A 279,696-nucleotide genomic window follows, 5' to 3' on the forward strand; every position below is an offset into this window, starting at 1 on the left:
GACAGCAGCAAGTAGGTGCATTAGTGGCATAATAAATCTTTTATTCAGGCTTTATATCAATTTATTGACTTCAGAAGACTCCTTTAATGTCCCTATGCCTGTTAATGTGTCCAGCTGAAACTGTTTAATAAGCAGCCATTGGGAACTGTATACCACACCATATTTTCTTACCTTTTAGATAATACATTATATGCAATAAAACAAAAGCATTTGCTGAAATTAGGATAGACTGTGCTTTTCCAATGTTTCTTATCATTGTGGACTATCATAAAAAGAAGTAAATTGGTCTGATATGCTTTGATTTTTACAAAACCCAGCAGGTACTTAAGCTTTTTCATGTATTTCTACAGTACAAATTTATTATTTACTTTCTATTATCAATTTTTTTTGTTTTGAGTATGATTTCACTCATATTGGTTTAGGTGTACTCATATAATCGGGTATATTTGATAATATCTCACACATGATTTCCACTTCCTCTACTTGGGAAGTTTTCAGTATCTAAAAGTATCAGATAGATGGATAGATAGATAGATAGATAGATAGATAGATAGATAGATAATCATTTGAAATCTAATTGAACACATTCAGGAATACTATGCAATTATTTTTCCATTTAAACTTGATTCAATAATTATTGCAAGAAATTTCTATAGTCAAATCTAACTTTTAGGCAGGAAATTAAATACATTAATTTTCTCCCCTTAATCATATTCAGTTACTACTTTTCTTTCCTTGCCTATTTAAAAATAAAATGTACTGTTTGGTCATGCAATTATGTCTAATAAAATAAAACTTTTTCTGGTAGAATGTAAGAAATCCAATTGCTTATTATTTCTGTAGATACTGTTCAACTTTTTTTAATATATGGAGAGATTCTCACCTATCCAAACAGAAAAAAATATAAAAATATGATTTCAGTAATGTTGCAATATCCAAATTTAAAGGGAAATAATTTATTCAAAACAGAAACATTCCACAAATATTATTCAAGGTAATTAGGTACATCAATAAACATAAATGGGAAGACATGTGAAAATGGGTACAGGTAGTATTAACTGAATTTGAATATTAAATATTCTAAAGATATCAATTTATTTGAAATTAATTTCTATGCTAAATGAAACTCCAATTAAATTAAAATTTCCTTGATTTTGATTTTAAATAGTATATACTCTAAAGTTCACTTGAGGCAGTACAGGAAAAAAGAAAAGCAAAAAGCTGGTGTGGGGAAGAAACATGGAAACTGGAAAGGATAAGGAAAGAGAGAGAGGACAAGATAAATGGAAGGGAGGGGAGAGAAGGGGAGGGGAGAGAAGGGGAGGGGAGGGGAGAAAAAGAGCAGACAAGAGAAGTGGGAAAGGGAGAAACTTCCTGTGTATAGAAGAAATCATCCTGAAGGGGGATCCCCTCAAGCATCCAAAGAGGAAATTGGCATTACCTGCAGGTGAACAACAGTAAGTGTGGGCAGAGCCGCCTCGACTACTTCCCTCAAGACCTAATGCTAAGAAAATCCTGTTTTAAAAGTACTAAGGTACCTGTGGGCCCCATGAAATTAACTCCCCAAAATGAAGGCAAAAATACAGACTTTCCAAACAGAACCAAACAGGACACGCCCTCGCCTCTCCAGAGTAACTGCCAAAGGATGTACTTACTTCAGGAGGGAGGAAGTTCAATTTACCAAGACACAATGTGCAAAGATGAGCCAAGAAAAAAAAAAAATGTTTTGTCAGAATCTCTACATGGTGACTGCAAAGGACAATAAAAGATTAGTCATGAATAATTGTGTGGGAGTAGGGCAGGGGTAGAGATGTGTGGACACTCCCCATCATGTTTTTTGAGACAGGATGTCTTGCTGAGCCTGAAACTGGTAATTCAGCCGGACTGGCTGCCCAGCAAGGTTTGGGGATCCTCCTTGTCCTTCCTTCCCTAGCACTGGAGTTAAAATCACACACAGTGCTTTTTCACATGGGTGCCAGAGGAACCCAACCCACAGCAAGCTGTTCACTGGCTGGGCCATCTCCCCGGCCCCTGAAAGAATATTTTTAAAATATAAAGGTGAAATACTAGATATCACCCACTTGTAAGACAGGAGGACACTGGAATCCAGCATTCCATGGTCTTTTCATTGCTTGGAAAGACAGAGCTACTGTGTGTTCAGTTCTGTAAGTAAGTAGACGAGGCGACCTGGAATGGCCCATTGCGCATACCACAGTGACTCTATCCGTGAGTTCTGGTTGAGCCTAAGCTTTTAATTAATTTCTGGGGTGGTCCAGAAAAGTGTGAGGCTGTTTTCAGGTGAGCTGTGTCTCTGCTTGAATTTACACGTGAAGCTGTCAGTCTGTCCCATTTCCACTCAACTGGTCTTCGCAGGCTCTGCTGTACTTAGACCATAGTCAGTCCCCATCAGGTCTCTGTGGATATCTCTCTGGCATTTTCTGTCATCATATTGCTATGGTGAAGTATGGAGCTAACTCCTTCCTCTCCACTTTATAAATTACTTTTTTTTTTTGGCCTGGATGGTTAAATAATTCTTTTATCTATGAGACTCGGAACTTTTGAAAAACATTTCACATAATTTTTTTTTGCTATATTATGCTGTCAGGGGTGGGGGTTTCCTTCACCTCGAGGACATTCTCTTATATTAGATCTTTGAATACATTTGTATGTCCTTTGTTTCCTCCTTTTAGAACCATCAATTATTTTAATAATGGATCCTTTTCCATTCTGTTAATTATTCTAATGTTTATAATCTCTTTGTATCCTTTATTTATATCATTTCCTCCAAATTTTTACTGGCCCAAATTATTACTGTTGGAACTCAAACTGGTTCCTGTTTTAGAAAACAACAAATAAATATATGGTGTGCTATATAACATTACCAGTAGAATCTGGGCAGTATTCAAAGGTGGGTTTTTGTTTTTGTTTTTGTTTTTCAATGAAAACTGTAAATCTTAGTAATCAAGCTCAATTGAATAAACAAAAATTATAAATAAGCTTCTCTCTGTTCAGCCTTTGTTTGTGACCGTGGGCCTCCATGTCCCTTCTGCTCTCGATCTGGTTTGTCCCCTTTGTTTCTTTCATAACTTGGTCTTTTTTCTCTCTCTTATTCAGGTACCTGTCGTCAAGTTTTGCACAGCATGAATGGTGACATAGTACTTTGGTCACAGTTTCTACCCAGTTGTTACAGTTACTTAATTGATTCTTCCATATTGTAAATAAACTGTGCGTTATTTTTCTGCACCCATCATATCTGAAACTATGTCAAGTATCTCTCTTTTTCTTCCCCCTTTCCTCCCACCTCCCTTCCTCCTCCCTCCCTCCTCTGTATTTTTACTCAGACTTAAACTGGACCAGATTACCTAGTCCTATTCTACACCCTGAAGTCTACAGTGAGTTTTCCTGCCTCTGTCCAAGCACCTCCATTAGGAGAGGTGAGGGATGTTGATAGTGAGTGTACCTCCATCAGGAGAGGTGAGGGGTGTTGGTAGTGAGTGCACCTCCATTAGGAGAGGTGAGGGGTGTTGGTAGTGAGTGCACCTCCATCAGGAGAGGTGAGGGGTGTTGGTAGTGAGTGCACCTCCACCAGGAGAGGTGAGGGGTGTTGATAGTGAGTGCACCTCCATCAGGGGAGGTGAGGGGTGTTGGTAGTACACCTCCATCAGGAGAGGCTCTCAGGAGCTCTCTTTCAACAGAGAAAGTCAGCTGTCTTGCTTCTTTTCTCCCAAATCTACACATGCACAGCAGAAAGGGAAAAGGGAAAGAATTTCAACAAACTTTCTCACTCAGGAGTTTCTGACTCACCAATAAGGCACCGAAGAAATACATGAGTAGAAGCCAAGCCACATTTCTGCTCTCACTCTGCTTCTGAGGCCTTGGCCTCTTTCTTTCATATGGTTTTTTTTTTTGGGGGGGGGGCTCTCAAGTGCACACACCTGGGCATGTGGAGGCCAGAAGCTGACTTTGGGTGTCTTCCTTCATGGCTTTCCACCTGATGAGACAGGGTCTCTCAGTGATACTGGAGATCACCAATTCTATGAGAATGGCTGGCCCACACTGGAGCTCCAGGAACCCTCCTAGCTCCATCTGCCCAGTGCTGGACTACCCAGCATGCACCATTGCACCTGATTTCTACATCAGGTTTGGAGATGCAAACTCAGGTCCTCATGCTTATATCTCAATACCTTTGCCAATGGAGCCATCTCCTCGACCCTTGGCTTTCTTATATTGGTAGTTTTTCTTAACACTGTGATCAAAATACCTGACAGAATCAACACATGGGTTAAAGATTTACTTTGGCACATGGATCCTGAGATTCTCCATCCATCACAGTGGGGAAGACTTGGTGGTAGAACCAGCTTCTCCATGGCAGTGGGAGCTTCCAGCAGCAAGCCTTCCCATGGAGCAGAGTAGCAAGCAGAGAGCATGGTGACACCAGAAGCTGATACAACCTTCAACCTCCCCTCTCCCACACCCCATGAGCTACTTCCACTAGCCAGGCCCTACCTTTTAAATGCTCCCATCACCCTCAAAATAGCACCACAGGCTGAGAAACAAGTGTTCCCAATGTGACATTTCAGATTCAAACCATAATGCTTCTCTCCAGCACAAGTTTTTGAGCTGTATTGGATTACACTTGTCCTTTATCTTCTTTATTGGTCAATGTGTGCGACACTCTGAGGGTGAATGCCCACAGCATTTTCTTTATGATGCACTAACTGGATTATTATCTCCACAACTGTGGCTATTTTCAAGGCCCACAATGGCCTCCATCCAAGAAGTAAAATGCAACTCTATTTTTAATCAGCTACTGAAATCATTGGCCAATTTTCTTTCAGAAACAGTTCTATTGACTTCTGTGACACAAGCATCTCTTTGCTTCCATCTCTGATACCTCTGCCCAATTTCAAAGTGTTACTGTGTCTTCAAACTTGGTCCTCCTCTCTTCTGTCTGTTCTCTTGACTTGAAGACCTCAAACACCATCTGTCTGCTAATGAGACCCAAGACTAAAACTCCAATGTAGACATCCCCCTTGAAACTCCATGACATCCCAGCTATCTGCTTCAGCAACTGAGAATAAGTATCTTATGTTCATACTTGAAGAAGCAAACTCTTCTTTTCAACTTATAGTTCTACTCTTCCTCCAGTTTGTATTATTTCAGTGACTTCCCCCATCATCTGCTAAGAAGCATAAAGTAAATACATTAAGAACTTCTAAGTCCTCTTTGTCTCCCCTAGATCCCGCAACAGTGACTATGAACTTTGTCCAAAGTCATTATCTTAACATGTTATTTATTTCTGATAACCATTTCAGAAAAGCATGGGTTGTGCATTCGTGGCTTGCAATAAGTACAATCAAAACTTCTAAGTTAATACTATTAATCTGTCTCATCCAACCACAAGCAAAGTGTTCTAACAAACAATATCCATGCACTGCCTTGGCACAAATAAAGCCCTGGTTTCTAGGGTGGCCAACCTTCTCCACCTCCAAAAAATGGGTGGATCCTGATTGAGTATGTTTTTTCCCATATGAGTCACCTTATTCCTAGATAATCTAAAATATTTTCTTATACATCTTACACATCTTATATACCTATTAACATATTGCTATTTTTAATATTTATTTATTTTATATATATGGTTTTCTATCTCCATATACACCTGCAGGCCAGAAGAGGGCATCAGATCCCATTATAGATGGCTGTGAAACACCATGTGGTTGCTGGGAATTGAACTCAGGACGGTGCCAATGCTCTTAACTACTGAACCATCTTCCCAGCCCCCTAACACATTACTATTTTACCTCCTCTCCTTCCCTTTCTTTCCTGTCAACTCTTTACATTGTTTTCCTAATGACTTTTATGAGAAAATGCACAGCCCTCCAAGTTTCTTCCTTCCCATTTTCTCCCCAAATGGACAGAAGAAAAGCTGCTCGAAGAGGTTTCTGTTGTTGTTGTTTGGGTTTGGTTTAGTTTTTTTTTTTTTCTATAAGCTTCAAGCACTTTCAAATTACTATAAAAACTCCCCATTGTTCTTCAAGGCAGCAGCTTATGAATGATACAGGATCAGTTTAGCTATTAAATTGTACCAACCCCCAACTATGGAAACATTGGCATGGCATATTTTATAATGATTTTCTGCCATCCTCTTCAAATCACCAATCAAATTTCCTCAGGAGTCCAATTTACTTCTTAAAAAATGCCTAGAAGTGTAAGAACAGTTCTAACTGTATAAGACACCAATACATGTACTAGAATAAATAAAACTTTTACAACAAAAAGGATAAAACTATTCCTTCATGCTATCTGTCCATACTACTTTGAATGGAGGTATTACTCAGTTACCGTCCCAAATTCCACCTACACCCTATCAATAATTTCTGCACTACACTTAAAAGATGTGTGCAGAGGCTAGAGAGTGAGTTTTTAGGGTTGGGTTTGTGTAAAGAAAAAAGTAAATAGAGAAAAGGAATCTTCAGTCTATTTATGAGGTCTTGGAGTATTCCCAGGAGAGCAGTATAACAGACCAATTAGAGACAACGCAACCAAAGATTTGAGAATTGAATGCTGGTTAACATTCCTGCTTGAGTTTTAGATCAGCACATGGTTGACAAACAGTGGAGTCTATCAAAATGATAATTTTGCACTAATTTTGTACATAACATTGTAATGCCCTTGGAAATTAAGTTGACATTTGATCCACAAAGCCTCCAAGTGGGCCAGGCTGTATATTCTTAACCTAAACCTGCTAACTGCCATCTATAACAGAAGGCCTAAATAAGAGTGTCATAACACTGTTTTCAAACTGTATGTGGAACAATCCAGCAGTTCTGCCATATAGAAATGTAAGGGAAGCTCAACTCAGGTAGGAAAACCAACACATGTCAACACCAACATGACACAAACATGAGGAAAAGCGTTACAAAACAGCTCATATTAAAACATTCCAACCAGCAGTTAAAATCACTGGAAAACAAATGAAAAAATAGTCTCAGCAAAGAAGGTACAAAAAGAACCAAATGCAAGTGTTAGAATCTATACCAACTGCAAGACTCACTAGATAGGTGGATCGTAAGAAGAGTGTCCCTCCAAAAGATGTCCTCATCCTGATCCCTGGAACCCATGACATGTGATGTCACACTGCAAAAAATGAATTAAGATTCTAGGTAAAGTTATGACAGCTTTGAGATTGTTCCCTGGGGATGAAAGATTAGCCTTGATTAACTGGACTAGCCAAATGTTATCACTGGACCATTACAAATGACAAGAGAGGCAGAAGGTTCAGAATCCAAGAAGAAGTAACAGGAAAAGTGGGGGTTGGCTACAGAGACAAAGGGCGCTAAAGAATGTGGAGAACTTCTAGAAGTCATAAGGGAAAGGATACATTCTTTCCTCTAAAAGATGCAGAAATGAACACAGCCTGTGATTTTAGTCCAGAGATATTCATGGTTCACCTAAAACAAATGTAAGATTTTAAAAAATGTATTATTACAAGCTACAAAATAATTATTTTTGTTATAATAACAATGGATGACATATAGATCAAAAGTAAGATATCATAAATTCATCACTTCTCTTCCAAACAAACTATACATTTCAATCGGAGTCCTAGAAAGGTTTTTCATGAAATTTGACAGACTTTTTATACATATGTAGAACAGAGAGAGATTAGCAGACAAAACTCAAGAAAGGAGTCCTCAAGCTTTTCTGTGGAAGGCCACACCATGAATATTCTGAGCTGTGTTGGCCACATATGGTCTTTGTCACATCTATTCCTTTGATTTTGTTTATTTTTTAATTTTAAGAATGTAAATCATCCTTAGCTTCAGGGCTATGTATAACTAGCAGATGGATTGAGCCCACGGGCCATACTTTGCCTATCCCAGAATTAGAACATGGATACACTTCACAATCCTGAAAAGGGGGAAAAGCATTGTTGAGGAATGTATATCTAAAGGAACCATTCCATTAGATTATATAGCAAGTAAAACAACATCATTTATAAACTTGTGCAATACATAACCAAAAGCATATTGTAAATATCAGGAATGATATATAAACTAAATCACAAACCCTAATTTCATAATATTAATGATTTCTGGTGAGGCAAGTGTATAGGAACAAATGAAATAAAAAAAGGAGAGTTTCAATAGTGTAGGTAATATTTATTTCCTAAATTAGCTTTACAATTCGTGTTACACCAGCTATAAATTTGTGTAAACATGATATATTTCATAGTTTTTCAATAGTCTTGACATTGAAATACATGACATGTTAGATCCCAAAGCAAGTCTAACAAATTTAAGAAAATTGAGATGATGTTAAACATATTCTCTGACCACAGTGAAAGTAGAAGTTAGCAAAAAAAAAAATAATAATTCTGGGAGATTTAGAAAGTGTGGAAAGGAAACAATAGGCTTCGGGATGTTGAAAGGGTCAAAAAAGAAATCAAAAAGAACATTTAAATGTTCTGAGACCAGAAGAAAAGAAAACAGGAGAAGTAGAGGCATGGCATAGTCAAGTTATGAGCTCCAGCAACAGGAACACATCATAGTCAAGTTATGAGCTCCAGCAACAGGAACACAACATAGTCAAGTTATGAGCTCCAACAAAAGCAGCTAAGAGAAAACTTTATTGCAAAAAAGTGAACAGCTACATCACAAGAGAAGACCAGTCTCAAGTAAGCAACTGCAGGGGTTGTATGCCAATGAAGAACAAAGTTAGCTGAAAGTGAGAAGGAAGGAAATAAAAACTATTAGAACAGATGGGGCAAAGATGGGAGAAAAGAGAGAAGAGAGAGGGGAAGAGGGAGAAAGGCAGAAGCTAGAAAAACACCAGTCAAGATCAAGGACCCTAAAAGCTGTTTCTGGGGGAAAAAATAAACAAAATCACCAAACCTTTAACCAGAATGACAAAGAAATAAAAGGCTCAAACAAACAAAATCAGAGGGCTGGAGAGACAGCTTGGCAGCTAAGAACCCTTGCTACTCTTGCAGAGAACCCAGGTTCATTTCCAACTCCTGCACCGCAGCTCACAACTGCCTGTAACTCCAGCTCCAGGGGGAAGTGATGCTGTCTTCTGGCCTCGGTGGGCACCAGGCATGCATGTGGTACATATACATACATACGAGCACTCACACATACACACACACACACACACACACACACACACACACACACACACACACAGAATAAACAAATCTTTAAACAATTAGGACTGGAAAAATGGTCATTGCAACTGCACTATAGAGATACCAAGGATCATAAGAAATTGCTATGGACACCTACAGAAGAAATCAGATAGACTAAAGAAACTGACAAATTCCTGGAAACATGCAAACTGCCAAATCAGGAGGAAGTGGGAAATCTGAGTAGAGCAATAATGAATAACAAAAATAATCTCTTGCAAAAGTAAAACTCAGGACCGGATGGCCTCACTGCAAAATTCTACCAAACATCTGAAAACCTAAATCAATATTTCTCAAACTCTTCTCCAAACAATAAAGATGACTGGACACTCGCAATCTCATTTTACAAGACCAGCATTACCTTGATTCAAAAACTAGGCAAGGTATTACAAAAATACTGTAGATCATGAATAGATTGTGAAATATATATATATATATATATATATATATATATATGGCTATAAAATGCATGTATATATATATATGCATTTAAATGGAGTTACCATATAATTGGTGAGATATTATCCCAGCTAGACATCATATGCTACCAAGTAAAACCCCAGTAACAAGAATGGATTACGTTATTTTTGAGTTCTTGGCCTAAGCAGTCCTATAGACACCTCCCCACATACAAAAAAAAAATTATAGGTTATTGCCAATACTGCTGGTTACCCTCCACAACCCTATCTCATCTCATGATAAAAATAACCATCAAAGTTGACAAAAGATTTACATGTAAGACCTGAAACTGAAAGATGTCCAGAAGAAAATACGGAGGAACATTGGAGGTTGAGTCTAGGACATTGGCCTGATAAATTATTTCAGGCAGGACTTCGTCAGCATAGACAACAAAAACAGACAAATAGGATCACACTGCATTCAAAATAAGAGCCGAGAGGCAGTCCACAGAATGGGAGAAAAATATTTGAAAATCCTGCATCCAATAAGCCACTGACATCAAAATACAGAAGAAATTGAAACCACACAATAGAAAGAAAACAATAACTTGTTTTTAAAATGGGCAAAGAATCCTAACCAACATTTCTCACAAGAAAAAAAAACAACAATAGGGTTGACTAATAGAGATACTGACTGGGCTGGGAGGCAAGGCCCCAAGGGTGGGTGCAAAAGGTGTTAGAGCTGCAAACCAAGAATAGCAACCAAAGAGCTGAGGTCAGCCTGTGAACCAAACGTTAGGATTTCCGGAGGAGACGGGCACCTCCCCTCCCGTAAGGCAGACAGGCAGGTGGGCAGCACACTGTGCTGGAGTTGGCAAGGGTCTTCATCAGGAAGACCAGCACAGGAGCCAGGGCTCCTCCACAAGGCTGGAAGGCTCTCTGACTCCTGCCATACGGGTAAGGGAAGAAAACCCCAAAAGAGCTCAGCTCATTAGGAGCAGAGCACACAGGAGCCCCGGGACACGGCTGGACTCTCGGGTCTGAGAGACCAGCATCTTCCATCCATGGGATGAAATGATGGAGTTGTCTAAACACTGTCCATCTCTCATGGGAATCCTCCCATGAGCTGGGGTGGAACTAAGCCTTCCAGTGAGTAGGAAGGCAGACTGGGTCCCTCTCCATGATCTCTGGAAGGTCACTGAATGTGAGGGAGGAGGGCCAGTTGGCAGCACTGTGGGTCTCCTCCCGCCTCTCCCACCTGTCTCCCCACCCCCCACCCCCACCCCAGCATCAATTATTTACTTCACATTTGCAGCACATTCTCCAGATTCCAAGCTGGCACAAAGAAAGAACCGCAAAATAGAGCTCTGTTACGGTGCTTGTAAAATGGTGCGTCTTTGTTTTTAAATTGCTTAAGTTTTTGAAATGCCTCCCCATCCTCGTGATTAATGCTATGCATACAGTGCAAAGCAGAGTGAGTAGAGAATTACAGCCGGTGCCAGTTCACCCAGAGGCATTCATCTTCTTTTTCCCCCTTGGTGCCTGCACTGAGCCTGAGGGTAAGCTGACACTTTATTTTTTTTTTTTTTAATAAATTAAGCTTCATTTTCTTTTTTGCCTGTGTGTTAAGAACCCTGAAAGGAATGAGCAATGTCTGCAGCCTCTGATACCAGCTGCCATGGCAGGGAGGAAGGAGGTGACAATTTCCCACAGATTCAGAATGATTGTTTTAATGGGGCTGTGGCGAAGGTAACAAGCACAAAGATATTGTGCTGCCAGGAAAAGCAGCCTCTCTCTTCCCCCAGCCTTGCGCGACATGATGTAACATTTAGCTTCTGGCTTAACGTGGCATCTCTGCTCGGCTTTGATTTATTCCTGCTTTTGTAAATCACAGAGGTATGTTACAGGGCATGCGTTTAGAGCCATTGTTATAGTTCATTGAGAAGCGAGGCTGTTATCCTCACCAGAGGACAATCTCCTGTGTATCAGGGTGAGTGACCCAGAATAAAAGAAAGGAATTTTTTTTTAAATGAGAGCAGGAATATAGATGTTATGCCAGGATGAAATTGTATTTACCTTGATTGAAAACTCTTTTATTATGAACATAATTTAGATCAGAATGGAAAAGAGAACTATTGGGCTCCCTGCCTGGCTGGGAGTGTTGCTGAGCACACAGTCACTACAATAATGTAAGTGCATATGTAATGACTGTGTTATTGTGTTTATATTCGAAGGCATTATGTTCCATCAAAGGAAATGAAAAATATCTTCATGGGTTTGCTCAGTCAGCTTCTTTAGCAGAAAATGCTTGGAGGTGTGGAATAGTAACAGTGTGACCAAAATACAGAGTATAAAAGAACTCCGCTGGCTTTTCTGATGTGGGAACAGTGGAATGCTGACCAGACCCTAGCCCTAAGAGCAGTCGATATCTGGGCCTCTGTTGAGATGCAGGTGTGAGTGCTCCCTGAGCAAAACTTATGACCTCACCACCGTGCGAAGTAAAAATGTTATAGAAAACAGGAGCACCAGCTCCAAGGAGCTTGCCACACAAAGTAGGCAGGCAAAACAAACACAGACAGATGGTTGGGAGCACACAGGGTACTGAGGAGAGGGGTATGAGCAGTTGCTGTGCAAGCATTAGGACCTGAGTTCAAATCCCCAACACCCACGTAAAAAGCTGGGCGTGGCTGCCCAGGTTGTTGACTTCGGCATCATGGGAGGCAGAGAGACAGGCAGATCCTGGGAGCTCACTGGCCAGCCAGACGAGCCAAAATGGCGTGCTTCGAGTTTAGCCAGACTGCCTCATAAAATAAGGTGAGGATAGGACAATAGAGGAAGACACGGGGCCTCTTCCTCTGTGTGCAGACAGGCATTTTTGCACATACACACTTCTGTCATGCATGCCAAACCCAGAGGTAATCCCAAAATGTTCTGAGACTCTCACAAGCAAGACTGCACATTTTTGTTTACAGCTAAAACACACTGGCTTCTGCACAGCTTCTGTGACTGATGTAGGGTTTTGCCTTCTCGGCTGTAATCCTATCTGGAGCCCTCAGCAGTCACCACGGCATCTTAAGTTCCTAGCAACCCTTTCAAACATAACTTTAGAATCCACCAAATTTGTGCATATGGCCTCTGTGTGGACGCTTAAAGGCAGCTGTTCAAGAAGTCTACATTCAAGGTCTTGAACATGTGCCCTCCTTTTCCTAAGCATCACTATTGTAATCATTTGCTTAAGCCTATGCTAAAACTCTCTTAATTAATCCTAACTCTGCATTTAAAAAGAGGCCAATGTCATGAGTATTTTCAAAAAAATACAACTTTTGTAAAAGAATATTTTTCTTTATTAAAAGATATTCAAGAAACTTTGTAATCAAATAAAATACTTTATTTGATTCTGGTTTAAGAAAATGAACTATAAAAGATGTTTCTTGGGGGGAAATTGGAACATTTGAATGTAGTTAGATCTTAGCTGATATTGAGAATTGTTAATTTTGTACAGAACAACAACGATGGTATGATTATGCAGGGAGTGTCCTTGTTTCTCACAGGGACGTGTGGATTGAAATATGCAAGAGTAGAATATCAAGGCTTACATATAGAACATGATTTATAGTTCTTCTACCAAAAAGAAAAGGAGAAAGAGATACAACAGGATATGAATAGCAGCAGATATGGGTTAGGAGACTTTCCAGTCAGAATAAGATTTTAGAGAATGAGATATGCATATGAATTGTTTCATGAAATTCCTGGCACACAGTAAATTATTACTAATATTGGCTTTTGTCATTATTGTTTTTTATTATTTCTAAACCATCATCACTGACTGCTTCTCTTGCCTATTGGCATTGTCATGCAGGCTACTACCAACCACAGTGCAGAGAGACGTGGATATGGAATGTCCTTTCTGGTTCCTGTCTAGGCTGGGAAGTCTGTGTCTCTGTGGCTGATGCTCTTGATGAGGCAAGGTTTTTTGTTTCGTTTTGTTTTATTCTGTTTTTTCATTGTTGTTTGTTTTTTGTTGTTGTTGTTGTTTGGTTTTTTATTTTTTTATTTTCTTTGTCTGAACACAGACTCTTCTACAGCATCTAGACCAGAGAGCACAGTTGCTCAGGTACTGACCAGTGAGGTATAGGGAAGGTCCATTGTCTTCCTGGGAAGGAGACCTGTTTGGGTGACTCAGGAGCAAATATCAGGACTGGCAGCTCAGACTCTATCTCTGCTTTCTATGAACTATGACGTAAGAGTTCTCTATCTCTGTGGCAAGAGCCTGTAATGTACCTACAATTGATAAGTCGATTTATCCCATTCTGAAATTCAAAGTAAAAATCCATGTTGTCACCTCTAAATCATGTACTAAAGCATCATAATAAAAATAACATTTTCATCTACTCTAGGCTACTTTATCATTTGGTTTAGAATTGAGGGAGAGAAGATACAATGTATCCATTTCCTCAAAAACCCCAAAATCCTTTGCCTCTGTGGTGAGCCTTTTCACAGGTCCTTCAGATGACAAACCTGTGTTCTGTCCTATAATCATGAGAATCAGCTCCTGGACAGGCCTGAATTCTAAAGGGGAAATAGATTTGAGATTTCTGTTCTATGTGGTTTTTCAAAAGTTCAATAAATTGGGTATCACTAAATGTCTATAGAATTGGATTTTACGTGAGTCTTGCTGTTAAGAAATATTCAAGTTGGAGAACATTCCAAGTAAAGCTGACAAGAAAGACAAAATTGCCACCAGGTCTCCTAGGTATTCTCACTTTTTAAACTTTAAAAAAGAGTACAAAAAATTAAATTAAAAACCACCTCTTTGTGCAGTTAGCAGGTCCTGTTAGTGAGTTCTTTTTGCTTTGTTTTGGGGAAATGCTAAAGTAAAGTTTGTAAGTTGCAATGTGGTATATATAAATACTGGAAAAAAATCCAGCCAGCAGCTGTGGTGAACTCTTCCTTGCTTAAGAATTTCAACTCTCACTATATGTATCTTCTAGACAGAGACACTACTAAACACATAAGGCAAAAGGGTGGTTTCTGTGGGTATTTATGAGAACAGAAAATACCTACACATAAGACAATTAGTTCACATGTTGTTAATGTGGTGGCATACTTAATAACAAAATTTACTGTTTTAACCATTTTTCTAATGCTTTATACCATAATACAAAACATATGCATTATACAAAAACGTACAAAATATATACAACATAATATTGGCTATCCTAAGAAGTCCAATGACATGAAAATAGAAGCACACTATTGCACAGCTATCTACACCTCCACTTCCTGAAGACTTCATCCTGCACAACTAAAGCCCTGAACCCACTAAACATCAGTCTCTGTTCCTCCCTCCTCTGCTGGTCCTCTGTTACCATCATTCTATGCTTTGCTTTATGAATCTGAATGCTCCAAGCGCTTCCTAGAAAAGGGACCGTGCAGTATGATTCTTTGGAGGACTAAAGACAATCATATTAAGTGGCTTCTTTGGTATCTTCTACCCATCAGTTGCAGCTGCCTTGCCAAGAGTTTATTTCCCTGATAATTCCCCCGGGAACAGCACCAAAACCGCCAAAGCCGGGCTTTACATTCAGAAGACCACATCTTTCCTCTTGATTTTTATCAATCTAACAGTTACCACATTAAATAAGATATCTCTGGCATGGTCTTGTCTCATTGAAATGAAAACCACATGTCAGAACATTTCCAATATTTCACAGAACAGGTACTGTGTGTACACCCCCCCCCCCCACTCCATAGCTGCCTATATGTGGTATTGGCTTAATATAAGCAGACACTAAAAAAGAGGGGCCAAAATCTAGACCCAAAATGTCAAAAAAAAAATAGCTGCCAGGAGTCTAGAGGCAACGGCCCCGAAAAAGGAATGGCAAGAGCCAACTTCACAGACCAGTCAACAGCGAAGCCTTTGGAAAGTGTCACCTGAGTACAGCAATTCAGAGCATGTGACAGAGACGGGCCTCTACTTAGGGGCTCAAGAGACGGCTCATTGACTCAAGTAGTTACTACTCCTTTAGAGGAGATGAGTCTGATTCTTGTACCCATACGGTAGCTCTCAACTGCCTGCTACCTCCAGTTGCAGGAGATCTGATGGCATCTTCTGGCCTCCGTGGATATCAGGCACACATGTGGTGCATGTAAACTCATGCAGCCACACTTACCTATTAAAAACAGTAATAAGTTAATTGATTAATTAATTAATTAATCTTGTTTTAAAATGTGCTACCTCAGGAAGCATATAAAATATTCTATATATTCCACACTTATTTATTCAATATTAAAACAAAACGTTTACACCTCCTGCAGCCTTGAGGCAGGAAGAGGGGCTTGAACTTGCCTCTACTGGATGTGCTTCCCCATAGGAGGCCTTGCCTTCTTGTGGGGGAAGTGGGGGGTGGGACGGGAGGGGGAAGCTGGGGGGACAAAAGGGAAGAGGGGGATCTTTGATTGGTGTGTAAAATGAATGGAAATTTTTTCTTAATAAAACAAATAAGTAAATAATCATTAAAAAGAAAAAAACTTTTAAATCATATGTCTCAGTTCAATGATCTTACTCTACTGATAAAGATATCAATCCAAAATCTGGATGGAATCTCAAGTCAAATGTTATTCTTGTAAATAACCACTTCACTTTATTTTAGAAAAGGAGAGAGAGACAGAGACAGACAGAGAAACAGAGACACCAGCAGAAAGAGATAGAGACAGAGAAAAGGCATGTGACTATAAGAATGAAGGACAAGGAAAATGAGTGTGTATGCTCAGGGCAACCCAAAGGAAAGAAGTCTTCGTCAGTAACACTCACAGCTCTTATATGACATTCCATTGAGATCAGAAGTCAGCCCATCTTGAACTCTAGACCTGAGATAACCATGGTGGATTTCATACAACGGCCATGAGAAATCATGTTCAGGAATCAGTGACAGATTGCTCAAACTATCGCTAATACATACAATACTTGGTCATTGATTTTTTTTTTGACCTGGCACTTTTTAATTCTCATTTTGAAAAGTTTGTCTTTTCAATTCCTCTGAGTCTTCATATGCATAATCAAGGTAGAAAATTTCTAAGTTTCTCAGGGCGCTGACAGATATAATAGTTTTCATTATCACTTAAAGAATTAAATGGCCGTAAAGATAGCTCAGTTCATTAAATTCTTGCTACACAGCATGGGGACCTGAGCTCCCTGGCACCCTCACAAAAAGCTGGATGTGGTGGTACATACTTACAAGCCCAGTGCTGAAGTAAACAGAGATAGGAAGATCCCTGGATCTCTGTGGTCAGGTAGCCTACCCTAATCAGTGAGCCCCAGGCCAAGGAAACCTGCCTTTAAAAGCAAAGTAGATGACATCAATGTAATGACACCCCAGATTGCCCTCTGGCCTCCACATACACCTGTTCACACACACACACACACACACACACACACACACACACACACACACACACACACAAAAGAGTTAAAACTTGAGTCTTAACCACTGTAAACTCCATTCTGTTACCATAAACATTGCAGACTGGGAGGCTTATAATGAACAGAAATTTATTGTCTCCTGGTTCTAGAAGCTTGGAATTCCAACATCAGGGGACTAATACCTCTCAAGAGCTTTCTTGTTATGCCATCCCATGGCAGAAGACAAGAAAGCAAAAGGGTGATAAACTCCTTTTTACACTGTCACCAATCTCATCCAAGAGGGTAGGGCTTTCATGACCTAATCCATTTCTAAAGGTTCACCTCTGAGTATTATTATAATGCTAGTTAAATTTCAAAAGAATTTTGAAGAGAGTAATATTCTAACTGCAGAAGACCTGACTTTACATGAAAGGTCATGGTGTCCAAAATGGCATCTTTATGTGCCAAATATCAGACCATTTAGACATATCATTGCTTCAAATACATAGTCCACTACAGACTATCAAAATGTTAGCAACAGAGCCTTGAAGCGCAGCTCCAAAAAAACTCATACCTCTTGTAATTTACTTCAAGCTATTTTTATCTGAGGGAAAAAAAACTAAATAGTGAGATCAGGAAGTAGTCTCCATCTGGAATCCAACCCCAGAGGTGTTTGCAGAACCATCTTGCCCCAACCAAATTTCTGCAAGGTGAGTTATGATAGCGCACAGAGAAAAACTGGGTTCCTTAGATTAGATAAACTGTCCCATCATGGTGAGCATATTCTATCTATGTGCTGAAATAGCTATCATAACACCTATGGTAAACTTCATCCAACAGATAGCTAATTCCATGGAAGATAAACCATTAACAACTATAGAGACTCATTTTAAATTAAGCTTTAAATTTAACTGATAAGGCAAGTGGCATCTATCTAAACTCCAAAATAATTTCTTTGGAGGATTTTAAAGATAAGAGGATTTCCAGTATCTGAATATGTAGACAAGATGATATGAGGAAGAGAATTGTAGGTTCACCAAGAGCCAGGATATGTTTGAGGATAAACAGAATTCTGTAGGAAAAGTAGGCTGCCATCTGAGGTAAAAGAGCAGCAAGCTGTTGCAGATAGCTTTTGCATTTCAGAAAGTGTAACATTAAGAAAGGGGGAGAAAACATGGAGGAACACAATATCCAGCCTATTCAAGATTTAAATAAGGCAATCAGGAAAGAGACTGAGGTCCTATGTGAAAACAGTAAAATAATAAAGTGAGCATGCCTTAATCTAAGAACTAATGGATTCAAGGAATGGTGAAAAAAACTGATCCATTATGCAAAACTGCTTCCAATAAACATTGAAGACTTACCAGACCAAATGGCCATATGGGAACACTTGGCAACAATTGAGGGCTATGATATAATTAGCATGAATGGAACCAGCTAGTCTCTTGCTGCCAGACAAAAAATCTATATAGGAAGGACATGTTGCAGTCATACAAGAGGGGATGTGGCTTTGTGCTGTAGAGTTTCATAAGCAAAAGCTTGTGGGAAGAGGAAATAGAGATTCACTTGTAGGTGGAAATGTCATTCTTGAATTATCTAGGTCAGGGATTGACAAACTATATCCGCTCCTCTACCTGTTTTTGTATAATCTTTAAACTAAGAATAATAGGCACACTTTTTAATGGTGAAAAAGTATAATATTTCATAATGCCTTAGTTACTTCTCACATGGCTATGACTGAGTAATTGACCAAAAAAAGTAATCTGAAGAAAGGAGAGTTTTAGCCAACAGTTTGAGCCAATGAGGAAGGTAAGTCAACAGGAGTGTAAGGAAGCTGGTCATGTTGCATCCACAATCAAGACACAGAGAAGACCAGAAGTGGAGTTGGGTCATCATGCTCTCAAGTGTTCACAGTGAACAGTACCCCACCTCCAGCAAGGCTCCACTTCCTAAAGGTTCCACAAATTCTCAGAACAGCACAACCAGCCAGGAACTGAGTCTAAAAACTCACAAGCCTCTGGGGGACATTCCACACTCAGACCATAATAGATGATACTTGAAAATCACAGGAAACTCAAACTTTAGCAAGTATTAACACGCCATGCTTTACATGGGTAAACATGGCTCACATGTTGTCTGAGTGCTTCCATGTCTCAACAGAGTTGAGCTGTAGCAGAAACCTAACAGTCTGCACAACTTAAAATTTTATGATCTGGTCTTTTATAGAAGATATGTGCCAGAGCTGGAGGGATGGTTCATTGGTTAAGAGCATTTAGCTGCTCTTGCAAGAGGACCAAGAGAACCCAGGATTGGTTCTCAGCACCCACATGATGATTCATAACCATCAAAAACTCCAGTTCCAGGAGATCTTACACCCTCTTCTGTCCTCTTCAGGCTGCAGGCATGCACGTGGTGTACACACATACATGACACAAAATAAGCATACACTTAAAGTAAGTTACCTAATTTTTTAAAAAGATACAAAGAAAGAAAAGATATGCCCGTCTCTAGATAATAAAACAGAACCTAATCTAGGGTATTAAAATTGCCTTACACTGTTTCTTAGGGTGGTTTTGATTAACTGCTTCCAATGATAAGACATTTTAGAACTTAGGGCTCTCATAAATCCAAACAATGAGCTGGGTAGGATGTGAAGAATCATCCTGTAAACAGTGATTCAGACCGAACATGAAAAAAATAAATAAAAAGAATGATATGAAGCTTTACTTTAGAAAAGGAAGCAACAGGGAAAATGACATCAGTTTAAAAAAACTGAAATAAAAGCTCTAAGAAAATGCAAAATCTGTGATAAAATATATGCTCAAAGTCCAGGGGGAAAGTGCAAGCCATGAAGAAAAAGACAAGGACTATCTTCAGCAAATACGAGAAAACTCCATATATGTAGTGGGTAGCCATTCCAACTTTGATCTGGAAGTTCCAACCGCCATTGAGGCTTCAGTAACTATCACGCCTACAAGTCAGGGCCAAGAGAGGACCCTGAAGACCCGAGATCCGGATATGCCAGTTCTCTTGGTTCCTGGACCCTGGACACTGGAAGTAGACCGAGCAGAGTTCTCCGGGGAACACTGCCGGACTGCACTACACCTTTCCCAGATCCTGTAACCTATCCCTTCATTTGTGAGTTACCCCACAAAATAAACCTCCCTTTTAACTATGTGGAGTGGCCTTAATAATTTCACCAATATCTGGTGCCCAACATGGGGCATGAACCCACAACCCTGAGATTAAGGGTCTCATGCTGTGTGTATATTTCTACTCTTGTTTAAGGTATTATGTTTGTACAGCTCATTTAAAACTGTAACAGATAATTAAGAAATAGATTAATAATTAGTCATCTATGACAGTCATACTTGTAGTCATGTTAGTTAAGTTTTCTAGGTATACATAGATATACTTCAGATAGATAGGTAATCTTCAAACACTTCAAAGACCTACAGAATATGGCATTTAAAATGTTTTAAAAATTTAAACTTTCTGGACAGTGAGACATGTCTGCTCCTGGCAGCACCAGATTTACTTCAGAGAGGAGGATGAGCATTGAAGACACTCTATATAGAGTTTATCTTCATCTTGGCAAAAATAGCCATTTGGGCAAGAAACTGTTCTTGCCTGGACTGCTTGAAAAAATGTATCAACTGGACATGCAGGACCCATAGGAAGGTGACCACTGAACTTTGCTTGGCAAAATGGTCCTTCAGGTTCCTGCTTCGCAGAAGAAACTGCCAGACATTCTACAGGACACAGAGAGAAATGACTAAGAGACTCTAGGCCTGTGGCCTGAAGACAGATGCCCCAACTTTACAGAAAAACTTTGGATGACTGTCCAGGCTGCCAGCTGTCTCTGTCTACTCTTTCAAGACTCCCGAAAGTTGCTTGCATCCTTCTCCTATTTCTCAGGTTACAGTATATCCTTCTGAGGTCTTTGATGTAGTTGAAGACTAGATAGCTATAATTTCCTTAGTTATGATAAAAGATAAGTTAGATATGAAACCTTAGACTCACAAATATAGGATAGATAGAATATCTTCTTCAATTTTGCCAAATACAAATAGACTAGATATTATAAACAGACTAGATAGTGTAACTGTAATTCTTGCTTGATAATTGTTTTGTTAAATGTAATTTTACTATGTAAAAGTTAAAACCTTCCTTTTAAAAAAAAGGAGGGGGGGAGAAGTGCTGTGGATATTGCTCTGTATAGATAAAATGCTGATTGGCCAGTAGCCAGACAGGAAGTATAGGCAGGACAAGCAGAGAATAGAATTCTGGGAAGTGGAAGGCTGAGTCAGAGAGACGCTGCCAGTCACCACAATGAGAAGCAAGATGTAAGGTACCTGTAAGCCACGAGCCATGTGGCAACTTATAGATTAATAGAAATGGGTTAATTTAAGATATAAGAACAGTTAGCAAGAAGCCTGCCATGGCCATACAGTTTGTAAGCAATATAAGCAATTTTATAAGTGGGCTATGGGACTGCTGGGGCTTGGCAGGAGCTGGAGAGAAACACTCCAGCTACACATATAATTTATCAGTGAAGTTTAGGAAGAAATGATATTTAAGGATGTCTAAATGAAGAAATAATAAGGGGGAAATGCTGTACATAGCAGAACAGATGCAAATGAAAACATTTATAAGTTAAAAAAGAATTGGCATATGTTTCTGAAGACCCAAGCTCAGTAATAAAATCTTCAGCAGAAATATGGGAAACAGAAAGATAGTGATGGAGACAATGAGATCAATCAACCAATAGCCACAATGCAAAAGGTTCGTTCAGGTCTAAAAAGGAGAGAACAGAATGAGTCCATTTGCAGAGGGGAGGCTTCATGATGCTCTTCCTCTTAAATTAACTTCTGAAGCAGATCAGTCACAGGTACAAAAGCGAATCTCCAGAAATAAACCAGATGCTCTGAGCTGAGTCGAGAATGTGTTCCATCACATATGTCTTTCCAAAAATAGAATAATCACTAGAAATAAATAAGCTCCACCCTAGGGTTTAGAAGAAACTCAGGAGTGCAGTCTTGGATCCATTAAAACTTCTATGAACAGACCAGTTTAACAGAGAACTGGTAAGTTGTTCACAGAACAGAAATCCATGAGTAGGAACCAAGAATATGATGCCCTTCGCAATTACGGAGAAGATAATATGCATTGAGACAGGAAGTTTCAGAAAGGGAGAATAAATAGATTCCTAATGCTTTTTAAAGGTTTTGCTAATATATTGGTTGCTACCTAATATTTCTAAAGAATCAAAGGAGAAAGTCAGAATTCAAAGTCATCTTCTATTTAAATACCTACTAACCGGTGCTGGAGATGGTTCAGTGGTTAGGAGTACTTTATGTTCTTGTAGAGAATCCAGGTTCAGTTCCCAGACCCCACAAAGTGGATTACAACCTTCAGTAATTTTAGCTCCAGAGGATCTACAGCCGTCTTCTGGCCTCCATGGTCATCAGGCATACATATTGCGTACAAACATAATTACAGGCAAAACACTCATTCACGTAAAATAAAAAATATTTTTTAATTCTTAAACAAATACATAAATACCCATGAAGACTTTGATTAGATTCCATTAAAAACTACGAACTGTATGTATTTGTTACCAAAGCAACAAATGTTCACTTTGGAAAATAGAGAAGCAAAAAGAACAAAATCAAAGTCATCCAGAATCCATCTAACCAGAGAGGTTAACCTTGTCCAACACATTGCTTGGGACCAACATGGAATTCAACTTATTATCTTATTTTAGAAGTGAACTGGCTCTGAAAGAGAAGAGAAGGGCAAGGAGGAGCAAAACTTTTTAAATTGTTCCAACTCACACATGGATGCTAAGACATAACAAGAGACTGTTTATAATAACATCCCCAGGTTTGCACATGACACTAAGTTCTTTTTAATAATGAAATATTGTGCCATTTACACAGAGGAAACTGTGAAAATTTCACAAGGCGGCATATGGGAGCAGGAAACTGGCAGATGAAATTCCTTATAGGCAACTGTAAGAGAGTGCACGTTAGAGGGAGTCGTGTGTAATACCAATTACGCTGGAAGATGATGGATGCCCAGGCTTCGAGCATATCTAGAACACACGGCAAACTGTCATTACAGGCTATACACCGAAGACAGCACACTGATTTCACTGAAAGACCACAAACTGGTGCAGAAAGCAAGAGATCTCCAGCTAGAATATGTACACATATAAAGCTACACATGTAAAGCCCTATCTTGACAACACCAAGAAGCCATCAAAGTCACCAAAGAAAAGGAAAACATATACCTACAAAAATCAGTGCTAATAACTGGCATACTCCAATATATAAAATCTAACTGAAATGTAAACATGAGAAAGTGTATAGAATGACGAGATCTTGAGTAACCCTTCAACTAGGGTCCATGGACTTAAGGTTTATGAACTCCTTAAGATGGTATGCATATTTCTCATATACATTTGTTTATATATCTATGTATGTAAATACAGAAGTACATTATAACTATAGTACAATGTAGATATTTATACGTGTATGTGTTATATTGAGTGAATGTATAATTCTCATCATACTACTAACTAGGTCCATAACCTAGAAATCAAGACCTAGTGGTCCAGATGGTAAAAATATAAGTTGTCACTAACCCTGGGGACAGACCTTGAGGTGTAAATGAAAAGGCTTTATAACAAATGCACCCACCAAAACAAGCACGTAGAATGTCTTTCCCTGAGGAATGCTACAGGGCAAATAATTGGAGATATTTGCATAAAGTGTTTGAGGTGGCTCTCTGAGTTCCTGGTACTGGGTCTCCATGAGGGGAAAAAAAAGAGATTTGTCTTATTCTCAACTGTAACCCTACTGCTGCATAGTATAGACTTACACACAGTAGCTATTCAATTAATGCTTGTTGAGTAGAGTAACATGTTGACAAATAGTCATGCCAGAGAGAGAGAAGAGACTCCAAGCAGGAAAACACACACTAGAGTAGAAGGGGCAGGCATGGCTGTTCTTCTACATTCTACTTAATCCATCCGCCAAGTATTGATTGACAGCCTCCCGTGTACCAGGCTTATGCTAAGGGAGAATTTTTAAACACTCAGTGTTGCTATCACTGTCAGAGACAGTGACTGCATGAACTAGGGATGTATCCCCAGTTACACTGCATTTCTGGTATCCACATAAGCCAGGGTAGGTCTCTTCTTTCCTCCTTCCCGCATCATAATCTTATGCCCTTCCTTGGCATCTATCACTGTGAGGACTCCCAGATGTGGTGGCACTGCACTCTGTCATCGAAGAACTGTGCTAATTTGGCCTTGCAAAAACATGGGGGAAAACCCAGAAATTAAATATCAAAGTCATAAAAAAAAGGTATAAGAGTTTATGGACATAAATTGTATACAACTGTTAAATGGTACACTGTCAAGCAGATTAATTAGTTAACATTTCAAAAGAGCAAGGAAGATGAAAATTGCCAAATAAGGGCTTCATATAGTGAACCGACACCTCATTTGTTACAACTTCATGACATAAGAAATCCACCAATTGCTGAGACAATGATGGTGTCCAAGATGGAATGCACAGTTTGCCCTGGGACAGTGATCCCAGTGTGGTAACCTTCTAAGGCTTTTTGAGTCAAAGCATGCTTTCCTAAGTGTCTGTGAACTTATGAGTATGGACCTGTTCTATCCCAAAGCCCTCTGCGTTTGTTGGCCAGTTCTGCTGATGCTACCAGCCTGAAAGATAACTAAAGATCCCCACTGTGAGAGGCTGCTTAGGGCCAAGTCATGTCTTTATAAAAAAAAAAAAAAAAAAAAAAAAAAAAAAAAAAAAAAAAACTTGTTGGATTCTTCCAGCCCTAATAGGATGCTGTTAAAATGGGATTTGGTTAGCATTCCTCAGATACATGGTATTCTACCCTTGAACAATACTGAATATTGAACCACCTGCACACTCTTGAATCACAGCACAGCCCAAGTCAGGAATCAGCCAAAGCCACCTCTAACCTGGCAGGGCACAAATGATCCACTGGATGTATGAGTCAATGGAGGAGGAATGCCAAGTCAGAAACCACCTTGCTGTGGTTACCCAGCGGCACGTGAAATCACAGCCTTTTGGCACAATTCATCTCCCGAAACAACTGAGTTCTGTTTATTTGGTATAGTTACGCTTGTGTAGCTGTACGGCATTGTTTTATTTTTACTAACATTTGTTTCTATTTATGCAAGTTTTAGAACCTCTCTGTCTTCCAAAAGAAACGGAGATAGTTTGCAGATTAAAACAGTATGAAGGGCTAAGATACACAGGAATAAAATAGGAGAAACAATGCATTCCCGTGGGGAGACTCATTAGGTACATTGTCCTTCACTCAAAAAAAAAAAAAAAAAAAAAAAAAAAAAAAAAAAAAAAGTCCTGGAGTTAAAGTAACAGAAATCCTGGGTTCTAGCCCTAGCTAGCTGTGTGGTCTTGCTCTGTCTTTATTCCATTGGCAACAAAAGTTCTCTAAAACCTTTTCAACATGATTTTTGAAGCCTTTGGAAAATGTTCTGGCATCTGTGTGTCAGACAATGCAGGGTGGGGCATGTAGCAAATCCATAGAAGAGGTTAAGGTAGAGGAGGAAAAATCGAGGAATTTACCATAAAAAATGAAAGAAAGAGGGGAGTCTAAGGAATTAGTGGCTTGTATGAGCAAGGTAAGTCAATGGTGACTGACCCTTCATGACTAGAAATGTGTCATCACTGCAGAGAGAAGTTAGAGGACAGAGCTAAGCTGGCTTGTGAGTAACAGGCTAGCCTGCCCTGCGGAGTTTGTGATGATGAGGAAACCTTCAGGGAAAGTATGGTGTAGTCATGTCTGGTATAACTGGACCTGAGACAAGAAAATAAACCAGGAGATAAATGCACTGAGGTCATGGGTGTTTCTGTAAAGGAACAGCTGAGGACACACAGGAAGAGACTGAGAGCTTAGTCCTGAACTAACCAGAAACAGCCAGCAAAAAAAAAAAAAAAAAAAAAAAAGTCACCCCTGCGGCCCAGTCAGTACAAGCATTTGTTCTTGCAATTAAATGACCTGATTTTTTCCTCTTCCTCCTTGCCTCTAACTTCCTTCATGTTTTCCCAGAGAGAAAGTCTGTTGGTACAGGGTGCCCACACAAAGACTGGAAACACTGTTTCTGATGGGGTACTGTTGAGCAAATGAGCACCTGTGTGTTTTTCAAAGCTACATCCTGCTTCTATGAAATGGTTCCACCTAGCTGCATGTCCTCTTCTTAAAATGCACACAACCTGGTATCTATGATCAGATAGGCTGGACTCAATATGTTTTAAGCAAGCAAGTTTTATTTACATCTTCCCAAGCCCATTTCCGCCCATGCCAAGCCCCTTCACCTCTTAGGGCCATCATTGTTATGTGCTCAATGTCATTCTTATCAAGCACATTGGTCATGAGTTTGTGAAGTTGTTTTCCTAAAGGTCACAAATTTAACTATATGAACTTTTGTGATCCTTTTCCAAAATGGGGAACTCTGAGGCAGGCATATAGTTCTGGAGGTTTCCATTATATAATGATTACTTCTTGCCACATAATAAATTCCAGACCAATGGACTAAACCAGCTAAATACACATAAATTTGTATTTCCATTTTTCCTTCCCCTCTTATTCTTAGCAACAAACTCTAATCAGTTGGTTAAACAGAGACAGATGTTGCATATGAGAAAATAATTAGAACATAGATATGCTATAAATATATAATACATAGCAATAACTACTAGTAAGTTCTACATATTTTATAGATAATAATATACAGTTAATACATCAACACATACTTTGTATATGATGCATGTACTGTGATAGAAGAGTTTCCACTGGTGTATATCTTAACAACCACAAAATATGATGTCACTCAAAGTTGAAACATCTTTTCAAAAACAGTTATTGATAGTATTATCAATGTAATTTATGCCAGGCCAACATCTCTGATGATATTGATAACATAAATGTGGCAGTAATTTTGCAGGGCAAAAGAGGTATAAAATGTAAAATAAAGGGTCAACTGAGGATACAAATTCTACAAGGTGTTGGCCTCGCAGAGGCTCAACTCTGGCAACTCAGTGGTTTAGATGAAGCTGACCCTTCTGATGTATCCTATCCTCGGCTCTCAGTTATTTGTAAACTGAAATCCATCCTAAGATGGATTGAAATGAGATGCCCTCCACATGAGCTAGAATACAGAAATGCTCCCCACCCCACTCCCAGCACCATATACTCAAGAGGAAAACAACTGTGTATCAAGCATGGGACAGAAGAAGCAGAATGAAACTTCATTGGCAAGAAAGAAAAGATGGAAGGGGAGGAAAAACAGAGTGATATAGCCTATGTGTTGAAGGGAAAAGAACAGATTTGAAGAGGTCTCCAACAAGGGAAATGCTGACATGTCTTCCACTTTCTCTTAAGAGGATATAAAACTCATGCCTTTACCAAGGGAGGTGCCAACATTAAGGAGGACTTTATATTCCCCTCTGCTGAGCATTGTTTGCACAACCCCCACTCTAACATGCCATCCTACGTAGTCATCCTTCTGTATTCTTAGGAGATTGGCTGCTAGATATCCTGCAAAGTGAGGAACACCAGACAGGACTAGATCCAAACAGACATAAAACAGGTACATTCTGTAGGCATACCAGGTAAACCGAAAATGAATAGTCAAAGAAACTGAAAACTAGGGAGTTTCTTAGTAGTTCCCATAATCCCTCTATCTACTCTAGTAGAGACCACACGCATGTGATGTCATTCTCTGTTGAGTGACCCTGTTGTCTTCCTACCCCATCATATGTTCCTTAGGACTACCCATTTCTCATTCATCTGACCCACTGTGGATACACAGAAAATGGTTAGAGAAAAGAGAATAATAAATGAATGCTATATTTTCTAATGGGAAATACTTGAGTATCAAGGAAACTTCCTGAGCTCCCATCCCAACCATTCGGTGAATTTGGATCTGGAACATGTTCTCATGACCAGTCCCTTCCTTCTGAACATAAAATTGCTTCTCCCCTATATCGGTATCATGTCTGGAACATTTTGCACTGCATAATCACTTTCATTCGACAGTATTTCTTCTTCCTCTTTCCCTTGAGACAACCAGTATTGACGTGATTTATATCATTGCCAAGAATTGGTATCTTACATTTTTTATCTGTTCAATTTCTCACTCATATACATTCCCCTCTTTAAGATGGAAACTAGGTCACCGCTTCCCTTAGGTTGTTATATTTCATCTTCTGGCTTCCAAGTTCAAAGCAGGTCTTGAGCCTTCTAGAACCATTTAAGTCGATATTATTCTATTCCAATCCTTATATATTTGAAATCTATGCTGTTTCAGGATAGAACCTAGAGAAGAAATTCCTATTGTTTGCAGTACTCTATATCCAAACATGTGATTACAGAAAGTTATTTTTCAAATAAGAAAAAGAAAAATAAGAATGGAAAATAGAAAAGAATTCCCTATTTAAACAGGAACAAGAGCAATGCATTTCTTTTATAAAATCTCAACAGTAAACATTTCCATGCTCAATATAGAAACATGAGTGGATCCCACAGTGTCCTAGAAGGATTTTTAGAATTAATGATCTTGGCTCATGAGCCAGAGAACCAAGAATCTGTTTCTTAGCATCTCTAACTGGGTATGTCAAGCTGGAATTAAGCAAGCAAGCTAGTCTGAGTGATGCCTCCCAAACCAAACAATGCAGAAACAGATGAACATCATCACTCACAGAGCTGTTCACTGTATTCCCAGAGAAGGAAGAATAAAGAAGAGAAAAGAGGCACCCTAGAGGAAGGACCCCTGCCTGCTGAGAGGCCAGCCATAGCCAATACTGAGAATATCACCAGTTGGACTTGGGAGGCAGAGGCCTGTGGCCTCCACAAGCAGGTCTATCCAGGCATTGGTTGGCTGTAGGACTGGGAGGTCTTTGGAAATCCCAGTGCTCAACCTACGTTGGTTGTTCTGTTCGCCCATTGGACAGCATCATGTTTCCTCATTCAGCTTGCAAGAAGAAAAGATAAAGTCTAAGAACTTGGGAAAGTTGAAAAGGTTACTAAAGCGGTCAGCCACTTTGAGTGTTTTTGAGACACCTCTGGAGTCTCTCAGATGGAAGGGCGTTACTACAACAAGGGGTGAGGGGGTGGGGCGGCCGTGGCCTTTCAGCCTTGCTGCTCATTCCAGGCTGGCAGATGAAGAGCTGAAAGCCAGCAAGGCCTCACTGTTGCTTAGGGAGGCAGGGCGAGAAGGTATATTCCTTTCCGGCGATGCTTTCAACACTGCGAGTCTTTCTTCTACTTAAAGCACCAAGAATAAAAGAACTCAGGAAAGGAAGAAAGAATTCCCTAAAGAGGGAAAAGGCGGAGTGTTGGAAAATGTGAAAGAGGACAGGAGAGAGAGCGAATCCATCAGAGAGGGGAAGGATCCTGAGACTAAGAGAGAAGACCTGAGAGGAGAGAGAGGAGATGCTGGGCAACTTGAAAAGAAGTGGCACAATCTGTAAGAACAGTGGCTTCCCTGAGCACAGAGGAAAAGAGCAAAAGAAAAAAAGCACAAAATAAAACAGCTGCCAGAAAGGGAAGCATGAAATGCCATGGAACCAGGAAAGAGATTTTCAAAACTTGTAGGTGGGGGATCCTCCAGGCATTTATATTTAGTTCACTGAGGAAGAATGCAAACCCAAGAGGCAACACAAGCCAAGGAGGGATAAGTCACTCAAAACTGAGTGTCCCCAAAGAGAAGAGTGAGGGAAGAAGGAGGAAAAGAGACAAGGGGCTTTGGGCAGCAGACACATTCTTAGATCCCAAAATTTCAACACATACACAGAGGCATGCACACACACCACACACACACACACTCACACACAGGCACACACACACACATACACTCTCTCTCACACACACACACAGAGGCACACACATGCACATACATGGATAGTAGCCTTGTTTTAAACATTATCCCTCAATTTAAAAAATAGAGAAAAGAAGGAAAAGCACTTATTACTTTTATTGAAATCTGAGCCTGGGAATACAGGTTGGGAGAAGAAAGAGCATCTTAACCAGAGAACCAAATAAATAAATGAATGAATGAATGAATGAATGAATGAATGAATGAATGAATAAATAAATACATACATACATACGTACATACATACATACATACATACCTGGGAATACAGGTAGGGAGTAGAGAGAGCATCTTAACCAAAGAGTCTGAGCCTGGGGATACAGGTAGGGAGAAGAGAGAGCATCTTAACCAGAGAACCAAATAAATAAATAAATGAATGAATAAATAAATGCTTGAGAATACAGGTAAGGAGAAAAGAGAGCATCTTAACCAGAGAACCAGATAGATAGATAGATAGATAGATAGATAGATAGATAGATAGATAGATAGATAGATAGATAGACAGACAGGTAGATGATAGATAAATAAATAAAACCTTGAAAAAACAGAGCTATTAACCTGAAACCAAAGCTCCAGGGCACATAAGCCAGACATTCATGCTACCATCCAACACCATCAAGACCTTCTAAAAATACTTGTGGAATGAGTCAATCAACAAACACATAATTGAACACATGCATAAATCTATATGTAGAGTTTCAACATTCACTTGTACATTTGGGGGGGGGTCCCAATGCCATAGGAGCATTCCCTGTTCCCAACATCTGCACCAACCCTATACAGACTCTCCCTTTCCTCCCTTTGCTGTGCCAGATGGCAGAATCTCTGAGGTCCTTGGTGTCCTCTCCAGGGTCTCACCCCAGCCCTGCCCCCATTAGCAGGGGAAAGGGAAATGGGGAAAGGTTTTAACCTCTCAAATCATTAAAAAAAAATTTTCCTGCCATGTGGCATGTAGAGTGAGGCCACTTAATTACCTTCAATTAAAATCAACACAGAGAAGTTTAATGATTGGCCGTCCTAATGCTTCTGAAACAGAAGAACAGTTGAGGTCTCCTGTGAGGATGACTAAATGCTTAGGTCTCCTGACTCCCAATTAAGGGAGATTCGGTGACTATTGTGATGGAAACCACTTACAGTCCTTCATTCGCAATGTCCCTGGAGAAGTGAGATGCTAGCTGGGTTTGAAATTTTGGGGGAAAAACCTTGAAGATATTAGACTAGGGATGGAAAATCTCTCTCTCTCTCTCTCTCTCTCTCTCTCTCTCTCTCTCTCTCTCTCTCACACACACACACACACACACACACACACACACACACACACATAATTATACTACTCTTTAAATATTCAACTTCTAGAATTCTGATGGTTACCTAAATTCCTGAAGGACTCCAATACTTCTTCATACTTGGATTATTTTTTCGTAATAGAATCCACTTCCAATCTATCAAAATCTATCACTAAATTCAATGCATTTTTTCTTCAATGAGTAATTGTTTCAAGGTAAATACTGAGACAGACGTAAGGGGACACTAGGCAATGATGTGAAAAGATTAAATGTCCGTCAACCTCAGGCTTGAAAGGACACAGCTACAAAAGAGACTCTCAGAGTAGAGTGTGAATTATAGAAAGTGATCCTAAGACCTGGAGAATTTTTCATCAGCTCCCTGAGAGCCAAAGAAGCAAGACTAAGAAGTATGGCCAGGCTTCAGAAGAGCATATCAGAGCCAGATAGATCTGTTTTCATGTGAGCCCAGAGATTTTCAAGTTGCATATTAAGTATGGCACATTTGAATAAATGCATCTAAAATCATGGCAGAGTAAACCGAGCTCCCTTTTAAATTGTCAAGAAGCTCATTAGATAAGTAGCATAGGCTTGTCCTTTAAATATAATTTTTTTAAACTGGAAAATATATTTTATTTGGGATTTGAAGAGCTGCTTGAATTAATGGAACCCTTCTTTTTTTTTTAAATAACTGCAATTTCTCTCATGTCTGTTTCCTTCAGATCTGAAATAATCCAGGCATTTAAAGAGCTCATGAGGTATTAGCACTACTTTTAACTTAAAAACTCAAAATATTAGCATGTTTCCATAGTGAATGTGGTTAATTTACTTACCATGGTTGGTTGTTTTCTAAGCTTGTGTTCCTAGGAATGGATTTTATTATTCTCTCCAATTGAGCAAAGCTTAAACTCAGATTCAGATATAAATCAGGGTCACAGAATCGCAAATTGAGATGGTTCGCCTAAAAGGAAAATAATGGAATTTTCTCAGAATTAAAAGGAATCTTGGCAATGGTCAGAGGCACTTAATAAATACATGCCAGATTGGAAATCTTAGCAATAATTTAAAAATCTATCTTGAAAATTAGTGTCGGTTACATCTGAATGCATCCTAATCACTGTTTTCAGCAACTGCCATTTAAATAGGAATATTTTCATCTGTAATATGAGAAAAGGGGGAACTGAGCAGTAAGTGAGCATGGAGCAGAAAAACTTTTTTACCGCTGAGTTTCTATCTTTTTTTTTTTTTTTTTTTATTAAAGGCCATGCTCTCAAAATCGTTTCTTGGGCCGGGCAGCAGTGGTGCATGCCTTTAATCCCAGCACTCGGGAGGCAGAACCAGGCAGATCTCTGTGAGTTCAAGGCCAGCCTGGTCTATAGAGTGAGATCCAGGACAGGTACCAAAACTACAAGGAGAAATCCTGTTTCAGGAAAAAACAAAAACAAAAAAAACTCTTGGCTCTCTCTCTCTCTCTCTCTCTCTCTCTCTCTCTCTCTCTCTCTCTCTCTCTTTCCTTCCCTCCCTCCCTCCCTTCCTTTACAGATGTATTCACAAGTATACAGGTATGTGTTTACATGTATGAAGGTATATGTTGATATGTACACATGCATGTGTTCACATGCATTGGTATGTGTTTACACATGCAGGTGTATGTACATGTGTATGTATGTATGTGTGGAAGCCAGAGAACAACATCCAGTATCCTTCCTCCTTTTTTTTTTTTTTTTCTTTTTTAAGGCCAGATTTCTTATTGGTCTGGAGTGGGCTAGGTTGCCTGACCAGAGGACCCCCAGGGTCCTTCTCTTTCTACATCCTTAGTGCTGGGATCACAAGTGTGCGCCACACCACACCCAGTTTTTTTAACAGGTTCTCAGGGGTTGAAGTCAGTTCCTCCCACTTGCAAGTCGAGCGCTTTACTCCTGAGCCATCTCCTCAGCTTGAGCTGCGTGACCATAATGACGCGTAGGAGAAAACACCCGAAGATGACCGTGAAAAATGACACCTCAAATGGAATGCAGGTAGGCACAAACGGATCCAAACCCTGATCCAGTATCTGCGGAAAATGGAAAATGTCCCATGCAACCAAATGGATACTGTTTAACCAGCTTTCTAAGAGTCTCGTGAGGCATCTGGGATGGCACCTAAGAAGTATTTGACAAAGGAACCCTGGGGAGCTAAAAAGTCCTTGATGGGGAGCTTGTTCTCCACAGATATGGCTGTCCTAACTCACTCCAGGAGCCTGTAAAGGCCGAAGAAGCGAATGGTCCTTATTCTGTAAATGGAACATGTTGCTCATTCATTCAGCAAATGTAGCACATATTTATGGAACCGGCTATGAGCTTGTGAGCTTGTTATGCTGAACAAATGCCTTCCTGAGCATCCTACTATTTTTAAATGAAAGATTAACTAAAAACTCCTAATGTTTACTTATTCACCGATTCCAGAATCCTGGGCAGCCAAACTATTTTTACTTTACTATTATTTCTTATTTACTCCCTTTTTTTTTTCCCTAAGAGGCTGTGCCTGATACTTGTTTGGGCTGGGGATAGAGCACACCGACCGATGTGGAAGAAGGACTCAAGCTCATCCAAAGTACCTTCTCTGAGAAAAAGATTGAAAGCTGTATTCAAGTCATGCGCATACATAGACACCTGTTCTATCTGCATAGCCTGTGCTTCCAGGGAGTTTTAATCAATCACTTTCTGTGCATAGAATTACCCAGCCAGAAAACCATTATTTATTTCACCAGGGAAAAAAAAAATCTATTTTTCATTGCTGCCAGATTAGATACATCCCATCCTTCTACTGACTTCCCTCCATCTGCAAAGTTTATACCAAAATATATAGATCAATGTCACAGTCTAATAATAACAATTTTGATTCATTTCAGACCCCCCCCCCCGCAAAAGGTAGGTTCTCTCGCTGGTTTGATCAATGAGCATAAGAATCCCACCCTTTTACACATCTCTTCATTTATACTTCCTGAGAGGTTTTCACTGGGCATAAGCTAGAGAATTAGTGAACGATGGTGGAAAATATTGACTAGTAATTGTAAAAACGATATGAAATCGTAAGTCATGATGAATGGCAGACGAAAAGCAGAATAACACCAGGCAGCGGCCTGATAGAAGTGTGGGGATGGGGCGTGATACATCAAGGGAAGAGCACTGGTTAAGATGTGACTAAACAAGCATTAACTGAGTAGAAAGGGAGAAGGAGAGGTTGAGAAATGAGCCTAGAAAAGAGGAGAGAGTCGCAGGCAAGGAGAGCATGTGCAAAGGCCCTGTGGTAGGAAAGAGACTGCTCTCTGAATAATGAAAGAAGGCTTTGAAAAGGCACGGGTTGACATGAGGCACGGGTTGACATGAGGCAGTGGCGGGTCTAGGCTCCGAGATCACATCACAGTTTGTAGGTGTCATAAGAAGAGTGATCTTCACGAGCAAATACAACCTTAAAAGGGGTTCAAGCAATATTACCAGATTTTCACTTTTCAACACTCATCTAGATGGTGGGGTTAGGTATTCATCAGCACAGCCATTCAGTGTACCTGAGACTGATGGTGGCTGTGCCTACTACAGGATCTAGTGAGTTAGAGAGTCCTAAAGAGGACACATTCCAAAGAAATCTAGACGATGCCCACAACCCTTAGCTATGTTAAGTGAAGGCAAGAGCCAATAAGTAGATCAGCATTCCAAACATTCCGTATTTATTTAGTTTTCTTACTGGTTATGCTGACTGTATTTCAGAAAAATTCTCCATGCAAACCATAGTCTTTATAGAAAGAGTGTAAAGTGTTTTTACAGGAAGAGGCATATGACCCCTTACATCTTACAGCCTTCAGGCTATAGATGTCTTTAGTTCAATCGCTTGCTTCCTTACGCATGTACTTAGAAGACTCCTAATTTCTCAAATATTTCCTTTCTTTATTAGCATGCAAACGCTAGTAGCAGCCTTCATTTTAGAACTAAGCTAAAGAGCACCATTTCTCTAAGTGTGTTCATGTAAAAATATTTTATAGCCGGGCGGTGGTGGCGCACGCCTTTAATCCCAGCACTCGGGAGGCAGAGCCAGGCGGATCTCTGTGAGTTCGAGGCCAGCCTGGGCTACCAAGCGAGTCCCAGGAAAGGCGCAAAGCTACACAGAGAAACCCTGTCTCAAAAAACCAAAAAAAAAAAAAAAAAAAAAAAATTTTATAAAGAGGAGTTTAAAATAATTAATGTGTCTTACTGGAGCCTTTAATATGCTGACATGCATTGTGAATTTCCAAGGACAGACTACATGGCTCACCCCAACTCCTATGTCCATGGAATATTCTTCTAGAACTCAGTAAAATCCATTAGGATAATGGGACCATGCACGCATTTGCTCAGGCTCCTGAACTGGGTTTTCCATTGAACAGGTTTTTATAATTTGGTCTAGATTCAGCATTGCAAATCCTAACACTCAGTCTCAACTGAGTTGTGTGAGTGACTGGTGGAGCCGATACAGCTATGGAGGCCGCCATTAGACACACACTTGCTCACAACTCCCAGCCCACTTGATGACGTGTGAAATATACAATACTTTTTAAAACAGTAGAAATCTCTATTTCTATTGCAAGTGAAATTCACAACTATCAATTTTTTCTTTTAGTACCCACACCAAACAGAACACAGAGGCTACCAGTTTTCAATTTCAGAGGCCTTCTAACACTGTTATAAAACACCACATTAAAACAAATTTACCCTGAAGAGCCAGAGAAAATCTCCACACTGGTGCCAACCACAAATCCTCCGACGAAATCCCTAACAGCCTTCCTCCTTTAAAGAGGATTCATAGCCGGGCGGTGATGGCGCACGCCTTTAATCCCAGCACTCGGGAGGCAGAGCCAGGCGGATCTCTGTGAGTTCGAGGCCAGCCTGGGCTACCAAGTGAGTCCCAGGAAAGGCGCAAAGCTACACAGAGAAACCCTGTCTCGAAAAACCAAAAAAAAAAAAAAAAAAAAAAAAAAAAAAAAAAAAAAAAAAAAGGATTCACACCTTTAATTTTCCATTATGGAAATTTCCATTTCAACTTCTTCATTTTCTATCGGATAAAAATTAACTTCTTCACGCCGTGGAGTCATCATCAGAGACACTAAAAGAAATAGCTTGCCAAATAATATTGTCCATCCTTAAAAAAAAAGAAAAAGAAAGCCTATTTTCTCTATGGCTCAGGAAGGTCGGATGTTCAGAAATTTCTTCATTTCTGCAATAGAAAAGCAATCCCATCTGAGAACACACGTTATTACACCAGAGGTGAATGCCGAGACAGATCAGCACAACTGGACATTTTAATTACAGATGGGAGGCTTTGTCAATTTTGTTAAAAAGAACTCTCACTGATCAAACAACCGCAAATTCTCAAATTATGTAGGTTGTCACTCCTCATCCAGCTGGTTGCTCAGTCTCAATTTGCCCCTCCTACTAAAAACATATTTTCCATTGCAAAACCAATAGACACAGGACATGTATATTTGGTGTGTTTATATTTCTGAAGTCTGTTAGGACTGTGCACCCACATAATCCACACAGGGCTGGGTCCCCAGTGCTTCATTCCTTATTGACTGCGTTGCTTTCATGAGCACTTTATCGTTTATCCTTTGCCTAAAAATCTATTAGTGCATCGTTTTCCTCTGTCACCATTTAGAAATCCAGCAAGAACAGTAAGGGGAAATTACAGTAGTAGCCTGGTTCTATTTTTCTTTTAAATCAATTGTATTTTTTAATGAAGTGTTACCTTGAAAAAAATGAGAATTTTTTTTTTTACTGTTAATGGAACCGTGTTTATAATAACACCTCTCTAACCTGAAGATAACTTGTTTCATGACCTCAACGGTCTAAAACATATCCAAGAAAATAGAATTGAACTAATCAGTCTCTGAGAGGCAAAACATAATAACAACAAAAATAGTGCCATGACCTCACATAGCCAGGGCAGGCTGTCTTTAAATCCTTTTAAAGAATTTTCATAAACCTAATTTTATTTGCTCTTCCTAGGGGCAGTAGAAGGATTGGCATTATTATCCCCATTTTTCAGATAAGGAATGTGGGGTGACCATATCACCTGAAACAGAGCAATGGTTGGGCCATTGTTAATTATGGCAGAATATAAGCATAAATGGAGGAGGGGAACAGGCCAACCAGGGCAAGAAGGTCCCCTGCCAACCCATACTTAGGTGAGCTCCTTGGGCTTTGTCTCAGATTGTTCTTATGCTTGTAATCAGTGATGTGCCTCTTCCACGTGACATGATGCTACCTGCAGCGGACAAGGGATGGGGGCAAAGTCGGCATCCAGCCTTGAAAAGCAAAGCTGATCCAGCAAAGATGAATTAGGTCAGTGGACCAGATCACAACAGCCGTGGTACTTGGTGAACTGATAGCTAATGTCCTGTTGAAACATCACGTCAGTACCAAGTATTTCCACAGACAATTGGATCAGAAGGACTCCTACCTATTCAATGGATTAATCCCTTGATGCATCATGATATAATGACGTGAGTGAGAGGTGGGGAAAGGCGGCAGATGGGACCTAAATGGAGGAAGCCAATGGGGACATGTCCTTAAGCACTATACTTTGCCATGGCTCCTTCCTGGATTTCTTTTGTCTGCTTCCTGGCCATCAGAAAGTGAACTGCCTTGCACATCCTCCATGCTACGATGGACTGCAATTGTGAGGTAAAACAGATATGTCTTCCCCTTCCAAACAAACAAAGAAGTCAGTCCTGAGGACAAATGTACTGTCCTGACTCTGAATTTGGTGACGGAAGACCATGGTCTCATAACGTTTGATAATAGAAGGCCACACGGCCTCATCCCCCAGGATTTGCAGAAAACAAGTTCTCAAAGAGGTTGGTTGGATGGGTAAGAAATAAGTACAGGGAAAGCAGTTGCAAAGGCGAAGCTGGGAAAGCAAAGAGGAGCAGTGGCCATCGGGTTTGCAGCCAACTGCTAGAAGTCTGACCTGGGCATGTGAAACAGGTTCTCGAGGGAGGGTGAGAGCCCTGGGTGTTTGTATTGTGTGTGGGGGGGGGGGGGGGCACTTGAGCTCACAGTATCAGATTCAGGGCAATAATAACAAAACCAGAAAGAAAGCTCTGCTAGACTTGGGAGCCAAAGAAAGATCGTCAGGGGCTGCAGCTGAGCAGGGTGAGGAGGGGACGAACCTGCATCTCATGAACAGATGTTGTCACCTGGGTGTGGTTATACCTGTGTAAAAGGAAAAGATGAGGCTGGACTCAGGCACTCTGGCAGCATGAGAACTGTTAACCAGAACATCTAAGAGAGGAAAACATGTGGGGGCCCACAGAGCCTCCCCAGTAAGGCTTTACTCAAGGTCAGAGCATCTGAGCTTGCTTTACCCAGCAGGGCTGCATGATGGGATGATTTGGGCAAGGCCGTGGTTACCAGATGTTTTGAAGGGTCTACAGTTGGTGGTACATTGTGCTTTGATCTTTAAGGGGGAGGTCTTTTGCCTCTCCCTTGATAGTGTATAAAAAGTCCATTAGAATAAAAGATGAGACGACTGGGTATTGACCCAGGGCCCTCCCAAAGCTATCCTGTGTCTCTGTCTTTTTCTACACCCATTTTCCTACCTAATATTTCCTCATTCCTCTCTCTTCCCCCAAGAACTCTTTGATAGGTCAGAGCTGGACTCCCACAAAACACCCCAAAATGAGTAAACACGGAAATGTTTAAGCTAAGCAGGATGGTGGGACCCTTGCTTAGATGGTCTCTGATGAGTTTCTTGGCTTCAAACCTTGTTTTAAATGATGAGCCTGAACCTTTTCTTCAAAGGTGAAACGATGCTGTTTAAAAAGAGATAGCCCATACATAATAGATCTAAGGAGCATGATCTGTCTAAAACAGCTAGCATGCAAAGACTTGGTTTTCCCAAAGGCATCCTTGTGAACCATGTGCAGCAGCAGTACAGGTTTGCATGTCCAGCTACTTGGGAGACTGAAGCAGGAGGACCACTTTAACCCAGGGATGAGGCCCACCTGGGCAACAAGGCAAGGCTCCATCCCAAGAAGATGAAAGAGAAGCCTTGTACGCTGTTCAGAAGCCCCTGTGACCTAGAATGAAGCATTCAAGGGCCATCTGAGAGCCCTAATTTCAGGGAGGGAAGGAAGGGAGGGAGGAGGGAAGAGGAGGGGAGGAAGAAGGAAGAGGAGGAGGGAGACAGGGGCAAGAAAATGAGGACTGTGCTTCCGAGTCCAAGCCCCACCCAGGCAGCGGGATGGAAAGGTCACAGAAGTGTTCACCAGCTGAGCTTGTTCTCAGGGCCCCATCCTGACGTCATCATCCTTCTGTATCAACTGCAGCATTCACCTTCCCTGTCCCAGGCCTCATCTGCCCCACTTCCCACTGCTACCTATTGTTCACATTTTCATACTTTTTATTTTTTTCAGACAAGGTCTCATGTGCCTCAAACTGTCTATGTAGCTGAGGCTGACCTTGAACTCCTGTTCCTCCAACTCCACCTCCCAAGTCCTGGGTTGACGGGTGTTTGACACCACACTCAGCCACGCTTCCACATCCCTTCAGCCTCCTGCTATCATTTTGACTAAATACCTGCCTCTGTGTCTCAGAATATCTCCCGTTCTTTTTTTTCTTTTTTTCAGATTCTTTATCCTTCTACATCATTTTCAATCACATGGCAGAGGTTTATTTTTATCTTTGCTTGAAATATACTTACCCCTGAGCATTAAATGATTCTCATTTCCTTCCCTTGAATATCCAGGTAAAGAATGCCCACTGGGCAACCGGTTCTTTATATTTTAGCAATCAGCCTTGGGGCTGCTTTCCCAGCCTGTTGCCATTAGCGGGACTAAAGTGGAGCTTCGAAACAAACCATAATGTGTACTTTTCTCAGCATCAAACCTGAGGACAATCAATCAACTTCAGCTGACAACAAGACACCGTACATCCCGCAATTACAGCTGCACCTGCTGTAGGTAGTTCAGCGCTGTCGAAGGAAGGAGATGGGGTTTACCGAGAAAGTTCTTCTGCAGTTTAATTGAACGTCTCTCTTTAAACGACTTTATCCACGCTGACGATTTATATTCAGCAATTCAGCGAGAAGGGAACCAGGATGTGACTCCAGGCACTTTAATCTTAAAACACCTCAATTATGGTACAAACTTAATAATTTAAAATAAAAGCCAGTGTTCCATGACCACTGGGTATATGATAATCTATATATGTGCTCAGTTCTCTCCACGGGGGTGCAGAGGGGACCAAGTCTACCAGGACCGTCATGTCATGGTTCCCTTTATTATTTTGAAGATTTTTCTTATTTTTGTCAGAATGTTATGAATTTAAAGGACAAGTGAGCTGTTTATCACTTATTAGGGCAGTTTTCCAGCAGGGGGTAGTGAAGTGCCTAATTTAATAGGATTTATCTATCTGTAGCACATTCTAGTTGGACTGACAAGGAAAGACTATGTTCATAAGATTTTGATGCTCTAACCACATTCAAAATAACCAACAAACTACGTATATACATTTTATATATCATATGATCTACATGTTATATAAAAAAGTATTCTTTCATACATATGCATAATAAAATGATAAATCATAAGGTGAATGTAACCTGCCACCTGGTTTGTTAATAAAGTTTTATTGAAACACCACCAAGGTCATTCATTTGCATGCTGCCTAGGACTGTTTCACAGTAGAGAGATTCAATAGCTGCAGTGGTGACTTATATCCCAAAAGCCTGGAATATTTAATCTGTCAGAGTATTTATTACTTTTCAGAACAAATTTGCCAATACTCTTGGTTACTCTTGACTGTTTATTATTTATTCTGATACATCTGTTATCTTAGGCACAAATACACACATATGTAGGGAAATGTATATGGAATGGGAAAGTTGTCTCTATAACTGGACATCTCATATCCCCACAGCTTAGACTTCCCTTTCTGCCTCTCCTGGCAGTTTTCTCTCTAATCTTCTTGCTTCCAAGCTTCCTTCTTGCTTCCTTTTGTGTCTATCAATTTCCTTCTTTCTCTGATCTTGTGTTTTTAAACCAAAAGTTGCTTCTCTCAAAGCTATACCGGTTAGAGTATAAAATTCTTTTTGAAAGCCCTTATCAATACCAGCTCATACAATCAGTCATTAATCTCCCATGCCCTACTGAGAAGGCAGAGTCCCATTTTGAGCATACAGACACTTTCATTACGACATGAACCCCTAGGTAATCACTAATATTAATTTAACATTAATAATATACAAAGTAAGTATTACATTGACATAAATTAGAGATTACTACATAATGATCTGCTAATTATATTAGAACATTTGTTTATTTGTTGCTATGGAAATTTCATAATTAACTGCTATTAAAATTTTTGGCTTGTTCCATATCTATTATTTCTAGATTTGATTTTTTAATTATTGTGATTAAAAATTCAAATAGTATCTCATATTATGCTTAATAATTTAATTTATATTATTTATTCACAATGATTTTATGTTTGTATAATTGTAATTAAGGAGAAATATATAATATACTAACCTCAAATTTTCTCTACTTGCAGAGTGGAAACCCCTTCTAATTCCCTCATAAAGGTGTCCCATGGGCCAGCAGCAATTCTGATTCCACCACCAAACCTGTGATGAAAAGAATGCTACCAGCACCTTCTTACAGGTAATGAATAAGAAACTTAAAAATGTTAAATCGTTTGCTCAAAATGGGAGAGCTAGAAAGTCTTGCAGGTAAGATTCAAACACTAACAATCTTTGCTAGAGTTCAGCTAGGTGGCTCAGCTCCATGACAGTTAATACTGTCAAGCCAACTAGCAGGCTCTATGATCACTAACTAGATATCCTCTGGAGCTGACCTGGGGGTGGGAGTGGGGGTCTAGGTTCTGTTAACTGAAGTGAAAAGATCCACCCTAAATGTGGGTGACACCACTCTGTGACCTGCTGCACTCTGTGGCCTGACATCTGGAGTATATAAAAAGGAGAAAGAGAGTACCTGGATGAATCTCTCTCTACTACCTGACCGCAGATATAATGGACCAGCTGCCTGAGCCCCTGCCCCCACACATTCCTGCGATGATGATGGACTGTACCCTCAAACTGAGCACCAAACTAAACCCTTCCCTTCTCAGGTTGCATTGGTTGGGTACTTTGTCACAACAACAAGAAAAAATAACAAATATACTTCCTCAGAAGAACTGTCCTCACATCCTTGTGTGAGTGACATTGTTGCTGTTGATGTTGACATTGTTACTGACTGGTAGGACAACAGAAGTCAAATGCATTTCTCCCAGAAGGCTGCACAGTAGCAATGGGAAACAATTGTGATTGACAAACTGAGTGTTCAAATCCGATCTGAATTTCCAAAGATATGTGCAGGTCTTGGTATAAGTATGTTTGGAATCCCCTATTACAATTTGTGTTGAAATTTAATTCCCATTGTGAGGTTTTTAAAGGACCTGGGGCTAGAGAGGTCACTGATTAATCTTCCTGAGGACCCAAGTCCTTTGATCCCCAGCACTTCCATGGTGGCTCACTATCATCTGTAACCCTAATTCCAGGGGATCCAATGGCTTCCATGGGAACTGCATGCACATGGTGCAGACATACACATAAAATATAATTCTTAAAAGTAAAATAAAAAAGGTGAGACCTTTAAGAAGACGTCATGAGGCTCCATCCTCGTCGAATGGATGAATCCATTCGTGAATTAAGGGGTCAATTGGCTGTCTGGAAAATGGGTCTTTTATAAAGGCCAAGTTCACTCTGTCTCCTGTATGCGATCCTCTCACTGTGTGATGACCTGGGTAACCAGAGTCCTCACTTGCTAGGAAACCCTCAGCAGATGCACTCCCTTGACCTGCAGAATTGAATATGGAACTAACCTTTAAAATTTCCCATCCTATAGTTATTCCCTCATAGCAACAGGAAGTGCCCAGGACACACGGGCAGATGAGAGACACCTTTGAAGAAGCAGAAACTCCAATTCTGCTTCCATCACTTCCTCCAGAACCCTTTCTCTTAGTTATGATGCTCGCTTAACGCACTGGCACATGCACTTGACACAGTAACCTCAATCCACGTGCACAAGCCAGGAACAGGGGCTCACCGTAACACTTGCCTTTCCCTTCCTCTCCACCAAGAACTGTCACTGACTTTGCAAAAGGCAGCTCCAGTCCCTGTACCCTCAGCCACTTTAGCTGCTGCCCCCACTCCTGGGTCTGCTTTGACACAAGACCTTTAAATGTTGGGGGTAAATCAGACATGCTGTCTGATTCTTCACCTGGATAATAAAGCTAAGAGCACTGACTTTACCCAAAGACAGCATGTTCCTACACTTACTCATCAAAGCCTCCACAATCCCCTCCCTGACTCTGCCCTTGCCCCTGTCACTCTCCCCACTGACTAACCTGTGGTCAGGACAGGTCACTACACTAGCTTCTCCTTTATTATATCCTGTATGCTGTCTTCAGAGACTGCATCACAAGGATAGCTATGCAATACATATCAATACATAGTGGTGGATGACTTGTCTTCTTCTTCAGTGGTCTGAAAGCTGTGTTTAGGGAGTGTCCACAGCTCCTCTGCCCAGCATTTGCATCTCTTAACTTAGCACAAAACACAGGTTGCTAAACTCCTGTTAAATGGTGGAAAGAATTATGTAGCTCTGAATAAATTACTTAAACTTTCCCAGTTTCTCTTTGTTCAACTATAAAAAGATGATAATAGCAGTACAGGACTCCAAGGTCTTTGTAGTATCCATTATTTAAAGCACTAAGTAGAGCAGGCACTCAATACATGGTAGTTATCCAAGCTGTTATTTCCTACAACATACTATAGGCTATAAGAATGGAGGGGGGAGGAGGAGAAGAAGGAGGAGGAGGGCGAGGAGGGGGAGGAGGAGGAGGAAGAGGATGAAGAAGAAGAAGAAGAAGAAGAAGAAGAAGAAGAAGAAGAAGAGAGAAGAGAGAAGAGAAAAAAGAAAAGGAAGAGGAAGGCATCCACATAGACTTGTTAGAATGCTGTAGAATAAAACCATATTAAATTATCCCCCTGGACACTTGGCCTAAGGCAAAAGCAGAAGTAGCTAACATCCAGGGCACCTTCTGTCTTCTAACCCCCAAGGGCTCTGAGGAGCCCCATGCTCTGCGCCACAAGTGGGGCATCTCAGAGAGGATTAATTAAACCTTAACTCCTAGGTGTCTATCTTCTAGACCTACCTGGGAGAATCCATGTCTTCCTCCTTCCATGCCCTTTAAGATAGTGTGTATGTCAAGTGACAGCTCAGGCTGGAGAGGATGTACAGCAAGGGGAACACTCCTCCATTGTTGGTAGGAGTGCAAACTTGTACAGCCACTTTGGAAGTCAGTGTGGCAGTTTCTCAGAAAACTGGGAATCAACATACCACAAGACCCAGCTATACCACTTTTAGGCATATACCCAAAGGATGCTCAATCATACCACAAGGACACTTGCTTTATTAGTAGTTCCAGAAACTGCAAACAACCTAGATGCCCCTCAACTAAGGAATGGATAAAGAAAACATGGTACATTTACACAATGAAGTATTTTTTAACACTCGGGTGTTAAAAAATAAGGACAACAGGAAATTTGAAGGCAAATGGATGGAACTAGATAAAATCATCCTGAGTAAGGTAACCCAGGCCAAGAAAGACAGATGTAGTATGTACTCACTCATAAGTAGATATTAGCTGTAAAATAAAGGATAGCCATGCTGCAATCCACAGTCCACAGAAGCTAGGTAATGGCAAGAGTTCATAGGGGGATGTCTGGATCTTCCTGGGAACGGGAAATAGAAGAGATTTCATGAGTGGGCTGAGGGTGGGTCAAGATTGAAACATGAGTGATCAGGTTGGGGGAGAAAAGAGGAGGAGAGTGTTGAAGGAGACTACTGGAAAGGGGTGGGGGCATTTCAGAGTCAGGGATCTACAAGGAAGTCCCTAGCTTAGACTCCTAGCAATAGCAGATATATAGGCCAATCTAGCCAGATTGGTCCCTGGCCCAACTGTCATCAGAGGGGCATTTTCCAGCAACTGATAGAAAAAGAGGCAGACTTACAGGCAAACAGTGGGCAGGAGCTCAGGGAATCCTGTAGAAGAGGAGGAGAAGGAATTGTGGGAGCCAGAGAGGTCAGGACACCACAAGATGGCTCACAGAATCAACTAGCCTGGGCTCATGGGGGCTCACAGAGACTGAACTGACAACCAGGGAGCCTGCATGGGACTGACCTGGGCACTCTACATGTGTGTTACAGTTGTGTAGCTTGATCTTCTTACAGGACTCCTAATAGTGGGAGCAGGGGCTGTCTCTGACTGTTTTGCTGGATTTTGGGACCCTACTCCTCATACTGGATCACCTTGCCCAGCCTTAATGCATGGGGAGGTGCTTAATCTTGCTGCAACTTGATATGCCATGCTGTGTTGATACTCATGGAAGACCTGCCCTTTCCTGGACAGAGACTCAGGGAGAATGGATTAGGGGTGGGAACAGAAGTGGGTAGGGGAAGGACTGGGAGGAGAGGAAGGAGGGGAAACTGTGGTGGAATGTAAAATTAATTAATTAATTAATTAATTTTAAAAATAAATAAAAATTTAAAAAAGACAGTGTGTGTTTCTATGAAAGTAAAACTCTTAGACAAAGATTATCTATAGAATCAGTTGTTTGCCGTTTCTATGTGTTTACCTCATTTAACTGATATATGTGCCCAGTTAAGTTCAACTGCATCAATGCATGAATAAATAAATGAATGTGTGAATGAATGAATGAATGAATGAATGAATGAAGAGGATATGAGAGCACACACAAAATGTTGGACTGAGTAGGATCAGCAAGAACAAGTGGACTGTAAATAGAGGCTGTTCATAAATCTAGAACATTCTCATGTTCAGAAAGTTTCAAAATAGATTAAAGGAAGGATACCCTCACAGGAGGCAGCGCTAGACTGTGACTCCAACCACCTTGGATTTTACCTGCAGCCTCTATTTTGTGGCTGCTTTGATATGAAATCTCTAAACGTAGGGGGGAAATCTCTTAACTGCTGTCCGGGTCTTCATCTGTAAAATAGAGCTAACGGCACTGACCTTCCTCACAGAGCTATTGTGTGGGATAATTAATTAATAATTGCAGATTCCGTTGACAGTATAAAGTGTGACATAAATGCTAAGCATTATTTCCATACAGTCCCTGCTGACTGTCCTCAACACATTCAGGTCTCAGTGCCTTTGATCTGCTGCAATCCCCTGAAATGGAGCAAACACTGCTTTTGTGTCATTAAGTAAATGAATAATGAATGTGATTCATTGGTAAAGGTTACTTAACTGTATCACTTTTTTTTTTAATGGGGATAAAACTATGTAAGCTCATAGCTACTGTGTCAAAGGGAGAGGAATGAGACAGCTAAAGCCACCAGTACAATAAGACCCAAGCCATGACCCTCAGAAAGGCCCTACATGTGCCTACTAGGAGAAAGACAAAGAATGATGTGGTCAAAGGCAGGAACATCTCTGTGAGTTCAAAGTTAGCATGGTCTACATAGTGAGTTCCAGGACAGCCTGGCTACATAGTGAGACCCTATCTTTAAAAACTAAAAAAGGACTGATGAGGAAAGAATCAGACAGGGAGCTGAACAGATTCAATGGCAGAAAGAATCAGGGGCTAGCCCACATATGCTCTTGCAGCCAGATCTCAGTTCATTATACAAGAGGTAATTTTCGATGTTCAGAAGTGGAACCGTTTTCATTATTTTCCACCTCTGGGTTTTTTCCTTTATGCTCACTCGTCCTTGGATGGGCAAGATAGTGGTTTTCTTTTCATATAATCTTTGCGAAAGACAGAGAAGGATGATGCTGAAGCTGCACAGCTTACACTCTCCTCAAAGTCTCCTCCTTAGCTGTCTCCACAAAAATGGCCCTTATCCCAGTACCAGGGAGGACGTGAATCCCAGCTCTCATCCCAAGATTCCAAACAAAAGTTAGATGTCCCAGTGGAAACCACTTCATAGAAAATGAAAAAGCCCAAAAACCACTGATGGGTTCATTTGATTGACCATCCTCTTAAATGGTGTCTTTTGATTTAGAAGATAGATAGATAGATAGATAGATAGATAGATAGATAGATAGATAGATGATGGATAGATAGATGATTGATAAATAGATGATAGATGGATAGATAGATGATAGATAGATAGGTAGATAGATGATAGATAGATGATAGATAGATAGATAGATAGATAATTAGATAGATAGATAATTAGATAGATAGATAATAGATAGATAAGCTGAGACCTGGATAAAGGCCAAGTAGCTTGAGCCATCCAGTTCTCAACAAGGTGCCAACACCCATGAGAAAAAGTCTCTTAGCAAAAGGGGGCTGAGAAAACTGGAGACCCACACATAAAGAACAAAAACTTAATCTCCACCTCTGACCCTGTAGAAAAATCAACCCCAAATACATAAAGACGTTAACATAAGACCTGAAGCCTTAAAATTACCATAGGAAGACATACAGGGAACATTCCCAGATTCACAGGTAGGTAGCGAAATTCTTCGTCGGATTACAGTAGCTCAAGGAAGAGCACAAAGAAAGGACTAATGGAATTGCATTAGTAATGAGCTTCTGCCTAGCAAAGGAAACTATGAGCATGAGAAAACTGCCTATAGATGGAGAAAAAAAAAAATTCTGCCAGATGTTCATGAATGTTCTAGAAGACATGAAGAACTCAAAAAATTTAAACACCAAAACAGTAATCTGCTCAAAGAAAATGGGTAAATGAACCTAATGTACAGGTCTCAAAAAAAGGTAAGTGTTCAAAAGAGGTGTTAAAACGTTCAGTCTCTTCAGCCACCAGGGAACGACAAATCAAAACCACATCAGGACTCCATTTCACTCTAGCCAGAATGGCTGTCATCACAAAGCCAACAGCAGATGCTAGCATGGTACTTGGAAAAAGGAATCCCTGCAGCAGCTATGAAATCAACATGAAGGAGCTCCCTCAACAACTTCAAAATACAGCATCCCTAGGCTCCAGCCATATCACCTCTGTGTGAATCAAAGTCAACTTAGTATAGCAATATCTACACACACATGTTTACCACAGCACTATTCATAACTGTAAAATTACAGAATCAGCATAGGTACCATCAACAGACAAGGGAATTAGGAAACAGAGTTGAGAGCCAGAGGGAAGGCTTAGTGGGCAGAAGTACTTATCACCAAGCCTAATGACCTGAGTCCACTGATGCCCTTGGACTCACAAAATGGAATGAGGGGACCACTCTCTCTGACCTCCACATAAATACAGTGATGTGTGTACGCTTTCATAAATAAATAAATAAATAAATAAATAAAATTTTAGTTTAAAAAAATGTTTACTACACTATATAGAACAATGAATCTGTGTTGTTTGCAAGAAAAGGGATGGAACCACATATCATAGTGTTAAATGACATAACCTGGTCCTACAAAGACAGTATGGCACGCTTCCTCTCATCTGTGCAAATCTAGGTGTGTGTAATGAGATGGAAGTAACTTTCACTAGAGACGTGAAAGGAGAAGAGAGGGAGGGGTGGGAAGATAAGTCATAGAAGGATGCACATAATAAATGCATATTAAATGCATGTATGGGTGTGTCATAGTAAAACTCTTACTTTGCTCAATTAATATATGCTAAAAACAGAAGGAGAAAAAAAATTATCTATTTGGGGTTAGATTTTAGAAGTGTAGACTATATTTGATAATTCTACTGTTTACATCTTTAGATGCCAGCGCTAATCTTTAAATCTATTATTTCAGAAACCTATATAAATTTACAATGTACTCTTCTCCCTGTATTCTTTTATGTAATACCCCAAACACACCTATCGTATACCCCTCTGCGTTTCACCGCCTTGACAACAGGGATTTTATTTCTGTCAGCTGGCCTTGCTCTTTCCTGTCATTCCTCCATAATTGTGGTTTTCTGCCGACCTGCTTTTATTTCAGCACCCTTTTGAAAAATTTCCTTTACTACGCTTAGTTAATTCAAAGTTTGGAACTGTTGGGAAATGGTACAAAACCTTCCATGGCGTGGAACAAGATCGCCACCCAGTGGCTAAGATGGGCTTCCTCTCTGCACCCTTTCAGATTTTTTTCCTTCGGATTTTTGTTTCTCTACACTAAAGAGCAGAGATGTCGTCCTAAAAGAAGGTCTAGCCCTACCCCTTCACTCTGCGGAAGAGTAAACAACAGAAAGGTTGCCTTTGTGGTCAAGCCCGGGATGCCACAGTAAGACCAAGATTCATGACACTCTATACCTACGTTTTTGACAAGAGCTCCCACAAGCTGGAGGTGACCTTCAAGATTCCCTGTCCTAAGGAGGTTGAAACTGAGGCACAGGAAGGAGAAATGGCTTCTTGGTGTCCATGAGGCTGATTACTTGGAGTTACAACTCACCTTTTTCGTTAATTTTCCTACTAGATTGATTCCACTGGAAATGTTGTAGCCCCACCCCGCTTCTAACATGATTTCATGTTTCAAGAGGTGGGGGACCACAGAAGATGAGCATAATTGTAGATACTTTAGATGCCTTTAATTGAGAATTCCCTTTGTCTCCGTGTTGTCTTGGAATTCCTTCTCCTCTCACTTCAAAGCCGTCTTAAGAAAGAAGACAGATCAATAATACTAAAGCATCCCCATCACTCTAAGTGACTTGGAGCTCCTAAATTCTTAGATAAACTGGGTTCAAATAGTGTAGCAGAAGTAGGGTAGCCTTGCCTACCCCCATGTTCCCAGGATCCTCCAAGTTCACTGGCAACTGTGGTTCCACGCAAACAGTTGGCCCACCCACCCACCCACCAGCACTATTTTATAGGCCCCGGGGGCCTGAGGAGTCTTCTCAGTTTCTGGTTGGGCATTCTGAGGTGAGTCGTACTGCTCTGTGTCGGTGGGTGTCCTTGTTTCCTAAGGCTCTAGCATTAAGTTCCTCTTTCGCCACATGGAAGCAGCCCCTGTCCCTGTGTGTGTCCTGGCACATGGACTGCCTCCCACTGAAGCACAGACACAAGGAAGTCATAAACGAGCCATTGCTTCCACACTCTCAGGTCTGACTTTTGGGGATAGGTATGAGTGTATTGTAAAGAAGCTGTTTTGCCTTGGTGACCTAATAATGGTGTCCTCAGAGGTTAAATCCAGCACTCCACACAAATCGCAAGATTGAGCACAAAGTTTAAGAGGTTGAAATGTCAAGGTGTTTTTCCTTTAATGAGCACTTCAAGAGTCTGGGGCAAATCCTAAGAAGGTACTCACAGGCTTCTATGTCTGTATAAACCTCGTAAAGGTAAGACATTTTAATCACCATCAGTTAAGACCACCATCTCGTTCTAGGTTACATTCTGTTGATGTGAACCCTTTAGGAATCTGGCTGAGGGGAAAATTCACTTAAGAAGACACATTTTTACCAACAGTATAGACTCCTGATTTGAGTGGTTATAGAATGCCATTCCTGAGCATTTAAAAAACTGGAAGAAATTTTGGATAAAAAGTAATGGGGTAAGAAATAAAAGTATTAGAGTAAATAATAAAATCAATAGAAATTACTTCTATGTCAGGAAGTACATTGCAACAGAAACATTAAACACTTAGACTACAGGAACCAAACAATTATTATATGAAAAAATTGGCTCCAAAAATGTAGGGGGAAAATTATCCAAGCCTGAAAGCAGTTTATTATGAAAATATTCTGTTGCTTTTGGAGATGTTATATTGTTTATGATTTTGCTATTGCATATTTGTTATTTTGTGTGATTCCTATGCTTATTCAAGTAAAAATTGGGTTTGACACTTAACCTAGTATTTGTAATTTTGGAATCTCTTTCTTAAAGAATGCTTTCTAAGTTGTTCAAGCCTCCAGGCCACTTCTGTCCAGAGCTTCCTTGGGCAAGGAAGGTGATCTGTTAGGGTTTTTTTCCTACAACAGGAAAAGAAGCTTAATATGCCAAAAAAGAATATTGCCATGAGACACCACACACACACACACACACACACACACACACACACACACACAAACAGGCATTGCATACAAAGGAGCAAAGAAATAGTATTTGGTTTTTCTGAGGTGATATGAGTCACTATATTTTATCGTAAACTATGTTAACAGTGTATATATTTTTAAAAAATTACCCATCTTCAACATTGGTGATTGATCTGCACTATAGCAACTTTGCAAACTTTAAAAAAAAAAGTATGCCATATGAGTTACAAAGATAGCCATCGTGCATGAAGAGAAACTGCCAGGAGTCATGGGTCAATATGGCATGGCCTATATTTTTAGGTTTACAGATTAATGATAAAATAAGACAGTGTTTTACAAATTGTAGGTCACAACCTACTACTAGGCAATAAAAGTAAACATAATAAATAGCAACAATAATTTTTAAATTAAAGAAGTGATTAAAATAGAATCGTTTAGAAAATAGAGGTCATGAGAACATGGAGCGTTTATGAAATTTTTATGTGCGCGTGGGTGGTGGCTGTAATGGGTCGCATCGTCAAAAGCATTTCTTACTGTCTGAAGTACACATAGGAGGAATACATAGTGGCTTCGGATTAAAGCAGGAGAGAGTGAGAGTGACAAGAACATTTATGAAAGCTCAGGTGGACAATTTATAAGAGTTATTGGTAAATTTATTGGAACTTGGGGGGGGGGGCATTTTGCCTATAGAAATAGTAGGTTAAGCCATGATTTAATTGTTGGATGGAACCACAAAAGCCTTTTAAACTCAAATAGAATGTAAATTGTAATGTGATAAGATAGGGTATGATATGGTATGATTAATACGATATGACTGTCATGATAAAGCATAATACAATATAAATGAGCTATCCTAGTGCCCCTAGTTCCAAACCGGCACTCTTACTTTTCACCCTCACTATTTCAGATTCATGATCCCTACCCAGACTGTTTGAAAGATAATCTAAAGATGACAAGGCTTCAGTCACAACCTATGGATGCATTTCACGTACATTTAGTATTTCATAATGATGGTTTGAGGTTTCATATTTTGTATTGCCACTTGATTTGATAGAACATGATTGTAAGCTTAAGCTATTCTGACAGATAAGAGCCACTAACCCTTTCTCATGATCTTCCCTCAAAAAAGAACAAGAAAGGTACTAAATGGACTAAAATGAACACAGCTTTATAACTGGGTAGTGGTTAGATCAAATGACATGTTTGTTTTAAGGTTCAACATTTGTAATTCTATCCAAGGATAACTCTCTGGTGTTAAAATTGTCAATGCCTCTAAATAATGAAGGCAAAGAAGAAAGAGCTATATGCAACAGACAAGCGTAATAAAAATCTGCAGAAGAGAAAGTCATCTTTCATGAGAGCCACAGAATACTAAGTGAGTATGTAATTCTCTGGGCTTCTTTTGTCATCTGTTGCAATAACAATAAGGGAACTCTGATGCTTATTTGATTTCAATACCAGCAGAGTATTGATTTCAACACTATACAATCGGTGATGAGTATATATCGCTTGCTGTATATCTACTAGATAAGTGTATTTAGAAAGGAAGAGGAAAGGAGAAAAAAAGAACAACACTAATGAAATGCTTTCAATGTGTGGACCACTGTATTTGGTCCGTTACATGCATTATCTTGGAAGTATAATGAAACATGATGCATGCTTTGTAATGCTGCAAGGTATCTATTACTCTGCTCACATCCCAGTTAAAGAAACAAGATTAGTTTTCCAAGGCTGCTGCATCAAATTATGACAAACCTGGTGACTATAAACAGCATGAATATATTATCTTATGGTTCTATAGTTGAGCAGTCTGAAGTAGGTCTCACTGGGAAAAAAAAAAAGAAAGAAAGAAATCAAGATGCCAACAGGAAGCATTCCTTCCTGGAGACTCAAGGGGGGGCGGAAATCTTGAGATTTTCCAGCTACTAGAAGCTTCCCGTATCTTGAAGGCATGGTGTCTTAGTTAGGGTCACTGTTGCTGCGATGAAACACCAGGACCAAAAGCAAGTTGGGGAGGAAGGGTTTATTTGATTTATGCTTCCACATCACCGTTCATCATTGAAGGAAGTTGGGAGAGGAACTCAATCAGGGCTGGAACCTGGAGGCAGAAGCTGATGCAGAGGCCATGGAGGGGTGCTGCTTACTGGCTTGCTCCTTATGGCTTGCTCAGTCTACTTTCTTATAGCACCCAGGACCACCACAGGGGTGGCCCTACCCACCATGTATGGACCCTCTCCCATCAATCACTGAGTAAGAAAATGCCTTACAAGCTTGCCTACAGCCTGAGCTTATGGGAACATTTTTCTTAATTGGCATTCTCCCCTCTCCGATGACTCTAGATGACATAAAACTATACAATACCCATAGTTATCTTGGCCTTAGTCCTTCTCCCTCATCTTCAAAGCCAGAAACCATCAAGTAGAATCATTTTCATGAGAACATCTCTCTTCTCTTTTCTAATTCCCTCTTCCACTTTGATGACTCTTATGATTTGTTGGGTTTACTTCAATAATCCAAGATGATGTATCTTAAACTCAGATCACTGGATACACTCCTGGGACTGTACCCAAAAAGAGCCCTAAGTCCTACCACAGAAACTCTTGCATGTCCATGTTTATTACTGCACTCTTCACAATACTTAAAAAATGGAATCATCATCTGTGCCCATCAACAGAGAAGTGAATAAAGCAAATGAGTTAAACATACACATGGTAATTCTGTTCAGCCATAACAAAGTTGTGATGGAGTCATGAGACATCTGCAGGAAAATGGCACTCACAATTATTATAGGAAGCAAAATAAGCCAGACTCAGAAAAAGACTGCATGGTTTTTCTCGTGTGCAGATCCTAGGTGTGTGTGTGTGTGTGTGTGCGTGTGTGTGTGTGTGTGTGTGTGTGTGTGTGTGTGTGTGTGTGTGTTAGGTCACAAAAGTACCAAGAGGACCATAGTGGGGGAAAGGAGATCTTACAGGAGGAGGAAACTAAAAAGAGGACACTAGGATGCATGTGACAGGAAAGGAAAAGGCAGGCAATCGGAGGAAGGAGGGACCATTGGGGAGGGAAGCAGGGGATGGAAGAGGAGGATCAACAGGAATGCAGTAGGGACGAAAAGACTGTAAGGAACCACATCTACTTGTATGCTAACTTGAAAAAAAAAAGAAGAAGAAGAAGAAGAAGAAGAAGAAGAAGAAGAAGAAGAAGAAGAAGAAGAAGAAGAAGAAGAAAATGTCAGCTGACAACCTGAGCTCAATGAATGAGCCGAACTCCACATGGCCTTGCATGTCACCCAACATACTCTCGTTTCAGGTTAAGATGCGATTGTGTGAGAGGAGGAGACATTACTCTGCACAATACAAAAGCTTGAGGGGCCTTGCCTAAGGTGACGTAGGGAAAAGGTAAGATTCTCACCCCCAGCTCCCTCATTCTAGTCATCGTTCTTCACTGAGCAGTTGCTCTAAAACTTGTGAATGATCAGTTCACAGCTGTAGAAAAACACATGATCCTGTTTTCAGGGAGCTCCCATTTCAGCAGAGAAACAGACATACACAGAGGAAAATAAAAGGAAGAAAGCACTGGCTCAGCTAGTAGAGGAGAGTTGTGCTGAAGGATGGAAGCAGGGGCTGAAATCGAGTCACAGAAAGGACTGTCACTAGGCAGAAAGAGCACCACTTGACATTCAGCCTGGAGGTGCCAAAGCGGTCAAAATCGTTTAAACGCTGAACCAGAACACAGTCACGTCTTCCAGGCGTAGATGCTCCCAACCTCCCTGTCTGCTCCTCACTGGCATCCACATTGAATCTCTAGTGGGACTCCCTGGACATCCTCCTAGACTAGCGTCCACGGACTTAAAGCTTGGTCGGTAGAGGCATTCCATGATCTTCCTCCAGCTCTGTGAGCTCAGAATCCTTTCTGATTGTTGGGTAATGTCATTTCTAGGTGGATCAGTCAGCAGAGACATACATGCAAAAGGAACAGAAGAAGTTGTGAGGTTCTATCAAAGGGGAACCTTTGGGAAAATGTGTGGAAGTGATACTTAGAGTCATGCTTTAAAAAAAAAAACTCACATGCAAAGAAAGCAATATAAAAGCAAAGGCTTAGGGGAAATTCATCAGAGGTCAATTAAATGTCTCTCTTGTTAGAGTCTGTTCCAAAAAGTTCTGTATGAAGAGATCACCTCGAAGTTGAAGACGTGTGCGAGAGAGAGAGGTGGGAGGAGAGGGAGGAAGAGAAAGAGAGAGAGACAGAGAGACAGAGACAGAGACAGAGACAGAGAGAACACCAGCCAGCTGAAGAGTGGGAGGTGATGATTCCAGGCAGAGAACACTGCCTGATGCAAGAAGAGAGAGGAGGAGGAGAGCTCGGTGTGTCTGAAAATGTGAAAGAAAAGCATCAGGCCACAGCTTACGGGTAAGATGGATCTAATGAGATGAGGTGGGCTCTTTGGACCTGAGCAACGTACTAGATTCTTACTTTAAATGCAATGGGAGGCCCCATGTAGGTGGATGACTCAATTGGAGGATGGCTTGCTGTGTGGGGAAGTTTACGTGGAGACAAAGTTTCATGGAGAGAAGTAAGCGTTCCGAGAGAAGAGAATCTTGGGTTAAGAAATCCTATGATCGAGACAGCAAGCATAGTCAGCATATAAACTGGGAAAGATGTGGGGTTGTTACAGCCATTTGGGGAACAGACGGCTCCCAACAGTCCTTGTGAGTCAGCACAGAGTGAAGTTGAAATGGATAGCCCCTGAAGGCTGATCACCCAAGTTCAACGTCCTCTCCTAACAGTTATGTGAACTTGGACACACAGTTTCTCTGTGCTTCAGTTTCCTCGTCTGTAAACAAGGACATTCTGTGCAGGTTGAAAAATTAGTGTTAAAAGGCAAGGCTTTGATTGGACCACTTAAAAATGGCTATGATTCATCCAAACACCCCTTCGGGGGATGTCTAAGCAGGCTGCTTGGGCTCACTAAGAGAGTTATCAGGGAGACACTAGTTTGCTGCCCCTCCTTGGATTGCAGGGTCAGGACTGATAAGAGACTTCTCTCAGTTGGCCTTGTCCTGCTTCTCTTAGTCCTGCAGGCTGAGCTCGTGACAAGCAGAGGCAGCTGAGCACCGGTTAGAAGGGCAGGTGAGTGAGTGTCAGCAGGCCAGGCTGGGAAAGCAGTAGGTCGCCAGCATTACGACAGCTATAGAAGAAACAGATGATGGTTGCTCAGGAGTAGCTAGGGCAAGTAGAAAAAAGAGAGACGACAAGAGGGCCTGGAGAGCTGAGGTTGAAGGACAGAGGGCTGTAAGGAGCCAGAGAAGGCAAACTGTAGGAGTTGGTCGTCAGAAAAGTTCCAGAGAGTTCTCGAGTCTCTAGGGCTAGCACTGAGACTCTGGGCTGTAATACTGCCTGGTATTAAGAGCTAAGGGCTCCTAACTTCATAGAGCTAAGGGATCCCAACTTCATAGGCTGTTGCTGATGATTGAGAGAATTGCAATACCTAAGCCTGCCTGGAAGCTGCAATATCAATGACAAGAAAGGAATGAGGGAGCCTAGGTCCACAGGAGGAGCATCACTCTCAGGGCACCAAGAGGCACGATACCCAAGACCTGAAGGACCTACAACACTAGAAGGTACCACTTCCTGCTGCTCCTGTCTACCTACCACTGACACAAGGTGGGGGGGGGGGCAGCTGCCAGTTTGAACGCTTCTCCTTGTCTGCCCAGGGTTGCTATTAACACACAGAGCAAAAGGAGACCCCCTCCTCCTGCCAGCTGATGGGTACTCCAATCAGCATACATCTTCTGTCTTCTACGCTGTTTACCCAAGCAACTGAAATTCAATAGGGGAAGGATGGCGTGAATTGGATGGTGGAGGATAGTGAAGAGGGTGATAATTGGGGGAGATTTAGGGGAAAGAACGTGTAGCAGGACAGAGTCATGTGGACAGTCCACCAGCAGTCTGAAAGTACTGACCCCAAGTGGACCAAAATGGAAATCAGACAGCTCTGTGCCTCCGGCTCAGTGGAGCAAGTCATAGGCTGGTAAGAGGGCTCAGTGGGTCAAGGCACCTGCCAACAAGCCTGACAAACTTACTTCATTCCCACAGACTCCTACATGTTGTCCATGATGTCCACATGTGTACCATGGCATGTACACACACACTCACAGAAGGGCATGCATACATGCATGCACATATACACATACATGCATGCACACACATATGCTTACACATATGTGCATACACACATACACATGCACACATTAAATGTAATTTTAAAGAATTAAGTCAAGCAAACATCCCCATTCTTTTCCCACCTGTACATACCCCTCATTAGTTGGGGGGGAAAAAAAAAGAAAGTTAGTTGTTTCTCATCAGGTACTGAGTTAATCCAATGTCTAATATACACATTTTGGTCTGAATATAGAAGCAGAAGGAGCAAGAACAAGGGACCCGAGACAGAGAGAAAGGAATAGATGTGGCCTTACTCCCTAGCCTGCTCACAGACCCCTATCAGAGAGGGAACAGGAGCTAAACAAGGATGCCCAGGGGTGCACATGTGTTAATTGAACCCAGACTCCCAGTCATGCAGCAATTGGCCTCCACATCACATTTCTAATACACAGTACATCTTTATTGAAAAGGTATCATATTCATAATTTTATTTATTCTAAGATGTTTGTCAATGAAATGTTGAGGCTCAAAGGATAACAAATACTGATCCCTATGCCTTTATCCATTGCTGGCTTATTGCTCATCCACATAAGATTTGCTTTGTTGTGAGAAGGAAAAAAAACTATCTCCAGGGCAGTGGTGGTGAATGCCTTTAATCCCAGCACTTGGGAGGCAGAGACAGGTGGATCTCTGTGGGTTCTAGGCCAGCCTGGTCTACAGAATGAGTTCCAGAACAACCAGGGCTGTTACCCAGAGAAACCCTGTCTCTAAATAAATAAATAAATAAATAAATAAATAAATAAATAAATAAATAAATAAATATTCATGTTCTCTAAGTCATTCTAGTTATCCTTAGTTGAAAGGGATGCCTGCCTTCATCGTTTTGTTAGGATACTTGACAGTAATTCACAGATCTTTGAAGGTAATAAACAAGCTTCCAAGTAATGCCTGGAATAGTGATAAATACCGTACTTTTTAAAAGCAGTGTAGTGTGACACTATTCCCTCAGGCATAAAGCCTGTGCTACTCACATAGGTTACCTTGCCTTCTATCCCCAGCCTGCTGAGAATTAGCACATTTCTTCTTCCCTGAAGGTAAGACACAAGCTTCCTTTGTGAACAATGGGCATCAAACTGCCATTAAAAAAAAAAAAACAAAAAAAACTTAAAGGTGTGGTAAATCCAGCCCTTAATGTTTATCATATTTTAGGATTATAAAATACTGTCAGGAAAGGGCACTTCACATACCAAAATAGACATTTTACAAAGTTCAATTTGGCAATTCCAAACCACATTTAATTCTCTCTGAAAATTCCCACATGACAGGAAGATATTGGTCTTTGTGGCTCGCACGTCTCTCCCAGGGAACTACAAAATGACAGTCTTTTAGAATTAGCATTTTTCCCATAGACAGACACTAAATTACCAATATCAATAAAGTCACATGCATTTTCATTAAAATAAATAACTAATAAGTTTCCTATATTGCTATTCTGGGATTCACGCAAATCCGAAGTCCCCATTATCGGTTAGCATGAATCACTTGTAGTACTTCATCTTCACAGATAGGTGGGGCTAGCAATTTCTGCTTTAATTATAATATTTTAGCATATTAAAATCTGTATCTAGATGAAGCAGATACTTCAAAGCTTCAAAACTGATGAGACTGCATAGCTCTCTTTTAAGGGATAATGTACTCCTAAAACACCCCCTGCTGATTTCACAGGCTTTTGCAGGGAGCTATGCATAATTTTCTGAAATTCAAAGGCTTAAGATCAGATATTTATGATGCTAAAAACTAGATCTCAAGAATTATTAAAAACTTGGAAGACTTTCCTAAGATGGATTTTTTTATTTCACCCAATAACTATTTAATACAAGGTTAATTTAAAAAAAAAAAAAAACACAGTAAAATCAAAAGATTTGAATTCTAGACTCAGCTCCAGCACTTACTAGCAAGGGGGCCATGACTGGATGTCTTTGTGAAGCTTCAACAAAGGATTTAAATGAGAACTGAAGGAAGTGGCCTGGGACATGGCTCTGTAAATGGGCCACAACCTCACAAATGAAGACCATTGACTATGTCATGATGAAATCCCTAGTTAGATCTGGGGACACATTCTCGGGCATCTAAAGTGCTGTGTATGACCATGAGAATTTTTTCAGGTTGATATCACTACTTTAAAAAGTTGATGTGATTACATCCTAGGTCATCTGACATCTTTCTTAGACTGGCATACGGTATGTGTGTCTCTGACAGTCTTGGTGCCAAAGGATTCACCTTCGTTGTTTCCCAAGCTAATGAGAACAGAAACCAACCCAATATGTGCCTCCCACGTTCTCCCGAGTGATAAAGAAAGCAGGTTTGTTTTAATCCAGAAAACTTCTGAGAACATTCTGTTATATATGGTATACTACAGTACAAATAAGTTGAACTGGAAAGAAAATCCAGACAACATATAGAGTAGTGATTTTTTACATTATTCTTCATTATAAAATAATAAAACCATGTGCAGCTATTTTGTAGGTTTGCATATGTTTATTTTGTGCTTTAAGTAGTCATAGGGAAAAATGTGGATTTGTCTATATCTGGATTCATATCTATGTGTTTAAATGACATAAAATGAACACGTTAATTAACTTAAAATCATTTCAGTTGACACAGTACTGGAGGGGTGTGGCTACTAAACTTGGAAGAGGCAGAACTCAGGTTGTCCTCTCTAGATACATTGCTATGTGGCTGTGGGCAGGTCAAATGACTGTACTTACCAGTATTTCTTCATAGTTGGACAGGGATAATAATCTCCTTACCACAGGAACACAGAAGTGAAAAAAGCATAGACTGAATGAATGGCTTCTAGGTATAGTGTTTATGGAGAATAAGATCTCTGAATCAAATATTCAGGTTTTTCATGACACTCTGGGAAACTCCCATGACTTCCTTGTTTTCTAAAGTAAGGAGGTATTTATTATCAATCATCCCACTGTCCCTGCTGGTCTAGCAATGACAGAATGGATGCATGGACTTTCCACTTCCACATCAGGCCCATTGTGGTTTAGTTTCCCATTAGCTTTTTTTCTTTTTCTTTAAGTAACTCCAAGAAACATAAACCATGTGTGACTCAGTTATAACTAATGCAGTGACTTGCAAATGAAGGCAGAGCTAAGAAAATAAAATTCTCCCACTTGTGAAAAAGATTTTAACAATTTCTTCCATTTCCATTCTTTCCTCTGATGTCATAGGAGGACAGAACTCTAATTTTTCTTCTCTCTCTACTTGGATGTAAGCATCCAATGGCCTTCTTCCAGTGGCTTCCTCATCTGATGAGCAAGCCTTCCATTTCCACTTCAAAGCGTGGGGAAGCTGCTGAACCGCCCTGAGTCTCGCCTTTAACACTATGTCATAATAAAATCTATCCATTTGCTGTATTGTGACAGTTAGTGGGCGAATAATTCTAAAGCATTCAGTTGTGAAGCCTGGCATTTTTGTTTAGTTGAGCTTTTTCAGTATAATCCCTTTATGGTTCACTTTCCAAATACTGCTTTGAGAGAAGGAGAAAGATGGCAATGCTTGCCGCACGAAAGGGCCTTAAAAACTCTTCAAAGGATAAACACAGAGTGGTCCTGATGCTGACTATGCTGGCATTGCTTAAAAACGGCAGCCACCACACACTTAAACTACAGCTGGAATCCGTGATCTTCTAGCTTTGTGGGTTACATGGCCTCACGAAGCTTTCTTGACCTTGCCTTAAACCGAAGTTAGTCATGTGTCCTATTTCACAAGACTACAACTGAGAGATTTTAAAAGGGAATATGAAAAAATGCTAACAAATAATATCAAAACACTTCTCAACATTGAAAGTGCTTAAGTCAAGAGACAAAATTATAGCATCTTTAAGGATACAGAATAGCTTTCATTCACAGTTCTAAATCTAGGCAGCCCTTGGAATACTTTAAAAGAGCCCTAACTAGAAAGTGGTCAGACATTGTTTACGACAAGAAAATGGAAATGATCTAGAGACAATCTGGTTGATTATGGCTAGGTGTTTTGCTTTAGTTGAATCAACTGGTCTTCTGCTATTATTGATTAAAGCTGGGGTGCTATTATGTGACTGACATTCAGCTGTTTGTTCAAAAGTCTAATTCCTGAATTCGGTTTTCAGCTGGCTTACCTATTCAAAGAGCCTATAGTTCTCTAAGTTCTGAGGCCTGCTATGGCTGGATGTAAGTTAACATATATGGGAAAAGTCACAAACAAGCCCACAACTTTGTAAAATTAATATACACTATTTTTTTTTAAAGGTGAGGTTTCTCCTAGGCTGGGTACATTTTGATGGGCCAGAAGAGTCGGAATTCTAGTGGCTGGCCCTCTCCACAAACCCGGATGAGATCAGGCAACCCCAGGTGAAACTCCCTCAGCTGCCAAATCATTGCTATGGTCACGGGCCGCCGCTGACAGCAAGCTGCCCTTACACAGGGTGACCGCTTTCATGTGGCGCTCACAATTCTGAGCTACTTAACAGAAGAAAACACTGAGGCTGAGAGAAGTGAGAGACGCGAGGAAATAAAAATACCTAGCCTAGGTGGGGAAATTGCCAACAGTTGAACAACAAATGACGTTGCCCGCTGGTAATCAAGTCTGGCCTTTGGAACGCCTATGGAGCCTCCCAGAGGCGGGGCTACAAAGCCCCGCCCATCACGACACGCCCATCCTCAGGCTCCGCCCCCTCTCCGCACCCAGCCTGCACCGCTCTCTGACTGACGCAGTCGTGCGCTCCCAGTACTTACAGACTTCCTGCTATTTCGTCATTTCCGATAAGTTTCTACAACCAATAAGATAGCCTCCGAGGCGGGCCGTCGTCTCCCAGGCCCCGCCTTCCCTTGCGCGGTGGAAACTTCAAGCCGCGGCGCGAGGCCCGGCTGCGCGCGTGGGCCTAATGGCCTCCTCGGGGAAGCTCGGCACTTTCCGCCTTCCCCCGTTGCCCACCATTCGGGAGATCATTAAGTTGTTCGGACTGCGAGCGGTGAAGCAGCTCTCCCAGAATTTCCTCTTGGACTTGAGGCTGACAGGTGGCTGAGTCGTCTGTTCGCCGGGGTCTCCCCGGGGGGCGCGGGCGGGTGATGGAGCCGGGCTGGGCGGGCGGCTGTCAGTCAAGCGCTTCCCTGGGCACTCGGACGGAGCAGGCTGCTCCTAGATCCCCTGGAGTTCGCGAGCCGAGGCGATGCTCTGGTGGACGGCTCTGCCGGCCGGAGTTGCTTCCTGCGGGCTTTAGAAGGAGTGGGATTTAAATTAGTGCCGTTTTCCTCTTGACCCTATGCCCAATCTGTCCCTCATTAGCTTGGCGCGGTAACTTGGCGCCTATAATCTCAGCGCTAGCGGAGCAGAGGCTGGAGGGTTCCCGCCAGTTAGAGACAGAGACCCTATTTCAGAACGAATCCCAAATAGTAAATAGGATAAATGTTCACTTCTTGAGTCTAAGAATCCCTCTAGGGAATGGATATTCGCTCTGTAAATGCATACTATGCAAACAGCTACCCTGTGCCAACTCTGGGACTATGATACTCCAACAGCGTTGAGTTTGCAGTTTAGAAAGTTGATAATCCTCATGCCTCTTTAAAGGTCACTTTTATGCGGTAAAATTGATCCAGCGTGAAGGTCACCAGTCTGACACCCAAATTTTGCTGAGTTTACAGGTGTTTGTTGATTTACTTACTACCCACGTGTTAGGGATGCTTTCCACAAGGTGAGATTGTGAGAATAAGGTCCATCTGTAGCAAATAAGGGCGCTAGTTGACTGTTGGCGTACTTAAAATTTTAGCCCCGCTCCTACGTTAAAAGGGACACCCCCCAAAAAAATCAATTTTGATTACATGATGCATGGACAAAGCACAAATTAGTAATTTATTTTTTGAACTTGGAACCTTTATTCTGCCTGTAGCAATATTAATGTGAGTAAAACAGTTAACTCTACTTAAGTTTTCTCGTCTTTTATTTAGAAAGGCCTACAAGAACCTTAAGATCACCTACTTTTAGATTCTTTGGTTCCAGCAGTAGCTAATACTGTCCTCTCCCAGCCATGAGCAGAAAGCACCATTCTCTGCTGAAATTGTTTTTTTAAAAATGGTCACCTGTGTCTAAGGCTAGCCTCAAACACGTGATGCAGCAGGTGACGTTGAACTTCTGATCCTCTGCCTATAGCTCCCAGGTGCTGGAATTAGAAGCCAGTGCCACCATGCTCGGTTAATGATTACTCAGGAGTGCCAGGCAGATGCTCTATCAAATGAATGACATCCCCAGCCATTTAATTTTTCAACTTCATTCTCTCATGTGCGTCCCCGGGTGGAAGTTCCAGATTCTTAGGTCCTTTATCCACTCCTTTTTGTGGGAACTAAAGTGAAAGGAAATAAGTTAAGGCACTTGTCCTCATGGGCTCAGGTGGAGCAAGACTCAAACTCAGACTTAGGGGTTTGGCACCGCATCTTTGGTGTCTGGTTTTATTAAAGTGTTCTTGAGAAGCTTAAGAATGAAACCACATGTTGCTGCTTTCCATGTATAAGACTGAGAATATTAAGTTCATAATTCTGCTTAACAAATCATTCTCATTCCCTCTGAGAGACCAATTGACAACATGTAACAAAACAAGGATTTGGTTTTAGATTTAGTTCCTCCTTTGGTGGAACTCCTCTGTGCCATTTGCTTTTCTTCATGACATTTGATGTGTACTTCATATAAATCATAATAGAATGGTAAGAGAATGTACATAATGTCACCCAAAACAGATAGCTGGTTAGGGGATGTTGATTGCCTCTCATCTATTACAAGACAATACTATTTGGGAATGGGTAAGTAACATTCTGCCTTTCCATTTACCTAAATTGATAATCAGTAATCATCGACTGGGACAACTGTACAGTGTCCATATACAATGCCAAGAAGTGCTGGTGTGTTTTTAATAGTAAAATTTCCACTGTCCAGGGAGGTCCAGTTGTGTAATTTAATATCTTGCCGTCAGTAAGACCAATCCATTGTGTTTCTCCAGAGTGATGGTTAGTTGCAGTGGACCATTAGTCTATCTGTTTTATGATTTCTTAGGTTCTGCTGACTTAAACTAACTGAAGAATTAGTCTTTCCTTCTTAACATGTGTATTACCAGGGCTAAAAATTTCAAATAGTGAATCCAAACCCCTTTTTCTGGAAATGATCAAGAATTCAAATTTCCACGTCTATAGTGGGAATTTGTTGTGCTTGTCATTCTGACCTCCAAATAACTAGAGGTGCAAATAGGGACTCCGGCATTCTCCTTTTGGATTTTTACCTGTGACGATGGAAAAATGAATGGGAAAGTAATGAATGGGGAAGATATTTGATGTTCAAGGGCTATAATGAAGTGCTGCACACTCATCTAGCCAAAGTCTCGGGAACTGGTTAGTTAAGTGGAGAAACAGAAAATGCAATATTAGTTAAATTAAGGAAATTATCAGAACAATCCTGTTTAAGGAACTGGTGCAGTGCAGTGATGTAGGATATTAATGACTGTTATGTGTTTAAAGTAAGAGCTAAATAATCACTAGTAACTGCTGAGGATTCTTACAAAATTTACTGTGATAATGAAGGTAACTAACACTTTTTTTTTGTTTTTTAATAGACAAAATTGTAAGGAAAGCTGGCAGTCTAGCAGATGTTTATGTTTACGAAGTGGGTCCGGGGCCTGGTGGAATCACAAGGTCCATTCTCAATGCCAATATTGCTGAACTTGTGGTGGTTGAAAAGGACACTCGATTTATTCCAGGATTACAGGTGAGATACTTCAGGTGTCTTTTTTAACAAGCAAAACCTGAAAGAAATCTTAGGCCATGATTCTAAAGTCCCTGTGTTGACCAAGGACTGTGCAGGCCGTTCTAAAACTGCAGCTCTCCAGGTCCTGTCCAGACATTAGGATTCTGTCATCTAGAGAAGTCTAGAAAACTGTTGCACACAGGAATACCCAAATGGTCTGTTGGGTACAGTTTGAATAAAAGCACTTTAGACATGGATGCAAAATAAACTAATCATTTCTACGGTTTTGTTTTATTTCTGAGCTGTGCATATTAGGGCCCAGTTCTGTAGAAAGGCATAAAACTAAATAATTATGAATAATGACCAATTGGCATGACTTAGGAGAACTTTTTAGGTTCCAAAAAAGCATTTCCACACATAAAAGATAAAGAAGATACATGCTAGAACTCATCGAGAGGAATTAGTTGTTGAGTTTAAGCATTTTTACAAAAGAATTTTTATGTATAAAGAAGTTGCCCTACTTAGAACCGTAGATGAGGTTTGGCTGAAATTTTTAGACACGGTACTGTTACAGGGAAAAACTTGAAGGGCTGGGGGTGTTTCACATGACTTGTGAGAACCTAGGGTGAGTGTCTTCACTCTGCCCATCACAGGCTGGCCGTGGAGAATAAGGCTGTTTTGGTTATTGTAGGAAAAAAAATAAGTGGAAATTCAAGGAGGCAGGTTTGAGGGTTTGAAATAAAGGGGAAGTTGAGTTTTTGAAGCATTGGCAAACAGTGGGACAGATTATGTCAGGGATCCTGTAAAGAAATTCCTCATAAGAGGCATTTGATGACTGAAAGGCCTTTGTTTGATTTTTGTATAGTTCTAAAACTTTAAAATAGCCCTGAGTTTTAGACCCATATGAGTAGCAATTTATTTTATGCCTATAACAGAACGGTAAAATTATCCACTATTCTTCTACTTTTAAAAAAAAAATGGTGGGGGCTGGAGAGATGGCTCAAGAGGTTAAGAGCACTAACAGCTCTTCCAGAGGTCCTGAGTTCAATTCCCAACACTGTATATGTATATATAATGAATAAATTGTTTTAAAAAATGGTTTAAAAATAGTATACACAAATACTTGTGTATGTTAGAATAGTTTGAGAAAATTTGTTTTTAAAATCTAGGATTGTGTTGTAGGGAGAGTTTCTCTGTGTCTAAGCATTTGCTCCCAAATAACCAAAAAGAGGCTTAATTATAAATGATCAGCCGATAGCTCAGGCTTATTACTAACTAGCTCTTACAATTTAACCCATTTCTGCCACATGGTGTTATCTCTCTTTCGTCTTGCATCTCCTGTTTCCTCTCAGTGTCTGGCTGGTGACTCCTCTGACTCCACCCTCCTTCTTCCCAGCATTCTCTCTGACCCCAAAATCCTGCCTAGCCTTCGCCAATCAGCTTTTTTATTAACAACGAGAGCAATACACATTTACAGTGTACAGAAGGATTATTCCACAGCATTTTATGGGCACTTCTTTAGAAAACTAGTGATTTTATTTTTCTCATCTGGCTTCGTCTGGTTTTCATGCATTAAATAATTGTATAATATTGAGTTGTATCTAGTTTTGCTGGTCAGAATTCACTTCAGATTGCTAACTTAATTTTGGGAGTGATACATGGTCTATGTTCCTGGACCATAAGTGAAATTGAGTAGTGTGGGGTTTTCTTTTGTTTTGTTTACTTTAAGAACCACATCCCCGCTGGCAGTGGAAGTAGGAATATTGTTTTTGGTAGGATTATCTGGTGACCTAAAGAAACTAATAACTGCTGTGGTGTTCTCTTTGTGTTTATTCTTTCAGCCCTTAGTGGACACAGAGAGCATTCACTTGACTTTTGTACTTTCAAAGAGGCTTTTTAACCATCCTATTTCCCCATCATATTTCCCATTAATCAGAGGGTGAATAAAATTTTTGTTAATCCCCACGTTAATTTATGTATTCTCCTCTGTGCATTCACAGTGTCTGAAGACCGACTATTAAAAGGGTGACCACCACCCTTTTCTCCCCACCCCGCCCCTGGAGTGTCTGCCTCCTCACTCTGTACCTTGTTTGGTTAGATTTATCATGGTTGGCAACATTGTATCTTTAATGCTCTTGTTTATTTGTCCTCAGTCTGGTCCCTTTAGAATGTAAGTGGCACAGGATAAAGATCGGAGTCCTTATTCCTCTGTATCCCTAGTGTATACGACACTAGTAGTGTCTCGTGTGGGAGATGAAATCATCTGTGACTGTTGTGTATATATCAGAGCAGCTGACTAAATGTGTCATTGGATAGTAAAAGTAAATAGGAACATTGATTATTGGGAAGTATTATGCTTTTTTTTTAAGTATCAAAGCTAATTCAAGATAAATCACAGGAAATGTACATTTGATTTCTTACCAATTTCACAAGCAGCAAAATGAATTCTTAGTGTCTTCTTTGCGGGAAAGGAACTTGCCTTAAAAAGAAATGATGGGTACTAAATTATCAAATAGGCTTCTTTTTCCTGTAAAGAATGTTTCAATATGTAAAGCTATGCACTGTTAGATATCCTAAATTAATCATAAAATTGAGTAAAAGCAGAAATAGAGTGATCTATTTTAAGGATTCCATTTTAGTGATTTCTAAGCTAATAGAATTACTTTTTAAAGAAAGTGTAATAATTTATAAAATATCTTCTGGCTAAAAGTATGTCATTTGTAGCCTGATTCAGTTGTTAAGCATAACCATGAGGCAGCTATAGGGGAGGGGAGCATGTCACATCCCTTCTATGTATTTGAAAGGTAAGTAAATCTTTTCGATGTGTGAAAGTGACATGGGTGATTTTTATGGCAAGGGACATTGATGGTCCCATCTGGCTGCCAGGATGAACTTACACTCTAGCTGTGTGCCCTTAGGTGCATTTTGCCTCAATTTACTCAGAATTGTTACTAGTGTTTTGTGAGTGCCTGACACTTGGTAATCATTCAGTGAATCTTTTTGTTTTGCTGTTTGTTTTTCAAGACAGGATTTCTCTGTGTAGCCCTGGCTGTCCTGGAACTCTGTAGATCAAGCTGGCCTTGAACTCAAACATCTGCCTGCCTCTGCCTCCTGAGTGCTGGGATCAAAGATGTACACCACCACTGTCCAACTTCAGTGAATCTTTATTAACATTGAGTTCTTGTTTCCACGTCTTGGGCATCTCTGGTGATTAAGAATTGATCCAGGCTACTGCTGATCAGCAGACTGCTTTCTGGTAATGTTTCACCGCTCAGGTTGTCCATTTCTTCCTCATTACGTTGTAGTCATTTATTTTTCTTACATTTCTGTGACTAAGGATTCTCTATGAAGGGGAGTAAGGAGACTTTATGTCTCAGGGAGCTTGAAGCTTCAATAGAAATTTTTTCTCCCATTTGTGAGCTGGAGATAAGGTCATAAAAGCCTCTCTTTGGACAAGGAGTCCAGATTCTTAAATTTTTGTTTGTTTCATACATGTGTAATAATACATGGTTACAATGTATCATTATATGATTAGTATGTATCATCATAATGACAGCTAATATTTCTGAAGCATTGGCCAGTAAATACTTTGTCTTATAGGTTTATTGCAGTTTTATTGAGATTTCATAAACCACACTTAGTGGAAATACTCAAATTACTGGCATGCTGTGGTACTGTGCTCACACTAAAGACGGTAAACATGGTGGTGAGGAGAACTTGTTCCTTGTTATGGATTACTTATTCCACCCTTTGCCTGTCCCTGGACAGCTCATCAGGAGGAAGATTTTTCTCCTCTTTATTAAAGTTATATTTGGCTGTAATAATTTCATATGTACTTTTTAGTTAATGCTGTGTATGTCTGTATCTTTTTCTCAGAGTAGTTATTTTCACACATGCTGAGGTGTTAGTAACTTTCTGTGTTTATTGCCGTATAAGTAGTCCACTGTGTGAGTATACCAATTTTGTGGATTGTGGATTCACCATTCCCCTCTTGATGGACTTTCTTTTGTTGTTGTTGTTGTTGTTTTGTTTTTTTGTTTTTTTTTTTCGAGACAGGGTTTCTCTGTGTAGCTTTGGAGCCTGTCCTGGAACACACTCTGTAGCCCAGGCTGGCCTCAAACTCACAGAGATCTGCCTGCGTCTGCCTCCCGAGTGCTGGGATGATGGACTTTCTTAACAAGCCATTGGAATATTAGCATGCAGCTGTTTTGTGAGTGCGTGCCTTCATCTTTCTCCAGTAAAGAGCTAGGCTGTAATATCTGGGTCTGATGCTCTGCCTGGGTCATTTTCCGTTACACGACTACCAAACTATTTAGGTGCCTAGCCCATTTTCCACTCTGACTGGATGGATCCGAGTTGTAGTGGCTATACGGGCTTGCACACACTGGAATAGTGACCTTTTGGTGTTTTGTCTTTGTTTGGACCCTTGTGGTTTATATGTAGTGGTGTCATTCGGGTTTGCTAATGCCTGATGATTGCATGTGTATCGTGTGCTTCCTACACCTGTAACTTACTTGAGGAATTATTTAGATATTTTTGCTGTTTTTAGTGGTGGTCCATTTGTCTTGTTAAATTTTGAGAGCTCTTTATATGGTTCAGACACATGCTTTGCTGAGATTTTCTCAGCTGTGGTGGCTTTTTTCATTTTCTTAACAGTATCTTTTGAAAAGAAATTTGACTTTTACAAAGTAGAAAATTTTCAGCTTTTTCTTTTAAATATGATTTTGTGTCATTTTTAGAATATTTTTGAAAACCAATTACTAAGAACTAACAAAAAAATATGAGCCAGACAGTGGTGGCCTTTAATCCCAGCACTCAGGAGGCAGAGGAGGCAGGTGGATCTTGGAGTTCAAGGCCAGCCTATTCTACAGAGTGAGTTCCAGAACAGCCAGGGCTATAAACAAAAAGAAAAAGAATTTTTCCTGTGTTTTAGCTCTTAGCTTTGGATCTCTGTTCATTTTGACTCAGTTTCTGTCCGTCTGTATCTGTCTGCCTTTCTCCCTGACTGCCTCTTTGCACTCTATGTTGGGTTCATCTTCTGGCTTGTAGAATTGTCCCCGTGATGCTAATACTGGAATCCAGTTCTATTCCACTGGCTGCATGCTCTGTCTTTTGCTTGAGATTAAGTTGAAACTAAAAATTAATTTGGGTGGGAATTCTGATCTATGAACATAGTATATAAATTTATTAATATTTTCTCTTGACACTTTCATACTTCTTAGTGTGCAGATTTTTGCACACGCCAGATTTACCTTTAAGAATTGCATGCATTTCTGGTTTTTTGTTTTTGTTTTTTCAAGACAGGGTTTCTCCATGTAGTTTTGGTGCGTGTCCTGGATCTCGCTCTGGCCTAGGAACTCATAGAGATCCGCCTGGCTCTGCCTCCCAAGTGCTGGGATTAAAGGCATGCGCCACTGCCGCCCGGCTGAATTGCGTGCATTTGGATGCTCTTGTACATGATTCTAGTTTTTTGGTTTTTTCTTTCTTCCCAGTGGCCTGTTGCCATTGATGTCGTGGATGCTGACTTTGTACCCTGAAACTTTACTAAACTCAGTTATTGGTGGCTCCTTTGCAGATTCCCTCTTATTTTATGCATATATTACCCTGTCATGAAATAAAAACAGTTCTACCTCCTGTGTTCTGATCAGTCCCTTTGCATCTGTGTCGTCGTTTTGTCTGCCATTGACTAGGAACCCCAGTGCGGTGTTGAACAAGTAGTCAGAGTGCACGCCCTTCCCTTCCCTCTGACTGGGGAGAACAGTCAGCCTTTACTACTGTGACCTTGGCCTTTCTCTGGGTCTCCTTCTCCAGCTGAGGAAGGTCTCTGCTCCTAGTTTGCTAAGGGATGCTGTTTTCTTTTTTGCAATCAATGAATACTGGATTTGTTTTTAAAAAATGCTTTCCCTAGGTTTATTGAAATGTTTTTCTTTTTGAATATGTTAATACAGTGAGTTGTATTGATTTTGTTTTTTTGTTTTGTTTTGTTTTGTTAGCCCAACCATCTGTGGTAGTAACGTCCCCTCTCCTTTTTATGACACAGGTCATTTATGCATACCTATTTTTTTCTGGTTGATTCCGTTATAGATTTGTTGACTTTATTGATCTCTAAAATACAGCTTTAATTTCATTGACTTTTCTGTTTTCAGTGTTGACATCTGCTCTGAAATTTCTCGTTTTTGTTTACCTTGGGCTTCATTTGTTCTGCTTTCTCTGTACCTAATGTGAGGTGGCAGCTGAGTCATTGACTTGAAGCTTTTTCTGTTGTCTTACACATTAATGTTATAAATTTCTGCTTTGTTAGGAAACCACAAATTTTGAAGTGTCATGTTTCTTCTTTAATTCCATTAAAAGTAATTTTATTCTGTTTTGTTTGTTTCACCCATTAACTATAATAGCTAATATTTATGAGGAGTTGACCACTGAGCACTTTGTTTTACAGCTGCTTTTGAGATACTAAAATTAAAGAAAAATTTCAAAGAGAAATTCAAAATTTCCATCTAACCTCTTTTTTTCTTTTGATTTGTGGGCTACTTAGAAAGCTGTCATTTAATTTGCATTTTTCCATATATCTTTTTTCATTTCATTATGTCCAGAAAACATACTTGTATAGCATATCATATCATAGCAAATTTATTCAAATTGATTTTATGGTATAAACACAGCCTTGGTAAATGGTTCATATGTAAAATACACATGAATGCTGAAAATTCTTTTTGTTTGTGTTTTTACTTAGAGTTTAAGAAGGAGAATATGTCTGGTGTCTCATACTCTGTCTTAGTGTAGGAAGCTCAAGGATTCTTCTCAACCAATGGGTTATGTGCCTGCTTAATGGAATTTTAGAGCCACAAAGGAAATCATTGACTATTTTTGTATTGGGCCTTTTGTGATAGGTATGGCAGAAAGTTCATGGGATTGAAAAGTCAAACCTAAGACGTGTTAGCCTTTGACCCCTAGCTTCCTGTTGAAACTGTTGTAGCTTCCCCTTTCCCTTCTGTACCACAGGAGTCATACTTAGCTTTTACGTGCTCACACATGAAGGTTGAACACTGCATAAAGAAATTTACTTCATCACACGTATCGGAGTCCATGATGGGGCTGGGCAAACAAGCTCCTGCTAAAGGTTCTCTGCCCTGTTTAGGAAGCAAGCACCCACTTTGAAGCCATACTGTCCTTTAAAAAGGAAGGATTGTAGCATCCACTTAAGTCCTTTTATAATAGTATCCTTCATCTATTTTGGACATTCTTCATAACAATACATTTTTCAACTTTCTGTTTATCATATACCATATTGCGATTCTTCTCATGTTTGCTTTAGAGGTTTTGCCTAGCTCTTCTGCTGGTATTTATTTCAGCAGTATTTGGGCTCTATTATATGACAAATAAGAAGGTAATTAATGCTTAGCTCATACAGTATTGGCTGCTGTGAGCCCCTTACTGTGAGAAGGTGGCATGAAACACCGAACAGCTATTTGATATAGTTCTTTTTGTTCTCAAGGAAATTTGAATTTTTGCCCAAGTTTCAAGAATTGCATGAGTTCTTTTCTCATCAAATTAAGTTGCCAAAAAGCCACCTAGGTCAAGCACAGTTATACCCCGTGCAGAATGCTTTCACACAAGCCTTGGCTTGGAGGAAAGGATGCTTCTGCACGTGTTATCTGACCTTTATTAAAGGCATGGCCATGTCATTGTTCCATGTGCCTTTTACAAAACCTAACACAGGAAGAAACATTTTCTCTCTTGGGTACTTGGGATAATTACTTCTAACACAGTAAGAATTTTATATGCCATTGTGCAAGCCGGGAGCTAACAGTTCTTCTGATAATGTTAGCAGAAGTCATTTTTACATGTATGCTTCTCCTTTTTATGACTTGGTTTTCTACTTTTTTAAGACTTAGTGAACGTCTTTTACTCAAAGCCATTTCACATTCCGTTTTGGAAGACTGTATTTAGAACTAACATTAAAATCATAGAACAGCTGGAGAGTGGCCGTACAAATACTCACCTTAGCATGGCGGGCTGTGCTCTGAACCCATCAGTCGTGTTGTTACATCTCCAGATGTTGAAGTGTAATGCTTGGGCCATTCTGGAAGGGTAAGAGTGATTTTTCCCACCCCACAGTAGCATGATCTGATGAAAACATTTTTCCATTCTCTTTGGTTGGGTAGGGAATCTGTATGTGTTGTTGCTGAGGGTCATTTTAGGTGTTTAAAAGGGTGTGTTCCATAATAACGCCAGTTCACTTGGTTTGGCACCCCCACCACCACCACCAGCACCTCATACTCAGCTCATTCCTTCCGCCATGAGGAGTTTGATTTTAATACAACTGAGTCCCCACAGTTGTCAAGGAGGAGCCAGGCCTTCTACAAGATGGATTTGAATTGCCTTGACTGAGTGTTAAACCTGAATGGGAGTCCAAAAGAAAGAGAGTAGAAATGCAACTTTGTACAGGAAAGGAAAGGAGATGCTGGTTTTGTCAGCTCTTAGTGTGCAGTTGTGTATGTGAGAGTATGGGAAAAATAACGTTTCAAACACAGTTATCAGAGCATGGTAATTAATACCAAAGAAGCAGGTTTACATTGTTTTGCTTTAGTTCTAATTACTAATTACTTAATTACTTTCCATATATTGACATTGTGTAACAGAAGCTTTTAGTTCTGCCTCTTTGTTTTTTGATATGCTAATTTGTTTTAATTATGTAAAGCATAATTGCAGAAAAACTTAGCCTTCTCTATTATTGTTAAGTGTTATCATTAAATTCACTGTTCATACAGTTATCAAATATCCCATAAGAACTCTCTCAGTTTTTAAGTATCTTGAAATTACTGTTTTCTAAGATATATTATCTGAAACTGATCGAGTTAAATTTTATCAAACCATAGTAGCTTAAAATAATCCCTAAGTATATGAATGTCAGAGGTATGCAAATATTTTTGATAAATAACCGTGACTAACCATATCAGATTAACTGATCCTAAATTTAAAATGTCTACCTTCTTACTAAAACAGGCTATGTACTTGAAACTGTTATTTGTATAATCTTGCCTCATTTATGACTGTGGTAAATCCTTGCAAATTCCTCTACCCCACAAATTTTGAGAACCAGCTTCTGCAGTAGTCCGCAGCTTCGTGGATGCTCTGTGGTCGTCCACTCATCTGCTTATTCAGTGCCTGTTCCGCACCTGCTGTGCGGTGCTGTCCCACTGGACACTATGAAGTAGGCAGGAAACAGATCTTCCCTCAGCAGCACAGTTGTCAGAGAAAGGAACCCACGCGTGTGCGGCTGCCGTGGCACGTTACAAGTGCTGTCAGGAACCTGGGCGTCTCCCAGAGGGAGCAGAGGGGGAAGCCGCGAGTTATAGCCTGGCTCCGGTCTCCTCTCCGACACAGGATACCACAGAGGGGAAATTGGTCAACAAGCCGTGGGCGTTGCTGCAGTCTCCCCTCCGGCTTCCACGAGGCCTTTTTCAGCCTTCCTGTTAGTTGCTTGAAATGGACCAAAGGAAAGTGTTGAGGTGGGGGTGGGGGTGTTGGCTTTAATGATGAGGGAAGAAGAGCAAAGAGGCCGGGTTCTCCAGGAACCTGTTGGCACCCCTACATAGCCCTGTGCTGTTCCTCAAATCTCAGCAACTGAGTGGCTGAGATGGTGCCCCGTGTGGGAGAGGGTCACCACCCCTTTCCATGCTGTCTGCCTCAGCAGTGGCACTTCTCACCGAATACCAGTCAGTCCTGCATTTTAAGTGTGGTAAGCTCAGGGACTGCATGGTTTCTTTGTTTGATTTTAATACATTTATTTTACATACTGGCTGCAGTTTCCCCTCTTTCCTCTCTTCCCAGTCCCTCCCCCACCCTACCCCCCAATCCATTCCTCTATTTCTGTTCAGGAAAGGGGAGGTCTCCCATGAGTATCAACAAAACATGACACATCAAGTTGCAGGAAGACTAAGCATCTGCCCATGTATTAAAGCTGGGCAAGGTGAACCCGTATGAGGGTAGGATCCCAAAGGCCTGTAAGAGAGTCGGAGACAGAACAGAGGTTGTCTCTGACGGCATGGTTTTTATTTGATAGTCTAGGATATCAAGAAGTAAGTTCTGTATTGGACGCAGGGGGACTTGACACCCAGTTTGGCTCAGCCTTGGGGCTCATTTAAGCTAAGGGCCAGCTTTTAGTATATGATGCTAAGGACTGAAATTTAGGAGAAAAAGCGTAAGAGTGCTAAGGAATAAGGTTCTGTTGTTTAGTTTGGTTTGGTGAGCTGGGGTGGAGCCCACAGATTTGCATATTCTGACAAGTATTCTGTCACTGAGATAAGTCCCAAGTCCTCACTGTTCTTTTGTGCTAAGAAAAGACTGAAGGAGAAAGGAAACAGATTATTGGGAATAGAAATGGGCTGAGAGGTAACTGTTGTGAAAATATGGAGGATTGTTCTCAGGTTACAGTGACTGTGATTCAGGTCAAGGAGTGTCTCAGAATGCCAGGCAAAGGACATCCTACTTAGTTTGAATTTACTCAAAGATTACATGAAAAGTTTTATGTGCAGAATCTTTTGTGTACATTGAATATATACAGGCTTAGTTGAATTAGCTCATTTTCATACACTTTAAATCCTCAGGAGTTCACTATAAGGTTTCTTAGTATGTGTACGTTTACTCTTCCCAAGCAGAAACACAAGTCATTCTGACTGTCAAATTAGACTGATAGGCTGTTTTAAATCCTAAAATGTCACTCTAGTCTCTGCTGCTTTACCCAACCCTTGTTGTATTTTGTAGAAACACAATGGTTTCATCAGTGATCACGTCTAGTGTTTGCTTTTCCCACTTATGATAAGATTTTGAGTTTTGCTGCCCCGAAGTCTGTGAGCTCATTTTATCGACCTCTTGTAAACTAGATGCTTTCTGATGCAGCACCTGGAAAGCTGAGAATTGTTCATGGAGATGTGCTGACATACAAGATAGAAAAGGCCTTTCCAGACAATGTTCGAAGACAGTGGGAAGATGGTAAGTGCCTTGGTCTGGGGTTGTTTGCTCCTTGTTTTGGTGGCAGTGGCAGGTGGATGTGTGTCTGTCTGTTTCTGTTTTGGTCATTCATATCACAGATATTTGTTCAGTTATCACCTATCTATTATAATAAAGTATTTGCTTTTATATTTTTCTGTTAAAATTACCTGAACAGAATTAAATAATTCTGTAATTTTTTCTGCTTTCCTACTTTCTTACAAAATATGGTTAGTTTTTGTGATTTTTTTTTTTTCTTAAGACAGCGCCTCATGCTGTAGCCCAGGGTGATCTTGAACTTGAGAACCCTCCTGCCTTAGCCTCACAACTGCTGGCATTACAGGGGTGTGCACTACCATACCTGGTTGAGTTTTCCCTGATTCTAATTTCCTTGTTTCAGATCTTCAAGTTGTAGTTTCTGTGCAAATATACTTTATATTTTTATGACTCTATACCAAGTATTATTAACTATTTTTCAAACATTGTAAACCAGGCCACCCACAGACCTTTATCTCTCTTTCCTTTGCCTTCACAGTAATGACTCTGACCAGCCAAGGCACTCTTCCTTCAAGGACAGATGTTTACTGGGTACCAGCAGTGTTCAGCTCTTGGGAGATGCAGATGATACAGGGCATATAGATCGCTAACAGGAACTCTCAGAATAAGTGGAAGAAGGGGTTTAGCAGACCTAGCCGCTCCTGTGTGTCTGGCCTCCCCAGGGTCAGGCTCCTCTGGAGTAGCTTGTGTTTATAGTCACTGACCTCGTAGCACAGAGCCTGCAGTTAGTTCTCTGTCACTGACCCAGCTGTGCTAGGTAGGATCAGTCACCCGCCTGGCCCATCCATTTGGTGTCATGTATCACCTTCACGACTTCTGTGCACCGGCTTCCCTTCTTATCGGGCTCCACCATTCTACTCGGTGTTTGGAAGCTTAAAACTGTTCTTTGCCAGTGATTTGAGGGTTTGGGGTTTTGTTTGTAGCTTTTTGTTTTGTTTTTATTTTCTAACCCACTTCCTGTTTGTTTAATTCTGAGACTCTTTTGTGGCATCTTCTCATGCTAAAGGTTTGCCTGGATTTCTCTATTTCTTTGGTTTTATTTCCACCTAAGTATTTCAAGCATTCAAATTTTAAACGCAGCTTGTATCCCCGTCCTGGGTGTCTGATGATCTGTCAAACCCCATGGACACTTTAAACTCATTGTGTCTAAAGAAAATTAGACAAAATACCTCATTTCATGACCTTCCTTAGAACTTTTTTCTCAATAAATACAAAGCTAATTGTGAAAAAAAAGCATTTTAAGAGAGCTGAAAAATACTGAATCATATCTTTCATATACCTTCATTTGATCCTCATAATTAAATGTAAATTAAACTATTAAGATCATATTCAGAATATACTCATGTACTCATTCCAAATTGTCTTCTCCCCGCAACCAGATCCTCCAAATGTACATATTATTGGAAATCTGCCTTTTAGTGTTTCAACCCCACTGATCATCAAGTGGCTTGAAAACATTTCTCTTCAAGATGGACCTTTCGTGTATGGCAGAACTAAGATGACGTTAACATTTCAAAAGGAAGTGGCTGAGGTAAGTCTTACTTTGTCTGGGTATTTCATTGTATGATCAAATTTCCAGACCAAATACTACTAAGTATTTACCATTGGCCGTGTTTTCTAAGTTAATACTTTTCCATTACACAGAGAAAAACCCATCCAAAAGTTAAGACATGTAGTGAAGACAGCAGACAAGACTGCTAGATGCGCTCAGTGGAGACCATGAATTATACTTGTTAGCCAACGAAGACCGTGTGTTCAGCACAAGGCCTACACTGCCATACACAAAACCCAGGAACATCCAGATGTCGAGAGTGGCCTGTGCTATCTGAAAATTGATCCTCTGCAATCCTTGGGGTGACAGTTAAAAGATAATATGATAAATTTGGCATTGAAGAGAATCTCATTAACCAATACATAGATTGTCACTTAATCCCCTCACCCCACCCTACTTCCCAACACACACACACACACACACACACACACACACACACACACACACACACACACCCCTACCCCTACCCCTACCCCTACCCCTACCCCTCCACCTACCTCAGTTGATGCCTGCTGAACCTGCCTTCCTATGGCCTGGTTATTCTGAGTTTACAAAGTGAACCTCCAGGGTGGACAAGGGCAAGGCAAGATAGGACAGCAAGGCGAGCCTGAGATGAGGATCTGCACTTACAGCCTCACCTCACTCGATTGCATCTCCTTTCTGCCCCCCATTACCAAGGTAATAATTCAGAACTGAGTTTTGGACTGTTCCCTTCCCTAGTCTTGATAAACAGATTTGTAACCATGTGTCTCATATACTCTAGGTTTGTCCACTCTTAAGCTTTTCTTAAAAGGAGTCATTCAATATGTGTGTGTTTATTATAAGCAACTTGGGATTCACACATGGGCTCATAATTATCACTTACATAGCTCTGTGTCTTGCCCACTCTTTCACTCTCGTAATCTGTCCCAGGATTCATTTCAGTGCTTTACTATTATGAACAAAACTGTCATGAAAGTTCTTAGGCACAAGGGCAAGTTTTGGACAAGATATGTGTCCAGAAGCTTCATTTTTGTTAGGCAATGCTTAACTGTTTTCTGAAGTCATCAGGCCTATATATTTCTACCAACAGTGTGTGCATGAGTTCATTTTGCTCCATATTTTTGCCCGCTCTGGACGTTAATAGACTTACACATTTTTTTAATTAATCTAGGAATGATGGTATGTTGTGCTATTTTTTGTCTTTGCTGAGTTTTAATGAAATGGGGCACCATTGCATCTTTGGGTCACTTGGATGTTTTACATTGAACTGCTTACCCTTGCTAATCTTTCTGTGGGTTATCTTCTGTTTGCTGGTGTGCAGTTATTACATATTCTCTGTACTAGTACAGTGGACTGCAGATTTCCTTACTCTATGCTTATATTGTCATGGTCTTTTTTACAGTGTCTTGAGAATTAGACATGTCTTTTTCCTTAACTTTTTTACCAATATATATTAATTATACAAAATAATCGGCTGTATTATGACACTTTCACAGACATGTATAATGTACTTTGATTCTGTTCACACACAGACATGCCCCATTACCCACTCATGGTCTTCCCACTGATCTCCTTTCTTGAAGATCAGACATTTTTTTTTTTTTTTTTTTTGGTTTTTCAAGACAGGGTTTCTCTGTGTAGCTTTGCGCCTTTCCTGGAATTCACTTGGTAGCCCAGGCTGGCCTCAAACTCACAGAGATCCGCCTGCCTCTGCCTCCCGAGTGCTGGGATTAAAGGCGCGCGCCACCACCACCCGGCAAGATCAGACATTCTTAATTTTTAATTTGTGGTTGTTTCTTACTGAAGAAATCATTTATGTCTTGATCATGAAGGTATCTTTTTTTACTTTTCTGTCCATAATCCACTTGAGATTGATTTTTGTATATAGTAAAAGTTCTGTTTTACTACTGTTAGCATATAAATCTCAACCCCATTTATTACCAACTGCCCTTCACTAGTCTCTTATCAGTAGTACTCTGCAGAAAGCGTTGCTCTGATTAGAGACATCAGGAAAATTATGAGATGTCCTAGGAGCAGCAGGCTCTGTGGGACACAGGGAAGTCCTCAGGAAGAAAGAACCCTCAGGTCAGGTCAGATCAGTTAAGACAGATTAATTTGACCAAATACCTGTCGTGTTTGCATGTATTGAAGGAGTAGTTACACCAGTTTGAGGAAGTTGAAGAGTGAATTACTGCTAACAACACAGAGTATCAAATCCAGACGGGACTGAAGCAGGAAAGGCACTATTAGGAAGCAGAGTTGTGATTGTAGCACACTGGTGGATTCCTTTCCCTCTACTGCTGTGATTATTTGGTATTTTGTTCTCATACAACACAATAGCGATTGAAAGCATTGAGGTCTCTCAGTCCTTTGAGGAAAGAGCGGAGGAGCAGAGCCTTCAGAGGTAGAGTCATGTTTTCAGTGACTCAGCTGGCAGCTGGGGTTGTTAATGATAGTGTTGTTTTGACTTCACCATAGGCAATTATTTTTCTTCAACAAAGGTTTATTTTAGTTAAATTTTTACATGAATATTGAATTGGGAGCAAGTCTATACTTTATGGGTGCATTAGAAGTGTGGGTAACACTGGTCCTTTTGACTGCACATTTTTGCAGGTGAAAGTTTCATGGGAAGACTGGGCAGCAGTATTGTCTTACATATCCTATTTGCTTTGAAACACAATCCTGCACGTAATATTCTATATTTTAGCCACAGAACAGAATCAAATAAGTGCCCTCCTCTTACTCTTTTCTCTAGGATTATAGGATGTAAGGATTCAGCCTGGGCACATTAAAGGGCATGTAAGTGGTGGTACAGCTCAGAAAATGGAGTCAGACTGTGTAGCAGTAGTTAATGGCTTAACAAATCTCATCTAAACTCTATAGTTGAACTGGCTTGGAGGGCTTTATTGTCTTCCACAGGTTGTACAGCACTTGAACTTGTACACCAGTCATCTGTTTTCTGGTAAAGTCGTGAGATTCAAGTTCTCCATTTTGCTGGCCTAAGGGTTTTTAAGTGGGTCCGACATCAACCTGTCGTCTTCTATTTCCAGAAGACATTGGCTGGTCATAGTTACATCCTAGTAGGGAAGATGTCACCACTCTATTAATGACATAATGTTCATTGTCCCTGATCCAAGACTGTAACTTCTCAAGTAGAGTTTTCTACTTAAAATTATTGTAGATGAATAACAGCAATAGACAGAAGTAAAGGAAAGAAACAGAAGTAAAGGAAATATTATTCTTAGGAATTCTCCATGCCTTGTTTTCTCACTAGTGACTTTTAAAACTCAAGGCTTAGTGGTTTCCTTTTACTGAAAAATTAACTCATTTGGTGTCCAGGCCTTTTATTGTTAAAAATTATCTACTGATGGACTTTTGTGTTCATAGCTTTACCTATGCTACGTCTAAACAAAAATGGCAATACATATTTAAATGGTTATTAAGCCATTAACTTCTCAGGGTACCTTTGAGTGTAAAGTCTTCGCAGGCTCCCTAGACTATGACTTTAGTTTTTGCTCAATAGATTAGCAGTTCTGTGTGCTGCTTTATTCTAAATTAAAATCTAAGGCTCGTATTTTCATCTCCATAATCTGGTATATTTGCTATGGAGACCAAATAGATCTAGAGTCTGGATTAGAACACCCCCTCTCTGGCTGTACAAAGTGCTTCATGCTCAGAGTGAAATATATTTAACTGTGCTTGAAGTCTAATTAGAATAATTCCACCCTTTTCAGGTTTACTTTTTAAAGTGATTTTTAAATTCTTTGAATTCATCATTAGAAACACATCTTCTAAATGTAAAGTAACGTATTAGCTGTGCCTTAGGAAGGAAATCCATGATAGCCAATTCTTTGGGTTAATTTTTAAATTTCATGGTTATATTCTTTTTTTTATTAAGTTAGATTTTTGTTTTAAAGATTTATTATGTATACAGTGTTCTGTCTCTACACCAGAAGAGAGCACCAGATCTCATTATAGATGGTTGTGAGCCACCATGTGGTTGCTGGGAATTGAACTCAGGACCTCTGGAAGAGCAACCAGTTCTCTTAACCTCTGAGCTATCTCTCCAGCCCTCATGGTTATATTCTTACTGGATTTTAGTTTTAAAGATCCGCTTTTATCACTGGGCACAGTGGATCGTGCTGTAATCCAGGCACTTAGGGGACCAAGGTCGTAGGATTTATTTAAGAATATATACATCTCTTGCTTTTATATTACTCTGAGGAGCAATGTTATTTTACATGTATAAATGTTTTGCCTGAATATATGTACATGTACCACATTCATGCCTAGTGCCCAGGCCCCCACTGAATCTCTTGATACTGGAGTTACAGGTGGTTGTCAGCTGGATGCTGGAATCAAACCGGGGTCCTCTATAAGAGCAGCAAGTGCTTTTAACCACTGAACCATCTTTCCAGCACCCCAAAGTCTGTTTTATGTTTTAGTCTTACTTTAGGTAAAGTTCTAAACAGCCAAATTCTGTACTTTTTTCATGCCCAGGACAGGTTGGAAGCAGCAATGGAAAGAGCTGTTAGATTAGTTGATGTCAGTGAAATAGGGAGACAATCCAAGAGCACCTGCTCCGGAAGCACCGACGATGGCCTAGCGTGGACGTCCTGCGTGTCCTGGCGTCGGGTGCTTCCACTAGTGTTTGTGACCTTGATCCTAAACCACTCACTAGAGTTTTGGGACGTCCCCAAAGCTCAAGAACACAGAAACACGGCACATTTTAGAAAGATGAGTGATCTTTGAGTCTACTACTCTCAGTCTTACCCAATTTTATCATGTTTTCCACGATCTTTACCAAAATATCAAATGCTATATTTATATGTTTGAGGCCCTCTTTCCTTCATTTTGAACTCTGTTAAACGTGGTAGTTGCTATTCTCACATATTACCTATCTGTATTGAAGGTGTATATGTAGTCACACACAGAAATCCTAAGATTATCATACTTGTTTTTGCCACTTTAAAAAAATTTATACTCTATCGGGGAATGTAGCCTATGCCAGTAATCCCTGTTACTCATTTTAACAGTTATTTCATATTCAGTGGCAAAATTATTAGCTATTTACCTATTGGTGAAATTATAATTTCCCATTTCTTGAATAATGTGTATAATGCCACAGTGGACTGTATCTTCTTTTGTGTGAGTAATATGCTGTAAAACTTAAGCTTTTATTGATAACTTATTGTCCAGCATACTTATATACTATTTTGGTTTTTTTTTTTTTAAAGTTTTTCAAAACAGGGTTTCTCTGTAGTTTTGGTGCCTGTTTTGGATCTCGTTCTATAGACCAGGCTGGCCCTGGCTCTGCCTCCCGAGTGCTGGGATTAAAGGTGTGCACCACCACCACCCAGCCTTATATACCAGTTTCTGCCTTTTCCACGCTCACTGCCATGCACAGAATCCCTGTAGCTTCTAATTCTTTCCATCCTTGACTAGTTTTTTATAGTATTCCTTTTGAGTGTAAAATTATGGATTATTGTGGTTTTAATTTGCACATCTCTGCTTTTTTATAAGTATAACTTAGGTAATGGTTATAATTCATTTCTTTGATCTGCCATGATTTGCCTTGTCATATCTTCTGGTTGTTGTTTATCTTCTGTTTGTTAATGCCTAGTGTGTAGGCATCTCTCGTATTGTGAACACTAATGCTTTGGCCCTCTAAGTATATTCTTAATCTGGGATGTGTCTTGATAGTGTTTGATAGAAAATTTTAACAGAAAATTATCCATCTTTCATAGCTTCTGTTTTTGCAATTTTTAGGACATTCTTCTCCACTTTAGGGTCATAGATATTACTTGAAAAAGACTTAACTTTTGTTTTTTCATTTATCATTAATTGAATTAAATTTTCTTTTCTCCTGTAAATGCTTAATTCCACCTATACCATTTAATGAATGGTCTGTCCTTATCTTTTGTTAGGAGAATTACATCTCTCATGTATCAGATACCCACACATGCTTAGGTCTGTGTCTAAGTCTTTTGTCCTAATGGTCTGTTTGTGTTTGTAGCAGTACTGCCTTAATTTTGATATCAGGTAGGGTAAGTCTCCCATGAGCATTGTTGATATTATTCAGGAGTGTCTTAACCATTCTTGATACTATATAATTTTTATCTGAAGTTTAATTTTATATATGTTATATATGAAATTGAAGTTCTTTTTAAAAATCTGGTTGGGATTTTCATGCAAATTGCATTTTATTTATCAATTTGTTACATGCTTAGTTCAATTCAAAAATGAGTGTGTGGTTAAAAGGAAAAGTTCTAATTTTTGCATAAATTATTTGTCAAGAACCATCTGTATTTCAAAGGTTCTTGAATCTTCAAGGGTTTATTAAACTGAAGGAAGTACTTCTAAAACCACCTTTATAGTTCCTCTTTATTTCTAATTTCTTTATAAAATGTTTGTTTTACATCTGACTTTCTGTTGTAGAATATAACAGTAGCTTGAAAATCTCCAACAGTCACTAGTAGAGAAATTTGTTTATGTGATTTTTTTTCAGTGCTTATACATGATATAACTGACATTTCTACAGCATATCTCAGCTAATGATGTTTGTTCCCTAACTCTACATGGTTTATGTCAAATAGCATGGAAGAGAGAGTGTGTGTGTGTGTGTATGTGTGAGATAATACATATATAATTTGTCTTTAAAAATGAGAGTCGAATGATGGGATTAACTGTTTGCTAAACCTTACTTTTGGCCTTCTGCAGAGACTTGTAGCCACTACAGGAAGCCAGCAGCGCAGTCGCCTTTCCATTATGGCCCAGTACCTCTGCAATGTTGAGCACCTCTTTACAATTCCTGGAAAAGCCTTTGTTCCCAAACCAGAGGTGAGTGTTTACGTATATGAGTGTGAATTGTTGTATGTTCCACTGAAGATACCTCATAGGACATGATCTCTCAGACCTCAAACTTACCTGCAACTGTTCTATTACCACATGACTGTTGCAGAGCATGAAGGTCTACTAAGTAAGTGAATTGAAGTATTTTTGTCTTTTTTGTTTACACAAGTGCAGATTATTTATTCACATAAACATCTTTCCACTTCCTCAGTCATTAATGCAGTCTTCTTCCTTTAGCAGTTGTATTATAAGCAATCAGTTTAGCATAAATTAGCAAGGAGATTACTAGAAAACTACAGTGTTTCTTTGCACCTATGAAAAGTTCAAATTTTTGTTAGAATATTTTAATTACATGTCATAATTTATAAGCATTCTAAAAATATTCTTTATACTTTAAAAGTTATTTTACTTCTGTTAACCAAAGATGCTCATTTATAAGAGAACAACAGTGTTTTTGTTAACTTGAATAAAATTGGAGGGAAAAGTACAACTTAAAAGTGACTAAGCTGAGCGTAGTAGAACATGTCTCTAAGCACACAGGAAGCAGTGTGACTTATCTAATACCCTGTCTCAAAGGGAAAAAAAAGTAACTGAGTCAAAGAGTGCTAACTGTGAGATTCATTAGGATGGGGTAAATCTAAGCAATTGGAGAAATGAACTTATCTGTTTTCTGGGTGCAGAAGAAAGAGCAGGCCTTGGGTAATTTAAAGCAAGCGGAGCTCTTATCAGTTGGCTGTACTTCAAAAGTGCCATATTTTAGTTTGTGCTTACATTGGCTTTTGTGTGCTGCAGTAGCGTCTACCAGTTCATTCATTCTACCTAAGTTTAGTTTGCATATATTATAATACCATAACACACATAAAAATTAGAGTGGAAGCTGGGGCTTGGGGTGGCAACATCTGCGTGCGTTCTGGTGCTGTGTTCTCCACATCCTGTGGCTTTAAAACAGATGCAGACTACTCAGGCATTGCCCACCAGAGGGCAAAATAGGCAATATTCTTGATCAACACCAAGAGAAGGTACTTTTTATACTTCATAACTACAAAAAACTATTCTAAAATATATCTTTAAAAATAAATAAATGCTGTCACCCATCACCTTATTAATATAGTCAGGCCTCTTTCAATTATATACTTTTAAATAAAACATGAATGCAATAATAGGAAAATAAAGAAATTCAAGACAGATATAATTGTAGACAGTAGTTTGTTGGCATTTTAAAGTACCTCACAATTTTTTTGATATTTTGTACTCTTTGTAAAGGAAGCTAAGCATAAGAGTGTTTTGTTTTGTTTTCTTCATTCTGATAAAGTTTTAGCAGGTCCCGGAAGCCTCACTGCATGTTCATTGCACAGCTCTTTACACGTAATTCTTCAGGTTGTAAGCTAACCTCTTCTCTGGCTGCCAGGTAGAGGTATGTTCTGGCTTGGGAGGGTAGATCCATGGTTTCGGGTTCTTTTTTATATAAGAAATGCAGAAAATAACACCAGAGATAAGTAGTAGCATCGCCGAAATGAACCCGATGTAGACGGCTCCTCCAGGTTCATATTTGTTGCTTTTTGGAACGGTCCGATCTAGAAAGTTTTCTACGATCTCCTTGGTGTACCACACTGTTGGGATTAAGCCAGAGATCCCTGCAGTCATGAAGCAGATTCCTCCAGCAAAAGCAATTTGACTCTTGGTGTGTGTGTCCCCTCCTAAGTGAGTGCATTTCATTCCTACTACCGAAGTACAAATCCCCAGAGCAGACAGAACGCAGGCCAGGACCATGGTGGCCCTGGCGGTCTGCACATGGATGGGTAGAGACAGGATGGAGTATTTCAGAGAGCAGCTGAACATCCCAGTGCTGTACCATGTACAGTCCATCCACAGCCCGTGCACCTGTACAATCGCAGTTACAATGCTGGAGCCTAGAGCTGCGGTAACCTTCCAGGTGGGCAGCAGAGTGGCGGTGAGGACCCCCGAGACCCCAGACAGGGCCAGGACGAAAGCAAGGAGCTGGAGACCTGCCGAGGCCATGCTCTTACTCTTCACTTCTGTTCTCCTAGGAGATCCCAATGGTTAATTGTGGTGCGTGGTCAGGTCAGTAGCTGGTCTGTGCAGTTGAGAACCAGGTAACAAAAGCTAGGGAAAAAGCAGAAGCAGAATTGGGGGAGGAAAAGAATAAGTAATCGAAGGCTCCCCACAGGAGCCAGAACACCTGAATAGCACCCTTGTCTCTATGATGCATGTATACACACACACACACACACACACGTACACACAGGCATACACACAGTGAATGAGGATGCTGCCATCTCAGAAAGGTTCCTAAGTAGGCCTGCGGAATAGCATTCTACTGAGTTTAGCATCATAACCAGTGCTGGCTGGATTCATGGCATATGTAGAGCTATCCACATAAGACCCTAAGTATGCTCAAAATGTCTGTGAAATGGGCATATACCTTGTTAGATCATTGAGAAACTTCAAAATGTAGCTGTGATGTCTGATCTAGAACCTTATTAACATTGTAGATCACTTTAAATAACTTTAATTTTAATGAAAATAACCAAAAAACATTAAATAGCTTAAATTTGTCTCCAAATAATTTATAGATATAGGAAAACTTAAGAACTGAAAAATGGTTTGAATTAAATCTTCATTCAGCACACACCATGTGTGACCCAGGATATTGTTGAAGGAATTTAGAGTCCTGCGCAGTTCTTACCTACGTTAGCATTTGTTTAGCTTATGTCCCTGGTACTATCCTTTCTACTTGCAACCAGAATCCTTCCCAGTTATAATCCAGAAGTGTTCAACTGCAAAATTGACTCCCCTAAATGTGGTGATATTGTGTCCCCCAGTATATTGTGTACCCTAATAAACTTATCTGGAGTCAGAGAACAGAACAGCCACTATATTAAACAAAGGTTTAGGCAGTGGTAGCACATGCCTTTAATCCTAGCATTCCGGAGGCAGAGATCCAGAGTTCAAAGCCACTGGAAACAGCCAGGCATGGTGACACACACCTTTAATCCCAGGAAGTGATGGCAGGAAGCAGAAAGATAAGGCATGAGGACCAGGAACTAGAGCCTTTTTAAGCTTTTAGCAGCACAGTTCAGCTGAGATCCATTCCAATGAGGACTCAAGAGGCTTCTAGTCTGAGGAAACAAGATCAGCTGAGAACTTGGCAAGGTGAAGTTGGCTGTGGCTTGTTCTGTTTCTCTGATCTTGCAGTGTTCACCTCAATACCTGGCTCCAGGTTTGTTTTTATTGATAAGACCTTTTAAAAAAGATTCGTGTTACATAAATGATTCAGAAGCAGTGACAGAAAATCTTGAAATTCCACTCCAGAAATAGCCACATTGTTGGCTGTAGGTAAACTGGTACCCCACCCCTTGTTATACTTTGTGGCTGGCTTTAAAACACAAAACAGCTTCTTCATACCATGTTTGTATTCCTGTTCTACCATTGTGTGCTCCATCTGATAGGACTCCTTTGAGAGCAGCATGATGCTCTCGGGAATGCTGCAATATTGGCTTTTTTTTTTTTTTTTTTTTTTTTTACTTTTTGTCTTTCTGAAGTAATTTTTAATGATATACTACGGTGACTATTATGACTTTTACATGCACATCACAAATGGCACTGTGAGCCTCTTCAAACCAAATAGCCTAGAGGTGGTCCTGCTTTCATGTTCTTTCTCTGGACTTGAGTATTCTTCCAGAAAGTGAGACATTTGGCTTTTTTCTTATCCTTCCTTGGGCTGACCTAACTTTCTTAGAATCCTAGAGCTGAAGGAAACCTCAGCTGTGACCCTGAGTAACATCATTTTGTCAAGTCAGTGTACTGAGGTGGAAGCATCCATGCCACGGTCTTCTGCAGGGCTGCCTCGTCTCTGTCCTTCCTGTCACCCTGTGTTTACCACTGCAGTGCTCCCCAGGAAAACAAAGGCCTGCGGAGGGTGTGGCTGGGACAGTGGTCTGGCTTCCCTTCTCACCAAGATGCTGATGTTGGCTCCTCTTAAACACCTGAAGTGGTGCTAATCTGGGCCTGTGGAAGCACAGACCTGCCGTGGATGCAAGCCTGTCCTAGGACATCAGAGACCCCTCTGCCCAGATTGAGTTCTCTGTTTGTCAGTCCCGTGATTTTAGAGGAGGAGCCTCTGGGATTTTACATTCGTATGACTCAGTGTGTGTACAAACCTCAGTGGTCTTAGGACGACGAGTCTGCTGCTGGCAATTTGCTTCTTCTGTTTTCCACATTTCCTCGCTATAAGCAAAACAGAAAGATAAAAGCTTAAGAGGGCAGAGGTTTGGGGGACAAGCACATGTGTATGCAGTTTTATAATAGCTGCTGAGTTCAAGCACATGTGTGTATACAGTTTTACAATAGCTGCCGAGTTCAAGCACATGTGTGTATACAGTTTTATAATAGCTGCTGAGTTCAAGCACGTGTGTATACAGTTTTACAATAGCTGCCGAGTTCAAGCACATGTGTGTATACAGTTTTATAACAGCTGCTGAGTTCAAGCACGTGTGTATACAGTTTTACAATAGCTGCCGAGTTCAAGCACATGTGTGTATACAGTTTCACAATAGCTGCCGAGTTCAGGTGTCAGTCTATGAGACTGTCTCATAGACCATTTCCAGCCCAGGAGTTTTCCAGCAGTTGAGATCACTGCTAACACTGCCTAAGATCATCCTGATGTTTGCTTTCGCTTTTGCTTTGCTGGGATAATTTTTATATGTTGATCAGTCTATCCAGCTTTTCCATTATAGCCCTTTTCTTTCCATCAATGTTTTCTACACTTCCGTGTCTTGCAGACCTGCAGTCAGTTGTTGTCATAATTAACAAGTCCTGGCAGCAATAAATTGCAGACAGTCTAAACAAGCAAGTAAATACTAAGACGTTGTATCTAGTTAGCGCAACACTTGCTTTCTGCAGAAGATGATTTCATGTCCTGCAGAAGATGATTTCATGTTAAAGAAGAACATGTTCTCTAAATGAAGGTCACTGTCCCGCTCCAGGTATACAAATGCACTGGCATTCTCTCTTGCCCTTAGGATCTTCCTCTCCAGCCACAGGCATAAGTTTATATAGCATATTCCCTCAGTTTCAGGCTGGTGGAGAATCAAGGCACACTTAGTTCAGCAATTGTAGTAATGACAACAGTGACGAGGAAATGCTCTCAAAGCGAGAGACTTGAATCTTTAGGGAGAGCACTCACATTTCCAGAACAAATCACATGGAGAGCAGAACCTGGAAGTGTCCGATTTATGAACTGCTTGCCAAAAGGAAGTCTGTCGATTTTTTTTTCAAAATTTAAAGCTAGTTTTCCAGAAAAGATTCATTCGTACCAAAAATATTTAACATATGTAACTTCTAAATCAAATGAAGCAATACTCTGAGTTTTGTACTTAGCTGCCAAAACAGTCTACAAGCTCTCCATACCTTTTCCTGGGAGCCCTTACAGTCTTAACTGCACGGAGTTGACTCCAGACGTCTTCTGTGTCTGATGGGAGAAGCCACATGTAGGAGGCTGGTTCTGAGATCTGAACATTGCCCACGAAGTGCCCACAAGTTAGAGTGAAAATAGCAAATAAAGGGCTACTCAGAGATGAGAGGTGAGAACCGCTGACGGTGCTAGAAGATAAATACCAGGTTCTCGCTCTCAGAGAGGAGAGGCGGGGAGGGGAGGGAGTTGTTGCAACAGGATTTGTTGAAACCTGAAAGCAGAAGATGCTTTTGTGCTGCTGTGTACAGAGCAGGGATTCTTTGGGTGCTCACAAAAGGCCGCCTTTTCTTTTCCTATTATGTTTTAGTCATAGTTGTAATTTAGTTTTGAATTTTTAGCAGTGTTGGAAGATACAATTTTATGTCCTCAGTTAGAGAATCTTGTCTGAAATATTGTTAACTGGAGTGTGCTTTGCAAATGATAGTTGAGACTGTCACTTTAATTTTTATTTTGTTGCTTGTTGCCTTGTGTGAAACGAAGACTCCAAAAATTGTTAACTTTTAAAAACCACTCAGAAGAGATTTTTCTTTAAAATTTTTAGTTAATATTTGAGTAGAATGTGGTCTGTAAACCCTCAGATAGGTGTGTTCTGTCTCACATTCTCTCTTCCCTGAGAGTCTTAGGCCCATGTGAGCTAGACTGCAGAGAATGTGAAGAAATTGTACAAAATGATAAGTGAAGCATGGCAGGTAACAGCTAGGGCCATGAGCATTTGTACAGGTGCATTTCCCTCGGCCCTTTTAGGTTTTTTTTTTCCTTAATAATTTTAATTTTACAAGTTATAAATTACATGGCCATTGGGCAGAAAGAAAGAAACCTTTTGATTAGATTTTTAAATTTCAAACTTTTTTGAAAATAGTTTTTTTTCTTCATATAGTATATTCCAGTTATGGCTTCCCCTCCCCTGACTCCTCCAGACTATTCCTACTTCTCCACCCACCCTAATCCACACCCTTTCTTTTTCTCTCACTAGAATACAAACCGGCATCTGCAAAAAATAGACGTGAAAATAAAAATAAAACAAACCAGCATAGGACAAAACGGAAAGAAAAAAAAAAGCCAAAGAAAAAGCACAAGAAACACGCAGATGCTAAGACATGATAGATGTTAGCAGTTTCTTTAAAAGTAGTTAATAGAAAAACATATTTCGAATGTTTGGGTTTTCCTAGTGTTCTGTTGAATCTGCTTAATCTTCTCCCACTTTGGCATTTAGCAAGTTACTGTTTTTCTCCCTTAGAAGTCTAATGTCTGGATTCTCTTCAGCTGTGATGCCCTTTAGTAAAGACTTGGTCTTGCAGACGTGTGCAGATGATCTCTGTGGATGCTGGCTGGGGTAGAGTTGACTGTAGGCACCAGTGGGAACAGCACTGTTACTACTGTTGATTCCCAAGCAGCCTGGCCGCCACCCTCGCCACCCTCGCTCGGGGCCTGCTTTGTTTGACCCCTTACCAGGGCCTGTTAACATGCAGATGAGAGGTAGATGGAAAGACCTTCTCTTGGTCCTGACAGCCTGCTGAATGAAGCTTAAGGAGGGGCATATTTAGAACTGTAATGCATCGCATTATCAACTTCCGATGTGGATATTAAAGGGAAGTCTTTGAAGTCCACAGAGACCGTTCAAGATCAGTATTACCCCCCTTAGCTAAGGCCTTCTTCCTGAACTCCCCAGTTGTGTTTCCATCTGCTGACTTGACGGGACCGGATTCAAAGATCTGCAAAACTGTCCCCTTTGCCGTCCCCACATGTACTCTGTGTATGTAAAAGCTGACATGACACTTCCTCCCGCTTGGCAAGGCTCAAATCCTAAATGTCATCTTCGTTTCTGTCCACAACATGCATTCATTCAGCAAACTGTTTTGTTTTCTGACTTTACAGGAGCTCAGAACCTCTTCTGCTTTTCCGAGGCTCGGCAGTGTGGCAATGTAGCCCTGCCACGGGGAAGGCTTTCTGTCCACCTGACCACACCAGGGCTCCTGAGCTGGGCGTGGTCCTGGGTCCTAGTGAGGTCTAATAAGTATTTGTTGAATGAAAAATTCATCATTGCTTTTCAGTATATAAAGTATTAGTGAAGCTATAAATTGCCTTTGAATGATCAAAAATTTAATCATTTTTAAACAGGACTAGACTTTCTCAAGTAATTTTGGAATTCTTTGGTTTGGGATCTTTAATATCATTACTCTTTATGAACTGAACTGCTGAGACTATGCACTGGTTAAGGCACTGTAACATCTAATTTCCAGACAGCCTGTTAGGTAAAAGGAGTCTATATTTTGCTGATAAGAAAACCCAGTTAGAGTGAAGTAGCTTAACTGTGGTTATAAAGGACTAAGTTGTAGGACTAGAAACAAGGCCCAGTACAATACAGCTTTTGAAGCAACGTGCACTCCAACACTACTGCAGAAAGTGTGTGTCTGTGTGTGTCTGTCTGTCTGTCTCTATAGGCACTTCACACTTCACATCTAAACCTCCACTTATAACTCATTCTAAGTCTGTTTGGGGCAGAGTAGTTATAACTCATTCTAAGTCTGTTTGGGGCAGAGTAGTCCCATCTATTTTCATTTATCGAAGAAAAACTTTTGTGAGATTCTTTTACTGCATTGTGTTGATTATTGATTCTAACCCAGCTAATACCCCTGGCCCCTTTTTCTTTCTGGAATCGGTCACCTAAGTCATCTATAAACAGCAGCATATCAAGCACTCTGATTTTTCTTTTATCTTCTCATCACATGCTCCTAATAACCAGGAATAATAGCCTCAGAGAACAACAGAGTTCCCAGCTCTAGCAGAGGAAACCTGAGGATCCCTGAAGATGAGGGGTATCCATAAGGACCTCGAAGGCCACTAGCAATGCCCTGAAAGTTATCAGAAAGTTTGTTTCTGGTGGAGTTTGTGGGTGACACGGTGCCCTGGCTATCACTTGGATTTAAATACGTCAGCTCTGGGAGGCTGCTGTACTAGAAGAAACAAGATCCAGCTAAGTAAATGGCAGCAGGTGAACTATGCAGGAAATAGAGTCAAGGAAAGGCATGTTCATGAGGTCAGGAAATCTGATTGACTATGAATATGTACAATGTAGTCAAGGTCATCTTCAGTCTATTAAAAAATATACCATCTTAGCATCCACTCTATATTAACATTAGTAAGGAGACAGGTTTATTATGTAAGGGGAGGCAGTTAGCTAATCTCACTGAGAGGTCTCTGTAGGGAGCAGTTTCAGGTTGAAGTGCTGTGGGAGGAGGACGCTGTGGCTGATTATGTTTCTGTACACACTGGTTTTAGCTAAAGGTCAGTTGTTGATGGCATTCTTACTTGGACCTGAAAAAGGCTTTGCCACTCCTGTGAGTGTGACCCAGAGGAAGGCTTTGTCATCTTTGTGAGCCTGAGGCACTGGGGTCCTTGACATGGCTGTGCTCATGTCAATTACACACGTTCACTCAGGACTTCATTGGTTCCCCACAGGGGGCTTTTTTTTTCCTTTATTTGACTAAAATTATATCATTTACCCCTTTTCTTTCCTCCCTCTAATTCCTCCTGTACACCCTCCATTCTTGTTCCCTCTCAAAATCATGTCTCTTCCCTTGTTACTGTTACATATCCGTGTGTGTGCACGCATGGGAGTGCACTTGTATGCCCACATGCACGTGAGTACACCTAAATATAAAAATACAAGCTGCGCAGTCCATGTAAGCATTGATTATGTGTATATAATTTCAGGGCTAACCACTTGGTATTGGATAACCAGTTTTCCCCTGCTCTTGACATTCTGTAGTTCTTGATCTGTTGGTGGGATGCCATAACATTTTCCCTACCATGGTAACATGCCTATTGGAAGTACACTTCTTCAGGCCTTGTTTCAGCAAGCATGTTATTGTGTCTCCTGGCATTCCTAGGAGACACAGTCTCACAGCAGATCTTCTGGTCCTCTGGCTCTTACGTTATTTCTGCCCCTCTCCTGAGATGTTCCCTGAGCCTTAGGTGCAGGAGTTGTGTTGCAGATGTGTATGTCATTTGGAGCTGGGAACCCCAAGATTCCTGGTTCTTTACGTATTGACCAGCTACGGTTTGCTGCAGTGGTCTTTGTTGCGAAGGGAATTTCTCTGATGAAGGGTGAGATCTACACTTAGTGTGGGTATAAGGATCTCTAGAATGTAGGTAGGAACCATGCTGGTTTAGTAGAGCAGTGGTAGTAGGTCCTCTGACAGCCATGATGTCACTGGCCCCAGTAGCTGGCTAGGTTTCTAGTGCCAGTCATGATCTCCCTCCCGTTGAACAGGTCTTACATACAAGCAGAGAGCTGCGGGTTACCAACGTGTCAGTGCCACTACTGCATCCTTGGGGTTATCGCGCCACGCTGAACATCAGTGTATAGTTCAAGTGAAATTACCCCACTTGATTTGATCATGCTCCCCCTAAGAGCCATAGACCATCTAAGAAAAAAACCTCAGCATCAGGCATGATAACCCCTTTCAAGATGTTATTTAGCCGGGCAGTGGTGGTGCATGCCTTTAATCCCCGCACTCGGGAGGCAGAGCCAGGCAGATCTCTGTGAGTTCGAAGCCAGCCTGGTCTACAGAGTGAGATCCAGGACAGGCTCCAGAACTATACGGAGAAACCCTGTCTCGAAAAAGAAAAAAAGAAAAAAAAAAGATGTTATTTAGGGGCATCTTAGGGACACCTAAAACAATAAAAGCTATTGCCGTTGGTTGCTTCTCAGAAGTTGAAGGTTAATTGCTAAAGACACCATGCTCTTCAGAAATAAGACCTGGAGGACCCAAGCTGCATCTGACTTGAAAGCCTCCGCCCTGTGAAAACTAGCTTTCATAGTACTAGAAGGTACTATGGAAACTTCCAAGTGCGGGTAGCAATCAGTCCCACCCAGCTACAATACCAATGGACCACAATGAAGCTGGAGTATTTTAAGTGTATCAAGTATCTTTTTTCTTTCCTCTATTTCTTTTTTTCTTATTTTGTTTTATTCTAACTCAATAGATTTGAAATTCAATAGAAAAAAAAGAATGGTTGTTGTATTAAATAAGTGTTCAATTATAAGTAAAAAGCACTTTATATCTGTTACCATAGTCACCAACCGCACTTCCTATGTGGTTTTAGAGAAAAATGGCCTCCATCACTCAGTAATTTCCAGAAATGCTTTTGCAGGAATGAGCAGAGACGGTGAACAGGAGTGATCCTCCCAAAGCAGGACAGTTGCTGGCTGAGCTCTCAGTGAGTTTAGAGTTCTGCCATGTAGTATTGTGTTTGTGAATGGGAATTTTCCTTCAGCTGTAATACAACGGCTACTTGACTGGAGACCAGAATAATACTCAAACTCTCGAAGTCTGCTAGCTTACATAGGATGCTGTTACAGTTCTGTAGCATTTTCAGTCCATTTAAATAGAGCAAGCACAACTGTGTTGTAAAGGGATGAGGTTAAGCAGGAAGGAGGAAGCCAATTTATGAAATCCACAAATACTGCTATACGTGGCAGCTACATGCCAGGAGACCAGAGCATCCTTTCCCAAATGTGTGCCTTTGATCTTAGCAGCATTTGTACCTCATTCGGTGTTCTGACACTGTTTCATAGTTCCAGGTTGGATGGAGGCTACATTTTATCTCATGCTGTTTTGTTGTTGAGTTTTGACTTGTTTGTTGCTGAAAGGTGATTTGACACTGAGACCACAATAGAACTTCTTAGAGTGGACTGTGTGTTTGGGAGAATCAGGTGAGAAACCTCAGAGATGGCTGCAGAAGGTGGTAGAGGGAGGCGAGGCGGGATGCAATGGGTACAAATGTAGGGTACAGGGCCTCACAGAATGACAATCGGTGAAGTACAGAAGGTGCTCTAGGACCTTCCCAGCCCTGGAGAATCAACATGAGTGACGACGACGGGCACGTCAGGGTTTGTGGGAGGTCGGATGGTTCTTTGATAGTCACTGTGGTAAATCTAGGAGCTTCTCCTTTCCCAGCTTAAGAACCTTGTTCCTACCTTCCAGGAGTACCCTAAAAGTGAGCCATCCTTCCTTCTCTGCCCGTAGCAGTACCTACGTTCTAGAAGCCCCAGTCTGTCTCCACAGCTCCCTCTTTACGAGTCTCTCTAAAGCATCTCGGTGTGTTTTGTGCAGGCCGAAGACAGTCATACAGGAAGTGTATGTTAACAAGAGGAATTGATAAAGCAACTTAAAGAACACAGTTGAGAAGTTATTTAGTTGAAAAGGTTATTAAGGAGGGTGAGGGAGAGAATGTTAAGAACATTTAATACTGTACTTAGTGTTTATAACTGTTCACCATAATCATCTTCAAAGAGGTCTGGAGTTCGGTGGATTTTTTATTTAACTTTTTTTCATTTATTTTACATACTGACCACAGTTTTCCCTCCCTCCTCCTCCCCCCCCCCTCCCCATCCACTCCTCCTCACTCCTCCATCTCCATGGGCTTGAACAAAGCATGGCACATCACGTTGAGGCAGGATTGAACTCCTCCACCTGCAAGACTGGGCGAGATAATCCATCATGGGGAACAGGTTCCCAAAAGTCAGCTAGGCGCCAGAGGCAGTCCTGGTCTCACTGCTAGGAGCCTTACAAACAGACCAAGTTCTACAACTGTCACACAAATGCAGAGGGCCTAGGTTGGTCCCGTGCAGGCTCCCTAACTGTTGGTCCAGAGTCCGTGAGCTTCCAGGAGCTCAGGTCAACTGTCTGTGTGTTCCTATCATGACCTTGACATTCCCCCTTCACCCCAACCCATCCCCCCACTTATAAAGTCCCTCCTCCCTCTCTTCAGCCAGACTCCAGGAGCTCAGCCCAGTGCTTGGCTGTGGATCTCTGCATCTGCTTCCATCAGTTACTGGATGAAGGTTCTATGATGACAATTAGGGTAGTCACCAATCTGATTACAGTAGATGACCAGTTCAGGCACCCTCTCCACTACTGCTAGGAGTCTTAGCAGAGGTCATCCTTGAGGATTCCTGGGCGTTTCCCTGGCACCAGGTTTCTCCCTAAGCCCAAAATGCCCCTCCATCAAGGTGTCTCTTGCATTACTCTCCTCCTCCGTCCTGCCTCCAACCCGCTCCCTCAAGTTCCTACCCCCCACCCCCAGTTTACCCAGCAGATCTCTTCTACTTCCCCTTCCCGGGTGTAGAAAGGCCCTCCCGTGGACAGTTTCACTTTTGTTGAGAACAGTCTTGTGTGTCCACCCACACCACCCTGTGGTCAAAGAGCTACTGTCAGTTACGTCTAGTTGGTATAGCTGCAGGGGTCATGCTTGTGTATGGAGAGCAGAGGAGGGGGTGTGGGTCACTGGGTGGCAAGGCCTGACAGACTGTGGGAGACACCACTGCCGTTCCCAGGGAGCCCCTTCACCTGAGGCTGAGCATATCTCCACATGCTTTGCTCTCCAGGTCTTACATCTTAGCCCCTTATTTTTCTTTCCACATAAAAACAAACCAGTGTGTGCCCCCCCCACACACACACACAAACATATGTTGTTGGCCATTTATGGAGCCACAAGAAATTTGGAAAACAGTTCAACCTGAGAGAATGATAGCCGGAAAGGGACTGGAGAATAAGACCTTCTTTTGACACGCAGCAGCACTGCCCAGGCTGCCCGAATTGTTGTGCTTTCTTTGCCTCTGGAGCAAGGTAGCAGGGGCCGAGGCCAGGGCTTTATTCAGTGAGAGGGTTCCCCTTCTGTGGCGTCTGCCGGGCCTCTGGGGGGTGCTCACCAGGATTGCTCTGATCCACTGCCCCCCGCCTTTACTTTGCATTTTTCCTGTGTTACAGTAATGATTCATTCAGGAGTCCATTTTTGGAAAAAGACTGGAAATAACTTTTACCACATAGGCCTGAAAAGTTCGTCTTCTGGTTATTCAGTGGTCTCAACAGCTGGTAGTGGTGTAAACACTGTCCAACAGTGACATTTTAAAAATTCGGTCTTCCCTATCAGTCCTGCCTCTGCCTCCTGGTGCATGTAAAGTTGCTACTGAAAGTTCTTTGCTGCATGGACTCCGCATATGAATTCAGTTCAGCTGAGTAATCAGCATCTGTACTCAAAATAGTTGGTGTCCTAATCATCCCTTTCTGGAGAGTTCAGCACTAAGTGGTCCTTGGGGGATCCCAGCCCTACAGTCAAAGCTGCTACTGCAGCTTATTGTATGTTTCCAAAAGCTAAAATGCCCACTGTCAACTACTGCCTGCCTACTGGCCTTGACGGTCATGCAGATGGGCTTACACAGGCTGTTGTCATTCCACAGTTTAAAATGAAGTGACCATCCGGCACAGGTCTAGTGGACACCAGTATGCATCATAGTTGCAGCCCCATGGGATTTTTGCAGCCGTCCAAAACTTTGCTGCTTATGTGTCCAGAGAAAATACAAGCACACTAAGTAGTTCCTGGGAATGGCTAGAGAGCCCATGCTCCTATGATTTCCAAAGATAAGTTGTTTAAGGCCTGGGACATAGCTCGGAGCTAGAGTGCTTGCCAAGTATGCAGGAAGCACTAGGTTTGATCCTCAGGACTAAGGGAAAAAATTTCAGTCACGTTTTTGCCATATGGTAATATGTTTGTTCTCAATGAAGGTTGACGTAGGAGTGGTCCACTTTACACCCTTGATACAGCCCAAGATCAAGCAGCCATTCAAGCTGGTAGAGAAAGTTGTTCAGAACGTGTTCCAGTTCCGAAGGAAGTACTGTCACCGAGGGCTTGGGTAAGAATCCTTTTTACGTATGACTCTTAAAAGGCATGTATGACTCTTGGTTTAGATCCTGTGGTGAGCACCATGTAGCCACCACTGAGGAAAAGTCCTGAGTTCACCTTAGATGCCACATACAGGTTTGGTTTGGTCCTAAATACAACCTAAAAACCCCCAAGTGCACAGCTTCTGCTGACTTGCTGCTAGGAGGGCCCTGGCTGCTCAGGCAGGACTCAGTCTGTACTGAGTTGCTGTCTCTCCCTTCAGACACACTAGAGAACAGACGTACCTTCTCAGCAGCCATGTCGTCGTCGTCACAGTGTCTTCTGCCTCCACTCAGCGGGAGCTCTTCTGTTCTGTCAGGCTCACTGTTCCACACAAACACGTGGGCCTTCCAGAAAAGTAAGACTGAGCCATGGCCCTGCAGCGACTACACCAAATACTTCTTATCTAGCAGGTTTCAAGATGTTTAGTTAGGCACAATTATAGTTAGAAGATCGCTGCTTAAAAGGGTTCAGCTTGTAGTGCACAGTGTTTATTTTCTAAGACTTACACAGACCCATTTAGGTTCTCTGTAGGGATGGAGGAAGTGTGGGTTAGTGCACGAAATGATTTCAGGTGTGTCCTGAAACTAGTGCAACTGGTGAAGCCCTCTTTCAGGATGTTTTATTATGAGTGTTGACTCTCAGCCTGCCATTTTTAAGTGTAACTCCTACATCTATACATAGTAGCTCTAACTCGAGGTGGTGAGAATCACAAGAAGTACATCTTACTTTCAAAAATCCTGGAGTTAATTGGCCGAGCCTAGTCCTACTGTTTCCAAAGCAACACCCCCCAACTAAATAATGGCCCTATTCATTTCAGTCCACCTTCCTCTATACAGACATGGACCAAACACCAAAATTGACTTTGAAGGATGATTGTTTATGTTTTAGTCACACCATACTACAACGTAGTCCCAGGTGTTAAAAAAAAAATTGCCAGACCCTCTTTATCCTAGAACTGAACTTATGATCTAAGTCACCTTACCTTAAAGGTTGGGGAGTGTGTGTCATCATCAGCCTAGAAGGAGAATTCAGCCTCTGCCAAACCCTTTGGATGAGCTCCATGGTCAAAGTCCAGGCACACTTCTGCAAGTTTGAGGCATCTAAGTTCACTCTTTAATTAAATGAAATTTAAAATGCACACTTTGAGTTTTAAAGGTAGTAACAGACAACTTAGCACTTCGCAAAACCAGTCACTCCTGGAGTAAGGGGCTTTGAAGACTTTAAATCCATCCAGGGTGTAGAGAGTCAAAACCAATATAATAAAACTTTTCCATTTGTTTTAGCTTGGAGAGAGAGTTTTCCCTTTGTGGATACACCTTGCAAATCTTAGCTTGGACTTGCCTCCAGTGAGTCTAGAGTCCTTGGGTACCCAAGAGGCTCCAACAGCCTCAGACATCTATCAGTGTGTCCTTTTGACGTTTATACAAAGATGTTCCTTAAGTTTCGTAAGTAAAGCCCACTCCCCCACGCACTTTCCTTTCAGAATGTTATTCCCTGAAGCTCAGCGCCTCGAAAGCACTGGAAGACTGTTAGAGTTGGCAGACGTCGACCCGACTCTCCGGCCTACCCACCTCTCGCTCATGCATTTTAAGAGCCTGTGTGATGTATACAGAAGAATGTGTGATGAAGACCCACAGCTCTTTACTTATAACTTCAGAGACGAGCTCACGCGAAAGAGAAGAAAGGGCCAAGAGAAAGAAGATGGCACAGGAAGCTGTGAGTCCTGACTGCTGCCCTGAGGGCTCCACACCCACAGTGTGGGTCCTCTACATTCGTGCTTATTTCTCCATCACTCTGTAAAGACAAACGCCAGTGACCTACATGCCATTCTTACTTAAGAAAATAAATATCAAGTAGATACAGTCCAAGCTTTCCTTTAATATATATAATATACACACTGCATAGATACGACATGTTTAGTATAAACAGCATTTATTACAACCTTCAAAAATGAAATATCTGTACATTGTGCCCCTAAAACCACATAAAAATAACTTAAATGTGCTTTAAATAAAGCAAAAAACTAACAGCTCAAAGAAAATGCCCAGAGGATTGAAGAAGGGACCCTTTTAAAAGCTATTAATCACAACTTTCCCAATCTTACTTTTCCCACATAACTTAAAATAATTAGAATTCAGTTTTATTACAAGACTAAATCATTTGATTCCTGCTTAAAAGGGATATAAGCTAAGTAATTTACAGATTCTAACCAACTTAATCTCTAGTTTTCTGATCCACAATAAATTAAAATAACTTAAATCTTTACAACAAGTTTTGTGGGAAGATACATACTGCATAAAACCCAAACACAGATGGTTTCCCCGCAGTTTCTGTTTTCCCAGCAGTTTCAAACCTAACGAGCACTGTGACCCACCACCCAGGCCCTATGATTTGCCATGGCTCTGTGCTTCGTGAAAACACTCCTCGTGAACGACGGAAGTTAAACTCTGGACACTGAATTCCCGCTCCAGAACCAAATTTAGATCGAGGCTGGCAGTTTCAGGGTGACTGTCAAGGGACTGGTGACGAGTCTGCGCCTTGAGCAGAGTTCCTCTGCCCCTCTTGGTGCTGTTTGCTTTTCGTTTAATGGGGCAAAAGTGGCCCCTGACCAGCCGGGGCTGCTCGCCTGGCCCTGTGGTAGACTGCTGCATGTCGGGTTCCTCAGAGATTCTCAGTCTCTGAAACTGAAGTTCAATGTCCTTAGTCGGGCTGCCCTGTTTCAGAGGCTGGTGGAAGTCCTCGTCCTCATCACTCAGAATGTCGCTTTCTTTGATGAGACCATCTGGAAACTCCGCCAGGCTCTCAGGAGGGTCTTTCTCCAGCATGGCGCTCTTACAGTCTTGCCTGTTCTCAGCGACTGGGCAGCCGCTGCTCTGGGTGCCACTGCTCAGGCTGCACTCATCCGAGTCCAGTGAGTTGCCCTTGCTGGGCTCACTGGGCCACTCGCTGCTGGAGGATGTCCTGAGGCCCTTCAAAGACCTGGATGAAGCTACAGAGAGAAAAGCACATTTCTCCTTATGAAACAGATTTGACAGTGTAGGGTTAGGGCCTTGGGGGTTCTGATACTCATGTGAAGATTTTATGTGAATTCAGTCATCTGTCTGGGCATTTAGGTGGCCAACCCATGTAGTTATGTCAAACAATGAATTGACTCATTTCTGTAGGGCTTTTGTTGTTGGGTCTCTGGTAGCCCAGGCTGGCTTCAAACTCGTTATGGAGCTGAGGACAGCCCTAAACTTGTGCTCCTCCTCCCCTTCCTCTGAGTGCTGAGATTATGCATGCTGGAGATGAAGAGTTTGCTAATGCCAGGCAAGCACTGTGCCCACTGAGTGACACCCCCAGGCATACCTGAAACTCTCAAGATTCCCAGAACTTCGCCCATATAGATAGAATAATGAAGTACCAACTATCATAAGGGCTAGAATTGCTACTTTGCTAATAAGTCAAATAGTTAATCACTAATACAAATTTATGTTATATTCTTTTACTACAGTTACCTTATAATCTGAAAATATACCATATCTCTACGCTTAGCTTCCCTATTTCCCTAGATGCTCCAAAATGTTCTCATCTCTCTTGAGCATTGCTGAAATTTATAACCAACTTTAAGAGAATTAACATTGTGCACATTTAATCGTGTGTGTGTGAGAGAGAGAGAGAGAGAGATTGCTTCTGTTCAAAGAGAATTCTTAGTTTGAATGTTCCTATAATCCATTAGCGCCATATTAGTTTTGATGGCTATAGACGATTTTGACAACAGAACAGAAAAATAAAGCTCTAGAGAGATCAAATAGGGGAGTGAGAGGGAGAAAATGTGTGCCCTGTAAGATTACAAACAAGAACAAAGATCTCAGGAATGTAGCTTGGTGGTAGAGTGCCAACCTAGTGTTGAGAAAAAGGTCCTGGATTCCATCCTTAGCACCACCAGAAAGCAATTTACATTGTAGAAGAAGAAAGAAAACACTAAATTTGTAAAGTAGGCAGAAAGATGACCAACAGATCCTGGCTGATGACCTGCTGGCAATGATAGCAGGAGAATGCGTTCACTCAGCCTTGTGATCCGAATTAAGTTTTGACCTGGAGGCCTGGCGAAGCCAAGCCCCCCAACTCCTGTTCTTCTCAGAGGAAGAAACAAGATGGCCACTGACAGAAGGGATGTGGGGTTGGAGGTAGGTGTATTTAAGGAAAGGATGTCTGGGGCACGGGCCATGGTTCTCATAGCTGTATTACAACCTCATGTTTTCTTCTTTAAAACAGCTAATGGAATTCTCACCTAATTTGGCCGAAACAGGAACTCGGTTCTTAAGAGGTACCAGGCGATCTTTACACGTCTTCTCCAGCGGTAATTCACACTTTATGTGGCGCCTGAAGTTCTCTCTCAGAATGGAGCGGATCACCTTGACAATGTTAGTTTTGCTCTCGCTGTCACTGGGGAAGGAGAAAAAAGAACATGCAGTAGGCACTGTCCATGCTGCTTCATTGTGGGCCTTCCTGGGGAACACAGTCTTAGCCAGCTCTCCCCTGCACTTCAGAAGCTAGCAAGCTACCCCACCACTGTGTGCCTGGCTTTTCTGACTTAAAGGAGGTGAGAATCGATTATACTATAGCTGATCAATATATTCTACTGGACCCACAGTTGCTCCTTTTAGGCAGAAGTTGTGCCCTAATACCACACTTCAGGAGGGCACTAATGATATCTCTCTCTCTCTCTCTCTCTCTCTCTCTCTCTCTCTCTCTCTCTCTCTCTCTCTCAGTTGCTCCTTTTAGGCAGAAGTTGTGCCCTAATACCACACTTCAGGAGGGCACTAACGATATCTCTCTCTCTCCCTCTCTCTCTCTCTCTCTCTCTCTCTCTCTCTCTCTCTCTCTCTCTCTCTCTCTCTCACACACACACACACACACACCACACACACACACACTTTAAAGATTCACTTGTGTGTGTGTGTGTCTATATGTGTATCCCACATGTGGTAAGTGTGGTGCTGGGGGGCGCTGATGAGATCAGAAGAAGTCAGATCCCATGGAGTGAGAATTGCAGGTGGTTATAAGCTACCTAACGGGTGCTGTGGGAGAGCAGCAAATAATCCTAACTGCTGAGCCATCTCTCCAGCTCCTAAACCCCCCTTTAAAGAGGGCACAGTGAAGTCTTAGAGCCGTTTGTCAAGGGAGGTACCTGCAGCACAACTGGAAGATGGTTTCTGGCCGTCCTTCAATTTCAGACTTCGTATGAATCAGCTCCCATAGGGCGTTGTTTTCAGTCCCTGGGTAAAGGGAACGGAAACCAGAGTCCACAACTTTGCCAAAATGCTATGGTTGAGAATACCTGAGATATCCACAATGTAAACACCCCTCAGTTCTGTCTCTTTTCTTCCACAGCTCATTCTTAGATATTAACAAAGAGCTACAGAAAATCGAGATGAAATTCTCCATCCCTCTTCGGTGGTTGGTAGTTTTAGGCTTTGTTTTGCTTTTGCTGTGTGTGGGGCAAGATCTCACTCGGTAGCCCACGCTGGCCTTAAATCTGTGGCAAGCCTCTTGCCCCAGCTACCCAGTTCCAGTTCCTTCCCCGCCTTGAGATGTTAGCCCTATAATTGGAACAGACAGGAGGATTTGCTCAGGAACTTGGGGTGACAGAGCCCCCTCCCTCCCATTAGAAACATAAGCCCTCTGACAAAAGCCACCACCTAAGCCTGTTTGTTGGCCCTTTGTTCCCCAAGGCTCCTGCTACCAGTGATTGAAGAATTAGTTATTCTAGAAGGTCTTTGGAAGATTGTCAAGGTAAAGTGGTTTTTTCTTTATTTGCAGTACTCTTAATATTAAGGAATTTTCTACTATGTTTAAGTTCATATTTCTTGGATCTTTGTCTAATTTTAGGGTATGAAAGCATACAGCAAAAAAAGGGAAATGTTGACATTTGTTGACTGCAGGGGTGAAGAAACAATGCAGAGGCATTTGGCAGATAAAGGCCATCCAATGCCACTTGTTTTCTTCCATAAGATTGTAAAGAAATGTCTAAACAACCTTGTTCTCTCTTTTTTTTTTTCTAGAAAGTAAAATACATGTAAAAATTATCCTCAAGTACTGTGGCTTGGGAATGTCCCCAAAGGCCCATGCACTTTAAGACTCGGTTAACCTGTGGTACCGCTGAGGGGAGGGGTGGGACCTAGGGAGAAGGTGTGCCCTCACCCCTGCCTGTGACTCTGCTCCCTGACCACTAAGTGAACAGACGTCTGCCATCACAGGCTCCGTGCTGCCACAGTACTACCGACTGACACCCATCCACATTTCCTGTGTTTTCATGCCATGTGAATGAAACACACATACAAATGTTTCTTGTTGCATTCCCCCAAGTGTTTACCTGCTGTGTTCCCCAGTCTAACTTGAAGTGCAGATATGGGGATCAACCATCGAAACTTAAAGGGGTCCAAGTCAGCAGAGTTGTGAGCAGGCCGGGAATTTGAGGGCTGTAATATGAGAGAGCACCAGGAAGGGGTTAAAGTCGCATGTACAGTGAACAGAGGGATCTTGATCCGTATGCAGGACTCTTGTGGGTATCTAAGATGTATATAAACCAAGTGAACCCAGTTCTCAAAGACCTCCCAGGATTGGGACTGGGCCACAGTGAGTTCCGGGGACACAAAGATGGCAGCCACGCCTTCCTGCAGTCTCCAGTTCTTGCTGGTGGCTTATGGTGTCTGTGGCTAGGCTTGGATAGAGTGATTTGGAGTTTTTCTTCTGGTCTTGGCTTTTTGTCTGTTTTTTGAATCAAGGTAGAAATTATTTTAAAGCCAAAGCTTTACAGACCTCTGTCTATATGGAACCACATGTACTGTTTTTAGGGAATAAAAGCTTTCGTTTTGGCCTCTACTTAGGTATTTGTCAATCTTTCAGAACACATGGGCAGCTATTCCACTTCTCTGTGTGTGTGCGTGCAGAGACTTCCATAGCCTGCCTTAGAAATGTGTGCGCTCTCATGTTTGCTGTGTTTTATTCACTGTAGCGAAGAACTGGAAGCAACCTGGTTGTCCATCAAAAGACAAATGGATAATGAAAATTGGTCTGTGTGTGTGGATACAACTCAGATCTCAAGAAAAGTGATGCTAATTTACAATGAATGTGGGTGGAATCAGAATGTGAATCACTCGATCTCAGAAAAAAAACCTGCATGTTCTTGTTCATATATACAAATTCTAGCCAGTAGTGAGTGTGTGTGTGTGTACAGTACATTGGGATATAATATGAGGAAAAGAGAACAGGAAAGGCTAAATATGAGGGGATGAGGAAGGAGTAAATGCAGGTAATAGATCCAAGTTATAAAAAGGATATAAAGCTAACTGTTTTCTTGGTTCTAATTTTGTCATGAATATTTTGGTTTGGGTAGCAGATACATAAAGTACAGTCAGAACTGAATGTGTCGAGTTTATGAAGCTCCATAGTGTCCATTCCTAATGCCTATTCTTTTTTTTTTTTTTTTTTTTGGTTTTTCGAGACAGGGTTTCTCTGTGTAGCTTTGCGCCTTTCCTGGAACTCGCTTTGTAGACCAGGCTGGCCTCGAACTCACAGAGATCCGCCAGCCTCTGTCTCCCAAGTGCTGGGATTAAAGGCGTGAGCCACCACCGCCCGGCTCCTAATGCCTATTCTTAACTCTATGAACTAGAATAGATATAGAGGTGTGGGAATTTGGGGGCATGATGTTTTTATTATAAAAACCTGAAAATACTTTATGAAATTTTAGGAAATCAGATAGGTGGGTTAATACTGTTGGATGGTGAGGCCATGATTCTTAGAGAGCTTTTCAGTACAAGGTAGGAGAAAGCCATGAAAAGACAGCTTTAATTAAAAGTCCTTTTTCTTACCGGTTTCTTTTTCAATTTGCAGTTTTCTTTATAAACCAATATGACAGCTCTCTTAAAAACTGAAAGTAAAAGAAAGAAAGGTCTTGATGTTTTCTGCAAACTCTTCTAAGGCTAACCCAGAGCTAAGCGCTTCAACCCAGGACTGGAATCCCGCTGCATTAACACATGCTCCTCTGCCTTGTTTCATGCGAACCATGCAGAAGTGCCTGCTTAGCAAAGCAGGTCCTGCGTCTGTTTCGATTAACAGCTGAGGCCATGGCATCCAGGTCTCAGTGAGAACACACTGTAACTTGCTCTCCCAGTTCTGGGTGAGAAGCGGTTTTGAAATTAGCCCTGGTTTTGAAGCAGCCTCCTGAGGTGCCCTAGCAGGCTGTGTTGGGTCCCAGCCACTGCAGCCTTGTCCCAACTCCCCAAAGGCAGGAGTAAGCAAGAGTGGTAATGTTAGTCAAACTTTTTGTTACGGCTAACGCTTCTGAACCGGAGTACCAACCAAATACTGTGAGTTCAATGTCCTTCCTGACTTTTCCTAAAGAGAGGAACGGATTCAGCCAGGAAACCGTGGAATGCATCAGAAGTTCCCCCATGGACAGCTCTGTCACCTACATTGTGAACACAGGAAACAAAGATGTGAAAAATCTCAGGGGTGAGCTGTTTCATGTTAGACACAGAATTGCATCCATGTGGTCATTGCTAAAATGTCCACAGGAACCGTTTTGTCTGTATGTTCCCCATCAGTGTGGCATGAAGTGGCTAAAGTCCTATAAATATGAGCCAAGCATCAGGCTGCACCCTCTTAGTAATAGGTCTGGGCCCTTCTGCCTGCTGGGCTAGTGCCTTATCACTGAGCTACCTCCCTGGCCCTCTTTATTTTTTGTTTTGAAACTAGGTCTCTCCAAGTGGCCTAGGCTGACCTTGAATTTACCCTGTAACCCAGCCTAGGCCTGTTAAATTATAGGAGGTACTGGTGTTTAGCTGTAAAGTATTTACTTAGTTTTGTTGTTTGGTTTTTCGAGGCAAGAGTTTCTCTGTGTAGCCCAGGCTGGCCTCGAGCTCACAGAGATCCACCTGCCTCTGCCTCCCGAGTGCTGGGATTAAAGGCGTGCGCCACCACCGCCCTGTTTAGATCTAGTGTACACTTACATAGGTGACAGTTCTGCCACAGTGGCCATGGTCACCTAAGGCAGTAGGTCTCAATCTGTGGGTCATGACCCATTTACAGGGGCCACATATCAGATATTTATATTACAATTTATAAAAGTACCAATCACCACAACATGGGGTACTGTATTAGGAAAGTTGAGAACCATTGAATTTTAAGGCTTTGTATTAGTGTTTACTTCAGGTCACCAAACTACATCAGGCTGCTAAAAATAAAACAGTAACATTGAAATTGACCTATGTAAATAAAAAAAGCTGTGCCCCTTTTCAGTCCCTGTCACTTTCTACTTATACTGCCATTTCTTACTTGTGCTCTCCAAGCCTAGTGTTCTAAGTTTAGCAATCAGACAAAAATGAAAAATACACAGAATGTCAGCAATCACTGGGACCGTTGGGGTAAGCAGGTAATCACTTGTATCTGATGCTGAGGCAGAAAGGTAACCGGAAGGGAACAAGCCCTATAGTTTATCCCATGCTGGGCCCCTTCTCATTCTTCCAGCCCAGGCTTCCCCGTGTTCTAGTTTCTGGAACTATGACTTCACCCTCATAGGAAAGAAAGGAGGTGGAGAGATGCCAGCTCAGTGACACTTCTATAGCCTCTGTATAATGCTGACGTGACACAGTTACATTTCCAAACCATTTCTATATAAACGATATAATTATTTTATATATTATCAAAAAAAGGAAAGTCTAACCAAGTAGCTGCTCTGGACGGTCCCTAAGCTCATGAACCCCAGCATGAAATCCCCACAGACCTCCTTCTCCGTGCCGCTCTGCTCTGCCACGAGCTGGTCAAACACTGTCCCGTAATCCTCATAGATCTTCTGCATCTCGTTGATGTGGCTGGCTACTTTCTCCATGGCCTTTAGTGCTTCTGAAAGATAGGAAGGTGTGCCTGCTCATTCTAAATCCCACCAAATGCCATCCTGGGAGTCCGGCTCTCAACTAATAGCATGATGGAGGTACAGCTCACAACAGCCTATTGAATCTAGGTGTCACAGTCAAGGGCGGTCAGCTCATCATCCACCTCAAATTCTCCCTGAAATGAGGAGACTCTGAAAAGTGCCATTAATAAAGCTAACCTTAGTCCAGCCACATACCCTGACAGTGCTTTGTGTGCCCCAAAGAACACGGACTGCAACCAAAACGTATGTACTACAGTAACAGAAAAATGGGGAGGGGAACCAGAAGTCAACCCAACACTGTCCAGCCTCGGGGGAGCTGCTCTTGAAGTCAGTATCTCTAGAACTAGCTGGCACATTAGGAGTACAGCAGCATGAGAGGACAGGTGGAGCTCAGTGCTAACACGTGCCTCACTGGCTCCCTAGTTCAAGAAAAAAAAACACCTACCGATGTCGATTACAAGTTCAGGTGTTTGCGGTTATACATGCCATTTGTTTGTAACTTGGGCAAGAGTATAGGAGGGACAAATGATTTTGGCAAAATCTCGGTACCTTCTATACTTTGTTCTCATATTCAGCAGAGCTAAGAGATCTCCACAAGGTGGCACCCCATCCAACAAGCATGAGCCACGGGCATGGAAAAGTACAGGAGAGGCCCAATCGGGGGTTCTTTCAACACCGTTCACCAGCCAAGTGACTTCAACTTACTAGGCCTCAATTACACTATTTTAAATTTTTAAGTCAAATTACCCCTCTTGATAAACTTAGGAAGAACAATCTCTGTGAGATCACCTTTAAGCCAGGTGTAGCGATGCACACCTTTAGTCCCAGCACTCAGGAGGCGTATGTGAGTTTCAGGCTGGCCAGAGCTACACAATGAGATCCTGTCTCTAATTATAAAATCCCCAAAGCATGGTGAGCAGCAGGGCAGTCACAGCGCTGAAGAGTCACAGGAAGAGCTGTAGGCACCGGGCAAGCACTCTTAGTCAGCTGTTGAGTACAAGCAGCCTCCTTCCAGCCTTACCTGTCAGGTGATAGTGTTCCTCACTCTCATGGTCCGTCAGGGACACAAGCTCCTTGAGGAGCAGGGGGTACTTGAGCACTCTCTGAACAGGCTTGATGAGGTAAGACTCCAGTGTAGAGGAATGCTGCTTGGTGGGATTTCGGGCATCCAGAAAAGCCTTGAAGGCCTTATCGGTTTTAGCTGTAAGCAATTGACAAAAGATCCTTAGGAGAGCACAGTGGGATGAATTAAACTATTATGTCATCGTCCTGTGTAATTTTACATTATTTCCTCAGTCCTTAGGCCGTTCAGTAATAAAAACCCAAATGCATTCACAGGTCGAGTACCCAGTTATTAGCAGGTGTCTCTGTGACCCTCTCACAAAGCCTGCAAGTGAAGGAAGCTTGCTAGGGTGGTAGAGGATGCAGTCCTCACTCTAGAGAGGACTGTGGAGTCACAATGCAGCTGTGCACACCCATCACAGACAGTTCTGGGTCGCGTGGCGTGGCCTAGAGATGAGCTTACAACGATTCATTGCAAAGATCCATCCGGAAAAGCATTTCCTCTCTTGCCCCAGCACTGGCTGATCTTATTCTCTACACTCTTCAAAAGTGTCACTCTACCTCTGAAGCCCTGCTGCCTTCACCCCACAGCTCCAAGCAGACTAGACTTGATGCCAGAGTTGCATTGTGTTCCTCCAAGTGTGGAACCCTTAGCAAGAACTGCCTCCATGCAGTGTCCATGTTATATAGGACACACACAGAAATACAGGTGCATATGATAAGGCAGTGAACAGGCCAGCCCTCACACTGGGTTCCACTGGTTGAAAATGACAGACCAGCCATTTGGGGTCCAACCAGTTTGAAGAAGTGCCCTTATTTAGGTTATATCTCAAGGGAAAAAATCTATAGCACTTAGGAGAGGTCACTGATCACCAGACTCTGCAGGTGGTGAGATTACCTCTCATCTCTTGCTGTAACCTCGGACTCTCCATGACGGGAGGAGGCAGCCTCTGGAGGCAAAGTTTTTCCCAGTTCCACCAGGGAAACAACCTTAGTTATGCATTTAGTTAGATCATCCATTAAAAGGGTGTTTGTGAAAGGACATGCAAATGTGCTCAGTCCTTTGTTGAAAGTGACCAGAGAAGATGGATTTTGGCTAGCTCACTGTCATTTGAAGCACTCCAAGATGCATTTTTTAAACGTGGAATTTGTGGGATACTCTGAAGTTCTACATTTAAATCAAATGGGTTTAAACATCATTAGCACAAATGTGAAACCCAAGATTGTAGGAGAAACCTCTCCACTCCCTCCTTGATAGTAGGAGAGTGGGCAGCCTCCGGGAGGCAGTTTTTCTGAGTTCCACCAGGAAAACAGCCATAGTTAGGCACTTCCTTGGAGATGGATGGTGGAGTTTTACTTTGTAATAGCTCCACATGCCTAAAAACATTGACAGAAGAGTAGAGAAAACCAGCACACATCCTCTCCAGTCATCCAACGCTTGTGGCCATAACATTTTTACAGACAGGGACAGCAAAGTGACACATGGTAAGAAGCTCAGAGCCCACCTGCCCACTGCTCCCCAAACAGCAAATAATCTGAAAAGTTTCCCTTTAACTGTTACCGTTTTCAAGGTCAAGAGAGGACGACAGCCCATTCAAGTCACACTTAACCCTCTACTTGCTAGATACAGCTCTAACCCTTAACAGTTAAAAACAAAAAAAAAGAACTATAAAGGCGATGAACAACTCACCTCGCTCTAGAACCTTCTGGACTTTAATGTGGTTGGCACAGAATCCACTGTACAGTTTAAAGTGGTCGGCGTAATAGAGGAAGGAGCCTCCAAGGGAAAAGAGCAACTTCTATAAGGGATGAGAGAAAGGTGAAATCAAACACATCTTCCATGTGCTCTGGCTTCAGCAGGTCATTTGCTGCCGACAAGTGTCGGCAATACTCTGTTCAGTCTGTAGGTGGAGACCAGTCTAGGCATTGCCCTAGCAGACCTTTAGATGGATGGGAAAGGTCCTGGCAGAGGAGTTTCCTGGCAACAGATTCACTGTATCTGATGGATGGGACTACAGTGGTCTAAGGGGGTGCGGGGACTCTCAGAGTCACCTGCTCCATTACTTGGGATGAACTGTGCCTACTGTATGCTCCTAAAACCCCTTTCTGCTGCCTTCTACCCTCTCACCCCTGGAAGATCTTCCCATTAGCCATGGTCCTTACTCCTTCACAAGGGACAAACTTCCCTGATGGGCATCTGAAACCCACGTTTTCCAGCCCAGTTTCCCAGGACCACATAACAGGACTCCAGTGCAGGGAAGCTGCTCTTGCTTCAGAAGAAGTTGCTGCAATACCTTTCTTGAAAGTGAGTGAAAAACAGATGTGGTCAGCAATCTGGTGGTCCAGACTGCTGACCTCCGAGAGCAGTCACTCCAGGAGAAAATCACAAAGCCGCCTTCCCCCACCCACAGAGAAAGCGGGGCAGTGGAACACACAAACTTCATTGACTTAGGGGATAACTTTACACCCTACCCACTTGTATTTGCTTTAAACCCAAATCCAAAATACTTACTCGAAACTGGGAGGGGGTTTCCAGGACATTGAAGTCCGAGGAGGCAGAGATTCCGTCCTCCAGAGTCTCCAGGAACACTTTCTGAAATTCCAGCATCTCTGGCAAGCTCCCAAATAGTGACTCCATCTATATGAAGGGTGAGGTGTGAAAAGGTGTAACCAGGACAAGCTAGACTCCCTCACCTCCACCACGGAAGTGTGCCTGAGAAGCAGGTATAAGTAGGTCCTTTACAGAGCACATTCACAGGGGTGTAGTCTATACCTAGAGACACAGATCCAGCTCCCGGCTATCCCACAATTCCAAGATAACTTATTAAGTGGATTGGAATTCACATCAGGGGAAATGGAAATCATTAGAAAGGAGCTAATTCTTGTGATTTAATATTAACAATTCATATATTGGAAAGCAACGTTTGGCTGTATCTCCTGCCAAACAAACAGACAAAAAACTCAAGACCTCCCTTCTGCCTTTATCAATGCACTACCACTTTCTAGGACAGAGGCCACATCAGTGGCTTTAAAAGAGGTCACATACAGGACTTTGTGAAGATCCTTCAGCTTCAGTGTTCCTTGGGACTCTGTAGCTATACTCTAGAACAGTTGTGTCCAGCCTGCAATCCATGGGCTAAATGAAGCCACAGGCAGCTATGGATACAGCTCAGCCCAAATTCACTAACTTCATTGAAACATGATTTCTTTGCATCAGGCATGGTGGCATTCAACCTTAATCTTAGCACTAGAGAGGTAGAGGCTGGCAGATCTCTGTAAATTCAAAGCCATCCTCATGTACATAGTGAGTTCCAGGCCAGCCAGGATACACAGTGAGACCTTTTCTCCAAAAAAATTTTTTTGCAAGTTTTTTGTTGTTGTTGTTTTGTTTTGTTTGTTTAACTGTGGTTCCTGGGTATGAACTTTGTAGGTAAGAGCACCATCTTGTAATGTTAAAAAAAGAACGCACCTGGTCTAGGACCTCTGCTAAAAGGCTGAAAAAGAGGACTGGTGTGTGAGTGAGGAAGAAAAGTATTCGCTATTTACCTCATCCTGGGTAAGGAAAGTCTCATTCTGGAGTGGCTCCAAGTATAGTTCAAAGAGGCAGCTCAGATCCTGAAAGCCAAGAGAAGATTGTCTTTAACATACATCTCCAAAATAACCAGTTGGTTCCAGCAGCCTAGGCAGCATCTCCAAAGACTCCCATTAGGAAAGGTGGTATTTGTCTTGTTGAAATTCTTGACCTCCAAAGCGGTTGTCGTTGCTCACCTAATATAAAGGTTGGTGCCACCATACTGCCACCTCCTGGATTTCACATCTTCACTCTACAGTGTTAGCACCCACTCTGAGTAAGGTTAACTTCTTACTGCCAGAACAGGCTCTGTCTTTCCTGCCACAGAAGCCACCATTTCTCCGAAGGGGAAGAGAGGGCCGGCTAGGTACTGCTGCAGTTGTGGCTAGACACCAGTGAGCTGGCTTTCTCTTCGGTGCCAGGGAGCATGGTGACAGCCTCTGGGTGGAGTTGTGAGACAGGACCCAGGCAAGCTCTTCCTCCACTTCAGGCTGAAACCAGCGGAATTTCCAACTCGTGTGTTCAAGTGCAAGAGCCACCAACAGTGAGCGGCAGGGATGGTCACAATCTAAGCTGCACTTGAGTCTCTCCCGGACTAGTCTCTCAGAGAACACAACAGTGGGAGTACTTATGTGACCCACTCAAGTTTATATTTAAGAACTTGAAGCCAGACACTGTATAATTTAGTGACAGCAAAGACTTCTGTGGGGTTTCATTTATTTTGAAGAATTGGGAGTCATGCATGTAGCTCTAGTGGACTAATGAGTTGGTGGAACTGACTCCCTGGCTTTGCAAGGGAGAAGTCTTAGAAACCAGAGAGCCAAGGGAAGCCCAGAGGGGGCCCCCAGTGCCTTCCTCGTTGTGAGAGCAAACCCCAGAGCAGCGGCGGCACTGCGGGTGCTTCACACTGAAAAACCCCCCTGGCTTCCCCACCTCCTCCTGTACCACAGCAATCTGGGGTGTGAGAAGGGCAGGTAGCAGTGAGTCAGTCACTGGAGCAGATCTGGGGGGCACACACTTTTAGGTGCATGCGGAGATTTGGGGTTAGATTCAAGCAAGGAACTTCTGTGTTACAGGTCAGCAACAAAAAAAAAAAAAAAAAATGAAGGGAGAGTCGGGAGCAGGTGTGACTTGTGAGTTCACACTAAGTACTGGTTATTTGTCAGGCCGTCACTCCTGTCCAGGTCAATGTCACTTGCTCAGAGGACTTACTGCACAGCAAGAGCGGGTCACGCTGAACTGGGGCTGACAAAAGAGCCTCCATGCCTGCCGCCCTATGAAAACGAACGGCAGGGTTCTTGCAGGGAAGGAAGAGTTGGTCCTTCCTAGCCTACCTGGTCACACATCCCTCAGGGGCTAACAAGTAGCATTGAAAAGGGCCCTCCTGGTGGAATGCCATCCAAAAGGAAGATGGGAAACAGTGGTGACAGAGGGGGGTGGGTTCTCTTTTCAACCCTGCCCTGGACCCAGCAGGTTCTGTGATGCTGCTCAACAGGTCCGATGGCTCTTGAGCCTCAGGAGCATTCCCAGCTCCCAGAGCAAAGGTTGTGGATTTGCTGGGTCGCTTAGGAGCCCCTGAGCTCCCTAGCAGTCTCTCTCTCTCTTTCTTCCACTGGATACAGGACAAGACTTAATGGAAAGTAAAATTCAAATCTCTAGTGGTTCTTTCTCTCCCCACAGACAGATATAAGAGGCACTGGAGCTACCTATGAATAAGACTTTTGAGAGTGTCCTGGGGAAATGGCAGTGGCACACTTGAAGGAGAAGCTCAGATCTGTCACTGCTGTTGTTGTTTTCAGAGTCTCATGTAGGCCAGCCTGGCCTCCAACTCGCCATGTGGCTGAAGATACACTGAGCTCCTGATCTCCCATCTTCTACTTTCCGAGTGTTGAGATTATAGTCATGCACCGTCATGTCCGCTTCTACAGTATCAAACCCAGGGCCTGGGGTATGCTAGGCAAGTACTGTACCAACTAAGCTACTGTCCCAGCTCCTCGGGTCTGTTTCATAGAGGAAAGGGTAACAGCCCACATGTGTGTGCCAATGTGTAACTCTTGGACTTCACATACTGAGAATTTCTGGAAAGCCAGTGACAAGCACAGGGCCCAACAAGGAAGTTGGGGAGGACCCTCCAAGGGCCATGAAGCACAACAAGGCAGACCAGGCCTGGATTCCCAGCCACTGTCCTATGCCATACCCTTCCAGAAACTGACAACTGAGACAAGCTTAAAATAGACCCAAAGCATGAGCAAATGCTTAAAGCAGAGAATACTGTCTTTCCAATCTCCTATATCAATAAACGTTTCCCCAAGCACTAAGTAGGGACTAGCTGATGAGATAAATGAATTCAGCAGGTACCCAAGACTGCGGTGGCTCTGCCTTTGTCATGGTATGAGAACACCCCATGTGATGGCTGAAACACCTGTGCGTGGGCCTACATTCTGCCCAGGGACCTCCACAGATCCGGCTGACCACCTGGACTCTGAGGACCTATATTCAGGGCCCCTAGGGTAGAGATTGCTCCCCAGCTCCTCATAACCCAAAGTGATCTCTGCCCTTCTTGCTAAAGCAGTGTAGACTCAGTTCCCACAGATTGCAAATAATGAACTACAACATCTGTTTCCATAGTGAAAGCTACCCTGGCAACAAAATGAGCCAAGAATCCAATTTTGGGGTTTTTTTTTTTTTTAGTTTTCTCAATTCTTTCACCCTCTCAGCCTGTTCTCCCTTCCCTGCAGCAATTCACCTCAAGGAGCACATGTCTACCTCCTGAGTGGCAGGTGTCTCAGGCAAAGGAGGTGATCTGAGGCCTTTGCCAGTGTAACCTCACCATCAATCAAAGAGGTGGGAATATCCAGCACTTCCCGTTACCTTCACGTAAGACTTCTCCGTGTCTACGAGCTCCTGGATGACTTTTCGGAGGCGGTCTGCATCTGAGAGGTGGCGAGCCAGAGGCCTGGAAGGTGGGTCCTGGCTCTCCATTGGTGCTTCCATACTTTTGGTGTGGGCGCTGGTAAAGCCCCTGCAGAGCTCAACGATCTGTTCAGCACTCTGAGAGGAGACAAGAAAGGCAAAGCCACACTCAGGACACCGCTGGCCGGCACTGGGTGTGCACCTCACCCGGAACACCAAGTGTTCCCACCTGCCCCCAGGACACTGTCAACGAGTCTCACAAAGACGCAGGTCTAGGGCACACAGCTTCATTCGCCTCAGACGATTCTCACTATAACCCGAGTCCCATAAAGAAGATGGCATCCTATGTTTCCTGTTGGTACACAACGCTCCCTGCTATCATAAGAGCTGTGGATGCTTTGGCACTAAGACCAAAGAGTCAGGAATGAGGCTAACTCTACTAAAATTGAGGTTGCTCTAAAATTCCAGACATAGAGCTTTCCAAACAGAACATACAGGAGGCAGACTCACAGACTCCATCCTGTCCTCAACAATTGGCCCCACACGCGTTCCAACTCCCGGTGTTCTGGGAGCCTCAGACATGGTGAGGTATCATGGCAATTTTAGGATGGCTTGGCCCCAGTCTGCCTGGAGTTCTGCCCTCGAATCCAACCATTTAGCCTGAGCCAAGTAGCAGTTATAAATGAAAATGCTCAAGCTGGCTAGGCATACACGAGGATGGATGAGAAGGTGAGACACAAATTGGACGCCTCAGAAAAGTGAGCCCTTCTGGTCCTCCATCCCTTTCTGTTCCACCCCCTCTGCCTCCCAACATAGTGTCTTCCCTCGACAGAAAATCAGAATCAAGACAAGACCTCAACAGCAGCCCCCTGCCTGGCCTCGCTGTCCAGTTCAATGAGTACCGACTGTAATCGTGCTCCAGCTCCAAAGAAGTAGAGGGTAGCTCCTGCCCAAGGAAAGAAGACTTGCCAAGGTTAGAAACATCAACGTGCAGACTGGGGCAGTCTGGAAACCAGCAAGAGCATGAGTGGTACAAATGGAAAATCAGACGTGCAGATGGAAAGATCCATCCTGGAATAGAAAATCGTGGAAAACCAGCTAAGAGGTCAATTGTAATGTGGTCCTAAGAGGGGCATGAGCCAAGAAGGAACCCAGAATGAGCTAACGATGCAGCAGGAACATGGACATAGATATCCAGAGCCTAACTCCAGGGGCAGGTCACAGTGAGGCTCTGCCAGACACCCACTGCCTTCATTTTGACAGGAATCCTAGGTTACACATGGTATGAGTTGAAATGTTTACAACTGAACACACAGACTTCAAAAGAGTTTGCTACAAAACAGTTCAAGCAGAAAAAAACAATTTTCCTTGAACATGCATATTTTCTACTTGTTCTTATTTTTAAATTTGAATACAAATATTTCTGGTAATGCCTATCAGAAGACGTATATAAAATTCAGTAAGAAAGCATCTGGCCTGGGGCATAGCCCCATTGAAAGGGTGCTCTCCTAGGTTGGACAGAGTTCCTGGGTTTGATCCCAAGCACCACGAAAGCCAACTTAGACACGGTAGTGCACCTCTGTGATGCCCTCACTCAGGAGGCAGAGACAGGAAGGTCAGAAGCCAAAAGTCACCTTCAACTACAAAGCAAGTTTGAGGCCTGCCTGAGCTACATCAGACACTGCTCCCCCCACCCTCCAATCCGGCCTCCCAAAACTACAGATCTGAAGGCTTCAGAATACAGCTTGGTTTTTCAAATGTCTCATATCATGTTTCCAGCAATCAGATTTTATGATCTATATTGGAAGCTCTTGTCTCACCACATCCTAACACAGGGGAGGGCAACCAGAGACGGCAGCCTTTCTCTTCCAGGACACGAGGAACATGAAGGACACGAAGGACTACCACTAAGACACTCAGACTCCTGCCTTCCCCTCCTTGCCAGTGGACCCCAGCATTACACTCGTTTTTTATCTGGGAGCTTTCAAATACCATGCTATTCTGAACCAGAATCCCTGAAGTCCCATCACAGGTGGGGTTTTTAATTTATTCATTTGTATTTTTTGGCTTCATTTTGTGAGACAGGGTCTTACTACGTAGGCCTGGCTGGCCAGGAACTTGCTGAATAGGCCAGGCTTGCTCTGAACTTGCAGCAGCCCCTCCTAAGTGCTGAGATCACAGGTCCAGCAGTGTGATTGTTTTAAAATGGGGTCACCCTATGTAGCCCCCCCACACAACTTTGCATTTGAGGTCCTCCCACCTTGCCCTCCCAAATGTTAGATGACAAGGATAGACCACCATGCCCAACACCATAGATATTTATTCAAAGCTTCCCCCTAAGTGATGCTGAGGAGGCGTGGCCTTCAGGAGAACTACCGGTCTACCTATCAGGACAGCTATACCTGCCTGGGTTTCCCAGGAGTGGTACTGACTCCAACTTATCACCCTTTCCCCAGGATGGCAACATACAAGAGGCAGAGAATAGGCTTATGTCCAGAAAAGCACATTGCCAAAAGTCATACCCAGACTGTGGTCCTGGTTCTGGGCCTCACCTTCTACTAACTACTGAAAAGCCCATGAGAATAACAAGCTCTAAAACTCACGTACTTGAAATTTTATTCTGGGATTTGCACCACAAACTCAGACAATGCAACTCTGTAATCCTGAAAATGAATAGTCTCCAGAGCTGCAGAATCTATATTAAGCTTGCATATACCACACAAAATAAGATCTGACAAAATGCACCATAAGTTAAATGGCATCTGGTGAGATTACAGTTTTGCCTTGCTGGGATGTCAAAAATCACACCTAACATTGCGGTGTTAAAATAACAAGATTTCAAAAATAAAATATCTTGCCATTTTGGAAAAATCAGAATTCATTTTAAAAACACTTCTCATAGGATTGACTTCCAAAAAGTGGATGTTAGCCGGGTTATTTCAATGGCAAATTTACTTGTCAAGATACGGCAATTCAGTGTGCAAGTACTGCAAAGATGCCTTTGCACACTTAACAGTTCAAGCTCTTGCCTAAAGGTGGCTGCAAGGATACCTGGATCACGAGGAGGCGGGGTCATAGAGTACAAGAGTGATGACATGTTTTTAAGGATGCCTGTGACAGCTTCACCTCTGTACTTCCCAATGGTGATAAGCATCACACAGTCTATGTGAGCATGGTTAAGTTACTTAGGAGTAGTGACATTCCGGAGTCTTCTGCATCCTTATTGATGAACATATAGTAGCAATACCTATCTGTCAGGTCACTGTATTCTTTACCATGTGAGTACAAGAGGAGAGGGAACTTCCATGTGTTGAGTGCCTGCATCACCCCACCCCACCCTTGTGAGGTCCTCCCAAAGAACCCGCCAGCATCTCAGCTTTAGCATGGCCCACTGACTTTGCAGATGGCTGCAGGCTCTCCACAGCACGGGCCACTCATAACATACTCAGCACAGGACGGGAAGAGAGAACCTAGTCTTTCTGCTGCCTCGGCCTACCAAAGGGTCCAGACCCTGCTGCCTGGGTGTTAGAAGGATGTAGTTATCACCACTCAGAGCGGTGAATACAACAAGCATCCATGCACAGACGGCACTTTAGGGTCCATCTCGGGGCAACTGGGAAGTCTGTCAGGCCATGCAGACCTCAGCCCTATGATGGCTGCTTGAAAAGCAAAAGACACGGTTACAAGTTGGAGGTAGGCATGTGTGAAGACTCAGGTGCCCAACAGTGTGGAGTAGATGGCGTGCAGAGCAGAGAGCGGGGGCCTGCTGACCTAAGAGGTTTGCAGGATGGAGCAATCAGGCTCACGGTGGGCCTCACTGTTTGCAAGAGGACAGCAAACATTCTTTCCATGAATGTCTTGAAAGAATACAAAGTTTTGCTTAAAACTGTCTGGAGAAGCCAAGTATGGATACTCTGACCCCACACCCAGAATGTTCTTCCAAGTTTTTGCTTGGCATGGCAGCTCACACCTAAAAATCTAACACTGGGAAGTTTGGGGCAAGAGGATTGCAACACCAAGGCTAGCCTGGGCTGCACAGTGAGATCTTGTCTCTAACGAAGTCAATTTAAAATTGTCGGGTATTTAGGGCCGCCCAGTTTGATCCCTACTGGAAAACAATTCCATCACCTCTACAGGCAAGGCCCGACTCACTGTGGCACTCTGAGATCAGACAGATGCCTCGGCAAAGTTCTTCTGGGTTTTGTTTCAATGTGCGGATAAGACACCTCCTGCCTCCCCATAAAAGAGGCAACGTGTCTATTCTCAAGGAGCCCAGGAAAACATTTGTGGGGACGGCACCAACACTGCCTACAGTGAGCAAGCACTTAACCTCGGTTACTCCTCGGAGGAAAGTAGGGCAGAGTCTTGCTCAAACCAAGTTCTGAGCGACCCTACAGCCCTCCTAACCTGGACCAGGCACTTTCCACCAGAAAAATACCGCAACAGCCTCCCTGTGACTTGGTTTGCAAAAATCCCCAGATCGCCCAACAGCTCTGGTCATTGCAATGTTTGGAGACATCCCTCACCTGGGTTTTGCAGTTTCCTTGAGGGCTTCAGAACCTTAAAGGTAACTGCTAAGGGTTAAAGTGCCTCATATTATGGGATTTCATAGCTACTGCACTTGTCAGAAGCCCCGTGATGCATCATAACCGAGCCTCATCTCAAGGCTGTGTGCAACAGCGCCCCCATCTTTCAGGGAGACATGGTCCTTCTCTGTCTGGCACCCCTTTCCTTCTCCATCATGAGATTCCTGGGGATATTCTCGTTTCTTTGGGGTTCATTATTTCAATAGTCTGATAGTTAGATTGGGAGTCCTGTCTGTCTTCCCACAGGGGGCTCTAGGTATGGCAAGCTATTTTTGTCTGAAGGTCTTAAGCTCAGAAAACATTTTTCAGCCTATGAAACAAGATTCAAAAGTGCTGGATAACAAAATAATGTTTCATATGGAAACACTAGAAGTAAAATGTATGTTACTTTTGAGTTCTCAGCCTACAGGAAAAGCTTGGAGGTGGGTATCAGTAGCAGATGTAACCAAAACACTGACCCACCCAATACTATTGTGATGTTGGGGCAACCGGGCATATTGTAAACAGCCTAGCAGAAATGAAGACATTATAAAGAGAAGGCACACGGGACTCCCAATCTAACTATCAGACTATTGAAATAATGAACCCCAAAGAAACGAGAATTTCCCCAGGAATCTCATGATGGAGAAGGAAAGGGGTGCCAGACAGAGAAGGGCCTTGTCTCCCTGAAAGAGACTTCATAGTTCGAACAACTTGTCAGACCATCTTATAGGATGAGACTGGAGCCCAGATAAGGATGGGTCAGTGGTGGGTGGGCCCCACTTAACCAGAACTGTTTGGATGTGCATGCACATCCTTAGCCCTCTAAAACTCTGCTCTCACTCAGGGCCGGGAAAACAGACTTGGGGGGTTCATGCATCTCTGTCTCTCTTGCCAAATTGGCCACATTGAATAATTGAATAATCCCTTTCTCTGCTTTCCACTATCAATTTGGCTCTTTTAGGTGGTTTATTAAGGACTGCTGGACAGCTCTGACTTGGACCACAGGTTATCCCCCAAACGCTGATAGCAATATTACAATATGTGTTACTTACACGTCTGGCTGCCTTCTTGTCCTCTCTTCTCTCCCTCACACTTACCAGCTCTATCCCAGGCCACTGACCTGAACCCAAGGCAAATCTGCATGAGGCCCACAGAGCTTCTCAATGCTGCAGGATATCAGGCAGAAGAACTGGGTTGATGATGCCTCTGCCTTTAAAATACTAGAATAATGTCAGGCTGGTTGGAGAGGATAAACCTTACGGATGCCCCAGCTCGGGCAGGGTGTGCAGGCAGGGGCTTGTTAGTATGCTCCATGTTCTTATTAAAGAGGAAAAAAAATCCTCTGTTCGCTGTCTCGAAGCCCTGAGGAGGCTGTGTTCCTGAGCAAACTCGGGGCAACCAAGGTGTCAGCTGTCACTTCGAGCAAATTAGTCAAGTCAGGAACGTTCGCCTTTGGGGAAAAAGACGATTAAAAAGTACAAGGACTTTTCCTCAACTCACTCTGTGCTTTCTAACACGTGTCACTAACTTACAGAAAGAGCTAATATTACCAACGTGACTGACAGAAGGAATCTGGAACCACGGGCTGACAGGAGATCACCCCAGAAAGGTTGACGGGCAGAAATAGATCATGGGTCTCAGGCAGGAGGACCACCTCCCAGACTTCCCCACGGCAGCAGGGTCAGATGGCCACATTGCATTCTGTGAGGCCCTCGGAGGCAGCTAGCAGGCCTATAGGCAACTTGGTGGTGCCTTGGTGGGGTGGGGTGGAGATGACCAGTCATACCTGTCAAACCATTTGTCTTAGAGTGTTATCAATGGAAACCCAGGGAGCCTTTACATGTACCTCAGTTGGGAGACTGCATTATAGAGCATACAGGGAGCCCTGAGTTCAGTCCCCAGTCCCCAATAAACCTGGAATACTGGTCCATACCTGTCATCCCAGCACTCTGGCGGGGGGCTGGGGGGGCATGGCAGGAGAAATCAGAAGTTCAAAGTCATTCTTCTGGAAAGTCCAATGCCAGCCTGGGCTACATGAGACCCTGCCTAAAAAGGAAACTAAAAAGGAACTCCAAAAATGAGATTTTTGTGTTTAACAAAGAGATAAAAGGACCCCAAAACTTCCTTGGTTCTTCCCCTCTCTGCTTGACCAGTGTTCTAACCATAACTAGGTTAAATAAGACAGTAAACCATGAAATTAACAGTTAAATAAATCATAGTACAAATGCAGTAAGAGTCACAGCAGACATACCAGACACTGGAAGACACTGACTTCTACTGACCAAAAGAGGACAGGATTTATTAGTCAGAGAAAAGGTATCTGTGGTTTTTAAAGTAATTTTATGCATATTTTCTATGTATTAATATGCATGAGTAGATTTTTATAAAATGAGATAATATGTATGTGCATGTGTATATGTATATAACACGCAGTGGTTAACACTGCATTTCAAGTTATTTTAATTTTAATCTTTGGGCTTATCTGAATTTCCGCATTTTTATAGTAGCTGAATTTTTAATTTTTTTCTAAATAGAATCATTTCCTGTTATTTTACAAAAATGATTCAAGGCAAAAAAGGCTCCACAAGATGTCTGATTTGCAAAAGGAGTGTGAAGAGTGAGGCTGACTCATCCTTCCCTCACAGTGCCCAGAGTGTGGCCGGAAAGATGAACTCAGAGGAAGGCATCTCAGTGCGACTTGTGGACCCCAAGACTGGAATCCTCTGGAAACCAATGACGAAGCTCTTCTGGGCAGAAGAGGCCAGGGACATGAACACTAAAGTTGTGACTAAAGATAAATAAAGCTAATGTCACTGAGCCTAACATGGGATGAGGCGGCATGGACTCCGCAGGAACTGAGGGCCAGTGTGGTGATGGGCCTGGGCCTGAGACAGGTGGACATGGCAGGAAGAAAGGCAGGGGCCTCTCTTTGCCGAGATTGTGGGCACTAAGTATGGGGAACATGAGGTGGTGACCTTTATGCCAAGGAGAGGAGCCCACGGAACAGTGGTTATACACAGAGAAACTCGCTGGACCTGGGTGCTGCGGTCCATTGGATGCCTGCCACCTACAGGACACATGTCCAGGACAGCAAGGTGAAGGCCTGAGTGCATCATGAGCACTGACCCTCCTTGACACTCCCTCTCATTCCTCCAGCTTGTAGCCAGAAACCAAAGCAGCCCGTGCTGGACCTTGTATCTTCAAATACCTCTTTCAAGTGGCACGTGATACACACACACACACACACACTCTCTCTCTCCACACCCTGTAGAGTTAAAACCCTGGCGTGGCAGGCACCAACCACGTGACCTTAACTAGCCTCTCCCAACTCAATTCCCATAGATATGGGATATAAAGATGACATACTAAAGGTGCCACAGGGGATTCAATGAGGGGAAAATGTGTACAAATAGCCCACAAAGGACAAGGAGCTCAATGAAAGTTACTGCCCAGAGAACTGCCGTCTTCTTTTATAATCCGTGCGTGTTGCACGTACTCCAAATGCACGCACACGTGTGCAAATAACATGCATGCAAGGTCAGAGGCCAGCCTTGAGTGTCGGTCCTCATCTTCCACTGGAGTTGGGACACAGTCTCTTGGTTTGGTTTTTGTTTTTTCCTGCTACACACCCCAGGTTAGCTGGCTCACAAGTTCCTAGGAATTCTACTTCCCATCTTGTGGTAGGAGCCCTGGGCTTACAGACATGTGGTATCACACCTGGCTTTCCAGACGTGCTGGGGATTTGAACTCTGATCCCCAGGATTCCACAGCAAATGCTTTTCCAGTGGGCAGAGCCATCTCCGAAGTCCTGCCCGGGGAGTTTAATGTCTCAACTTCATTTACCTTCAAATGTCTGAAAGGACATATTTTCTCTGGTTGCCCCAAAGGACAAGCCAAAACAGTCAAATTTCATCCGTAATTTTTTTTTTTTTAGTGAAGCTCCTCTTCTGGGCACACAGAATGACATGGTGACCCACAGCTTCTCAAACAGGAGTGGCCAGAGCCATGAGGAAAAACAGGAAGGAGACATGCAGAGGGCTGGGTGGGAATGCTGCGGCTCCCATCGGTACCAGAACAGGACAAGGTGAAGCTGGCCCCAGGGAAGGGAGGAAACATGCAGCCACTTAGAAGTCAGGAAAGGCAACCTGGGGCAACCCGTGGACACATTCTGAAAAGGTGGAGGAAGCTGAGTTGGAGTTTAGCGTGCCAAGCAGGACCTCGGTCTCAGGTAACACACCCCAGAGGTCAAGGGGGACGGCGGAGTATCTCCAGGAAAGAGGCACTGCACCTCAGCACCTCAGCTGTTTCCACATGGCTTCCCATACCATGGCCCAAGGCAGTCACCCTGCTCCAGGAACAGGAACAGCCCAGCAGCCCCTGGTAACAGGAGGAGTGCCAGGGCTGCTTGGGTCCTCGCTGCCTGCCTTCTGCTCGGTTTCCTTATTTAACAGCAGTCTAGTCCAGACTTGGGAAGGAAGAAGATAAGGTCTCTCTGCCAAGGACCTTTCAAGGGGTAAAGCAGTCTTTCAACACAACCAAGCCTTCCTTCCCATCAAACACTGCGTTTGAATGTTCCTCCTACAGAAGCTGCATGGGATGGCCAGCCTATCGATGTCTCCTGGCTTGGGACTGTGTCTCTCTACTCCATTTGTTCATGTAAAAAGTTAAACCTACACATCCAAAGAGCATGTGAGTCAAAATTTTCCTTGAATTCTGGGTGCCAAACACAATGCCCATGTATGCAAGAGACTCCCATGATCCCACACTGGAACAAGTAATTATTAAAAGAGGACCACTGGAGAGAGGTCAGCAAGTCATGTCCTGTGGGTCAAATCCAGCCTCCTGGCTGTTGTTACAAAGTTTTATTAGAATTCAGCCAAGCGCATTCAGCTCTGCTCTGTGTTACCTTTAGCTGCTTTCATAATATCAAAGAGCTTGAGTAGCTCTGATGCCCCAGACACCCACCAGCCTTCTACACAGCAAGTTTCAACTCACCTGTAGAGACACACAGATATATATCTAGGTTCTGGAGAGAGGGCTCAGAGGTTAAGAGCACTGACTCTTCTTTCAGAGGACCTGGGTTCAGGTGCCAGGACCCATGGGGCAGCTAACAACCATCTGTAACTCCAGTTCTAAGGATCCAATGCCCACTTCTGGCCCTCATGGGCACAGACACATGCAACAGATACCCATACACAAAATAGAAATAAACCTGAAAAATTTTTTTAATTATTTTTAATTTAGGACTCAAGAATTTATAAAACTTTATCCTGATTTTTTTTTTTTCAGTAACTGGACTCCAAGCTCCTGTAGCTAGAGTTTTCCTGCCTGGCCCACAGTCAGGACAAATCTCTCTCACCTGCCAGTCCCACAGACGCTCAGAGTCTTCTAGGTATACATAGATATATTTCAGATAGATAGGTAGTCTTCAAACACTTCAAAGACCTACAGAATATGGCATTTAAAATGTTTTAAAAATTTAGACTTTCTGGACAGTGAGACATGTCTGCTCCTGACAGCATCAATTTACTTCAGAGAAGAATATGGGCATCAAAGACACTCCATATGGAGTTTATCTTCACCTTGACAAAAATAGCCATTTGGACAAGAAACTGTTCTTGCCTGGACTTCTTGATCAACTTGACATACAGGACCCATAGAAAGGTAACCACTGAACTTTGCTTGACAAAATGGTCCTTCAGGTTCCTGTTTTGCAGAGAAAACTGCAAGACATTCTACAGGACACAGAAAAAAGTGAATGGGAGACTCTAGGCCTGCAGGCTGAAGACTGATGCCCCAACTTTACAAGAGAACTTTGAATGACTGTCCAGGCTGTCAGCTGTCTCTGTCTACCCTACAAGACTCCCGAAAGTTGCTTGCATCCTTCTCCCATTTCTCAGGTAGTATTATATCCTTCTGAGGTCTTTGATGTGGTTAAAGACTAGATACTTACAATTTTCCTTAGTTATGATAAAAGATAAGTTAGATATAAAACCTTAAACTCACAAATATAAGATAGATATCTTCTTTTATATTGTAACTATAATTCTTACTCGATAATTATTTTGTTATATGTAATATTACTATGTTAAAGTTAAAACCTTCCTTTTTGAAAAAGAAAAAAAAGGGGAAGTGCTGTGGCTATCGCTCTATATAAATAAAGCACTGATTGGCTAGTGACCAGGCAGGAAGTATAGGCGGGACAAGGAGAGAGGAGAATTGAGGAAGGAGGAAGGAAAAGAGGGACCGGCTGGAGCCACCGCCAAGACAAGGAAGATGTAAAGTACCGGTAAGCCACGAGCCACGTGGCAAAATAAAGATTAATAGAAATGGGCTGAATATAAGAGTGAGAGCTAGACAATGATAGGCCTGAGCTAATGGCCAAGCAGTTTAAATAATGTAAGAGTCTGTGTGTTTATTTTATAAGTGGGCTCCGGGACTGGCGGGACTTGGCGGTGGGAGCTGGAGAAAAATTCTCCAGCTACAAGCTCCTTTTGCTTTGAGATAAGGTGTCATTAGATAGCCCAGGCTAGCCTCCGACTGTCAATCATCCTGCCTCAGCCACCCAAGTGTTGGAATCATTAATGTGTACCACCATACCCCTCACAATAATTTTACATTTTTAAAGCCCCTTATGCATTGTTTTACTAGAGATGACACATGACATCTTAACTCGTCCAAACTACAAAGCAGATGTGTCCAACCATTTTGACATTAAGATGCAATGTTGTAATCTACAAAGTTCATGCCCAGGAACCATGCATTTGAGGGGCTTTTTTTTTTTTTTTTTTCCTTTTTTGAGACAGGGTTTCTCCGTGTAGTTTTGGTGCCTGTCCTGGAACTTGCTCTGTAGCCCAGGCTGGCCTCGAACTCACAGAGATCCGCCTGGCTCTGCCTCCTGAGCGCTGGGATTAAAGGTGTGCGCCACTGCCGCCGGCAGGGCTTTTGTTTTTTAAATCATAGAAGAAGCTCATTGTTTTCAGCATGTTTATAATTCTGTGTTAGGCCACACTCATAACTAGTCTTGGCTGCATGGGGCCCAGGGGTCACAAGTCAAACACACCAACTACAAAATCCTTTATATAGAATACTTTCAACTATATCTAAAACAAAACACTGACACCGAGTGTTTTTGTGGCTCAACTCCAGGGCTCAGGCAAACAGTGCTGAGTTCTCCTAAGGGTTTTGAGTCTGTCTGCTGAGTGACTTCTAGGTGGCAATACAGTTCCTCTTTTTCACATGTGTCTTGTGTCTTTACCTTTCCACGTATGTGCAAGCGCCTTAGAGACTATCTTACACAACTGAACTTTTCATTCTACACATGTTCACTTAATTAAAGAAGTTACTAAGTCAGTTTTTTTTTCCATTTGAGGGAAAATGCATCCTTGAGATGACTTGTGTTTCAGGTCCACCCTCTAACTCCCAACAAGGGGTGGGACATCCCTTTACCCAAGGCTGTAGCTTTCTTTTCATGGTCTTCCTTCAGAGTTTTCTCTCACAGCCTACTTTTCTTCTGATAATCTCACAAATGAGTTGAAATGTGTTTATAAGAAACTTAGTGTTTTTCCTTAACACTTCTGTTCTTAGGGTTTCCATGGCGCCTCGCCGTACTCTTATACCCGACACTCTATAGCCCAGAGGTAAGGCTCTGCCAGTATCTCACTGAGCAAGCAGCCTTTGAAGGAACAGTCTTTTAAAACAGTCTGAAATTTTACCGGCTGAGGTATTTCCTTTCCCTAGTGATGGTTAGACACAAAAGCATGAAAAGATCATCACTGTCATTTCATTTATTTTATGAAAAATGTGCCACTAACACCAACTGTAACCAGTCCCCCACCCCCAACTCAAGGCAATCCTCATGTCTCAGCCTCCTGAGTGCTGGGATTATAGGTATGAGCCACCAGGCCTGTCTTAGTTAGGGCTTTATTGCTGTGAAGAGACCATGACCATGGCAACTCTTATAAAGGAAAACATTTAATTGGGGCTTGCTTACGGTTTCAGAGGTTTCATCCATTGTCATCATGGTGGGGAGCATGGCAGCATGCAGGCAGACATGGTGCTGGAGAAGGAGACTAGAGTTCTACATCTTGATCCGCAGAAGAGAGAGACCCACTGAGACTGGGTTGAGCTTTTGAAACCTCAAAGCCCAACCCTCAATGGCACACTTCCTCCCATAAGGCCACAACTACTCTAACAAGGTCACATGCCCTAATCCTTTTAAATAATGCAACTCCCTATGAGACTATGGGGGCCATTTTCATTCAAACTATTACAATGCCCATCTTCAAATTCTTCATAGTCTGGAGTTTTGACAAATCCTTTTTAGCTATCAATATTCTAAGCAAATGACATGTAGAAATAGATGACTAAGAATGTCAATATAGTCAGGTGGTGGTGGTGCATGCCTTTAATCCCAGCATTCGGGAGGCAGAGCCAAGAGGATCTCTGTGAGTTCAAGGCCAGCCTGGTCTACAGAGCAAGTTCCAGGACAGCACCAAAACTACACAGAGAAACCCTGTCTCAAAGGGAAAAAAAAAAGAATGTCAATGTTAGAGCCTCACACTGGATTGAACAGGTTCTGACCAACCTGCTCCAACAGCTGTGCCCAGCTACTCAGCCAAACTGCCCATGCTGAATCCAGTCTCCCTGGTTCTGCTTCCCCCAAGAAACTGCTTTGCTGTAGTTTTAACCTCAGTGGGTCCCAGCTTGCCTGACCTAGGAAAATCAATGGTATGGAAGGTCATGCCCTGCACATCCATCCCTCAGTATTGAGAATGCTTTCAGGGGCTCAAAGAACAGCAGCTGGAACACACCTAACTCTGATTCCTGAGTAATATTCCTGGGGCATCTAGGATCAGCTTCTAGATTAATGGTTTCTCAACCTGTGGGCATGACCCCTCTTGTAGTCAAATGACTGCTGTGAGATGTCTTTCTGTATGCTGTGAATATGTGTTGCTCTGATTGGTTGATAAATAAAGCTGCATTGGCCTATGGCAGGGCAGGATGGAGCCAGGCGGAAAAATTCAAGAGAGATAGTAGGAGGAGAAAAGAGAGGAAGGAGACGCCAGCTGCCGCCAGGAGAAGCAAGATGTGAAAATAGCAGTAAGTCATGGCCCTATGGCAACTTACAGATTAATAAAAATGGGTTAAGTTATAAGAGCTAGCTAGCAAGAAGCCTGCCTTAGGCCATGTAATTCATAATTAATATTAAGCCTCTGAATGGTTATTTTATAAGTGGCAACAGGGCCGTGGTGGCCAGGCAGGACCATGGGGCCTGGTCAGGACCAGAGGAACCTTCTGACTACAAATTACTCTTTCACAGGGGTCAAATATCAGATATCCTGCATATCAGGTATTTACATTATGATGCATAAAAGTAGCAAAATGACAGTCATGAAGTAGTAATGCTAATAATTTTATGGTTGGGGGTCACCACAACATGAGGAACTATATTAAAGGGTCACAATTAGGAAGGTTGAGAACCACTGTTCTAGATTGTTACAGGCAGCCTACACTGGCTCTCTCTAGCTGATTTGACCTTCAGGTAGAACATAAACCTTGGGGTTCCAAATCCACACACATTCCTTTTGTCAGTGGGAGTGGGTATATGCTACAGTGGCATAGACTATTCCAAACTTATGTGCCCTTCTTTGCTTAAACTGGAACCACTCAGCAAGAGTCATTTTATTAACTAGCATAACTAGCCACATAGTGGTACCACGTGGTAATTTTATTCTAGAAATACTCATAGCAAGCATCACAGCAGAGCCCTGGGGATACCCTACAGGGCTCAGTCCTCTGCATAGCTCTGGCTGTAGAATGGTGCTATCTTCTCCACCCCCAAGGTAGGGGAGGACGATAAAGCAGGAGCACTATGTGGGGAGTCCCTTTATGAAGATGGTGTCCCTTTGCTGGTGGGTCTTTAGGTTATTCTGGATTCCAATGGATCTTTAGGTTATTTTGGTTTCATGTAAATGTGATTCCCCAGGGAAGGAGGACATGTGGGATACACAACACAACAATGTAACCAGACAGAAGTCAGAGCAATATACAGAACAGCAATTATCGACAGAAATCGTGGATCTGCTGTTGGGAGAGCCTCCACCACGGCCGACATCCAGTTGTGGTGGACACTGGGCTTCTGTGCACTGAGGCCCAGACAGAAGCTGTCTGACAAGCCCTGTAAAAAGCATAATGTTGGGGCTGGGGAGATGGCTCAGAGGTTAAGAGCACTGACTGCTCTTCCAGAGGTCCTGAGTTCAATTCCCAGCAACCACATGGTGGCTCACAACCATCTGTAACGAGATCTGGTGCCCTCTTCTGGCCTGCAGGCACACATGCTGTATACATAATAAATAAATCTTTAAAAAAAAAAAAAGCATAATGTTTTGTTTTCTCCCAAATATATTTCTGTGCCCCCAAATATATTTTAAATGGCTCTTTTCACAAAGGCAGTGTTACTCTCTATATTTTAGTGTCACTATAGATTTCAAGCTATCAATCTTATTACTACTACTCAGATGAAAATACCCGAGTGAGTAGTAGTTAGCAGTCCAGGACCCACAAGCTTTCCTACCAGAGATTTCAAATTATCTGACAACTACTAAAAATTTCATTCTAGATCTACAAAATAGATTCTTTCACTTATTAAAGTGAAAGAAACCAAAAAGTTGTGTATGTCACTTAATAATTTGAAGTTTAAGTTAAATTACCAAACAGTTGCACCCAAATTTCTAGCAACATCTTCTGTTGTTCGTCACACAGACCCCAATTTTACCCATGGTGTTTAAGCACATGCTCACCTCTCTACAATCCTTGCTGGGCAGAATGGTATCATGGGAAATCCTCTTTATAATCTGACAGAAGCCATCTCAATGTTGGCTTTCTCAATGACCAACTGCCTGCAACATATTGGCCTGCTAGTTAATGTCCATTATGTCAATTCCTGTCTGCTACAGGGGGCTGAAATAAGAATTTGATAGAGCTGTGGGGGAAACTGGGCTTCAGTGAGAGGACCTGTTTATACCCATCACAGGGCTGGGAACAGCTCAGCTGGTAAAGTGCTTATGTAACAAGCATGAACTCTCGGGTTCAGTCCTGAGTATAACATAAACCCAGCCTGGGGGTGCACACCTGTAATTCCAGCACTCATCTGCAATGCATTCAGGAGCTGGAGGCAGGAGGATGACTCTCAGTTACACAGTGAGTTCAAGGCCAGCCTGGGATACATAAGACTGTCTCAAAAAAAAAAAAAAAAAAGCATGGCATACACATGGAGATAATATCGGCCATCTCGTTTAAGGCCCCTTGCAATTGATGCCATTAATACACACCAGCTTAGTTTAATTTCACCTCTCCGCCATGAGCCGATATGGGAGTGTAAGCACTCTTTAATAATACTTGGGGAACGGAGGGGACAGAGCCCACTGAAGACAGCAGGAAGGCTCTGACACTCCTGGCTCATCTGTCTTTCTGCTTCGCACACCAGCAAATTAAGAGCCCTCCATCCAATGTACTTTCCAAGTAGTTGCAGCAGGAGAGAAACACCTCTTGTCACAGCTCCAATCCATCCGGTACGTCCACTTTCCAAGAGCATGCTAAAATACACTTTTAAGGACAGCCTGGGGCATGGAACAAGGCAAAATGACAGAAATGCTCATCCATAGACACAGGACACAATAGTTACCATGCTTGACCTGTTCCTAAATGTTCTTCAAAAGAAAGCCAGCCACCCTGGGGCAGGTAGCCAGGAACACAGCTCTGGTTTGACAGTATATGGGGGCCCCTTTTTCGCCTGGCTCTTCCGCAGACCAACTGTGAATTCTTAACGTCTGGGTCATTTGAATGTTGTCATCTATAATCCTGTGCTTCCGTTTAGAAGGAAAGGCCATTGCGGACACTTAGCATGTGGAGGGGGTGAGCAAGACTGACTGGAACTGCATGACTCCCCGCCACAGCACCGGCAAGCGATCTATCTCCCCTCATATGGCTCCTGTTATAACACCGTCAGCAACTGTGCTTGTTTCCACTGTGTGTCCTTTCTCTAGATTCCAGGGTTCCAGCGTGCAGCTCAGTCACTCAAGAAGAGTGGAACGGAGCCAGGGAGACAGGATCCAGGGCCAGGGTTTGACTGAAGCCACCCCCCCACACACACACACACACCTTTCAGAGGCCCTGACTTGCACTAGCAGGTGAAACATCAAACTGTTTGTTACTCCTCTTGGGCTGTTTGTCTCCAGTGAGCACACGCACAGCCTGATGGCACTTGAATTGTCGCTTCAGTAACACTTTCAGTGTCTGCTGTATGGAAGAAGTACAGCAGTCACGCCAGTTCATTTATGCCGCACTCTGGACAATCACGTGAGGAGCAGTACCTGCCACATGCATAGCTGAGACGTCACATCAACCATCCCCCACATCCTGGCGCTGACCACAGAAGCAAAATGGAGACGCAAATTTTAAACTCTTGCTGTCGCTGTTTTCAACAAATATCCCTCTCATTTCAGGCGCCATTTTCTTGGGTTGAGAAGAACATGGTGGTGGGGAGCGGTGGGGGGGCAGAAAAGACAAGGACAGACAGACAGACATGTGTTCAAGAGAAAGCAAGTCACAGTAACAACATGGAGTAACTAAATGCGTGCTGACACCTCAGACTGAGACAATCTTCATTCAAACCTCACCTTGCGTCGTGGCTGAGTAACCAGTGTTTCTGTCTTGGTAAACCATTGCTGAAAGAACCATGCTGGAGTCTTCGGTCCTCAAAAAAGTGGGCAGAGGCCCGGGCTCGCCCCTGACAGTGGGGACTGCCAGGCCAACGTGGTGGCTGGTTTCCTCTCAGTCTGGGAAGGCCATGGCTCGCACCCGTCCAAGCCAGCGGTAAGCAGGGGGCAGGACACCTCTAGCCCGGCAGTGTATCCGTGGTTCTTAAGTAGCTCACTGTAAATTCTCCGGCCAGTACCACCACCAGGCCAGAACCTCTCAGGTAAATGTCAGTGATTACTCACTGCCAGGTGGCTTCTGACAAGACCAGAGAACTTAGGTAGCAGCAGAGAATTAGAGATTGGCAGGGCAGTGACTCAGAGGAGGAGGGTGCTGTGCGGCTGAATAAGCAATGGCAGGGAGAAGGCGGTGGGGGCAAGAACCAAATGGGGTAAAAGGAGAAGCTAAATTTAAAGGTAGAGTGCGCCTTTGTGTGTTTATGTGTGTGTGTGTGTGTGTGTGTGTGTGTGTGCGCGCGCGCGCGCGCGCGTGCACGCACATGAGTGTATGAGTGCATGTGGAAGTGTATGCACTTCCATAGGTAACACGTGTGTGGAGACCAGAGGTCAACAGGGGATGCCTTTCTTAATCTCTCTCCACTTCACTTTTTTTAGATAGGGCCTCCCACTCTGGAGCTCACCAATTTGGCTAAGATGGCTGCCTGGCTGGCTGATGAGCTTCAGGGATCTGCCAACCACTGCCTCCCCAGAACTGGGATTATCGCATGAGCACATCACCATGCTCAACTGTTTACGTGGGTGCTGGGGACTTGAACTCAGGTCCTCATGATGCTCAGCAAGCTCTTTACCCACTGAGCGAGCCGTCTTTCCAGCCCCTGGGGGTACCTTTACGACCCGCAGTGCTCTCTTTTCCTCCAATATTGAGAACATAACCTGTATTCTCTGGTCTTTGTGCTACATCAAGGAAAGCGGGAAACTGGTTTTTGAAAACTCAAATATCCACTCTCTGCTCTCAGCAGTTAGAAGGTGGCACCCAAAGAGGCCACCAAAGGCAAAAGCCACAGTGTGTGCCCATGAGCGGGGCTCCTGGGTGGGCTTTCTCCTCAGCCTCTCCTGCCTCAAGCCCTGAGAGCTCCTGATGGTGACAGCTGAGTGTACTTAAAGCTGAATGCTAGAGGAAGTGACAAAATGACTCAGAACAATTGTGCAGAATTTTTTAAAAAGTATAGGCGGTTGCATCGTGGGACCCAGACATTATTAAAAGGTGATAATGGGTTCTGAGTAACGACAGGCATAAAAGCTGTGTTGAAGCGCGAAGGCACCTCCATTCAGTCTGCACAATGGAGTTCCCATTTGACGATCTGCACGTAAGCAAGAATGCTGGAATAAGGCATCGGGATGACTATCCAGACCTCTTAACAATGGCTAACGCCTGAGCAGGCCTTTGTGGAGTGGCTTTTAATGAACCAACCCCATGAGGCCACATCCTCCCCGCTCTTGGTAAATATTAAAGATTAGATAACATTCAAGGCACCCAAACAGTAGCAAGCCCAAATTAGACCATAACTGTGCTATTATTTCTTTAGAAGAAAAGGAACAAGCAGCAGCCACAGACTGATCCGCTATGGGGGAGTTCAGCATGAGGCTGCACTCACAGCAGCCTGGGGGACCACCACCACTGGAGCACCCCTGTGCTGGGTGGATGACCAACCCCTCCTAACCCACCAGACAGCTGTTTATCTCAGCAACCAGGGCTATACTCGTTTAGTTGAGGATCAGGATCTCAAATCTTATTCTTCACAGCTTAACTTTTTCCCCAGTAATTACAGAAGATAAAAGTTTTTGCAACGCCAAAACATCATCATGTGATGAAGCCAGCGGCATTCAGTAATGTGCCAGTGCCATACAACCATTGATGGAATATATTCTGGTAGAAACCTAATAATTTATTGGCCATGGGGGGTGGTATTGTTATTTAACCCCCGTCTGTGTCTTCTGGCACATGAAAAATCTTAAGTAAAGCATTAATAGGTAGCTCCACCTGGCCTAGCAGACTAGAAGACAAAAACCAGGGTCAAAATGCCACTGGGAGGCAAGAGAGAAGGCACACCAGGTGAAATGCCTGCTGTGAACGCGCAAGGACTTGAACTCAGCTCCTCAGCACCCAATTTTAAAGCCAGGTGTTGTAAGATGCACCTGTAATGTAAGCACTGAAAACTTAGTGCCAGGAGAGTCCCTGGAGCTTGCTGGTCAACCAGTGTAGACGAATAGGTGTGTCCCACGCTCAGTGAGAGACCCTGTCTCAAAAAAGTTGGGAGGTAGACAGTCACAGAGGAAGACATCCAAGGTTGACTTCTGGCCTCCACACACATGTGAACATGCACTTTCACACATACTTGCACATATACATGAACATGTACATACACACAGATATGATTAAACAAACATGGTACTTTTCATATAATCAATACTTGATAATAATTCAGAAATGTCAATAATGTAATGTCAGCACCAAGGCTAATGAGTCAAACATGCCAAGTCAGGGTTATAAACTCAGGGATCATTAGAGCCTGTGCATAATGTCATCACACTGCAGATACCTGCCGCACATACCAGAATTCTATGCAGTTTTAAATATAAGCATATAAGCAATTTTCTAGATGTTTCTAGAGCTTTCATCCCATTCTCAAAGATCTACTCTAAAGACTTTTCCTAAATAAAGTACCTAACCAATCTGACCTTCACTCATCATGACCTTAAAAACCCCACACATCTGAGAGGTTTTAACATCAGTAGACACTGTGACAGACCACAGATAGTCAACGCTGATTCCAATCAGGTCCTTCTGAGGTTTGGTTCTTTTAAGCAGCTCTCCACATTCAGGAAGACGAGAAGCAGCAATGTCAGGCAAAGGACTGCTCTCAATCACGCATTCGGGTAGAAGGATGGGCAGGGAGATGTGTCAGCTCGGGGTCAACACTCAGACCGGAAGGATGGGCAAGGAGACATGTGGCTGACACTCAGACCAATGCAGAAGTCTGGTGACTTCAGTCAAGGACAAAGCATTCATCAGTCTAGGACACGGGGCAAAGCCCACCTACACTCCTACACCCACTGTAGGTCCAGTCCCCCTAAGGCGGCTCTAGAACCTTCAAGTAAAGCTCAGACTGAGAGGGAGGGTTTGACCTGAGAAATCCAAGTTCTGTACTTTCTTCTCTGCCCCAAAGTGAAATTATCCGAGGCCTCCATAACTGTTTACCTCCAGGCAGAGGGGTGTAGAAAGGAAACAAACCCAGATGCAGAGCTGGAGGGCGGGAAGTAAGGAGGATGAAGAGGAATGACGCAGGAATATCACCATTCAGCCCCATCTTGCCTTCCTGCAGAGGTGACCACATGAAAAGCTGGGGACACGAGGCACAGACTGCAGACCCCATTCCATCCCCTAGGTGGACGAACCACTCTGAATTTAACACTTTGCCTGGTGAGGATAAGCGGACCCCCCTTAGAAAATCTCCTCTCAGACAGGAAGAGAGCACAATCACAGCTCCTGCTGTATCAAGGGAGAGGAAGAACGCGTAGCTGCAAACAGATGTGGCCAGGTGACGGGTGCCCTGGCGGAGAAGCATCTCTGCCCAGACAGGGTCAAATCCTTGGGTGGCTTCAGCTCCGGGGCGTCTCCGAGTCACTTCCCTGTGAATCATCACCCCAGCAGCGAGAGGGCATGTAATTATCCCTTCAGAACTTGGGTGCCTGACAGCGAGTTAATTTCAGAGCCAATGCTCCACCTGACAAGCCCTGCCCTCTGGGGTGACTCACCCTGCCACCCTACAGCGCAGCCTCTTTGTGGCTTCATTTTTGTCCTTCCTCTTCCATTTGGGATTCAGAAGCCAACTTTGAGTAACAACTTATTTTTTTTTCTTCCAGAAAAAATTAAAAAAAAAAAAGGAATGTAAAAGAAATTGCAGAGAAGAATAAGAAAACAGAAAGTACAACCGACAGGGGGGCATCTGAGGATACCACCCTGTTCACAAAGGGACCACAGAACCTGAAGATGGAAGGGAAGAAAGGACTGCCATGAATCCTCCCAACCTCACTGAGCCAGGAGACATTATCCCCCTCTCTGTGAGAACCATCAAGAACCAGGAAAGGCATAGGATGCCTGGGCTTTCTAGAGTTCGTATCTGACATTTAAGGTCTACCTTGTCTGTCAGGTCATGTTCTAGAACCTCTGCCTTTCAGGCGTTTCTATTGCTAGACAGTCACATATTCCAATAACATGGCAAACTGCGTGTTTTGTTGCATGCAGACTCACAGCCTCGGGGCCACACACACCCCAAGTCTCGCTCAGTGAGCGGTCATCACGTCTGAGGCTTCCCAGACAGCTGAGTATTTCATCCGATGACACTCAATGTCTGTGCAGCCCAGCCCAACCTGCTCATAGCTCAGCCCCTGATGACAGCCTCTGCTCCCATTTCAAGGTTCTTCCATCCTGGCATACAATGTGGCCAGGGGGAATCCACCATGATGACAGGGCTGAGGCCAGCTGCAAGAAGTATCGGGGAGGGATATATGGAGGATGGCTTCTTCCCACTTCCTCCCTTCAGACAGGATTCCTTCCCCAGGATGAGCGCCCCAAGCTGCTTTCAGAACAGCTGCTATGGTCACATCTGCACCTCTGGGGTCTCGAGGCCACTCTGTAGCTCAAGTACACTGCTTGTTCACTTTTGGACCTTCCCTGACGCCCTGAATAGGAAGAGAGAAAGGGTATTTTCTCTAATTCTGCAGACTTTAAATGATCCCCAGCAGGACAGGACTCAGGGGTGACCTCTACATGGCCATACCCCGTTGGCCACATATCAGCCCTGATAACCAAGGGCTGACCCAGAAGAGCTGAACACTAATAGTCTGCAGCTAGGAACATGGGATGGAGGGTAGACAGCTAACTACCAAGAGCTCAATGCTCTTTCAGGCCACCCAACAAACTTTCTTGCCTCCAACAAACCCAACAAACTTAGCATCAAGTCTCTTTTCCAAGGGAGTACAGCATTAAAATGACAGAATGTCGTACTGGAGAGCCAGGTACAAAATCTCGGCAACCTGCTCCTTCTCCAGCTTATATTCACCCCACCTCTCATCCGAGAGCACAGATCTGCAGGGCTCTGGCCAGCAGTGCCTCTCTGGCCTCCCTGAATGGCTGGACACTCACAGCCTGTCTTTTGAGGAAGACAGCAGACCAATCGAACAGCTTCTCTACCCGGTCACTTCAGCCAACTCACAACACTACACTTGAGAAAATTTCACTACGTCGATTACTTGTTATCTTTATAAAGACAACAGAGGGGACCGGAGAGGTGGCTCAGCAGTTAAGAGCACTGGCTGCTCTTCCAAAGGACTCGAGTTCAATTCCCCCGCACCCATATGGCAGCTCACAACTGTCTGTAACTCCAGTTCCAGGGGACTCAGTGCTCTCATGCAGACATATATGCAGGCAAAAACACCAATGTAAATGAAATAAAAAATAAACAAATCATTAAAAAAAAAAGACAACAGAAAGTCAAGTGGACTCAATGCCTAAGGTCCCTGGTGTCTGATTCTTTTTTATCCCAGAGAACAGCTCGGGAGACTTTGACAACTGACATTAACTCCAAGAAGACCGGTGGGCAGCTAAGGTGTTGAAGTCATACACACATATTAATTTCAGTAACATGTCACTAGGACATTCATATATTTGCATGTGAATTCTCATCTGGCATTGAATCTCCCCAATCCCCATCACCACTCTGATGAAGATGCCGAGACCTGAGTAGAACGTGTACTTGTAGGCCTGTCAGGGGAGGACACTTAATCCCCTCAAAGCTGGGCAACTCGGCCCAGGTGACTGATAAGTCCTGGCACAAGAGGACACAAACTCAGCTTTCTAACATAGTCCATTTTTCTTTTTGGCTCGCTACTGCCTGAAAGAAAGGTCTGCCTGACGTGACATCATCACGGGAGATGGGTCACTGTGGCTGGATGCCATGCCCGAGTCATTTTTCAGGAACAAAGCATTTTGCCTCGAAGAAACCATCTCCCTGCCCATTAAAATACAAATTAGTTCAGATGACTTGCATTTAAAAATAGGTACGTTTAACTTTAAAAAAAGACCATGAATACATCCATCTACTAAGCGCAGCTATGGAGACAGACTACTGTTCATAAATAAATGATGTTTTGTTTAACTTTCTAACAAAATATCTTACAACTCAAAGGTCCTGAGGTAATGCTGGAAACCCGATTGTGTACACCTAAGGAATGCTGGGACACAAACCACGCTCCCCAAAATCTTCTCTTTTAGCTTCAGCGTCTTTGATCTGCAAGCTCTTAAAAGGCAATTCATGTGAAAAACTTAAGAGCTTGCACAAAATGAGTGGGCAGGAGTCAAATATTAAATACAAGTTATGTTCCCCTGGTTACAGGGAGGCTAGCTGACAGTGTGTATTCTTTTCTTCTGCCTTGAACACACAACAGGCCAAAACACATCTTTAAAATGATCAGATCCCAAAGAACACAACACACAGTTGCTACCCTGTACATCTCCATTCCCAATGCTCTCTGTTCTATCAACACAACGCCCACAAACTGCAAAAATAATCGCGGCCACAGCTACACTAGGTGATTACATAAAAACTCCTCTAAAATCTAAAAAATTAACTTAAGAGTAAGGGCTACACCAAAAACTCTGCTCGCCTTGCAGAAAACAGGTTTTCTTCTTTCTTTTCTTTTTTGCAGGTATGTATTTCACAGCAGTAAGCCCAAGCCCAATACAAACACAGGCTATGCTTCAACGAAACTGTTCAAGCATAAAATGATTTGCAGCAATCAAATTCTTTTCTCTCACTTTAAAACATAGTATACAGAGGAGACGTTTTTGCACAGGTCCTTCTGACATCTATTTCAAACTAACAAAGCTGTCTGAGGGATCAACTACAAGACCTCAGAATGAGAAAGGCAAGGTTGACAGTACCATGGAGCCAGAACACCAAAGTTCTCTTCTCGCCTCTAAATATAGAGTGCCTCAAGATTGCTCCCAGGACCCCTTCCAAGCAGACCCAAACCCTGCCATCCACACAACCACCTTTAGACATTGTTAGAGTCCCATCAGCTTCCAGCCTTCAAAGAAAACATGCAAACATGCCCTCGCTCAGATCAAGACCTGCACCCAGGAATCCCAAGCCTGTATTTACTTACACGCTTGCACATAAAAAAGGAGAGGTTCAAAGGCACCTGTTCCTTCTCAGTGTTGGAGAAGGAAGCAATTCATAGTCTGCTGCTGCTGCTGCTGCTGGAGAGCGTGGAAGGCATACATCCCCTCCTGCTCTCATCCCCAGGCAATGAAGTGAGAGGAAAAAAAAAAAAAATCCCAAACTGTTCTTGCCTGTCACATCCACAAGGATGTCCTAGCGCCACCAAGCTCTTTCTCGGCTGCCACTGTATTCCTACCCCAAACTCTGAGCCTGCCTGCTCTGGAGAGGTACCAGGAGGTTACAGCAGATGTAGGGACAACAGATCCCCCAAGTGCCACGTGTCTTTACTGCCAGTCCCCAGTGTTTGAGTGGCTTGGCTGTGGGGGACTGTTTAACACACCTGGAGTACCTCCAAAACAAACCAAAAACTCCTTTAACTCCCTCACCCCCTCCAAAAAAAATGATTTATTCCTTTCAAACTCCCACCCCCCATCATAATAGCATATGCCAACTGCTAACAATGCTAGAGAGAAAAAAATCCCCTACAGGAGAGGCTGACAGGGTCACACAAAGAGCTGTGACAGTAATAGGCACCCTTAAATAGAGACAAGGCAATCAATTATGAACCATTTGCAGAAATTGTGGGCCTGTCAAAAGCCCTGGTTACAGCTGGGTTTCATCAAGCCAGGCTTCGTGCGATTTTCAATGGGAATTATTCCTTATTCTTAAGGCTAGAGTACTTGTTAGTAAAATACCCCTCATGGCCCAGGTTCAACCAGAATCTAATCTGAAAAGAAGTTAATGACCCCTAAGAAGATCCAGGAAGCAGAGGCAGGTCCTCTCCCTGGAGAGCAACCGCCTCCTGCAGGCCTGAGCAGCTGCCGGCTAGAGGGCCATGGGCAGGGGCCCCTGGAAGACGTGCTCCCAGCACAGGAAAGAAATGCATCCCATTGCATCGGCAACTCCCAATTCACTTCTGTGCAAACAGGGAGGAATCCCGGTTACAGACGGACTAGGGAGATGATGGTTCAGTCAGTACAGTGCAGGCTACGGATGCCTGAGGATCTGAGTTCAGAGTCCCAGAAGCCATGTAAATAACCCAGACCAGGTCTTGGGCATCTTTACCTGCCCCAGGGGTACAAGTGGCCAGACAGGCCAATCTCAGAGCTTGCTAGCCACACAGTCCGGCCAAAGTTAGGGGAAAGACTCTGTCTTAAAAGTTGGCAGGTAAGGCTGGGTGGCGGTGGCGCACACCTTTAATCCCAGCACCTGGGAGGCAGAGCCAGGCGAATCTCTGTGAGTTCAAGTCCAGCCTGGTCTACAAAGTGAGATCCAGGACAGGCTCCAAAGCTACACAGAAAAGCCCTGTCTCGAAAAAAAAAAACAAAAAACAAAAAAACAAAACAAAACAAAACAAAAAGTTGGCAGGTGTTAAAGAACTGAACCCACCCCCAATGCTGATCTCTGGCCCACAAATACACACTATAAAGTAACAGTAGTAGTAATAACAACAACAACAATAAAAATACCCTGGTCTGTGTGGTGATTTCAAAGAAAACGGCACCCATAGACCCATAGGGAGTGGCACTATTAAGGAGGCACGGCCTTGTTGGAGGAAGTGTGACAATGTGGAGGCAGGCTTTGAGGTCTCCTATGCTCAAGCTATGTCCAGGGTGGCTCATAATCTCCTTCCGCTGCCTGAAGATCAAGATGGAGAACTCTCAGCTCCTTCTCCAGCACCATGTCTGCCTGCATGCCAACATGCTTTCCGCCATGATGATAATGGACTAAACCTCTGCAACTATAAGCCAGCCCCAATTAAATGTTTTCCTTTATAAGAGTTGTCATGGTCATGGTGTCTCTTCATAGCAATAAAGCCCTAACTAAGACAGTCTGTAATCCCAACTACTCAGCAGCTGAGGCAGGAGGATCATAAGTTCAAGTCATCCTAAACAACTTAATAAGACTGTGTCACAAGATTAAAAAAAAAAAAATCAAAAAGGCCTGGGAATCTAACTTGCATTAAGGAGTCCAATCCCAGAACAAGGGGGCAAACATATATATAATGACACGATATCCAAATTTGACATTTCCCTGCCCTTTTCATCACATCCATCATGATTATTACTTTTGGTGGTCACTAATTCACTCTTTCCAAGAAACAAAGACGATGTGAGCAGAGTGACTGCTGGACATCGCCCTATTCTTCAGCGAACTGGAATCCCCTATTAGATGGAGTCACGCTCATACCTGTAAGTAAGTCACTACTGTTGACTTGGAAGAAATTAGAGACAAGTACTTCATCTGCTCACTCAGCCCGAGTGTTCCTAACCCAAAATGCAGCACTCCAGCAGGCCAAGAGAAGCAGTGGCCCACCCCTGCCCTCTGGGTCAAGGCAGTGGTTAAAACACAAGTGAACTGCCAGCACCACACAAACTCACTTCTGCACTGTGTGGACATGGTGCATAGGAAACACGGATGGACGATGTGTTGACAAATGGGTCCCCCTCTCCAAGACAGAATGTAGTTTGTCAAGATACTCAACCTGAACCTCTTCTGCTATGTTTTCGCTCTGTGTTCTTTGGTATGCATATGCATATGAGTATGAGAGTGTGTGTGTGTGTGTGTGTGTGAGAGAGAGAGAGAGAGAGAGACAGACAGACAGACAGACAGACAGAGAGGCAGAGAGAGAGACAAAGACAAGAGAGCTTTCTCCCCTCACCATTTTTTATGTTGCTTTTAAGACAGAGTTTCACTTATGTCGCTCTGGCTATCCTGGAACTCACTATGTAGACGAGGCTGGCCTCCCCATTTTTCACAATTGAAAATAAAGCTCACATCATCCACATTTCCACTCTAACTCCAGCTTTCATTTTCCAATTCCAATGGATGCACCACTGCTCACTTGTTTTTTGCTTAGCTATGACACACACTGTCAGGGAACAGTTGGAAATTACCTTACTATGATAATTCTTTCTCTCTCTCTCTCTCTCTCTCTCTCTCTCTCTCTCTCTCTCTCTCTCTCTCTCTCTCTCTCTTTGTTTTTTCGAGACAGGGTTTCTCTGTGCAGCTTTGTGCCTTTCCTGGATCTCACTCTGTAGCCCAGGCTGGCCTCGAACTCACAGAGATCCGCCTGGCTCTGCCTCCTGAGTGCTGGGATTAAAGGCGTGTGCCACCACCGCCTGGTCTTTTCCCTTCTCATGTCTCTTTTAGTGAATCTTTTCTTTTTTAAATGGTGGTAAAAAATTAAATTCCTTATTAGGAACTCAAGCAAATTATCACAGAAAGAAAATCATTATTCTCAGTAGTGTTGAGTGATCTTTCTCCAAGCACTGTGCCATGCCCATGCCTCGGGGCACCCTCACCTCCAACACAGACCCAGTTCTATGAGTGCTTTGAAGAACATGGCTTTAGGAAAATAAAGCCAAAGCCAACAAGGCAAATGGAGCGGATGTTCTGTGGCCCTCTGCTCCACGCTCAGAGAAGATAGGTATAATACTGACTTTCCTAAAACAGTCCACTAGAGAGAGAATGGAACTGTAAGGTCTTTGGAGAGAAAAACAAAACTGTGTCCTGGCATGAAACTGGACATCCAGGGCCATGGAAGAATGGCAGAAACTGAAAGAGACCGCAGGGACTAGACAGGGGTGGGTGTGGGGATGGGGGGGGCTGAGCTCACAGCAGCCTGAGACTGACGGGCTGTCACCTGATCCATCCCCTTCAGTGGATGTCACCAAGCCTGAAGGGTATGCCTGCTACATGCTGCTTACCAAGGGACCAGGTCCTCAGTGTTAGTCTAAACTCAAACGACACGTGGTTTTACCAGAACTGGCATTTAGAGACTGACATTACCTACATATCTTCTATTCCTGTTTTATATTCAATTAAAAAAAAACAAAAACAAAAACAAGAACTATACATTGGAATTGTAATCTCAAATTCTAGACTGCACTGAAAGGCTAACTGATCATGAACAGTCGAAAAACGTTAAGGATGGAAAGGAAGACAGAAAATGTCACCCAGCACATGGCTGCTAAGCAGGTAAAAGATGCAGTACTGTGGGCCATGATTGCACCTTCCCTAAAAAAGCCAAACGTGGAAGAGCTGTGATCCAGCAGTTCCACTCTCAGCTACATACCCCAAACCTGAAGCGAAAGATTTGAGCCGACGCGTGGATGCCAATCAGCCATTGCACTATCACTCACAAGGGATGAATGGTAAATAAAATGTGGTGCCTACTTGCAATGGGATATTACTTGGCCTTAAACAGGAATGAAAATCTGACACATGGTATCACACAGATGAACAGAGAAGACATCCTGCTAAGTGAAATAAAACCGGAACAGAACACAGGGTGAGACCTGTGTTTTGTTGCTGTCTATTTTTTATGTTTTTTTTTTTTTTTTAAAGAAAGATTATCATGGATCCCAGGCTGGACTCTAACTGGCTATATAGCCGAGGACAACTTTACACTCCTGGTCCTTCTGTGTTCAACTCCCAAGTGCTAGGATTAAGGCATCCATTATCATGCTGAGTGAGGTTCATAGAATTTTTGCTTTGATAGGCAGGGCATAGAATTGGCAACCTAGAAGGAGGTACAGACAAGATCACAGAGTGGGAGGAGATAGAAAGTGAATGTTTAACAGGAATAGAGTCGAAGAAGTTCTAGAGGCCAAGGGCGGTGATAGTGGAGGACACCCTGACCACATGTCACACCACTGAAGTGCATCTGTGAAAATGGTTAAAAAGGCAAGGGGTGTGTGTGTGTGTGTGTGTGTGTGTGTTACGCTTATGAGTGTTTGCTTGTATGTATGTCTGTGTACCATGAGAGTGCCTGGTACCCACATATGATTGAAAGAGGGTGTTGGATGCCCTGGAACTGAAATTACAAATAGTAACTGTCATGTGGGTGATGGGAATTGAACCCAGGTCCTCTTGAAGAACAGCTGATGCTCTCAACTGCTTGGCCATCCCTCCAGGGCCTTGTTATGTATATTTTACTACAACCAAACATTGGAATAAACAACATTTCAAAAAAATAATAATTTAGCTTTGGGTTGTTTTTTTTTTTAAGTCAGGGATAGGAATGTGTTAGTAACTGAACACAACCTTGATGGCCAAGCTTAGGACTTCCTGAGGTAGGAATGACCCTGTCTCCCTTGCTCTTTGATAGTATGCCAGAAGCCAGGCTGAAAGTAAATGGTCCCTGTAAGTCCTCAATTCAAAGGAATAAAAACGGCGCAGTAGGTAAAACGCTTGTCATGCAAGCCAGAGGGCCTCAATTCAACCCCCAGAAACCACATAAAAGCCAAGGGGGGCAGTGCACTGCTGGAACCCCAACACTGGGGAAGAGAAGGTCCCCGGGGCTCACCGGCCAACCAGCCTATCTGGAATTCAACAGGTTCAGTGAGACTCTGTTCAGAAAACACACACACTGACAGAAAAAGACACTGAACATCAACCTCTGGCCTCCACAAACATAAATAGCATACATGAGCAAGTGTACTCATACACGGGCATACATCACACATGCGCACACACACACTCACACACACACATACACATACACTAACACACACATATGAGCACACATAGGCAAGTGTACACACACATGGGCATACATCATACACACACACACACACACACACACACACACTAACACACACACATGAGCATGCATGGGGAAGTGTACTCATACATGGGCATACATCACACACACATTCACACACACACACATGAGCATGCATGGGCAAGTGTACTGATACATGGACACACATCACAGACATCCACATTCACTCACATTCACATACACACACCCACACACCCACAAATTTTTTCTAATGGGGAAACAAATAGGTTGGTGAAACATTATCGGCAATCCCAGTGCTTGAAAATGGGGACAAGAGAATCACTATGAATTTGATGCCTGCCTGGGTGACACAGTTAGTTCCAGACCAGCTCAGACTAGAGAGTGAGATGATGTCTCAAAAAAATAAATAAAATAACCCACACACATACACCAAAACAGCAACAACAAACCACAAAGCACACGCACATACTCACACCGGGGTTTCAGTTTTTAGAAAGACAAAAAGGGTTTGCATCAGCTGGCGGAACCAAGAGTAGGAAAATCCCATCTTTTACATGCCCAGCCTCAGGCACCCGTGGGAATCAGCCCTTGCCTGCCTGGCTCCCGGCTTTGTGACCTGCTAAGCCAGCCAGCATCTTACCCGAAATGTCTGCTCCGTCTTCTCCCTGCGGGGCACCTGATCCAGAGTACCATCTGTCTGGCTCCTTCTCAGGCCTGTTGGGATGTCAGGGACATTGCTGAAATCTGCAGGGGGGAAAAAATGACAAAAGACACATGGGTGTGGTCATTCCAACCTTTAGAGAAAGAGCAATAGACAAGAGAAGGAGACAGCCTACAACTCGGAGTAGCGGTCCGGTCCTTAAAGACACCAGAGTTCCCGTACGCACACAGCTGGGGCCTGCGGGGGAAGATCTAGGCCCTCACTGACTGTAACAGCAGCACTTTCAGGCGCGTCTGAAGAAAGAGCACAACAGAATAACGGCTCCTCCCTTGTCACCTTTCCTGTTGTGGTGCCAACTACTTCACTAGGCTCTAATCTCAAATAACGCATTTGGACCAGAAATCCAGCAGCAATGACCTTTGTTGGTAGTTCCCTATTTTTGGCTAAGAGGAGCCAAAATTGCCAGGGATATCTTGGAAAAACCAATGACGTGACACCACGGACACCCACAAGTCACAACTTGTTCACTTGCGAGTGTGACTCCCTTTCTGGCATCAACCACAGCTTCATCCTGAGAGCAAACCCTCATCAACCCCCTTTCATTCGTGGTGAGTCTTAAAACCTACACTTATAAACACACACCACCTTCAACGATTCTCGCCACTCGATTTCAAGTTAACCAAAGTCAAGAGAGATGGAAAGACCCGCCTCTACACGGAATCAACACAGGGTTTTCTTCCAAGTCTGGTATTTGATAGACTGCCCCCCCCAACCCTCAGCTAGGAAAAACCAGATGGTTTCTGATCCCAGGCATCTACAAGTAGCGAGCCCGTCTGAGTAGGCTGAGCTCGAAAATAAACGAGGTGACATGGGACTGTTAGACACGACCAGGACAAAAAGCCACTGGAAGATCTGGAGACGCCAAGAGTTGAGTGGTAGAGAGGGATGCGGGTACTCTAACCCCACTGAAGATGGAGGAGAGGGTCTCCAGAACATAGCCCAGTGGTCCACAGAAATCTGCAATTTCACCTTCTCTTTCTCTTTGCCTCTTCCAACATCCATCCCACCTTACATGGACATCACGTCACACTCTAGACAGTCGTTACTATAAAATTAAATAAGCCTAGGTGTAGTGGTGCCCACCACAAAGGTAGGAACGGCCCCTGGGCAAGTTCCATATAGCAATGAAGGCAAGTATTGTCTGGGATGGCCTCTCCCAGATTCCTATCACCACTTGAAGCAACCCCTCACTAGCAGGTCCACTACAGGATAAACGAGACACTCAAAAAAAAAAATGTTCAACCTCAGTTCCTCCACTCTGGTGGCCTTACCCTGATGTGTGCTCACCTTTGTATCAGGGAGAGCAACTTTATCATTAACACAAGGAAAATCTCCCTATTCCCGTGGACACAGCAACACAACAGTGCATCACTCCACCCGTCCACCCATTCATCCATCCAATATGTGCTTTTGGTGCACCAGCTATTTCCCCCGAGACCACGAGAGGTGCTAGAGATGCAAAGATATGTAAGAGAGTCTGGGGTCTGCTAATGGGAAGAGGTGAGTGGCTGGAGCTTAAAAGAACACACAGGGCTGAGTGGGACTCAAGAGGAAAACTCACTCTCCCTGGCCACTAAAGGGTTTCATGAAGAGGAGGCACCTGACAAGGCTGTAAATCGGAGGGACGTTTATTTGTCTTAAATACACAGGCAGTAAGGCAGGGCAGGCAACAAGGGGATTCCATGAGTGGGAAGCAGCGAAGAAAAGCCAAATGGTATGGAGAGTTTGAAGTCCATCAGGGAACACGGTGAGTGTGCTGTATACAGAGAGCAGAGAGCAGGGCCTGAGATACAGGAATGAGAGGAAGGCAAGGCCTGGACAGCAAAGTAAGTCAGAAGGAAATGACTTAGAAGGACCCAGACGTTTGCAAAATAGAGTAACAGCAAATTTTCAAAATGTCAATTAAAAAATGGCTGGAGAATTGACAGAGCGTTTGAAGAGGTAAACCCCACATGGTCCTTCCTTCTACAAAGTGAGACAAGACGCAGAAAGTGAAGGCATCCAAGGAGATGCTGGATTTGGTGTCTCAGGTGGCTCAGTTGATGACCCTAGAAAGGGCAAGGCATGGAAATGTCAAGCTTAGTTTCAGCAACGCTAAGATACAACTACATCTTCCAGCAGGAGGTGGTCAGTGGTTAGGCCAACAAGGTCTTCACAGATGTGGACCTGGATGTCATTGGACATCCTGGTAAAGTCATGATGCATGAAACCTACCACAGGAAATATGAAGATTCTCTCAAAAGGACCAAGGATGGCAGAGGGATGCAGCTCAGTTGGCAGAATACGTACCAAGCACGTACAAGGCCCTGAGTTCAATCCTCAGCACCACATAAAGCAGGCATGAGGTACAAGCCTGTAACCCCAGCATTAAGGAGGTAAAGACGGGAGAATCAGAAGTTCAAGGTCACCCTTGAACAGAGCAAGTTCACGGGACTGTCTCAAAAACAAAAAAGACAAAAGAAAAACTGGACCCTGGAAACACCAATGCAAACAGGAGAAAACGAGACCCTTAAGAAGAGAAGCAGGAAGTCAGAGGAGCAGGAAGAAAAAGAGAGTAACATTGCAGAAGCCTTACAATGTGCAAGCACATCGCCTAGGTAACCAAATCAGATTAGAATTCTGCTGCCTTCACCTTGTAAACAGCAAGCTCCGTTATTTCCAGAGTTACCTCAAGCACAGGAAATATGACACACTGGCCATACATGTTTCTGTTCACAATGGAGATTTCGACAGATGCCTGGCAGGTGCTGCATGCTGGGGACAGAAACAAGACCGAGTCTCCAGTCCCATGAGGAGTTCAGACATACAAGGGCAGGAGCCCGGGAGACCGAGGGGCCAGATGGATGTGAGTGAAAATAGCATGGGAGGTGTGGGAGTGGGTGCCGAGCTAATTCTGAGTCACTCATTGAATATATTTCCAAAACTTTGCAACTTATGGGAAACTCTCCCAGCCACCGTTGGTCTCATGTGCTCATTCACTTCCTGAGACCATGCCTCAGGTAAGGAAGAGAAAGGTGTGGCTTGTACTCAGTGAACAGAACATGGATATACTTCCTGTCAACCCTGTCCACTCCAAGGACCCCCTCCCCAACACTCATCTTGACTGCTGAGAGCTTGTAGGCGCTGCTGGGGCTCCTCTGTGAATGCAGGCCTGGGCAGGCTGGCCCCTGGAAACCAACTCTGTTGCACCATACCCTGGGACCCAGAGAAACGTGCTCTAGTCACCCCCGAGATCCAAGGTAGGAAATCTCAGAGCTGTCCCACCATTCAGATGTCACAAGACACAGTGTATCTAAGCACATAGAATCCCCAGGATGTCAATCATGAGCTAGCATTGTCCTGGAGATCGACAAGACTCTTGGAGAGCCAAGCTGCACAGGGTCCATGGTCGCCAAACTGACTTCAAGAGTCTAAAACTTCAGCAGTGACTTTTGTGACAGCCTCTATCGGTCATCAGTTTGACAGCCACCTAGGACATGTCTCAGGGAGTTTCTCGATTAGGTTAATTGAAGTGGGATGACCCACCCTAACTGCTGGTGTCACCATTCAATAGGCTGGACGGAACACCAAGAGAAAACACACTGAGCACCGGCGTTCCCCTCTCTCTGCTTCCTGACTGCAGAAGCAATCAAGCAGATGCCTCAAGCTCTCACTGGCTGCTGGCTTCCCACCATGATGGACAGCAGCTTCCAAACTTCCCCACGTTCCTTTTGTAAGGAGACTTGTCATAGCAACAAATGAGGTAGTAACCTATGCAATCCACACTGAGCAAGCCCCGCGAGTTGTTTCTAGAGGAGAAATAAGGGGAAAGTACATTCTGGAAGAATAGAAAACCAGCAATAAAAAGAGTGTAGGCTGGTCAAATCTGAATGCTTATGTACACAGCTGCTTAATTAAGTATGCCGGGTACTGAATGCCTACCCACAGCCGCACCCACGTGCTGCCTACATCCTAAGCAAGAGCAGCTGAGTGAGGACATATATCCCATCCACCCCGTCAAAATCCTGGGTTTTACCTGACCAGGCCTTCTCCTCAGGACAGGCACAGTGACATATGTGAGGGGTTCTTCGTTGCTTCTGTAGGATCACACTAAGTGCATGCTCCCACCCACACTGCACCCAGGGCTGTCCAGGATCCATGACGGCAATCATTAAAAGCAGCCCAGTTGGAAACCCGTCCGCAGAGCTACTTTTGCATGTGGCATTAAATTTATGCCCTTGTCTATCTTGTGTACCTTGTAGAAATCAAGTTGGCGGGGGGGGGGGGGGGGGGGGGGGGGGCGTCTTTCAAACTGAAAACCCGACCATTTAATACGGCCAACAAGAGCTTCTATTCGGCCGCCAAGGGAAGAAGGATGCAAAGAGCTACGTGAGCGCCTACTCCCCTACATTTGATATAGAGAATCCTGCATTCAGATGGGTACCAGTTCCTGAGCAGTCAACCAGGCACCATGTCAGGAGCCAGCCAGGCTGACTCCAGACTCAACTGCCTTTCCTCCTTTTATCAGAGGTGTCTTCTAGAGGTGGACAACATGCCATTCAGTCTGTCATGGAAAGTCACTGCCTCTCTACTATGCCATATGCCCACAAGTTCTTGACAGACAAGCAGGGAAAATACAAGTCTTTAGGTATGAGACACCTAGTAATTCAGTGTCTCCCCGAACTGTGCCTCAGCACATGCCCCATTAGTGCCACTGACAGCCTCAAATCCTTCACGATTAAAGGGCAAGACCTGTGTTAAAATAGCATCTTGGGTGCCAGCCTAAAAATAGAAACTCCGGGAAATACTGAAGTTAAGATCGGTCCCATTCACGTACTTGGTGATTTTTAATCCACAGATTACAATTATATCGCTTCCAAATCTGATCTAGCACATTTACTATGCAAGACCGCATCAGTTAATGTGCAAGAAAGTAGGTTTCTCTATTTCTTTCCTGTCCTGTCAGAAGCAATACCTCATGCGAACCCTGATAGGAACAAGGAGGAATTCTCTGAAACAGTGGCCTGGGGGAAGCTGGACCGGGGCTTGTGGGCAGGGGTGTCCCTGTGGCATCCCACCTGAAGCTTGGTCCTGAGGAAGCCCGACTCTCACTTGAGGAGTTAACTGTGTTTGTCTCATCTACCTGACACATCCCATAATCCCAGGTAGCAAAGGAATAGGGAGGGCTTCCATTCTTTCCCGCCCCTGGACACCTCCCAAGTGGCAGCTGACAGACAAAGGACACCCCAGGCTGCTTGTGGCTGGCTACAGGGACAGGAAGGAGTGTTGGCTCTGGCCTTGAAGCTGCCAGGATAGAACCCGCCTAGGACGAGACAACTGTCTCTAGCAAGAGCGAGCTAAGACCCACCCGATCCGAAAGTCTGAGATCGGTCCCTGGGTCCTCAGAAGCAGCAGCTATAAATGAAACTCACTGAAAGGCCTCAGGATGGCATCGAGAACTGTGCTCCAAACCAAAAAAATTAAAATTAAGATTAAAATTAAAAATGTAGAACATTTATTTTCTTGAATTTTTGAGAAATTAATGCTGGAAGTCATTGCAATGTGAATGTGTAACCCAGAATCCGTGTGTCAGAAAGGTCACTTCCACTGACGGTGTCAGGAGATGGGACCCGACAAGGTCCTCAGGACATGACATTAGTGCACTAGAGCATGACACTTGGAGGTGCACACACTCTTCTGTCTTCTGCCACAGATGAAGAGGTCAATGGCCACTGTAGGGTCAAAGGCCAAACCTACTACTGTCCTGTCCTTGAGCTTCCAGAACTCCAAGCCAGTGTTTCTGTTTATAATTGACCCAGACTCTGGGATCACAGCAGTACAAGTGGATAAGAAAGTCGTCACAGCATCAGACAAGCTCTGCTTGTGTGGGGATAAGAGTCACCTGCAGGAGGAAGGGCGGGGCATGAGAATGGAGACTTTCATTCGTCCTGGAGCCCACCACCCAACAACTCCCCCATTTCAAAGTATATTATAGTATACTGACGGCAGCACCGTCAGGCCCAAAGGCCCTGTTTTGATCATGTATTTCTACTATCTCAAAATAAAAAAACGGTATCATTAACTACCTCCACCATTCATAAAAAGTGAAGTAGACTGCCCTAATAATGCCATAAGGAGGAAAAAAAATAAGCCAATCTGTAGCTTTTCAAAATGTAAATGGCAGACCCAAGAACTCTGAAAGCCATTGGTAAGCCACTCACCCCTGACACTGCAGGGACACAGTGACCTGTTCCAGTGTTTTCATCACAGACAACTACCAAGGCGTCATGGGGGACAGCGGGAGGGGCGCCAGAATGCTGTAACTTTTCAAAAAGGCAAAAACCTCTTGGCAAAGTTCTGAACAAAGTGAGCGGATGGCATGGTTCCCTTTGTTCAGCGTGTGCTGCATTCTGTGGAAAGGTCAAGATCCCTGCGGCCTCAAAGAGGTGGTTTGCATTGACTTAGAATCCTAGGCTCAGTTCGTTGGTGTTTTCTTCTCCACATAGGTGATGGTTAACATCATCTACTTGATCTAGACTCAATCTCTGGACATGTTTCTAGGGAGTTTCTCGCGGTGGGAAGTCTTTCTGGAAAAGTGCTCAGTGTCACTGCATGGGTTGACACCCCAGACTACATGAAAAGGAGAAAGGCAGAGAGCGCCAGCCTTCCACTTTGCTGCTTCCCAACTGTGCATGCAACAGGATCAGTAACCACCAGGCTCCAATCACCATGCCTTTATAGCTACAATCACCCACGATGCCTCTAACTAGAAGCCACAGTAAAGCCTTTCTTAAGCTGCTTTCTCAGGTATTTTGACATAGGCACAAGAAAACTAATACCGTGAAATCCCCCAAGCCACCCGCAACATGTGAGATTAATTTGGGTCCCGCAGGAGATCCATCAGCCCCTGATTGACGGACATTCAGACAACGGTTTGTGTGGACTCTGGTCGTAATCTGCATGCTTTTCGGTTTCTCAGAGCTTCCACTGGGCAGTTCAATAGATGAAGAGCTCAGAAAGAATCGAGAAGAGCTGGAGAACTCTTCGCCCATTCAATTCCTTCACTTCAATTATCTTTTGCTTTTTTCTTAACTACAAATGTGATTTTAAGAGAAGATCAATATTCGAGGCAGCAAAGCTGTCAGCTGAACCACAGCATTTTGTACCTACAAAATTGAGATTTCCGCCACCCCTCAGTTCTCCAAGCCACATTGCCCATCACACAGCTCCCTGTTAACCTGGCATATGAAAAGGCAGCATATGAAAAAGGAGCCCATTTGCAAAGAATGTTGTGACGCTCCTCCATGTGAATCGGAAGTCCGTGAGCTTTGTATAGCCACCGTGGTTCTTTTTTGCTAGTTTAGATTTCCCTGAGTTTTATTCATGTTTTCACTTTAAAGTGCAGTGGCCTGTGGCACCTTTTCATGAAGGACATTTACTGTGCTCTGTCATCCAGGCAAATATTACTTGTTGATTGTCAAAGAAACAGAATGGCAATAAGATACTTAAATGAAATAATAAATACACACTTCAGAGGCTGAGAAAAACAGAACTGGCCCCATTCAAGGTTAGGCAAGTCCTAACCTGAATATCCAACCAAAAGATCATCATTTAATGCCACACATTATTATTAATAAAAAATTTAATCTACTTGTCTGGCTGTAAGATTCTCCATGTGTGAATGTCTCTCTCTCTCTCTGTGTGTGTGTGTGTGTGTGTGTGTGTGTGTGTGTGTGTGTATTTTTGTGTGTGTGCAGGTGCCCATGCAGGGGAGGGTACACACATGTGTGGAGGTCAGAGGTTAACTTCAGGTATCACTCCTCAGGACATCATTTAAACAACAACAAACAAAGTTTGTTTTTGAAGAAGGAATCTCTCATGAGCCTGGAATTTTCCAAGCAGGCCAGGATGGTTGACCAGCTAACCCCAGGGGTGGGCCTGTCTCTGCCTCCCCAGAATTACAAGCACACACCACCAGGACTAGGTTTTGGGGGATTTTGGTGGTGGTGGTGGTGGTGCTGGTGGTGGTGGTGGTGGTGGTGGTTTTTTTGGTTTGTTTGTTTTACATGGGTCCTAGAGATCAAACTCAGAACATTAGGCTTGTATGATAAGCCCTTTACCCTGTAAGCCATCTCCCAGTCCCTCCATTTCGAAACTTACTTATATTCTGTGTCTAGGACATTCAGAACAGCCATTTGAATGTCACCATGAAGCTTGCAGCAGAGAAATGGATTCTATCACTATATACACATCCTGCCAGAAAAACATAAACTTCATAAATCTCCCAAGTCCACTTAACCCAAGGTCACAATCCAGTGGGCGATGCAGCAAGTGTCGTGACACACAGAAGCAAAGTGCAGGTAGTGAACGCTCGCTGTTAGCATTAACCTAATCTAGAAACTCCCTGAGACAGGTCCACAGGGTCTGACCCAACGGTCTGGTGACAAACCTCCTCGAGTCACAGAGAAGTGAGACCAGCATTTTCAGGGGAGCAACAGGCAGCTGGCTACCGCCATGCTCCACATAACACTCGGCCTCCTTAGAAGGATAAGAGCGCGGAGCAGGAGGCACGTTCCCTCAGACGCCACCCTTGTTCTCCAGGTGGCCTACGATGATGACTTGGGAACTGTGGTCATTCCAAGCCAAAAGAAAAAGGGGCGTGGGGAATAAAGGGAGCATTCCCAAATTATACCTGGTCCTGCTAGACAGGGGCGCTGTCTTGGAAAAACAACCAGGTGACAATTAATTTTATTCAGGGGCATGTGACAGACAGCACTATATAACAGCCGATTAGAGATACGCTCTCCTCCCCTCTCCTCTCTCCCCATATCTCCCAGCCGGGGTTTCATGTAGCCCAGAGCCTTTGTGATTACAGGCGTGTAGCAGGCCTACTTCATACGGTGCTAGGGACTGAAGAAGGGCCTTGGACATGATAGGCAAGCACCACCAACTGAACTATATTCCCAGCCCTAAAGAATCCCAGTAAAATGAATTTGAACTCCAAAAACTCTCAAAACCAGTTATTTGGAGTTTTATATCAGGGCCCTGGGAAAGAAACGTAGCCAAAGATCTGTAGAAAATGGAATGGTGTTGTGGGAGAGGAGACAAGGGATGTCCCTTCCAGCAAGAGCTACTATTCTACAGCACAAAACGGTAAAATAAATGGAATATTATTCTGCTATGAAGAGGGATGAAAAGTTGATTCGTGCTACAATATAAGTTGTGGGAGTCCATTTTCAGGTTCCTCATGGCTTTACCCAGCAGGTCCACATAGAGGATGATTAGTCCATGGGCCTGGGTGCAGGTGTCTGAGATGGTCTGCACTTGGCTGTGCTGGGGGAGGAGGTCTTTTGCTCCACCCCTTGGTGTTTCTATAAACACCCTGGGGCAGAGACAGTCGGGGCCCATTGGAAAAGGCTCCAGGCCCTCTCGAGGCTATTCTTTATTTTCTATCTGTTTATCTCCACATTCTAAATCCTTCAATCTAGTATTTCCTGCTGTTCTCACTCAAGAAAACTCTGGGGAACTGTGGGGTTGGTGGGTAAACGCCCCGCAATAAGTGAACCTAGAAAAGATTGCACTAGGGGAGGAGAGAGCAAACAGGACAGGCTATAGGAGAGAGCTAACCCGACAGGCTACTGAAGAGAACAGATATGGCAGACGACACATTGAGCAACCCCATTTACACAACACGACTTCCTGGGAGGGAGGGTGAAAACAAGGGCTACTTCTGGGGTTGGGGTCAGAGGACTTCTTTTTGGGGGTGACAGAAATGGGGAAATAAGTAGCAGTTGTGGTCACACAATTTCATGAAGACACCAAAAAATATCATGGGAAGGTGCACTTTCAAAGTAAACCATCTGGTGTGTGAATTACATTATGCTCTTCTAAGGAAGGTTACGAATCAGTGCGGATTATACAGGAGACAAATTAGGATTTATAATGCCACTCTGCTGCAATGGAATTCTAAGAACAAGTTGCAGGAAACGTGGCCACATTATTACAGGCTAGTGAGGCTCACCATGAACCATCAGAGTGGCACAAGAAAGAACATTTTGGAACTATCACTGTGAACAACGGGATCCCCAACAACTCACAACCAAGAGGAGAAATCCCAAACACCACTGGGCAGGTGGTTCCTAACTGGCATTCCCCAGCCTCAGGTAAAATGGAGCTAAGACAAAAAGAGCCACCATCAGTCCCGTCCCACCCTCTGCACCTGCTGTACCACAAGGGGCAGATGACGACCAGGCCTTACCTTACATCTATCGTAAAGGAAAAGTTATGCAAACGCGAACACTTCCCACAGGGATGGAAAAACAGCACAGTGACTAAGACTGGCTATGACCTTGTCTGAGTTACCAGTGGCACCGTGTGCCTGGGCCTTGATTTACCCAGCTGCGAGAGTAAGATAATAATATGTCTCTGCTCCACCAGACTGAGTGGGGGATAATTAGCGTTCCTGGGGCCTCCTGTGATCTTTGCAATGGAGACAGCCTGCCATTACCCCAGTGTGAACCAACACCTCTCCCAGCAGTCGGGACCTGGGGCTCTATTTAAAGAGGTAATGGGATTTGCTGCAAAAACACAACGCTAATGCTTGGCTTTTTTGACTTTGTAAACTTTTTATAAAACATGGGTCTTGTGACAGAAGTTAAATTGTTCCTTAAATCCCATTTAAATAAATGAACTTTAGGAGGGGGGGAAAAAAAGGAAAAAGCCCTAACTGGCTTCCCCATGCTTCATCTTGAGAGGATGACTCAGGAAATAGAAGGCTGTGCCCACAGTCATGTAGAACCAGGCCAGCAACTAGAACCAGGTGTCCTTGCTCAGGACCCATAGCCCTTTATAAATGCTCCTGCCACCAATTTAACTCAAACCCATGCTCAAAACTGCCCTACCTTGGAGATGGGGAACCCAACGCCCCTTTCTAAGTGTGGTTTGGGTTTATCTGTGCCGTGGCAGAAATGGCAGGGCAGACATGAGGAACAGCCAGTCCAGGTGGCACTGGCTCACTCCAAGGCGATCTGCTGGCAGACACATGAGGCCAGACCATCTGGTTCTCTGCCAAACACAGTCATGAGCCAGCCTGGAGTCCCCCATCTGGGAGGCAGTCAACTGCAGATGTTCGAGGTCACTTCCCCACTATTTCATTACACTGGACAGATAAATCTGGAAGGCTTGGGGTGTGTTCCAAGGATTTTTTTTTCTGCTCACCACCCTTGACAATCCACTCTCATCAATAATGCCTTAACTTCATGTTAACAGAGTCCTTATAACTTACACTCACTACTGCTTCCTGAGGTACACGAATACACGTGGCATACACTCACACACGCATGTACAACTCGCACAAATGAAAATTAAATTTTAAGAAGAACCCTCCCAGCCTTCCTGTCACTCCGTGGCTGTTCACTCACTGTGGTGACTTAGCAATTGTAGCACAGGCTCATTGTCCCGCCATGTACCCAACGTCAAGGGATTTCCGGTCGTGGGTAAGTGAGGGCAAGAACACACGGCAGTTCTGCAAGGCAGTAAATAGTGACTCCTACGGCAGGTAGACAGACAGGACGCTCTCAGAGCTCAAAACACGAAAAGCCTGTGATCTCTCCCCAAAGCCTGCACATAGCTCCCTAATTCCTAGAGAACACAATCCTAAAACAGAAGCAGGCAGAGGCACGGTTTCTACAAACTTCCATTCCCACCAACCTAAAACAAAACAACAAACAAAAAATACAAGCAACTTTTTATTCATACATCATCATTTAGAACCTGCCAGAAAAGGTGGTCTTCATCTCCTCTCTACTGAACACATTCTGACCATCTGAAGATCAAAACACAACCATGTGGCTAAGGGGTCAGCGGCCAAGCGAACCTGGTGATTGGCACTCAGGTCAAGACGCCAAAGTTCCTCATCTGAAGCCCCCTCTGCTCATCATGTCTGTCAGGTAAAAAAACGATGAAATGTGGGGCCTGAAGAGAGAGCTCAGTCAGTAAAAGGCTTGCCAGATAAGCATGAAGACCTGAGGTCAGATTGTCTGGTACACATACAGCCATAGAAGCTGGATGGACGGTTATGGTGCCGTGATCCCAACACTGGGAGGCAGAGACAAGGTGAAGCATTGGAAACTTGCTGCCCAGCCGCCCTGGATGAATCAGAAGATCCAAATTCAGTGAGAGATTCAAAAGATAAGGTGCAGAGTGATCAAGGAAGACATCTATCGTACATGCATAGACTCCCATAAACAGATGCACACATACATCACATACACACAAGTGATGGAATTCAACAAACACTCAAAGGATGGTGCTAATCCTGCTACACAAGTCTGCCCAAACATCACAGAAGCCTGACATCCTTATTCCTCAACAGAAACACAAAAGTCAAAATTAGACACACAGTGGCAGCTGGACAGGCGGTGTGCTGGGATAGTAAGCAGGCTAGGCCAGACAGCAATTCACTGCTGCTCAGTGCTTCCTTGGGAACTCCAGCTTCCACAGCCAGCCCTTGGGAGGTCAGGGGCGGGGACCATGCTGCTCCAGAAATTCTGCTGGCATTCTTCTCCCTGCTCCGGGGTCAGCTGGCCGGAGCTCTTGGCAGTAGACATACAATAGCAATTTCACAGGCCCATTTCCAGATGAACGAATTCAAAGCTACCATCAAGGGACAAAAGGAGATGATCTGAACTGTGCCACACCTTTGCATAACCACTCAGAGATGCTAAGGACCAAGAACAAAATGAAGTTGAAAGATGAAACGGATTTACAAAGGAGCGGACAATTTATAAATAATTACAGCCACGTCAAGCTGCATCAGAAATGCATTTCTAAAACAACAGAGCATAACTGAATTGTATGAAGTGAGAGGAACTGATATGTTGCAACTGCATTTCCAAAGTTTACTGACCCCTTCCCCCTCCCCCATAATCAAATGGAGAAAGGGCTTTTTTTTTTTTTTTTTTTTTTTAAAGTTTACAGCTCTCAAATTATGGTCCATCACTAAGGGAAGTCAGGCAGGAACCTAGAGGCAGGAACTGATACCAAAGCTATGAAGGGGTGCTGCTTGTTTGGAGGCTTGCTCCTCATGGCTTGCTCAGCCTGCTTTCTTACAGCACCCAGGACCACCAGTGGCATCACCCACAGTGAGCTGGACCCTCGCACAGCAATCGTCAATGGAGAAAATGCTCTACAGACTTGCCCCCAGGCCATTTTCTCAATTAACCCTAGCTTGTGTCAAGTTGGCAAGACAAACCAACCCGGACACCACTGTCCTGCTTCATCCCTGATCTTGTCCTTCTTGCCCTGGTCATCTTCTGTTCCTTCACATTTATTTCATTTCATTTGTTTGTTTATTTATTGGTTTTTCGAGACAGGGTTTCTCCGTGTAGCTTTTGGAGCCTGTCCTGGCTCTCACTCTGTAGCCCAGGCTGGCCTCGAACTCACAGAGATCCACCAGCCTCTGCCCCCCGAGTGCTCAGATTAAAGGCGTGCGCCACTGCCGCCCGGCCTCCTTCACATTTCTTACCATGTGTCATATATTCACTCGTTCTCTGTTTCCTTGGGCTGAAACACAGCCAAGCTCCCCCTGCAGGAGGATGTTCATGAGCTCAGCTCATTGTTTCTATCCAGCGTTCCTCCAGCAGCCCTTGTCACTCAACAGACACTCACTACTGTTCAATTAACACAGGAAAGAGAAGAAGGAAAGAAAGGAAAATGTGTTGGGCATGCTGGCAAACACCTGCAATTCTAGCATGGAGAGGGCACAGAAACAGAAGAATATCAAGTTCAAGGTTAGCCTAGACTACATAGCAAACCATTGTCCTAAAAACATCAAGTAAACAACCCAAGGATGGGGTTTGTTTTCCTGAAGACATTGGTTTCTCAGCAGGGCCAAGGGTGCTTTGTACCTCCACTGTGCTAGGAAGTCACATGTCTCTCTTCATGGGCCTAAACTGAAGTTCCTCAATTCAGGATTAAGGACAAGAGTTCATTCCCACCCCCAACTTAAAGGCTTAAACAAGAACCCTCTGAGCCAAAGTCTTACACCACAGATTCAACCTCAAGCAATAAACAAAGCCAAGTTCCCCTTCTTGGCTACAAGTATGATTCTCTGCCCTTTAAATCAACCCTTGGGTTATATAACAGTCATGGGGATCTTGTATGTTCAAATCAGTAATCACTGGGTGGCTATACTTAGACCTTATACTGATGCTAAAATAAAAGACAGGATAATGTCCTTCTGCTGAGGGAGGACACAGTGTATCAGCCAGTGTCTCAGTACTGTTACAATATTACTGTTCTTGGGGTTGCCATGACTTGAAACAGTGAGTTGTCCCTGAGAATGATGTAAGTATGACAATTGTAGATGGTGAATATCCCCACAACCACCTCCCACCACAGAATCACAAAGGTAGGATCGCATGTTAAACTTCATATTTCTGTCATTAAAGCCAGGGCTTGCCACATGAAAGCAAACTGTCTTATGGTCTGGAAGTGAGACCAGCAAGGAGAATAGGCTGAGCTCCACAGGGAGACACAGAATCCACTCCTCCTCTCTCTGCCAGAAGTCTCAAGCGTCCTTGGCTCATGGCTCCAAACCTCATGGATCTTGGCTTCTCTCATCACATTTATTCATCACATCACACAGGCTCTGACTGTTCTGCCTCCCTACAGCACTCCATAGTCACAGTTCAGCTGTTTAGGGAGTGGACATCTAACACTGAATGTTATTCTGTCATAACCAAGACAATGCAGAACAGCGAAACAAAAGGCTAAGGATGGGGCTCAGTTAACCGAGCGCTTGCCTAACATGCATGAAGCCCCGGTTCCATCCCTAGAACCTCAAAATTCCCGGTGTGGACATGCCTGTCATCCCTAAAGCAGGAAAATATCCCAGCATGCTCGCCAATGTTTACATTTCTCCAGCTCAGGAAGAGAAAGAAACCAAGAATTATCCCCTGGAAGAAAAACTCAATGCTAAGCACACAGCAAGAGAAACTTATCCACTTATTTAACATACACAGTTGCATAGCTCTTCCTACATATCAGGCACTACTACTACTTTCCAAATGTCAGCTCATTAATTCACAGACCATTTGAGTTTCTAAAACTAATCAGAGAGGTTAATTGATTTTCCAGGGAGCACACAGCCAATAAGTAGATGATCCCAGAACCAGGACTTGAACACAGGCTGCCCAGCTAATATCCATGCCTTTAACCACTGTAACCACAGTTTCGGGGAACTTCGTTACCACTGTTTATTTAGCCTTTTATACTGCTGGAAATTTATAGTATGCGCATGCATCACCAATCCAGAAAACTTATGATATTGTCAAGAGTGGAACTGTTGGGGGAGGGCAAATTCGGAGGAGTGATGAATGTTTCACATAGAGTGGCTAACCTGGAACACAGGCTGAACACAAGAGTCAATGAACAGAGGCTGGCCAGCCCTGAATTGTAGGAATTTATAGCCTATGTCTCCAAAACTAGGAGCTGAGGGGTGGGGGATTTAGCTCAGTGGTAGAGCACTTGCCTAGCAAGCGCAAGGCCCTGGGTTCGGTCCTCAGCTCCAGGAGAAGAAAAAAAAAATTAGGAGCTGAAAGAAGTAAGCCCATGTATGGTGATTTGAAGGAGAAATGAGCCCTCTAGGCTCCCATATTCATTCTGAGTCTCCAGTTAGTGATGCTGTTTGGAGAGATTTAGGAGGTGCAGCCTCACGGGAGGAAGTATGTCACTGGGGGCAGGCTTACCCTCTCTGCTTCCTGCATTTGAAGATATCAGCTCCTTCAGAGAGCAGAATGAACTCGGGAAGAGGATTCATCTTCAGGCCCAGGACCAAAGAGGAGAAACAAGGGCAGAAGCGGGCAGGCGTCACTGGAAGCAATTGTGCAAGAGCAGGGACTGATTCCTTTTCCTGTGTGAACGGCCGCCATGCTGAAAATCCAGCTTCCTGGACTTACACTGCTGTGGGATGGTCCTTCTGTGCACTGTGAATGTGTGTTGCTCTCATTGGCTGGTAATGAAATTGTTTTAGCCTATGGCAAGGCAGGATAAGGTGAGGTGGAACAATCAAAATTGTTGGAGGAAGAGGGGTGGAGTTGGGGGAGAAGTGAGCCAACTGCCCAAGAAGCAAGATGCCAGAGGATCGATAAAGCCATACCCATGTGGCAGTACATAGATGAATAGAAATGGGTTAATTTAAATGTAAGAGCTAATTAGTAATAATCCTGAGTCATCAGCCAATCATTTATGATTAATATAAGCATCTTCATTTGGATCATGTAGTGTATGTGTATCTGATGTTCAGGGGCATGATACAAGATCAGGTTTTGCTAAAGATGCTGGCAAGCTTTTTACGCCAGCTTCTCCCCCATCACTCCTGCTGTGCGTGCACTTCCCTGCAATCAGCTATTTACCATCACTCAAGATGACCACGGAAAACTAACCACTGGTGGTTATGGCCCCTATGCAGCACTTGGGTTTCATAGGAACAGACAGTAATTCACTTATTTGCTCTTTTTGCAATCCTTTTTATTTGTTTTCAGGGCATTTGTTAAGTGATTTTTCTTGAGTAGGGTAGGAAACTTGAATAACCAAATATCTATTCACCCTAGAAAAGGCACCAGCAGATTAAAAAAAATTCACCAAAGTCCAGCTGGCTGAAACAGTGAGTTTAATTAGGGTTGGCTCGCTTACAGGAGGGTGGGCAACTTACCATAGCTACATCATGGGAAAGAGTCCCTCTTTCTTAGCAGTTGTTAACCACTTATATGTATATCCAAGTGGGGAGGCACGGCTTCGGTGCCTCTCCCGAGCCCACATATCTTCCAGAAAGGAATGTCAGTGGAGCTAGTCTTGTGCGGGCTTCATGCAGTCATCACAAAGCTTTTCTGATTTCAACACGGCAACTGCCATGTCATCCCCAGAGGAGTCCACCAGAAGACTTGTGATCAGAAAAAAAAAAAAATCACAATTCCTGATGACCATTGGTAGTGAAGTGGTGGATAGTGTGCTAGGGTCTGCAAATCACCCCACAAAAGACCACCACTCACATCTCCACCACCATCACCTGAACATCTGCACCACTCAAACCCAGCTCCCAGAGTCCATTTCCCCAACCCTGGTCTCCTCAGCTGTCACAGAGGGAACTGCACTCCAACACTGCTAAAGCTTTTCTGTGTTTAACTATCTTGTGTTCCCTACTCATCTAGGGATTTCTGAAGAGTATGCAACGTTGGCTAGCTCGTATCTTTCTGCCTGCAAAATGGAGCCAAAGTCAAACAAGGGAAGAAAAATAGGCAGTGAGGAAATGGGAATCCAACTCCTGTAGTCAGATGTTTTCCTGTGTCCCGCCCAGTCCCACAGCCACTGGGACCCAATTAAACATAGAGGCTTTTATCAATTATGAACTGCATGGCCATGGCCTATGGCTCAATTTTCTTGCTAGTTAGCTCTTATAACTAAACTCAGCCCATTTCTTTTCTTTTCTTTCTCCCCCCACCGCCCGCCGCCCCCCCCCCCCCCCCCCCCCCCCCCCCCCCCGACAAGGTTTATCTATGTAGCTTTGTGCCTTTTCTGGAACTCACTCTGTAGCCTAGGCTGGCTTCGAACTCACAGAGATCCACCTTCCTCTGCCGCCTGAGTGCTGGAATTAAAAGTGTGTGCCACTACCACCTGGCTTAACTCAGCCCACTTCTATTAATCTACATGTCGCCACAAGTTCCATGGCCTTACCTGTGTGCCCTTACATGCTGCTCCCTGGACAGCGGGATGGCATCTCCCTCTCCTCTCCTTTCTTATTCCTGTCTATCTGCTTGTATTTCCTGCCTGCCTCTAAGCTGCCTTGCCATAGACCAATACAGCTTTATTTATCAACCAACCAGAGCAACATGTATTCCCAGCATAAAGATATCCCACAGTAAACTCCTAAGCAAAACTCCATTTTACAGGGAATTTGCATCCAAGGACCTCAACTCCTACCACTGGTAGCAACACACCACACCCTCAATTCCACACTTAACCTTGGCCAAGATGCAACTCACGTGCTCACACCCCTGGTGTGCTAAAAGCTACCTTCAGCTCAGCTAGAAAGACTTTGGCATTCTGAGGCTGAGTTCTGACTCCAGCTCAAGTTAGTATTTCCCGATTGGATTCTTATTATTGTTATTATTACTAAACAAATAAAACCCTCCATTCTGTAGGGACACTGATGTTTTAAAATCTGGGAACTGGGGTGTTGGTCAGACAGACTCAGTAATCACTGTATTATACAGAAACAGTGTTCCCAGAAATCAATGCTGTTGGTTACTCAAAACATCTCATGGAAGCCAGACTGCCCTCCCACTCACAAACAGGAAGTAAGTGGGCATGGCACAGTAGAGCTGGCTCTAGTATCGTAGACACATACATTCCCAAGAAAGCCACCCTTAAGAACAAATTTACAAGCTGGGCATTGTGGTCCATGCTTTTATCCTCAACACTCAGGAGACAGAAGCAGATCTCTGTGAATTCAGGGCCAACCTGGTCTACATAGTGAGCTCCAGGGTAGCCAGAGCTACGTAGTGAGACCTTGTGTCAAAAAAAAAAAAAAAAAGGGCCGGGCGGTGGTGGCGCACGCCTTTAATCCCAGCACTTGGGAGGCAGAGCCAGGTGGATCTCTGTGAGTTCGAGGCCAGCCTGGGCTACCAAGTGAGTCCCAGGAAAGGCGCAAAGCTACACAGAGAAACCCTGCCTCAAAAAACCAAAAAAAAAAAAAAAAAAAAAAAAAAAAAAAAAAAAGGAAGAAAGGAAGAAGAAGAAGAAGAAGAAGAAGAGGCTTCTGATAGCCTCAGACTCTCCACCCGATACCAATGCAGAACAAGTGATTCAAAAGAGGCCAGGGGCTGTCCAAACACCCCTGGCTATAGTTACCTTCTGGGTCTGGAAAGCACTGATTGTGTATAAGCCCAAGCAGCAGGAACATTGGTCTCTATGTCTCTCCTGCTAAATGTACCTCTGGCCCTCACAAGGCCGTAGTAACAGCTGTTTGCATGGAGAAAACATGAATGCCACAGGGAGTCTAATGATTGCATAAAAACTTCGTTCACAAACTTTACGCCTGGGGAGACATCCCTAAAATCTGCTGAGATTGCTCAAAAGAGCCAGCAAATGCTAGAAAAGGGGATTTCATGCATAAATCACAAAAGCAGCATTAACAAGATCCCAGCACAAACAGCTTGGACACACCCAGCTCCTTCAATGGCGGCCTTGTTGGGTCAAAAATAACACTGGCCTCTTTGGGGGAGTTCCAGTGATAAAATTAACTCTCTCTGTAAAAATCCTTTACTAGTATTTCCATTTGAGTCAAATATAGCCTGTGGACATTTCCTCTCCCTGGTATGGATAACTTACAGACATTCAAACATGTAAGACGGATATCAAACAGCCGTTCATTCCTTAGGAGTCAAAGGCACGTCACTCAGACTGCGGCCCTGTGGCTTCTGCTGTGGGACCAGAGCGATGAGAGTAAGGTGACACTGAGAGTCATCTTCTTCTCAGTCTCTTACATTAATACAATCAATGTGTCCTTGGCAGGGGCAAGGAACAAGTGAGGAACACTAACCCAGTGTCAGCTGCTTCCAGAGAGTTCTGAAGGATGATGGTGGGTCGGGGCTCAATCCCTAACTGATGGACACCACCCAAGATGCCAGCCATGTTTAGTCAGAATGTGACCATTATCTCAATGGATCCTCAGAACCTCAGCTCAGGAGGGCTGGAGAAGGAATGATCCCGCTACTCATAGGTACCCTCCTCCTGGCGACCAGAGACCTAATAGTGGCCCGGCTCCAAGCCTGATCCTAACTGCCTGCAGGAGACATCAGAACCCAGCAGTCTGTCTTTTTTAAGCTCGGGAGGTTGAGTTTGAGATTCATTTTACCAAATGTCTTAATTATCAAGGACTCTCAAATATGTGTATGGCACCTCTTCTAGAATAGCAACCCACAATGACTTCCAGGTCCTTGGTGACACCACACCACCACCCCCAACCGCTGTGACCACCCTTCTTTTGGTCAGAGATAGGGATAAAGATTTCTGTTATGATCAGAGGCCAATTAAGAGACCGCTGTAGATGTCTGGATGTATGACTAAAACCAGAAGTAGACCAGAGTACAGAGCCAGATGCAGCCTGTTCCCAGGGCTTTGCCTGTCAACACCCAGCAGGAAGGGATCTGCGCCCATTCCCGGAGATGGTCAAATATGTCTCCCAACAACTGCATACGTCTTTCTTCCTGCTCCACATGGGATTCCTCCAGTTTCTCCTTTTTAAAAAGCTGATCTTATCCTTCAGAAACATCACTAGGTGGAGACCCAGACTTTGTAGAATGGACTTGGGGCCTTCCTTACTTCCCTTCCTCCTTTCCAAGTCCACAGTGCCTTCTAGCAATGTCCATGGGTGGGACATGTATGACTAGACTCACTAAAGGGACTGCTCCCAAGGACAGCCCCAAGTTATATTAAAATCCGTTCTCCAAAGCTATTTAAATGTTCATTTGTGTAAATCTTATAATAAGACTTTTCTTCTATTTCACAGTAAAACAAATCAAAGTGAGGTGTTTTGGTATTGTTGTTGTTATTTATTGTGAAACAGTCTTACAGCCCACCCTGGCCTAGCTTTCAAACAGGGAGGACAGAAAGAGAAGGGGGCTGAGTCACCAGCTTAGAATCCTTGCCATACCAGAGTTGGGGAAACCATGGGGGTGCTCACAAAGGCAGTTTGAGTAGAGGACTAGCCACCTGAAGTTATTGGGAATGCGACCACACACTAGGGAAGAGAGACAGGAAGAAGGTCTGCAAGTGTGTACAAAAGGATTCTGGGTGCACTCGACTCAGTTCTGGGGGTCACTTCAAGAATGCTGTGCATGCATCTCAAAATTGTCTCTGCAAGGGATTGGGAAGGGAGTTAGCACCCTCCACAACCCAACCTCACTGCCACATACTACCCCTAAGAGTATCCCACCCTCAAATCCAGGTCTGACTCAGGACCTGGTGACTGTCCTCACACCCCAGTCCTAATGAATCCATACACAAGCTCCTCTTATAAGCAAGACCTTATGCCCAAATGATAAACTTGGCCTAACTTTTTCCCCCCAATTTCTTACCTACTCACCCTAGATTTTATTCCTACCCTTAACCTTCAAAGTTCCCAAGCACTCGGTTTCCCTCAAACAACACAACTAACTCAAAAACAAAAAAGAAAAAAAAATCCATTTTGCAAAGTGTATCAAAAAGCAGTCCATCATGGCACATGGGCGAACAGCTATGGAACGGGCACCTGGAGCTCACAAAAAAAGGATAAACCCTAAATCTTGAGGGCCAAGAGCCCTCTGTCTGAGAAAGGGGCCTAAATTTTGGCACACTTTAGCCTCGTGGAGGAGAAGCCCCATGCAGGGAAGGTGCCAGCAGATGTCTGCACTGCCCCAGGCAAGTGGGCACTAGAAAAAAAAAAGAAAGGGAGGGAGGGAGGGAGGGAGGGAGGGAGGGAGGGAGGAAGGAAGGAAGGAAGGAAGGAAGGAAGGAAGGAAGGGAGGGAGGGAGGGAGGGAGGGAGGAAGGAAGGAAGAAATGACTGCACACAAGCTTACCAAGACCTCATTTTGCAGAGTTCCTGTGCACACAGACACAGGATGCCTTCTAGGAGGCAACAAGAATCCAGGACTACAAAAAGTGGTGGACAAGCTTAACTCACCTGTTGGATTCTTCCTGTTTTAAAAAAAAAAAAAGTCAGTCTGCATGCACCTTTTGCTATTTCTGAAGAGGCTCATTCCCAGAAGAGGAGGGATAATACAGGCTGCAGTCCTTCCTGATTGTGATAAAGCACAGTGGAAGATCAAGCAGGGAATGTCCCTGAAGAACAGTCAGTCCAACACTGGACGTTAACACGGGCCACTCAGGCTCAGAACAGCAACCTAGAGTAGGCTGAATGGTGGTCCCAACATCACCACTCATCAATTAGCTCCATCATAATTTCTGTCTCATGACACCCACTTTTCTACGCCAACAGTCAACCTCATGATATTTTAAATGGAGAGAACATCCCAGGAGAGGAAGAGAAAAGCACCAGATACCTTGTGGAATCACCAATCTTACAATCTGCTGTTTAATTCCGAAGATGACCTCTTAAGCCTGCTCTATCGTTAAATCCATCCTACTGGCCTCTCTTTTACACTTTTCATTCATTCTTGGTCAGCATGTGGAGATCTCTATGGCAAATCCGTTAGCAATGCAAGACAGTGTGAAAAAATAGCTCCAGTGTCCCCAGGATCAAGATCCACCCCTACGCTCCTCACCTGAACCTCACCTGGACTCTGCATGATGACAGAGGGAAGTGACAGTTACTCGGCTAGGGCCTCTGATTCAAACAGAACAGTCGAGAGAGGTGGAAACAGCAAGCTCGGAAAACTCACCTTCATCAGTTCCTCATACACGTGTCTCACTTGGAGGAAACTATACTGACAGACACTCTTCAGTTACCTGACCTTCACAAAGTTCTGAAGTCAGTCCGAGAGCTACATTCAAGGTTTTGCTGTTTCAGAGAGACCAGTCCTCCTCATAGCAAAACAACAACAACACAATCGTACCATGTTCCAGGACCCAAACAGAACACTGCAAAGCGGATTCACCTCAGATTCCACCGACTGAAAACAATCTTCCGGTACTGGGGTATATGCAAGCTCATGGCTGCCATCGTTACAGACAAAGTCAATACTGAAAATGTGAATGGTTTTGAAAGAGCCTGTGGTTTTAAAGATAATTTTGTGCAAGGAAAAAAAGTAGTTATTTTCAATTTTTCTGAAGGCATTCTAATTGCTAAAACGCACGGACTCTGGATAAATGTATCCCAGTTTGCTCCTGTGTTCTTGTCCTAGTGAAGTGAGGAAAGACTGAGTAGCAGTTTAAACAATCTGGACTTGCAATGAGGCTTTAGCCTAAGAATATATGGGCCAAAGCACCAGTAACTCAAGCCAGAGACAGAACGCAGCCTTACCGTTAGTGGATGTTTTTTTAAAGTTATCCAGGAACTCCTCCAGCAGCTGGGACTGGTTGGGAGAGGGTGGCAGACCTCTCCGGTCCCTGGAGGACAGGTCACTGTCTGACCAGGAAGTGCACAGGGTTCTTCTTGTGTCCACAGGCCAGGCGATCAGTGTAAGTCCGACACTCTTCTCAGAAAACAGGGCCTCCATCTGCTTGATGTCAAGGTCAGACACAGCTTCCCCGTTTAAGGTTGTGATTTCGTTACCCTTTCTCAGCCCTGAGAACCAAGAAGTGGGGAACAGGAAGAAAGAGGCCGGAGGGAGGTTACAGAGATGCATTCCCAGATAAAATTGAGCTGCAAATGCCAACCACTGACCAGCAGTTTCAGCTAAAGTCCAGTTCCGAGCTGGCCTTAGGCAGATTGTTTTGAACACAAGCTGGGGAAATGCTTATCAAATGTTTTCTCTGGGTCTCTCTCTGTCTCACACATCCTCTCCCTCTATCTGGACATCTGTATGAATACTCTCTTTATACATACACACACACATCTGCATGAAATCTCTTTTTACACACACACACATCTGTATGAATACTCCCTTTATATACACACATACACATCTGTATAAAATGTTTTTACACATACACATCTGTATGAATACTCCCTTTATATAGACACATACACATCTGTATGAAATCTTTTTACACACACACATCTGTATGAATACTCTCTTATATACATATACATCTGCATGAAATCTTTTACACACACACACACACACGTCCGTATGAATACTCCCTTTATACATATACATCTATATGAAATCTTTTTACACACACATCTGTATGAATACTCCCTTTATATACACACATACACATCTGTATGAAATCTTTTTACACACACATCTGTATGAATACTCTTATATACACACACATCTGTATGAAATCTCTTTTTACACACACCATACTTTATATATACATATATGTATTTGCAAGTAAATTCTTTCTCAAGAACACCCACATACACGTCTGTTTGAATAGAATACCCTCTTTACATACACACACACACACACACACACACACACACACACACACACACAGAGCTTTATATATACACATGTGCATTTTCAAGTAAATTCTTCCTCAACAACTCCAGGAGAAATCATCATCTGACAAAACTGCCACACAGCCTCAGGAGGCAGATGCCCCTCACGGTTGGAAACTCAGAGTGTGCACACACAGCACCGCACAGACCTCCTCCATATGCCAGACTGTCAGGGAGAACATCACTTATAAATATCCGGCTGAGATGCTGGTGCCCGTCCACCTGAGCTGTGACTGCAAACCCTGGGGGGGAGGGAGAAAAAAAAAGAGCCAGTGTGAGTTCACCTCCCTTTGTCTCCCCAGGCCACTCAGGGGTGAATCCGGGAACACCCACCCATTCTTGTCAATGCTGCATGCTGAGCAGTCAGAGTTAGAAAGGTGTTGAAAGTGCTATTATGTAGCAAGAAGAGGGGGAAAGAGGAAGCCACCAGACTGGAGGGTTTAGACACGGGAGTGTGCAACCTTCATCAACAGTTACAACTGCACACGACGACGGCAGCGGCGGCACATTCAGAGCAGCCAGCTCCTGGGAACAGCCTGGCTGACAAATGGGGAGATTGAGGACAAACACAATGTGGTGGAGACAGGAGCCAGAACACGACCCAGCCTTAAAAGGGAAATTCTGGTGTATCCTATAATGGGATGAACCCTGAAGACATTAATGCTAAGTGAAATAAGTGGGGCACAAAAAGACAGTCTCAAAGGGTTCCCAAATCATAAGAACAAAGGGGATATAATGTGTGCTTTTCAAGAGCTGACGCAGGGGAGCAGAAAGCTAGCATCCTACGGATACAAACTCCAGATCTGCCAAATGAGAGATCTGGAGAGTGATGGTGACGGAGAGGGTGACTTGTGGACACCAATGCACTGTGGTGCCCCGGATAAAGGGTGCAGATAATCTACTTCATGTGACTTCTACCTCACCACAGTTAAAATAGTGCCTTTTTTTTTTTTGAAAGTTAAGACCAACAGATACTCTTACTGAAATGCAGTGAGGTGTTTCAAGAAGGTTTCAAGACTGGGTTGGGCAATGGCTTAGGTGGACACAGCACAGTGTGTGCTGCACAAGCATAAGGATCAGAGTTCGAATCCCCAGAATTCATGTAAAAAGCCAGATGCACAGCATGAGCACCGGTATCCCAGCATTCCCCCAGGAGGTTGAGACAGAAGATGCCTGGAAGCTTGCAGGCCAGCTAGCCTGACCCACGCAATGGAAAAACAATGAAGCAATCCTGTCCCCAAAAAGTATATAATATAACCCAAGGACATAACCCAAGGTTGTAAATTGTTCTCCACATGTGCCCTGGCATGTACACACCCAGATCCCCCCCCCCCCCCCTCTCTCTCTCTCTCTCTCTCTCTCTCATATAGTCATACACACACACTGATATGCACATACACACAGAAAGAGAAGGATGGATCCAGTGCTTTATTTACATAGATGTAACATGCAAAACCCAGTACATGTCCTGTTTGGAATGCATGTACCGGGTTTTGTACCCACCACTGCCGCCATGGTGGAGACTATACTTCCACATTCAGGTTCCCCAGTTCCTATGAGCTCCTGGAGGACAGGGAAAGTGTCCTCTGTCCCCTATGTCTTCTCTAAGCCTCAAGCAGAATCTGTGACCACACTCATTCACTCAGACAGGAAGACTTTGTGGCCATGGGAAGAAAATGCCAAGAGGAAGTTGGTTTTGTTGGAAAGTCCTCCTTGCCAACTTACAATCAAGCAATACAAGCCTACAGTGGACATAGACGTTCTCAGTTCTCAGCATTGGGGAGGCTAAGGCAGGAGGATCACTGTGAGTTGTGAGGATATCCTGAGATCCCAGGCCAGTGTGGGCTACAAAGTGAGACTGTCTCAAAATGAACCAACACAGCTGATCATATAACTAAGGACAGAGTCCAAAAGAAGCGAATTTTAACATATTAGCTACTTGAATTATTTTAAAGCAAGTATCTACGTGTGACAATATTTTTAACATGACAAAACAGCTTTTCTGTGGAGGCAGCCATCAGCCTTTATCTAATTACCGACTTCTCTGGTACAGGCAATAAAAGGCAGAGGTGCTCTTGGAGACATCAGCAAAGTCTACAGAGACCTTAGAGCGGGTTTTGATAAAGACTAAGGAAAATAGGAGTTAAACACAGACACTGTTAAACTCAGGCCAGAGGGAGATAAAGCAAACAGATCAGGCTTATACCACTTAGATCATGCAAGTGTTCTTGAAGGGCCAGTAATATTTCGATCCTGGGAGAGGGGATTGGGAACGAACAGCATTCCAGGGGGATAAGATTCTAGATTGGAAAAGAAGCCTCATAGGGCTGGAGAGATGGCTCAGTGGTTAAGATCACTTGTTGCTCTTCCAGAGGATGTACATTCTGCTCCTGGCATGCAAGTTGGGCAGCTCACAACTGTTTGTAATTCCAAACCCAAGGGACCAGACACCCTCTTCTAGCAACCTCATGAACTGCATGTATGTGGCAGACATGCACAAAATCAACAAATGGATCAAAGAAACCTTGTCTGGCTTCTGGGTGAACCTCAGAGTAGCACCAAGCACAGTTAATTCATTGTGTTAGCACTACCACAAGCATGTCACATTCCCTGGCAACTTATGTATTATTTCCTGAATTGTCTTGCATCTCCCCCAATATTGATATGTACCAGCCCATCCTACTAAAATAAATAAATGATAATGGAAAAAGAGAGAGAGAAAGAGGCAAAAGGCAAGATGAACTTCTGGGGTCGGGAGAGGGCTCCTGGGGTCAGGAGAGGGCTCCTGACACTCACCAAAGTCAGTCATGTTCCCAGTCTTGGTTAGCTGCACATCGTACACATTGAGTGGAAAAATTTCAATTTCATCATAAACCTAAGAAAAGCGAAACCAACAGAATCAAAGGCTTTAACGCTATGCAACCTCGAGAAATCACGTTGACACATTTTTCACAGGGAAATTACAACACTTGCTTACATGAGGGATGTTTACAAATTAAACACCAAATATGAACAGTTTGCCCCCTAAATTCCAGCCTCCAAAATTAAGAGCATGCAGAGACCCAGAGAAAGAGCCGTGTTGGCAGAATGCTCATTCAGCATGCACAAAGCCTTGGTTGGGTGTGACCCCAAGCATCACACACACTGGGTGTGGTAGCACACATCTGTATGCCAAGCCTCCGGGATGTGGAGGCAGGAGGATCAAAATCTCAAGATCATCCTCAGCTACACAAGGAGTTTAAGGCCAGCCTGGGCTGTGAGATCCGGCATGCATGAGGTGGGACAGTCCCTCTCGGCCTCCACCGCCCACTTGCCTGCTCTTGCATGTATTCATACAGTGCAGGCACATGCCACTCGACACTTTCATCCACCACTTTTCGAAGCTGAAGACCATAGTGAGTGGGCTCCAACTCTCTCATCTGCAAAGAAAAGGATTGGTTACTCAGAGTCTAATTGCTCTGTCCTAAAATCACCAGCGCTCAGGAGGCTCACGACGGATTACTATCAAAGTCTCAAAAAGTGACTGCATATAATTTGTTCAGTCTGGAACTATAGAAAAACTAACATTTTAGATGTGCAAACAAGAAAACGACGAGTCAAAATCCATTGTTAAATTTTCCTCTAATACTGCCATCACTAAGTGTAAGGTCCACTGTTAGGAAGTCAAGGAACTACACTTCATCACACCACCCATCTCCCTTCGGATGGCTAACTCTTCCCCATGCTGGTCGCTAACTGTAAGTTGTTTCTCGTGAAAGTAGAGAGATTTACAAGATGTGTTTAAGTTCTACAGACTTCAGAATTGGATACTTCAAAGTGTTTTCAAAAGGAAAATGTATAAGTTCAAATATATTCTCCTCTCTCTGTCTCTCTCTCTCTCTGTGTGTGTGTGTGTGTGTGTGTGTGTGTAACACACATGCATGCACCCCCTCCTCCTTCCCTCACTTGCATCCTTTCTTTCTTCCCCACACTTACAACAGCAAAGCATTTATCTCTGGCTTGTACTCCAAAAAGGATTAGCTGGACCTCCTGCCTCCGACACCTTTTAACACTCAGAAAATTTGTTACTGTGGCAGTTTTTTATCACCTATCCAGGCTTTCCTCAAGAAAGGGCTTACTCACTTGGGGGGAGGGGGCAGTTAAGTTCATAAAGATATAACTACACACACCAGTGTACAGGACACTAAAGCTCCCATGTCAAGTACAAAAGAGAATTAAAATACTCTTCATGCCCACCATGAGCGCCAGCAAACTCTACATGCCTCTTCGCCACTTTCCTAGTCTTTCAGCTCTACTCTGCCACCTGCTGGTCTAAAGGTATCAGACCTGCCAGTGACGAATGGATTTATCCTATACTTCCTCTTCACACTGGGAATAAAAGTACAGTTGGAAGAATGAATAACCACCAACTCATACAAGTGCCCATGGAGCAACTGTGAATGGTAGTGAGTCATGTACGTAATCGCACACAGGCCACTTCTCTAAGCAACGTGAACAGCAACTGATGTCACAATGACTCTAGGTACAGATTTAAAATGTATGTGGAATACTTCAGGGTCTTCATGAAAGCATAGGGTCATGACCTAAGGGCTCATTTTTCTGAGCGGTGGAGAGTTAACTAACTAGAAAATGTGAGTATGTAGAAAGATGGGTCTTAAACACCCTACAAAACCAGAAGCCAGAGGAGTGCATTAATGATCCTCTCTATTCAGAAGTATTTATTTCTAGATCAAAATCCATCACCTTGCATGCCAATGTCAGCACATCTTCCACTCTGTGCTCGGGCTTGATGAGCACAGTAACTCCCTCATTATCCTGGAAGCGAACGTATGTCTGCATTTCCCATGCGTTGTCTCGGAGAGCGCTGTCTACTGTGGAGCCATACAGATGCAGATCATGGACCTGTGTTAGGTGAGAAAACGTAGATGAGTCGGATAAGCAAAAATAGAAACCACAAGGGGGAAAATGTTCCCCTAATTAAGTAGTTGTTACCAGAAGCTTTGCTCATGCCCCCCATACTGGCCTCTCACACCCCTCTGCGGCAGCCTTTGGCTGGCACCAACCTGACAGCCTTTGGCTCCTCACTCTCTCTACACAGATGGAGCCGAAGCTCAGAAGGGTGACTCCTTCCACTCTGCCCCTGGGGCAACTCAGAATGGCGCACTCTCACTGCCTTAGAGTCCTGGTGGAGAAGAGGTACTGGGATATACGATCTAATCCTCAATCCCTTTCTGGCTTCCAAAGGTTCTCATCCACAGTGATTGTCATCTGTCCGTCTGCGCCCTAGCCCAGGTCTAAACTCAACTCTAAGTGTGACCCTCCTTTCTCCGGTTTCAACTTTTAAAATCTAACTGCTAATAAAGAGGACATCTTCTCTCTGTCTTCCTGCTGTGTCAGACATGGCCGCTCTGTCAGGAAATCATCCGCACATGTACCACCTTCAGGAGCTTTTCCCGAAACACTGTCCTGAAGGTCATCACTGCTGCCAGTTACTTCATGCTAACCCACACTGCTCAGATTGATGACAAGCATGGCGACTATGCACTCAGTAACTTAAGTATGTCCTCCAGCTAGATCCTTGAAGGGACACTATAGTGAACCAAACCCCAAAGCTACTTAACCAGACAACGGTGGCCGGGGGAGAAATGGTTAATTTAGATGAGTATGTTGGTATGTGGCTTTAATCCCAGCAGAGACTGGAAGATCCCCAAGTTTGAGACAAGATCTCAGTCTGAGCCTCATCTATAAAGTGAATTCCAGGCTGGGCAGGGCTACTTAGTGAGACCCTGTCTCAAAACAAACAAAGAAAGTTCAATTTACTAAGCCTCAGTTTACCGTTTTGCAAAAGGAAGCATTATTCTCATTGCTGATATTTAAAAATAGCAAGACAAGCTCTTAGGAGCAAAGGAGCCCACAGACATGAAGATGTCTTATAGGCTGGAAAGCATGAACATATAAATTCAGTGTTCTCACATTGCTACATCCAATTCAAGCCTCACAGCAATCACATGGATGGGTCGTTTTACTGTTAATTCCATGCATTTCTTTAAACACAAAGTAAACTGCAAAGCCAAACTCGATATAATAAAGACATACCAAAGAACAGCCCTGGGCAGAAAAGAGGAAGAACCCATCTTTCTGTGTTGACTGTTTGGAAATGTGGTGCTCAATTCTGACATGGTATAACTGGATCTGTCATAGATCTATCAACATCAGCACATTTTCCTAGAAAGACGACCACAGCCAGAACTGAAGTCCCCCCACATGCCAAGGGGAAAAGAGACAGAAACAGATGCCTTGAGCCGAGGGTGCCAGGTGGGCACAGGGATACTCTCTGCTGATGGGGCCTGTCACATGGGTAAGGGCTCTCTCTGGCTCATTCTCCCAGGCACTTCCATCACTTGGGAGGGTTTCCACCCCAGGGGCCTGCCTGGTAAGAGCAGGGACTGCCCTAATGGTACAGGCTCTACTCTTAAACAGTGCACATTAAAAAATAAACCAGAAAGCCCAGCAGAGGTCACTGTGGAGTAAGAAACCCAAAAGGAAGGCCACCGCATAGTAACTTCTCCCTGTCCTTCAAGAAGAGAACAGAATGGACGGGTGGGCAGAGACTTGGTGAAACTCAAATCCATGCCACACCATGGCTTCCTGCTCTTTCTCATCCCTGGCTGTCCATCATAGGGAGATTCCGTCACATAAAATAAAACCCTGCCAGTTCACTCACAACAGCCCTCTCAGGTGGGCACCCACATGACTCGCTACTTTCCAGGTGAGAAAAATGGGTGCAGAAGTTCTAAAAAACTTTCTTTTTTTTTTTTTTGGAGACAGGGTTTCTCTGTGTAGCTTTGCGCCTTTCCTGGAACTCACTTGGTAGCCCAGGTTGGCCTCGAACTCACAGCGATCCGCCTGGCTCTGCCTCCCGCTAAAAAACTTTCTTAAGCTTACACGACTAGTACCTGTAGCAGAGAAGGGGCTCTGACTCCCCAAAGCCTGGATGAGTCAGGTCTCCCCACCACAACACAAAGAACACGGAAGCCTGACAATTAACTTCTCCCCACAATGGACATGACTTCACAGTCCAGATTCATTTCCTAATTCTACTACACAAACTGTGCCTTAGTTCATCAAACTGTCTCAAGGGGCCGTTCCATAAAAAGCAAGGCATTCCCCTGCCTCTACATTGCTGCTCATTTCAATTGCTTTCCTCTGTCCTTCTGGGCCCCCTGGCTCTAGTTGCTGGAATCACTAGTCAGGGGAACATTCTTGACATAGCAAAACTCAGCTCACAGGAGGGTTAGCTTTGGGTTCACCCACTTGGAGTGGCAAGATGAATGAGAGTATGGTCTTCGTTTCCTCATTCACAGACTCTTCTAGCCCTTAACACGGTGTCTCACAAGCAGAATACACCCAGTACCTGGGTAATGAAGAGATGGATGCCACTAGAGACTCAACGCCCAACCGATGTGAAAGGTCAAGGCTCTCCACTGGCATCTGATTCAAATTTACCTTTCCAGTGTCAGGTTCTTAATAGTCCCAACTTTCAGGGAGACAAGTTACCACCTTCTTAAAAGAAGGTAAGTCTTGAACAAGAGAAATGTGTGAAAATAAATGGAGGGACGGGAGAAGGGACAATAGAAACAACGTCATTGTGTTCAATGAAGCACAGCTTTGAACCTGCACCTGCCTGGAGGACTATGCCCACACTGTTCACAGAAGGTGCTTATCAAATCCAGGCCATCAGTGACCTAGAGCCTCTAAGAGACCTCCCACAATGACAAATTAGATGTGCTTCTTGCTGTGCCCCCACACACACACATGTACAGGTACACACACACACACACACACACACACACACACACACACACACACACACACACACACACACACACAGAGGCATTAAATATGGGAAAGGAGGAACCTGGCTTTTCAATGGAATCAAAGAATGTGGAATGAATGAATTAGAACCAGGAAAAAAGAAGGTCTGCTTGGTGAAATCAGATCTTCTAAGTTATTTTAAGCTTTGCCCTTTTGGAGAGAAAGCTTGTGCTGATTTCCTCAGGAAGGGCCAGTGTCATCCAAGCTGAAAACATACATGCTTCGGTTTCAGTGAGCCAGATAAAACAATCTCCTACCTCCTTTTTATAAAAAGAGACAGAAACCCCTGAAACTGAACACACACACAAATGAGACATCTGGACATCCCTTCCAGAGGTGCTTTTTTTTTTTTTTTTTTCCGTTTTTCGAGACAGGGTTTCTCTGTGTAGCTTTTTAAAGCACTCACACAGAGCACCATAGTTGGCCAGCTGTGGCAAGAGGATAGCGTAGCCTACTTGCTCTTTCCTGCTCTGACCTGCCTCCTACAGCCAAAAGATCATTTCCAAAGCCCTGTTCAAAGTTCTCAGTCCCTAGAGAACACAAAGGAAAGAAGCAAAACTGGACAGGACCAGATTTCTGTCTTGCTAACCTTAGGCAGCCCGGTAACCTACCGCCTCAACACCTCCCTCACCTTAAAAGTGACCACCACAAGCACCAGCTTCATGAGGACACCCCATGAGGAATAACATGAGACGCTCTGCACACTTTCCACAGTCAGCTCTGACGGTGCCCTGAGCACCATACCCGCACAATCCCCACATTTCAGGGGGTAAACCACTGTCCAGAACTGAATGAGAATTATTCCTTGTTCCAAAACCTAGAGGAACCTGGAGTGGAGTGTAATGTTATCCCCTCACAGTCCAATTCCTGCTGGACATCTAGAAACTGGGAGCATCAGTGAACTCGAGGCCCCATCCACAACATGCTACCCTAGCATTTGCAAATCGAGCTAGCTCTCCTGGGAGAGCACTTTCTACAGAAGTGATATTATTATTATTATTATTATTATTATTATTATTATTATTATTATTATTATCATCATCATCTAATGGCCCTGAAGCCACATGTCAAATTACTTATGCTCAGTGTGTCACACAGAGAGAGAATGGTAACCCTGTGCATTCTCACAGCAGCTGCTTTTGGATCGAATGGCTTGTAATTACTGCCTGGATCACTGAAGGGACATGAGTAGCAAAATCACAGTGTCTGTCTGTCACGAGCGGGCCCGCACCACCCCAGTCCCTGATAAAAGGAGAGTCTATTTATTAGCACGGGAGACGAAGGGACAGCACAAAAGAAATGATCTGCTCTGGCTTTTCTTGACAACTCCGTATCATGGAGGATGCACCGTTTACTTCCTTCTAGGGCAGATGGCCAGACAGCGGCGCTTAGAAAGGAAAGACAAAGACCTGACTGGCCGGCCACGTGTGTGGAAAGAGACCGGCACGGATGTGTTCTACAGATGCACATGTACGTGTGCTGTGGAAGCTTCCAGAGCAGTATTCTACTTAAACAGACTGTGCTGTGGTAAACGGTTGTTTCATTCACATTTTCCATTCCAGAAACTACCATCAGGGTATCCCCCGCTGTCCCATCTGCAGCTAATACCTAACATAACAATGCTTCATTCACTCACTGCCACAGAAAGTCAGGACATCCCCCCCCCCCCCCAGACAGTTTTCCAGGAGCAGAGGCCAAGGCCAGGGGCTGCCATGGCTGCTGTGGCTTTCTGGGGCAGCTGCCACCCTAACTCAGTGGGAGATTTGTTGACACATCTCCATAACAAACATCTCCCTGGCAAACACTGTCTGAGACTCATCATTACTCATCAAGAAGGCTCTGAAAAGCTCTCATTTGGGGCTAGCCAAGGTGTCCTTTAAAAATGCTCCAAGAAGACTGGCTTTCCTCCAGCGCTAACAGACTCCCAATTAGGGTGACTCACTGCTAGACCCTTACAGGATGTACCAATTATGGTGGGATATTTTAAAAGGGCTGCGGCTCCTCCCTCATAATGGCCTTTCTGTGTGATGCCAATGCATATAATGTACTTACTGTATAAAAGCAGACGGTTTGTGTGCTACAAATATTCTCTGTGATTAGCAAAAGACAACTACTGAATAGTAATTGTAATTATTTGAACAGGCAGGATTTTAAGCCAAAAAGGTATTTAAAAAAAAAAAAAAAGTATCTCGGGGCTGGAGAGATGGCTCAGAGATTCAGAGCACTGGCTGCTCTTCCAAAGGTCCTGAGTTCAATTCCCAGCAACCACACAGTGGCTCATAACCATCTGTAATGAGACCTGGTGCCCTCTTCTGGCATGCAAGCATACATGCAGGCAGAACATTGCATGCATAATAATAAAAAAAATTTTAAAAAAAAAAGGATCTCTTAGTTCAAGCTACAATTCAATTTGAATCTAGCTACCTGTGTTCTGTAGCACAGAGCAGAAAGATGTACCATGAAAGCAGCACATGCAAGGTCTCCTGGGTCCCTACGCAGGGCTTCATCCTTAAATGGATCAAATGGGGCTGGAGAGATGGCTCAGGCCAGATGCCTTTGTTAGCTTGGGTGGGAGTTGGGGACTTGACTGGAATATGTGCAAACTGGAACCCAATTTAAATAAGCACAAAACCACCACCAATGACTATTTTAGCCAAATTTCCTCTCAAGTCTGCAATGAATCTTGATAATGCTTTGATGATCTCACTTCTAAAACTTGTGAAATAAAAACTCTGTATTGTTATGTAATGTTTAAAGAGATACAATCTTAAAACACTGGGTTTTTATCATAGATCCCACAGTTCTCAACCATTAAAGGATTACAGCTGATACAAATGATTAATTAACAAACATTAAGTGAGTATCATAATGTTGGCATGAGCTATGGGCTTAGAATACACAGGAACACTTAACACTACACAGACCACAGACCTATGAAAAGTTCACACACACACATACACATTCATTCTCTCTCTCTCTCTCTCTCTCTCTCTCTCTCTCTCTCTCTCTCTCTCTCTCTCTCACACACACACACACACACACACACACACACAAATGTGGCTTGATAAGACAAGGTCAGACACAGTAAGAACTGAAATCTCGGCGACACATCCACTACATGATTAAGTCAAGTTCCCCAGTGACAGTATGGTCTGACGGGGATTTTGAATGAGCTCCGCAAGGACACAGAAACCACAGGGCAGGAAATGGACAGTATCCATTATGAAACAGCTGTCACTTTGATAGCATTCTTTATAGAAAAGAAGGTTTGGATGCGGTTCCATTGCCTGCTCATGGTTTGTGAACTTGAGCAAAAGGAGAATACAAGGCAGGAAAGTCCTGGTCCAAGCCACCTCATCCCCACAGCCTGCTCTTGGCAGCCATGGTCCAGGGAGGTTGCAGGTGAGAGGAATCATGATTCCAGGTAGAGGATTTTCCAATCCATTCACACCCATCCTCCAGGAGGCAGGGCGCCTGAGGCCGAGCCACCACCCAGGAGCCGTTTTAGCAACAACAATGGCATACTAAGGAAACTGTACCTGGCTTCACGAGGAGGCAGAACATGGAGCTGTCTATACTGAATATTTTATATCACCAGAGAGTAAGTACCTACCTCCCTCCCAAAGCAACTGTCACAGGGTCTAACATTCTACTGTAATTCAGGGTTTTGTTTTGTTTTTTCAAATTAAATTTCTAATTCATCAAACTTATTCTCATCAATGCGTTGGATAGTTTTTTGCAAAGACACAGTAAGTTTGTCCCTGCTGATCATTATCGGGCTTTTTAATTTTACTTATTTTTTATTTGTGTTTGTGTGTGTATGTGTATGTGGGTGCCTATGGAGGCCAGAAGAGAGCATCAAGTTTCCTGGAGGCAGTTGTGAGCTGACGGGAGGGTGCTGGGAACCACACTCAAGTCCACCGTAAGAGCAGCAAACGTTCTTAAGTGCTGAACCATCTCTCCAGCCCCATTATCAGGGTTTTTTAAATTATTTTATTATTTTATGTATCTGGGTGTTTTGCCTGCACGTGTTTCTGTGTATGATGCATGTGCTTAGTGTCCACCGAAGCCAGAGAGAATATCAAATCCCCCTGGAACTAGAGTTACAGGAGGCTGTTAGCCACCATCCGGGTACTAGAAAATGAACTTGGGTCCTCTTAAAGAACAGTAAGTATTCTTAACCTCTGAGACATCTTTGCAGCTCCACTGTCAGCCTTTTAACTTTGATGAGCTCAGATGTTCGTTAGAAATAAAACTGCAGATAAGACAGTCTTATGGAGGAGAAGTTAGAGAAACGGACGAATATGAACTACAGTTTTGAAAGAAGGAAGAGAGTTTGGAAAAAGCACTGAGCAACTATCAGCATATCCAAGCAGTACACCCCACTCCTGATCGATCACACTCAGAAGTACCTCTGGAGACAAGAGAGAGGGGCACTGCTCACCTCCACTGAGGATGCCCAGAGAAGTATGTACCATCTATGCAAAGGCCTTTACTGTCATGAAGGAAGGGGTAACTTGGGATTCGCTAATATTCAAAGGAGGGTCAGGTACGGCTGACAGTATAAACCAAAGACACTACTCAGGCCCAGCCACTCTTAGCATTCCTTTTAAGGTGGTGATGTAAGTTTAAAAGCCTCCAAAAATACTTAACATTCAGGGGACACTTCTTAGCTTACTTAGTAGGGACCATTTTAATTCTAAACTTATCTTTTAACAGATCCATGTGAAGACTCTACACCAGCATTCCCCCCACTTAGTCAACATAAAACAAGATGGCTGCCAAGATGGCTGCCCTGTCCAGCCAAGTTTACCTCACTGGAGTTAGTGGAGTTTTGAGGTAGCTGAGTTCCAGGAAATCCATGGCCGCTGCTCGAATCAAACATCTGACAAACAGGAGGTAAAAAAAAAAAAAAAGACTAATGAAATGGCTCTGCAATGTTCCCTTGGCATCCATGCATTTTGGGTTTAAAGACTGAAGTTGTATAACATTTTGTGAGCTCCTCATTTCACAGTCTGTAGTAATATTCAAATAGGAAACTTTCCCTCTGCAGAGAAATCTGCTCTCTTTCCTCCCATAGTTTCATATTTACTTTTCTGTGATGTCTCACAGCACTCAAGTCATCTTGGATTTTCTTGACATTGCTTTTTTAACTAATTATGCATTTCAGAAGATGTTGAACCGGAGTTGGCAAAGCCACAAAATCAATCTTACAACTGTTTTTATGTGCTTAGAATAAATATTGGAAGACAATATGTTAATAGAGGTTTGTTTGAAACCAAAAAGCCTAGAAATCACTTTTTTACTTTTGTCAATTTTATCTTCTCAATTTTGTAGGATGCTAACATCAAATAGAATATTCAACTAGGAATAGTTATTACATCAACTTTATTCAGCTATGTAAGTATTAACTTCATATCTTTTTTAAAACAAAAAATGTTCAACCAAATGCTTTTATTTATCAAGAAATCTTTTGTTGAGAACACTTAGCAGATATGCTGAGGCAGATAGTAAGGCTCATTTAATTAACTAAATGGTACTTCTAAAAATAAGCAAGTTACCAGTTATCGATCACGTTATCACTTTAATTGCATAAGGTTATCTTGATTAACATCAAAATTGACCTTGCCATTATATACAGAACATAATCATGAAGGTTCCATTCAGAAAACATAGGCCCAATATTAGTCAATGGATTATAGTTAACCACTACCTATAAACAGCAAAGAATTACTTCTTGTAACTAAATATAAACACAAGTAGAATTGTAAGTCTTTAATTTGCTTTCCATTTATTTGTGTGTGTACGTGTGTGGGCTCATGCCATAAGGAATGAAGAAAAGTTAGAGGACAATGTGTGGGGAGTTAGTTCTCTTCTACCATGTGGTTCCTGGGGAATCGAACTCATCACCAGGCTTGATGGCTAGCACCTCTCCCTAGCGGGTCATCTCACCAGTCCTTAACAAGGTGATTTTCTTACTCTGTGTGAGTATTTAAGAAACCAGTGGCCCCATAAAAGAACTTACACATATTTTGCTGTTTTTCCATCAACCAATCCATTCCCTCTCATCCCACCCTTCACAATTTCAGGATTTTAAAACATCGAAGTTGTTTTAAAGTTTTTAGTCACGTTATTCATAAAAGTGTTGTTCACAGTTAGAGAGACACAAATTAGGAAATAAACTTCAACGAACTGTGGCCATCTCTTTAAAATAACAACCACAATCATTTTCAGAACAACAGCAACTCACTGAAAATCATTGCAAATCTTTCCCCTGTCAAAATACAGAATAAGATTATCTTATGACTTTTTCTTTCAACAGTACTTGAACAAATAATCCTACAACTTACCAACCAGGAGAGAAATATCAGTTAACACATGCTGCATTATGGGTTTGGGGAAACACTTTGGATTTGCACATTCAACATGCTCTCAAAACCGGTTTGCTGAACGCAGGGCCATATTTTAGTTGGCGTTGTTCCTCTCTGATATAATACTAAGAGCAAACACTCCCCACTGGAAAACATGCAGCAGCAACTGTCCATTGTTTTAGGGCTTTGGACAGTACGGACAGGTCCAAGTTCCAACCCTTGCCCTATGGTACTAGTGAATAGACGAGGTAAATGACTTAGCCTTCCAGAGCACCAGGGTTTCCCTCTGTAGTACAGGCTGACAAAATACATTGTCAGGGTAAAGGACTTGAGGGAGCCAAGAATCTAGCACGATCATAGAATCTAGGACTATCAATAATATCTAGGACTAGCAATAGAATCTAGCACTATTAATCAGTGCAATCTAGGATTAGCAACAGAATCTGGCACTATCAATCAGTGCAATCTAGGACTAGCAATAGAATCTAGCACTATCAATCAGTACAATCTAGGACTAGCAACAGAATCTAGCACTATCAATCAGTACAATCTAGGACTAGCAATAGAATCTAGCACTATCAATCAGTACAATCTAGGACTAGCAACAGGATCAGTACTACCAATAGGATCTGGGACAATCATCAATAGAATCTAGCTGCATTTCCTTAGATTAACATCACTTTTCTGCATTTGTTTTCATATAAATTAAGGCAATAAAAAGTGCAGATTGTTTTTCCTAATAATTATTTCCCCTCCCACCTACATACCTTTTCTTCTAGCAGGGGTCCATGCACACTAAGGCATACTCTCTACTACTGAATCAAGCCTCATTTTCTGCCCTTTTTTTTTTGGAGACAGGGTTTCCAGCCCAAGCTGACCTCAAACTCACTGAAGATGTCTTTGAACTCCTAATACTCCGACCCCAGTTCACCAAGTGCTGGAGTTACACTTGTGTGCAACTGTTCCTGGGTGTGCAGTCATGAAGATCACACATGGAGCTTTAGGCACGCTAAGCAAGCACTCCCCCAACTGGGCCATGTCCCCAGACCAGTTTTCTAATAATTCTCCTTCCTTGTGTTCCTAAGAACTGCGCGGGCGGGCCTGCCTTTGGGGGTACGCTAAAGCAGACGAAGCAGTTTGTGTGTTTCACATGCGCACATGTCCCTGACGAACCCAGATTCCTTTGAATCATCTTTGACTTCATCTTTACCAAAAGATAAACACTTAAAGCTTGCAGCAGTCTGGACATGGGGGTGTCAAGAAAGCCACCTAGCCTCTTGTTCTCCCCATGCTGAGAACTCACCTGAGTTATGGAAGCCCTCTTCTCTTTCCCTTTTCTTGCCAGGGTGTCCAGCCCTTTCAAGGAGGAAAATATGCCTTTCTTGCTTTTTCCTCTCTGGGAAAGGGAGAGTGTTCTTTTCCTGAGAGCAGAGTCATCTCTAGAACACACCTAATGGAAGACACATTTGGAAAAACATCTTAAAGCCTGTCAAAATGTCTTTGCTCGTAGACTGCCAGCCTTGCTCTAAGTGCATTCTGCTGGTGACTGAGTCTGCTGCATTGTTCATACACAGAAACGCAGCCTCCGCACAGATGCCTCTTATCTAGACAGCACAAGCCAAATTCCAACATTCAGATGGCTCTGCAGTGGGCAGCAGAGTCAGCAAAACCACTCTGAGCCCCTCAAGCTGAGCCACTTCAATGCAGAAGTCAGAAGCAATTTCAGACTCCACCTGCCCATGGGGCTCCCAGCCTACAGGCCAAGCAACCTTTATTTCTGTATTGTGCTTGTATGTGTGTTCATATGTCTGCAGGTGCACGTGGACACCAAAGGTCAACTACTAGTGTCGTTCTTGAGGTACCATCCATTGTTTATTCTTTTAAGCTTTCTCCTTTTCATGTGTATGCGGTGTGTGTGCCTATATATATATATATATATATATGCATGTTCATATGTGTGTGTGCAAGCACATGTGGGGAGGCCTGAAGCTGACATAAGGAATCTTCCCCGATTCCTCTTCCACCTTGTTCTGTGAAGACAGGGAATATCAATCAAACTCAGAGTTCATTGACATTACTAGTCTGGCTAGACAACTTGCTCAGCTGTAGGGACCCTTCCTTCCAGAGGCAGGAATTACAGGTGGGAAGCCATGGCCACCGAGCATTTGCAGGGACTCAAATCAGAACTCCTTTCCTCTTGTTTTACAACAGTTGGGCCATCTCCCCAGCCTTTTTTCCTTTTTGTCCTACTTTTTGGAGATAGATTCTTGTTGGCCTGAAGCTCTCCAAGTAGAGGTTCTAGGGATGAAACTCGGGTCGACCCTTCACACTTGCAAAGAAGACACTTTACTCACTGAGCTATCGTCCCAGCCCCAGGTTAAGGGACATTTATTTAATCTATCTGTTTCTTCTTCAGCCACTAGGACCACTCCTCAGAGATTCCACCTTCCCAAGAGTATGACAAGGGACAGACCAGAGGATAAGAATATGGAGTAACTTCCGACGAACAGCTAGACTCCTAGAAATCTGAGGAACTGTAACTACAGTCTCCCATGCTGGTCCCAGTACCTAGCCTCTGTGAACCTTGTCAAGTTACCTGTCAGTCACTGGAACTTACCAGGGCATGGAAAGACGAAACAGACAGGACGCCCAGTCTGCCCAGAGCCAGCTTGGACGGACGGCTGGTGGCAGCAAGGAGACTCTTGGGGTTCGGCAACTCCCCACCTTGTAAGCTCGCCAAGTAGCAGCGCATGCGGAACAGGTCCATGTGGAATTTTTCCAGATTCTGCTCCCATTGCTGGATCTGAAACGGCAAGGAGAGAGATGACTTCGACCTAAGTTACAAGTCTGTGCTGCTCAGATTGCAGGTGCAATTTCTTCCACAGCCCTCAAGGAAAAGTGACTAGCAGCTGGAGTCATGTGGTTTCAGTCCACCGCCCCTGATCCCCATACCTCACACCCTCCTACTGAAATACACTGGGACACACACACACACACACACACACACACACACACACACACACACACACGAACTTCATCAGGACAGTCAAAATCAAAGGCAGCTGGGGGCAGGGGAGCAATACAGTGACATGCCAAAGTGCATGATGGATATAGAACAACACTAAACCACGCTGACTTAACATGGGATGCAAAGTGAAACATGGGTCTCTCCTGCTTCATTTCCCTTCCCATTTACACACACACACACACACACACACACACACACACACACACACACACACACACAGCCTCTACTATAGTGGTTCTCAACCTACGGGTCATGACCCCTTTGGGGGTCATATATCAGATATCCTGCATATCAATATTACATAACGATTCCTAACAGTAGCAAATTTACAGTTATGAAGTAGCAACAAAAGTAATTTTACGGCTGGGGGTCACCACAACATGAGGAACTGTATTAAAGGGGTGCAGCATTAAGGAGGTTGAGAACCACTGTTCTCCTGGATGAGCTGTACTCGGACAGACACAGCATGCACGATGGCAGTGACCTGCTGTGGGATGTTCTGTATGTCAAATGTGTTGCTGATTAGTCAATAATTAAAACACTGATTGGCCATTGGCTAGGCAGGAAGTGTAGGCGGGACAAGGAGGAGAATAAAGCTGGGAAGTGGAAGGCTGAGTCAGAGAGACACTGCTAGACACCACGATGAGAAACAGCATGTGAAGATGCCGGTAAGCCACGAGCCATGTGGCAAGGTATAGATTAATGGAGATGGATTAATTTAAGCTGTAAGAACAGTTAGCAAGAAGCCTGCCACGGCCATACAGTCTGTAACCAATATAAGTCTCTGTGTTTACTTGGTCGGGTCTGAGCGACTGTGGGACTGGCAGGTGATAGAGATTTGTCCTGACTGTGGGCCAGGCAGGAAAACTCTAGCTACAGTGACCTGTTTAATCAGAACTTCTCCAAAGCAATGAAAAGCAAGTGCCCTTCAGGGACAGGGCAGATGTTCAGCACTCACTGCTGCTCAGTGTCTGGGGGGGAATCAACACCACCTGTACATCTGAAAAACTTAAAGCAGCTACAGATATTTATACAACACAAGTTACCATGTATTTCTTCAAAACAAGGAGTCACGAGTTGGCAAAGAAACACCATCAAATGGCATTTGTTTAGGGATCTCTCTCCGGTCTTTGCAGTACATCACAACCACCGGTTTATATAAAATGTGACCTCCATTTGCACGCAGATCAATAGACACAGGTGATTTGCCAACACAAGGCTCAGAGGAGGGCAGAAAGTTGGTGTTCCACAGACCCTGGTGCCATCTCCATACAGCAAACAGTGACCACTGGGTACTGGACTCCATCAAAGGTGACAGAGTTCCTCAGTACCAATGGCATTTCCTGTTGCCTGTCTTATTTAGCATTCACAGAGACCCAGATAAAATATCTTACGTGTTGGTCATTCATTCTGGATGAATGGTCATTAGAAAGATTTCCAACACTGAATATTGCCCCCATCCAGGCTTTTCCAAAAATTAAAAATGTGGAGTAGTCCCCAGACTTCCTCCAAGTCAATGGTTCCCAACCTTCCCAATGCTGCACCCCTTGAATACAGTTCCTTACACTGTGGTGACCCCCAACCTGAAGCTTATTTTCATTGCCACTTTATAACTGTAATTGTGCTACTGTTATGAACTGTAATGTAAATATCTGTGTTTTCCGATGGTCTCAGGTGACCCCCAGAGGGGTCGCGACCCACAGGCTGAGAACCACTGCTCTAAGTTCTCTTCATCCATCTCTTATAAGTTGGAACAAATGCATTGTGAGTTCTGGGGTGCAGCTCAGTCAGCAGAGCGCTTGCTTAGTAGCTTACACAAAGCCCTGGGGCTGGATCACAGATTGGGCATCGTGGTGCAGGCCCGTGAGCCCAGCATTTAGAAGGTATAGGCAAGATCGGGTGTTTAAGGTCCTCTTCAGCTACCTGGTGTCCTCCTGAGTCCAGAGGAAAAAAGTTTTTGAAGAAGTTATCTGGGCATGGAAGTGAAAAGCCTCCTCTACACACCGAGCGCTCCCTTTAGCAGCATACACGACAAAACACAGCAATGACATGGATAGTACAAGAGATAGGGGAAACCATTTTAATGAAGCTTTTCATTACCATAAAGGGGTAGTGTGTGTGTGTGTGTGTGTGTGTGTGTGTGTGTGTGTGTGTGTATCTGTGTGAGAGTATGTGTGTATGTGTGTGTATGAGTATGTATGTGTGTAAGTGTGTGTGTGTGTGCGCGCGTGTGTGTGAATCTGTGTGTGTATGTGTGTGTATGTGAATATGTGTATGAATATGTATGTGTGTAAGTGTGTGTGTGAATCTGCGAGACAGTGTGTGTGTATGTATGTATGTGAGTGTGTGTATGAGTATGTATGTGTGTAAGAGTGTGTGTGTGTGTGTGTGTGTGTGTGTGTGTATTACGTGAGTGTGTGTGTGAGAGAGTGCGTGTGTGTATGTGGGCCTGAGTTCTACACTGCATGTGTGGAGATCAGAGACAACTTTCGGGAGCTGGCTCTCTGCCTCCACCTTCACATGGGTTCCAGAGATCAAACTCAGGTCATTAGACTAGATCCATTAAGCCACTTCGCCCGTCCCATAAAAAGGGAAATTTTTAATGATAAAATCACACAGGAAAATCCTAGGTCTAAGCACTGACATAAATTCAGTGACGAGTTTCCTCTTTATTGGTAAAAAGTTATGGTCAGTGAATGAGCTCAGAGATATTTTGGACGGCTGTAAAAGAAAGGGAGGAGATGAAGCCTGGGGATAAAAATAATGATGAGGCAAAGGAGTATGTGACACATTTGAAGAGAGATGGCACATCCCTGCTGGACCAGCCCTGTTAGGAAAGTATTTTCTCTCATCTAGTCATTCAACTGTAACATCTGGACCAACTGTACATTACTAGGCTTGGCCTAAAAGATAATTTACTTTTTCCTTTTTGGTGGAAGGAATTTAAAAAATTCCCATGCTGTGCTTTGCAAACACTGAAACCTGCATTCACTAAAGATCCCAACCAGTGACAAGGGTCTACCAGAGTTGACAAGCGGCTAGAACAGCAAGCCATGGTTCAGCAGCCAGCTTGGTTGTTTCCATGGAGATAAAACTTACTGGCCATTTCATAGCCAGTAAGTTTTCCTTCCAACCAAACTGGAAACCCCAAGTTATGGGAGCCAGGGAACCAAGTATTCATCTCTCATTTGTTCAAAATCATCCATCCCACATTTAGTCAGCAAGCGAAGTATCGTGTGCTTTACTGAAATGCCACTGAGCAGCAGCTGACCACTGGAGAACAGATTTGGGTTCATTCCTGGCTCAGCCACTCACCAGCTGTGTGCTCAGAAACCCCACTCACTGAAGGGTCTGCTCCTCCATCCCTCAAATGGATGCAGTCTACCCATCTCTCCTGGGTAGAGAGAGCAGAAAATCAAATATACCATGGCTTGAGAGGGAATCAGAATACTAAACCAGACAGGGAAGTAGGAGAGAGGAAGGCAGGGGAGGGGACCTGTTAGCTGGGAGTAAAGAAGGGAAGGGGGGAGGGGGGACTCAGAGAAGAGCTGGGTTTCCTACAGTGAGGAAGTAAGACCCCTGACTCATGAAAGGAGCCTGTGATAGCTACTGCTAATTTCCAACTTGACAGCATCCAGAATCACCCAGGAGACAAGCCCTGACCACTGCTTTGAGGGTTTACTCAGATGAGATCAGCTGAGGTAGGGGGAGGCACCCTAAAGGTGAGAGGCACGCTTCCAAGGGCTCCACATGGTATTTTGTCACAGCAACAAGAGAAGTGACTAATGCGGGACCTGATGTCCATTCCCTCACCACCTCCAGAAAATAACCAAAGGCAGGAGCAATGGGGTCCTTTAGGGGATGTGTTCTGCAGCAGGGACAGGTGGGGCCACAAGGGACAATTGGAAAGCCACATGTTGAGCAGGGAGAAAGACAGAACCTGTGTGAGGAGGGCAGGGCACTGATGAAGGAAGCAGCCAGTAGGCCTTCATGAGAAGTGGGATGTACAGGGTGATCCAGGAGACGAGGAGGAAGGAGGCGACATGTATGCATACCACGCAGGGGCCTCTCTGCTTCTGCACCCCCAGAAATCAGATAGGAACGGAGACGCCATCCAAGAGGAACCAGCAAAGTGGGCTTGTGGATGAAGGCCAGCGTGGAGAGAGGGTCATCCAAGCCACGGGAATGCCGAAGGGCTTTGAAACCAGGAAACCTCCTAACTGGATGTGCTGGTTACATGTGAACTCTCTTGGTTGTGTGAAAACACATCACCCCGCCCAGGGCACCCTTCTCTGTCCCTCTTCTGGCTAACACCTCATTTCCAAGAAGTAATTCAGATGGTCTCTCCTCCAGGAAGTCTCCCAAGAATACACAGGAAGCCAAATCTCCCCCCTACTGCCTTCCCGGAGCTACGACACTATAGCTCGAGTGACTTCATCATCTTGTGTTGAAACCACAGGCCTAGCTCTGCCATCCTTCCAGATGGAGGGCACTCTGAAGACAGAGCGTCCCCTGGTCTAACCACATACCTGGCCTGGAGCGTGTACTAAATTAAAGCTCACTGAACTAGGCTACACTTGTTCTGCTGCCCATCATACTTCCAACATTTCCCTACTGCCCACTAAAGACAGCCCATATCTGTGCACAGCACCTTCATCAACTAGCCTTGTCCAGCTCCTTCATGACTGTTCTCCATTCTACTCCACAAACTGCACCCCCCCCCCACGTCATATCACATCTCCAAGGCTTCATCCACATTGCCCCCTCACCATAGTTTCCAAATGTCTAAACATAACACCTCCTTCTTTATCATCTTTATGTACATATATAAAGGGTACATGCCCATGGTACACTAAGGCTGGAGCAATGGATACAGCCCCTCTCGTGGGGTTCCTCCTAACACCATAGTAGCGCTAGTAGCACACCTGCACCCCTTTTCCAGCCCACTCTTCAATGGGCAGACCCCTAAGTTCTTGGAAAGGGGACACAAGGAGGCAGGCTGTGAGGGGGAGGGGAAGCCATCTGGGAGGACGCCAAGACTGCCTAAGGGTGGTGAGGCTTTTGTCCTGATTTACTTGTTTGAAATAATAAACGGAAAGGAAAATAAAGTACTAACTGGACTTAATTTACAGTGCTTCCTCCCTCAGGACTTCAAAGCGCTCCCCATGAGGACACACAGCGGGGTCTGGTGCGCATTGGACACGCTCAAATGAAAGTTGCATCATCTGCCCGGTGAAACAGCCCAGAGGCCGGAGGCCAGGACTGTAGCACGGTTTATTTTAAGCAAAGCGGGGGACCTCCACAGCAGCATGAAACACAGACATTGTCGCTGTGACAGTGTCACGGTGTCTATCAGGGAAGGGCGTCGACAACCATTTTCTCCACCCACCAACTTCAAAGAGATCCTGTCCCAGAGATTTTTATCTGTCTTGCATGATGTCATCTTACACCGTCGGAGCTGCAATTGTGAGGACACACGATGGCTAGACCTGAAGTTTCTGGAGTCTCTGGGAGAAATGTTATATGATCGAAAAAGAGAAGGACCTGGAGAAAGACGTATCAAGGTTAACATACGAATCATCCAGTTAACAGCAGACTAGATACCTCCACACCAGAGTACGTGTAAGGGGCCGAGCACGTCTGAGAAGAGTTCAATACACTAAAGGGGCAGAAGGTGGGTGCCGTGTGAACCACACCTATAGGCACACCCACCCCTGCTGACCACTCTCCGACCCACATCATTCTTGGGAGTGTTTTTCTCATTCTTAATAACCTCTTCTATTTCTACCTCTATCCATATGTGCTTGGGTCCTATTCTTTGTTCTGAGGCACAAGAACCTGGAAAATCATGGGCACCCTCTGGACTCCAATCCATTCCTGTAACACATTTGGTTTTCTCTAGCTTTGGGTCTAGCAAATGGACAGCAAATGGCTCTCTCTCTGCCTCTTCCTGACAGTTGAGTTAGGAAGAGTAAGCTCAGTGGCTGTGACTCCTGTTACTCCCTGAAGGACCCTTTGGGGAAAGGTGACTAAATTATGACCTTAAAAACAAAACAAAACAAAACAAAAAAACCTCTAACATGGTGAGATCACTTGACGGCAGAATTTCTGAGGCTCAACCAAAGAGTTTCTCATCAGGAATTTGCAGAGCATTGTGAGGCAGGTGTGGAAGAGTGTGGAGGAGGTAGGGGAGGGATGGTAAGGGGGGGCGGGGATTAGGGCTGACAGCAGGGGTGAGGCAAACCAGAGTGAAGAGCTGGTGATATCAGGAAGGTATACTCAAAATGACAAACATGACTCCATCAAAGAGTGGGCATTGGGCCTCAGGGGATAACACGCCTGCACCTTTGCATGTGCTAACAAATGCTCTACACTTAAGCTACAGCAGCAGCCTGACTTCCTTCCTTCGTGACATGGTCTAGATAAATTGCCCAGGGTGGCCAGTCACTTGCTGTGCAGCCTTGGCTGGCTTAAATTTATGATCTGCCTGCCTTAGCCTCCCAAGTAGCTGGGACTATAGGCCTACACTAACAGGCTCTGCTGATCCCAATTTGTACGAAGAGTTCCTCTTTGGACCACCTAACCACTCAAGACTCTCATATTTATGTAAAACATTATATAGTAGCAAGCTCTGCCTACCAGAGATCAGAAGCGATGAGACACCATCCAGAAATCATTCACCAACTATGGACAATGCAACAAAATATATGGGGGGAAAGAGAGAGGGAGAGAGAGGGAGGGAGGGAGAGAGGGAGAGGGAAGGACAGAGACAGAGAAGGGGGAGGGGGAAGGGAGGGAGGGAGAGAGGAAGAGAGGGGGAAGGAAAGAGAGAGAGAAGGAGGGAGAGAGGGAGAGAGAGGGTAGAGCATGTACTTATAGGCAGAGACCACTGACATTTTTCAAACTTTATGTGTCTGGGTGTATTGCTTGCATGTCTACAAGTCTATGCGCTACACGTGTGCAGTGCTCACAGAGGCCAGAAGAGGGGTATTGGGCCCCCTGGAAGTGGAGTCACAGATGTTGTGAGCTGCCATGTGGGATTTGGGCATTAAACCCAGGACACACCCTGCACACATAGATAACTGAGAGGCTCTTGCAAGCTGAAGCATTAAGGGTAACTTCTGGACCAAGGTATCAACAAACAACAAAGACAAGTTAGTATCCAAAAGCTGTGTGCTCAAGAGGCCTTCCACGAGACTATGAAAAGCAAGAGAATGAAAGCAAATTGTCAAGAAAATCAGTCACCTAACAAGAGCCCTAAATAGTTTAACTACCCCGTGACACAGTAGAGGTAGTTATTGATCAAATACACCAAGACATTAATTTAACTTGGCTTGCTTTGAAAGTGATTATCAGGGCACTCTCAGACACACCCATACGGTAGAGGTTACTAAGGTATACAATTTGCTCTCTTGGTTGGTTGGTTGGTTGGTTGGTTTGAGCCAGTTATTACTCTGTAGCTCAGGCTAGCCTGAGACTCACAAGCAATCCTACCTCAGTTGAAATTAAAAACCCACACTCTAAGATGGAGACTACGGATTATAGTTATCATAATGCAATGGATGAAGACGCACAAGGACATGCCCGCATCTCCACCTCTACCTGTGACATCAACTCTACCTCTACCTGGGAAGTCTTTCTATCTCTTTGCTTGAGACAACTCCCGGGATTTTCCTTTGGAAACACTGCCCTGGTATGCTGGAGCAGAAGAACAATGGGTTTTATTCCCCTGGGTTATGACCGTGTGTGCCAGGTGAGCTCTTCCCAGAGGAAAGCAGGACACAGCGGAGAGAAGGCGAGGCTCCAGGTGGGGAGCGCCTGTCACTGGGACAAAACCTCCGAGGCTTTCCACCCTCTCTGCTTTCCTCTGGGCTTTGCCAGCAGCGGCTCTGATCACGTGGAGCATCTTCCCTACGAACCGTTCCATTCAGCAGCATAAATTCTATAGAATTACAGAAAACTGCATTCCGGCATTTCCTAACAAAACTCACAGGCATTTTTATGTCCCTTGCTATGAGACCTTTGTACCTAAACATCCATTGCCACTTTTCTGCCCACTGTCTTTCCTTAGCCAATCTGTCCTTCAAACGACATTTCCCAGAATGGCTACTTTTACCACGCTTTCTCCCCAACTTAAAACACTACATCCACCTCCAACCTTCAGTGCCAAGAAGGCAGTCAGCTCTCCACCGCTGTGATAAAACAACTGAGAAAGTCAACTGAGAGAAGAGGTTACATGGGCTCCCAGAGGTTATATTGGCTCCCAGGTTCTGAGATTTCAGTGCGTGTTCACAGGCTGTGTGGTTCCTTGGCCTGTGGTGAGACAGAACACAGAGGACTGCTCAGGGCAGAACAACGCTACTTCACCTCATGGTGGCTGGAAAGCGGAGAGAGAGGAGGAGGAGGCCAGAGACAAAACAAACCCTTCCAGGGCAGGCCTTCCCTTACCATTTCCTCCACCTAGGCTCCAGCTCCTAAAGTTTTTAACTACTTTTAATACTTCATCCATGACATCACGGTCCGTGTGAGCCAATGGCCCCCTAAAGACCCCTCCTGTGGACCCTGCTGAAAGGAGATCAAGCCTTCAGCACATTCGGGGACATTTAAAATCTAACTCACAACAACAGGATACAATCAACCCACCCAAGCCTTAGAGTCAAAATCCCTATGGCCTGAATTAGGTATGTCTCCCCCAGATCTCCACGTCAAAGGCCTGAATTCCCAAGGTGACAGAGTTGAGGAGTGGGGCTTTCTGGCAGAGCACTCAGGAATGACATCAGTGTCCTTAGGAAGGGAACACAGAGAATTGCTTTGCTCCTCCCACCATAGAAGACAGCAAGACAACACACCACCTACACACAGGGAAGCCGGCCCCATCTACCATGGAACCTGCTCATGCCTTGATAGAGGACTTTCAGATTCCAGAACCACAAACAATCACTTTCCATTGTTTATAAACCACTTTGTTTACAGGCTCTGTTACAGGAAAGACATTGACATGGCACCAGCATCCATCCCACCCAAGTGCCAAGTACTTATCATGCCAACTAACACTTCTATGCTAGGGTGCTCAGGAGCCCCAAGCCGCCTCTCTGTTGCATCTGCCCCAAACCAAACAACGGCCCCTTCCCCCACGCATAATTCAACCATGTCTTAAGGCCCATCTTCTTCCAGGAAGTCATCCTCATCATTCCCTCAAGTTCCCAGCCCAACCTCAACCCTGCGATCTCTCATGGCATTTGAAGACTACACAGAGGCTCACACCTATTCTAGCCCATTCTAGAACGCTCTTCACTGTCATGTTTTCCAGGCTTGCTTTCTAACTAGATCGTACATCTCTTAGAAATAAGATTCACATTTCGTCATTATTCTTTCATGCTTTCATGTCAGACACAGCTCTGAGGTATATCAATACGTGCAATGCGTAAGAGAGGGAAGAAGAGAGCAGGGAGGAGACAACCCACTCGGGAGTGTGCCTAGGCGGCTGTGGGGTGACAGGCAATCACTGGTACCTGGTTCTCGATGGCCTTCCTGTTCTTGGGGTCGCTCACCACGGACAGCTGCAGCTCCGCCATCTTCTTCATCTTGCTGTCCATGTCGATCTTCTGCAGCAGGCTCCTGGTCTGGCTCTTTAGCAACCTCACCGTGTCTTCTTTCCCATGCTTCTTTGCGAAAAGAGACGCGCATGCCGAGTGAATGGCGGTGACCCAGTTTTCCAGATCTGTCTGGCTTGTGGCCTAGACAGGGGATAGAGGAACTGTTTGAGATTGTTTGAGCACAGAAGTTTTCTCCAAAATGGAAGACCAAGATTTCATGTGTCAAACCCCAAGGGCAATCTTCACAAAACACAAAGTTCAGTTTCCCAAACGTAAACACCCAACTCAGGTTCAAAGACTCTGAGAGAAGAACATAAAGAGTTAAGCAGAGGGGCTGGAGAGATGCCTCAGAGGTTAAGAGCACCGACTGCTCTTCCAGAGGACCTGGATTCAATTCCCAGCACCCACATGACAGCTCACAACTGTCTATAACTCTAAGATCTGACACCCTCACACAGGCATACACACAGGCAAAAAACACCAATGCACATAAAATAAAATTTTTTTTTAAATGAAGTTTAAAAAAAATAAGCAGAAAGGACCACAGAGCCTATGCTGGTTACTTCTAACTGCTAGCTTGATATAGCTGAGGATTTCCCATGAAGACTAGATTGTCTAGATAAGGTTGACCTGTGGCCATGTCTACAAGGGATTATCTTGACTGCTTTAACTGACATGAAAAGGCCAGACTGAAAGTAGAGGGCACCTTTCCCTACTTTGGGTCCTGGATTGTGTCAGAGTAGAGAAAGTGAGCTCAGCACCGTGTGTGTGTGTGTGTGTGTGTGTGTGTGTGTGTGATGTGTGTGTGTGAGTGTGTGTGTGATGTGTGTGTGTGTGTGTGTGTGTGTGTGTGTGTCATGTGTGGGTGTGTGTGTCATGTGTGGGTGTGGGTGTGCACATGAGCACATGCCCACATTTGTTTCTTTCTCTGCCCTTGACTATGAATATGACATGCAAACCACCAGGGACACACACACACGGACACACACACACTGTAACTTCCCCACAGTGATAGGCTGTGACCTAGAATCTTGAACTAAAATGAACCTTTCTTGTTGATTTTCATCAGGGTACGTCATCATGAAAATAAAAGGCAGAAATACAAGTGTGACAATCAGAAAAGCAAGGAACAAATAAACAGCTCCCAGTTAGTGAAAGAAAACAAGGTCAACAAACCCAAGGTGACATCATATCATACATAGCACATTCATGCTAAAAGCAATCCTATAAGGTCTTTTGGTTGTTGTTGGTGGTATTGGTGGTGGTGGTGGTTTTTCAAAATAGAGTCTCTCTGTGTAGCTCAGGCTATGCTGGAAAGCACTATTGTAGCCCAGGATAATCTTGAACTCACAGTGATCCTCCTGCCTCAGCCTCCCAAGTATAGGTGTGACTTACCCCCCTCTCCCTTCGCTTCTGTGAACTCTCATAAACCTACTTGCTCAAAGTCTAAAGTGTCAAGAAGTTGGCCTAAGTATTCCAAGAAGACACAGGTGCTCGACAATGGTACCAGAAAATCTGCAGGACTCACCACCATGCTAGGCATTTCGATCAAATTGCTAAAAATCCCAGTGGCAGATATCCTGGATATTAATTATCCAAAGGCAGCGGTCACATTCACAACACTTGTCCAGGAGGGTCTAGTATACCTGAAAAGCTACTTCTTTGACTTTTACTAGGATTCCTGGGAGTCGTTGAAGCTTCCCTGGCTACAATCCCCAGGCTTTCTTTAAAAGATCTCAGTTCTGGAACTCTTGGACGTTACCCTCTCCAAGTCATGTGTTACCTAGAGCACAGAGCACAATATTTTCTCTTTGTCCTCACATAATATGACAGGCAGTAGCCTGGAACTTCACGAGGACCTGACAAATGCCCGCTACAGGAATGGCCGGGTCTTGGCACGGGGAGGTATGAGAAGCCACAGTCTCCTGCTCACACCCTAATCCCAAAGCATAAAGGAATATTTGCTGAATTCATGTCCAAGTCCCTTTTTAATCCTATTTGCTCTCAATCATTCATGTGCTGTCACCTCGTCCTTCCACTTGCAAAGCAGCAGCAGCAGTACCTGGAAAAGGTGGACGTCCCCACAGGAGTTGCTCAGGCAGAACACGTGTTCCTTCTTGGGATGCTCTGGGACAGACTGCACGATGCTGTCCTCTGCAAAGAGGGCACACCGCGGGGCGCTATTCTGGTCTGTGGAATTCTTTCCGTAAGTCTCATAAAACAGCAGAGTACAGCCTGGGAAAGAGAGAAGCGGAATTAACATCCCTACCATAGGACCAGAGAATGTAGGAAAGGTATGAGAGGTAAATGATACAATCCCCAAATGTCCCCCAGACACCTGCAAAGGAGGCCGGTGTTTGAACAAGGAAACCCTGGCACGGGCAGCATGCCTAGTCAAACTCTCAGGAACCAGAATGAAAACTAGACGATGTGCTCAACGTGGCATCACTGATCAATGACAATGCAGCGTACCCCCCCACCTGACTCCACAGGCACTCTCTCCACATGGCTGTCCTACAAGGTTGTCAGAGTGGCAGACTCCAATCTACCAATAAGAAACCGGGGGGGGGGGGGGGTGGTGCAGTCACATGTGTGGGTGCCCCAGGCCACACCACAGTGGAGCGGGGATCTGAACTTCTCACCTCAGCACCCTCATTCTCACGCACAGGATATTGTGAGTTTGAGTAACCTTGACAACCCCTCTCAGCCCAGGAAACCCTGTGAACTGCAGGGAAATCCACTCATTGGAAAAGGCAGATGTTCCCTGTTAAATGTTCTATAGTCCAAACTCTGATCCTTGTCTGCTTGGCCCTGTATACGTCAGTTGTGACAGCAGGTCACAAGACAGTTCAGTAATAATCCCTCTCTGCAGAAAACCATTTCCAATTTATCCACATGATTACCTCAAGGATAATTTCTACACTTTAATTATATATATATATATATATATATATATATATATATATATATATATATATATATGTTTTCAAATAAAATTAGCCCAAATACATTAGTTCCAACATTATAATTTATAGAAGTCAAGAAAGTTGACCTTAACACAGTGAATTCCCAGAAGGAAGAAATGGAGACATGAAGGTTATGGGGGTAGCCAAGGCTTTGGATTGGACTGGATGCCTGCTCCATGGGAGGCATGGTGTACCTGGTACTGTAGACCTGTTTTATTTCTCTAGGAAAAGTCTATCACACAAGACTAGGGAGAAGGGAGGGCACTGTCACCTCCATCGCAAGAGTCCCGAGACCTCTAATGACGGAGGATAACATCTATCCTTTAAAGACACACCTTTACTTCCACCCTGTCTCCCTGGAAACACATTTCCCCATGGCCTACAAACCAAATCCTTAAACCCTTTTGCATTTACAAAACGTTTCAGCAAAATCTCATACCCTGTCCTGGGGCAGCTACGGCCTAATTTTCTTATCCCTTCCAACTTCTTACTGGATCTGATCCTTTATTTCATGTTTCCAAATATCCCTTCTCATGCTTGAAAGCCTGCTTCCCTGAGACTTAAAAACTGGGTCTGTTCTTTGCTTTCCTCAGCCAATCATGAACCATAAGGATCCTAACCCATAACGAGAAGTCACTGGGTCCTGGGGCCTTCACACACAGCACATGCTGTCCACTGGGAAAATTTACTAGAGGAGCTTATAAGACAATAAAAAAATAAAGCCTACCCACCAAGGTTGGGGCAGGGGTTCAGAAACTGCTTAACAGAGAGCACGGGAAAGCTAAGAAGGGGTACCATGAGGGAGGCACTTAGGCAATTCACACCTACTATGTCCATGTGTGATTTTGTGTTTCTGCTCTCTTCCCTGTGAAGTAGGGGTGGGGACATCCAATCATGACTTCTGAAACATCCTATTCAGCCTCTCTAACAATCACAGGAGGCCTTTGTGGAGGCTGAGGCTGCGCCTCCTGTCTGCACCTGCATAATCAGGGCCGTGTTCACTGAGGCATCTCACCGCCTCACAAGATGGAGTTCTTCCAACCCCTACACTCGCATCAAGCAAAGCAATCACAGTTGCTAATTGGCAACGCTTGTGAGAGGTGTTCTTACCTTAACAAGACAAGTTCCTATTTCTGTTCTAAGAAAGGAACATGGGGAAAGGAGGGAGTAGAAAGGAGGGGGGTCACACTGAGAGTGTAGTATTGTCTTTCAGCGTATGCTTAGCATGTCCAAGGCCCCAGGTCCAACCCCAAACAAATGAACAAAGAAACAGCTCTACAGTGGTGGTGACAATAAGACATTTTTAGTCCATAAACGGGGAAGATACAGGTCCAATTTTCTAGACAACATTCCGTCTAGGGAGGGAATTCTAGCTTTGGAATTCTGAGCATGTGCAAAATGGAAAATACAAGTAAGTGACGTGTATGTGACTGTTATTTAGGGTTCCGTATTATTGAGATACAAGTAAAATATCAAAGAATGGCAGAGTAATATACATAGAAAATAATTTAATTTAAAAAGTATTTTCAGTAGACCGTGCTATGAGATGATATGTCACAATCTTTCAAGTTAGGGCTGGGAATGCGACTCGGGTCATCAAGTTCTTGCCTTGCAAGCATGAAGCCCTGCATTGGATCCCCAGAATCCACATTAAAAACAAAAACTTAGGCATAGTCATAGTTTTTATAATCTCAGTGCTAGGAAAGTGGAGACGGGTGGATATTGAGGCTCACTAGCCAGTTGGTTTGACCGTATTGGAGATCTCTAAGCCGGAGAGAGACTGTCTCAAAATAAGGTGGATAGCACCTCGGGAATGGCATCTGAGCCTGTCTCCTGCTTCCGCATGTACGCGCATGTACATGTGTATATACTGCACACAAGCACAGACACACAGTATCCTTTACTTACTCACACTCATGCTGACCCACCAGCACTTCCTGGCGACAGGGTAGCTGAAGGACAAGCCTTCAGTGAACTGCGACCCACATACCTTTCAGCGTCACCCAGTACTGTTTCCACTTCCTCCGAGCCACCAGCTCCAATTTCCTCTCCTTCTGCAAGGTGACGAGGGGTTTGAAGAAGAGCCACCCGGCTTTCCGGACCACTCCTTGCTCCTTCTCAAAGAGCAGATCCAGCTGCTCCAGGGAGCTGAGGGACTCGCTGCTGGACTCCACAGTTTCTGTGGACGTTTCCACGTGCTCCATGTTGGTCCTGCTCATTTCCAGCTCTCGCATGAAATTCTCATAAATGTTCTGTTGGAGGGGATCGCTGCCAATCACGTGAGTGGATTCGCTTCTCTGGGGCAGGGTCTGAGCTGAGCCCCCTGACCACAATAAGGCAGATGTTTGTGTGGACACCTGCATGTCTGCATTGAGTCCGTCAGAACGGCTGTCAAAGTACTCACTGCCCTCCTTGGACCGCGGTTCCTGAACACAACACAAATTACCAGCCAGTCATCATCACAAGCTATGGTACCCACAGCAACAGTCCTCTACACAGCCTTGGTGTAATGGGGCTACATCCTACAACGGTGATGCAAAGAAGCTTGTAACAAAACCACTGGGATCATCACATCTCCAAACCAGAAAGAATTTTAGAAATCGTACCACACAATCTCACGCACACCGTGGAGTCAAATGTAAAGAGGTAAACAGGAAGCCAGTGGCTCTCTGTACCTAGCCTGAGTTCAACACCACATCAGTTAATATACTAAAATACACTAGTTCTAGAATGATATTCTTGGCTAACTGTGATTCAGTGTCTTCTGGGAAAGAATCCATGCTCTTACCATCCATTTTTCTCCTAAGTCATGTGAAATCATTGACTTAGAAAATAACCATGGAATGGGGGGCAGGACGGGCAGGGCTAGGAGTCAGTACGATTAGGTTGATCCCCACACTTCTTCTCCCTGTCTCCAATGAAGTCTCTGGCCAACTGCCCAGGCTTAGACTCTTATACATAGTAATCTCTACCATCTTATTTCCCACTTTGTACAGTAAAATCCAAGCTCCAAGGATTCATAACCCACTGGGGTACTGCCTAGTAATTGTAGGTTGTCGTTTTGCTTTGTTAAGATTTGCATTTTTATTTAATTCAGGAATTTATCTTAAAAGTGAATTCTTTTGTCCATCTCCTTCCATCTGAGTTCCTGCTTCACTCCAGGCACTGGGGGACAACTAAGATGTGACTCTCGACTTTAATATTGGTTCCAATATAAACTCAAACACAAGCCACTCTGAATAAGCTCTACAGTTAGCTAATGACTGCCACCCCCTGCTAAACCTAGGGACACAGAACACACAGCCAGCCGGTTAGAGAGCCAGCCGACAAACGTAAGATTGTGATTCCGATGCTTTTATTAGCTTTCATAGAAAGCGGCTGACTGACTGACCAAGCACTCATTGCTGAATGGGAGAAAACTAGCTGTCAGTGGTGGCTTCCACTTGTAACCCAGCAGCATTTTGAGAGGCTGAGGCAGGAGGGATGCCGTGAGTTCAGGCCAACAAGGACTATCTAGTGAGTTCCAGGACAGCCTGGGCTGCAGAGTGAGATCCTACTTCAAACCAAATAAATTAATAAATAAGATAGCAGTAAATTCACTCCCAGTTCAAAAAGCACTGACATCCCAAACACCCAGCTCAGATTAATACAGCTGCAAGGGGAGGGTTGAGAGGAGCCAAGTAGGGCTGGAGAGATGGCTCAGTCGATCAAGGCTAGGCTCACAACCAAAAACATAAGCACAGTCAGGCAGACTCAGCTGTTGGTGGGCTTCCAATAGTATTCCCGTACCGTCAAAACCAAAGTGGGTCGGGGGCATTGAGTTGGGGCTCTATTTTGAACACTCCACCTTGTGGAGACGTTTTCTTTTGGAAATTTCATCTAAAAAAAAAAAAACCCCATCAGATCACATTTACTGGGTGTCTTTGATAGGAAAACCATCACCAGGCAACTGAAGAGTGTTTTCCAAGGCCCAGGTGCTAAAACCAGAGCCCAGAACACAAACAGCTCTTACTAATCAGGATAGCATCTTCCAGTGTGTTTATACTACGTCCTGTGGTCATTCTTGTTTATGCGCCGACACCTCTGCTTCAAAGAGAGAATCAAGCAGCTGCTATGAGTCACTCAGGAAATTCAGGACACTTGGAGACTCTTCTCCTAACTGTCACTTTGTTGAGACTTTCATAAACTCTGGAGGACATGAAGGAATGCCGTTCATTTAGCAGCATGAATGTTACTGCAGCCATGACTCTCTGAATACTCCCTGTCCCTAAACACTGGGTGAATCTCTTTCCTTGCAAGAAAGAGCCTTAGCGGGGGTGTTTCGAAACCAACAAATCTCTGGCAGGGAGACATCCCCAAGTTACATACGACCAATAAACACTGTTGTTGTCCTTGATTCTCATAAGAAAGAGACCTCATGTTGCAGGGCTGTTAAACGTCCGGCCATAACAAAGCAAGACTGTTCCTTCTTGAGACATGAACAAATACCACATGTGGGTATTTATCACTAATTCTGACACAGGGGCATGAATTTTCCCAGGCTCTCATCAATGTCTAAAACTGTCCATCTAGAATCCCAATTGCCAATGATGAAGTCTCGGTCCAAGAAGAGCATTTTGAAAAATAAGATGTCTTTAAATAGGTCCAGACGCAGTTCCTAATAACTGCTAGATGGGTATGAGACCCAAGAGCTTACCATATGTGTGCACAGTGCCTGTGATTTCCATTCCTACCTAATCATAACCATAGGCAGTGGCTACTGTAACTTGATGACCAGGGCACTAACAACTGTAAGTAAGGGGGGTAAAAGTAGCATCGCTCCACAGAGAAGCAAACACTGCATGACCCATCTCATGTATGTGAGAATCCAAGACAGGTGGACATGGAGGCCGAGGGTAAGAAAGAGGCTGCGCAGGTATAAAGCTTTGGTTACACACCAGCCAAGCAAGCTCTAGAGATCGGATGTGCACCATTACGACTGTAGCTGATGTTCCTTTGTACATATGAAACAGGCTAAGGCCTATTATGATTATGAACAGTCTTGCAACAAAATAAAGCCAACTTGAGAACTATGGTTAGTGGTGACTGTATTAACTAGCTTGGTTATGGTGATCATTATTCCCATTGTCTATGTATGTCAAGATATCAGACTATACATGTTAAGTATATTCCATTTCTGCTTATTAGTTAGACCCCAATAAAGCTGAAAAAGCAAATGATGATGCCTAACTCCTTAAAGGAAACCCCATCTCTATCCTCACGTGTTAGGAAACGTGCTGAGTCCTTGCTCACATGCCACTGGTCTCTGAGACAGTGTCATTTCGGAATAGAAGTGAGAGTTTACAATTAAAGGGGGCCAGAAACCGAGTCTTTGTGTCCCAAATCCTCCCTGTGAAAAGCCACAGAAGTCCTCAGTGATGTCACCAAACATTTCTGGTCCTCCCCAAGGCACACGGTAGGGTCATTTCCCCACCCCTCCATGAAGTCAGGACTGCCTGGCCTTACCATTTGCTGTGCCCAGGGAATATAAGCGGAAGTTAAACATGTCAGTTCTGAGAGAAAGCTTTCAAAGTCAACACAATTTTCTCCACTGTAGTAGTTTATCGTGGTCTTCACGACAGCTGTTCCATCAGCCTAGGGTCTCAAAGAACAGCACAGACCCCGGCTACCTGCTGACTGTGATGAACACGCATCATGAATAGGGTAACAAACTGTGGTCATCCCAAGTCACAGAGATGGCGGCAGGGGACACTGTTAACTCAACACAGCCTATCCCATCCTGAAGAACAAAACATTTAGCCAAGACAGGATGAGGGTCTTTGTCAGCTAAAATTAGTATGAGGTGTTTACATGTTTCTCTGTCTCCTAGCATGGTATTCTTTTCCAGCGGTCTGGTTTTCAGGCTCCCACATATGAGGACAGACTTAAAGGTCTGTATTGAAAGGGCTATTCTGTCTATGTCATCTTTGAAAGTCAAAACAAATGCCTGTCCATCAAGCAAAGCTTTCTGAATCATTGCTCTGCTGGCATACAGAAGTTTATGTGGGTGAAAGAAAGTACCTATCGCTTCAATGCCTTGTTAAGACATCTCATCGCAGACTCCTCCTACGCATGGATTGCCTTTTTTTTTTTTCTGTGTGTGGTACTAGCGATTGAGTCTAGGGCTTCAGCTGCAAATGCGCTATTCTACTGAGCCATGTCCCCAGGCATCTTTTTTATTTTTTACTTTGAGACAGGGTCTCACTAAGATGCCCAGGCTATCTTTGAACTCACTCTATAGCCCAGAAAGACCTCAACCTTCCCACCTCAGCTTCCCAAGTAGTTGAGATGATGGTCCTGAACCATCATACCTGGCTGGAATACATCTTAAAGGACCTTGTCCTAATCCTTTTTATGAGAGGAAAAGTAATGTCTGAACAATAGGGCTGAGATATTTACCAAAAACAGTCACTCTTGTTCACATCTGTAGATCATCAATCATTGGAGAATCCACAGACAAAACTTTCAGAAGGCTGTCCTAATGGGTCACTTCAAAACAAAAGGGTCTAAAGTTTTCATCATCCCATTCAACAATGATTAATGGTTGTCAACAATATCTTAGCATTTGTCTGAGGTTCTCCAACCTGCTTCTCCACTACCTGACCAGGAAGACCGCAAACCCCTTGTTTCTGCAGCTTCCTCATCTCTAAAATGTGGAGGTCCTTTCTAGCATTCAAATCCTCTTTTCAAAATCCTACTTATTTTGCTCATAACTCCACATGGGCACACAATACATCAGAGGTAAGTTTGTGCATGACACCGAACGGAGGGAGGTTCAGTCCCCCTGGGAAGGCTGGGCAGTCAGTGACTGCATGTGGCCTACATACTATGGTAATGGGTGAAATAGCTTTGGACCAGTGAAACAGAGCCTGCATGTGTTCAGGATCACTGTATGCTGAGTCAGGCCACAAACACAGATGACGAAATATGCTCTGGGCCAACAAACAGTGGCATTCCATGACAGTGTGCCTGGGGGGACATGGTGACAGCAGCTGGACATAGCCAGCTCTGTAATACTGGGATCCAAAGGATGTGAGCTGTAGCCCTGGGGCAGTAGGGGCTGGACAGCATGCTCTACTCAAGCACTGTGCGATGCTTGGGAAGCAAGAGCCAGGAGCAAAAGCCTAAAGCATCTGTCTGGTGATTTGGCCTAAGAGACATTAACTCAAGAGCAAGAAAATTGCTACACTGAGAGATATGAAAGAGGTCCTGGAGACAGCATGGTGGCCACCTGACCTCCATCCCCCCTGGGAGAGAGGGTGGGGATGGCAGGCACCATACACAAGAAGGAAGTAACCAATGGTAAACTTTATAAATAGGAAACATCCCATCAGGAGAGCTTATATTGTTACCTGCTCTTAATGGGCCATGTTTGCTTGTTTGTTTTATATTCACATGAATGTGTGCATCTCGTGGGGTTAAGACAACATTCCCCTATAAACTGACTGTCTAATTATATTCCTTTCAACTCTATGACCTCACTAAATAAATAAAACCAAATAGACCAAAGGGTTGGGGATTTAGTTCAGTGGTAAGAGCACTTGCCCAGCATGTGTAAAGCAGTGGGTTCTCTCTTCAGCACCGCACACAGGCCCATTCTCCATGGTCTATGAACCGACTTAAATACAAAGTAATATCAAGTTGAGAAGGCCTCCCGATCTGAACTTAAAGACTGTCTCCTTACTGCTTTTATTTGGACTTCATGATTGAGATCTAACAAAGACCTCAGATTACCAGGTCACTTGGACCTTCACCCAGCTCTATGCCTTCCAAGAAGAGTTGGACCAGCTTCAGAACCAGGCTTTCAGGCTTGCAGACAAGTGCCAAGGCAATTAAGTACAGGACCTGGGTGCTACGGCTGGATGCTGTACTGTCTTCTCCATTCTATGCCGAAGTCTTAACCCCCACAGAAACAGTTCTGGGGTGGGTGGGGAGAGGGGGCTTTAAGTGGGTATTAGGTTTAGATGAGAGCCAGGAGCTAGAGTCCTAAAGGTACTGGTCTCCTTGTCATAAGGGAAAAAGACCAGGGTTCCCCGCTTCCCTGCTGTGTAAGGACGGAACCTTCAGCAGCCAGGAACAGGCCCTACCCAGAATCTCACCACAGTGCCTCATGACTTTCCAACCTCCAGAACCATGAAATACCAATCTATCCTCCAGCCACTCAGTTAGTAGTGGTATTCTGCCCCATACCTTAGCTAAAACACGGAGACACTGGAGTTGGCGGATAAGACTCAAAGTGTATGTCTGAAGCAAATGAGAGAGACAAAACCCCATCAGAAAAGGAGCCATGCTGGGTCCAGTCAAACCCTTCCGTTCACCAGCTCACCTGAGAGTCTGAGTAGCTCCCAATACAGATGGGGAAACTCTAGGACCCTTCACCCCCACCACTCCAGAGTGTTCTCACCTGTAGTTTCCTCTTCTTCCTAGAGAGGCTTCCTGTCCAGTCGCTGATGCGTCGCATTCTGGCTTTGAGGGTATCTTTCTTTGCAGCATCCTCAGTTAAGGCTTTGGACTTTCGACAGGGGAGAGTAAAGGAACTGTAGGGGATGGGATCCCTGTGGTCCACCCTGGAGGGCACATCAACGTCAGACGCAAAGGAGACGCGGTTGCTGAGGCTGACTTGGGAGCCGATGTACTCATCGGAAGAACGGCACGTTCCAGACGGAGAGCGGCATCCCAGGTGGGCGTCTTTGTACAGTTCCCGGAGGGAGGAGAGGGAGGAGCTTTGGTTGAAAGTTTTTTTGGTGTCACTGGGTGGGAAGTCGGTGGGGAGGCTGGGGTCCGGGGTGCTGGGCGCCAGGAAGGAGCTCTCTACCTCACTCATCTCCCCAGCATTGCCCCACGGGGAGTCATACCAAGATGACTCGGAGCTCAGGGAGCTGCCTTTGCTGGAGCGCAGGCGAGAGTCAGTGGGAGAGGGGCGCTGGCTGGCCGGGGAGTCGGCACCCGAATCCCGCCTCGCCTCTGGCACCAAGCAGGTTTCCGATGCCAACGTAGGGGAGTATCTCAGCAGCTGTACAGGTCCACTGGGGTTCTCCGAGGGCCCTTTGTGGGGGTTGCCACCGTTATGGAACTCAACCCTTAAACACCCGTCCAGCTTCCCCAGTGTCTTGATGAGTACCCTGGGGCTCCTGCGGTCCTCGCCTGGCGGGGTGGAGGCAATGCTCTCATTTCTCCTGTAGCAGGTGAGAAGGTATCCATTGCAGTCCCTGGAGGTCACGTGGCTCTCCCCCGACTCGTGGCCAACATAGTGGAAGCCATTCTCGGGTAAGAAAGCACCATTGTTGCCCTGGAAATCATTTCCTGGGGCATTCGCTCTGTGCTTAGAGTAGGCAGCGCCCTTTGAGACTTTGCACGTGGGTCCACTGAGTCTGGTGGCGTAAGGCTGGTGGTTCTTGAAGTGAGAAAGGCAGCTTCGGGCGAGGGACCTGGACCTGTAGCTTGCTCCGCTGCTTCCGTGAGTCCATCCATGCAAAGACTTCTCATCTTTTGTATGAATGCTGCGTATTTTCAGAGAGCAAGGCTTTTGTTTAGCACCGGTGACAGTATTGCTATGATTCTTGGATCCTTGGAAGGTATACTGACTCTCAGAGTTCCCCATTTTAACCTAAAGAACCTGAGAACAGTTGTATCAGTATGAGTCATGATCTAAATGACACTGCAGTAAGACAGTTTTTAAAACATAGTAATTAATAATAATAATAATAATAAACAATAATTAATCATCATAAACAAGGGGAATGGAGGGTGCAGGACATTTCTTTCCATGCCTGACAAGATTCAAAGGTACAGAGTCGAACCATTTGATGAACTGGTTCCCTTGCTTGTGAAAGGCTACACTGGTCACACAGATTACATGGCATGTTCCTGTGCTAGGGATTTTAAGTGCATTATCAGCGGCACGCTGTTAAAACTGAACAGGTATAAAAGTGTTAGCTAAAAGTAGAGAGTCCCTTCAGACCCTCGAAGGATCCTCGAAGCAAAAATGGAGGAAAAGTCTAGACACAGGGACATACAACCAGAGAAATGACATTTTCATTACACGAGAGTTATTATTCAGGGCAACACCTCACATAGTCTTGGGGAATGGATCTCAGGATCCCTCCAGATTCCAAAGGCCTCAAATACTCACGTCTTTGAGTGCAATCTTTTTACTCACAACATATATCCCCGCCCCCGCCATGCATTTTTCCTCTTCGATTACACGGCCAACACTTGACAGCGGACAGGCTATGGAAATTGGTGTCCCTCTGTATTTCCCACTGAAGCATTTCAGGAAGACTGTTTGTACATGTTCAGTGGTGTTGTCACTAAAAATACATATGTTCAGTTGACAGCTAGAATCTACAGGTGCAGAACCCTTGGGCCCAGAGGACCTCCTGAGGTCCCTGTTCCCAAGCAACCACTTTAGGATGCAGTGGGGAGAGAAAAAACACTCAAATACTTACAGTTTAGAATGTGGGCAAGAGAAAAAGGCACTGGTTTCTTCAAATCCCCTTTAAGGTTAGCTCAAGGAGCTGAGCAGGTAAGCAAAATGCAAATGAAAATTTGCTCCAACCCTCCCCCCTCCACCCCCTTAATCTTCTTCAGCAGGGAACTATTGTGAGCCAACACACTCGTACTTCCTGTCAGGCTCCCAGCATCTTTAACAGGGTTTTAAGTTTTCCTTCTTACACATCGAAGCTTGTAGAGCCACAGAGCGGAAATCAAATGGATGGATATCTGGTTGTGGCAGTCATCACTTTAAAAACCCAGTCGCTGGAGCGAATAAACCCTTCTTTATTATTCAATGGGTCAAGTACTTTATGAGAGGCCCACACATTTGAGCTGTCCTTACCTGCAGCCTGGCTTCTGCTGGGAGGGAGGTTAATGCTCAGCAGGTTTTACGTGGTCTTGGGAACAATGCAGGCACTTGACCAACATGGGGGTGTGAGTCCATGAAGTGATCCTGAAAAACAAAACACACATACACACATACAATGTGACAACTCCATCAAGCATTTTGCACTCAACCCCGATAAGGAAAAATAAACAAATAGAGTTGGGGATGTAGCTCAGTTGGTAGTGTCTGCCTATCACCTACAAAGCCCTAGGTTTTCAGCCATGCTGAAAACAAGGCACAGCAGCACATGGTTATAATGCCAGTTCTCAGGAGGTAGAGGCAGGAGGACCAGAAGTTCAAGGTCATCATTGGGTATGCACCAATTTGGGGTACTGGGCTACAAGTCTGGACTACATCAGACCTAGCACTAAAATGCAGAAATAAATAACCCAATGGCTTAACATAAGCTATCCAGAAATAAAGTATTTAGTGTTCAAAAATCACTTGTCAATGGTTCAGTAGGCAAAGGCACCTGCTGCCAGGCCTGATGGCCTGAGTTGGGTCCCTGGACGCTGTGTTGGTGGAGAGAAGTGACTCACGCCAAGTTGTTTGCCGACCTCTCCATGCACACCACGGCATGCATGAATGAACAAATGAGAACAATTTCATGAACTAAAACCAAACACTGTCAAGATAATAAACGAGATGTCTGCGAACTTCCCGACTGATACAAGGATGTCTAGGGATCTAAAGGGAGCCAGAACTGTCCATTCCGTGTCTGCAGTCAACATCAGCCGTTATTGCAGCCGCAGGCGAGTGTCCAAATGAGTCAGGCTCGTCAGTCGCCACTCCCAGGCAAACAGCTCTCAGACTGCTGACAAAACCACAGGGACATACCCCCGCCCCACACACACACACACACACCTCCCTCCGCCCCCGTGCAGGACAAGAGCAGTCCATTGTTCTCTATTTGGCTAAGGAGCAAAAGCAAAAGCCACAGGTAAAATCATGGCGAATCGTCCTTGGCTGATGTCATAAGTTACAGAGACCGACCTCAGCCGGGAGTTTGACTTCTTCTCAAGCATGTATTGGCGGGGGGGCCAGAGGTCAACCTCAGAAGGACAAGGGAGCTTTCCAAGTGGAGAGGGCTGGGATGGGAAGGGCCATCTGGTGGCATTCTGCCTGACACAAAGCCTTTACTTTCTCCCCAATGTCAACAGCAAAGTGACGAAGGGTCAAGAGTGGCCTTTTGAGTTCCTTTTCTGGAGTCTATTTCGTCATCCTATTAAAATGTGCCGAACAAGATTGAGCATCTTCCCCATTTGGGGGCCCGGCAGCATTAAGTATCTTCATATTGTTGGGATGCCATCATCACCATCCATCATGACAGTCCTTTCCTCCCTGCAGGACTTAAACTCTGCAGTCCACTGAGCACCGATGCATGGCTCTTCATTCACTCCCCAGGCCACTGGCTATCAATACTCTACCTTCTGTCACCATAGAGAGATGCACACCGTAAAAGAGGACCACAAAGTATTGGTCCATCTGTGGCTTGCTTATTCCACATAGGATAACATCTTTGAAGTTCATGCATGAGAGCTACTTGTCAGAATCCCCTTCCTTGTTAAGGCTTAATGATGTTCCCCTATGTGTGTTGAGTGTGAACATATATACTTTTCTGATCTATTCACTTGTTGATAGGCATCTGAGTTACTTCTGCCTCTTGGCTGACATGGATAATGATGCTGTGAACATGGGTGAACAAACCCTGCCTTTCAGTCCTCCTCAGTATGTACCCAGAAGTGAAGCCACTGGATGAAGCAGTCCGAATCCTTTAAGGACTGGTTTTCCACAGCAGCTGCATCATTTCCCATCCCCACCAACTCTGTATCACAAGACTCTGATGCCGCCACCCCTGTGGGTAGAGGCCATCTCACTGTGGTTTTCGTTTACATTTCCCTGAGGAGTCCTGAGGCTGAACCTCTCTTCACGCGCTGACCGGCTCTTGTGCATCTTCTCTGGAGGGTTCCATCATGACTCACAAAGTCAAAGAGAGGAGAAGCCAGTGGCACCAGACCCAGGTCCCTCTAGATAAAACCAAAGCCCTGTCTCCTGCTTGGTTCTATCCACACAAACATGTTTTACACTGGGGAGGTGGGATGGGGCGGAGTCATGAGCACACGCAGGAAATGAGTGATTCATTTGAACTAATTAAAACGGAAGCTAATATTTAATTAATGAGGCTGAAATGCAGCCCGCTACGTGACTGCCCCCTGCCTCACAGTGAGCCATTCCCCTACGTATACAAAAGAGGGGACAGTAATGGGAAGACAGGCCCAATCTGACACAGGAACACAAGCACTGAGCCCCATCTCTGTGAAGTTCACACCCTGAGCTGTTAGTCTATGCCCCTCGGCATGCTGTGTGTTTAAACTCAGGCAGGTAAAAATGGCTGCAGAAGCTCTCAGCTATGGCCTCTCGGACCTTCACAGTCAACGAGGGAAGCGAGCCTCTACGTTCAGTTTGCTGCTTCTGTCATCAGTGCCGACGGGAAGGAGAAGGGCTCTGGGCCTCTCTTCCTTGGCCCTTCTGATCCACCAGCATCCCACAAAGACCTGCCAATGTGAGGCCAACTGTTAGATACTCCTGGATGACAGAGGTTGGGGCTCAGAGCTGCAGAAGAGTGCTACAAAGTGGAGTCTGTGCCCCAGCAGCAGGCTGAGACTGGAAGGCATCTCACTGAGCAGGACAGGACAGGACAGGACAGGGGTGATGTAGTTCAGCTGGTGTTTATCTAATGTGCACAGGGCCCTGGGTTCATTACCCTAGAACCCCATAAACCAGCTGTGGTGGTGCCCAACTGTAATCCCAGCACTCAGGAGGTGGGGGTGGGAATGTCACAAGTCCAAGGCCATTCTCACCAACATAGCAAGTTGGAGGCCAGCCTAGGCTACATGACACCCTGTCTCAAAAAGGGTCAAGAATGTCAACATGGGGGCTGGAGAGATGGCTCAGAGGTTAAGAGCACTGAATGCTCTTCCAGAGGTCCTGAGTTCAATTCCCAGCAACCACATGGTGGCTCACAACCACTTGTAATGAGATCTGGCGCCCTCTTCTGGCCTGCAGTCATATATGCTGCATACATAATAAATAAATAAATCTTTAAAAAAAAAAAAAAGAATGTCAACATAACAAAATTTGCCATGACATCGCCTATAGAGAAATCAATTGAGGTATTTCAGATGAGAATGTTAAAATGACAGTGAACCGAGGGAAACATCAAATTAATTTAAACCTTTTATTGGTAGCACTGTGACTGTAGGAAAACCTCTTGAGGGAGGTAAACCACTGATTACAGCCAGCACACGAGCCCTAACGTTCTTGTCCTATGGTCAGTAAGAATTCCATTTTTGAGCAATGCTCTTTGTCTGATACACTTGTAATCCTGCCCAAAGCACCTTAGATATCACCTTATAATCTTATTTTCTAAGAAATAAGGCTCATTGAGCTGGAAAGATGACTCAGTGGTTAAGGGTACTTTTCCAAGGGCCTGGTGTGTTCTCAGCACCCATATTAGACAGCTCACACAACTGTCTGTAACTCCAGATCCAGGGGATCCAATACCTCTGCCCTCTGCAAGCACCTGTACACACATGCATATACCCATAGGCACACATGTACATAATTTAAAAAAAAATTCTTTTTAAAAAGGATTGTTTAAGATCTCTCTGAACGATATTCTCTTGAGAAGTCCACATATATCCACAGTTAAGTGTGTATTTTTTCCCCAAAATAGCTCTCAAATGTGCCCTTAACACAAACACTTAAAATCTATATTAGAGCTTTTTTCTTTTTAAAAACGATTTTTATTATTGTGTGCCTATGGGGAGGGTGTTGGCAAGAGTTGCCACCTAAAAACCTGAGAAAAGATTCTAAAACGGAGCTAAAAACAGCTTCCTAATTGTCTCTCTCAAATGAGCAGCAGCTGCTGGCTTGAGCTACTGGCGGATTCCTAGCATGCATGCTCGACCGCGCTCGACCTGCCGTATGGCTGGAATGAGGCCTCTGCAAATGGCACATTAAGCTGCGTGGTGGATTTAGCCTTTGCTAGTACAAAACAAAAAAAGAGGTTTCTGGGCTACACGCTGCTTGGATAAAAGCATAGACCCACCATAGCTCCCAGAGCTGGCGGTAAGCATACCACCGCCATGTTGGGAAGCTGAGGTGGGCGGAGCCAGCAGCCACAGCTGCTGCAGTTTAAAGCAATAGATTCACAATAAGACAGATTCAGATGTAATAGTTTACAATGTGTGTAAAATATACGTAGACTTGAAAGAGAAAAAAAGGTGATATATACAGTTATAGAAACAAATACATAGTTTTAAAAAATAAAGTCTTTAAAGAGACAGTAAAATTAATATAAAAAATAAGCCACGTGAAGATGAATATTACACAGAGAATCTGGATTGTGTTGTCTTTGGGATTTTTAACTGCAGAAAAACATTTGATTGTAAAAGCTGTTGAGTTATGCCAAAATGTATATTTTAAAGGAACCTTGACTTCAAAATTTGGATATAAGGATATGTTGCTTTGGAAAAGAGTCTCTGCTTTTGTTTCCACAGAAAGCCAGAGGCTATGGATTTGTTCCAGATTAAGATACATCAGGTTTGACCAGCCAAGACCCCCTGAAAGGTCTCCCATGACACCATGGCCCAGATGATCCAACACCCAGAATGGTTTCAAGGCAACTGGCTCAGTTGATACACCCTCATGGACTATTCCATAATCCTAAAATTTTCTTTGTGTCACCATAAGATACAGCGCCCCCCTCCAGCAGGAAATAGTTAAGAGAAGCTATGCCCAAATTCCCAAATTATATGTAATTTTACTTTGTTAAGGTTAAAACCTTCCTTTTTGAAAAAAAAAGGGGGAAGTGCTGTGGGATGTTCTGTATGGCAAATGTGTTGCTGATTAGTCAATAAATAAAACACTAATTGGCCATTGGCTAGGCAGGAAGTATAGGTGGGACAAGGAGGAGAATAAAGCTGGGAAGTGGAAGGCTGAGTCAGAGAGACACTGCCAGCCACCACGATGACAAACAACATATGAAGATGCCGGTAAGCCACGAGCCATGTGGCAAGGTATAGATTAATGGAAATGGATTAATTTAAGCTGTAAGAACAGTTAGCAAGAAGCCTGCCACGGCCATACAGTTTGTAACCAATATAAGTCTCTGTGTTTACTTGGTCGGGTTTGAGCGGCTGTGGGACTGGCAGGTGATAGAGATTTGTCCTGACTGTGGGCCAGGCAGGAAAACTCAAGCTACAGGAGGGTATGCATGCCATGGCACACATGTGTTAACTCAGAGAACAAAGTATGTTCTCTTTTTCATCTTCACAAGGATGCCAGGGATCAACCTTGGGTGTCCAGTGCCCTCACTCACACTAAGCCATCTCATCAGTTTCTTCCTTCATGAACTATGACTTTACTTATACTGACTCATCCTGAAATTCTTTTTACCAGCACACAGGCAAGAATCCCACCTACACTTGAGTAAAGTCTCTGTGATATAACAGGCTGGACTCCCACCGCCTCTTCTGCTGCCCAAGACATTACTACTTACTATTACTACTCACTATTACTATTACTACTCACTATTACTATTACTACTCACTATTACTATTACTACTCACTATTACTACTACTATTACTACTCACTATTACTATTACTACTCACTACTACTATTACTACTCACTACTATTATTACTACTTACTATTATTACTATTACTACTTACTATTATTACTATTACTACTTACCATTACTATTACTACTTACCATTACTATTCACTATTACTACTATTTCAATGATATGAGACCTCATGGATCTCAGACTGACCTTGAATACTGTAAGGATGACTTTAAACCCCTGGGCCTCCTGCCTCCATCTCCCAAAGGCTGGGACTACAGGGGGGTCCCATCAGGCCCAGCTTACACAGTGCTGAGATCAAGCCTAGGGCTTTGTGCAGGCTAGCCAAGCACTCTCCCAACTTAGCTACATGCACAGTCCCTTATCTTTATTCTTTTGATAATTTAGGAAACACACCAGAAGACTCTAGCCTTCACTAAAACCTTGTCTGGCTAGAAGCCTGAGTCGTAGACACACAGGAAGCACTCTGGGAACACCTGTGGGATTGATGAAGCCAACTCGTAGCTTAGATGGCTGATTTGGACACAGACCAAAAGCAAGGTCTCTCTCCATTGGTTGTGTTTGACAGGCAGACCCACAGACTCACAGACCATGAGGATAAGTTTCCTTTACTAAGACAGGAGAGAGACGAAAGGAAGGGTGAGGGAGGCCAGCAGCAGTATGCATGTTCACAGAGGCAAATGCTGACCAGAATGCACCTGGTCAACTCCACCCACTGGAAAAAGAAACAGCCTTAAAAACTGCGGCAACAACAAGAGCCTATCCGACATCTATGAGAAGTTCACTGACAGCCGGGGTAAACCCTGAGAGACATTATGGAACTACTGTCCCTGGTGACTTTGACAAAGATATTTACTCGTTAGGCTTCACCTATGATTTTTGTCCAAAAAGAAGAGAATAAATAAGTCAGTTTTAGCACTCTCTGTCCCCCAATTCCTTTACAAAGGTAGTTTCACAGTGTTTCAGTTTTTAAAACTCTTGCAATAGGAAAGAGACTGAAAACAAAATAATAAAATAATAAGAAAAAATTTCCCGTAAACTTAAAAAAATATAGTTACAAGGCTTGGCACTTGAAAACAGCAAAAAGACAAGTTAGAATACACTGAATTGCAATAGCATACATGAAGGTGTATTAGCTACAATAATACATATTAGGTACTGATACACAGTGAGGCCTACAGTTCACAGGGATGGCATGTAAACAAGGGCCCTGTGGAAGGCGTAAGGCATTAAAAAGTACACAGAGCAAAGCGGGGAGCCTATGCACAAAGGTGCACATCATTATCTTCATTTATTAGGAAATAAAAATATTCAGATTTTCACACTAGTCACAATCCCAAGAACCTTAAAAAGAAGCCCTTCATTTTCTCTAGTCCCTGTTCATATGACTGTGTCAGGTGGCATCTTAAGCTAAAAGCACAGACAAAAATGGAAAGGGGCTGTCTGGTTTTTAAATTGTGATCAATCACCATATCAAGAATATTGGCAAATGTGCACGACTTTACAGACAGGCCATCAAAATTGCAACCATCACTATGAGCTACTGGAAACCAGAGAGAAATGCCTTTCGTGAGGAAGTTCAAGACTTACCTCATTGTCTTTTGCCTTCAGAGTGAGGTACATTGAAGGCCGACGTCTCTACCCCCAGAGGAGCACAGGGCTTACCGCAGGAGAGAAGGCAAAGAAACAAAACACAGCTAGGACTATTGTATCCCAGATGGAGAACAGGAAGAAGTCAGCAGGTAGGTAGAGGGACTGTGGGGGCAGAGGGGCTTTAAGGAGGGCTGGGGTTGAATGATGGGGTGAACAGAACTAGGGTCAGAGCCACTGCACAAAGGCAGATTAGTGGCTGAGCAAGACAGTAAAATCCGAGGTCTGCCACAAGGAGACACCAACAGGCCCCACGTAGTTCCTGAGAGATTAGGAGGTTGAACTCAAAGGCTCCTCACAGCCCATGGCAAATCCCTCAGCCAGAGCCCAGAGCCAGATAAGATAGGGGGGTTCACTGTCACTAGCCACCACGAGGTCTACTGACATCTTTTTATTTGGGTCAGGCAGAGATGTTTCAGCCACTCGGGAGACAAGGCTCAGAATGTGGTCTGGTTTGTGTTAGAGAAGTTAGGTGAAGGCTGACTTACGCCTGGTACGGTGTGTAAGATGTTGGGGGAAGTACTAATTCCTTCTGGATTTCATTTTTCCCACTTGCAAAGTAAAGATAAAAATATCTGGCATACCCACCTCATAGACTGAGAGTCACGTATGGAAATTTATGTGAAACCACCTAAAAAATATGACTACCATCAGCTGTAAACTACTGATTTTGTATAGTGTGATATCAAATCTTTCGTCATTTCTCACTTCAAATCTGTCACTGATTATGAATCATTAAACCTTATGTATATTTATATACAAATTTATAATTGTCTAAGTTGCACTATTAGTATAGCTGATTTTTTATCAATTCTCCCCCCCAAAAAAAAGATAATCACGGCATATAAAACAACATAATTTACAAGAGGTATCAAATGCCCAAAACAATGGTCCAAGCCACATACTTGAATAATTAGATCCTTGTGATTGAAAAGATGACCAAATAATCCCAATACCTCTCTGAGCAACTATTAATGCCTTAAACCAATCATTGCAAGCCAGGGTGACTACTCTCCAGACAGCATTTAGCATGATTAAAGATACTGATGGAGGCTATAGCCCCCAAGGACACACCCATAAGAGACTGAGATCATACTAGTGGCATGTAGCAGCGAGGCCAGGGATGTCACTCAACATCAGACAGTCTACCAGCTCCCCAGAATAAGTGTCTGGTCCAGTGTGTCCATAGTGCTGAGGCAGAGAAAACCATTCTTAATGTTTTACTATTCCATGTGTGACCTCAAATCCACAGGAAACGGACACACACATACGTGTACAACAGTAGCATTCAGTTCTATAAAGGACCCAAACTTAAACTCAGTCAACATTGTCCAAACCTCCTCCTGTCATCTTCTGTTAAGGAAGCACAGAGTGCAGGAATCAAATATCAGGACTTGAGGGACTGGACTTCTAAGACTACTGGAACTCTTGGGGGCAGGGGCGGGGCGGGGGGGGGGAATAGGAAGACAAAAGAGTATGTGGTCTCCGCAGGAATTTGTAATCTTGACAAACAAAGTGGGCAGGAAACAAACTGTTGCTAAACACTTCTAAGCTGAGAAGCACTGCTGAGTCCCACCAGCTCTCTTCCAGTGCAGTGGGGGCCCATTAACAGATGAAAGGATCAGCCACTGGGCAGCACTGAATGCGGCCTTAGGAGCCTGAGCTCAGTGGACAAGCATGGCTGACATTCAACAGGGGGAACGTCATAAATTCCACAGGGACAATGACCCAGCTCCCCGGCACAGCTCATTACCTTAGTTAAGCCCATTCATCATGGGGGGGGGGGGTCACAGAACTCACACCTGCTTTGTAAGAAACCCTAACATCTGCAGCGTTTCCACACAGAATTGCTGTTTCAGCTAGGGTCTCAGCCCATTGGTGGGTCATGAAGTTCCCATAATGAATCAATCCAGCAAAGAGTAGAGAGAAAATAAGATTTAAAAAAAAATGGCCGAGTGTGTCCCAGTAAAGATAAAACTGCTATCTGCAACAATGTGTCTGGGTACTGGTTTATATACTGGGTTCTGCAACAATGTGTCTGGGTACTGGTTTATATACTGGGTTTTGCAACAATGTGTCTGGGTACTTTTTTATATACTGAGTTCTGCAACAATGTGTCTGGGTACTGGTTTATATACCTGGTTCTGCAACAATATGTCTGGGTACTGGTTTATATACCTGGTTCTGCAACAATTGTGTCTGGGTACTGGTTTATATACTAGGTTGTAAAGCGTAGGTAAGTCTTCTTGACTACTAGTTCCAAAAAGCTTTTTAAAACTATGTCATAGCCACTTTTAGTCCCAGCACTCAGGAAGCAGAGGCAGGAGGATCTCTGTGAGTTCAAGTCAGGCCTGGTCTACATAGTGAATTCCAGTACAGCCAGGGCTACACAGAGAAAACATGTCTCAAAAAAAGAGAAAAAAAAAAGAAAAAGAAAAGAAAAGAAAACTGTATCATAAAACCTTAAATAGCATTTTCCTCATCATGGTACATCTATTTGTTGTAATAAAGTATCTGAATAATTACCAAAAACAAAGAGAGGAAATATTTTACTCATGATTTAAAAGGGTCTGTGTCACTTGGATACCTGTGTCTGGGCCTGTAGCAAGAGAGTACATCATGGTGGTAGGAGCTTGTAGTAAAGGCTTTTCACCATATAGTGGGCAGGAAGTAGAGCATTGGCAGGTCCAGATAAGTGTCCCACAGGTGTGTGCTACTAAACCCCTAGCTGCTCCTTAATCAAATTGACAGTCGAGATTAATCACCACACAGTCCTATTAGGAAGATTTAAGGTCAATCGAAGTAAACAGTCTCCAAAAACTCGGGAAATCATCATCCAAGACAAATATCTGGGCTGTAACTAGGAGCCAGACAAGAAAGGGACCATCCATCGCTGAGGGCTCTACAAGGTAAGTCTACGGTCCTCATTTCTTTGTGTTTCTTTGTGTTCAGAGAAACTGCAAATGGATATTCAAATTCTTAAGAGTTAGGGCAAGCCTAGTAAGAACGTTAACCGCAACTCAAAGGATGAGCGGGATCCTGTCAGATAAAGAGAAGGGAGAAAGGAAGATGGGAATGGAAAATAGCAAGTCTAAAGACTCAGGTGTCCTGTGGCTTCTGGAATCCATCCCTGACTGAAGCATCGACCAAGGAAGAGAAGGACTCCAGCTTGTTCGGGACAAGGTGGGATGGTGGCAGTGCCAGCACGTCAATGGCTAAGTTGGGAAGGAAGGAGAAAGAGGCAGCCTGTGAAGCCTTAGCCGTCAAGTGCTCACCACCCCAACCTCAGACACACCTGAGCGATCCATTTAGAGACGTTTAGGGTCCCCTTACCTTAGCAGTCAAGTGCTTACCACCCCAACCTCAGACACACCTGAGTGATCCATTTAAAAGACACTGAGGGTCCCCCTACAGGGTGGCACTCACAGGAGAAAATGCACTCCTGGTCTTGACAGAAATTTGGGGAACTGAACTGAAATAAATTGCTCCACTCAGCAAGTCAGGAGGAACGGTTTGGAGACTTCCCAGGATTCCTGCAAAGCGCCTCAAGGAAAACCAAAGGAGTGCAATGGGACCCCTTCTTCTCCAGAGCGACTGTCAGCCTGTGTGGGCTGTGAGGTAGAGGACAAACACGAGCCACCCCGAGAAGCAACAGAGGACACACAGCTCCTGTGGCAGCACACAGACCACATTCCACAAATATGGCTGGTATGCTTGTGGAATGCCGAGTAAATCGAGTGGCTGGTTAACAGCTCAACCATCCCGGGAACCGAGAACATTTCAGGGATTAAACAACAGCAATCCTTTCAAGCAAAATTATAGAATCGAATGAAATAGCCCTGATAATGAGAAAATGTCTTCCTTTAAGAATTATCAAAATATGCTCTGTTTTCCAGCCAGGCACTTTCAAGTGGTGTGGTGGTGTTGGTGGTGGTGGTGGTGGTGGTGTGTGTGTGTGTATTTTTTTTTTGTCTGTATGCAAGTGTATTTGTCTGTGTAAGTGGGCATGCATAGGTCTTGTTTTTGTAGAGAGACCAAAGGATGCAAACTGCTGTACCTCAGACAGCATCCGCCTCATTTTCATCGAGACGGGGCCTCTCTTCCATTGGCCTGGAACAAGCAGAGTAGGCCAGGCTGATTAGGCAGGGAGTCCCAAGGGTTCAGTTGTCTCTGCCTCTCCAGCACTGAGATTACCCCCACACACCACACTGCACTGACTTTGTTATTGGTGCTTTTGCTTTTGAACATGGGTTCTTGGGATTGAGCATAGGTCCTCAGGCTTGTGAGGCAAGTACTCTGCCACCTGACCTACCTCCCGGGCCCTTGGTGCTTGGTATTTGCTTGTTTTTAATGTATTAATGTTCTTTCTATCCTACTTTACCTTTCCTCTCATGTCTCCATCAACATCATCCAAATCTTCCCCTACATTCCAGTCCCTCAAGACCTTGTGCCATCCAGGGGCGGACACCACAACCAAATATTCTAAAGCGTTAACATGGGTTTCAGGTGGCTCTCTCCTGTAACTTATGACCGCCAGAGTCAAAACTGTCAGCCTGACTTTGAAATAACCTCTCTTCATTAACTCTGCTTGAGCCATTCCACAAAAGCAAGTTTGGTTTCTGCAAGCAGTGCCCCAGCTTCCCACCACAACACTGGCAGCCCGGGGACTTGGGCTGCAGGAGGGCTGTACCCACTGGCTTCCTTGTCTTGAACTGCAGAGACGCACACATCAGACACGTGCCTCAGGAAATTGAAAGCAGACATTGAACCCCTGAGCCTCAATCACATTTTACAACCAAAATATGTTCCAGTGATTCTACCAAGTTGTTCTTGGCAAAATCTTTCTTCATTATACACTGTTCCATTTAAACTTGAAAAATGAACGGGCATAAACCACATAGTTTCCCCTTCGTGTAAATAGGTGTGTCTCCTGCCTTCATAAATGTGTGGCTATTTTGCTTTAACTGGAGGTATGGCCCAGCTTCGGAGTTCCCTTTACCATGTTTCCATCTGAAGGCCACTAAGTTACCCTTAAAAGAAAATAAGGTGTTGCTGAAGCTTCTCTTAACTTGTGTGATTTTACAGAAATCTGCTACGACTTTACCCAATAATTTATTAAAACTTTAGGAGGGGAGTTTAAGTTTGTTGATATAGCTAGGCACCATAATACACATCTGTAATTCCAGCACTCAGGAGGCAGAAGTAAGAAGGTCAGGAGTTCAATGTTATCCTCAGCTTGTTAGCAAGTCCAAGGGCAGTATGGAATTCTCAAGGCCTTGACGCAAAAAAAGTACAAAAGAGTATTTAACTTAAATGTTTTAAATTGCACAGGACCTGAAGTTTTTGAGACTCAAAGTCTGTGGATGCATGGAGGGGCAGGAAGAATTTAGCATGTTCTGAATGCTGCTTTGTGCCAAAGATCCATTGGAAATAAGAACCCTAATTAATAACTTGCACAATTGCCCCTGCTTTATAGAAAAAAGACTTTAAGTCTCTGAGGGCTGAATGGCTTGTTCAAGATCACAGAGGGATTAAAAAAAATAGGAATCAAACCATGATTTTTTTTTTAAGATTTATTTATTATGTATACAGTATTTTTGCCTGCACACCAGAAGAGGGCACCAGATCTCATAGATGGTTGTGAGCCACCATTGTTGTTGCGGGAAATTGAACTCAGGACTTCTGGAAGAGCAGCCAGCCAGTGCTCTTAACCTCTGAGCCATTTCTCCAGCCCCAAACCAGGATCTTTCTAATCATTTTTAATACTAACTGCCAAATGCACAAGATCTAGCGTCACCTAGGAGACCAGCCTCTAGGCACGCCATTGAGAGGTTGTCTAGATTAGATTAACTGGGGTGGGAAGACTCACTTTCACTGTGGGTGGTGATAGTCCACATGGTGGGACCATGGCCTGAATAAAAAGGCAGCCAGCTGAGCACCAGAATTCATCACTCTCGGCTTCCTGACGGCAACACCAGTGACCAGCTGCCTCACATTCTTGCTGCCTTGACTGCCCTACCATGATGAACCACATCCGGAACGTGAGCCAGACAAACCCTTTCTTTCTTAAGGTGTATTTCTGCCACAGCAACGAAACAACCTGTTACCACAGCACCGTAACAAAATAATTCAAAATTCCCCTGCATATTTTTTTTAATGTGAAATTACTCCCTGTCTTCTTAAAAAGTACATTTAACTGCCAGGTTCCCCTTTCAGAGTGGTTGTGAAGGTCTGCCCCTCCCCTGAAGGAAACATTAGTAAACCTCAGGACCGTGGTAGTGAAACCAAAGGTGCCCCAGAGACAAGAGGAAGGGAGGAAAGAGCATCCCAGATGACAGAAAGGGCAAAGCCCAGAGGAGAGGAGTGGGCAAGTGGGCCTGAAGTAGAGGAGGTGAAGAGGAGCAGAGCAGAGGCAATGAGGCATGAGAAGCTGATCAAGAGCACAGCTGGGGGAGACATCCAAGGCCTGGGGCTACTCACACTGACACCGAGCTCCCGTCACAGGGCTGTGGCAGCATGTCTGCGTATGTGCACCTGGACTGCCTAGGGAAGTGGAAGCAGACACACGCTAAGCCAGTGTCAGGATTCAGGTGAGAGAGGTTAGGACGCAGCTGAGGGGGGGCTGAGGAGTGGGCAGACATTGGATTCGGTGAGAGAAGACAGGACCCTCCGTGGAGAGAAGTGTCCAGCGGAGGGAGAGGCTAGGACACCAGACTCCTAGCGTCTACGACTCCGGTCTAAGTCACTGAAGGGAAAAGGCAGGCAGAAGAGAGCAGATTAGGGAAATATGGCACGGTTTGGGTTCCAAATATCCACAAAGGGCTGAGGATGGTAGTACACATCTGTAATCCCGGCACCGGTGAGGCTGAGGCAGGAGAATCAAGAAAGAGCTAATGGTCAGCCTGCAATACAGAGTAAAACCCTATCTAAAATTAAAAATCCCCTAAAGCCCGGTAGATTAAAGCCTTAGTTGCTAGTCCATGTGGCTCATCTGGACGAAGATGAAAACTACAAAGAGATATGGCCTTAGTGGGACAGGGTACCCTTAAAGGAGCTCCTGGGACACTGAGACCCTTCTCTCTCCTCTTCCCTCTGCTCCATCATGCTCTCCGCCATGATGTACTGCCTCATCACAGGCTCCCAACAACAGCCAGTCAACCACAGACTGAAGCTGCTGATGTCATGAGCCCGCAACACCTGTCCTCCTCGATGGTCCATTTTCTCAGTATTTGGTCACAGCAGAGGGAAGCCGACCACTAGGAAAGATCAGGGATTTGATGCTGGACATGCTAGGCTTGAGTGTGTCCACTAGACATGAACGTGACAATGTTGAGTGGGGTAGTTGGATATGTGAGGCTGTAGGTAAGCCAGGTAAACTGGATGGGCTGTCTGTGCGAGCAAAGGGAAGCCAAGGGACTCGAAACACTAAGAGGTCAAGGAGACAAGGAGAAGCCCACACAGGTAACAGAGCAGTGAGCTGAATTGGGAGAAAAACATTCTGTGACCGGAAAGAGGCAGGACTGAACGGGGGCTTAAATAAGACCAACAAGCCTGGGGGAGATGGAAGAGGGCACAGGGTGGTTAACCAAATACAATGTTTAATGTATGCATGCTACAGTGAAGCTCATTCATCTGCATGCCAACTAAAGGAGTCAGAAAACTAAGTAAATAAAGGCCAGGGAGATTGTTCAGTGGTTAGAGCACCTGCCATACTAGCATAAGGGCCAGAGTTCAGATCCCTGCAAGCCATGTAAACACTGGGTGGGCCTGGTGACTCGCCTGTAATTCCAGTCTCAGAAAGTCGAGGCAGGATCCCCAAAGCAAAGTGACTAGACATAGTAGGCCTGTCAGTGAGCTCTGGGTTTGACTGAGTAGACCTTGCCTCAAGGAACAAGATGGAAAAGTGGCTGAGGAGGAACCCCGACATCCACTTCATCCACATCCCTTGCTAGAGTGTAAGCGATAACTTGTTCCACCACTTCGTAAACTTTGTTTTTCTCCCAGTGCCTTGCCTTGCGACACCTAAGCCCGTGACTGTGGTTTTTGTCCCTGCCATTGTGCCTACTGCCAGGGAAAGAACTAACAAAACCAAAACAGGCCACCAGAATGAGACCACAGAGCAGAGGCAGAGACTGGAGTCATGTCGCTACAAACCAAGGGCTAGCGGCCTCCACCAGAAGCGGAGATAATCAAGGGAGGGTTCTCCTCAGAGTCTCAAAAGGAGTACAACCTTGCTGTACTATGATTTCGGACGTCCAGCCTCCAGGGTCTCTAAGTGCTCAGAAGGCCTGAGCAGAAACCAACTGCTATTCCAATGTCGCCTTCCAACTAAAGCATGACAGGAAACGTTCCTGCCTGCGGAGGCTGTCCCCTCCAAAAGTCATGTTGAAATTTCATTTGCCAATGTCCAGTACTTCAGGAAGTGGGACCTAGAAATTATAGAACTCAGTCACAGGCCCTTCTCCCTGGATTGTTCTAATTCTTCCAGGCATGAAGAACATCTCACCACAGCAAAACTGAACTTGTGACTGTCAGGAAATCTTGCCATGGAGCGAATCTGCCAACCTCTTGTCTCTTTGTGTCACACTCCTGGATTTCTTGCACTTAAAAACCATGAACAAAAATTAACTGTATTCTTTTTTTCCCCCTTTGGTTTTCTTTTTGTTTTTCTGTGTAGCCCTGACTGTTCTCAAACTCAGAGATCCACCTGCCTCTGCCTCCCAAGCACTGGGACTAAAGGCGTGCGCCATCATCACCCTGCAGATCTGTATCCTTTATAGAACAAGGGGGAATAAATGCAATAACACAAAGAAAAATCCCACCTCCCAACCAAAGGCTGGCATGGAAATCGACTGGTACGAGAATGTCTACCACAGCTGCCTTCTCAAATAGGTTAGGGTAACTTGTGTGAGCTGGAAGTTCTCCGGAGCAGCAGCACAAAGAGGAAGGCCATGGTTTGAGCAGAGTTTTGAACTGTGTTAGACAACAGAAAGGTAAAAATCCTTCCTCTGATAGATGGGTGACTCTGCATAAACTGATGAGATTTCTAAAGAGATGAAAAAGAAGGAGAAGGAGCAGGAGAAGGAGAGAAGGAGGGTAGGGAAGAGAGGTGCATGTGCATGTGCAATGTGTACCTGTACATGCACACATGTGTACACATGCATGGGTCTTTATTCACTTACCATAGCTACACAGACACAGATGTACCGAAGTGTTCCCAATTTCAAAATAGTGCAAGAACAGAATTGGCAGGCCACCCTGACTCCTACCCCAGCTGGGCTACACGGCACCCTAACTCCTTCCATCTCTCTGGGCAAACAACTGTCTCTGACATTTTGGACCTAACAGTTCATTTCGGTGGGTTTCCAGTTTTCCAGTTTTATTAAACTATCCAAGATTCGTTTTCAGCTCTATGACTACAAAGGGCCGGGAAAGCCAGGCTCCCTCCACTCACCACTTAGCCCACAATTCAACCCCAGCACCCAGAAGGCAGAGGCAGAGTTCAAGGCCCATGTGGTCTACACAGCAAGTTCCAGGATAGCCAGGGCTACATAGAGAAACCGTGTCTCAAAAAAACAAAACAACAACAATATCAAAAAGATTTGGGAAGACTATAAAGAGAAAGGGGGGCGGAAAACAGAGAGGAAGAATGTGAAACAGATTCCTAAGACACAGTTAAGTCTTCCCAACACTTGTTAGCCCGTTCGAAGGAAGACTGGTAACTAGGGCTATAACTCAATAGCCGACCATTGCGTCGTATGTGAGAGGCCCTGGATTCAAACCCCAGAACTACAGAAAATAAAATTATCCCCAGACAGAACGATCAGGGACCTATTCCTATAGTTCGCTAAACAGGACTGAATAATAAAAATAAAAATAAAAATAATATCCAGTCACTGCTATTAAAATCCAATGATTAGCTCCAAGTATTTTGTATCGTTATTAGTTTTATTTTCTTCAATATCAATGGTTTCTTTCAATCCTATCAATTCTATATAAATCTTTCTATCAGAGACAGTTACCTTTTTCTACTTCTCACAAAGCCATCATTTTCTTGGCCTGTATCTAAGACACACTTAACTTCAAAGGAGAAAATGCTATTTCTTAAAAAGTAACAATAAGATCAAAATAACCCTGGCTCTGAATGTTCTGTGAACAGGAAATGATTTTCTAAGACCTCTAACAGTTGTTACACTAACTCAATTTATTATCACCATGTACTGTACTTGAACTTTATGTAGAGCGGGGAAACCTGGAGACCTACACAGATCTGGGAGAGTGCCTTGGCTACTTCAGGAGCACAATTCTGGGTTCATTCATTCATTCATTCCTCATTTATGTCTCGAAGGAGTTGTGGAGATCCATACCAACTGCACAGTAAGTAGGGCTCTACTCAACACCTACGTGGTCCATCCTCCGTCCTACCGAGTGAGTGCAAGGGAGGCCATGTTGGGAGGGTCATCTCTCCCCACAGACCCTGAGCCTCCCCCTGCCTTTTCCCCACAGGCATGGCCTGAGAAGGCTTTGCAACCATGGCTGATGGGTTTCTCTGAATGTATTCGCGACACTCCCTAAGCTGCTGTTGTAGACTTGATTCACTGCAGCTTTGGCAGCTGCCTGTGAACCTAGGAAAGCCAAGACCAGTGCCAAGCGTCCAACTCAGCAGAAAAAGGGACCGAGAATCCCCACTCTGAACCCCCTCCCCTTCTCTATCCGAGCAACATTTCTGAGATTAAAAGGAATCAACAATGCGACCAGTTAGTCTGCGGGTAGTAACTGACCTGAACTTCACCCCCACGCCTCCACCCTCCCAAAGACATTTCTACAAAGGACAGGATGGACTGGGGGTGCCCACCACACCCACGGGAAGACAGCCTTCCTACAGCTAAAAATGAACTCTCACTGCACGACCCCACTCATACACAGCATCTTTACAGTGAAAGGAAACAGACGGTCAGAATCCCTAACCCTGACTTAAGGCCACAGTAAAGGGCTAAAACATACTAGGAAACACTCCGGCAGCCATACAGATGAACCCGTACTCTCCAGATAGCCTATAAATACACTTCCAAGTTATGACTTCAAAAGATCTTCCTATTTTTGTCTCTCCACCCACCAATTTTCTGAGAATTACATGCTGGGCCAAATGAATGGTAGTCCAATCAAGAGGGACCCAAGCTAAGGTTTCTCTGTACTGCTGTTGGCACACGCCCTCAGCTGGGACAGCTTCTGCTCAGAGTTAGAGCTCTAGTGAATGCCACCACTTGGATCCCTCACTCTGCTTAAACTGAGGGCTTCCCATTCAGACTACAACAGATTCTGTTTCCCCCAAAAGTCCAAGACCAACCTAAGGATGAGTAATACTAGCAGCGAACAGCAATTTACAAGTTAGAAAATAAACCCTTACTCTGCTAAAAAACTGCAGTTGCCATAATAATGGGAAATGACAAAAATAAAATCTCAGGCACATTTCAGCTTACAGCTACACACCCCCCACACCAAAAAAAAAATCGACTGGGAAACATACCTAAAGGTCACTTACGCTTTGACATAATCAGACTGAGAAATGGGCACTTTCTTCAGACATCCTGGGGAGAAACAGTCCGAACAAATCGGCTTGGAGAATTTTCAACTCATAAAATATTCTACAGCAACTGTAATACATCACCCGGAGGTGTTTGAAAGCATATGTGCACTAAACTTTCAGATAACAATTCCTTTCTGTTCAGTAACGTGTGCTGTCTGAGTATAAACTAATGTCAGACAAAGGCAGCACTCAAGGGTATGTTGCCAAGAAAAGCTTTGTAGAAAAACGTATCTCCCAGGTAAACTGTCTCGACTCGGGAGGATAGAAATACACATCTTTATGCCCTTACCTTGGTCAGAACTGCGGCCGTGGCCAGTTGTTCCCAGGAGCTTTCACCCAGCGAGGAGCCATGGTCTGTCTTCCTTCTGCCCTGCTGAGCCAGGAAACGGTGCCTAACATTTCAACTGCTCAGTCGTTGAGAGCTAAAAACGGATCGTGTGCAATGCTGGATGTATTTCTGTCTGCTCGCTCGCTACACGCCCTCATCATGTTCAATTTTTTCCATTGATGGAACAGAATGAGGCAGTCTTAACCAGAAAGTGGTTTTTCCATGGGCTGCCTGGAGTGAATGCCCAGGACGGCCTGCCACAGGCTTCCGAGACACCAGGCTGCCCATGACTAGGTTCTTGTTGGGCCGGCAATCCACCATGACCACCGAAGTTCCATAGGAGCCTGGCTCCGAGGCTCACAGAATAAAGCCCTACTCACTCCAGAGCCACCCCGGCCTCTTTGGAAAAGCCCTGCAGCGTTGAGAATACACATCTACCATCCTCGTGTTTGGGGAAGCAGTCAAAACCACAGATGGAATGCTATGGTCATAAAACAGCGCCTCAAGAGCAGCCCTTAAAAATGATGCTATGATTAGCAAAGTATCAGATATACCCTCATTCTGTGTTCCTTGTTGGAATGATTTTTTTTTTTAAAGTTAACTCAGCAACAGCTTTTTACACTCAAAGTTCTTATAACCTAAATGTGGAGCTATTTTATCAAGAATATGCATTAAATTACTGTACATTAAAGTTATACAACAGAGGCAGAGTATTTTTTTAAGTCTCACTATAACTTTTTTTTGTTTTTGTTGTTTTGGGTTTTTTTTGTTTTTGGTTTTGTGGAGACAGGGTTTCTCTGTGTACTTTTTGATGCCTGTCCTGGATCTCGCTCTGTAATCCAGGCTGGCCTAAAACTCAGACATCTGCCTGGTTCTGCCTTCCGAGTGCTGGGATTAAAGGCATGTACCACCACCACCTAGCTCACTATAACCTTTGATGAGAGGTGTCAAATACAAAAATATACAAGATTTTCAGGCCATCTTCATATTAAATTGTTGTTGTTGTTGGCTAGGTGCTGAACAGAACAAAATTACATCTCTGCTGTGGTGCTTAAATTTCTGCAGTTATATTCCGCAGAAGAAACAAAAATCCTATATTTTTTAAGGTGTATGTATTCCAAGTATACAGACTCACAACTCACCCTCAGCATGTGGCAAGAGCTTTGTAAGGCAACATGCTCATTTAAAAAATGAGACTAGGGCCATCGAGATGGCTCAGGGAGTTAAACTGCTTGCTGGCACAAGCCTGGAAAACCCTAGGACCCACACGTCTACAGTGAGATGGGAGGAAAATCTCCAGAGAGCTCTCAGGCCAGCTGGACTGCAGTACACAGCACCTACCTCAGCAAGGCGGAAGGTGAGCATTGATACCCATGCATCATCCCCTGACCACACATGTGGCCTGTGTGCGCACACAGATCATTTTTTAAAAAATGAATGGAGCTAATATGCAATAGGTGAGTTATTAACGATCAGATTCTACTGCAGTCAGATCAACTTGTCATTCCTCACTTGGATTTTAAAACACACCTTGTTGACATGTACACATTGACACATAAAAATAAGCACACCGAGAATAATATTTTACATAGCTTAACACATACTTGAGGGGATGTAGCCTAACCTCAATTGGCAAATAAAAAACATGGCATAAAGTCATCAGTATAATAATTATAGAGCAAATATAATTGCCACAAAAATTTTAAATTAACACAGAGCCAAAAACTTTTAATACTGGTGAAGCGGGCCAAAACAAAAAACAAAAAACAAACAAAAACACCCAATTCAGCCTCTTTCCTCTACATATTTTAACACTGATGCCTTAGCTCACCATAGTGGTCCATGCCCGCAAGCAACAGAATCTGGGAGGCTGAGGCAGGAAAACTGTCAGGAGCTAAAAAGTTAGCCTGGACCACAGAGTGTGATCCTATCTCAAAAATAAACAATAGATAGGTAACAGAGGCCATAAATGAAGGCACAAGGTCACAGAGCTGTTCAGCACCAGGCATCCGAGCAAAGACACACACCCAAGAAACCACAGCCTCTGACTGAGTAAGAAGGTTGCCATAGAAACCGAGTCACAGAACAGAAAACATGGGAATTCCCCAAATGTGTGTTTTTGAAAGGCCCTAGGTAAATACAGAAGGACAAAGAGTACCACTACGTCACTGACCACTGATTCTTGACATCTAGCAGCATCATGGCTGTTACTTTTTTAAAAGGTAAATAGGGATGGGGAGATGGCAAAGGGTGTGCACAGCAGGAGATCAGAGTTCAATCCCCAGGGCCCACATAAAAGTATATGCCTGGAACCCAGTGCTGGACTGGGGGGAATATGGGGGAGACCAGTGAATCTGAGCGTGCACTGGCTAGCCAGTCTAGTTAAAATGATAAATAAACATCAAGTTCCGTATGAGATCCTGTCTCAAAATAATGCGGAACGTGATAGGATACCCGAAAGTCAATGTGTGGCCTCCAGACAGGGACACACAGATACTTGCATCATTTCTGTCCATCACATGCACACGCCTCTCTCTCTCTCTCTCTCTCTCTCCTCTCTCTCTCTCTCTCTCTCTCTCTCTCTCTCTCTCTCTCTCTCTCTCTCTCTCTCTCACTCTCACTCTCACTCTCACTCTCACTCTCACTCTCACTCTCACTCTCTCTCTCTCTCTCTCTCTCTCTCTCTCTCTCTCTCTCTCTCTCTCACACACACACACACACACACACACACACACACACACACACACAAAATAAATAAATAAATAAAATAATAACATATACACATAAATAATCTAGAGTGGGGGAAAAATAACTTTGAAGGAGAAGACTCCTAGATAGGAATGGAAAAATTCTACCAGAAGGAAGGCAGAAACACAGCAGCATTTGAGGGTGGATACCCTGTCAGTACAGCTGCCTGTCTGGAATCACATGAGCATCTCTATCATCCTGCCTCTAGATTTGAGGGTAATTCTGATCTTGTGATACATTTTATAAGTAGATCCCTTTAATGTCAGAATGATCTGTGATAACAAATCACTGCCAACTTGCAATGTCTGGTGCATTTTATTGCTCAAGTCACCCCAGGAACTTTTTAGCTCTGAGCATGTACAAAGTCACCGGGGTCTCAAATGATGTAAGATGATTCAAATTCCTTAGACATAGAAGCTTCAACAAAATACTTTCAATTTAGGCCTCTATCCCCAAATTCCAAAACCCTGTCTATTTTCAAATCAGAAAGCCAGGCTTCATCTTTTTACTATTCCATTACAAGATGATGGTGTAACAGGGCATATGTGTTAACAGGCATCTAAAATTAAATGCCTTGGCAAAGATCCCCAAGAAACATGTAAATTGCTACTTGAGAAGTGTTCACTTCAGAAGCATATAATGCAAAAGTATGGCTAAAAGCAAATATCACAGAAATGCTAACAATTCTAGAATTTAAGTGGCAAGCTGATGGGTTCTCCCTCTATGGTTCTTTTGATCTCTTTTTGTATTCAGAAAAAAAATTGCAAATTTTCTTAATAAAAGGTGGGAGTAAATGGCATATGTGTTCACACATGTCAGTCCATGAAAAACACTGTTTTGCTTAAATGCCTCGTTGAGACTAAACAAAACTTGTCATCCTGATTGTAATCAAGAATATGAATATTCCACTCTGTGGGAACGAGCACACATGTTCACAAAGGCATGCTCACAAGGGTTTCTGCATCTCTTGGAGAAGAGATGGAAGGTGTATAATGATAAAATATGGTGTAGATAAAATATTCCTCTAGAATAAAATGAAGTCTGATTGTGGAAAAAAAAGGTAGAAAAAATGAAAGGCCAGAGGATGGCAGGGACAGTCACAAAATGTGGCCCTAGCACTTATGGACTTGCGGAAGCTGTGGGTGCCGGCACAGGGGCTGTAGAAGACTGAGCCCATCAACATTCAGTCATGGGAAACAGCTTCCGCTGTTGACGGTGGAGGGCTTCTGGCGGGAGAGGATGTGACTCTATTCAGTGATGTAGCTGCTGGTGATTCCCGTGCTGGAACTGACAGCTCCACATCCACATCCCTACAGCTGGCCCCTGATTAAACTCGGGGGTCACAGAGCAAAAGTAAAGACATAATAAAAAGACATGGAGGTTGAGTCTGGACATGGCAGGAGGAGGGGTATGGGTAGGAACGAGAGGGGGACAGAGGGTGCGGTGGTAAGTGTGAGCAGAAAAGATCACACACACAAGTGAAGTCGCCAGATAAGCATTCTTTTAAGCTTCGAGGACTTGGTGGTAAGTGTTTGCTAGCATGCACCAGGCTCTGGATTTGATATTCAGTCACACACAAAAATTAAAATAATTTATACAAACACATATGCCCTACTATCACAAGCGATAAAAATAAAATTATAGTGAGTATAATAGACGTATCTCAGAACCCAGGTCAGCAATTCACTTTAGCAATGCCAATGATGAAATCTATTTGCTTCATCTTAAAATGGGAGTGGGTAACAGCAGCACTCACCAGAAATGAAAACAAAAACAAATGTATTAAAGTATACAAAGGGCCAAGAAAAACTAAAAATAATTTTATGATACTGATGCTGAAAGCCACAACATGCTAAGTGCTCCACCACTGAACTTCACCCTCCAATGTCAAAAGGCAATCAATCTTTAAAGTAATATGAGGTGATATCAATAATCACTCTGCTTTGAATCTGAGAAACTCAATTCAGTATCGGCCATACTTTGAAGGTTGCTCAGATAATTACTGAGAAGCAGCTCAGCAGAAGCATCCCTTATTACTGACTGATCATCAGCATGGAGTTAAATAGAGGAAAACATAACAACAATAAACAAGAGTTAAAAACATAAACTGCCTTTGTCCAAACAAGAATCCAAAAGACTAATCCCGCCCAAGCATGACTCTTTGGTACAGTCACATTAATAAGAAAAAGATTCTGGATATCTCGTGCATAAAAGGGCATCTCCTGTGTTATTTCTGTGGAAGAGCAATCCTTCAGACCACAGGGGATGGACCAGCACAAAACTACAGAAACACTGCCTGCAAGAACGCAAAGGTTTGCAGAAATATTACCTGAGCTCCCCAGCTGACCAGAAACTCCAAATCTAGCCAGGCTGTGCCAAACACGACATCTTCAAATCAGCACAGAGACTAGAGTGAAGGTGGGTAGAGCAGCCTTCATATCCAAAGATCTGCCTCCCAGGCAAGATGCCGAAAACCCATGCAAATATACAACAGACACACACAGTGTGTTTGCCACTTGGTTGTGGTAGCCTGGAAGCTGACCGGTTCCCCCAGCATCAAGGTATTACAGCCTCTCCAGCCTGTCTACCAATACTGCTGTGTGATTTGATACAAATGATTTAATCTCTCTGAGCCTGTTTCCCAACCTGTAAGATGGGGAGAACACCTCTTGCCTCCCAGGTTTACTGTAAGGATTAAGTCAAAGGTTAAATGCAAAGCATTTAACACAGAGTCTGCCTGAGAATGTAAATTGGAAGCTGGAGAGAGACGGCCCAGTGGTTAAGAGCACTGGTTGCTCTTCCAGAGAACCTATATTTGATTCCCCACCCACATGGTGGTTCACAGTAGTCTGTAACTCCAGTTCCAGGGCATCTCCTGGCCTCTGTAGGTATTGCACCCATGTGGTGCACACACATAAGTGCGGGTGAAACATTCATATGCCTAATGAATAAATCTTTAAAAATGAATATATATTGCATCTTGTTTAAAGATCCTTTATTACTAGAAAATCCACTACTTTAAAAAAAAATGCTGACACACAGTGAATGTCCAGTGACTACATTAGTGAAAGCATGAATGAGTAAGGACATGAATGAGAGAGAGAGAGAAGACGTCTACTGTGGCGAGGATGTAAAGATGAACAGAAGACTCTCTGTGGCAGTCTCAGTCCTTCTATCAGAAGCTGCTTGTTGCCTTCTGTGGTGGTTTGAATAGGAAGGGACCCCACAGATGCATGTGTTTGAGTGCTTGGCCCCAAGTGGGAGTGGCGTTATGACAAGGTGTGGCCTTGTTGGAGGAAATGGTGTCACCTTGCAGGCAGGCTTTGAGATCTTGTATGCTTAAGCTATGCCCAGTGTGACACAGTCTCCACCTGCTGCCTGTGGATCAAGATGTAGACCTCTCAGCTCCTTCTCCAGCACCATGTCTGCCTGCATGCTGCCATGCTTCCCCACCATGATGATCATGGACTGAACTTCTGAACTGTAAGCCAGCCCCAATGAAATGCTTTCCTTTATAAGAGTTGCCACAGTCATGGGGTCTCTGTCATAGTCATAGGTGACTAAGACACCTTCCTTAAGAAGGCGGCAACCTCAGGAAACTAAAAGCAGGGTTGTCCTATGATCCAGCTACACCACTCAAAAGGGACACGCCCAAAGGAACCTCAGGTAGCCCTTGAGGGACATACCTAAGCATCCATGCTTATAGAAGCACTCACTCCTCCCATAGACAAGTTATAAAAGCACCTTAGGAGCCCACCAACAGATGAAAAGATAAAATATGGTCTACGCACAGAGTGGAGTTTTATTCAGCTTTAATAATGAAATTGTGTCACTTGTGGGAACGAGGACAGAACTAATGATCACCATGTCAAATGAAATAAGCCAGACTTCAAAAGACAAAACATCACATGCTTTCTCATATGTCCAATCGAGACATAAAAAGAAAGAAAGAAAGAAAGGAGGGGAAGAAGTAAAGGCGGGCAAAGGAGAGCAATAAATGATCAAAAAGATCAAACACAGACATGAAAATATTACCAAGAAATCCATTATTTTCTACAGTGAATCTATACAAATAAGTAAATAAAACCACCCCACTTGTGACCCTCTCCGATCAAACTAAACTGTCAGGAGATTCTGCCTCAAGTCCCTCAGCCATTCTTCTGAGCTGCTTCCGGCTCAAGGGGATACCCAAGCGAGTCTCTAGCTACATCTTCAGCATCAGGACCACACTGCTGCCTGGCCAGAGATTGGCCTCATGCTCTAAGGTGATGACAGGGGCCACACTGCATAAGTCCCCCCAAAATGGCTGCTAGATATTGAGTGAGAAATACAGTTTTAACTTCTAAAGCAAACTAGAAATGACTTCAAAAATCTCTAAGTCAGAGAAAATTCAAAATTAAATAGTTATCACTCTAAAGCCAGTGTAAATCTAAATTTCAAAACAGAACCTTTTTCTGCATGTTTAAAAGATATCATATATGCAAAAATGCCTAAAGGAGTTGATCACTATGGAAATGAGGTTTATACCATGAATATTGAAAATGTTCAAGTGTTATCTTGCATTATACAACAAGCAAACCTTGTTAATTTTTTTAAAAAACCTCTGTGTTTGTGTGTGCACACATGTGTGCACTTGCATGTGCATTCGCAAACCACTGCCCACATGTGGAGGTCAGAGGACAATTTATGGAAGCCTGTTTCTTCTACAATGTGAGTCCTGGTGATTGAACTCAAGTATTCAGACTTGGTGGCAGGTACCCACTGAGCCACCTTGCTGCCCCAAACCTCATTAATTTAACAACTAGTTACTTTTCTAAGAACAAACAAGTGTTATATGACAAAAATTAAAGTGTTAAACTAATTCTTCATAAGCCTTCCTTTCTAGGAATTTTTTTCCTATAAGTTAATACATCCAAATTAAATTCACTTCGACAATTCACAATGAAAGAACGCATTAAGACCTCTGAAGGTTTTTTATTTCATGTGTATGTATGCATTGTGTGCTCTTTGATGTGTATACCTTGTGCCTGTTTGTATGCACAGATGCATGCAAATCCCTTCAGAAGCCAGAAGAGGGCATCAGACCCCCTGGAGCTGCTCAATGTGGGCACTGGGAACTCAACTCTAGTTCTCTAAAAGGGTAAACAAGTGCTTTTAACCACTGAGCCCTCTCTTAGGCCCCTACAACCTCCATTTTGAAATTCAAATGGATTGCTTCATAGTAAGTAAATGGTGATGTGACTGCAAGTCATGCAATGCGTCGTTTTAAAAAGTCAGGCTACTAAAAAGATAAAATGAACTTGTTGGTGGGGACACACACAAAGAAAATCTTTTAGAAAAAAATGCTCATGGAATCTTGGCCTATAAACAATAGCCCTGAATGCTGTTTATAACATTTTAAGGATTATCCTTGAACCCCCCAGAATGTGATCCTACCCTGCCTGGCTCTAAGGTAACCAAGTGCTTTGTCCAGCCTCTCACTCAACTCAGTGGGTTTTTCTAGTCTAAAGTGGTACAGGCTGCAAGGCTCCTGATGAGTGCAAACCAGAGTTGGTGAGCCCAAGTTGCAGAAGACATGAACAGAGCGAGCGGTCTACAAAGCCCAAGCTTCCTTTTACTTTGGGGGCCTCCTCCATCGCCTGCACAGATGGACTGCTCTCTTTTTGTTTAAATCTATTGAGCAAAGGGTGCCTCTCAGCACACTCTGTAAAAAAAAAAAAAAAAAAAAAAAAAAAAGCAGCTGAGAATACCTTCCAGGGGGTTCAGCAATCATTTAGTCACTCTCAAACTCCCACTAATTACTGTGACTCCCCTCCGGTAGCTATCTGCTCACTCCCCTCTCCCCAGCCTGCCTCCTCACTGCTGAAGTCACCTGCCATGAATTTCCCTGGCCCACACTGCATTCCCTCCTCATCTACCTCAGCACATGCACCAGAAGCATGCCGGCCCATCAGATAAAACAAAGAAAACAGACCCCAGGTTGGCCTCCCTGGAGCTCGGGAGGTTCTGAGCAGATTCCTGAGACACCGGCTGGTCTATTTTTGGCTCCTGGTTAGGGCTATGTCCAGATGGAGTTGGGGTCCAGTGGACAAGCTAGTCCCAGGGTCCACACATACATGCAAATGATACACACTTCCCATTTCAGCAAGCTGTGAGATTTTTAAGGAAAAGAAGGGAGCAAGCCAGTCAAGCTCAGGGATTACTCACAGAAACATAGATGACATGTTTTACACCCAGCTGGTATATTAAATATCTCCAATATGGGGGTGGGGGCGGGGGGTGGGACATGGCTCAGCGAGTAAAGCATTTGCCCACAAATGTGGGGACCAGAGTTCAGATCCCAGCACCTACAGAAAAGCCAGGCAGGGATAGCAGCCAACTTTAATCCTAACACATGGGAGGCAGAGATGGGACCCCTAGGGCAAGCTGGCTAGCTAGACAAGCCAAATTGGCACACTCTAGATTCAAGTGAGAGACCCTGGCTCAGTATATAAGGTGGAGAGTGATCAAGGAAGACGGTTGATGTCAACCTCAGGCCTCCACGTACATGTACGCCCCACACATATACAGCATTTCCCTAGAAACTCCAGCCTGACACAGACCTTGCCACCAAGTGTGGGAACCCTTTCCCACCAAAGCAGAGCCCAGCAAATTACACTTCTGGGAGTGAGTTTATCATTTTCTTACAGAGCATACTGGAGGGATTACTCACAGAAACATAGATGACATGTTTTGCCTCCCCGGGCAAAAGCAGCAATACCACCAAAAGGCTGGCCCCAGCATGGACGGTGACTTATGCAGAGCGATATAGATGGAGTGCCCTCACCCCATTAGCCTTCCACAGACTACAAATTCTAACATCTCCAGAGTCATGAAATTAGGACAGAATTGCATACTAATGGCCAGGAGGTGCAGGGTTAAGGGGATGGCTGGAATCTCAGGTGAAGGTTCAATGGCTCCCCCTCCCCCTTACTTCTATGATGGAAAGTCAACAGTCAACAGGCCAGGCTCAGGGGTCTTAACTAGTTGCAGCTGTCCTGAAGACAGTGAATATTGTGTTCAGGGGACAATATTCTGCAACACAGTTCAGTCCCCAGAGCGCGTGTGAAAAAATTTCAGGAGCAGTGTGAGCCTGGAATCCCAGAGCTGGGGAGGTGAAAACATATGGGTCTCTTGGGCTCATTGGCCAGTCAGCCTAGCCAAATCAGCAAGCCAGGCCAGCTGGAAACTGGGTCTCAATAAAAATTAAGATGGGCGGCTCCTGAGGTTGCCCCCGGCTTCCACACCACACGAAGACACATGGTCACGTCATGTCATACTACACATTCACATATACACACACACACACACACATACACACACACACACACACACACACACGCTGCCTGTTGTGCACCACGCACAGATGTGGGCTCAGGAACCAGGCAGCAATGAACCAGATAGAACTTCTGGCTCCAGTGAGGACAAGAAGTTGATACACAAATATATGAACACATGAACAAGCAAAGCAGGTATCAGCGAGGGATCACTATTCAGCAGAAAATTAAAATACGGTGGCAGAACGGGGCCGCAACCATTCGATTGGTGGTTTCTGGACCCTCAGAGGTAGATCCGTGAGCTGAGAGCTAATTTCGTACAATGGAACCAACCAGGAAAAAGAGGCAAAGGCTGTTGGAAGTTTGTTTTGTGAGCGCACTTCTGCAAAGCATCATGGGCTGCAGACCCTCTGCCCCAGACACTGCCTGGAGTGCTAGCCTCTCCAACAACACATCTACCAGGGAAAACCCGAGGATGGCACAGCCGAAATGATGCAGTGGGAATCTTACCTCACCTTGGCGGGTTCCTTATGGCCAGAGCTTGGAGTTTACCAATCCTACAACTCCAGGCAGAAACTGTACTTCCTAGATGTTCTCAGGTGGGAGGGTCTACATACTGCAGCGTCTGAACATGTGTCAATCAGTACCTGACCTCCAAGACACAGCTGGCGAGCTCCATCTCCTCCATCTAGAGCCCCACAGAGGGACTGGGCAGATTCCCACCCTGAACGGATCATCCAGCCAAGTGCCTTTGTGATAATTTACTCAGACTGGAGCCCATGACTGCCAGATCCTCCGTATCAGCACCGAGGAATCCACTGCCCTGCCCCCCCGCCCCCCAATTCCCATACACTTCACAGCTACACAGGAATGTGGTCATTCAGCAAAGACACCAGACTGACACAGACTCTCACAGATGTGAGACACAATGCCTCAAACTTACCCTTAAGTAGAAAAACATGTGTAGACAACACTGAGCGTAGTCATTCATTCACCCACAAGGAGCTGGCTGAAGAGGTAACTCTGTCAATCACTCAGCCCTGCCAAAAGACATCAAAGAGACAGAAGTGGTGAGCAACAGTTTTTCACAATCCGAATTTTGTGGTTAAAAGTCAACATCTTGACATTGTGCTATATCACAGACTTGATAGGAAAAAAGAAAATCTATGGAGAAATGTGTGCAGAGTTAAATGATTAACTATAAAGTAAATCTAAAGGTCTTCCCCCACGCTAACTGGAGGGGGGTGTTTACTGCTCCATCCCATAACCTCACATGGATGAATGGAAGCCAGTAAGCATGGACAGATGATAGGCAAAGGAGGAAGAGAAGACAATGAGCCCGGACAGGAAAGGGGGGAGATAAATGGATAGGTAGGTAGACAAAAATGAGGTAGCTGGATATAGGTGATAAAGAGGCTGATAGATGCAAAGGCAGATAATAATCAAGTACAGGATAAATAGAAAGACCAGACGGGCAGGTGAGCCTAGGGTGACCAAGCTACTAACTACTCCGGTAATTGGACATACAGTGTAGGACAATGTCTGCGGTCACACTGAGCTCCATTCAAACAGAGAGAAGCAGTCAAAACAAACAGAGGGCAAAGTTATGAAAATATCCTAGAGAGATGTGCTGTGCAGACAGACAGACAGGTCATCAGGCAGCCAGGGACAAACCACCACTTTAAAATAGAAGAGCAGGAAGTGGTTCAGTGAGCCAACGGTGGAGAGAGGATCCCTGGGGTGGAGGGACTAGCCAAGACTCTAGTGAGGCCAGCACGTCTCCAAGAGTTATCACGCAGGGGAGGAAAGTCAGAGGAGGAAGGACTCATTCTTAGCAAACAGGCAGTCTGTAGGTCTTCTCAAATTACAGAGAATGAAACCTATGTTTGGCATGCTCCCCAGAGATGTACTCGTGACCCATTAATCATTAAACCAGAAAATCCTCCCCCACACCCACCAGGAAACAGATTGAAGAAACTGAGGAGAGAAGGGTAGGTTTGCCATTTTTTGTCCATTTACTTAGAGCTGGGCTCTAGCTCCTGAGTTCAGTGGCTCTCCTACCTTGGATCCTGAGTATTGAGAGATGTGTCTTAGTTTAAGACCCCACAGAACTTCTGACATTTACACAATGCACAGATAAGAGTGCCTCCTACCGAAACTCTTGGAACCACAACATTTCAGATCACAGAGATGTTCAGATTTTGGAATAGTTGTATAGACTTCATCAAATTTTCTGAATTGCTAACAATGATACCCCAAAGGTTTCTGATTCCAGATTTCAGATGTGTAGATTGAAGGGCCCAGCATGGACCACATTAGGTGCTGAGGATGTGGTATAGCATCTCCATCCTTGACAGGAGAACACTATGGAGCCAGTAGGCTGACTCTGCCACCCAGGTCTAGAGCATGGGTCTATATTTCAGACAGTCTGAACCTCCAGTTTCCTCAGCTTTAAGCTAGAGATGATATTCGTTACTGTAAGTATTGATTGTGATTAAAGCATGGAAAGTACTTGCTGAGTGGTCAGCACAAGAGGAACCAGGCAGGACTAATCTTTCACTGTGAAGTCACATTGGCAGATACTTGATTGTCAGCACGGTGCATTCTATAGGGATGCAGATGGATGGTGCGGTGTGATGGGGATAACGGTTTCAACACGCAGGGTCCCAATAGCAGAACTGGTGTGGTCCTTCTGAAACCAGCCTAAGCCGAGGACTGTGGTTCCTATCTGTAATCCTAACATTGGAAGACGGAGGCAGGAGGAGTGCTGTTGAGTGCAAGCCCTCAGAATGAAATCCTGTCTCAAAAAAAAAAAAAAAAAAAAAAATCAAAGCCTATGGGCAGCAAGTAAAGGCACTTGTTGACAGGCCCTCTAACCCGAGTGAGGTCCATCCGCAGGAACCGCAGGGGAGAGACGGAACTGAGTTCCATAGGTTGTCTCCTGACGTCTGTGTGCACTCACAGACAGACTATAAACAAATGTATACAAACACTTTGTTTGTTTTAGATAGCCTTGGCTGGCCTAGAGCTTGCTATGTAGACCAGGCTATCCTGGAACTCACAGTGATCCTCCTGCCTCTGCTCCTAAGTGTTGGGATTAAAGGCATGTGCCGCCATGCCTGGCTTATACAAACATGAAACCCACCCACTCTCTTGACTCTACAGATGATAATTTAAAATCACAAGCGATAGCTAACTTTGTCCAAAAAGACATACATGGCTCAAAGAAAAATTTCAGGCTTCTGGTCTATTAGTCAAGATTGCCTGCCATATAGAATAAATCTCACAGTGACAAAATAATACAATTCACTTTGACATCAACTCAGGTGGATCAAAAGTATCGTGAGCTGGTAAGAAGAGAAAATTGAATTGAGCTTCGTTGGAATGCATCTAAATAGAACATACTGACGATCCTCAAAACCCAAGAATTACCCTATTTCATGGATGGCTTGACAGCTATTTTACTAACCAAAACACTATGAAATGCATGTTTTCCACGTTCGACATTTTCTCATGATAATGACATTGTGTCTCAGTATGTGATGTGACAATTAATGCTGTGTGCTTTTGTATGAATGTGACAGATTTTTATTCCATGTATCTTTATTTCCCTAGAAATGCCTTCTGGGAGAACTCCTGAACACCCAGCCTAAGTGGCCCCTCTTCCATGAAGCCTTCCTCACTTACCTCCCCTCCTCTCCCAAGTCTTATAGGGTTATCGCTCTCCCACTCCACTTTACCAATCTCATTACGTAGCCAACTGCCTTGTGATTATTTTTCCCTTGTCTGTTTGCTACTAATTGGACTTTTCTAGCGAACACCGTTCTTTCACACCTTCATTAAAGCATACTCCTTTATCTCTTTGCTAGTTTTGGTTTTGTGTTATGTCCCACAGACTTTAGTTAGAGCCGTCTACGTGATTCTGAGTTTGGAACTAACCATCAGAGCCACGTGGGCTCACCAGTGCTGATACACCTGGACACCACACTTCCCCCTCCCGGAATCTGCCAGTTGTCAACAGGACAACAGTGTGTGGCAGAGCCCCATGGGTCACCCCCCTCCCATTGGGCTCCCATCAGAAGGGCCCATCTTCTGTTGACCCAGTGCCAGCATGCTCGGCTGCTGGGAGTTCAGTTTCCGTGTTCACATCCCACTTAGAAGATCGCACTTCAAAGCCTTTTCCCATCTTTCAGCTCTGATGTTCTTCCTGACCCATGGTCTGCAGCGTTCTCGGAACCTCAAGGGAGTGCTCTGAATGCCTAGACTTCTACATTTTTATTTTTGTGTGCTTGGTTTGTATTTAAGACAGGGTCTCACATATCCCAGGCTGGCCCCGAACTCACGATGCAGCTAAGACCAGTGTTGAGCATCTAGCTCCTCCCAACTCCACCTCTCAAAATGCTGAGCTTACAGATGTGAGCTTACAGATATGAGCTACCAAGCTTTCCTCTGCTAGATTTTAATAACTTGAAAGTAAAGGGTTCCTCTTTTGTCTTCCTGGTGTCTAGCTTGGTTGCTTATACATGGCGCTTAAAGAAAGAAGCAATAAATGGGTAAATGGAAAAACGAAGCCAGCAGATTACCAACAACTCATCACAATTTTATCCTAAAACAGCTGCTTCCCCAGCCTATCACCATGACTGAAGTTGAAAAGGAGAGGAAGTTTTAATAGCCCCTTTCACTGTGGACTAAAATGAGGGGAAGGGATGCTTGATCCTAGGGCACACTGATACCAACCCTGCACATCTTATAGATGGACAAAGTGAGACCCAGAATAGACCAGCGAGGCCTTCCACATGAACTGGACATCAACTTGGTTCCAAGGGGGACGATTAGTGGCCACCAAGATCACTCAGCTGTGAATCACCATCTTCACCTTCCCTACTTTCTCCAGTGTCATATGAATAAAGTGACTCTCATCTAGCTGGACCAAGAGCCACCTTTACCAAGTGGATGGTCTTTCTGCGGTACATGAGGACTGGCAACAGGCTAGGTATGCCAGCATCTCATCACTACGGGTTTTAACATGGCCTCTGTCTATTGTATCTAGCCTAAAAAGATTATTGTCTAACAGGCAAGTTTCAGAGACATACCACTGTCCTTTCCCAAATGAGTCTGTCATTTACCTGGACAGGAAAGTTGCCCATCGCAGAAACAAAAAAATAGCATAAAGCCTAGCTAACCACAGAGGTCAACACAATGGCCTCTCTGATCATTGCCATTTTTCCCCATTGAGAATTGTCTTATTTAGGGTTTCTATTGGGGAGGAAAGAGTTATTGGATTTATACTTCCACACTGTAGTCCATCACTGAAGGAAGCCAGGATAGGAGGAACTCAAACAGGGCAGGAACCTGGAGGCAGGAGCTGATGCAGAGGTCATAGAGAAGTGCTGCTTACTGGCTTTGCTTTCTTATAGAACCCAGGACCACTAGCCCAGGGATGGCACCTGCCCATAATGGGCGAGGCCCTCCCCTCATGGTTTAATGAACACTAATTAAGAAAATGCCCTACAGGCTTGCCTGCAGCCTAACCATATGGAGCCATATGGTTTCTTAAATGAGGGCCCTCCTCTCAGATGACTTTAGCTTGTGCAAGTTGACCTAAAGCTATTCAACACAAGAGTGCTTCCTCCACAACAGCCCCTGGAACCATTCCCCACTCTCATCCCTTGAGAGAGCCTTTCTTTTCTCCATAATAAACTCTACCTGCCCTAGAACATTGTGTGTGTGTGTGTGTGTGTGTGTGTGTGTGTGTGTGTGTGTGTGTGTGTCTTGTCCGAGTTCTTTTGATGACAATCAGAAGGGCCCTGGAGCTGAGGGTGGGTAGACCAAGATCCTCCTGGCACTGACAAGCAAAATTTACCTGCCAGAGAACTCCAGCAATTCTGCTTTCCAGTGAGACAGAGGGTGTGCTTGGCCCTCCACCTGCTCACAGGCACCACATTTAAGCATGGTCATTAATCCACGTGACTCCTACCCTTTTTCAGTGTGAAGACCAGGCAGTCGTGGAGTCCCAGAGTGGCCCTGCTTGTCACCATGACATCACTTTCATTTAATATAAACGCGTCCTACATTTTTCTTCCCCGAGTTTTTTTGAGACGAAAAGTTGCTAGCTTTTTATGTTCAACAGTACTTAAAATTCTGTTCCCACACCCTCCCGAGAAGGTGAATATGAACTCTACCATCAGCTACATTGCTGAATGAACAGTACATTTAAATGATACATCAGGGATGGGGAGACGGCTCGGTGGATAAAGCACTTGCAGCACAATCCTGAGGACAGGAGTTCAAATCCTCAGCGCCACAGCTCTCGATGGCTGAGAAAGGGGACACTCTGGGCAAGCTTGTTACCAAGACTAGCTGATGTGTGAGAGACAAGGCCTCAGTACCTAAAGTGGAGAGTAACTGAGGAAGACACATGTCATCAACCTCTGGCTTCTACACATGCATCCATATGTGCATCCATACACCAACGCACACATACACACATGCATACATGTGTACATTCATACACGTGCACATGCAGCACACACATACTAAACAAATAAATGTTACATGAGTCACATTAGAAAACTCAACTAAATGCCTCTATTTATCCAGCGTTCACCATCAGGTGAGCAGGTGTGGGACCCAAAGTACTCAGCTCAAATATCCACAGTGGTCAGTTTGAAACTTCTGAGGAGGACAAAGACATGGTCACAACCCAATTGCCCTTAAAGTATGTTCTTCCCACCCTACCCCAACTAGGTAGAATGTTCTTTCCTTCCTGGTCCTGCTGGTCCTGCAGACTGAACCCAGGGCCTCAGGAGTGGTAGCAAATGCTCTCCCACAGCAGCTCTTACTGACAAGCTTTGTTCCCTCAAGTGCAGGCCCTCTTCACATTACACCCACTACGCTCAGCACCTCCTTAATGAATATGCTTGAAAGCTCCTGGGTTTGTTTCAGCCTATTATCAGCTCAGTAGCTTATCAGTTCAAGGGGCCCTAGGGTAGGAGTCAAACAATGCCGCTCATGAGAAATTCTCCAGGACTGAAAAGTGACAAGTGAGTCTCTGGTCACCATTAAGTCCCATCACGTGACTGGGGGTGGGGGGGGGTGTTGTATCTGACTGAACCCCTCCAGGACCACCACTCACAGGTAGCTGACCTAGCATGTCAGTCTCATTGGCCTTTAGAGGCTCAAGAGATAATGAATAAGCCACTCAGAGACCATGTCCAGGCATTAGGTAAGACTACATTATGACAAGCTACATATCTTCTGTGAACCATCTTTACCTCTCTCCCCCGACATCACTAGCATACCGTTCCTACACAAAGGACGGGGGCAATCAGATCCTGGGCTCCACAGAGGCAAACCAGACACAGAATCACCCAATTAACTGGAACAACTAACCAACAAGCGTAACTGTACAGAAGGCAGTGTAAGCAAGAGAACAAAATGCCAACAGAACCTGCCATGTGCCAGCAATGCGAGCATTTCTTTAACAAAAGTGGGGAATTAAAAAAAACAAAATGAGAGGACCTACTGACTCTAACTTGGGGTGGGGAGAACATGTAAGTATGTCGGGGGGATAGTTCAGTCAGTAAAGAGCATGCCATGCAAGCATCAAGATCCAAGTTTGATCGCCAGAACTCATGTCAAAAATCGGGTAGAGCAGTCTGTGTGAGTAACCACTGGGCTAAAAAGGCAGAGGCAGTAGGGTCCTTGGGGGCCCGATGACCAGTGAGACTAGCCATATTGGTGAGCTCCAGGCTCAGTGGGAAACAATTGATCAAGACACCAGCGTTGACCTCTAGGCTCCATATGCCTGGCACATGCACACCGATACACCTGCACACACTAATACACCTGCACACACATGCACACAATCAATAAGTAAAAACACAAGGAAGAGCAACTTGCATCACTCCTAAGGATGAACACCAGAGAGCTGTGGATAGACCAATCCATCAGCTGTGCATACATCAGCAAATGTGTTCAAATTTGCAGCAGGGTCTGAGCCATCTCTACCGAGCATGTGATGCAGCCTCAGCAACCCTGCAGAATGACAAAGTCTCAGGGACCAACAAGCCACAGAGTAAGGCAGACTGGGACACACCTGCCCCCCATGAGGTGGTTCCCAGGAATGAGTGTAACTGGGGAGGGGGGCCTTGCTTTGTCTCTGAGCTTAGATGGTTGAGCCTGATCAGAGGTATTCTCTGCAGGACATTTTTTCATTCTTGTCTGTCTTTAGTTTTGAGACAACAGGGTCTCACTACACAGACTGAGTGAAATCAGATCTGCCTGCCTCTGTCTCCCAGGTCCTGGGATTAAAGGTGCCCTCCGAATAGTTTCATCTCACCCAAGACTACATATAACTTCTGCAGAGCTGCACAATACAGAAAAGAAACCGGTGGTTTGGTGTTCAGCATCACCTCAATGTCCCTTTATGATGCTGTGATCCCTAATCACCACTGCCAACCTCGATGGATTTGGAATCATCGAGGAGACACGCTGTTGAGAAAAATCTCCAGGGAGGTTGAAGTGAGAAAGCAAAGCCCATGCTGAATGTAAGAGGCACCGTCCTATGGAATGGAGCTCCCAACTGAATTGAAAAAAACAAAAAAAAAAGATGGCAAGGAAGCCTGTTGAGCACCAGCATCCATCTCCCCTCTGCAGCTCAAACTCCCCCTATTGTGACTTCCTACATCCGCTCTACCCCGAGCCAACATAAACCTTTCTGTCCTTGAGTTGCTTTTTGTAGAGTGTCTTGCCACAGCAACCATCAAAGTAACTCACCACCAGCGGAGAGAGTGAGTGAAGGAGGGAGCAGCCCAGGAATGTGTGAATCACCCATGGTGCTGGTCACCGCCAGGTCCCCTAGCAGCTCAGGATTCCAGCAGACTACGGAAAGATTAACTTTGCATGCCTCAATGGGTCGGTCGCGTATTGGCCCTTGGAGACGATGGAAATATTTGACTCTCCTAAACTTTTCAAAGTGATTACATTTCCTTCCTGGAGACGGGGCACAGCCTATGTATGATTCAAAGATCAAATAAATATGGTATAACGGACCGGCACCCTCATTATGGACCTCGAGGAAACAATGATTTCAGAGTCACGAGCTGAGCAAAGAAAGTAAATACTGAGGCCCTCCCCAGGGGAAACACGGAATTCAGCAGGGGAAACCTCATTATTCCCAAACTGAATCTGCCAGGACCATTCCTGCTACGGACCTGACACAGGTGCATGCAAGGCAAGAACTGCGGGGCAGAACGTGAGCCCTTATTTCAGGTGCTATTTTTAAAGACTTGTTTTATTTGTGTGCATGTCTGTATGAGTGTGTGCTTTGTATGCGCATGGGTTGTGCATGCCCGTGTACACATGCAGAGGCCATAAGCAGCTGTTGGATCCCTCAAAGCTGATGTTGCAGGCATTTAGGGGACACCTTCCTTGTTACCTAGTGCTAAGACCGGAACTCCAGTCCCTGAACAGCAGCCACTGCGCCATCTCGTCAGCCATCAAAGGCTACTTTTATTGCAACACAGTACATACTCCTTTAATTTCACTGTGACTTGGGCAATGCCACCCTTGATACTTGAGGACACCATCTTACTTCCAATTAAACTTTTATCCAAAGCCAAATACTTAGGAAAATGAAAACCTGTCTTTACATACTTGTCAGCAAAATACATTGTGTTTCTAAAAATAAACAATCAGGAAAGTTTTTACACTGAATTCTCTCTTAAATGCCTTTCGTAAATATTTTCATTTCCTCTCATTATCAAAGAATTTGAGTAAGATAAAGTGGTACCAGCTCACTGAGAAGGTCCTGGTAATACGGGGGCCATACTACAGCCTCTGAGATAAAGTTTAAATGAGGCTAACAAGCCCCAAACTGAAGGTCACAAGGCAGACAGATAACGGTGTCTTTCCAGAAGGTGAGAAAAACGCTTGACAGAAGGCCGCTTCGGTTTCAATTCATCCATTACTTCTGTAGAAGGGGCGCTTGCAGCAGCTTCCAGGGGTTATTCGGCTAATGTCTTATTCTCCTGCCATAAACAAAATGTACCAAGAGGTAAGCAGACACCAGAACCTATTTGACAAGTACAAAGCTAGGGTGAAGCCAAAGGTGAATTTCTCACCGAATTTATAGAGGTCCTGGCACTTGCTCCACATTGTCGTATGTAAGGAACAGTGAGGTGCTAGGTTAGACACTGTGAATGCTCCTCACACGGGGACAGCTGGGGACGGCCCGGCACAGCATCACTTACCATGGGTTTAGATTAGTAAGGAGAGAAAAGACAACTGAGGGAATTGATCAAGTGTACCAAGAAGAGGGATTAATACCTGGGGTGGAAGCCAAACAGTGCCGTGAAAAAGAACGCCAGAAGTCCTTCGTTTAAAAAAAAAAAAAAAAAAAAAAAAAAAAACTTAAGATTTCGCTAAATCTATCTGAAACAGAGCGTTAGCAGTGATCACCACTTAAGTCTTCATGTTCAATCAACTATGGGAAGCAATGGCTTGGACCAGTTTAAGAGAAGAAAACAAAGCATGGAATACCTGTAAAAGTGAAATATCTGCTTCTGTGAGGAAGCAGGCATCGGGGCTCAGCCAGGGGTTTGGAGAACACGCGCAATCCACTTCCAAGGACACAAAGACAGATGCCATGCTCACTGTCGAGAGCAGGCCGAGATGGGGAAGATGGCCAGAATGATGCCCAGCAGAGGCACATGAGGAGGCTCACCCTGTGCCATGGGCCACCTCCCCCTGCGGGGGAGTTCAGATTAAAGCAGAGCATAGGAGATGTCTAGGTGGGGAGATGTCTTCAAACCTCCTGAGCTTGAAGAGAAAACACAGAGAACCTACTGTTTAAGAAAGAAAAGTCACTGAACAGGGTACTAGCATGTTCTGGGAGTTTACAGAATAAATAACTTCCTGCTGACCCTCAGAGGTCCGATGCACAGTAAGATTGGGGGATACGGATCAATTAGCATAAATTATTTATTTAAAAATTGGGAAGAAAAAGATCCTTTCACACAGTCAAGTAGGGATCTATCTGTTCCTGTTGTGTTTTCAGGATTTTGTTCCTTTCCTGGTCAACCAACCCGTCTTCACTGTTCCTGGTATATTACAAACTCCTCACCAAATGATTGACAGTTACTCCTCCTAAATAACTTGTATTTCCCCCCAAACAATGCTAACAAGGGAATTTCCTTTAATTCTAGTGATTTTAGCATGACATTACCAACACACTTCCCCCATAGGTAGGTATTTTATTACTTGATTTCTCGTGAGTATGAATAACTAAAACCTCAACCAGAAAAGAGCTGTAGACGGTGAGAGGCTGGAGAAAGGACAGCGACATGCATACTGGTTGACTGTTTTCCCCCCATAAGATACATTCCAGGGATGCAGCTGAGAAGTAAGATTTAAACTAGACCATCGGGTGGGTCCCTGGATGAAAGCCGCACCCCCTCCTGCCACTCAAACTACTCCAGGAAGCCCATCCCCCCTACACCTCTGTGATCCATGTCCGACCCTGTTTACAGGAGATCCTAGATTTAGCAATGGATCTATCTTGGGATTTTTTGCTTTTTTTATAAGAAGTAAAGCACACCCATACAACCGTTGGGTTCTGTACTTCTGTTGTCCACAATAAATTCCATGGGCTCTTGAAAACCTTATTACAAGTCAGGCTTTGTGGACTGTGTTTCTGCCTGAGCACAGATTAGCATCACTGCTCTGGGTACATTTATGGCGGGCCAGGCTAGCTTCTGTGTTCAGCAAGAAAAGCTTATTTACTAGCTCCACTTTCAACTGGTGACATTTTCCACTTCTGATGAGGTACCGGGCTGTAACTCCACCGTAAGTAGAGGGCCACCTTCAGTATTAACAACTCTCCTGGACTCTATTGAAATGTGTAGCTGGCTGCAAGCTGTGCCCAAGTCAAGCCCCTAAATGAATGTCCTCCCAGCTCCGAGCCAAACTGTGTTCCTTATGAAAACCTTCTCCCACTTTTTAAAATGCTGTATCATATATTTTATTTGACGTGTGTTTGGCCTGTGTGTATGTGCACTGTGTGTGCCCGGTACCTGTGGAGGCCAGAACAGGATGTCAGATCCCCTGCAGACAGTTACAGATGGTTGTGAACCACCATGTGGGTGCTGGGAACCAAACCCAGGTCCTCTGGAAGAGTAGTCAGCACTCTTAACCACTGAGCCATCCCACCAGCCTGCAATCATGGACTACTCATTGTATACTAAATCTTGCGTCAAATTTTGTTCTCACCTCATCCAAAATTCCAGCTACTTCCCAGTGGGACCAGACATGGAAAGTAGACGGGAGAGTGATCCCATCCCCCAAGAGAAAGTAAATCAAAAGAACAAGAATGAAGGCTATCTTAGAGTTCTTTATACAGTTTAAGTTCCACAGTAATGGCACATGGGGGCTACTATTCCGGTCTTAGGTGTCCTCTCACAGCTACCAACAGAATTTCATTGGTTATAGGTGACCGTGGTAACATGCCTGGACACAAAATATCCTGTACTAATCACACTGAGGGTCTTTCTTTTTACTTTGTCCAATTTGAACATTTAATCCAACCCATCAGCCCTTACTCTACACAGACACTCCCCTCCTTCTGTGACAGGACATTCAGGGGGCCAGCATCACATACCCAGTCTGCTACCCCCAGCACTGCATCCTACTCTGCCTCCTGTGCAGAACCATGACTACCCCCATCTTTTAGTTCTCCAAAGCAGTGGTCCCCATCTCTGCCTCTGTGATGAGCCTCTGGGTTCTCACACATTCAGACAGCTCTGAAGACAGAACATTAATCACATTTTAAAAACCAAAAGTCTCTTGGTCCCTTAGGAAGAACTTGAACAAACAAGAAAAGGCCTACTGATATTAAAAATTTGGAAAAAGCTTCCCATTGATTTAATCAAATGAGATGAGTAGTCCAGTCAGGCCCACTAACCCAAGCCTCTAATCTCAGCTGCTCAGAAGGAGGAACTTCAAATCCAAGGCCAGCCTGGGCTACAAAGTGAAGTTTAAGTCCAGTGTGGGACAGGTTCAGATCTGAAACAAGAGCTAGGCATAACTAAAAATAATCAATTCCTTAGAAAACCCTTCCACCTGTAAACTTCAAGTACAACATTACGTAATGCCAGGGTGTAAGTGGCACACAAAAATCAGCTGACCTACTTCCTAGTCACAAATAACAATGCATGTGTGTACATGTGTTTATATGTGTGTGTGTGTGCGCGCGCACACACACAGAAACAGAGGTCAGCCTTGGACACCATTCCTCAGAAGCCACCCACCTTGGTTGGTTGGTTGGTTTTGAGACAGGCTCCTTCATTGGCCTGGAGTCACCCAGGAGTGAGGTTGGCTAGGCAACAAGCCCCAGGCAGACGCAGCTATCCACAGGTCCACGGTGCTGCTGTACAGGACAGCACCAACCCAGCATAGCAGCAGCGGACACTTTGGTCCTGGCGCTGAGGGCTAAGGAGCCACTTTGGGGACAGCACTCTCCCCCTCGTCCTCACCCAGATGCTCTTAGTTCCCACCTCCTGCTCAAAGGGAGTCTGTGGGGATTACTGATGCCCGAGAGACCTTTCATCTCTGTGGATGAAAGGTTCTAATGAGGGTTTGTAGACAAGCACTCCCACTCTGCCCTATGGGGAAGTTCCCAGCTCCTCCAAGGGTGTCTTCTTGCAGGTAGCAAAGTGTGCTCTTTGAAGTAGAAATCACTATAGACTTTTAATTAGGGGAAAGTGGGCTAGCTTGCTATTAAGCAGAGACCAGAACTCCTGTAATCCTGATTCGTCCTCGGCTGCCCTGGTGGGCATGACCTTGAGGCTCGTTTCCTGGGATGTAAATCTAGGTTCGGTTCGCAAGGCCACCATGTGACACAGGGCTCCCACGAGGGGAAATCAAAGTGACACAGGAAGCATGTGACTAACATCGTACTAGTGTGCGGTGGCTCAAGACCTTCTGGACAAGTATTTCGCCAACTCGAAACAAGAAAAGAAACAGGCATATCTACAAATAGGCAATGCTTTAGGAAACCCTCCAACCTGTAGCCTTCGGTGCACACTTTAGGCATAATACCAAGTGTTTCATGCAAAAAAAAAAAAAAAGTAAGCTGACGTAGTTCCTACTCACAGCTAAGGACTTGCATGTGTGCATGTTCGCATGTGTGTATGTGTGTATGGAGGGCACAGGCAAGGCTGTCCAGTCGTCCCTCTCCCTCTGGCAAGCACGCACCACCATGCCCAACTTTTTGACATGGGTTCTTGGGGGTCAAACACAAGTCCTCACACTTGTATGGCAAGCATTTTATGGACTGAGCCATCTCCCCAGCTATAAGTAAGGACTTCAATGCAGTTGACACAGCCTTCCTTAGTAACATTTTTGTCTGTTACCAATGTAAAATTAAGAGTAACTCTATTCCATGCCTTAAAGTTGTTTACTGTTGTGTGTGCCCATGGGGGTTGTGTGCACCATAGCACAGATCTGAGTTCAGAGAACAGCCCTCTGGGATTGGTTCTCTTTCAACCCTTAAGTGTGTCCCAGGGATCACATTCAGGCATCAGGTTTGTACGACTGGTACCTTTACCTGATGAGTCCAACCACCTTGCTGGCTCCCTCTATTGCAAAGTCTTGAGACTCCATCCTTCATCCCCATCCACTCTTGAGTTTCAAATCCCGACCCTCAGCCTCCATCGCAAGCATCTATACCTTCATCTCCTCCTAGGATCTACCCATGTTCCTTGAGGGCTTCTTGCTGGTCCTCACCTCTGCAACTTTGATACCCTCTTTTGGGGGTGATTGCATGGCTTTCATGGTTATTGACCACAGTCTCCTCTCTCTGTCACTCCTCAGCTCTAGACCCATGATGTATTGATCTCCTGGATAATGTTGCCTCCAAATCAACATGACGTGAACAACATGATTTTCTAACCCTCCCCTGCCCCATCACCACCCTACTCCCAGATGACCTGACTCTTCCTCTTTGTACCAAACCAAGGTGATAATTCTTCCCTCCAGTCTGGCATAAAAAATAGACACCCGTCAATTATCGCAGGCCTGCTCCTACTTTCCCTGATCTTGTACATCAAGGCAGTCATTAAATCCCCACTTCTACTCCTAAGCTTCTCTTTTTTATATATGTAGAAATATTTTATTGCCTTTATTTCTTGATTCGGGTGTAGGTGTGGGTAGGCAGATGCACACACGCCACGGCACGCACATGGAGGTCAGTAGACAACTTATGGGAGTCAGTTCTCTCTCTCTCTGCCAAGTGGGTCCCGAGGATCATCAACTCGGGCTGTCCAGCTTGGTGGCAAGCACGTGGACCTGCTAGGCCATCTTGTAGCTAGCCCTGCTTCCTGAGCACCCTTGTCCACTCACTATAGCCATCCAGACTCACACAGGCTGACTCCAGTGCGGCCTCTACTGTTTCCTACTAGCCTATTTTCCACACCTTTCCCTGTCCACATCTCCCACCGCAGCATCAGAAGAAAATTCTAGAGCATTAATCAGATCCTATTGTGTTCTATCTTCACATTTTCACTGGCATCCATGTGTTTCTCTTTAAAGCCCAAGCTTCTCCTCGAGGATGGCACAGACATTCGCTAGGAGCCCCAGCTCCTGGCCTCCAGTCTTCCATGGAGTTCTTGTAGCTAGCCCTGCTTCCTGAGCACCCTTGTCCACTCACTATAGCCATCCAGACTCACACAGGCTAACTCCAGTGCTGTCTCTACTGTTTCCTACTAGCCTATTTTCCACACCTTTCCCTGTCCAAACACCTTTCCCTATCACAAACTCCAAATGCCTCTATGACTTCCAGTCTCTGAAATGTCCCCCACAACCTTGACAGCCGAGCACATCACCCTGCAACCTCAGAGCCAACACGATTGCGTGAAGCATCAGCAAGGGGTCGGGTGGTATTAAGATGAGCAAGAGAGACTTGCGGAGGAAGGAGAGCTCAGAGGAGCAGGGGCGCAGCGTCAGAGCCAAACGGGAGGACGGACTTCATGAGAACTTTCCAGATTTGCTGGGGATACTGGACACTTCCCAGGGTCTTTGAGATTTAAAGGGAAGGAGGACACGTATGTACTCAGAGGTTGACTGTGAGGAACCAAGAGGAATACCACCAAGTGACTGCTAGCATCTGAAGAGAGGGCCTAGAGCTCTGAGGAGGAAGGGTCTGGACATGGGTGACAGTACAAGGTTAGCCCTTTACAATGTGTAATGATGTGTAGACTGTATAATGCAGAAAATTAGCACCCTCTGTGCCACACTTTACTCCTGATGACTCTGGGACTCTACATTGGCTGTGGTCATGCTGCAACACCCTTTCTGCAATACGTCTCCGACAACCCTCCAAATCCAGCAAGTTGAATGATCTAAACAGCAACGTCAACTAGCCAAGCCAGTTTTACTTCCACATAACAGCCACACACCGGGAAAGTATACAAAAACGATTTTTTTTTTCACAAAAGTTTCCAAGTTTATTGTTAAAATATGAGCCTGTTTTCCAAGTCTGAAATTCAAGCTGGTTATAAAGGATCAAAATGAAGGGGAAAGACTCAGGCCAAGAGGAAAAAGTCACACCAGACACACAACCTAGAACACTGAAATCATCTACAAAAGACTTTTGCCAAAAATTTATGTGAATGCACCCATACAGAGAGAGAGGGCACGAGGGAGGGAGGGAGGGAGAGAGAGGGAGAGGGAGAGGGAGAGGGAGAGGGAGAGGGAGAGGGAGAGGGAGAGGGAGAGGGAGAGGGAGAGGGAGAGGGAGAGGGAGAGGGAGAGGGAGAGGGAGAGGGAGAGGGAGAGGGAGAGGGAGAGGGAGAGGGAGAGGGAGAGAGAGAGAGAGAGAGAGAGAGAGAGAGAGAGAGAGAGAGAGAGAGAGAGAGCAGGAAGAAACTTGGGTCTGCAATCTGCCCTTGCTCCAGGCCTTCCCAGTTTCCAATAATAAACAGCAAAATTAAGGAAACAGAAATAAACAGGAACCTGACAGAGGTGGGAACTGTGATTCTGGGAAGGCTTCAGAGGGCCTGCAGTCTCAGATGTTGAGAATCTCCCACTCTAAAGGGTTTCAGATAGGACCCAAACCCCTTGTCTTCAAACTATAAACAGTGTCAGTCTGCACCCACTCAGCAGTCAGGGGGTATTTAACACCAACAGAGTATCTGGCTACCCCCAAGGTCCCAATGCTGCCTATTACTGCCCAGTGGCTCCACCAGTGTCTCTAAACCAAACACAGTCCCTCTTCCGTGCATTAACTTATTATTTTCACACAGAGGTTAAAAAAAAATCACACTTTAACCCTCCAGGGAAGAGAGATGCTTCTGTATCAAGAACAAATTCATGGCTTTCATTCAAAATAAGGCTTTGCACAGCTTGGATCTCAGTAAACATGAGGAAAGAATGGACTAGAAAGTGCATTTATACGAAACTAAAATTTTACTGATATCCTATTCTGGAGACGGGAGGAAATGAAGGAAGTAACAAGGATGGGAATGAGGGGGAAGGACAACAGGAGATCGGGGAGGGAGGCCAGGTGAGGTGGGAAGCCTTTCACAGCAAGAGTAACCAGACCCAGGGGAAAGTCTAAACAAATGACTTGCTCCTTTCCAAACTGGTGAACGCAAATTACTAACTGTGCGGCCATGCAGCAGAATTATGTAACTTAGTTCTAATGTTCAAACCCGATCTCCACCCTACACACGAAATGACTCAAAAGCTTCTGGCTCCATTGATGAACAGTTGGCTACAGTATGATTCCTGTCCCTCCCGACTCCCTTCCCTAGTGAGACACGCGGCTGGGCGCAGGCCCACTCACACTCCACTTGGTTCAGGGCCAAACCAAAAGTTCCGGAGAAGTCAAACAGTCAAATTCCAGCTCCAGCTCCATCCACGATTCATAATTGAGGCACAGGCAAGCCAGATCCATAAACCTAAATACATCAGGGTTTGATTTTCAATGTTTCTCAGACTGCACAATTAAGCTGTACAGTTTTCATGTCCAAGAGGAAAGCTAGACTCTAAGTTTGCCTAGAATTCAGACTTAACTCTTAAGTAGGAGGTATTACACTTTCTTATTCTAATATTCACCAACAACCACACACACCTATTCTGGCAAAGGAAATCTTTTGAGTAACATTAAACATGAATAATGAAAGGAGCTATTAAAATAATAGAGGTTAACTTGTCAATGATCAACAAAACCCAAGACTGTAGGCTACTTAATCATTCACTATTATCCAGACAGACTGACCACTTTGCAAGGTTATAAGACACCAACTGATGGCTAACAAGGTACACACTAGTCTATCCTCTGGCCCAAGCCAATCTGGGTCTTCCTGGAATAGTCAGGCAGGATTCCACAGAAGTCCTTAGCCATATTTATTCATTTATTCCCTCCAGCACCACGTCTGTTTTGTTCTGTGTCCTTTTTTATCCAAAGCTGTCATTTAGCTTCATTACCTCCCATCTGAATGCAGGAGATGTGCCCACACTTGTGAATGTACATATATATAACCGTGCCCACCATACCCACACATACATCAACACGCATGCTCCATCCTTGGGAATGCAGTAAGGCTGTGGTTTAAACAATCAGTTGACCACCTCATGATGATGGATTGCTAAAACACAGCCTTTTAGTCATGGGGAAAAAAAATAAAAGCACTTCAAGTATCATTTATGGCGCATTGCAGAACTCTTGTTACTGCGATCCTAAGTTTTGAATCACGACCCCTTTTATTAAATTATGTTGCCTTCCCACTAAATCTGAACCTGTTATTTTCTTTACAAAAACACTACAAGTCACGTGCTAGGAAAAACTTCTTTGTAGGTCACAGATCTGATAAAGGATGCGTGCGCAAAAAAACATATAAGGAGTTGTTTAAAAGTAGCCGGGCGGTGGTGGCGCACGCCTTTAACTCCACCACTCAGGAGGCAGAGGCAGGCAGATCTCTGTGAGTTCATGGCCAACATAGGGAGACCTTGTCTCAAATAAACAAACAAAAAGAAAAGCCGATCAGAGTGTCAGGGGATCTCAGGATGAAGTAAGGCTATACAAAAACCAACAGGGCCACTGGGGAGATAGCTGAGTGGGTATGAGCATTTACTACTGAAGCCCGAGAACCTGAGTACAGATCACAGATCGCATGCACCCATGTAAATAGGTGAGGCTATGCATGTGCCTGAGCTCCAGCACACGAAGGGCAGACACAGACTTGCCAGGACTTGCTGACCAGCTTGTGGAGACGGGACAGGTGAGCTCCACGTTCAGTGAGAAACTCTTTCTCAAGGTATTGAGACAGAGAACAATAGAGCAGGGCAGTCAACACCTTCCTCTGGCCTTTGCATCACACACACACACACACACACACACACACACACACACACACACACACACACACCAATCCTACAGACAGATGACATCACTTCACTGGAACAAAAGGAGCTGGCCCAAATAACTTTACAAGCTGATATCCTAACCAGATACTGTACACCAGGAATGGAAAAACAAAATAAAAACAACAAACACGTTTGATGAATGTACAGCAGCCAGGGTGCGAGGGAGCCACTCTGATGCTGATCTGTCCATTAGTAGGAATGAACAGATTTGTAAAGTGAAGATAACGAGACCCCAGATTCCACTGGTTTTGGAAAATGTTTGTACAGAAACATCGCTCTCTCTGACATGGAAGAGGACCACGGGGGGTCTTCATTAGGCTCCCATGTCTACTTCAACATGACCATGAAAGGAGTAGACTAATAGCTCAGAGGAAGCTGGCCCAGGAAGCTGCACTCACTTTTCTATATCCTTAGGAAGTATGTTCTGGAATGATCAGTGATCCAGACAAATTTCTTCTAACACAAAACACACCCAAGTAATGACTCCCCAGGAGAAGGAAATGGCTCTGGCTTCCAACCGTGCAGCCAACAACCATGTTCCAGGCCTTCCTGAAGCCACGGAATGTTCTCATCCATCCCACACCAGGACTATGAGAAATAACAACTGAAATCATTTCTTCAGCGTGAGCACAGGCTGCAAAAATTAAACTAATGTCCATAATTTAATGGCAGGTGTTAAGATACACACACCCCTGCTTTTCCTTCCCGAATGTTACAGTTCACAAACTGAATACCCGGGAGTTTTCTGAAGTAACTTTACCATAAATGTAGGCCATCTGAGTAGTCTGGCTGGTGATAACAGGTTTTTTATTACACAGTTCCAATAGCCCATCTTAAAAAGATACTATTCACGCAACATGGAAAGCCTTTTATAGCTACACATACTCACAATAATTACCACTACCACTACCAAATAATTACCCAACTTCCTCTTTGTTTATATGGACTTCTCCTGCCCCTACCCCTACCTGAGTCCACTTCTAAGATCATCTCTGGACATCACTTAGCACCAAGAAATGATAATTGTATTAAAAGCCTGGCTATCACTCAACAGACCTCTGTGAACCTCAAGGAATGAACTCCCCACTGACTAGAGAGAGTGTGGCTGCCATCTAGGTGAGAGGGAACAGTGACTGTATGAATTTAAAAAAAAAAAAAAACCACCAGAAATGTTCCTCCTAGGTTCATGGATCTGAATGCTTGGTCTTCACGTGATGGCAGAGTTTGAGGAGGTTATGAACTCTTAGGATGTGTGGAGTCTTGCCCAAGGAAGTACGTCACTGGGGACAAGATTTGGGTATTTATAGCTAACTTCACTTCCAGTTTACTCTCTTGGCTTCTTGTATGACAGAAAGTGATCAGCCCACTTCCGGCTCTGGCTGCTCCCCCCACCCCACCCCTGTCACACCTCCCTTGTCATTTTGGCCTCCCCCTCTGGAACTATAAACCACAGTTCTTTCTTCCATGAGGTACTTTCTAGTGTTGGCATTTTATTGGCAACTAGCCTTTCTGAGGGCTGTGCGTCCCCAAGCTCCCAGAAAGGGGCACAGTTGGAGCTGACAATGAACATTCCACTCTCTAGCAGGCCCAGGACAGCTCCATCGACACGGATTTCACAGCAGATCACACAGGGTGATGAATCAGATTCTGCAGGGTGCTTGCTGGACGTCGGCACAAAAGGCATGTGGTCCAAAGAAAAAGCCTGTCCGTCTAACAGTCACCTGCCAATAAGGACAAACTTCCAAGCTCTAGAGATACATGAAGAAGGGTAGTTGGCCTCTTACGTGTCTTTAGTTTTTGTTAATGTGATTTAAAAAAAAAATACTATCATAAAAGTAACTTAAGGGAGAAAGGGTTTGTCAACACGGCAGGGAAGTCAAGGCAGCTTGAAGCAGCTGGTCACAGTACACCCACAACCAGGAAGCAGATAGCGCTGGTTGCATGCTTTCTCCATATATGTAGTCCAGGTCCCAGCCAGGGAATAGTGCTGCCCACAGTGGATGGGTCTTCCTACCTCAATTAACATAATCAAGATAATCCTCCACTAGACCCCCATCTCTCAGGTGATGTTAGAGTCTGTCCAATTGACAATGCTAACCATCACAGTGAGCTACACACCATGTTATAGGCCTTTTCGTAAGAATCAGGTGACCCTGTGCACCGCAGCTCTGGCTTATTAGAAACTATTTTATAGTTTAACTTTTCAGAGAGACATGTTTTCTCCATGTTTCTAAATTATCTAGAAAGAACATAATCATTTTTAGCTGAAAGCAGTACTGACATTATTCATGATTCACTCCTCAAAAAGGAGTCAGGAACCTGTGTTTGTTGTAAGTAACAAATTTTGACGTGAGGCTGAGGCAGGACTATCCCTTGAGGCTCCAAGTTCAAGGCCAGATTGAGTTGTAAATTCAGCAAGGCTCCACTTCAAAAAGCAAAGAAGCCTGGGAGTATCCAATATATCAAGTAACACACTGAGATAAAACACTATGGCTACCTAAATGTCACTAAATCAGTGACATTATTCCCGTGGTATAATTAAAATCACCATAACATACATACAACTGCAGGGTCTCTGGGACTCTGCACTGATTTTTGCATCGTGTCTTTTGTATGGGTCTGCTACATGGGTAAGCACACCCTTCTCTCATGCATTTCCTCCTCTTCCTACCCAACCCACCTTCCTCACAAGTGCAGGCCAGGCAGACAGCTCTGAGGTAGAAGCAGTAGTCATGCAAATCTGATAAGTCGAGTTCGCTCCCAGGGTCACACTGAATGATGAGGCATGCATCTGTGACCCCAAAACTCCTATAGCAAGACTGGAGAAAGGAGACTCTCCTGGAAGCTCACAGGCCAGCTGGCCTGGAGAAACAAGAGACCCTGAGTTATCAAAGCAGGAGAGAACCGACCCCCAAATATCCTCTGATCTCCAACGCATCCTGCAACATGTCAGTATTCACACATACACAGAATTAAAAAAAAATTAAAAAGAAAGTTCATTTTCTATAATCTTTGGAGGCCGGCCCCCCTTAAACACAAGGCACAGAGGGGACCCATCACCTCTATCTAGATGATTTGGCTCAAATAAGGGATTGAGGTTTGGGCAGCCATTTATATATGAGAGGAAAACAGCCTCCCCCCCAAAAAAAAATCAGGGCAAAAATACCTTGAGGATAGACTTAGAGGAAAGCAAGGTGGTTTAGGAGAAAGAATGCTAGCTTTGGAATCTGGGATCTGGTTCGCTTCCATGTACTCCAGTCTACTCCACAGTAATAGTATGTTCTCGCCATGGGGCAAGTTACCAAGCCCTTGTTCTTTCTCTAAGGAAAACAGAGGTATGTGGAGAATAAAACCCATCTGGATTGCTAAAAGACACAAAATGACAAATGCACACAGCTTGGCACCAGCTCTGGACAAGCTGATCCCTGGCTCCAGCGCATTTCGGGAAGCAGGCGCCACTTCAGGGGAACATCCCTCTCTGAACCCTCTGGGCGGTGTATACAGGACCTTCATCAGCAAAAGCTACCCAGACTGTGGGCCGCGACCCCCTTTTGGGGGTCCATTGGAAAACACCATTGGAAAACACAGATATTTACATTTTGACGTATAATAGTAGCAAAAATAACAATTATGAAGTAGAATTGAAAACAGTTTTATGGTTGGGGGGTCACCACAACATGAGGAACTGTAGTAAAGGGTCACAGCGTTAGGAAGGTTGAGAGCCACTGCTCTCCAGTAAGACTGAATGAAAAGGACCCTGAAGAGAGAGGGGTGGCTGTACATGGAACAGACCCAGAGTGGGGTTAGCGAGAATGGGAACCCTCTGGACAAGGTGGCATTGGGAGACACTCTTCAACTCCTCAGAAACTGACCCTAAGGTCTCACTGACAAGAAAAGGAGTACCTTATAAACCTCTCAACAATGTAACTTCAGAAGCCGCTGAAATCATAGCTCTGGGTGTTAGTAAAGTGTGTGAACACTCCTCTGTCTTGAGAAGTCAGGCTCACTGTGGCCTGTGTTTGTGTCTTTTCCTACGGTCACGACTCTATTTCCCTGTAATTCCCAGGTTTAAATACACCTTAAAACCTTTACTGAATAAACCCCCAACTTTACTTCAAAAGCAAAAGTGTTAAAGAGCCCTGAAGACGGCTCAGCAGATAAAGGTGCCTGCCTCCAAGACTAGTCACCTAAATTCCGTCCCTGGGAACCTTCCGGTGGAGGGAGAGAAGCCACTCCTCCAAGTGATCCTCTGACCTCCACATATGTGTGACATGCATGCACCCACACACAGACATACACACACACACACACACACACACACACACACACAAATATTTTAAAGAAAGAATCCACCTATGTGTTCAGGAAAGAAAGGAAATCACTGTAACAGATGACAGAAATACAGTTGTTCACTGCAGACTTAACTAGACTTAGGTTTATAAAAGTGGTTATCTCACGCTATATCCAGACCAGTTTCCTGAGATGCTGACATGGTCCATAATTAAAGTCAGTAAGAGTACACAGTCTGATAACTATTATTTAGCAGACTATTTTGTTATAGAAGGCCCCCCCTTCAAAAACTGGTCCCTGCACCAGTTACAAAGTCATTTGATTTTTTAAAAACTCAAGTATCAAAAGAAGCAAAAATCACTTTATTAATATTATCTTATTATCTAATGTCATAATCAATTTTTATGGAGAACTGTGTCCCGGCTAATCAGAAGACTGAAGTAAGAGAATCAGAAGTTCATAGCTTGCCTGGGTTACTCAGCAAGACCCTGACTTGAAATTTAGAAAAAAAAAAAAAAATACACAAAGGGCTGGGGGTAGAACTTGATGATAGAACACTTACCTAAGCATGCACAGGCCCTGAGTGTAATTTCCAACACTGGAAAGATTAAAAAGCCAGTTATTGAAAAGAAACAAGAAAAAAGGCCTGGGGATATAGCTCAGGGGTAGGAGGCTTGCCCAGCACTCACAAGGCTCTGAATTCAATCCTTCGCACAGCAAGGGAAAACGTATTTTTAGGCAAATTAATGCCAGGAGCGATTGTTTCCTGCCACAATATGACAATGTAATATTCTTACCTGTCGGAGGACAACTTCAGACACTCTGAACCCAAAGCAGTGATGGTCTCGCTTCCTTACCTTACAGAGGGAAAAGCAGTATGCTGAGAAAGTGTCTATTAAAACGATCAAAGGCCACTCAGCTTCCAGAGAAAGTGCTCAGCATCATGCTGTCTCTCATGAAGGCGTATGTTTAAAATACATTTTACCTTTAACCACCATCTTCAATTTTGGCGACATAAGATCGGATGTTTGGTGTCTTCATTTGTTTTGGGGCTTTTTTTTTAATTTAGAAAGAAAATTATAAATGAAAGTAACATGCTTGGGCTAAGGTTAATTAGTCTTTTTTCCTTTCCCATTAAACATTTATACCATTTTTTAAATTAATGCTCTTTTTTAAAGACTATTATTTCAAATTAGAATCATTCTGATAAATGGGCCAATTAGAAAATCCAGGGCTCACAACAGGTTGTTAAACATGTGCCCACAACACAAGGGTAGCTGCTGTTAACACAACAGACGTGCCAGGGCTCAGCTGCAGGCAAAACCACACAAACTTCCCAACACCGGCCAAAACTAACAATTACCACGGCGCTAATGAGCCATCCCTGATGAGCCAGCCTTATAACTCAATGGACAAAAGCAGAGAAAAACACAGACTAAACAGAACCCTATCCCATTATCATTGATTGATTGGTTGGTTGATTGATTGGTACTGGGGATTAAACCTGGGGCCCTTGCCATGTGCATGCCAGGCTAGAAGATTATGCCAACCGAGCCAAATCCCTAGTCCCAATTACCTAATTTTTTTTAAAGACCCAGCGATGAACTAACCACAGATCAAGCCTGTTGTGAAAATTCACACCCCTCCGCGGCCACCATCAGGTGACCTGCCCTTGAGTCCGCTCTCCCTGAAAAATGACAAGCAGGGATGGTTCTGTGTGCTCCACAGAAAGAGGGTCTGAGGGTCCAGTCCTCACCCCTCCTTTGCGTGTGCCCTTGGCAGCCAGTCCAAAGCCGTGATGCAGCAGCCCCGGCTGCATGCTGCAACAAGGAGAGACAGCGCCTTTCAAAGACTGCATTCAGGAGTCTGAGTTCCCTTTCTGTCCAAGCATGCCCTGCGTGTGTCTGTTGCACCATTACCACCTTATAAAAATATTATTATTCTGCAATAATTTGAGCAAAACTCTCCCACAGTCCTTATGCTGCCTTCTCAAACACACCAGAGCTCTTTCCAAGTCATCTTTCCCATTCTAGCTCCCTCAGCTTCACAACACCACGCTGTCATGGCGGGAGGGGGGGGCCGTTGATGACTGCTCTATCCCAGCACACACCAGGTCTCCCAATGTCCCCCCCACACCAACTCTATGCTCTTTCTGTTATGACCACACTTTTCCTTGGAGCAGCATCTACTCACTTGCTGTTTTCCTTCTTCTGTGGGTACCAGTACCTAATGGGCTAGCAGGGGACGTGACTTTTATTTATTTATTCATTCATTTATTTGTTTGTTTGTTTTATTATTTATTTATTTATTTGTTTTGGTTTTTTGAGACAGGGTTTCTCTGTGTAGCTTTGTGCCTTTCCTGGAACTCACTCTGTAGCCCAGGCTGACCTCAGATTCACAGAGATCTGCCTGCCTCTGCCTCCCAAGTGCTGAGATTAAAGATGTGCACCACCACTGCCCGGCAGAATGTGACTTTTAATAAAACCCCTGCTTAGCTACGCTGACACCAACATTGCCCATTCAGTCTGTTTGTCTATTTCTCACTCTCGCCTTCCTCTCCAAAACCAAATGGAGAGGAGCCAGCTAGATGGCTCAGCAGATAAAGATACCTGCTGCTGATGTTGACAACCTAAGTTTGATCCCCAGGACCCACATGATAAAAGAACATTGCCAACTTCCATTAAGTTGTCCTCTGTCCTCTCCACGTGTACACAAATATTTACATACACACGCTCACACACACTAAATGATGTCACAAAAGAATTGAGAAACACGAACAGAGAGATGGTAGTGTGAGAGAGACACGTGTCCCGTTCTGTACTCCTCTCCTGATCTTGGCTTTAGAAGGGAGAATGCATCCTGCCTAATCTGCACCTCAAGGGGCTTGCAGAAGCTTGGGAAAAGATCCAGAGAGCACTCAGGAGAGGGGTGATGCTAGGTTTCCCCTCCTCGCCTGGTCAGGGTTAGCGTTGAAAGGTCTTTGGGTACAGAGCGGCCTGAGAGTGCTGCCCTCTGGGGTGAGTCAAGGACAAGCTCAGAGGAACAGTGTACAGGAGAGACTCAACATGAAGAAATGAAGATGGCTTACGTCCTAAACCCAGGCCGGGCCAGAAACCTGGGAACCAAACACACTCTTTCCCCGTCCCCTTTCCCGATCCCTAACAGCCAACTTCTCAAATCTGTCTGAAACACCGACCTCCACAGAGGCATCCCCACAGAGGCATCCCCACAGAGACACCCCCACAGAGACACCCCCACAGAGACACCCCCACAGACGCATCCCCACAGACGCATCCCCACAGAGGCATCCCCACAGCCGCATCCCCACAGACGCATCCCCACAGACGCATCCCCACAGACGCATCCCCACAGACGCATCCCCACAGACGCATCCCCACAGAGGCATCCCCACAGAGGCATCCCCACAGAGGCATCCCCACAGAGGCACCCCCACAGAGGCATCCCCACAGACGCATCCCCACAGACGCATCCCCACAGAGGCATCCCCACAGAGGCATCCCCACAGAGGCCCATGGTTCCCCATGAATCTCTTACCTCACACCCAGTCTCCAATAGGGACAAATCAAAGCCCTGCTGACAGACACAAAGCTGGGGTTGCATAATGGCTGAGACGAAGAGAAGGCCCTTCTGCAGGTGGTTAATCTTGTGGGTTCCTCCCTCTGTAAAAAGGCCAAGCGTGTTGAAAGGAAGTTCCCAGAGAAGCCCAAAACTCACGGTGAAATACCAGAGAGATTCCTCTCGCTCAAAGCTCCCCACAGCTGACAGGCCACCTTCCAGCTACAAGCTACCGGGAAAGCGAAAAGCCGCCCCCACCCTCCCAGCTAGCGCTAGAACAACAGTGAACCTTCAGATAAAAACAAAGCATGCTAGAAACAGGAAAAGAAGCACTTGGTGGACCACAAAGTTTGAGGAAATCTTAGAAGGGCGGAGAGAAAACACACAGTCACACCAACAGCGGGGATCAGAACAGGGGAAACAGCAGCCTAGGCTTCAGGAGGTCCTTTCCACAGAGCATGCGGTGAGCCATGCAGCGTCTCTGGTGATGTGCCAAGAGGCGAAGGCAGAACGGTGTCATGAGCACCCCCGTGCCCAGCCATGCCATTTCCCTCTCTCATTTTCCCACAAAAAGAGAATCCTTAGAAGCCAGGAGCCACAGCAGAGGAACTGGGCCCTATGACTTAGGGCGTCTCTGTGTGGGTGTTGGAGGGGAACTGAAAGTTGTTTAGGAACTCCTTCCCATTCTCACTTCCCCTTGGAGGGTCTGACCACTTTCTATGACATCGCCAGGGATGGAAGAGTCAGTCCAGCCGCTTCCTAAGACAGGGCCTGTTTTGGAAACGCGGCAACTGCAGAGAAGATCAAAGGCAATGTCATAAACAAATAAATAAAAGACAAAGCCAGAGCTTGTGAGTGACTTGAGGAAATTCAGCATACAAATTAAAGGACCAGAATGAGCAAAGAGCACACTGGCCCCAGAGGAAACATAATGTAGGCCCCATAGTCATAGGGCAGAAGATAATTTAAAGAAATCTCTAAGGACTTTGGGAATGATTTTAAATAATATTAGGCAAACAAGTCAAGACCGGGCTGCTCTCAAGAAGGGGCAATCGGCATACTTGATCAGAAGAGGGAAAATTATTTAAAAAATGACTGCTCAAAGAAACGAATGGACTTGAGAAATAAAATGAACCACGAAAACTTCCAAAGCCGTGACCCAGAAGAGAAGATGCTGAAACACACAGGCGCAAAGCCCCAAGTCTCAGATCATGTGCGTTCAGAGCTGTAGGAAGAGAGAGAGGTTCAGAGCACATCCCCAAGACAATGATGGGGGAGCAGTTTCTCCTCTACTCAAGGTGCAAGTTCTCCAGCCTAAGGGCTGAACAAACGGTCCAGTGACCACAATGTAGCATCCTGGATGCCCTGCTCTACCCTCAAATGGGCTCTGAACATGAGACATCCAGGCTTTGGAAACTACAGCTGGTTATGTGGTTCAGTGATAACAAAATCAAAGCACTGTTGAGAGCATTTCCCTCTGTTCTCTGCCGGAGGAATACCTTGCAGGATGCCACATGCAACCTCTGCATCCATCTCTTCTGGAAAATAGATAACCTCACCGCCCCGGGGTATGCTGATGTTACTTATTCAAACAATCCATTGAGGAGACAGGCCACCACCTAAACTGTTCCTAGAGATGATAACCCAGTGAACAGTATACAGGGAAATAATTCAAGGCATGCATCACGTGTGCTGTCTCATCCAAAAAGCACAGCATCATCTTACAAGCTATGACTGCCACCCCGACACAAGTGGCCTGTGTGATGCGGGGTAAGCCGCTGCTCCAATAAAGCTTCCCGTGTCCAGATTCTACTGTCAGGACTGATAGGAATGAAGAGATTGGGAGCTATACAAGATCAAGGGCTAAGTTCTTGCTTCCAAGGACCTCGTTAGTGGGGCTTCAAATTCTGAAAACTTGGAACTGAACAAGAGTAGAGTCACCAACCCGTCCATGGGGCAGCATCACCCGGGAAGCTCCTAACAAGGGCCTGCCCCTGGCCGATTTGACTGACAGACCAGGGATGGGGTCACTTGAATGGCCATTGCTGAGGGCCCAATGATGATGACACTTCTGTAGGTCCCTCGCGCTCTGCTCCGTGAAAGATAAAAAGGATGAGCCAACAGAACCCAGCCCTTTCTGTCTGCACGGCCAAAGGATTTCTAATCCTTCAGAGTCTCACTCACTGCTCCCCGCCCCCCATATCATGGAGGTGACGGTGTGTTCCCTGTTAGGTGTTAGGAGACCTAAATGAAACTACACAGAAACCTGGGTACAGCAACTGGCTGGTCAGGAAAGGCTAATTATTATAATTACACTTCTATAATTAAAGTATGGGGGGTGGTATGTAAGCTGAAAACATTCAGTGATCCCCAGAAGTAAATAACATTTTTTTTTTCCAAACTGACCTAACTGTGCCTAGCATTGTCTGATGACGGGAATGCCTCAGTGGTTCCCAACCTTCCTGATGCTGTGACCCTTTAATACAGTTCCTCATGCTGTGGTGACCCCCAAACATAAAATCATTTCACTGATACATCATAACTGTAATTTTGCTATGGTTATAAATTGTAATGTAAATATCTGAGATGCAACCCCCCCAAAGGGGTCTCGACCTACAGGTTGAGAACCACTGCTTCAGACGAAGCAGGGGGAATGTGTCGAAGAAGCACATATAAAAGCAAATTTTAAAGTAGTCTAAGGTTGCTAGTTAAGGACCTTAGTTAAGGTTTCTTTTGCTATGGAGACACTATGACCACTGCTACTCTTATAAAGGAAAGCATTTAACTGTGGTGGCTGGCTTACAGTTTCAGAAGTGTAGTTCATTATCATCATGGTGGGACATGGTGGCATGCAGGCAGACACGGTGTTGGAGAAGGAGCTGAGAGTTCTACATCGTGACTCACAGAACACACGAAGTGGTTTGTCTCACTGGGCATGACCTGAACATAGATGAGATCTCAAAGCCCATCTCCACAACGACACACTTCCTCCAACAAGGCCACACCTACTCCAACAAGGCCACACCTCCTAATAGTGCCCCTCCCTCTGGGAGCCATTTTCTTTCAATCCATCACAGGAGTGTTTACCAAGTATCCATGGGTAATACAGTCCACAGGCATCAGGCATTTGTCTGACAGTAGTTGCAAGTGAAAGCAGTAACATAATGAACCAATTATTTTTTTATCTAACTTTAAAAAAATTTCTTCCTCTTCCACAGATCACAGAAACTCAACACAAAACTCCTCTTTGTTTCAATCATTCCCGCTATAGTTCTTTCTTTTTTTCCCATCACACCCTTTTCTTTAGAGTGTGGAGCCAGCCCAAAATAATCATACTAAGTTCAAACCCATGGAAATGTCAGCCAAACTTTGAATTTAGGTTTTTTTTTTTTTTAAATCTTCTGAATGTGTGCGTGTGTGTCTCATGTGTGTGCATGAATGTGACTTCCACATGTGTGCCATAGCAAAGAACCACCTCCATGCTTTCCTCCTCGATACAGGGACTCCTTCCAGCTGTGCGCAGCAGGCCAGCTTCCCCTCAAGCTTCTGGGCATTCTCCTCTCCACCTCCATGTCCCCATGGGAACACTGGGATGGTCGGTGTGTGCAAGGGCTGCTCATCAGGCTTTTGATGTACGTTCTTGGGATCTGAAGTCAAGTTGTCAGGTTCGCCCCACTAAACCATCTCTTCCAGCCCTCAACTCCATTTCCCCAGCAACTACCAGAGTCTGAGGAACCTTTGAGCCATCGCAGACATGAACAAGTTATAAAAAGTTCTGTGAAAATTCAAGAAAAACTTTTCTCAACTATCTTCCATCAGGCAAGTGGTTTGAAACAGCATAGAAATACTCCTTCAATGACAGTGGGGTTTAACTGGGCTAGAGAAGTTGATTCTCACCCTTATGATCCAAATTCTGACTTTGTTCAAGATGTGACGATAAATTTGGCAAGAATCGTCAAGGGCTCAACTGCCTCTTTGAACAATGGGCAATCTGGGTGCCAAAAGCCAAAGCCTCGGCTATCCTGGAAAGCCTAAATGGCAGCTGTCCACATTCTACTGGGTATTGCCAGCTCTGAGCTCCCTCAGAAAGGATTCTCTCAGGAATACAAAGTGGCAGGAGAGGGCAGTATCTCAGCTGGTAAAGCATTTGCTAGACAAGCGTGAGGATGTTTAGGGGGCAGGGGAAGGCATGATGGTGTATGCTGGTAATCCCACCAATAAGGATGTAGAGTCAGGGAGATACCCGAGGCTCATCAGCTAGCCAGCCTAGACAAGATGGTGAGCTCTGGACCAGGGAGAGAGCCCTCTCAAAAGTCAAGATGGACACCTGTGATTAACCTCTGACCTCCACACGTATGCACACACACACACGCACACACACACAGAATAAGGCACATTCTTTGATTTCAATTTTTTTCCTTGATTTTCATAAAACTGAATAAACATAATTGTACTTCTGAAAGCTTCATTTCTCTTTCAAAAAAAAAAAAAAAGAAATGAGGAGAGAGAAGAAATGACATCATTCTGAAGGTGCAAGACACTCCACTAACGGCCAGCCCAGGCTCCCTCCATGCTCGCTTCTCTGTCTCATTAGAGTTTCCCCTGGCATTCTGCACGTTGACCCCCGTGAGTTCATCTGGTCCCTAAGTGGCGCTCTGGATGATAACAGTTCCCTCACAACCGCATTAAAGCCTGGAGACGCAAGAGGAATTCCCCTAGGTAATGAGATTATTCTAATCTCTGATTGATGAACTATTTATCTAAGTAAAGAAACAGATAGGAAGACTATTCGGAGAGGGGGTAAAGAGGAAAAAGTCATTACCGGACAGAAGAGAGTGAATTATGCATCTTCTTTGACACCAGAATACCTCAAGGTCATAATTACCATGGAAATTTTAGTCTATTTCTCAGAAAATGCCTCTAAAATTGTATAAAGCAGCCTTCTAGGCAAGAGACTCCAAGTTAATTGGTTTTGGTCAAAAGTCACTTTGTAATACTAAATTACTGTACAAATTATTGCCAAATGGAAAATTGGAAAAAAATGGTTAAATTAAACACGTGGTATAGTTGGGTTTAAACCGTATAAACCATTTTCCATTCCTGGTGCCTTCTCGGCTACATGTCCAAACTTCTCAGTGGAGCACATTTTTTCCAAATCTTTGCTTCTGAGAATAAAGGCTCAGAGGAACCACACACTACAGTATATAAGCCGAGCACTACAGTATTTAAGCCGAGCACTACAGTATATAAGCCGAGCACTACAGTATATAAGTGGTCCTTTATTCCACCTCTCATTTTGGAAGAGAAACAAGTTATATCTAACTAAGGAATCTTAAGCCTCAGGGCTCCTTTGAAAGCCTGGGAAGGGTCCCAACAATGTGCTTGTAACAAATCTTGCTATAGAATCCAGAAGAATGGTCTTTTGTACACTGTTTCTTAATGATCCTCCCCACAAATTATATGAGTTTTGAAAGCCAACAAAGTGTGGGTCCCATAGAAGAAAATATTTGCAAACTATATTTCTGACAAGGTGTCCACATCCAGAATACATAGGAAATTCCAAACATTCAAGTGGGTGGGAACTAATCTAAAACCCAGCAACCTGGCTATCAAGATGGATCAACAGGTAAGGGTGCTTACCACCAAGCCATGACCCGAGTTTGATTCCTAGAACCCACATGGGTAGAAGAAGGGGAGTGACTTCTGCACATGCCTATACACACGCACATACACACATATGCACAAGTATACACACACACACACACACACACACACACACACACGCACAGATACACATATAAATGTAGAAAAACAATTTAATAGGACAAGGATTAAGTAACCATTTATAAAGAAGACATTAAATCGGCCAACAGGTGTATTAAAGCACACTACTAACATCACCAATAATATCACCACCACTAACATCACCAATAACACCACCACTAACATCACTACTAACCAAAGAAAGGCAAGTCAAAACCACCATAAGCCATCACCCACTGGAGTATGAAGGCTTATTATCAGAAAGACCAAAGAAAATGAACTCCATACACTATTGTTGGGATCACAAAACTAGTACAGCCATTATGGAAAACAGTATGGATTTAAAAAAAAAGTATCTTCAAAATATTAAAAAGAGAACTACCCTCCTACCCAGTAGGTATACTCACTGCTATATCCAAGAAATCGGGGGGGTGGGGGGGGTGGCGTCGAAGAGACATCTGTGCTGCCCTGGTCACTGAAGCCTCATCCATGATAGCCAGAGAATACAAAGTATCTGCTGATGGTGGATGAGGAAGACAGAGTACATGTGCACGATGAAATATGGACAGCCATAAAAAAAGAACGAGATCCTGTCATTCACAGCCGCAGGAATGGAACCTGAGACCATGCAATAAGCGAGGCAGAGAATTATAACCACACACAACTGCTCACACAGAGAGCACAAAACCCTTCATCTCATAGGAGGAGCCGGGCAGCGCTTCCCTCAGCCTCTCTCTCCTCGGCCTCCTGCACCTGTCCATGAGGCAATCTAATAACCCAGGCCGCACCAAGAACAAGCTTCAGCCCCTCTTAGCCCAGACTTGCCTGAGGGAAAAGAAGGGGGTGAGAGGCAATGACTCCAGGCCCTGCACAGCCAGTGGGAGATGCGGGTCAGAGGACACCAGGGGCTGAAATGCCTCTCACCACAGCTGGGCAATCAGGAAAGATGACGGGGTCCAGAGATTGGAGGAACGCTTGGAGCAGTCAGAGTCCCCTTTTCCCACATCATTATTGCCCGGGTATGTGCAGCCCGAGATAAGTCACTGGGAACCATGCTAACATTTGCATCCTTCCCCCTCAATAAAAAAAATATATATATTTTTACCTTCTTCTTAGTGAGCAATTTTTTCCCCAAAAGGAAATGTCCGGATCAAGCTTGCATATTCTATGGCTGGGGAAAGAGAATTCCTCCCTAGGTTCTAAAAGTGAAATGGAGAAACAGACAATTTCTTCTGGTCAAGCAGATGCCGCACAAACAAGATGGAGAACAGACACCCAACCCGCACGACTCCAGCCAAAACTGCAGAGCAGTGATGGGTCAGAAAGGGAGGAGAAGATGGTGGCAGCCATTTACAGTGACCCCACCACATGAGGGGAGAGTGCTCTGTTCTCGGAGACGGCAGGGGGCAGTGATTCTAGCCCAACCCCACCCACAGGACAACAGAGGCACCAAAAACCTAAAGTCAATTGTTCAAAGCAGAAAACTGTAACACGGCGTGATTGCCTGCACACGTGCAGCCCCTGCAGCCCCTGCCTGCACACCTGCAGCCCCTGCAGCCCCTGCCTGTGCACCTGCAGCCCCTGCAGCCCCTGCCTGTGCACCTGCAGCCCCTGCAGCCCCTGCCTGCGCACCTGCAGCCCCTGCAGCCCCTGCCTGCGCACCTGCAGCCCCTGCAGCCCCTGCCTGTGCACCTGCAGCCCCTGCAGCCCCTGCCTGCGCACCTGCAGCCCCTGCAGCCCCTGCCTGCGCACCTGCAGCCCCTGCAGCCCCTGCCTGTGCACCTGCAGCCCCTGCAGCCCCTGCCTGTGCACCTGCAGCCCCTGCAGCCCCTGCCTGTGCACCTGCAGCCCCTGCAGCCCCTGCCTGTGCACCTGCAGCCCCTGCAGCCCCTGCCTGTGCACCTGCAGCCCCTGCCAGGTAGGAGGGTGAAGCAGGACAATCTCCCCCTGAGCAACACAGCAAACCCTCACCTCAACAAAACAAACAAATGTGAGAGGGGGGAGGGGAGAGGAAGGGAGGGGAAGAAACTATGAAGCAGGGAGGGAAGAGGAGGAGGAGGAGGGGAGGAAAGGAACTGACCTCCGGCATTTTTTAATCGCACAAAGCTCAGTCATACCGTTTAAAGCTCACACTTAAAACGTGAGAGGAATATTTTACTGCTTCCACTTTATAAACAAGGAAATTGGGGCCCAGAGAATTGGCCTCAAGTGTACACAAGTACCAGTTAATGGAGAAAAGACCTGGGCCCAGTCGCAGTGCACTGTGAGCAGCTAGAACATCTCAGAATGATCTTGGACAACGAAAGGGATGGGACAAGATAAAAACAACCCGGTGAAGAGAGATGACAGTTTTGCGAGGTTGGAGAAGGACTCTTCCAAGCCCCTTTGTAACACAACCTCAACATAGCGACTCTAAATCTCTAAACCTTCATAGACTTTCCAAATTTTAGAAGGAATGAGACCTATGGGGTCAACTTGATTGCTAAAAGAAAATGAAACAAACAAGGGCTAGAGGCTCTGGGGGACACAGCTCAGCTGTGGGGAGCCTGCTCAGCCAGCTCAAGGGTGTGGGAGCGTTGAGGGCAGGAAGAAGGCGTGAAGACACATGACGTGTCTAAGCACTACCCCCTCTTCTGCTCACACCTCCTCTTTCTTTCACTCAACATTTTCTAACACACATTAACTGAAGACCTACTATGTGTAGTGCATCTTTAAGATGCCAATTAACGATCCCCTTAACTTCGAGCCTAAAAGGCCCATGTGATGCATGTGAGAATATATATATATATATATATATATATATATATATATATATATATATATATGTTTTTCTTTCTTATTCCAGACACATTTACCCAAAGATAGATCAACAATTATTGATAAAGCACTAAACTCCAAGTCTTGATGAAATTAAAAGTTCTAATTTCAAAAATGTTCCTGTTTGGATGGGCAGTGGTGGCACACGCCTTTAACCCTAGCCCTCAGGAAGCAGAGGCAGGAGGATCTCTGACTTCAAGGCTAGCCTGGTCTACAGAGTAAGTTCCAGGACAGCCAGGGCTACACAGAGAAACCTTGTCTTGAAATAAAAGAGAGAGAGAGAGAGAAAGAAGGAAAGAAAGAAGGAAGGAAGGAGAGAGAGGGAGGGAGAGAGAGAGAGAGAGAGAGAGAGAGAGAGAGAGAGAGAGAGAGAGAGAGAGAGAAAGTTGTTTCAGAAAACAAGCATGTTGTAGCATTGTGTTATCAGAGCCATGTAAGGCACATTTGCATCAACCATGCCGGGACTACAAATGACCCTGTCCCAAACATAATCACCATCTGCTGGGTGGCCATCCTTTTTATCAATGTGATTGTATTTTGATTAGCACAATTCTCATGAGCACAGGAACGTCCAGGCATTTCCAGAGATCTCTTCTGAGACTGAATTGGGTTTAATTTTCCCAATTATAGAACAAAGAGGAGCTAAATTAAATTTCAAATTGTATAGATTTTGCAGTCCCAGCAATGATGGTCAGTGCACATGCACACGGAGATAACTAGTCTCCTACAACACTGTTGTGAGCCTTCTGGACCATTTAAATAACAGAAAGATACATATAATGCCAAGAATTTAAAAAAAAAAAAAGGAAAATTAAACTCATACTATTTGCACATCTATCCAGCAAACAGGGAATTAGTGCTCAAACAAGATTCTCAGTCCCTCCAAACCTCATTTCCCCTTCTTCCTCTTCAACTGTGACAGCATCTTTAGTCCATGCCAGTTTCACTGAAACTATTTTTGGTTCCCACGTGTATTACAAGTAGGTTTGGGGTTTTTGTTTTCTTAGTACAGAACCTCTCAGCATTAAAAAATGTTAACTTAAAATCAGCTAGTAGTAAATATATTTAAAGCAACTCTTAAAGCTTCCTCATAGGGCCTTAGTGAGATGACTCGGTGGGTTACCGTGTTTTCTGCCAGACCTAACAACCTAAGTTGGATCCCTAAACCCATGATGGAAGGAGAGAACTGACTCCTGAAAGTTGTCCTCTGACCTCCACACACAATAAGATACGTGTGTGCACACATACACACAAACACATACACACAAACACATACACACAAATAAATAAATAAATGTAATTTATTTTAATTTCATAATTACACTAGGAATGTAGTTCTGTGGTCAAGTGCATGTCTAGCAAGCAGGAGAGACCCTAGGTTTGATGCTCAAATCAGAATAAAAGAAAAAGGAGAAGAATAAAAAACACCCTACATAATTGACACAGCAGCAATAAGGCCATAAAAATAAAAATATTTTCATCTGGTCAAGAGGATGAAATCTCTAGCCTTGGTGGAGACCTGACATGACATTTGGGTAGGGTCAATGGCTTGGATAAAGAACTACCCCTCAGAAAGGCAGGTTCATCTAGAACCATAAAACTGAGATAGGTGGAATAATTATCCCTTTAATAAGATGCTGTATTTCTCCTTCCCAGAATTCCCACCCCTTACTGAAGTACTTTCAGGGGTGCAGCCATGTGGCCTTGAAAGTCTGTCTGCTTTTCTGAATTACTCACAAGACCATGCCTTTCCCTTTCTATATCTGTTCTGAGCATGCTCTTAACATTTTCTTTTAAACTTTAATAAAATTGTCCTTGAGCTTCTGTTTGAAACCATTCTTAAATTATTTTATTAATGAGACTCAAAACTGCCCCCCAGAGGGAACTCCAATTTTGCAGTATCACAATGAAGGGAATCTAGAAAAACAGCTAACATCATACTGATGAAAACAGAATGCTTTCCATCTAAGACCCAGACAAGACAACTCTGTGTGAGGGTGCTAGCTAATATGATGGGAAAATGGTTAACTCAGCTCTGAGGCAGGAGCTCCACAAAGAATCAACTATGAAGCACAAAAAGCTTTGCTCCTTTCGTGATGCACTGGGATGTCACTAACATCCAGATGTAGACATCCAGTGGGAAGTTAACAACAGGAATCCAAAGGGGCGGGGTCCCACCTGGAGGTGTACCGACTGAGCGAGGGATGGGTGTGCCACGATGGTGGTACAAAACCTTAGGAGAACATCCAGGAAGTGAGATCTAAAAGGAGTTAGGGAAAGAATGGTGACCAGAAATGGAAGCCTGCCAAGCGAAAGGAACCATTTCAAAACCAACAGCCCTTCAAGGGAATGAGTGTTTGAGGAAGCAGGCCAGGTTGCTGAGAAAGCCCTGCATGGCCAAAAATGGGGCAAACTTCAGCTTTCTGATCAAAGCTCACATCTGCCATTTTCCTAAAACACCTTCCTGTCGTACATTTTAGTACTTAAAACCAAGAAACTTTCTGTGTTGTAACTCTAAGTTCCAGAAGCAAAGACTGTTTCTACCAATTACACAGCAACAGTACC

At 44.1% G+C, this 279,696-nt stretch overlaps 3 protein-coding genes and 1 long non-coding RNA gene across 7 annotated transcripts; 2 read left to right on the forward strand and 2 right to left on the reverse strand.

Moving 5' to 3' along the window:
• Positions 1-62,267: 62,267 nt before the first annotated feature.
• On the forward strand, positions 62,268-103,218 carry Tfb1m (transcription factor B1, mitochondrial). Its single transcript, XM_052750919.1, has 8 exons — positions 62,268-62,482; positions 65,059-65,210; positions 76,076-76,184; positions 77,618-77,769; positions 84,493-84,612; positions 98,689-98,816; positions 100,332-100,564; positions 103,106-103,218. The coding sequence occupies exons 1-8, from the start codon at positions 62,350-62,352 to the stop codon at positions 103,123-103,125; spliced, it is 1,047 nt and encodes a 348-aa protein (XP_052606879.1). The 5' UTR covers positions 62,268-62,349; the 3' UTR covers positions 103,126-103,218.
• On the reverse strand, positions 84,621-98,682 carry Cldn20 (claudin 20). The gene has a single exon (XM_052750920.1). The coding sequence runs from the start codon at positions 86,641-86,643 to the stop codon at positions 85,984-85,986; it is 660 nt and encodes a 219-aa protein (XP_052606880.1). The 5' UTR covers positions 86,644-98,682; the 3' UTR covers positions 84,621-85,983.
• On the reverse strand, positions 100,707-212,047 carry Tiam2 (TIAM Rac1 associated GEF 2). 4 transcript variants are annotated; one of them, XM_052750911.1, is made up of 26 exons: positions 211,937-212,047; positions 209,504-210,715; positions 203,051-203,486; positions 200,157-200,329; positions 198,011-198,235; positions 188,088-188,273; positions 186,774-186,920; positions 183,913-183,984; positions 175,968-176,126; positions 174,539-174,643; positions 174,021-174,099; positions 171,374-171,466; positions 170,136-170,399; positions 147,054-147,157; positions 116,272-116,451; positions 113,376-113,444; positions 112,342-112,467; positions 111,520-111,628; positions 109,789-109,968; positions 108,618-108,736; positions 107,195-107,303; positions 106,705-106,763; positions 105,207-105,312; positions 104,022-104,109; positions 103,122-103,276; positions 100,707-101,837 (listed from the first exon to the last, which is right to left on the reverse strand). In XM_052750911.1, the coding sequence occupies exons 2-26, from the start codon at positions 210,698-210,700 to the stop codon at positions 101,233-101,235; spliced, it is 5,145 nt and encodes a 1,714-aa protein (XP_052606871.1). In that variant the 5' UTR covers positions 210,701-210,715; positions 211,937-212,047; the 3' UTR covers positions 100,707-101,232. The 4 variants fall into 4 exon arrangements, with proteins under 4 accessions (XP_052606871.1, XP_052606874.1, XP_052606872.1 ...); XM_052750914.1 differs by lacking the exons at positions 147,054-147,157; positions 170,136-170,399; positions 171,374-171,466; ... (9 more) ...; positions 209,504-210,715; positions 211,937-212,047 and adding an exon at positions 140,864-141,216; XM_052750912.1 differs by lacking the exons at positions 147,054-147,157; positions 170,136-170,399; positions 171,374-171,466; ... (9 more) ...; positions 209,504-210,715; positions 211,937-212,047 and adding an exon at positions 140,828-141,215.
• Positions 116,459-129,422, forward strand: LOC128118364 (uncharacterized). The gene is made up of 2 exons (XR_008221173.1): positions 116,459-118,345; positions 123,416-129,422. It is a non-coding gene; the product is annotated as an uncharacterized LOC128118364 (long non-coding RNA).
• Positions 212,048-279,696: the final 67,649 nt, after the last annotated feature.

The sequence above is a fragment of the Peromyscus californicus genome, unplaced genomic scaffold, assembly GCF_007827085.1.
Source record: "Peromyscus californicus insignis strain IS unplaced genomic scaffold, ASM782708v3 Scaffold_22__1_contigs__length_63687245, whole genome shotgun sequence".
Classification (NCBI taxonomy): domain Eukaryota; kingdom Metazoa; phylum Chordata; class Mammalia; order Rodentia; family Cricetidae; genus Peromyscus; species Peromyscus californicus.

Excerpts from the sequence above, each read along its gene's own strand:
- Tfb1m (XM_052750919.1), top strand. The coding sequence starts at position 62,350 with ATGGCCTCCTCGGGGAAGCTCGGCACTTTCCGCCTTCCCCCGTTGCCC. Across the intron at positions 62,483-65,058 it reads CTTGGACTTGAGGCTGACAG|ACAAAATTGTAAGGAAAGCT; the intron begins GTGGCTGAGTCG and ends GTTTTTTAATAG. Across the intron at positions 77,770-84,492 it reads TTCAAAAGGAAGTGGCTGAG|AGACTTGTAGCCACTACAGG; the intron begins GTAAGTCTTACT and ends GGCCTTCTGCAG.
- Cldn20 (XM_052750920.1), bottom strand. The coding sequence starts at position 86,643 with ATGGCCTCGGCAGGTCTCCAGCTCCTTGCTTTCGTCCTGGCCCTGTCT.
- Tiam2 (XM_052750911.1), bottom strand. The coding sequence starts at position 210,700 with ATGGGGAACTCTGAGAGTCAGTATACCTTCCAAGGATCCAAGAATCAT. Across the intron at positions 183,985-186,773 it reads AGAGGGCTTCCATAACTCAG|ATGTTTGATTCGAGCAGCGG; the intron begins GTGAGTTCTCAG and ends CCTGTTTGTCAG. Across the intron at positions 106,764-107,194 it reads CATTGAACTCACAGTATTTG|TTTTTAAGAGAGCTGTCATA; the intron begins GTTGGTACTCCG and ends TTTTACTTTCAG.